Source organism: Argopecten irradians, chromosome 10 (genome assembly GCF_041381155.1).
Source record: "Argopecten irradians isolate NY chromosome 10, Ai_NY, whole genome shotgun sequence".
Taxonomy (NCBI): Eukaryota; Metazoa; Mollusca; class Bivalvia; order Pectinida; family Pectinidae; genus Argopecten; species Argopecten irradians.
This window is the reverse complement of record NC_091143.1, coordinates 17077725-17366082: the sequence shown is the minus strand read 5'-3', so window position 1 is coordinate 17366082 and position 288358 is coordinate 17077725. Positions and strand designations below refer to the sequence as shown.

At 36.0% G+C, this 288358-nt stretch overlaps 5 protein-coding genes and 1 pseudogene across 8 annotated transcripts; 3 read left to right on the top strand and 3 right to left on the bottom strand.

The window, feature by feature from the left end:
- Positions 1-63647: 63647 nt before the first annotated feature.
- On the top strand, positions 63648-186367 carry LOC138333276 (myocyte-specific enhancer factor 2C-like). Of its 4 annotated transcripts, none has more exons than XM_069281556.1 (9): positions 63648-63737; positions 145112-145244; positions 156881-157084; positions 172457-172597; positions 176138-176333; positions 176663-176844; positions 178600-178711; positions 179117-179243; positions 179726-186367. In XM_069281556.1, exons 2-9 carry the CDS (start codon positions 145191-145193, stop codon positions 180015-180017), a joined length of 1308 nt encoding a protein of 435 aa, XP_069137657.1. In that variant the 5' UTR covers positions 63648-63737; positions 145112-145190; the 3' UTR covers positions 180018-186367. The 4 variants fall into 4 exon arrangements, with proteins under 4 accessions (XP_069137657.1, XP_069137655.1, XP_069137656.1 ...); XM_069281554.1 differs by lacking the exon at positions 63648-63737 and adding an exon at positions 97285-97690; XM_069281555.1 differs by lacking the exon at positions 63648-63737 and adding an exon at positions 114284-114422.
- Positions 83457-89761, bottom strand: LOC138332574 (platelet binding protein GspB-like). Its single transcript, XM_069280577.1, has 5 exons — positions 89647-89761; positions 88187-88286; positions 86783-87830; positions 85081-85277; positions 83457-84651 (listed from the first exon to the last, which is right to left on the bottom strand). The coding sequence occupies exons 1-5, from the start codon at positions 89759-89761 to the stop codon at positions 83457-83459; spliced, it is 2655 nt and encodes an 884-aa protein (XP_069136678.1).
- Positions 128034-129236, bottom strand: LOC138332573 (uncharacterized). The gene has a single exon (XM_069280576.1). It carries the CDS (start codon positions 129234-129236, stop codon positions 128034-128036), a length of 1203 nt encoding a protein of 400 aa, XP_069136677.1.
- Positions 129323-133355, bottom strand: LOC138332572 (protein SPT2 homolog). Its single transcript, XM_069280575.1, has 2 exons — positions 132734-133355; positions 129323-130104 (listed from the first exon to the last, which is right to left on the bottom strand). The coding sequence occupies exons 1-2, from the start codon at positions 133353-133355 to the stop codon at positions 129323-129325; spliced, it is 1404 nt and encodes a 467-aa protein (XP_069136676.1).
- A 3425-nt stretch (positions 186368-189792) lies between the features above and the next one.
- LOC138332571 (activating signal cointegrator 1-like) lies at positions 189793-222989 on the top strand. Its single transcript, XM_069280574.1, has 17 exons — positions 189793-189890; positions 209013-209163; positions 209354-209500; positions 210525-210627; positions 211136-211254; positions 211588-211769; positions 213458-213797; positions 214637-214812; positions 215476-215600; positions 216840-216937; positions 217778-217895; positions 218098-218330; positions 219177-219352; positions 220016-220137; positions 221377-221474; positions 222308-222404; positions 222785-222989. Exons 1-17 carry the CDS (start codon positions 189814-189816, stop codon positions 222832-222834), a joined length of 2412 nt encoding a protein of 803 aa, XP_069136675.1. The 5' UTR covers positions 189793-189813; the 3' UTR covers positions 222835-222989.
- A 51832-nt stretch (positions 222990-274821) lies between these two features.
- On the top strand, positions 274822-278851 carry LOC138333275 (uncharacterized; annotated as a pseudogene).
- Positions 278852-288358: the final 9507 nt, after the last annotated feature.

Here is a 288358-nt window from a genome sequence, read left to right as displayed (position 1 = left end):
GTTAAATTTTGTGTATTTTAAAATCTATTGTTGATATCCCATGTGTGACCTTAGATAATGCAACTAATGTAAAGTTCATTGAACATGCATGAAGGTAGATATTTTTTCTCTGAGATAATGGTTCCATTGGAAGAAAAAAACATAACTTTAACCTCCTAACATTATATGACTTAAAGTGTCTTATTCATTAAGAATAAGATGATGCTATGTAAGGTCCTACAGCCTTGAGAAAAGTTAAAATAAAAAACATTGTTTACTGCATGAATCTGAACAAATATACAGACGGAGATGTTGTAATATTTATTCTGTATTTGCCATGCTTCAGAGAAAAATTTGACATTTAAGCCCATGCCAAGGATGCGGAATCCCAGTTTCTGAGACTGGATTATGCATATCGTGTACTATTTGTATTCTCAATGTGTTTCAAACTTTTCAATTTAACGAGTAAATTTTGTATGAGTTAGGAGTCTCGATGGTTTGATGTATACACTGTATCCAAGTCCCAATGGATTCAATTCCCAGCCTGTTCGCGACTTCATGAATACATTAATATCCGTCGGTAGATTACCACAAAAGTCCTATTCTTCTTGCACATACAAGTGCATGTTTAATTTTAAAATTCAAGAAAGTAGCTAATTTTCTTCTTGTAATTTCCTGAAAGGATATTTGACAAATAGAAAACATTCTTGTAGTACATGTGTACAACAAACACATTTTTAAAAAAAAACAAAAAAACTTTGTCTGAGCTGAGCAGGGTTTGTTGATGACATTACAGACATTTTAATTCAATGTAAACTTTGGTAACAAAAGATGTTTCCAGCATTTTCTTGTTACGACTTTGCTGCCTTCTTTATTAGCAACGGTAAAAGCTCTCACAGCAGTCTGTGACCAAAGATAAAAACTTATCGCACAAATTAAATGGCAGTAAGCAGAGATATTGTAGTAAAGAAAATATTGTTGGTTCATAGGAGGCATCATTATTGCTATGTAACTGATCTTTCTGCAGATTGACCATCATTGTACAAAATGACCTATTAACAATTCTAGGTACCTACTAAAATTTCCCAGGGTTTATTATATGTTGATCACAGATTCCTGGTAACTCAGAGTAGGTATGGTAGCGACCCTTCGGAGAAGAAATTAACAATAGATCAATGCTACAGTGGGTTATCTCCCCCTTGAGAGAGGAAAGAACATTTTTCACTATGATAAGTGTTAACTACCAGAATGGAACGATAATAAATCTTGCTTCAGGAAATATTACTGAAGTAACTTCACTCATGGTACTGTATTTGACACAGTTTTATGTCATATATCATGTTCAGAGTTTCAATACAATTTCTACAAAGTGATAAAAAAGGGATTAAAGGGACAATTCAGTGAGGCTAATTCGTTACATAACCATGACGCAAAATATTACATAAATGTAATGTTCTACATTCCTTATGAAACATATGACAAGAAATAGTGACAAATTCCATAACATCGTTAAGTATTTTGATTAATACCATTGAAATTCCAAATCATTAGCATACAAGACTATGGGTAATGGCCATTGAACATTTCACATACATTTGACTATATATAGTGGGCATTTCTGGCATATCACAGTGAAACCAACTGATCTAATTTCTATTACAACTGGCTTGTTGCCGAAATATGTGCAAGTTTTAATGTACTCTTTAACTGATTTGTCCCTTTAAGCAACTGAAATGCTAAAATACATGCAGTCCAATAGCTGTAATTTGAAAGTTTCTTGTAATGTCAATGTCCGATCTTATCCAATTATAAACTAATATTTATTGACATCATTTGACCTTCATTTTGACCTTTATCATGTCAACATCCAATATTTAATTTTGACAAAGTAGATCTTCATTACTTGAAATGCAGTAGTCCCTTGATAGTTGTTTTTCCAAACCTTGTATACCCTGTAACAAAGTCTGCTTTAAGTTGAGTTTTTTGCCTCAGTTGTCTACAGGTTTTTAACCCCTTATGCTCACACATGCATGTGTACCTATTTGATGTCATATTATCATATGTGGTAGCTGCCATGCACAATACAAAATACAAAGTCATGGGCGGTACCCAGAAAGTTTGATTGACAACTGATATATTGTCAGTTTTTGTTGCATCAGACTTAGGGGCTGCGGTGGCCGAGTGTCCCGACATATTACCACAAGCCATCCACCTCTGGGATGCGGGTTCGAATCCCATGTGGGGCAGTTGCCAGGTACTGACCGCTGGCCGGTTGTTTTTCTCGGGGTACTCCGGCTTTCCCCCACCAACAAACCTGGCACGTCCTTACATTAGCCTGGCTGTTAATAGGACGTAAAACTAAACAAACCAAAGCATCAGACTTTTGCCTGTAAAACTAAACAAACCAAAGCATCAGACTTTTGCCTGTTTTTTGCACTGGGATACATGATAATAAAGCATTTTTAAAACTATTACACCTTATTTTGATTATACATGGGTGATGTTTTAGGACCACAGGTGTAAGTGTTACTCTAAAAGCTTGGCTCCCTTATGTACCAGTTTGATAGCTTATGTCCCCATAATATGGATGGGTTCATAGATACGTAGGTTGTGGTCTTATTAAAAATAAACATATTCATGTGTGTCAGACAGTGTTTAGGAATTGTTGTTGCATTTCTTTCTGCATTTTGGTCCTGTTCATGAATTTTGGATTTTAGAAATTTTTAAAACAAAACTATCTGATACTTGGTTTTATGACCATGACATGTAATTTTGTTTTTGTTTTCCAGTCTCAAACACCATTTTTATTCAACAGTCCTTGACTTTAGGTCATCCCCTTATGAACATTATGAACCCATCAGGGAAAGAAAACGATATGTTTATCAATTTGAAAATCTAGTATAAGTGTCCTTGTTGTTTATATACTATATTTGATTCAATAAGCACTCCCATCCCATCAAATAATAGGCTTCCACTGTCACGTGAATATTTTTAAAGAATGGTTCTTAAGGGTATACCCAAAAAATTAAAAACAAAATATATAAAAATGAAAAAATACTACTAGGTACATGAAATTTCATTCAAAATGATGTTTATTAAGAAGCTACTGGTATATTATTTCATGTTTTCCTTGTCACATTTCAATTTCAACAAATTTTATTTCAACATTATTTGAAAAAGGATCGAACAACAGGCATAGTCTGTATGAGTTCTCTCCCTGTCACATTTGTGTTGCTTGGCGATTTCTTTTCTGTATTCCAATACAATGTACTCATTTACACCTCACCACTGTAAATGACAGAGTCAGTACTTGTCCCACTGGTGCTGTTATCTCACCAAATCTTCTTTATTGGACTGGTACGAGACGATGCAGTGCTTTAGTAACCACTAAGTTTTCATTAGGCATTACTTTGCGGAATTTTTTGTGACTTTTTGAATTGGTTATGTACGATAGATCCAAGATTGACTTTTGATCAGCTATAGGATAGATATCAGATTTGACATTTAAAACACATCTGAGTACGTTTTTATTTTATTTTTTAATTTCCACTTTTTCTTCCATATGACCTTATGAAGAAGCAATGACTAATACAACCAGATCCGAGAATGTTCTTCATTCTTTTTTATTTTCTTTAATTTTGACTTTATCTTCCATATGACCTTGTGAGGAAGCAATGACTTTGACAACCATTATCACTATATGGCCTTACAGTTTAACTTTCAGGTATAAAGGATTACATTGCTTTGCATAGAATTGTTTCCAAAATGAAATACAATGTATATTGCAAATAACTGGAAAAGTGAAGTTGCAATTTTTCAGAGAGATGGAGTTCTCTTGATATCTTTTGTCACTATGGGCCTGATGGTTACGGTATTCTACAGTACCACGCCTTCCATGCATGTTGTAGAGGTTCAGGCTGGCTTGTATGGAGGATAGTCTACCACTAATCCTCCATTTATAGATCACAGTAGTGAAAAAGTGATGGTTTCTGACATTTTGTCATTCAGTCACCCATCACAGTATAAAACTCTCCATCTCGCCATCACAGTAGTAGGTAAACTGATTAAGGTGGTTGACATTACACAGCAAGTTCTACATTTCTGGGTATTGGTTGTCTAGTGGTTAAAGTGTTTGTCATTCTGATACAAACTCCTCTCTTGGTAACAGTAATGACTAGGTATGAAGTCCAACATTTGACCTGATAATATCTTAGCTTTTCATCTCTGGATCCCAATGGTGGATGGACTAAGACTTTCGACCACATCCCCTCCATTTCTAGGTAACCGAGGTAACAGTGGTTGATTAGTTATAAGATGTCCAACACTACATTTATAGCCGTAACCACCACTGGTTTGCAGTGGTCAAGTAATTTTAACTACTCTCTTCACTATTTATACTACCTTGATTGCAGTAGTGGACTAGTTAAAGTATCAGACAATTTACTTATTATGTTACTATTTTGCAGGGATCTTTTTTTTCTATATTAATACAGGAAGTTTTTTTTTCCTTTAAATACCCTTTTTGTTTTTTACTCTTTCATGAACTTTTGGTGATATGGTCATAAACAACACATGTCAAATGTGTGAAAACTTTCACTAAGTCATCCGAGGTGTGAAGTAATGGTTATTGTTATAGGTCATGAAATGAAAGAAATATGACAAGAAAGATAATGCATTATAGCTATTTATATATTAAACTCAATTCTCAAACATTTCTTAGAAAAAAATAATTTTCTCATCACGAAATTTGACAACTCCACTATGGCTAATCTCTTTTAGCTAACAGCTAAACTCAAACCTATGCTACTGAAAAAACCTGACACATCCATTAATGATCTTGCTTTAAATTGAATTAAAAAACCCACAAACACAACCAATTTAATTGTTGATTAAGACCATGACTTAATTAAATGAATCTTGTGGTGGTTGAATTGAGTGAAAGAATTCCATGTCAGTTGTCTATTCTCAGCATAATGTGAATTGGTGGGGTGTGCTGTTTGGTATCTTGCTGTATGCTGATGTAGTACTATTAAAAAGGAAAGTGTCCTACTATTTTAAAGAGACACAACAGGAACATACTGCAGTCTCCCAAAACACTCGAGTACTTAACTCACACGAACACATTGTATACATGAGAGGCCATCCTTAACATCTTTAATTAATCACCCATCCAATGGTCAGTTGGATGGCTGAATTAGCTCTTTTGTTGATTCAAATGTTATTGCACTTATTGCTATTTGTTGAATTAGTTGTTGTTGTATTACAAGATAAATTTTTTGGTTGAACCAGACAAGCAGTTCTATAATTTGATAAATGTTTGATTTAAGGATGTATTCTTCTGAGGTTTCAGTCCCGTTGAAGTCTCGTTTCGACAAAGATCAAAGAAGTTATGAGATTTTCAAATACAATTTATCAATATCTGTAGCAAGTTGCCAGTTGCAAATTTTGTCAAAAAATTACAGTTCTAACTTTAGCAGATTTTTTTATATGGGGATTTTAAGAAATGGCCCATTTGGCGGCCATTTTGAAATTGTGTCTTTTTTCGCTTCAAGTAGAGCCACAGTTTTTCCATTTTTTACTGAAATTGTTTTTACTTAAATCATCACTGCACCAGCATTTTTAGCTGTATTGAGCTAATTTTTGCTGTAAATCTTTACTTTGTTCGTGATAATTAAAATATTGAGCATTAATGTATGAAATGATTCACTTTTTTCACTTTATTTTTACATTTAATGGTAATTTGAACACTTTTAATTTTTACTCTAAAATACTGAAAAATAACAAATATTCAAGTGGGGCAAAAAACAATTTTCCTATTGATATGCAAAATATTAATGAAAGTTTAATACCAGAACTTTTTCTATAAAGGGTTAGATTTGGCAAAAATGGCTGAAAATGGTGCATTTTGTAGCTCAAAATTAAGGGGTAGGGGTAGCATATCTTGTTATTCTGAGAAAAAATATCAGTCTTTTTGATCAAAACTGGTATATTTTAAAAGCAGACTACTGGAAAATAAATTCTACAAACATAAATACATATCAAACACCTCATTAGGAAATTATGGCTTTAATATCTTGTGTATATGGTCAAAATGGCAAAGTTCCCATAAAATCCAATATTTTGTCAACTAGGTATCTTTGAGTGACAGTAGCTCAAAAACGAGCACAGGGACATATGTTTTTTCTTTCATTTTCTTTCATGGTATGAACTCCTGTTTCCAAAACTCTATATGAGAAAAAAAGTTTGATACAAGAAAATTTTTTGACTTCTCAGAGGAGTACATCCTTAACCGTGTAATGATACTCTTGTAACTTGTTAAAATGACAAATTTATGCTGAATGTTCCAGATTGCCTATAATTTGCACATGAAAAAATGTTCATGATTCTATTGTACATGCGGTTTGAGACTGATCCTGCTCCACATGTTAAGTCGCAAAATAGGTGTGATCATTACGGAGCTAATTGACTTAGAGGCCCAGTGTTGTTTTAGGAGCAGGTGGGTCGCTGGCCCTGTAATTTGTGCAAGCCCTTACAGGAGACACGTGGGGCAGCGTTTATTGTTATTTGTATTGACTTGCACCACTCACAGGTGGTATCCCGCTGCAAATTATGTATCCATTGTTCACAGGTCTCGGGAGGAAATCAAATTGTCATCCTCTCGGCTGCAATGTCACTGAATTACTTCAAGCAAAAAACTTGCCAGCAACTTTTGTAAAATTCAACGAAAAAAATAAAACTTTAAGCAAATTTTGGGCCTGTTGTGCAACATGCTGGTCTGAAAGAATAGATTAGAATGTGGAAAAAAAAACCACATTGTCAATTATCGTCAAACTGACGGCAGAGCTGATTGGCTTTCTGCCAGACGACTGTCTCCAGTTTCTATGGTGATAACTTCTAATAGCTTTAAAACTGAATTAAAAATCATTGAAATAAAAAAAAGTTGAAAAAATTGTTGATTTTTCTGTTACAAAAATGTCACTTTTTCATCTTGATCAAATATTACATGGTATCTAGAAAATGTGTAGATCAGATTTTGCATTGTTTGACAAGAAGTACTGGCAGACAGTGAAACACAATCAGTGTACATGCCAGGTTGTGAAATGGAAAAGTTGATAGTGTTAATGAAATATCACACGTAGCTTCTGTTGAGATAATAAATGAAAACTTAACAGAGATTGTGTTACGCTTGGTTTGAACCCTTAAGAACCTATTGTAACTTTGATTGTGATGTAGAATTTGACATACATCAATCACATATAGATATGAAAATAAATCAGTTCATTAGACCATTCCTCTTATTTATTGATTAAGAAATTCTGACAAAAAAATGCATATTGACTGATTTGGGTTTTGACCTCTGAAGATTTTGATAATTTTGACTTGAGTTATGCCCCTTTGTTGCATTTAAAGCCCCATTATGTTTTGGGGTGAAAAAAATATCGTCATAAAGTACCAAACTTTGCTGAATAGTAGAGCATATATCCTTATGAAAATATCTGCTAATAAAAAATGCCCAACATTTTCATGTTTTTAAAAAACAATAGAAAACCCCTCTTCGGAGAGGGGGAAATCCGTAGTTCCGCCCCAGAGCCAAAACAATCTAGTACGCATGCGTAGGCACAAAAAAGTGGAATTTCCCTAACAAACTTCAACATCGTGCATGGCGAACGCACTGAAGACTCGCCAAATACGTGTCAGCGAACACACATGGGTCCGTTCATCAACACTTGCACGTTCCTTCAGACAACGACAATTTAGCGGTCAAGTTGCATTGCTCGATCGCGATCGACTGCACGTTACGATCCCACGCATTCCACGCGTGGACCTACAAATACATGTTGTACATGCATGTATTTACATGTAGTTTCTATATAAAACTAGGCTAAAACTATTCAAAAAGTGTTTGTTCTTGAATGGAAAGCAGGCAATTAACAAAATTATAATTGCAATGGTATTTGCTGATCTTATGTATTTTGTAATAAAGATTTAAAGATGCCTATAGGGTCTAATCTAGCTTTGTTGAAATGTACATGGAAACCGAACACACGTTTGTGTACATCGAAACCGAACACACGTACGTTTGTGTTACCTGATGAGGCCTCCCACGGGATGACTCGCCAAACTCGTAAACAAATGAAAGTAAACACAAACACGCCATGTCGTTACCTGCTATATAGATATACATACATACATACGAAGTCTGGATAACCTACATGTTCTACTCCATCGCAGACCGATCGCGAACATGTACATGAAACTTAGACCAGTGTTTGAGACAACGACGATATCGGCATTATCGGATATATCAATGACAAGTGATCATGATCATGAATTACTAACTGAGTACAATCCACATTATAGCATAAGATCATTATTATGAACTTTGTAATTACTACATGCAAAAACATATATACATAATATATGTTTATGCTACATGTAAAGATACATGTATATGAACCACAGGTGTTTGGCTCTATAGACTTTTTTTTCTTTATATATGATATATACATGTACAAATGTATATGTAATACTGTGTCAATATATAAAGAGAGAAAAAATGTCTATAGAGCCAAACACCAGTGCATGAACCACATATGTAGGCCAATGTGATTCATTTTATCTCATAATTCATTGCATGCACGGGACAGGAAAAGGAATGCATGTACAAAATGTAGAATAGTTTGGTTTGATTGAATAGTACTAATTAAAAATGGAGTATAAAAACAGTCCGTTAATGATTTCTATACAGTTCATCAAGTGAAGAAGATCTGATGGAAAAGTATACCAAAACAGCTAAAGAAAACCTGGATCAGTCCTTCATTAAAAGCAGAGAAAATGGGGAAAATATCCGTTTAAATAAGACTGGTAAAGTCCTAGCAGGCATCACGAACTTATTTTTTCTCACATATTTTATACAAATCGAACTTTTCCTATGAAAACAAATGGGCTGAATGCTAATAAACATAATTCACGTTCAGCGTAAAATGGAATGCACACTCGTGAAATTAGAGAAATTTCAGTTTCAATTTCCTTTTCCTTTTTACTACGTACATATAAGAATTACGTACCGACGGCAAATGATAGTCCACCAGGTAGTATCAAGGGTCAAGATAATATATGTTGTGTCTTTTTAATGATGAAACTCCAATAGTCCGATAATATTTATATCCCCTTAGTTCACTCTAATACTGACGTTTGTACTAATATAAATGCGAGTCTTTGATTAGTTTAATTTGCTCCGTGTACATAAAATTGTAGGCCTATATTTAAAAATGCCCATACGATAATTAGGACTCATGCACCTGGTAATCACTACTTGATGTATATAATCCTTTTCTAAATACACGAAACGTAATCGATAAACATTTAATCAGCAGTTAATTATATAGAAATGAAATCTCGACAGGTATCGGTATATAGATACAACATACAGATTGATGTATCTCGACTAGCGTCGATTCCAGTGATCTTTCATCTATATGTACATGCATGTACTATCACATATTTCATAGACGAATATCGTTCTAAAATACCCAAAGAATAAATAGAAAGCAGTTATAATACATGTATATAGTAAGCTATTAGTCCACCTCTTTACGTATGTTCTAAGTATTTAGATATACTGTGCTCTCCTTACTCTCAAATTATGAATAGATTAGTAGCATCATGGTATTTATTTATCTATATATAGTTTTGGATTAATACTGTATTTATCTCAAATTATTACACGAGAGGAAAGAAAATCAACCGATCATCACCAAAAATGACACGGCCACGTGTTTATATTTGTACGATAAAATACCCCATATGGTGCCCCACGTATGCATTTCACTATTTACATCCACTATTTTTCGATTAATACGTATTTTGTATTAAGCTTTATATAAACTATATGTAACCTTTGACAGGACACATTTATAATCTGTGGAATCTAATATGTATCATATACTAAAACAATTATAGAACATTGTATTGCTCACCGTTTCCTCAAAACTGCCCTCTGTCTCGGCCATGCGTGTTTTGTTTACTATATCCGGGTATCGAACACATACGTATACACGAGGTATTTTTAACTATGCAAATCAACCCGTTCTATTTTAAGAATTCTTTACTAATTGATTATTGCGTAATTATCTTCATTGTAAAGAAACCAAATGAAGAACCTTTCATAAGGAATGTTAATGTATATTTTAGCAAAGTTTGGTGAAAGCATAATGGGACTTTAAACAGGATAGCAAGCTTTGTTCAACAGCATTTATTCCATCATACTTGCACCTGTAGGCTGCTTGTTTTAGATCCTTTTTTGTGGAAAAAAATATATGGCCAGGCATAAGGATAATATATGTCTACAAAATCTTAATGATGAAAATTCTCGCTGATTTCAAAATTGTTCTTTAACTTATATACTGATATATTATCTTGTGGTTTACAAGAAATAGGAAATCTAAAATAGACAGGCAAACTAAATACATTTTGAGCTTATAGTTAATAGATATCAGTTTAAAATATCTCACATTCAATTACTTTAAACAGAATGAAGACATATATTAAGTCGACATGGTTATCATTTTATCATTAGGATTTTAACGGTAAATGTGATGAAGATATTTTAATTGAAATGTAATAGAGATCAGTCAGTTGTAACCGACCTGACACTCAGTGACACGAATGATGGATGTTGCCGAGCAATCACTGCAGTCTGTCATTCTATATGATTCCATTGTTTTAATTGATGCATTCTTTTTCATATTTAAACTGCCATCAAATGCATAACTGATCATTTCAAAAATTGTAATTGATCTTATGTGTAGTCATATCATAATAAAGGGTTTAAATGTCGCGTTTTTCTTATTTATTACATCATTTTGGGTCGCACTTGTGTGACCTTATAACTAATATTGACTCATCAATAGGCAAATAAAGAATGTCGGTATGTCTATCTTTGTTCATTGCATTATATTTCATTTCTTGGAAGAAAATATTGGTACTTTTCTGGCTAAAAATGGATATGTGAACATAAAATAGGAGGCGGCCTTTGGCATGAAATAGGAGGTGGCCTTGACATGAAATAGGAGGTGGCCTTTGACATGAAATAGGAGGTGGCCTTTGACATGAAATAGGAGGTGGCCTTTGACATGAAATAGGAGGTGGCATTTAACATGAAATAGGAGGTGGCCTTTGACATGAAATAGGAGGTGGCCTTTGACATAAAATAGGAGGTGGCCTTTGACATGAAATAGGAGGTGGCATTTAACATGGAATAGGAGGTGGCCTTTGACATGAAATGAAATAGGATTTGGCCTTTGACATAAAATAGGATTTGGCCTTTGACATAAAATAGGAGGTGGCTTTGGCATAAAATAAATGGTGGCCTTTGACATAAAATAGGATTTGGCATTTGACATAAAATAGGAGTTGGCCTTTGACATAAAATAGGAGGTGACCTTTAACATAAAATAGGAGGTGGCCTTTGACATGAAATAGGAGGTGGCCATTGACATGAACTAGGAGGTGGCCTTTGACATGAAATAGGAGGTGGCATTTAACATGAAATAGGTGGTGGCCTTTGACATGTAATAGGAGGTGGCCTTTGAAATAAAATGGGTGGTGGCCTTTGACATAAAATAGGTAGTGACATTTGACATAAAATAGGTGGTGGCCTTTGACATAAAATAGAAGGTGGCCTTTGACATGAAATAGGAGGTGGCCTTTGACATAAAATAGGAGGTGACCTTTGACATAAGATAGGAGGTGGCATATAACATAAAATAGGAGGTGGCCTTTGACATGAAATAGGAGGTGGCATTTAACATGAAATAGGAGTTGACCTTTGACATATAATAGGAGGTGGTCTTTGACATAAAATAGGAGGTGACATTTGACATAAAATAGGAGGTGGCCTTTGACATGAAATAGGAATTGGCTTTGACATAAAATAGGTAATGGCCTTTGACATAAGATAGGAAGTGGCTTTGACATAAAATAGGAGGTAGCTTTGACATAAAATAGGTGATGGCCTTTGACATAAGTTTGGAAGTGGCTTTGACATAAAATAGGAGGTGGCCTTTGAAATAAATTAGGAAATAGTCCAAGAACCAGATTAAGCAATTCAATTTAGAAGTCCTACTCCATAGATTTAACTTACCAGTTCCCTTTAATATTATTGGAATATGAAGAAGATTGTGGAAGGGCCTAAAGTCATGGTAATGAGCTATGACATGATATACGACTATCAAGTTTGTCCATTGAAAAACCTTAACTTGTTTTCATGGTCACAAGGATCAGGCATGTGGGAAACATCTTTATAACTTATTTCAATACTTGACAGGCACAGGGTCATATTATGAGGAAAATTATGTTAATAGTGTTGTTAGCAGTGAATGTGTGCTTGTTAAATCACTTCAATAGATGCATTAAACTTGTTTTATATTGCAGGTTAATTGCTGTTTGATATAAATTTCCTGTATATGAATGTTCTGCGTTTGAAGTCTCCCTGTGTTGCACCTGTTGCTATGAAAGTACTGTAAGAATCTTGAGTTCTGGCAGGCTATTATGCCCTGCCCTGCCTACCGTATATCTTGCTAACTACCTTTTTAAATAGGAAAAAAATGAGAATAAACACAAAATATGTGATTTATGAGTAACAAAATCAGTTTTACTTGGACATAGATCTTATAGAACAGCAAAAATGTTTATTCCGACTACTCATATTCATAGCGCCTGTTACTGGGTGGCAGATAAATATTCATAGCGCCCTAACGGGCGCTATTCTATTTATCTGCCACCCAGATTGCATTTATATCTCCAATAAATGCAATCTAACAATCCTTTAATTGTAAATGTAGTCAGTTGCTGGAATATGATTATACTAGTCTGGGGCAAATTAAAGAGGTAGTTGGCTTTTGTTTGAATACTCTGGCTTACCTTCACCACCTAATCTTGCACATCTTTTATTGACCGACCCTTGTTGTTGATATGATGTTAAAACAATCAAACCAAACCTCTATAGATGAGTTAAAAGGTTTGAGTGTAGTGCACCAATTCCCTGTGAGTATCTGATTTCACCTAAAATTATACAATTGACATGAGATAGACCATTGATCGTTTGATTAAAAATTATTACCATATCAATATTCATTAATGCATTTTAAATGAGTGACTAAATCTCCAAAGTACTATTGATTTAATTAACAGGATCTGAGGTCTTCTAATCTGTCTTTTTAGGAGTCGTGCATATTTCATGGATTTGTCAGCAATTAAAATACCCTGACTAAAATGAAGTCTCCTGAGTACAAATACAGTTCATCTACCTGTATAGTGACCGGAACTTAGTCATGCGAGATTCTATCAGCAGATACAGGAATATAGGAATCATTCAAGTTTTTGTCCCAGAAACAACACTTATCTAGATGAATGATTTCTTTACTTTAAACTTTTTTTATTTGAGTTCTTGATTTGTTTACTGAGGCAAATTTAAGTAGAGAGATTAGGATAGAATCATTGGCTTATTTGTTCGATTAAATAATGCTTAGTATTTTGGAACACCTGGTTCTCTTTTCCTTTAGCTTTTTAGGACTTTGAGGGGGATGGACATAGTATAATAATTATAATTACCGCCCAATTGTAATAAAGATGAAGTGGTGAGGGGGGGGGGGGGGCACTTATTAGTGAACCAAATTTACCTAGAATACAGTATGGTATTAGTTAACAATGTCCATCCAAGTCTTGCTGTGTTCATTCGGATATATGGAGGTTGGGGCATTTATTCTTATTTTTACTTGTTTGTTGAATGTTTAATTGAATTAAAATTTTGTTATGATGCTTGTCATTGGTGATGTAGAAGATTTGATATTAATGTTATACATTTAAAAAATTGATTTATAGCTTGAGGGAATAAAATATTTCAATAAAAAAAAGAAAAAAGTACTTTAAACAAAAACACATTATATGAAATATGATATCCTGTTTTCTTTAAAATCGATGCAGGATTATTTAATATCAGCCACTGTTTCATCACAAGTGCAGTTGTACTTCGATAAAGATATTGATATTTATTCAGTTAACAATTCAATGATACGTTGACGGAAACCTCTTTGTCAACAAGCATATTCCATTATCAATGAAACACAATGGCGAACAACAGCTGAGTGTTTACTGAAGTCATTCAATACAGATATCAAAAAACTTGGAGAACCTTTCTCCATTGAAGAAAACACACATTTGTTTCTTTTCATCGAATTAGTAGTATAATATTTCTGTTGTGAAATAGCTACTGTATTGAGTAGTCACATGTACAGCGTTGTTGGAAAATACAATGATTGATATAATCAGAATCTTTTATGGACTTGTCATGTACTTGCATTGGAATACTAAATTGGTCATCATAGAGGACAAAATGTTTGCAATCTTATGCTAGATTTATAGAATTTTTCGTATATGTGTGAGTGCGATTGAGGAAGTCGAAAGATTTTTCAAGTAAGCAAACATGGCTTGTTGATCTAAGATGAAATATGTGGTATCACTTTGTATCCATATCTACAATACTTTTGAAATTGATTTGTTTATCTGATCTTAAATGAATTAAATGGGCTGTAGGTAAAGTTAGGTTTAAAGTGACAAAGGTGATATCGTGAATCAGACAGACTTGACGTTTCGGAGTGAAATAATAAAGGGACCAAGGTCATTAGAAAAGGACATCGGATGGAAAGTAAATGTGATTTTTTTTTGTTATCAAGAAATATTATTATACCTCACTGATGAGTCACAGTCGCTGATTGGTCGAGAGACGTCACGTGAGGGCGACAAAAAATTGTGTATCCCGCTGAACGTCATGTTCAAAAATCATGTTTCCCTCATGTGGAGCCTCTCGTACGTTTAGAAAGAGTTGTCGTTCGTGTAACGGAACTCTCCGAGGTATTCCGATAACAAACAAAATGGATGGCAGACAACGCTTTTCGTCCGAGGAAATGTATTAATAATCTTATGATAAAGGATACAGATTACACTCTATGTAATGTTTATATGATGTAACATGCTAAAGATTGCCCTGGCGGTAGGGAGACATGACGCTTAGTTAACCCGCGGGAAATATGACATGCCTTGGGTAAACAAAGCGTCATGTCTCTCTACCGCCAGGGCAATAAATGTATAGTATGGTATAGGTGGTTATTTTTGCAGGTTGCAAATTTTCACGATTTGAAGCTGAAGCCAAATTAATTTTTTATGTCTTAAAAATTTCTGTATTTGATTGTAAGGGTACTATATATCATTCATCCATTTTTCTTTTATATGCGGATCAAATTTTCATATCCGTAAAAATATAGACTCTTTAAAATTAATCGGCTATGAGGTATTAGGATTTGACCTGGCTGAAAAATTTAGGCTCTAGTTCTTCATAATTCATATCCAAAGTTTTCATTGCAAAATTGAAAGTCCTGATTTAAAAATGAAACGAAAAAAAGAAAAAAGAAAAAAAAAACAAAAAAACTTAAAAATAAGATGGGGACTCTTGGTAACCAGGAATGTTAATGTCATTAATTTATTCCCAAAATGATACAAAATCTCTTCCTCAAAAACAAATAAAAAAGTATAATAACAATTTAAGTTTTTTTCTCTTAAATGGATGAGAAAAGTCAGAAATGTAAAAACTTCAACCCAAAGTAAAAAAAAAATCGACCACAACAGTTCCAGGTGCTGATTTCTCGAAACAAACCTGAATAAAAAGCAACATTAAACTTTTCATATAAGTTACCTAAGGAGAAAATCTTATGACTGCACTTTGGTTTTTAGAAATTGGAGTCAAAAGAGGAGGTGTGTGACAATTACCATTGTCTGATATTGGTGTTACACTGAGCCATGCTATGTTAGGGAGCACCACTCAATGCTGACTAGGTCTCCTAATCCTAATCACACAAAACCAATACTTAAATATACCAAGGGGAGGTGGAGGGGGTAAGATTTGTAATCACACAAACCAATGCTTAAATACCAAGGGGAGGGTGGAGGGGGGTAAGATTTGTAATCACACAAACCAATGCTTAAATACCAAGGGGAGGGTGGAGGGGGTAAGATTTGTAATCACACAAACCAATACTTAAATACCAAGGGGAGGGGGGAGGGGGTAAGATTTGTAATCACACAAACCAATACTTAAATACCAAGGGGAGAGGGGGGGGGGGAAGATTTGTAATCACACAAACCAATACTTAAATATACCAAGGGGAGGGGGGGGGTAGATTGTAATCACAAAACAATGCTTAAACAAGGGGAGGGGGTAAGATTCGTAATCACAAAACCAATGCTTAAAACCAAGGGGAGGGTGGAGGGGGTAAGATTCGTAATCACACAAACCAATGCTTAAATACCAAGGGGAGGGTGGAGGGGTAAGATTCGTAATCACAAAAACCAATACTTAAATACAAAGGGGAGGGTGGAGGGGGTAAGATTTGTAATCACACAAACCAATACTTAAATACCAAGGGGAGGGGGAGGGGTAAGATTCGTAATCACACAAACCAATACTTAAATACCAAGAGGGGGGGGTAGATTCCAATACTTAAATACCAAGAGGGGGGGGGGGGTAAGATTTGTAATCACACAAAACCAATACTTAAATATACCAAGGGGAGGGGGAGGGGGTAAGATTCGTAATCACACAAACCAATGCTTAAATACCAAGAGGGGGGGGGTAAGATTCGTAATTACACAAACCAATGCTTAAATACCAAGGGGAGGGTGGAGGGGGTAAGATTCGTAATCACACAAAACCAATACTTAAATATACCAAGGGGAGGGTGGAGGGGGTAAGATTTGTAATCACACAAACCAAGGCTTAAATATACCAAGGGGAGGGTGGAGGGGGTAAGATTTGTAATCACACAAACCAATGCTTAAATACCAAGAGGGGGGGGGGGGGTAAGATTCGTAATCACACAAACCAATGCTTAAATACCAAGAGGGGGGGGGGGGTAAGATTCGTAATTACAACAAACCAATACTTAAATATACCAAGGGGAGGGTGGAAAGGGTAAGATTTGTAATCACACAAACCAATGCTTAAATACCAAGAGGGGGAGGGGTAAGATTCGTAATCACAAAAACCAATGCTTAAATACAAAGGGGAAGGGGAGGGGGTAAGATTCATAATCACACAAACCAGTGCTTAAATCCCAAGGGGAGGGTGGAGGGGGTAAGATTCTTAATCACACAAACCAATGCTTAAATACCAAGGGGAGGGTGGAGGGGTAAGATTCGTAATCACAAAAAACAATACTTAAATACAAAGGGGAGGGGGAGGGGGTAAGATTCCTAATCACACAAACCAATGCTTAAATACAAAGGGGAAGGGAAGGGGGTAAGATTCGTAATCACACAAACCAATGCTTAAATACCAAGGGGAGGGTGGAGGGGTAAGATTCGTAATCACAAAAACCAATACTTAAATACAAAGGGGAGGGGGAGGGGGTAAGATTCGTAATCACACAAACCAATGCTTAAATACAAAGGGGAGGGGGAGGGGGTAAGATTCCTAATCACACAAAATCAATACTTAAATAACAAGGGGAGGGGGAGGGGGTAAGATTCCTAATCACACAAACCAATACTTAAATACCAAGGGGAGGGGGAGGGGGTAAGATTCCTAATCACACAAACCAATGCTTAAATACCAAGGGGAATGGGGGGGGGGTGAGATTAGTAATCACACAAACCAATACTTAAATACCAAGGGGAGGGGGAGGGGGTAAGATTCCTAATCACACAAACCAATACTTAAATACCAAGAGAAGTTAAGTATCTTCACCTATAATTTTATGTTGCCGGGGATGAGTTGTTCTTGACAGAAGAGACCTTGTTGCTGCCCAGAGGTCCCTTCTTGGCTGTTTTCTGCTTACCAGTAATCTTTTTACAGTTGTGTTTGTAAAAAATAAAGGACACTTAGTAACTCTTTATCTGTCACACCTCTTCCATGTCCCCTTTCACCACCAATTTCTAACATATTAAAAACATCACTAACATTTGACATGGTAATTTTTGTCGCTGTGACATGTCTGATTCTAGATACTAGGGGAGATAATCTACCTAGTACATCTATTAGAATTCTGTAGATAAAATCCTAGTATATCCACAACACAAATACCTCTTTCTGTCCCTGCTTTCTCCTCTGTTTGCCAGTTCTGTTTACTTTCTCCCTCTACTATTTCAGTTTGCAGATAATTTCTCCCTATACTATATATTTCAGTTCTGGGTTACGTTCTTTTTATACTATTTCAGTTGTGGGATACTTTCTCTTTAAACTATTTAAGTCCTGGGTTACTTTCTTCCTATACTATTTCAGTTCTGGATTACTTTCTCCCTACACTATTTCAGTTCTGGATTACTTTCTCCCTATACTATTTCAGTTCTGGATTACTTTCTCCCTATACTATTTCAGTTCTGGATTACTTTCTCCCTACACTATTTCAGTTCTGGATTACTTTCTCACTATACTATTTCAGTTCTGGATTACTTTCTCACTATACTATTCCAGTTCTGGATTACTTTCTCCCTATACTATTTCAGTTCTGGATTACTTTCTCACTACACTATTTCAGTTCTGGATTACTTTCTCACTACACTATTCCAGTTCTGGATTACTTTCTCCCTATACTATTTCAGTTCTGGATTACTTTCTCCCTATACTATTTCAGTTCTGGATTACTTTCTCACTATACTATTCCAGTTCTGGATTACTTTCTCCCTATACTATTCCAGTTCTGAATTACTTTCTCCCTATACTATTTCAGTTCTGTGTTACTTTCAACCTACACTATATATTTCTGTTCTGGGTTACTCTCTCCCTACACTATATATTTATCCCCCGCCCAACAAAGTTGGCGGGGGATATACAAATGGGTTCCGTCCGTCCGTCCGTCTGTTCGTCCGTACAGATGGTTTCCGGAGCATAACTCTAAAACTAGAAGAGATATTTCCACGAAACTTCATACACACATTGGTCTTATGGTCTAGTAGTGCCTTTTGCTATTTTTAGGTTTTCATTTTTTGCATTTTTTCCGAAACCATGGAAACATTGCTGAAAATATCATATTTTTGTATCAGGTTCGTTTCCGGACCATAACTCTAAAACCAGAAGAGATTTATTTCCACGAAACTTCATAGACACATTGGTCTTATGGTCTAGTAGTGCCTTTTGCTATGTTAAGGTTTTCACTTTTTGTACTTTTTTTCTCTAACCATGGAAACATTGCTGAAAATGGCAGATTTTTGTGTAAGAATCGTTTCCGGAGCACAACTCTAAAACCAGCAGAGATATTTCCATGAAACTTCATAGACACATTGGTCTTATGGTCTAGTAGTGCCTTTTGCTATGTTAAGGTTTTCACTTTTTGTACTTTTTTTTTGTAACCATGGAAACATTGCTGAAAATGGCAGATTTTTGTGTAAGAATCGTTTCCGGAGCACAACTCTAAAACCAGCAGAGATATTTCCATGAAACTTCATAGACACATTATTCTTATGGTCTATTAGTACCTTTTGCTATTTTTAGGTTTTCATTTTTTGCACTTTTTCCGTAACCATGAAAACATTGCTGAAAATATCATGGTAAATGGTAAATGTTACTTTGCGAAACTCCACCCATCTTTGTGTATATAGTCTAATATAAATGTCAAGGCTGTATACCTGATTCAACAATTGCAGCCCCGCTCTACTTGAATTATACTCCATCTTTCTTTAGCTCAACTTCTTTTTTCCTGGGTTTTTTTTCATACACATAAGTCTCCACAATCAAACTTACTTCAGCTTTGATATCTCCATTGGCGGGGGATCTGAATGACTATGTCCTTGTTCAGTTCTAGATTACTTTCTCCCTACACTTTATATTTCAGTTCTGGATTACTTTCTCCCTACTCTATTTCAGTTCTGGATTACTTTCTCCCTACACTATTTCAGTTCTGGATTACTTTCTCCCTATACTATTTCAGTTCTGGATTACTTTCTCCCTACACTTTATATTTCAGTTCTAGATTACTTTCTCCCTACACTATTTCAGTTCTGGATTACTTTCTCCCTACACTATTTCAGTTCTGGATTACTTTCTCCCTACACTATTTCAGTTCTGGATTACTTTCTCCCTATACTATTTCAGTTCTGGATTACTTTCTCCCTACACTATTTCAGTTCTGGGTTATTTTCTGTCTATATTATTTCAGTTCTGGGTTATTTTCTGTCTATACTATTTCAGTTCAAGGTTACTCTCTCGCTATACCATTTCAGTGCTGCATTACTTTCTCTATATACAATTTCAGTTCAGGTTACTTTCTCCCTATACTATTTCATTTCTAGGATTCTTTTAGTATTTCAGATCTGTGGTACTATTTGTCCCTATCCCTGTTATGAACTTACAGCACTATTGTTGTCATCCGTGTGGGAGTTTATCCCACTGAGTTGCCTCGAGATGGAAATCTCACACAATTAACCTATCTTCACAACTTCATTAGCACTCGCTCGCCTCGTGACTTCCTGCAGCTCTTTGAGATTTCTTGAAATTTCTTTCATGAATCTTCTTGTTCTGTGAGCTACAGATATATTTATTTGTCTGGATTCAGCTTGTTGTTGCTGAAGGCTGGCTGTATGGTAGTCTTAATTTGTTTTTCAAGATTATGTGATGTTTGGTAAGACCAATGTAATAAGGAAAAGCGATTGGAGTTCATGTGTGTCGTAGTGTCAGGTGACAGTGGAAGAGGGCTTATGACAGCTATACCCTGGCTTAGACATGGGCTTTTATAACCCGTGTGTAACTCCATACATTTAATGATGCCTTTTGATGATATCATTGATAAAGACTTCATTCAAGTCTTGAGATCCCACTAGATTTACGATGACACATTACAATGATGTCATTGATAAGCATGTATTATGATCAATGAGAGTTAATAAAAGTTCCAATGGATGCTTGCAAATCTTAATAAAATTTTCATTTTGTTTTTGGGAAATGGGCTTGTAGGGCTTGCGATCCAAGCATGTATTTCTTCGAAAATTAGCAATAAATAGATAAAAGATTGACGGCATTCCAATTTCATTTGGACATCAGATGATTGGGTCTATTTATTTGATCACCTCAGCACTTTATAAATTATACATAAAAAATGGGTGTTAGAAGGTTGTAGGTACAGTACAGGAGCTTGAGTTTTGCTCACTACTATGTCATAGCATGTTCATCATTAAGTATGCGGGTAAGTGGTGGTATGTGAGGGTTGGGGTGGTTGCAGTGGTCAACTAGATTGATGTCTACCATATATATACTAGCCCTCCGTCTCATGTTCAAAACAAAAAATCAAAACATATGTTAAATTGGGCAGTTGTCAGGAACAGGCCATGTGTAATGGTTTTTTCTCTGGGTACTCTGACTTTCTACCAACTTCTAAATCTGCTATGTCCTTAAATGACATATGCTGTTAATTATTAATGATGTTAAGCAAAATAAACCCAAATCCAAACACATCCATAAATGGTTGATGAAAGGACATAAAATACAAGACACTATAACACCAATACCATAATAAAACTGCTTTAAATAATTCTATAATACAAATACAAACTATGGATACAATGGCAAGACACTATAAAACCAATACTATAATAAAACTGCTATAAATAATTCTATAGTACAAATACTAACTATTTTACTGGCATATCTGAATTATTTTGAAGATGAAATTTTAAAAGATGATCGGTGCTGCGTTTCTGTGTTGTAAATTATTAGTCTAATGCCCTGTGGGACCGATGCTCTGCCAACTTGTGTTGTTAACTGGCCTTGTTTTGGACGTTGATGTATGTAAGGCTGCGGCCATAAGTCTTCATTTGAACACTAGACCGCTGGGGCTGCGTCCATCACCGGGCTATCATTACCGTAAGTTATAGTGTGAGGCCCTGACAAGGCGCCCGACATTACCTACGTAGTAGACTCAAGATTTATCTGTCTTATTCTCTTACTTCCTCATTTCCAAGGTCATGTCAAGGACATTGAGTAATTTGAAGGATGATATGTCAGACAAAAATGTCAATAAAAAGTGGGAGATTTTTAAAAGTGAATGCATGTTTAGTATGGAGTATGTAATCCATTGTATTGCGACTGTGTATAGCCAAGCATACTGTACAGACTTCGTAGTAATGGATCAACAGTTACACTGACTGATGAATATCATCTGTTGTTACAATTAAAATTCCTTTAAAATCATTTTGAAATAGATATTGTAACAGTTGTAGATTCATAATTTTAAGAATCTATTAACTTTAAAAATATATCTCTCCAATTTATTCTGTCTAAATTATGAGTAATTATCATCAGAATTTAGAATTAAACAAAAATAAATTGATAAATATAACTATCTGAGCTCTCTTATTATGGGATTCAGATTTAAGCTTATAAAACTGATCTTTCTTCTAATGTATAGTTATTAAGCTAATCAATAATTCAATTCAAAATCTCAGGTCTTCTTGATGCATCTTCCTTGAGTCATCGATAGAAAAATGGGGAAAAAAGAGAGAATTACTCTTTGGTAGAAAAAAAAAGAAGAATATTTTGTACACCTATATAATTACATATATTTTTTTTAATCATAGACTGATAATTTTGAATATAATTCAATATAACATAATCACATTGATCAAATTTGGCTTTAAAAACCTACTCCTCCTTAACCCTTGAGTGGATTACATCCATATTTGGTGTGAAAACATCATTGGGGAAAGTCAATAATATTTTATATAAACAAGATAGGTCTGACACCTGGGGATAGAGGGGCGGGGCTCAGAAGGGGTAATTTGACTGAAATTTGGCATTAAAATGATACTTCTCCTTAACCCTTGAGTGATTAACAACCATAATTGATGTTAAACATCAGTGGTGTAAGACGATTATATTTTATATAAATGAGCCAGATTGACTCTTAGGGACAAAGGGTCGGGGCTCAAAATGGAAACTTTGATGAAAATTTGCTTTAAAATTCTAATCCTAGGTTTAACCCTTGAGTAGATTGCAACCATATTTGTCAGGAAACATCATTAGGTAAAGACAATCATATTTTATAAATGACCAAAGTATTAAGCCCGATGGGGATAGAACAGCAGGGGTTCAAAATGGGAGCTTTGCTCAAATTTGGCTTTAAAATCTGTCTCCTCCTAAATCCTTGAATGGGTAACAACCCTATATGTCAAGGAACATCTGAAGAAACAATTTATTCAAATGAATGACCTTGATGACCATTCAACTTAACAGGTGTCAAATAAGCTAAAATCTTTAAACAATTTCTTGTGAATAACTAAAAAGACATTTTATTTGGCCTACAGCATGCTAGGATGAAGTTTGTACAACAACTGGCCTTTACCTATTTCAGAAACTTACAAATAAGACTAAGGAGTTCCTTGTATTACTTAAATTATATTAATTGTTAACCACTACTTTATACTGTGACTGTTTTGTGCCATAAGTCAGATGACCGTTAAGCCCCATGGGCCTCTTGTTATAATTGTAATTAACTAAAACTTATAGTTATTAATGTAACGTAGCCTTATAAACTGAAAGCAGAAAATTAAATGATATTGCAAAATTTGACAATTATGTCAAGTTATTGATCAGAGTGTTTTTAAATATCTGTCAGACTGGATGAAAATAGAGTTATTTATGTGATGCAGTGTGGTCAAACTAAGAGTAAAATTAGGGATATTGACGTAATATAATGTACATTGCGAAACTTAACAAAAGCATAGTTACTGATTTATTATATAACATTGTCAAAAGGGATTGAGGCGGAAAATTATAAATGCTGCAATACAGCATTGTCAATCTGGACTTAAACAGAAAATTATTGACGCATTGTAGTGTACATTGTGAAACTGTACAAAAATATTTAGTTACTGATGTAGCAGAGTGTTGATAAAACTGAGGGTTATTGATATCATTATTATGTAGTATGGTCAAAGTAGACAAGTAATTGATGAAACGTAGAGTTAGTATGGCTTCTGTGTACGATACAGGCTGAGGTGACAGAGGAAGCCTCACCAAATATCACAGATGTGACGAGGAAACCTCGGCGAGAGTTACACAGGAAGTGGACATTACCACATAGGCTTTGGTTACAAGTAACATATTAAGGCAACACGACTCGATATCTGTGTTTTAATCCAGAAAAGGCTGTATTGGCCAAGTCATTAAAATGACATATTACCACAAGCCCTAGCTCGCCAACTCTGGGTTGCGAGTTTGAATCCCATGTGTTGTAGTTGCCTGAGGTTCTGACGACTGGTCGATGGTTTTTCTCAGCTTTCCTCCACCAGCATACCTGGCACAACCTTAAATTACTTTTGACTGTTCATAGGACCTTAAACTTATAAAACTAAACTAAAACCAAAGCTTTATACACAAATATTTATATTTACTTGTCACTTCTACTACATAAACTAACCAAGGCAAAGTGAAGTATATGACGGCATAACTGACACCCAAAACATTACCATTATGACGTCACTTATGTTGACGCGGTGACGTCAACTTAACACTGTCAAAATGGCTGTCCGTCTTGTGGATTTTATCGTTGTTGATAAATGGTTTTTCTGGTCTAGCTTAATCAATGTTAATGCAGAGACATCAAAATGAGGTGAAAATGTAAATATGGTCTATACAGATGCCAGAGCTTTGCAGACAATCATCTCATAATGCACTAGCGCGCATTATGAAGATTGTCTGCAAAGAGCGGGCATCTATATAGAGTATAGATGCCATAGGAAGGTAGTTTAATGCTTAAATAAACTGGTATACTTAAAGATACAGAGGTGAAGGTGTTTTGATACAAATAGCAACTTTTAATGATGTTATGACATATGGGAGTAAACATAGGGTTTTACAAACATATAAACAATAAATTTGACTTTTAAACAGTAAATATGATTGCTGCAGTATATTGTTTTTCCTTTACAGTTGCCACATGGTTGAAATTTAGTTATATTTGTAATAAAACTTAAAAGTTATAAAAGTTTAAAAGTTATTCTGATGTGAATTATAACAAGTACAGAATATCTAATATAAATCTTTTTCAATAAAGATGTACGTTTCAATGGATCCTATAATTGTATAATGTTTTCTTCGAATGTCTCTAGAAATACATGTGTTACATAGATATATTTACTTTGAAATTCAATATTTGATATAGGATTATAATATCATGTGAAACATAATAATTTATGTTTCATTCAGTATGAAAATAATTATAGAATTTGTTTGAATATGATGTAATAAAAGCTGATACGGAGTTGCACATATGACAGTAGAGTCACAATTGGGGGCAGTAGAGTCACAGCTGGGACAATAGAGTCACAATTGGGAGCATATAGAGCAACAATTGGGGATAATGATCACAATTAGGACAATGATCACAATTGGAAGCAATAGTTATAAGTGGGAGCAATAGTCACAATTGGAGGGCAATGGAGCAAAAATGGGAGACAATAGAGTCACAATTTGAGGCAATGGAAGACAATAGAGTCACAATTGGGGGCAATGGAGTCACCACTGGGACAATAGCGTCACAGCTGGGACAATAGAGTCACAGCTGGGGACAAAAAAGTCACAACTGGGGGCAATAGAGTCACAGATGGGACAATAGAGTCATAATTGGAGGCAATAGAGTCACAGCTGGGCACAATAGAGTCACAGCTGGGGATAATAGAGTTACAGCTGGGGACAATAGAGTCACAGCAGGGGACAAAAAGGGTTTCAGCCGAGACAATAGAGTCACAATTAGGGGCAATAGAGTCACCGCTGGGACAATGGAGTCACAGCTAAGGACAAAAGAGTCACAGCTAAGGACAATAGAATCACAGCTGGGAACAACAGAGCCACAGCTGGGGACAATAGAGTCACAGCTGGGGACAAAGGAGTTACAGCCGAGACAATAGAGTCACAATTGGGGGCAATAAAGTCACAATTAGGGGCAATAGAGTCATCGCTTCGACAATAGAGTCACAACTGGGGACAACAGAGTCACAGCTGGGACAATAGATTCACATTTGGAGGCGATAGAGTCACAGCTGGGGACAATAGAGTTACCGCTGGGACAATAGAGTTACAGCTGGGGACAATAGAGTCACAGCTGGGGATAATAGAGTTACAGCTGGGGACAATAGAGTTACAGCTGGGGACAATAGAGTCACAGCTGGGGATAATAGAGTCACAGCTGGGGACAATAGAGTCATGGTGGGGACACTAGAGCCACAGCTGGGGACAATAGAGTCACAGCTGGGGACAATAGAGTCACAGCTGGGGATAATAGAGTCACAGCTGGGGACAATAGAGTTACAGCTGGGGACAATAGAGTCACAGCTGGGGATAATAGAGTCACAGCTGGGGACAATAGAGTCATAGCTGGGGACAATAGAGTTACAGCTGGGGACAATAGTCACAGCTGGGGACAATAAGAGTCCTACTATTCCCACTGTTATTAATTTGAACATGTTTGTTACATAACTGTTTATTTATACTCTTAGATACAGGTGATATACAGGAACTTTGACTAGGCTATGTATGGAGTTTTAAATCTTGTTCAATCAATTAAATGGTGTGCAGTCTTGAATGTAAAATTAAATAAATTCCATGTGATACTACTGTATCAATGGTGTAAGATCCAGCATATAAAACACACTGTTCAGACATGTCAAAACCACAACCATACAGTATTTGAACCGATAAGCACCAACAGCACTTGAAAATTTCAGAAAGTTGAGGACACGTTAAATCTACATCTTTAAAAAAAATTTTGCATGGAATAAGCCACAAATTAATTTTCAAAAGAAGTAAAACAATGTTAAAACTATATCATAGTTATATTTCCAGTTTGCATTTGATAAAGATACATTCATGGTGAATGAACTACAAGTCCGAGGGAAGGGGTGCTTATTGGAATGGGGATGGTGGCACTTATTGGTAATAATATGGTAAGCAGATTGTTTCATTGAAGTTGCATGATAGAGCCTAATGTACAGAGATTTAAAACTTCAATACCTTGACGTACCAGAATTACCTCGTATATAACACAGTATAATTACAGTGCAGGCAGAAGAAGCCAAGCTTTGGTCAGCCAGTGGTTAACCAGTCGCCATGGAAATTGACCATTCTACCTTGTGGTCAGCGGCATTGTTTTATATTCTAAAACGGCTTTCTTTTGGAATAAAGCAGACAACCTCGCTTGACCTAGCGGGATGACTCTTTGACTTTGGGATTCGAGGTCAAGGGTTGTGCTTAAATATTGATGTTTGTTTTCGTCAAAATGGAAGTATTGGTTTAGTTTAGGGTAAGATACAAAGACACAAAGCCTATAGCACTTCAGAAGTAGAACACTGGCAGTTATATAATGTTGTCCTAGTGATGGTATTTACAGGTGTTCATTTGGACAGGGGTCAGTTTACACTAGGGTTAAAATGTACTAATATTGTTATACCAAGATATCATGGTTTATTTGTTATCATTCATGCAGGAGATAACTTTCAGTTGTCAAAACACATATTGGTTCTTGTTCATAGTGAATTGGTTTAACTTTAAAATAAGGCGTTCAATTTATTATGAAAGGTGTTAATTTGTGTCAATTTACATAGGTTAAAAGTATTTATTCAAAGGTAAACAATAAGTCTAAATTTAAAAATTAAGTCTAATTCTGTTTAATAGGCAATTTGCACTGTTCATAGATACAGGATTTACAGTTTTCAAAATGTAAAGATATCATTTTTCGCTTTTAGGAGACATGTGTAAGTCAAATTAAAATTAATTTTTTTTATCTGGTATAGAATATTTTCTTCAGGTACTCTGGCTTTCCTCCACCATCTTGCAATAAGCCTGGCATGTTCTTAATGAACCTGTCTGTTAATTGGACATAAAACACAAATAAACAAACAAAGCAGTCTGTATGAAATAAAGTTAATCGTAATAAAATTTGTCCCTATCTGATGGTACACAGCTGATGTTTGATCTACCACAGAATATTTTTATTATTTTGAAATAATATTAGTTTGTTTTGATTGGCTTCCTAGGCATAGATAATTATTGATCTTTTCTGTTGGAGTTAAGCTTTAGTGGTAGCTGTGTAGGTCCTGATAGACATAAACGGATTATAGATATAGGATGTCTGGCCCCTATCTCCTCACCCTTAGGGATAAATGTAGGATGGTGTGGTCCAAAAGCACAAACTGGGGGAAGGGGGGGAGGGGGGTTCAAAGCACAAATTGTAGAGATACATGAACAGCAGTGTGGTCCAAAAGCACAAATTGGGGGAGAGGGGGGTCTAAAAGCACTATTTGTAGGGATGTCTGTTGTGTGGTCCAAAAGCACAAATTAAGCGATAAATGAAGGGTTGTGTGGTCCAAAAGCACAAATTAAAGTAATAAATGAAGGGTTGTGTGGTCCAAAAGCATAAATTAAGTGATAAATGAAAGGTTGTGTGGTCCAAAAGCACAAATTAAGTGATAAATGAAGGGTTGTGTGGTCCAAAAGCACAAATTAAGTGATAAATGAAGGGTTGTGTGGTCCAAAAGCACAAATTAAGTGATAAATGAAAGGTTGTGTGGTCCAAAAGCAGAAATTAAAGTAATAAATGAAGGGTTGTGTAGTCCAAAAGCACAAATTAAGTGATAAATGAAAGGTTGTGTGGTCCAAAAGCACAAATTAAAGTGATAAATGAAGGGTTGTGTGGTCCAAAAGCACAAATTAAGTGATAAATGAAAGGTTGTGTGGTCCAAAAGCACAAATTAAGTGATAAATGAAGGGTTGTGTGGTCCAAAAGCACAAATTAAATGATAAATGAAGGGTTGTGTGGTCCAAAAGCACAAATTAAGTGATAAATGAAGGGTTGTGTAGTCCAAAAGCACAAATTAAGTGATAAATGAAAGGTTGTGTGGTGCAAAAGCAGAAATTAAAGTGATAAATGAAGGGTTGTGTGGTCCAAAAGCACAAATTAAAGTAATAAATGAAGGGTTGTGTAGTCCAAAAGCACAAATTAAGTGATAAATGAAAGGTTGTGTGGTGCAAAAGCACAAATTAAAGTGATAAATGAAGGGTTGTGTGGTCCAAAACCAGAAATTAAGTGATAAATGAAGGGTTGTGTGGTCCAAAAGCACAAATAAAAGTGATAAATGAAGGGTTGTGTAGTCCAAAAGCACAAATTAAGTGATAAATGAAAGGTTGTGTGGTGCAAAAGCAGAAATAAAAGTGATAAATGAAGGGTTGTGTGGTCCAAAAGCACAAATTAAGTGATAAATGAAGGGTTGTGTGGTCCAAAAGCACAAATTAAGTGATAAATGAAGGGTTGTGTGTGTCCAAAAGCACAAATTAAGTGATAAATGAAGGGTTGTGTGGTCCAAAAGCACAAATTAAAGTGATAAATGAAGGGTTGTGTGGTCCAAAAGCACAAATTAAGTGATAAATGAAGGGTTGTGTGGTCCAAAAGCACAAATTAAGTGATAAATGAAGGGTTGTGTGGTCCAAAAGCAGAAATTAAAGTAATAAATGAAGGGTTGTGTGGTCCAAAATCACAAATTAAAGTGATTAATGAAGGGTTGTGTGGTCCAAAATCACAAATTAAGTGATAAATGAAGGGTTGTGTGGTCCAAAAGCACAAATTAAAGTGATAAATGAAGGGTTGTGTGGTCCAAAAGCACAAATTAAAGTGATAAATGAAGGGTTGCGTGGTCCAAAATTACAAATTAAAGTGATTAATGAAGGGTTGTGTGGTCCAAAAGCACAAATTAAAGTGATAAATGAAGGGTTGTGTGGTCCAAAATCACAAATTAAAGTGATAAATGAAGGGTTGTGTGGTTCAAAAGCACAAATTAAAGTGATAAATGAAGGGTTGTGTGGTCCAAAAGCAGAAATTAAAGTAATAAATGAAGGGTTGTGTAGTCCAAAATCACAAATTAAAGTGATAAATGAAGGGTTGTGTGGTTCAAAAGCACAAATTAAAGTGATTAATGAAGGGTTGTGTGGTCCAAAAGCAGAAATTAAGTGATAAATTAAGGGTTGTGTGGTCCAAAAGCACAAATTGAAGTGATAAATGCAGGGTTGCGTGGTCCGAAAGCACAAATTAAAGTGATTAATGAAGGGTTGTGTGGTCCAAAAGCACAAATTAAGTGATAAATGAAGGGTTGTGTGGTCCAAAAGCAGAAATTAAAGTAATAAATGAAGGGTTGTGTGGTCCAAAATCACAAAATTAAAGTGATTAATGAAGGGTTGTGTGGTCCAAAATCACAAATTAAAGTAATAAATGAAGGGTTGTGTGGACCAAAATCACAAATTAAAGTAATAAAAAGCAAAATTATAGTGAAAAAGGGTTGTGTGGTCCAAACACAATAGTACAAAATCACAAATTAAAGTGATAAATGAAGGGTTGTGTGGTCCAAAATCACAAATTAAAGTGATTAATGAAGGGTTGTGTGGTCCAAAAGCACAAATTAAAGTGATAAATGAAGGGTTGTGTGGTCCAAAAGCACAAATTAAAGTGATAAATGAAGGGTTGTGTGGTCCAAAAGCACAAATTAAAGTGATAAATGAAGGGTTGTGTGGTTCAAAAGCACAAATTAAAGTGATAAATGAAGGGTTGTGTGGTCCAAAATCACAAATTAAAGTGATTAATGAAAGGTTGTGTGGTCCAAAATCACAAATTAATGTGATTAATGAAGGGTTGTGCGGTCCAAAATCATAAATTAAAGTTATTAATAAAGGGTTGTGTGGTCCAAAATCATAAATTGTAGTGATAAATGAAGGGTTGCGTGGTCCAAAAGCACAAATTGTAGTGATTAATGAAGGGTTGCATGGTCCAAAAGCACAAATTGTAGTGATTAATGAAGGGTTGCGTGGTCCAAAAGCACAAATTGTAGTGATTAATCAAGGGTTGCGTGGTCCAAAAGCACAAATTAAAGTTATTAATAAAGGGTTGTGTGGTCCAAAAGCACAAATTGTAGTGATAAATGAAGGGTTGTGTGGTCCAAAAGCACAAATTGTAGTGATAAATGAAGGGTTGTGTGGTCCAAAATCACAAATTGGAGTGATAAATGAAAGGTTGTGTGGTCCAGAAACACACATTGTCTACAGACGGGACAAATTTGATAACTGGCAAATATTGGTCAATAACAATTTATAGAGACAAAAATGGAGGGTGGTTACGGTCGTTGAGCCCAGTGTATATATGACTGTTTGGTCAATTTTTGGGCAAAAGGAATCGTGTCATCTGACTCATATAAACCAACAAGGAGTTGCCTGGCTATTACAAGTCAAATGAGGGATATCTGGCCACTATAAGAATAATAGGAGTTGGTATGTAAATATATGTGTCGTGTTGACCATAACTATGGGGACAAATGCAGTATGTCGTGGCCCAATACGGTTGTTCTTATTACAATTGGAGTTTGCCCTTGGTCATTGTTTCCTATTCTACCAGGTTGGTATAACACCATATTATCATCAGCAGAGGTCCATGATTGTGAAGTATTAGATTCAGGTAGTGAATTCCTACTAAGGGCTTGTAGACTTGTTGTCCTATACAGTATAAACTAGAAAGCTATATATCTGGTAACTTTTCTATGTTGGTTTAGTAGTGGACCTTGTGCGAAAATGTTGTCAAACCTTGACCACTCGGCCTCCACTGCCCCAAGAGATTGCTCAGCTGGAAAAAAGGAGACATCAAGAGAAGAGTTGTTGTTTATTATGTTTTGGCTTGGGCCTTTATGTGATTTTTGTCTGTAATTTTCCATCAGTTGACCATTAGCTGCCGTTGGGTTATTCATTACTGTAATGGTGGGGGTATTTTGTAACGAAAACCTAGAGTTGTGTCTCCACAATTGATGGTAGTGGGGAGAGTGATGTGGACGTCAATGCTATGACATTACACTGTACTTTATATGCAAATTTGCATGAAGACACAGTACATTTCCACAGTATGGAATTAATTGGTCTGACGACACTTGCTAATTCTGGTCCAGATTCTGGTCCCAATCATCCATAATCCAGGTTTGACCTATGAAACACGGAAGAAGTAAAAAAAGTCTGTTTTCAACTGTAGGGTCTTGGAACCATCCATAATCAGGGATTGACCCCCGGAAAACTTGGGTCACCTTAACAATGGGTGGTACTGGGAGACAGGTAATTGGCCATCAGACAAGGTGTCATTTGTTTTCTCTCATCACGCCAGGTAATGGACGAAGCTGACCTAGACGCAGCCTTGCTATCAGTGATGGACGGTCAGACTGTACCGTTCGACCGTCTACTCCCATCTATCTCCATTAATACCTGTATATCTGTAGATGGTGCTAATAAACTGTGAACATGATTCAGATTAGTGATTGTCGCTGTGATATTACTCGTCTTCTGGTTAGAAATTATATAACATTTCCTGAAAATATCGTTCGTAATTATTAATACAACAGAATATCAAATTACTTGGAACATTATTTCATAACTTTAAAAGATTGCTACCGAGGACTTCTATAGGAACGGTAAGACTGATTTACTTACGATGTATAATGTAGTGCATCTCTGATTTATCTTTGCTTCTATAAAACATGATGGATCTGCAGATTTATTTGAGTTATTGTAATAAATGTGTGAAAATTGTTCATGATTTTTTACCCATAAATTGTATAAGAATGAGAAGTAGATGTATATGTGAGGTGTCGTTATCATACCAATCATCATTACTGCCAACACAAATCCATCACCTCTGTCTGATAGGTGTAACAAGGCCAAATAGCTCAGGAGGAAGCTCTAATACCTTTCTTTTGGCACACATTGCTTACTGCAGAAGGTACATATTTTAGTGGTGGTTATTTACAGCTTTTTGCATTGACATTTGCACATTGTTTAAATTCTTTTATGGATTTAATCTTGAATCACAGACTTAATTTTTTCAAGTAATGATTTGTCTTTTATAAAATACTTTTTCAACACAAGTACATTTATGATACTAGTTCTTCAACATATTTAATATAGCTAAAAAGATAACTTATTTCTAGAGAAATTTTGATGTTCGTAGTGAATGCATGTTATTTTTTTTCATTCATATTTAGCATATTCTCAAGTTTCCTTTAGTGATCTCTGAAATCCTTTATTTAGGCTTCTTGCTACCAGTCTCTCAAATATGGTTTATGTTGACCAAATATATTCTGTAATATTGACTTACGTGGCTTTGTCTTCTTCATTCTTTGATTCTACTGTGTTGATATAACACCATCTTGACCTCAACGAAGGTTCCGACTTAATGACTTAAATTAGTAACCTTCAATTTGGTTAACATGGTATTATTCACCTCTAGGTTTTAATTGAATACTTCTGAGTAAACTCTGACTCAAGAATTAAAATATTTTGAATTTTGAGCATAAAGTTCTGTTTAATATTTCCCTGCATTTTTTAAGTGAACAGTCCCCAGACAGAATATGCATCTATTTAATCTCAAAATTTTACACTTGCAAAATTTAACAACTATTTAATCTCAAAATTTTACACTTGCAAAATTTAACAACCACACGGTAAATTTCACTACTTGATGTAAAAGTGCTAATATTGCATATAGAGGAATTGTTGTACCACGAAAGTAAATATATATTCCATAAACGAAACCAAGAAACATGCACCCCACCAACTTAAAGTGATATTGTCTTAAGTGTCCCATGTTTCAGGATCTTTTTTCCCTTAAGCTGTGTCTCTTCTATGTGTCTGTGTACCCTATGATAGAACTCAAGCTTTGTGGTCCCTTGCCCCTTACCTGTTGTATTACCTTTATATCACCAGTATGTCTCCACTAAAAATATGGAATGAAAAATCACTATGGAAGCATAGGGTAACTCTTATTTAATCTAGTCAGAGGGGAAATCTCATGCTAAACCAAAATGTCTCGTTTTACCGATATTAAACACCCCAGGCTTAGTTACTGTGACTGAGGTGCTGATTGGGGGGAAGTCAGGAAGTAAAGTAATATTGGCCCCCGACATTGATTTCTTCGCATATCCACATTGACATTGACGTCATTTCACCACATTTCAGTGCTCAGAGGAAACCACCAACTCAGATTTCATCTGATATTTGTGTACTGGTTCATTAAAGCTATTGTGTAGGTTATGCCTGGTGTTGTTGTTTTGTGTATAGAAACTGGGTCATTCATTGATATGTACTCCTAGAACAGGTTCACTCACACCAGATTCAATCCAACTTAATTAATGATTCGTTAAAAGCCTCCCAATCACTCGGAATACTATTTCCTAGAGTAATTTGCCCAGTCATTTTCCTACCTAAAGCTTAAAGTAATTTTATAGAAATTAATTTTTATGAATGATGATTGTGTCTACATTTCTAATTTCATGATTATAGATATAAGATTTGAAAGATGATAGATGTTAAAATGGAATATGAATTAAATTTACATACTGATTTCAATAATTTTTCCACAAGATCAACAGCCCTGCAGGTAGGGCATAAGAATTGTATTTGCTGCCGCTAATGTAGGATTGTAAAAGGCCACTATATTTAGGATATAATCTTTTCTTTCTTCTTTTTTTTTCCTAATGTCTCCCTTGACATCACCTCACTATTGGCCTTCGGTTGAGCGCCTGCCCATGTGAGTAAGGCTCTGGATTCTATCCCCTAGCCAAGACACAACATATTCTATAAAAGTGGTATTTTCTGCTTCTGCTTAGTCCTTAATCAGCATAAAATAAGGAGTGGGACGACTGGTTCGCAAGTTGTCAGTATAAGAGTTCTACTATACAAGAAGACACAATAAGAGTTCTACTATACAAGAAGACACAACACAAATATTTTCCCAAAACACGCAGCACACACTTCATTCACACTAACACAACATGCATTGGACATGGTTATTACATCACCCTGGCTGTTAAACAAACAAACCACAAGATAAAGCAGCATAATGACATGTTTTGCTTTGTGACTGAAATGATTCTGCATTCTTGAACTGGAAAAAAATTAGAGTACTTCCTTATTACTATCTAACTCCAATAATTCTAGGAAATAAATAAAAAGATTTAATGAAAATGATAAACCATTGTGTTGATAGGTTTCCAAACTTATCACCACAAGCCCTCCACCTCTGCATGCGATTTGAAAACCCAAGTTAGCAGTTGCCAGGTACTGACAGTGGACATGTCCCTATGACGATGGCCACCACTTCTATTGACAGTGGACATGTCCCTATGACCATGGCCACCACCTCTGTTGACAGTGGACATGTCCCTATGACGATGGTCACCACTTCTATTGACAGTGGACATGTCCCTATGACCATGGCCACCACCTCTGTTGACAGTGGACATGTCCCTATGACGATGGCCACCACTTCTATTGACAGTGGACATGTCCCTATGACCATGGCCACCACCTCTGTTGACAGTGGACATGTCCCTATGACGATGGTCACCACTTCTATTGACAGTGGACATGTCCCTATGACCATGGCCACCACCTCTGTTGACAGTGGACATATCCCTATGACGATGGCCACCACTTCTATTGATAGTGGACATGTCCCTATGACCATGGCCACCACCTCTATTGACAGTGGACATGTCCTTATTATGTTGACAGTGGACATGTCCCTATGACAATGGCCACCACCTCTGTTGACAGTGGACATGTCCCTATGACGATGGCCACCACCTCTGTTGACAGCGGACATGCCCCTGTGACAAAGGCCACTACCTCTGTTGACAGTGTATATGTCCCTATGACGATGGCCACCACCTCTGTTGACAGTGGACATGTCCCTATGACGATGGCCACCACCTCTGTTGACAGCGGACATGCCCCTGTGACAAAGGCCACTACCTCTGTTGACAGTATATATGTCCCTATGACGATGGCCACCACCTCTGTTGACAGTGGACAATGGCCAATACCTCTATTGACTGTGGACATGACCCTGTGACGATGGCCACTACCTCTATGACGATGGCCACTACCTCTATTGACTGTGGACATGACCCTGTGGCGATGGCCACTACCTCTGTTGACAGTGGACATGACCCTGTGGCGATGGCCACTACCTCTGTTGACAGTGGATATGTCCCTATGACAATGGCCACCATCTTTGTTGACAGTGGATATGTCCATATGACAATGGCCACCATCTTTGTTGACAGTGGACGTGTCCCTATGACAATGGCCACCACCTCTATTGACTGTGGACATGACCCTGTGACGATGGCCACTACCTCTGTTGACAGTGGACATGACCCTATGACAATGGCCTCCACCTTTGTTGACAGTGGACATGTCCCTATGACAATGGCCACCACCTCTGTTGATAGTGGACATGTCCCTATGACGATGGCCACTACCTCTGTTGACAGTGGACATGACCCTATGACGATGGCCTCCACCTTTGTTGACAGTGGACATGTCCCTATGACAATGGCCACCACCTCTGTTGATAGTGGACATGTCCCTATGACAATGACCACTTCCTCTGTTTATCATGGACATTTTCCTATGACGATTTGTGCCTGTGTATAGGCCACCACTTCTATTGAAGGTGAGCTAAGCTCATTAGCCTGAAATGGAATGTATTACTGACAATTGCCTTGTGTATCAATCATTATTCAAGTTTTACAGCAGTTTACGACCCTGTCAATTCATATATCAATCACCCTGCTTAGTTATATATCATTATTTATCTCTCTCCACTCAGCTCATTATCATATCGGTTATTATTATTCATAATTCAATATTTGAGGTTTAAGTTTTCTGATTCCATTAGTCAGCCTTGTCTTATGTAATTGATATAGGTGTCAAGATGATGATACAAAGTTACATACCACATTTTCAATTACCATTGGTTAGATGTTGGGTTTGTATTATAGCTAGCCAGGTAGTCTCTACCTGTCAGGGAGCACTCCATCGTCTGTCATTCAAATCAGGGACTGCTGTGCAGTGGCACTGCCTTCTGATAGGTGCTGCAAATCTGGTGATTTGCCTCAAGTCATCTTCTAAGGAGAACAAGAGTTGTTTAATTTGATGTATTGCACCCCATTTGTATGTAAATTACGCAGGAGTTACAGTTGCAGTATTTAAATATTTCTCACTTTTCTGCACTTAACTAACTATGCTACCTACATGAAATGTTAAGGGAGGGGGTACCTATGTCCTTTCTGTTCTGTCCTCTTCCAATCATTTTGCATCCCATCTTGATATACAGTCTTGAACCTGGAAATGTATTCTTGGTTCAGCAATTCATTTTTTCAAATTACAGAGTTAGCTTCCTTATGGGTAAGTATTGATTGTTACATCATTATTTTGTGATTGCAATTCACATTGTATTCTCCAAAAAGTAAATGCAAACACATGACGTCATAATCAATACCTACCTGCAATTGCAGATGACTCTGTAATATGCAATTACAGAAATCTTGTTCTGTATCAGACAATTTTGATATATTTATATTTTTGATAAAAGTGGAAGTGCCCAGAGAAAACTCATCAACCTATGGTCAGTACATCCCAACTACCCTTTATTGGTTTCAAACTTGTATCATAGAGGTGGAGGGCTAGTAAATATTTTGAAAAAATCATACTCTGTTGCATCATGTGAATAAACAGATACAAAATCCTTGGACATTAATTGTGTCAACAGGAATTAGACAAGATTAAGATTGGAGAAGCCTAACGCTTGGTGCCAGTGATATCAATACTGATTATTATACAGGATCCCACACTTCAATTACCGACACCAAACCAGTTCATAGAGCTGCATGTTGTGGACATGATTACTCCAACATCAAAAGGAAATAACAACAAATAAAACAAAAAATGAACGGACAGATGAAGATGATGTATTGATATAGAGATCCGTGTTCGATTCTATGAGATAACTCAACAGTTACATCACAATAATGGCCTGTCTTCCTCCAACCTCAGCTGAGAGAATTAAATCAACAAACTGAATGGCTGCATTACTGTGTGTTGTTTTTGTCTTTTTCTATCATACATCTCCTTCATATTCACTGCTGATTGGACAGACGATAGGTCATTAAATAGATGTGTTGATAGTCTAAGTCACATTCTGTGAGATCTGAGTCTTGTACTGGAATCACTTGATGTCATTGTCTGATCATTCAGAATGTCTGTACAAATCATCCTAAAGCTAGAGAATACACTTCCTGAAATCTTTCTATAATTTCAGAGACTGGAAAAAGCAGATTTAATGTTTACTCATTTGTTCCTAAAATGGTGGCCATCGTCATAGGGACATATACACTGTCAACAGTGGTATTGGCAATCGTCATAGGAAATTTTAGTTGATGGTGTTAATGAGAAGCCACCATGATCACATATCATTTTACCAATTAGAAACCAGTATGATTCTGTATGATTATCACCAATGAAAAACCAACATGATCATAAAATGATTATGACACACGAGAGTTGTATAATTTTGTATAATTATTAAACTGTTGAGAAACCAGCATGATACCATATACTTATATGACCAATGAGAAACCAGCATGATACCAAATGTTTATGACCAATGACAAACCGCTCTAATATCCTGATGAATATCACGATGATTTTCATCAATGAAAAACCAGTATGATATCATTTTATGGTCATGACCAATAAGAAACCAATGAGAAACCCAGTATGATATCATTTTATGGTCATGACCAATAAGAAACCAACACGATCCCATATGATTATTAATTGCCTCGAAGAAGATATACATTAGTGACCTGATGCTTTGCTGTGGGCATTATTTTATTCAACCAGGTTAATTAACACTGAATCTACCTTTACAAAGGTCCATAATTTATAGATAAGAAAATCAATATAAACCAATTCTGTACAGCGCTTTGAATTCTTGGGGTAGTTTGTTCACAGTTTTCTTTACTAGGCATATTCATCGATGTTAAATTTTGTGTTCCACTAATTTCAAATTCTCTGAACTATTGTTCTTAGGTAGGTCAATGAATTTCCTAATATTTTGCAGGTGGTTAAAATTTTAGGATTCAGTGAAACAACGAAAACCAAAATTTAATTACTATATAGTATGATTAATGGAACACCATGATGTAATATTGACCAATAGAAAACCAGGATGACTCGATCAATACTGACCAATGAAAATTTGCTAGGTTATAATATTGACCGATGGGTTACAATCATGACATACATTTGTGACCAGGTTGACATGAGGAAGTCAATGATCTGACATGTGAAGGTTAAACTGACGGAGCAGCAGCACAGTAGACAAACACACCGCGAAGTGGCCAAACCACATATCAAACAAAACACACGCAGTGATATCACGATTTATGCTAATTTCTGTTAATAATGAGATGTAAATCCCTGTTCAGGTAAAAGTGATTTGGGGTCAATAGTCATGTAGATATGGAGAACGAGGGCTATTAACGAGGTGTAAATCATCTGAACATTATAGTACTAGGTGTCAAAGGCTGACACAGGACTCCAGGCAAATATATTATGTGTAATAGTTTTATTGTCATGTAGGAAGCTGTTACATATATTTACTTTTAATGAGGTTAATGAACAATTGTATGGACCTGACATACAAGAGTGATGATACTACCCAATATCAATCCATTTGATAAACAGACACAGACAAGTATTTGGCTTCCATCGTATCTACCGTAAAGGTTATGCTCCAGAACCTGTTTTAAGTGTGGGTTGAAAGGATATTTTGACTTAAAATCTTTGGTCATTTCAACTCTTTTATATAAGGATTATCTCCCTTTTCTTATTTTTTGTGTGTATATTCCTAGTGACTTCTAGGGTACTAAGGTTGAGCACAGCAATCTGAGCAGGGATTTGTTTGGATATTGGCTATTAACACTTTTTGTAATTGAAGAACATGATAGGTTTGGGGGAAAAGAACATTAGCTCATTCACCCCTGAAATTCCAAAATGGACTATTCCAGTCCACTGGGGAATCTATTAATGCAACATCAGGGGAGAATGGGTGAAGTAGAAGAAAACCAGAGTTCTAGAGATAAACCAAACACAATGACCAATACCTGGCATGTACAGCTAATTATCATCCAATAGTCACAGCTAAAGGTAAAATGTTGGCCACATCAACCACTAGAATACAGTAGTCCAAGGTAGAAGCCTGAGGTCTAGTGGTAAATTATAAGACACATTAAGCCATCCTAGTCGAGAGCTGTGGGTTTTGTGGAAGATTGGCTTGCCTGTTTTCAGTATAATGTGATCAGGTAGGATGTGCTTATTTTGCGTCTTTGACATCGTCTTTCAGTCAGATAGCACTATAAATAGGGCAAGAATTTCACTATTACAAAATGTCACAACACAAATATGCTGCAGTCTTCCAAACAACACACATGCAATATACTGAATACACGGAAGGTCGTTCGTGAACGATCCTGATTGTTGATGGGATGTTAATGTGGTCAACCAACAAGCTAAGACACATCAACCACTTAGCCACAGTAGTCAAGAGGAATTAGTGGTAAATTGTTACCATTCAACTTTGGAACAGCAGCCCCAGACGAAAGCCATGTAGTAAGTTATCAGACAGCTTAACCACTTGTCCAAGCAACAAACAGTGCAAATTCAAATTTATAGTACATACTTGTCAAACATGAACAAAAAATAAATCAATGTCAGTGAATCAACATTGATCAGTTGATACATTTAAGATTCTGAACTACAAAAAATCCCTCAGTATTTCGTTAAAACATCAATGATCTCACGATAATCCGACTCCTGAATCTACATTTTCATTAACAGTAAACTTGAATGGATCTTGTAGACCAAAAGAGAGATACAAAAATTGTAAGTGCATTTCCTGTCATAGAAAGGTCATCATAAGGTCATGTAAAGGTCATCAGAAGGTTCCCTGTAAATGCCATTCTCTCATGATCTAAATTGTTGTGCAGTCGAACTGTCACAGAAGCTGCAGACAAGGATACAGAAAATCAGCTAATTACAACATAGCTAATATCCCAACATAGTGCAAGTATAACATTATGTACTTTCTGGAAATAAATTTATTAAATAAAGACTTTACAAGTACAAACTTAACACGAAATTAGAATCTGGGAACTGAGAAATGTTAAAAAATTAACTGCTTGTGGAACGCACCTGCATAGCTGATTGTGTACCAGCAGTATAGTGTGGTTAGCGGCACCGTCAAGTCAGACACCTACCAAAATAACCTGCCTAATGTTGCAATTAACACCAAACACAGTCACAAGCACTGCTCACTTAATCAAAGATTAAGAAAAACAGATTGGAACCATCTTTTTAATATTTTTTGACAAATGGTGGCAAAATGTATACCCAGTCGAAACCTGTCTATAAAGACCAATCAAGGACCAGAGAAAATATGGTCTTTATAACCAAGTGGTCATTATACACAGGTTGAAATATGTTGAAATCGGTCATTTGGGAGAGTGGTCTTATTAAGCAGGTGGTCTTAATACACAGGTTGTTATTCAGGTTTTATTGTACAGTGAAACCTGCCTTAGTGATCACCTCTGTTGTATAAAGACCGCCTGCTTAATAAGACCACTTTTTAGGGTCCTAAATGGTCAATTTTAACACAATTAGACCACTGGTCGGTAAAAACTTGCATTGGGTGGCCTTTATAGACAGGTTTGACTGTAAAATTGAAGACCTTTGTTGTGACACACATTTCATTACAATGCTCCAGATGAATCTCTGGTTATTTTAGTAGTAAGTCTCGTGGTTTGTATCAATTGTATTACTAGTTTATGTATGCTTGGTTGTTGTTGATGTTCATTTCAAATGCTTCATAAATCCTAAATATTAGACGGTGGTTTTTCTGCCTGTACTTCAGCTTTCCTCCACCATTGAAACCTGGCTCGTGTTCAAATGAACCTAGCTCTCTAGCTTTTAATATGACAAAAATGAAGAAGAAAAAAACTGTCAGCTTAGCATATGTATGCCAGCATACATGTAACAGATACTTATAGTTTTCTCCCCATGGACAAACTCTCTATGATGAAATTTCCTCTACAACAGTAGAATTTGTGGTGTTGCTATGCAAATTCTACATGAAACCCACTGAAGTGTGAAAATCTGCCATGATTGAAGAGCTCCTAATGCAGTCAGGAATTGTTAAAAAAAATAATACCTTTATATTATATTTCCTCGCATGGATTTTACAAACTGACATTTTATTGTTACTAAAACAGCTGACTAAATGTATGGTGGAATTATTGGTATTATGTAGCTATAAGGCCATGGTAGCCGAGTGGTTAAGATGTCCTGACATACCACCACCAGCCCTCCACCTTTCGGTTGCGAGTTTGAATCCCGTGTGGTACAGTTGGTACTGGTATTGATCTCTGGATGATGTTTTTTCTCCGATTACTCAAGCTTTCCTTCATCATCAAAACTTGGTGTGTCCTTAAAATGACCATGGCTGTTACTTCGACATTAAACTAATCAGACAAACCAAAATTGTTTTCACCATTCGTCTAACCCTAATTTGTTAAATCAAAAATTGCTAATTTACAGTATTCACCGTAATTAGCACCCTCAGCCCTTAAATATTGTTGCAAAATGGGTCACTTAAAAGGAAACCAAAATACAAGATGCGGACGAAAAAAAGTCAACCAAAACTCTTTCTGTACTCATGGTATGTTACAGTAAAAAAGATGAATCTTAATTCCTTTGAGACATATTATTATATTGTTATTCACATGTGAAAGAATTGCACAAGTTTAAACGGATACCATAACATGAATTTCAAGTAATTTGGTATATGATTCCGAGGTTATATGTTTTCATCAATAATGCTGATATGCTAACTCTTCAGATTTATTGACATTTGTCATCAACGATGCTAATATATGCTAACTCTTCCAATTTATTGACATTTGTCATCAACGACGCTAATATATGCTAACTCTTCCAATTTATTGACATTTGTCATCAACGATGCAAATATGCTAACTCTTCCAATTTATTGACATTTGTCATCAACGTCGCTAATATATGCTAACTCTTTCAATTTATTGACATTTGTCATCAACGATGCTAATATATGCTAACTCTTCCAATTTTTCATCAACGACGCTAATATGCTAACTGTTAGAATCTGTTGACTGATGTCTTAAATGAAGCTGATATGCTAACTCTCCATTCTATCTATTGAGTTTTCATCAATGAAGCTTATATGCTAACTTTTATAATCTATTGACCGTTGTCATTTATGAAGCTAATATGCTAAATCTTCCAGCAGTCTATTCACAGTTGTCGTTAACAAAGCTGATATCTTTACTCTTCCAACCTATCTGATTCTATTCTTCTATTTCATATTTGTTTTATTTCATTACTGTGTTCAGCATTGGAAAATTTCAGTGCAATAAGGTTGAACATAATAAAGGTCATATAATCTGTTACTAAAACTAGAATAACGGACTCACTTTTCATTTTGTTAAGGGATTATCAAGCTTACCTTATATAGCAGTGACATGGATCATAGGTAAAATTCCTGTAGTGTATTGGATAAAAAATCTCTGCCAATTTCATATCCACATGTCAAATTTGTTTTTCATGCCAGAATATAGAGGTTCAGTTATACCTGTTATTATCTATTCCTATTGTGAATGTATCAGTACAAATACCATGCTTTTAATTGGCTAACCCGATGCAGGTTCTTTAATATATATTATAATATTAAAGAGACTCTAGACCAGGTTCAGATGACCTATAACCTGGTAGCACAATAGACATTTGGTCATCAACGATTAGCAACATTCTAGTGATTATAATGCACCAAAATAACTCTTCACAATCACAAAGTGGGACTAATCAATGGTACATTTGTCATCAACGTCGCTAATATATGCTAACTGTCTTTCAATTTATTGACATTTGTCATCAACGATGCTAATATATGCTAACTCTTCCAATTTTTCATCAACGACGCTAATATGCTAACTGTTAGAATCTGTTGACTGATGTCTTAAATGAAGCTGATATGCTAACTCTCCATTCTATCTATTGAGTTTTCATCAATGAAGCTTATATGCTAACTTTTATAATCTATTGACCGTTGTCATTTATGAAGCTAATATGCTAAATCTTCCAGCAGTCTATTCACAGTTAACACAGCTGATATCTTAACTCTTCCAACCTATCTGATTCTATTCTTCTATTTCATATTTGTTTTATTTCATTACTGTGTTCAGCATTGGAAAATTTCAGTGCAATAAGGTTGAACATAATAAAGGTCATATAATCTGTTACTAAAACTAGAATAACGGACTCACTTTTCATTTTGTTAAGGGATTATCAAGCTTACTTTATATAGCAGTGACATGGATCATAGGTAAAATTCCTGTAGTGTATTGGATAAAAAATCTCTGCCAATTTCATATCCACATGTCAAATTTGTTTTTCATGCCAGAATATAGAGGTTCAGTTATACCTGTTATTATCTATTCCTATTGTGAATGTATCAGTACAAATACCATGCTTTTAATTGGCTAACCCGATGCAGGTCTTTAATACATATTATAATATTAAGAGACTCTAGACCAGGTTCAGATGGCCTATAACCTGGTAGCACAATAGGGAGGTTTCGAGATCCCAAAACGATGTGGGTAAGGTACCATTAACGTCAATTAGTCACACCTTCTAGTGATTATGATGTCACCAAAATCACATTAGAAGAGGGTGTCACAATCACCTGAAAGTGGGACTAATCAATGGTAAATCATACTTTACCCATGTCGTTTTTGAATCTTGTAATTGCCATATTAGTGGAGTATCCAGCTAAATTTGTGTTGGTAGGTTGACCCTTTTGAACCCTGGTCTGGCCCTGTATTCTTTTTTCCTGCTATTTCTTTTGGTGCTATGACCATTTCAATAGCAGATTCTACAAATTTGGATTGAATTATTTTGGTGAAGACTTAAAATGATGAGAGAGAAGACTAGTGGTACTAGACAATATTGATTACCAGTGACCATGTCAGTACTCAATTGGTAGAGCATCTAGGTTAGTGTCTGGACGTCTTTTGGTGTTAAAACCTGTATGGCCATGTATTGTCTATTCTAATTGCAGCAGTCCAACTCACTACATTTTATCAATGTGTAATAGGAAAGGAGAAAATGTAACCGAGATTCGAACCCGGGACCCTTCGAACACTAGCCGATTGCTCTACCAACTGAGCTACCCTGTCACCGATATATCTACCCAGTCCAATCCCGCTACACTCCTCCCTTCTTTCTCGAAGTCATTGCCCTCGAAGACATACAAGACTCTTCCAAATACCACCACCGTGGGTTATTTAGTTAGGCGCCAATTTTGTAACAGGAGAGGAGAAAATGTAGCGGCCAGACGGGGATTCGAACCAGGGACCCTACAAACACTAGCTGAGTGCTCTACCGACTGAGCTACCTGGTCACCGATGATTGACCCAGTCCAATCCCGCTACAAATGGTGGTTTTATTTCCTCTTTGTTGCTCATCATACATAGACAGCCTTGATTACGGTTTGCTTGTCAGTAAAATGTGCATGACAATATATGGGATTTGTTTCTTGGTGTCTTGGCTTTATGCATGGTTCAATGAGGTAGCAGTATAAAAAGCAAATAGAGGTCCTGCTTTAACCAATGCTCTTGTATGCTTGGGGTGTATTGTAAATGAGCTTAGTTGTCAATAGGAAATGTAATAGAATAAGATTAAACTAAACCAAACATATCCAAAATTCATTTTGGTTAAAGTTGAAATATTTATATCAGTGAGATGTTCCTTTGACATTGACTTTCATATTACAGTATAGCATGAAGTATTTGTGTGTACTCTTTTTGTGGTTAAGGACCTATGAATCATGATTAAGATGTCCCGACATATTATCTCATGCCCTCCTGCTCTGGGTGACGAGTTTGAATCCAATGTGAGGCAGTTGGCAGGTATCGACTGCTGGTTTTTTTCCACGTACTCCATCTTTCCTCCACCAACAAATCTGGTATGTCCTTAAATAACCCTGACTGTTAATAGGATGTTAAAATAATAAAATCGAACCAAATGGATAGAAATATTTGTGGTTAGTCGATTGTACAATGATTGTAAAAACATGATTAAATAAAAAGTTGTTTATATTTATATTGGTGATTAAATACCTACCACGAAAATAATTAAGGTTTTACACAACGGAAATTTCATGATTTTGTTTAAACACATAAATAAGTATAAACAAATATTTGTAAATATAAATGAATAAATAAATACCAGACAGTATCAATAAATATAATGGTCAATTACATGATCATTCACCCATAAAACTAAGTAACACAATATAGATCTTAGTGAATACCATGATCATGCATTCACCCAAAAAAATTTAACACCTGGTCAATACATGTTAAGGTAGTTACTGACCGATGTCCATGACACTGGCCGTTCGATCATTAAATAAGCGATTAAATGACCAGAGAAATCTGTTTCTTACCTGACCGTACCAGGGTCATTCACCTTCCGGTATTTATAATTCTTTATTTGAGCCCTGAGTTTATTAAATCTGCTGTAAGAAAGAAACTGATAGAATAACTCTGTAAAAACTTTTTCTTTGAGAGGAAGTACTGGACCTGATGAAATCGTAACAATTTTCACACCTTTTGTTTGACATTTAAGTTTTTCCTATGCCAATTGTCTGTCATTGAAAAAACAGGTTTGGGCAGTGACCTGAGAGGATGTGTGTATGAATGGTGGGGGGACAATATACTGTGGTACAGTGTTGAGCACACCTGTCATTAGTCTGGTATTGGAGGCGGATCATATTTACTTTAACTGTCGACAAACACTGACCTCCAAATATTCAACATCCTCTGGTATATTTACCGGTAAGTCTTACTTCTTTAATTGGCAATATGTTTGATGGAATTTTCTCCAGACAAATATATATGATTCATGTTATGTTTCTGTTTATCAAAGGAATGTTTTATCAAATTATAGTGATAAGTGTAGTTTTTGAAACCGGAATATAAACATTTCTCCCTCAAAATTTCTAAGTTTCATGTTTTGAATTGCTTCAAGTTTTAAAATTGCACTACTCTTTGATGTGGTGATTAAGAAGTTTCATTTCAAATGATTAAAACCTGCCTTAGTGACCATCTCTATATATAGACCACCTAATTAATAAGACCATTTTCTAAAGGTTTCAAATGATATCAACACAATTTGACCTTCGTACTTTCCCTGTCCCTTGTGTGGTCTCTATAGACTGGTTTGACAATATAGGTATGTTTTAAAGTTGCATTAAGAAATGATTTTGAAAAATTGATTTCATATGAAAATATCTTATGAAATATGTGTATTTTGTTACCAACATCAGGGTGTGTAATTCTCTCCTTTGATCTGGTCAATAACAATGTCGTGTAGTATCGTGTCTTTCTACAGCAATATTGACCTCAAATATTGACTCCTCTATTTCCTTCTTTGAACAGTAGATATTTGGCACCATTTCGATATGGCACTCTATACCTTCCCAAGTGTCGCCCGACTCAGAAGTAATGTAGTTTATACAGTTATTTTATGAGAAAGCGGGAGCTCTTAACACGAAAAAGGGAAATTAAAATGTCTAGTTTAAACAATATTGTTAAAGAAAGTCTGTTTTTCAAAATGCCTAAATATTGTATATGCTGTGTTGTATACTGTATTGAGTTGTCTTGTTCAGTAGAAATATTGACAACTTTCTGACATTTGCTGCAGTTGAGAGATTGGGAGAGGATTATTATTATTGAGCAGGAACCTGGTTCTTAACTCATTCATCTCTGAAATTTCATAATGGACAGTCTAGTCTTTGATTTAGAAGAGTCTAAATGCATCATTAGGGGTTGATGAGTTAAGATACTGTATAAAATGAAACATCTGTGCTCACGTTCTTTTGTTGTTTGGAGATTTGACTGCCCTTCCTGGGTAGAAATATTAGTGGTTAGCCGATGAATTAAATATTAATAGATAAAAAAAAAAAACACATTTCTTTTTTATATTTGTGGTTTCAAAGCAACCTTGAAAACAACAAAAGTTTTCACTTAACAAAAAATTTCAATGAAACACTTGATAAAAAGAAGGGATGATTGTTTTATTACGTAACAGAGATCAGTGGCAGTGGCAGAGGAAAATATTGCATCCTATCACTTTGACCATATCATGATACCATATACCTGGAATATGGAGATTTGGTGGGGTCATGGGGAAAGGGGGTGGGGTATTGTAATGTAGTTATGTTTAAGGGATAATCTACTGTCTATTTAGGTCATGACCTATAGTCATCATGCTCTGTCCATCGTTGTCTGCCATGTGACTTCTCAATAACTGAAAGGCATAGGGTACTGATAATTGGCCTGTGGCATACTGGGATGAAGGGCTACCAAGTTTTTACTAATGAATGACATTAACCTTCATTCAAGCTAGGTCACAGATGTCAAATAGGCTAAAATCTTTAAACATCAAGACCCCATATTGGTTCTGTAGAAGGCTGGAATAAAGGGTTACAAACTTTGTTCAAATGAATGACCTTGAACGTCTTTCAAAATTGTAGGGGTCAAATAGGATAAAGCCTTTAAACAACATTTTGTGAATAAATCAGAGGCTTAGAGACTTCTTATTAGTCCTATACAATGCTGGAACGAAGTTGGTTCAAACAAATGACCTTGACTACCATATAGCCTTCATTGTTAGCCCTTACTGTATACTGTGGCTATGTTGCTTTGTCTATGTTTTCTGTCGAAGATATGTTGCTTTGTCTATGTTTTCTGTCGAAGATATTTTGTTTATAATAGTTGTCGAAGTGTGTAATAGTGTAGATGACTATGCACTAAATTAAGCGCCTGTCAAAGTTAGTTGTTTTTGGCACATTAGTTGCTCGATTCTAATGAGCTCCCTTTTCCTAGATACAAGACCCGCTTCCCCTAAAACTGTTGATTTAGACCTTAACTGAAGTTTGAATCACACTGATAAGAAACTTATCAGATTTGAAAACCTGCATGCATTGTTGGAAGGTATTAGCTTAGATCAAAAGACCATTGTGTTCTGTCATCCATGGGCCCTAGTTAGTGGCTAACTTGACAGGAAAATGTCACCAGGTAATGAAACATACTGTTGGTGAATCCCAACAGATACGCACTCATTAACAAAATATGAACACCTAGCTTTAATAGCTGTCAACCATTTCCAAACACTATAGAATTCTCCAAAATACTCATAAATTTTCGGCAATCAACTTATTGATGCATAACACTATGTAAAGAGTCTAGTCACGGTTGGACGGCAGCCTTCTTAGTGTACCCTCCACTGTAACAGTACAAGTCACACAGGTGACGGTGCCCGTCAATAATGTATGTAAAGCATTAGGGAGTCTACAGAGACATAACAATGGGTGGGGACGATACACATTTATGTGCTTACAATACCGCTGTTTTCATAAATCTTTTACACCGAACCATTTATTCATAGAGAAGGAGAATGGCTTGATAAGTTTGATAATGTGTGTTAAATAAAATAGTACTGAGATATGTTGCCAATCAATAGATTTGACGACGTGGCCATGGTGTGTACTGGACAGAATCAATTTTTACTAAAAGAAAAGAATGAAATTGAAGTTAAATAAAATGAATGCAGGTTTGAGCAGCTGTAAACTGTCTTTGGTTTTGTTTTGTTTATTATATTTACATCTAATTAACAGCCAAGGTCATGTAAGGTCGGTCTCTCGTGTATGTGGTGATTTGCGTGTGCCAAGTGTGTGTTTTGGGAGACTGCGGTATATATTCGTGTGGTGTCAAATTTTGAGAAAAGGATGGAAAATATCTATCGAAGGGTAAATTAGTCTGATCAATGATTGATTGCAATGAAGGTGGAAAGGAAACAAATCTCTAATGGACAGATTGAAGGCGGAGAGGAGGGGAACAAATCTGGAAGCTGGGTAAAACCAGAGGGGTGGGGAGAAAGCTAAGAAACCACTGGTTAGGCAGATTGAATGGAGGAACAAAAAAATAAGAAAGAAGGTGGTAAATGGTTAGTTTGGATTAAATAGCAGGGATTTATTGATACAAACTTTCTTTGAAAACAAATTGGATTAGCTGAAGTTTTTATGAAAAACTTTTTGTTTTAGAAAAAAGTCTGTACACCAAATTTCTATCAAGTTTTGTCTTCGCGAATAATAAATGATATTATATAAAGTTATGTCATATTTTACTGACTTACCAAAAAAATAAAGTTTAAAGACCTTCGAGTGGGTCACTGGAAGGAGGAGGAGAAAAATTTTAATTGAGTGGCTAACAAGAGTAGTCTTTTGGTTACCAGTCATGCAGAAACATACTTGATTGTAGTAAGATGGAGGAGCAAGAAAAGGATGGAGGGATAGTTTGGTCATTTGTCAGGGAGAACAAATATTGGGAGTCGGGTAAGGGGGAAATTCTGTGGTGGAGGGATGAGTCTGGTGACCACTAGTTGGACAGATGGGCTATCATCACCGTTACATGGCTGTGGTCAGCCGTTTAACATGGACAGTATTCACCATTATAGTCAACAGAAGGCAACAGTTTAACAGGGACAACTCTCGCTTTCTTTGTGAGCAGAAAGCTGAGCCTGTTGGCCATTGATTGTCACATGTCCTCATCTCCTGTGATTATAACGGCGACCCCGCCACGCGAGAACTACCTGTAATTAACCAATGACTTTATGCCCATTTTCACGCCCCACTTGTCACAACTACTGCCACTTGACAGATACAACAAAAATTTGATGAGTTGTAGAGCATTTTATCACAGGCGAAAGTTTGCCATTGTGTGGTGCTCCATGTTAATTAAGATTACTGCAATCTGTGACCCTTGGTCGTGTCCTCTGACCCCAGGAGAGGACAGGTGTAAGAGATGGTCAGACAGCCGAATGTCCAGTGGTCAGCGGCCCTAACAACACTCTCACTGATGCATCTGCCCCACTATTGTCTCCTAGTTTTCTTCAATGCAAACGTTCCGATTAATTTACAATTTATGCAAGCGACTAGCATGTGGTGATAGGAAAAGCTACATTATACATCATATTTCATCAGATACTCAAGTGTTTTTATCCAGGATGCAGATTCTGCTGTCAGAAATTCTAAGTATTTCTGAATTGATGCATGTGCTCGCTCCTGTTAATGTTATATTTTATCATAAATCATAACTTGGCCCATGGTGCTATGTGACAAGAGTCTGATTTTTGGATCGTGGGGTCATAATAGACCAGAGAATGTTGGTCAGCCTTTACTTGCCTTCTAGTACAGACAGCTCTTTGTAAACTTTTCCCAGCTTGTCATAGATTCCATCAGCTTTCGGTAAGTTAACAGCAGATTTATCCAGTTCTTTAGAGTTAAAACTTGCAATGCTGTTTTCAATAAGTGTTGTTTAGGTACACAATGAGCAGTTAGTTTTTGTTTTCAGTTTCCTGCAGCAGCACACCAGTGCAATATTTATTGATTGATAATTCAGCATGATGTATTTGGAATTACCGATTAAAGTTGACAGGTGCTTTAATCTTGTTAGAGATAATATTAATTACAACAATCATGTTTTCATATGATTGCTGTTAATCATCTTACTGTGTTTCAGTGTTTTAAAATGTCTTTCCATCGATTTGCATATACAGAAAACAATTCAATATTTGATTTTCTCTGTCAGCGTCGAAAAGCATTTGGCTTCATCATTAATATATAGTTTCACAATAGTTCCTCTTGGGAAAAGGTTATTTGAAAGAATGGTATTCTCAAATTAATTATTAAGTAATCCATTACGATGTTTTGTCTTCTATCACTTGCCAAATGCAGAAACAACATTCTGTTTTGTCATTGCATTTCTTAACAGTTCCCTTGGGAGAACGACTGCAGAAAAATTCTCTAACTAGCTTTCTGATTATGGAAATTAGAAATATAATATAAATTAAAAGTAAAACAGTAAATAAATCCATATTTTTGAGAGATATTTAAGTCCAAATTAGAGCTGTTGCCAGTGATGCATGACAGTGTTACTGATCTCTACCAATCTGCGGAAGATCCTGCACTCAGAATTACTGAGGTGTGACTGGTGGTAGCCAACCAGCTGTGAAAACGACTCTATGATTCTCCGAGTCATCTGCACAACTTTCAATATTTTTCAGGTTGAAAGTAAAGCCTGGATTACTTTGAAAGGAAAAGCTGATTTTACCTGCATCAATGTGGCTAAATTAGGTATGTAAATGTTTGCACTTCTGTACTGCTGATCATGCTGGATTATGCATTATATATTGATGGCAGTTATTTGATCATTCGTGTATTAAATATTTTTTGTTAACTATTTATATGTATAGAGTTTAAACATGTCGTTATAATAATGTGTGATATACGGTTTCCCATTATCATATTTTGATCTTTAAACTGAACATAAAATTTGTGGCAAAGTAAAAGGTTTACAGGGTACTTGTTATCCATCAACTATTCATCTGATATTATCTTGAATGTTTCATAACAATTTATGCTCGATACCAAATAAATTTTTCATGCTGCATAAATCTAGTCTACCATCCTAATATTGGACAGAACTTACACATTTTGTATTTAATCCTTACGCTTACCTGCACATCATTTCAATGACCTTGTACTACCGCGAACTGAGGAAGGATACATTCCTCTTTAGTTGTTTAAGCTCAATAATTGATATGCATAATATTTTTAGAGATTCTTTGATATGGGGAGATTCTACACAATAGAAGTTTACTTTTTAGAAAAAAATTAATGCCACCTAAAATAGTTCCTATTTGAAGGGATTCTTTAATGATATAACACATTACAGAATGAGCTTGCCATCAAAATATTTAGATCTGACATTATTCATATATAATTCTGTAATATATAGATCAAAGAAGTACTGAAAAGGTACCTATTTTAGGGCAGTAAAATTTTAGTGCAAATGCAAAAAACTATAAATTATGAATTATTATTATGACAGATTTAAATTCTCTCAATTTGATGGAATGACCATTTTACAAAATTTAGCGCTACATTAATTAGCAGGGCAAAGACGGCACAAAAAGCGCTAAAATAAAACCACCACTAAAATTAGTACATTAACAGTGATATCAAGGGTTTATTCTGTGTTACCGGATTAACACATTTGGAATTATTTCCTTGTTCTATATGTAATATATGTAATAGCTAATGCCTTAATATATAATACTGCTAAAACATTTGGTAAAGGATTTTCTAAATTATTTCATTGTAGAATATCAACTTACCTAACTTCTTGTGTCACTGTGACCTCTTCCTCTTCTTCCCCTGTGGAACATGTTTATGGGTATTTTAATTGTTGTCTTTCCATTTATTCCATCCATTTGTCCTTGCATTTATCCTTATGTCATTCTATCCTGACCAACTCTACCTTAATTGATTATTGAACTCTAATGGAATATTAAGTTTATTTGGTCAAGTTTTCACATAAGTTAGTACTAAAAGTAGGTCACTGTGACTTAAACTCACTTTTGATATTTTATAAAGGAAATAAAAATGGCTATAATCAACTTCCCACTCTACTTGTAATTCTGGTTCTTGTTATTTCATTTTGTTCAATTTCAGTTCCGTCCTTGCATAGTATCACTTCCAAAAATGTTGAATTAATTAATTAATTTATGGAATTATGGTTTCCAAAAGTACCTTCAAGTAACATAGCTATGGAATCTGAACCTGGATATCTTGATGGTTTTTTTTTTTACTTATTTCTTAAATTTCTGTAATCTATCTTTGAAAATGTATAGAGTGATGTTATCATAGTTATATTGAGTTGGTGTTAATTTCCTTTTTTAAGAAATAAAGTCTTAAAATTTGAATTTATGTGTGAGACTTCAATATCTGAAATCTAGCTGGCATAATTTCATTTTTTTTTTAGATTTTACAAGTCTTTGAAGTTATGTTTGAATTTTCTTTTGAAAATCATATGGTAATGATGGAGTCAGATTTTAATTTATTGAAAGGAAGTGCACTTAAGGGCGTTTCTTTTTATTTTCATAAATTTGATTTGCATAATAAATAGAACGTATAATTGATACTTTTATATTATTACAAATTCATAGAATGTGGAATTTAGTTTAAAATAATTAAGTATGCCAACCTCGTAAATGTTCGTGACATAGCAAATTATTAATCTAGTTCAATGTATTCTATGTTGCATAACCATGAGAAGTTTTTTTAAAGTCCCCAAATTTGATTTAAAGAGAAGGTGAATAAATAAAATTAAATTGAAGTCTGATGCATATTGCTATTCATTCATGACTGCATTGTGATAGTGTTAAGTTAAACTGCCACCATTGTCTAATTTATAGGTGAATTGTAGACTAATGTTAGTCCTATCAATTGTTAGATAATAAATGTGAAGCGATTACAGTCTTTACTTAGCATGCTTACTCATCAATGTCTATCGCGGTATAAGCATGAACATCAATACCTAAAGATTTGTAATTCTTATCAGATATGTTAATATATATACTCATTTAAATGTGCCTTTGGTGAAAAAGTGTGCCAGAACTGTTCATGACCTCAAATTGAACTTCAGGTGTTTCTTTGTACAAACTGTTATGTATTTGCATATTACAGAGTTATCTGTCCATGCGGGAAGGTATAATTGATTTTGATGTTATATTTTTGCCAGCATAAAGTCATACTTTTCAACGAAAACAACATATATCTTACTAACAAAATAATGACATCACTCTGGAAACCTCCCTGCAAGGGAGGTAAATCTATAATATACAAAGACAGAATAAACTATTAACATTGATTACACATACTTGACTGACCATTCCTACCTGTGTTGTACATTAAAACTTATTAGGTACAGGTGAAAAGGGAGTGACTATAAACCACTACACTATCATTTTTATTGTGCTTCAGGTAATTCTTGTCTTGATGCAGCTAGCAATAAAACATAGGTTGTTTTGTTAATTCTGACATAACGTTTGAAAGCTTTTGTCAAAATTGTCGACATATCCACCAATTAAATTTTATAATGGACTGTTCCAACAATAGACTTTAAAAGAATCCAAATTTTTTTTTCATGGGTGATTGAATTGAAATAATTTTGAATAAAGCTCAATGCCACGCCTAAATGACAATCATACGACATCACAATCAATACCTACCCGCAGAGAACTCTGTAATATGCAATTACAAAATAGCAATAGGTCAACATCTTTTTTCATATGAAAGAATTTGGAATAACTCTAAATTCTTTTTCAAAATTTGAAGTTTTAGGTATACAGACACTCTCTTTTATGGGACTGAAGTTGTCTTATGAAATTTAGATTTTATATGTATTTATTCAAATTTGCTAGGAAGTGTTTTAAATTGAAAAGAAGGATTTTTTTCACTCTTGTCCTCGAAGTAACGACAAATGACAAATGTCAGCACTTTATAGATTTATGATTTATGAAGTGTTAGAGGGGATCAATTTGATGACATTACCTGTACATGCAGCACATAATTGATCAAGGTGCTAGCTTCACGGCATTGTCATCTTGGAGCAGTAAAACAATGATACTTAATTCAGAAGGTTAGGAGGTCTAAACTCTTTGCATTGCTAGTGTATATAGCTGTGGTTGCTGCTGGCATGCACCTGCATGTGTTAATTCCTAAAAACAGTTTTGTTATAAGTTTGAATAACTTGATTAGATTTTACGCCCTTGTAAACCAGAGCTGTTTAAGAATGTGCCAGGTTTTGATGGAAAGCCAGAGTTCCAAAAGAAAAATAACAGAACTTCATGGTCTGTAACCTGGCAACTACCTCATGTGGCTACAAATCAGTGACCTTGAAGTATAGGTGAGTAGTAGAAATGACATCCTTGGTTACGAACCTAAATCATCACACATTGTACACGGACAAACTTCGGAAGGGTCTCGCTATCATTTACAGCACTTGTTGGATCTTGTTATGTACATCAGTTTCATTAGATACATTGTCAGCTCAATTATTTTCACTCCCAAATTTGTTCTATTGTAGTTATGAAACCCAAGCTTCATTTCAGCCCATTGTGTTAGTTCATTGTCATCCTTGAATTGTGATTTTCTATATCAGAAAGAAAAAAATTAAGGTTACCATTTCAAAAAATTTCATTGATTTTTTTTTCAAGTTTCTTTGGGCCAATAAAACTCAACACTAATTTTTTTTTTTTTTTTTTTTTTTTTTATTAGAATAAAAAAGGTCAAATGTCACTCAATGTCATATACACGTCCTAACGAATGTTATAAAACTTGTATCCCTGCATGTGACATATGTATTTTGTGTTAAAAGCAAGCCCATTTGTAAGATTCTGGCTAATCTCGGTATCCCCACTTGTGGTAATTAATGTGCAGGCATATGTGATGTCCACAGTAAATTTGTTTAGGGAGCTCTCTATTTCTAATTTAGGTTGTGAAATTTTGTATACAGGCTATCTTGGGATAGAAAACTTCATGTTAATTTGATATTAATAGTCCCTTTTCACAAATTTTGGTACGTTTTATCTTTATTTTGTGTCTATACCTTAATAACAGCTGTGGTCATCTAAGGATTGGCTGAATCTGGTGGGGGCAGAAATATTTTTTCTGAGACAATGGCAGTTTCCCAGTTAGGATTCAAACTCTGAGGAAAAGAACTATAGTAATAGAATTGATGGTTCACCAGCTGCCAATCAAACACTTTGCATTGTGTATGTTTACAACATTTTCTCAGATTTTTAAGGTACATGTTAATTAACCGCCTGGTATTTATTGGTCAATTTCTCAGAGACACCAACCTTCATTCCCAGCTACTCAATTTTATGATTTCTGTGTCAAAACAAGTTCCCAAAGATAAATTTTTGCAGATTTAAAAATTAAATGGAATAAACAGAAAGTGTAAGTTTGGCCTAAACATTTACGGAGATAAACTCTCGCAAATTTACTTTGAAAAAGTCGTGAAAGTAATCTGCATGCAAAAGGAATTTGGTTAACAGTACTTTGAAAAAGTAAACTTAAAATTCTGCTATTTCCCTAGGACTCTAGTTCCCTAGGCCTAGTTGTGCATATTGCATTTTGGGACTGATCGGTCAACAATGGCCGACAGGCAGCCATCTTGGATTTTGATAGTTAAAGTTTGTTACCGCTATTTCTCAAAAAGTGCTGAAGGGATCTTTCTCAAATTTTATGTACAGGTTTCCCTAGGGCCCTAGTTGTGCATATTGCATTTCGGGACCGATCGGGTCAACAAGATGGCCGACAGGTGGCCATCTTGGATTTTGATAGTTAAAGTTTGTTACCGCTATTTCTCAAAAAGTGCTGAAGGGATCTTTCTCAAATTTCATATACAGGTTCCCCTAGGACCCTAGTTGTGCATATTACATTTTGGGACCGATCGGTGAACAAGATGGCCGACAGGTGGCCATCTTGGATTTTGACAGTTAAAGTTTGTTACCGCTATTACTCAAAAAGTACTGAAGGGATCTTTCTCAAATTTCATATATAGGTTTCCCTAGGGCCCTAGTTGTGCATATTGCATTTTGGAACCGATCGGTCAACAAGATGGCTTGGATTTTGATAGTTAAAGTTTGTTACCGCTATTTCTCAAAAAGTACTTAAGGTATCGTTTACAAATTTCATATGAAGGTTCCCCAAGGACCCTAGTTGTGCATATTGTTAATTGGGACCGATCGGTAAACAAGATGGCCAACCGACGGCCATATTGGATTTTGATTGTTAAAGTTTGTTACCGCTATTTCTCAGAAAGTACTCAAGGGATCTTTCTCAAATTTTATGTGTAGGTTCCGCTTGTACCCTAGTTGTGCATAGTACCTTTTAGGACTGATGCATAATGCCTTTCGGGACTGATCGGTAAACAAGATGGCCAACCGGCCGCCATCTTAGATTTCATTGTTGAAGTTTGTTACCACTATTTCTTAGAAAGTACTATAGCGATCTGTCTCAAATTTTATATGTCATGTGTTTGAAAAAGTTTGAAAAGCAGGGAAAAGATCCCTCTTTCCATTGTCAGACATAGATCTTTCTTTGGTAGGCGCCAAGATCCCTCTGGGATCTCTTGTTAATGGCTACATGTTAAATTAACCACCTGGTATTTATTGGTCAATTTCAGAGACACCAACCTTCATTCCCAGCTACTAAATTTTATGATTTCTGTGTCAAAACAAGTTCCCAGAGATAAATTTTTGCAGATTTAAAAATCAAATGGAATAAACAGAAAGTGTAAGTTTGGCCTAAACATTTACGGAGATAAACTCTCGCAAATTTACTTTGAAAAAGTTGTGAAAGTAATTTGCATGCAAAAGGAATTTGGTTAACAGTACTTTGAAAAAGTAAACTTATAATTCTGCTTCATAAAAAAGTAAAAAGACATAAGATCTCGGGTCGAGAGCAACAAATTGATTACCATATACCTCTTTTTATATTAGTGTATCTTATTCCTACCACTATCTCTCCATCTTGTGGGCTGCTATAGCCTTAATGTTAAGGTGATAAATATTCTGTTTTAAGCCTTAATTTACCTCTAGATTGAGTTATTAAGGTATTGGATATTCTACCATCCCTCCATCTCAACCTTGCATAGGCTAAGTGGTTAATGTGACTGACTATCTTCGACTATTCCCCCACAGTATAGTCGAGGAGTTAGGTATCTAAGGTATCTGACATATTTCACTTCTCATAGCTCTTTATCTCTGGTTGCAATTTGTGACTTGTGTAGTGCACTTTTTAGCTACGAGCTGAAGGTAGATAGTTTTTCTTTGGGAACTCAGATTTGTTTCTTCAATACCAAAACCTGGCATATACTGAACTAATACCATCGCTGTCAATAGGACAAAAAAAAAAAAAATAATCAAATAGATAATTAACATTGTAGTCTATTTTATTGTTAATTTCTTTATTTCAATTTAAGCGTTGATATAAAGAGACTACATAATTATATAGTTTTAATGAATTAAGATGTGCGATTGAACTAAATTATGACTGAGAGAAATAAGGGTACCTTGTGCTTTTTATTTACCGAAATCATGCTATTTTATTTCTGAAAACAAATGATACGATGAGAGCTTCAGGTAAGAATTGATCTGGCCATAACTTTGGAGAGTGATTAGTTCATTCCATTCTTCAAGGTATTGTATTCTTACCTGTCAGCATCAGCACAAACAAATTAAGTACCACTGGAGTCGGTATATGTGTACAATCAGACATAGCATAGTAGATCTCTTTGATCTGTTGAACTCTCATCGGTGGAATAATCCTATATGCAAAAGGAAGCACTTCAGAAGCCATGTAATTATGAATTGGTATGGAGGTGTATTTAATGAAATGCTGAGTTGTTGTGTTATATAGTGAGGCGGTGTTAATGTGTACAGTAGCGTTGTCCCTCCTATATTTAGCCGCCGAGAGAGATATAGTAAGGTTGTTGATATAAATATATACAGGTATATTAGGAAGATTTATTTTGGGCCAATCTATTGTAGTATTTGAGCTAGGATTGTATATAGACACCAGGGGAATTCCTAGTCCATTCACACACCACATAAATAACACTACAGAATTAACACTGACTGTGTAGAAATCATTTTATCTGTTGCTAGTGTGATGAGTTTCCCATTGGCAGCATTTTAAGGCTACATAGTAAACAGTAGCACTGATACTAATTGTTATAAAGCTGCTGTAACAAACCTCCACAGCTTAGAAATAAAAATCACTTGTCAAGTCGTTATTTTCTTGTTTTAAGTTCGAAAAATTTGTTTTCGTAATTTTCAGTTTTGAAGTGAATGATTAAAAGTTCAAGGCAGTTGGTAATTAGTTGCTGAAAGTACAAAACCTGTTCTGTCACCTGGTAAGGTGTTTAATCAGCCACAGACACATCCATTCTGATGACAGCTATTTCTATGGGTCAAGGACATGATGGATAATTATAATTCTTTAACAGCCTTGTTCCTTAATACATCTACAATTACCTTAGAGGGTTTGTGACACAAAAAGTGATAAGTTGCCTATAGATTGGGCCCCCTTAAGTTCACCGAAATAGCCCATTTCATGGGGATGGCAAATACACACACTGAGATATCAGGCTAGACATAGGATAGCTACTGTTGTAGTGGAAAAGATATCACCTTCTGACTGACTTTTCCGCTACTGCAAGGTCCCTCTATAAAGGTGTGGGAAACCAAATCAGGTAAAACCAACCATCGATTATATCATGTCAAAAATTATTCCAATCAAACACGGCTTTGACACATACCTGGATGTTAGTAGGGGATGTTATTCTAGCTGTAGATGTCGAATTTTTAGGTCATCTGACCCGAAGGGTTAGGATGACCTATTGTCATCATGCACCGTCCGTCGCCGTGCGCTGTCGGCCCTGCATTAACTTTTCATTCAAACAAATTCTTCTCAATAACCGAAAGGGCCAGGGTACTGATATTTGGCCTGTAGCATGCTGGGATGACGGGCTACCAAGTTTGTTCAAATGAATGACCTTGACCTTCATTCAAGGTCACAGGGGTCAAATAGGCTAAAATCTTCAAACAACTTCTTCTCAAACACCAGAAGGCCCAGGGTACTGATATTTGGCCTGTAGCATGCTATGATGAAGGGCTACCAAGTTTGTTCAAATGAATGACCTTGACCTTCATTCAAGGTTACAGGGGTCAAATAGGCTAAAATCCTTTAGACAACTTCTTGTCAATAACTAAGAAGCCTGGAGACCTGATATTGGGCTTGTGACATGCTTGGATGAAGGGCTACTAAGTTTGTTCAAATGAATGACCTTGACATTCATTCAAGATCACAGGGGTCAAAAAGGCTAAAATATTTAAACAACTTCTTCTCAAGAGCCAGAAGGCCCAGGATACTGATATTTGGCCTGTAGCATGCTATGATGAAGGGCTACCAAGTTTATTCAAATGAATGACCTTGACCTTCATTCAAGGTCACAGGGGTCAAAAAAGCAAAAGTCTTTAAACAACTTCTTCTCAAAACCCAGAAGGCCCAGGGTACTGATATTGAGCCTGTAGCATGCTGTGATAAAGGGCTACTAAGTTTGTTTAAATGAATGACCTTGACCTTCATTCAAAGTCACAGGGGTCAAATAGGCTAAAATCCTTTAAACAACTTCTTGTCAATAACTAAGAAGCCTGGAGACCTGATATTTGGCTTGTGACATGCTTGGATGAAGGGCTATCAAGTTTTTTCAAATGAATGACCTTGATCTTTTTTCAGGGTCATGGGGGTCAAATAGGCTAAAAAATTTTAACAACTTCTTATCAATACCCAGAAGGCCCAGGGTACTGATATTGGGCATGTAGCATGCTGGAATGAAGGGCTACCAAGTTTGTTCAAATGAATGACCTTGACTTTCATTCAAGGTCACAGGGTTCAAATATCAGATATCAGGCTAGACATAGGATAGCTACTGTTGTAGTGGAAAAGATATCACCTTCTGACTGACATTTCCTCTACTGCAAGGTTCCTCTATAAAGGTGTGGGAAACCAAATCAGGTACGACCAACCATCGATTATGTCATGTCAAAAATTATTCCGATCAAACACGGCTTTGACACATACCTGGATGTTAGTAGGGGATGTTATTCTAGCTGTATATGTCAAGTTTTTAGGTCATCTGACCCAAAGGGTCAGGATGACCTATTGTCATCATGTACCGTCCGTCGCGTGCGCCGTCATACTGATATTTGGCCTGTAGCATGCTATGATGAAGGGCTACCAAGTTTGGTCAAATGAATGACTTTGACCTTCATTCAAGGTTACAGGGGTCAAATAGGCTAAATCCTTTAAACAACTTCTTGTCAATAACTATGAAGCCTGGAGACCTTATATTGGGCTTGTGACATGCTTGGATGAAGGGCTATCAAGTTTTTTCAAATGAATGACCTTGACCTTTATTCAGGGTCATGGGGGTCAAATAGGCTAAAATCTTTTAACAACTTCTTATCAATACCCAGAAGGCCCAGGGTATCAATACCCAGAAGGCCCAGGGTTTATATTGGGCATGTAGCATGCTGGAATGAAGGGCTACCAAGTTTGTTCAAATGAATGACCTTGACTTTCATTCAAGGTCACAGGGTTCAAATAGGTGAAAATCTTTTAAACAACTTCTTGTCAATAACTAAGAGGCCTTTATAGAGACATGATATTTGGCTTGTGACATGCTTTGATGAAGGGCTATCAAGTTTGTACAAATAAATGACCTTAATCTTCATTCAATGTCACGGGGGACAAAAAGGTTTAAATCTTTAAACGACTTCTTCTCAAGAACCAGAAGGCCCAGGGTACTGATATCGGGCAAGTAGCATGCTGTGATGAAGGGCTATCAAGTTTGTTCAAATGAATGACTTTGACTTTCATTAAAAGTCACAGGGGTCAAATATGCTAAGACCTTTAAATGACTTCTTCTCAAGAACCGAAAGGCCCAGGATACTCATATTTGGCCTGCAGCATGCTTGGATGAAGGGCTACCAAGTTTGTTCAAATAATGACCTTGACCTTCATTCAAGGTCACAGGGGTCAAATAGGCTAAAATCTTTAAACGACTTCTCAAGAACCAAAAGGCACAGGATACATCATATTGGGCCTGCAGCATGCTGGGATGAAGGGTTACCAAGTTTATTCAAATGAAGGATCTTAAACTTCATTCAAGATTACAGGGGTCAAAATGGCTAAAATATTTAACTTCTTGTGAATAATTAAAAGGCCTAGAGACCTGATATTGGGCCTTTGACATGCTGGGATGAAGGGCTACCAAGTTTATTCAAATGAATAACTTTGATCTTCAATGAAGGTCACAAGGGTCAAATAGGCTAAAATCTTTAAACGACTATGTTGTATTGTACTAATAGTCAGATGACCGTTAAAGCCCATGCCTTTTCATTTCAAAATTTCATTTTGCATAGAGGCAAAGTTTTATCATTTTTTGCTTAATTTGTTTTTACTTAAATAATCACTGTGCGAGTATTTTTAGCTGTATCTTTTTTATGTTTTTGCTTTAAATCTTTATTAGGGCTGTGATTATTAAAATATTAAGCATTAATGTGTGAAATTATACAATTTTGTCACTTTATTTTAACATTTAATGGCAATTTGAGCACTTTTATTTTTTACTCTAAAATACTGAAAATAACAAATATTTAAATGGGCCAAAAACATAAGCACATGGACCCCCCATTTTTATGCCTGATTCAGAAAGAGCAAACTTTTTCCAAATTTTTTCCAAAAGTTTATACCAGAACTTTTTCTATAAAGGGTTGAATATAGCAAAAGGGCTGACAATGGTGTATTTTGTAGCTCAAAATTTAGGGGTAGGGGTAGCATATGTCGTTATTCTGAGGAATAATAGGAGTCATAGCTGGTGTATGTTTTTAAAGAAGACTACAGGAAAATATATTCTTCAAACTTCCATTCATATCAAACATCTCATTAGGAAATGATGGCTTTAATCTCTCGTGTATATGGTCAAAACGGCAAAATTCCCATAAAAATCCAATTGCTCAAAAACAAGCACACTGACATATGTTTTTTTTCCCATTTTTTCTTTAGTATGAACTCCTATTTCCAAAAATCTATATTTAAATATCTAAATTTAATATTTTGTTTAATTTTTTGTAGATTCCTTGGCGACCTTTCAAGTGACCTTGCATGATCATTTGCTCTTACAGACCATATCATACATGCCAGTTTGTGTATACTTACAGTCAGGTAAGTACAATTTTAAGTTACGTAATTTTAATTTCATGAAGAAAATTTCATAAGCAAATTACCAAATGTATTTAACTTAAATTCAGCACATAGACTTGAGTCAGTGGAGAAGAAAAAAATATGTAGACCACCAGAGGGCATTATACATAGAGCACTGTCCGAGTTACCATTATATACAAGGACACTTGCAATGTGTTGAAGGTTACAAGAAAAAAAAGTACCAGGACATTAAAAAAATTGAAAAAAATGAAAAGGCGCCAATAAGACGAAATTATTGCAAATCTATGCAGAATTGTGTAGTTTTGGTCTTTATTTATGCCAGTGCAATTGAAACTGATGCCTCAAAAAATATCGAGTGACGCTAAATATAGAGACATGGGTGCTTATTAGGTCGAATACAGTAAGACAAATATGCATATGACCTCTTGCTAAGAATTTAACTAGAATGGATAAATAAAAGTGTGATTTTAACTTTAATCGACAATTATTGTATTTGAATCTGGAATAACAGGATTTATCAAAAGATTGAATCTTTGATATTGATCATTCATATAGCCTATTCTTTTTTGATTAATTAAAGCCTCTGTCTTTCGGGAGTTGAGATAGTATTTCTGCTCCTTTGCATTAACTTAACCTTGATCACCTCAACCTCTGGCTGATCTTAAGACTTCTCCCCATTCGTCACTAATGCTAGTATGGAGGTGGGGGGATTACTTAACTGGATAAATTCCATAGTCCAATTTCTTCCTATGAAATCATTAGTGGATTTAGAATAGCAAGTTATTGTATATTTGATTATTCAAGTTACGTTAATATATATACAGAGATTTTGAGATCACAAAACCATGTGAATAAAGAACAATTTACTGTCGATTTGTCCCACCTTCTGCTGTTTATGACATTGAAAAACCATGTAAAAATATGACGTCACAATCACCGGAAGTTTGGACTATAATCAATGATAAATCATACTTCACCTATGTAGTTTTGGGATCTCAAAATTTTTGTATTTTACTTAATCTTGTTGATCATTGTCCATGAGATTTAATCAAAAGTGAAAAAAGTAAATTCCAACTTTTCACATTTCTAATAATCTTATTTTATAATTACCGTAATGTATAATATTCATGTGCTCCTGAACTTTCTGAACTCTCTGGTCAACATAAAAAAGGAGAATGTTATTATACTTGCGGGAGTTGTTTGTAGGAATGTGTGATGACAGGTTGATGGTCATTTTCTGTATGTGGGTCAGACATGTGTACCTGTATTCAGGTATCCATCATCTATCTCTAACCATCACTGTCATCTATTAATGGCACTCTGTGCTATAAATACCAGTGGTTAAAAAGTAGAAACACATTTCTGGATGCTTGAACAGTATGACCTTAACCTCTTGATGTAATAAGGTCAGCTGACCCTATTTATTCCATTGGACTTGAGCGATTTGACGTTCATACATATATGTATGGTGTAGTTGAGTGATATGTACGATGTGGGGTTTTCGTGTTAATCGTACAATGTCCACTGTTTTTAGCCTATGTACATTTTAAGGTTGTTTGCTCCTTTTCCTTCTTAGTGACCATTGGATTGATTACTCAACAGGAAAATATTGGTTATTCTTTTTCAAGATCGTATAAAATGAAAACAAATAATTTTCCATTGAAGTCATCTTAGCTATCAGTATTATTTTTGTTAGATCCCAGTATTGAGATAAACCATCAGAAAATATATTGTCATTATACATAGATTTTATTACAGGATTAAAGTGAAAAAACGTACTAAAAGTTAAAGAAAGAAAATTTGTGGAATTTTATATATCGCTTTGTTCAATAGAATCTGAAATATTCTTTTCTCAAAATTGCATATTTGAACATTCAAGAGCATTTTGTAGGGTTTAAGGGCATCAGTTCAGCAGTATTAAACATTTAGAATGGGGCTTATCGATATAGAAGATGACTGTTAAAATACATGACTTACACAAATGACATTGATGGAATGTGCATTGCCCATATTCCCTATCTTACAGAGGTGCAGAAGGGTCCAAGTTTATTGAATATAATATAAACTTCAAAACCTTACTTTTCAACTGCACAATCAGGAGAGATGAAATAAAAACATATTCTAATTTTGATTAGTTACATAAAAGATAATGATATGCTTTATGCAGTTTCCATGATGTCATGGTGTTGTTTTAATCAGGGGAATCCCAAGAACTTCATCTGAGAGGTTGATATGTGTTGCATATTACGTGTGGGCAAGAGTGTGGCTATACCGCAAGTAGCAGATCTACACTACACATGATGTCTTATGATATAGCCTAGGTAGTGACACATGGCTGGAACTAGCATGACAAGAACGATCATAAATTAGAACTTAAAACAAACATCATAGAGCGGGACTGACAACGTGACAATCACAGGAGGGGGCCGCGTTGATATATGGTTAAAATAAAGATACAAAACATGCCAAAACTGTTAGACTGAAGATGTTAGCTCTAGTACACCACAGAAACATGACGATTCATGCACCAATGACAACGAAGAATTTAGAATTGAATGACTAAGAACTGCTGCTACACAGGGAATTAGGAAAGGCATTAAGATGTGCTAACAAGTTTTGACATGGTATCGTCAAACTTGTCTATAAAGACCACTCCAGTGACAAACAAATACAATCTATACACAAAGGTCAAACTATGTCCAATTTCCAAGAACCCAATGAAAGCGGCCTCTTAGGCAGGTGGTCTTTATAAAGAGGTGGTTCCTTGCTATTTAGGACTCATTGAAAGTGGTCTTATAAACAGATGGTCTTTATAAAGAGGTGATTCCTGGCTATTTAGGACTCATTGAAAGTGGTCTTATAAACAGGTGGTCTTTATAAAGAGGTGATTCCTGGCTATTTAGGACTCATTGAAAGTGGTCTTATAAACAGGTGGTCTTTATACAAAGTTGGTTCCTGGCTATTTAGGACTCATTGAAAGTGGTCTTATAAACAGGTGGTCTTTATAAAGAGGTGATTCCTGGCTATTTAGGACTCATTGAAAGTGGTCTTATAAACAGATGGTCTTTCTAAAGAGGTGATTCCTGGCTATTTAGGACTCATTGAAAGTGGTCTTATAAACATATGGTCTTTCTAAAGAGGTGATTCCTTGCTATTTAGGACTCATTGAAAGTGGTCTTATAAACAGATGGTCTTTATAAAGAGGTGATTCCTGGCTATTTAGGACTCATTGAAAGTGGTCTTATAAACAGGTGGTCTTTATAAAGAGGTGATTCCTGGCTAATTTAGGACTCATTGAAAGTGGTCTTATAAACAGGTGGTCTTTATAAAGAGGTGATTCCTGGCTATTTAGGACTCATTGAAAGTGGTCTTATAAACAGATGGTCTTTATAAAGAGGTGATTCCTGGCTATTTAGGACTCATTGAAAGTGGTCTTATAAACAGGTGGTCTTTATAAAGAGGTGATTCCTGGCTATTTAGGACTCATTGAAAGTGGTCTTATAAACAGGTGGTCTTTATAAAGAGGTGATTCCTGGCTATTTAGGACTCATTGAAAGTGGTCTTATAAACAGGTGGTCTTTATAAAGAGGTGATTCCTGGCTATTTAGGACTCATTGAAAGTGGTCTTATAAACAGATGGTCTTTATAAAGAGGTATTCCTGCATTCCATGGCTATAACGGTATAAGAGGTACTCATTGAAAGTGGTCTTATAAACAGGTGGTCTTTATAAAGAGGTAATTCCTGGCTATTTAGAACTCATTGAAAGTGGTCTTATAAACAGGTGGTCTTTATAAAGAGGTGATTCCTGGCTATTTAGGACTCATTGAAAGTGGTCTTATAAACAGGTGGTCTTTATAAAGAGGTGATTCCTGGCTATTTAGGACTCATTGAAAGTGGTCTTATAAACAGGTGGTCTTTATAAAGAGGTGATTCCTGGCTATTTAGGACTCATTGAAAGTGGTCTTATAAACAGGTGGTCTTTATAAAGAGGTGATTCCTGGCTATTTAGGACTCATTGAAAGTCGTCTTATAAACAGGTGGTCTTTATAAAGAGGTAATTCTTGGCTATTTAGGACTCATTGAAAGTGGTCTTATAAACAGATGGTCTTTATAAAGAGGTGATTCCTGGCTATTTAGGACTCATTGAAAGTGGTCTTATAAACAGGTGGTCTTTATAAAGAGGTGATTCCTGGCTATTTAGGACTCATTGAAAGTGGTCTTATAAACAGGTGGTCTTTATAAAGAGGTGATTCCTGGCTATTTTGGACTCATTGAAAGTGGTCTTATAAACAGATGGTCTTTCTAAAGAGGTGATTCCTGGCTATTTAGGACTCATTGAAAGTGGTCTTATAAACAGGTGGTCTTTATAAAGAGGTGATTCCTGGCTATTTAGGACTCATTGAAAGTGGTCTTATAAACAGGTGCGCTTTATAAAGAGGTGATTCCTGGCTATTTAGGACTAATTGAAAGTGGTCTTATAAACAGGTGGTCTTTATACAAAGTTGGTTCCTGGCTTATACTTGGGACTAATACACAGGTGGCTATAATCACTTAAGGCAGGTATTACTGTATTTTGAATCAGTCTAGTGTGTTAAAATTGTAAGGTTTACTTTAACAGCTTTCAGTGATATTCTAAGAAAATTTAGCATTTGCATACCAAAATAAAACCAACACGGTTAAAATGACAAAATTATGATATTGTATAGTTATATATGTAGCATGCGGGCTATATATTTGATGGTAGATGTTCTGCATCTTTTCTGACTGTGTTGTTATAGTGATTTTTCTACTGTCATCTCTATAAGGTACTTATAAACAACTTTACTTGTTGTTAGCGGGTCTTTGGTTTCCATGGCAATGACTTAGGCATTTTGTAGCACATGCTTTTTTTTTATTTGTAGTTGTTCAAGGAATTGTGTGGGTGGCATTTTTTTCAAAACTTTAGAATAATGAAATGATTGAAGTAGGGTGGAGTAGAGGGGTTTATACATTTATATTTACACTTGCTAGGCTTGGTCACTATACTCTAATACTAGCCGATTTTGTTTACTATAACTGCATGGTAACATTGAACTTTGAACTTGCGTATGAAAATGTTCTGTGCAATGTAAAAGGACTACTTTTTTTTAAAAAGAAACACATGGCTTTGTTTACATTTTGACGCAACATTACGTGTATATTATTGTTTTTCATAGAATTTTGGAAAAATCTAAACAATATATACATGTTTTATATTTATATATATGATTCAAACAATTTTTTAAATTAACAATTGTATAAAGAAACGAAAAAAATATCCCGACCGGGCCGACGTGCTTTCATTTTTGTTAAAAATGATGGGTGTCAAATGTAAACATTACCTCTGTGCCTATGTTTGTCCTACGATCGAGTCTTTGGGGTGGACAGGCATGAGACCCTCTGATAGAGGTCAGTTATAAACATATCCTCTTGTCTTTGTTCTTTGAGAATTTAATCATGTGTATTATAAAACATGCAGCGCTAGTAATCCACGTGTTGACAGTTACGCGTCACCACAAATACATACAAGTGAAGTTGTTCCATAGATGGCGATGGATCTAAGCGTAGATTATATAATCACATGGCTCCGAAGGATGTAATATCGTCAAGTCAGATGACAATCTCAAACAAATTTAGCTACTTGAACACTGGTGTTTTGACAACTTCGGAAAACTCCAGTGTGTAAGTGTGCGTTAGCCTCGCCTCGCTGCACAATAACGGTCACCGAGTTCACACATGTGGCCGTGAACAAATACTTTATGTTATTACGCTATATATGAAATTTTAGCAAAATTGAATACCTATTTAAAGTTCTGATCTGATTAAATAAAATTATCTCTGAAATTTACTTTGTTTGTCATGTTTATTTTACTCTAAAATATTGAACTTTTTTGTTGTCGCGGATGAATAATTCTACCTTACGTGAAGCGTCATCATTCGCTGTTCAATTGAGTTAGCTCCTCCCACTTTTGACCGACTTTTATTGAATAATTACTTCACTTTCAAATGACAATTTTATTGCATAAAATATTAATAAAAAGTCGTGTGAGTGTAAATATAGGGATTGGATTTCGTTTTTATGTTAACCATGCTTGTATGGAGCAATTTCTCTAAGAATAACGCGCCCCATAGAATATATTCTTAGAGGAATTGCTCCACACAAGCATGGTTAACATAAAAACGAAATCCAATCCCTATACATTTTCACTGCAACCCCACTTATAATGTAACAATTTCCAAATGCAGTTGGCGTTGTTGAGTGCATGAACTGCCATTCACTTATTTTGATGTCGTAATCATAATTATGTCCTAAATTGTTGTACCAACAATCAAGGAATGCTGCTGTTCCATTTTTGGCGATAATGAATAGTTTATTCTTATTAGATACAAAATCTCTTTGACATTTATCCTAAAATTATTATGAAATGTAAACATGGAGGATGAATGCTAACTGGACAACAGCAAATTCAACAATTTTCTTCATTATGTCCCCCAAGCAAAGTGGGGGGACGTATATTGTTTTTGCTCAGGTTCTTACTATTATTATTATTATTACAAGCTAACCGATACTTACATTATATATATAATTGGCTTCTTAGGTAAAATATGTGTTTTCGTTTAAAAATCACATACAGTGTATATAACAATAATGACAATAAAAAAGCTAACCGAATTTTATAACATATATATAATATATATAATTCATTTTTCACAAAAAAAATAATACGGGCAGCCACTTGAAACGTCATGATATATACATGTGCATATCAAAAGGTCTCCAATACTTTAAAATGACATACGTATCAAATTACTAGTAAACGTTTCTGTCATAATTTGCGTGCCCCTGTGTTTTGGCTGAGGTGATCAAGATTGCATTTTACGGCCTCGGAATAGCAGTTGAGACTGCTTGTTTTACACATGTTCATAGAAATTTAACTGTCAAAAACAGATATATCTAGATTTAATATCCCATGAAAAGTTACATAATATAAGACCACGATCGAGAGCATCGTGACTAGCGATAGGCCATGGTCGTCTCCTTGCAGGCGTTGTATGGGATTCGCAAATTATTTAGTCCAGATGAAATAAATGATTATTCTAATTACTGGTTTATGTAAATAATGAATGTACTTGCAATATTTCCAACGTTGGACATTTTTATTTTGCTATAATTAATATCGATGCTGCTATCGTTTTTGCGATGAGATGAGATGAGGAGGTTTTGCAGAGTTATCTCTGTTTTCCCTGTCGGCACCAAAATAAAACTTGTATTGTAAGATAGTGACCAGGCATTCTGTTTATCCTGTAACTTTTTCATTATACATACAGAAGATGGTATTCAAAACGAAAGCAAATTGTCTGTTATTTACACGATTTCGCTTAAAGCGGAACGCTTCTTTGATGATCAATAAAAGTTGCATTCACTAAATCGAATGAGTGTGTACTCCTTTTTACTACCGTGGGAAATATATAAGCGACGTCATTCCGATGATTGTGACGTCACTGTTTGGCGGGACTGACTGCCGTTTCATTCACTCCTACTAAAAGTGACGTCACTGGAATGTTGGGGATCAAGTCAACAAATTTAGAAATTGAATCAAACGAAAGAAATTGAACATTTATTTACTGACATTGTAATATTTTCCTATTGCAACTATTACAGGAAATTCTTATTATCCGATATCGGGTTTTGTGCCCGACTAATGTCGATATTAGAGCTGAAAATGCATTGTTTCTTGATATTATTCCGCTCCTTTTGTTGATTTTAAATTCGTAAAATGAACTTAACCCGCGAAGGGCGTCAGAACGCTTGTTTTCAACGTGAATAAACACCGTAGTGATAAAGACCTTCCAAGTGAAAATTTGCATCAGGGAAATTGGGACACAAAAAGACGATTTTCTCCAAAAGTAAGTAAGTTACACTACTTTAATTTTGCTGGAATACTTAAAAAATCGTTCTGATTTCAGAACAATTGGAATTATGAAGATATCTCTTACAGTATTTTCATTATTATTATTATATATAATGTAAGTTCATTATTTCTTCCACTTTCTTCCGCTGGAATGGTTTCCGACACTTTTCTAAGAAACTACTGGGCTGATAATCATGAAACTTTGTAGACAGACTCTATAGGGTGTGGGGTGGTGCATAAAGGCTTTTTGCATAAAATATTTTTGGTATTCCATTTTCTGTTTTCAGGTTTCAGCCTCCGATCTCAATGAAAATTGGTCTATAGGGGTTTTAGGGGATGGCGAACAACATGCAAACATTTTTTGGTATTCCAAGATGGCCGCTAGTCCCCTTCCTGTTCTTCTTATTAAAGGCAAATCTGCATGTATATATTTAGATATAATCTGTGATTATCAATAAATCTTACATTGACAGAACTGTTGAAGATATATCTCAATAACACTCTTATATTACAAGTTGTACTCGTCAACCATAACCAGAGTACAGCAGTGTATGCTTCAATTCTTGTAATCATGACCTCCCAATAAAATGTTACCCTTTTTAGATTAATTAATGAACGCAAGATCAAATAAGAAATATATTACTTTTTTGTGCACAACAATAGATATAAGCATGTTTAATGTACATGAAATTGGAATATTTTTGGCGAGGTAATCACCTCGCCATTGTGATCGTGGTTGCAAAATTCTCTTTCAGTCAATTTCCTCAATATGATTGGCTTAAAACTTGCTCGCAGATACTAGCGCTCCTAACGGCAGTGTATTCAACAACTTTGATTTTACCGGGAATTTTAAATAGCAAATTTTGAATATGAAAGTTACTGAAATAAGCGTATCTGTAATGTTGAAATAGGATTAGTAGATTACTGCTTTCATATCCTTACCATATACATTATCCAAATGATCTTAGGTTGGAAAATTTTCACTTGAATTGTTTACAATGTATCTAGACTTTTCGTCCCGAAAATGTTGTTTACAACGCATGAAGACGTTTCATCCCGAAAATGCTTCGTTTCGCCCCACGCGTTTAGTCCCTACTAGTGACAATTATCCCGCAACGGAAAAAATGAAAGCAATATTTCACCTCAAACATCAAAATTGTTACAATAATGATTTTTGTTCTTTGAATCATATTAGTGCGGGAGCAAATAAATTTCAGGACGAAATGGAGATTAGTTTATCACGGCTGCGTTATGCCACATGTACGTGTAAATCCACAATGGAAGAAAGACAACTCTAACAAAATTTAGGATAAACTTTGTCTACTGCTCAAATAGCGCGTGACAGACGATGCACATTTTCTAAATGTGGCGTAATCTTCCAACTTACGGCAGTTAATAAGGTATGAATATTTACCCCATCCATAATTATCGATAATTTTATAAGCACATGTATACATTATCAGATTATATATACATATTAAGCACATTTAGAGGTTGTCACTAAACCATACTTTAAATACATTTTAGCCTCTTTCATCAAATGTAGGCCTACAGGAGCTTGACGTTCTGATAATATATATATATACAATGTAGCATATTCAGTAAACTACGTAATTAACGAAGTAAATATTTGAACCGAATGACACAAATCATACATAAAAATGTTCGTACAACTCGAAGTTAGATTTTTTTGGGCTACTACATTTGTAGATCGATGAAAATGCCGATTTCTTTTTCATAATTCTACCGTAGAACGTCATTAAAAAGCTGTTTCAATCTACAACAAACGTGGAGAAAACTGTTAAATGTTTAGCAATTATCCGGAGTTATATTTTATCAACAATCATCAGAGATTAGCAATTAAAACTTACATAAACATACTCCCGACTCTCACTTGCATTGTGTGATCACTCGAGCGAAACTAATCTCTACCACATGACACAGTCTTACAAATGCACTCACACAAAAGCCTACATGATCACTGTTTTTAGTGCGATTACATCTTTGGGTATGAACAATATATGTTTATTGATTTTTTTACTCGGCAAAATAGACTTTACGCCTTTCATAATCCAGCATCTGGGATCTTTTTTTAATAACTTATCAACGTGCCCATGCACACCTGCGTATACTTATACTTCTTTGTGCACATTATCAGATACATTATATGACAACTGCTATAATACAATCAATTTATGAAGGACAAAACTCTAAAGAACAGGAGGACTAAAGAACAACGGGAAATAAATTTCAATAATATTTACTCTAAACTGGTATTGATATTTATATAAAAAATGTTTAATTATATGATATTAGCCTTTTCAGTAATTACTCTGTTAATACAATTATTGTTTCCTTATGTTTTACAGAATGTCTACATGCAAGTATCATTTCAATTGGAACCAGTCCAGGAGAAAAATTGTGTGAACAAAATGAAAGAAATAATGTTCAACTGTGGTAGCTTAATACTTAATTAATACTGTAATAGTTTTTGATCTGAAAATAATTACTAACATCATGTTCAAATTCCATATATACATTTGTATAATACATTTAATGTTGTTTAAACATTTTTGATCCAAATAATTACCATCATCATGACATCTTCATTCCATATATACAATACACATAAGTGTTGTGATTTGTGAATTTTACTTTAATATGATTTAAGCATATACTTGGTATTTGTTTATTTTCTATGACATGTACATGCTTGAAATAAAAAGAATAAATAAAACATTCAATTTATAACACTATATGACATTATTTGTTAATATTTTTAGAAAACATATTTAGATTATCGTTAATAATACACTAATCGTCATCTTCGGCACAATTTATTCAAAATAAATTAAATGTTAATTCGCATAACACAGGTGGTTTTCCCTCCTTGACGATCAATCTGTTTTCCCTCCTTGACGATCAATCTTCTCTGATCACTCTGAAAGTGGTGATTTTACCTTTTCTGCAATTCTGCAAGATCAGCTTACATATTGTTTATTTACCTTGAACATATACATGCACGGTATGGTACCTTATTTATATCTCCTTTCCTATTTTCAATCTACCATGATGACTTGGAATCTTATCTGGTGAAAAAAGAATGTTAATTGTCTGACAACTATTGACAAATTATTTATAGATAATATTGAAATGTATCCCAGACTTTTTATCATTTTATATGCCGATGACACTGTTCTACAACAAATGTTACACGGATTTGAACAACATTGCATTACATAGAAATTATAACCCAATATCAGAAAGATAAAAGTTGTGATATTCTCAAAACGTAAATTGGTCCAACAACACCAGTTTACGTTATGGGATATATAATTATTTTGATAAGAAGGGTATACATATCTAGGTATATTTTTAACATTAATGGTAGCGTTTTTAAAGAAAAGGAAAAAACTGCAGAACAAAAAATTAAATCCGTGTTTGCTATATTTAAGAAACTAAGGAAGGAATGTATCCCTTCCTGTTCATTTTTAACTGAAAATATTTTAGTCACTTGTAATGCCAGTTTTATTATACTCATCAGAAGTATTGGGATTTGAAAATACAAATATTGTAGAAAAATTCATTTGTAATTTCCTCAAGTTAGGAAAGTGTATAAAACAATTCATGGTCTATGGCGAGCTAACAAGATACCCAATTGATATTGAAATAAAATGTAGAATGATTACTTTTTGGCATAACTACATAATATCAAATAAATTATCAAGTAATATTTATGAATTAATGTATACTTTACATGAAAATGGACCAGATGTTTTTTAAATGTCTGTAAGATGTGTAAGATATTTTATCCAGAGCTAGTTTAAATCATGTTTGGATATTATATCAATCAACTTGTTAAAAGTAGACCAATTGACCAATTTATTCAGAAATGGTATGACTGTATTGATAAGTCTTCTAGAGGACTGACATATTCTACATTTAAGACATTTTGGCATAGAAAAATATGCCTCTTGTCTGTCTCTGCTGCAAAACAATACTTGTTAACTGATACTTTGGTGCCAGGAACTTGATGAGAATAGCAATTCAGAATGAATATTTTAATTGACATCAAATTAACAAAGAAAAGGTTAAAGATGCTATAAAATCATTTGGCATATAACATCATAGGAAATATTAGCATGGGCTCCCAAGAGTTTAGTAAGTGTTTCTTATTTAACACCTTGGTGTCCAAGAAATCCTCAAAAGTCCAAACTGGAAGGAACACTAGCAAAATTTATTTCTTATTGTCAAAAAAAAAAAAAAGTGTTGACTTTAGAAATATATTCCTCCAATCATCGAGACCGAGCCATTTAGTACTTTCAGTACTTTGATTGTTTATTTGTTTGGTTTTTTTTAATTGTTTATTCATTGAATTAAGATTTGTGTACCTGTTAATAAAAATAAAAATTGAGGTTTAAAATACAAGATGTATAGCATTATATAACAGGAGAGGAGAAGATACCAGAGAAGAACCAGGGTCCTCCAAACACTGGATGGTCAGAATGTTCTACTGTTTGAGCTACCTGGTCACTGATGTTCAACCCAGTCCAATTCAGCTGCACTCCTCCCTCCTTTCGTGAAGTATTTCCCCTGAAATACATGAGTCCCTTGTATCATTATTGCAGGTATTTAGTTGAGCGCCGACTTTGTCACAGGAAGGGGAAATTATAAAGTAACTGCCTAACTTTGATTGGGGGGATGAAACACATGCTGGGTGCTCTCTTAATTGAGCTACCTGGTCACCGATGAATACCAGAGTTCAGTCCCAATTCACATTATTTACAACTTGTGTTTGCTGGGTGACATCAACAAACATTGATTTGTTGTTCTCAGAGATTTTCACACCTTCATAACTTTGTGGTATTGCTATGGTAACAATAAAGCAACTAGGGTAGGGAAAGATACCAATAGGTAAGGTCGCAACTCATGATTCTGTCGCATCATCATGTGTTATATCACCTACCTGGTTTAAAATGTATGGTCACAAAACAAATTTTTACGTAAATTTTCAGTCCTGATATTGACCTAGATGATGAGAAATAGGACAAAATACATGTATTACACCAAAAGCTCACAATTTGCTATAAGATCTCAATACTGGACAGTGTTAACCAGTTTTACATAGGATTCTGTTACCTGAATGTAACCCTGGTGAATACTAGCCGCAATATACTGCTCAGCTAGAGACTTTTAGCTCAATCGGTTGAGCGTCAGACTAGTAACACAGAGGTCCCGAGTTCGAATGCTGGCTGAGGCAGTGATTATGTTTATGTCAAATCAGGTGCTCTGTTACATTGGCGCCCATGTAGGGACTCGGGGAAATACTTAGCCATGCCCCACAGGTATTGTTGTTAACTCCTAGAAACTCGAGAATAAGTTCTTTTCTTGAGGGGGGAGTATGTAACTCCTGTGAATTTAGTCGCAATATACCGCTCAGCTAGAGAGAACTTCTCTTCAGCTCGATCGGTTGAGTATCAGACTATAGTAACCCAGAGGTTCCTGAGTTTGAATCCTGGCAGAGGCAGTGATTATGTTTGTGTCAAATCATGTGCTCTGTTACATTAATGAAACGGGTGGGATATATTCTATTTGGGCAGAGACGCAACACCAGTTTTAGTTTCTCTGATTTCTTTATTGCTCTGATATGCATAGACAAAAACCCTTGCTTAGCTCTGGGATATACACGTTCCCAGTCCGCACATGCCAAAGTGAATGGTGTTAATTTTGGGTCACATGACAGTGTGGAAAGGATAAATATGAAAAGACAGGTCAAGGGTCACGAGCATAACACAAACATACACATAATAATATGGACATTGACATAGGGTTGTTTTGGTTGAAACACACAAGAAACAAAACGTAACAATCCATGAAAAATATCACACGTAATGTCGAATTAATGACCAATGCAATAATCAAACGCTTTTTCAAAAATTTCTTTCATTGGCGTATATTACACAAATTACACACAAACTACAGCATCGTGTTTGGTTAACAAATGGCGTAACCTAGACCGGACAGACTGTCCCTGCCACATTAATATTTTGTGTCATATCACCTGGATTAAAATGGTAACAAAAGAACTTTTTACGTAAATTTTCTGATGCCTTGACAGGATATAATATGGGGAAAAATTACAAAAACTCACAGTTTAGCACAAGATCTGGATAATAGACAGTGTTGTTCACAGTTTTACCAGTGTGAGAGTTTTTTCCTCTTGACATCCCAGAACATTGTTAAGCATAATTGGTTAATATTCCTTCCTCTTATCTAAGAGATTTCCGTTTAATTAAGATTTTTTTTTTGTGTTTTTGTTTTTTTGTAATTTTACACCAACAGAAAGTATTACAAATATACAAAACCAGGTACCATGAATTTACAATATTATACAACTTTCTTTTGCGGCTGTTCAATTTCACAATTTCCATTTCAAAACAAGTTCAAAAAGATTAACATTCGCAGATATAAAAATTGTCTCAAAATTCCTATCTGAATCATCGTTAATTTGCTGAGATAAACTTTCATTGATTTACTTGGAATGTGAAATTCGCGAAAGTAAATCGAAGGCGTATAAAAGTTGGTTTACAGTATAGATTTCCCATAGATTTTTTTTCTTCTTTTTTTTCCCAACAATGTCATATACTACGATAACACAATGTTTACATATTCACAAATGAGTGATAGTTGAAATCCATGTTTTAAATCCCTATTTTTCCTCTCTCTTTTTCTTATTATTCTTTTTATATTTCTGTAATTTAGAATGATAAAACATAATGAAAGTCGGTCTCATTGTCACAATTGCTGAAAAGTCACCATTTTATTCTGTTAAGCGTGAAATGCTGAAAGGTGATCATATATAAATATATAAAGTTGTTTTGTTTTATTGTCAGTTTAAGGGTTGAAATAATACTATTCGGTGTGAGGGAGGAAAGATTTCCTTGATGACTACAGTGATGATGTATGTGTCTGTGTGAGGTTTGGGGCCAGACATCACATCAAGGCTCCCGACCTGATCACCTTGTGCTACGGTGATTAATGAGTAGTGCCCAGATCAAATGCAATTAATATGCAATATAGCATTGCCTTGATATGTAAATGTATTAAAACGACAACCGTCAATATTAATTTACATAAAAAAGCCAGCTGTAATTTGTTAAAAGACAGACGTTACGCTGTAATCTGCATATTCAAAAACTCAGTTGGCGACAAAAAATATCCTGAAAATTCACTTTGAACCCTAATGGGAATAAATTAGCTGAGATTTGTTTAAATATTTGTTAAGTCTTTTCCTGATGATTAGTAATGTAAAATTTCATATTTTTATATCAAGTTATAAATTTGGCATTTCTGTTTTCGCAGTAGTAGACTCAGGGACCGATTTAAATTATTTGATAGTTCTTGATTTGATAGTTAAATCTTGAATTAAATGCTGCATATTTCCCCCGCGAAACGCGTTTATGGAGGATATTAAATTGGGCTCCGTCTGTGCGTCAATGCATCCGTGCATCCGTCCATGCATCCGTCCGAGATTCTATTCCTGACTATAACTCCAAAACCGATCAAGGCAGCTCCTTGACATTTCTGTATACATCAGACAAGTGCCATAGTTGTGCCTTTTGTTATTGCGACCTTCCATTTTGGGAATTTTTTCCATTACCATGAAAACTCAGTCAAAAATACCAAATTACTGGGGGTTTTTTCTCCGGGCATGGAAAGTTAGTCAAAACACCAAGTTACTTTTTCTTTTTGTCTCTGGGCTATAACTCTAAAACTATTCAAAGCAGCTCCTTGAAACTTTCTGTATACATCAGACAAGTATCCTAGTTATGCCTTTTGCTATTGGGGACCTTCCATTTTGGAATTTTTTCCCATTACCATGGAAACTTAGTCAAAAATACCAAGTTACAGTTTCCTTTTGTTTCAGGACTATAACTCCAAAACCATTCAAAGCAGCTCCAGGAATTTTTCTGAATATATCAGACCTTCAAATTTTGGATTTTTTTCTGTAACCATGGAAACTCTCAAAACTACCAAATTAGAGTTTCTTTTTGTTACCTGCTGTTATTTTTTTTTCAGTTTTACAATACTTGCATACATTTAAAGTTATACTTGAATAATTGTTACTTTGACCTTGATGTATTTGGGTTTTTATACCAACTGTTGGGCGCAGGGATAATGCCACACTTTACATTTCCTTGTTTAAAAACAAAAGTCAATTGCTTCTTATACAGTTAGGTCTAGAGATAATGGACTGATCACTGAATTGTCCCTTTAACCAGTACCACAACTTGGACTAGAGGTGTCAGACTTTTGGAGAGTTTAACCTCCTCTCTACTACTATGGAGGACTTGTGATAGATTTTACATTACCTTTTGACTACTAAGCTTAGCAATATGAATGTTTCTCAATTCCTGTGAACTTGTGATGTGAATATTCCTATTGACAAGCTTATAAATGACTGCATTTAAGAACTTTTCCAATAAAACTTGTCATAAAACTATGAAAGTATAAGCTTAAAAAATCCAGTAAGATCACATCTAGTTCAGTATAACACTTAAAGTGATAATTCATTATGACATATGACAAACACTTTGTTTCAAATATATCAGTGAATACATATATGCAAATTTTGTTATGTAAATGAAGAGATAATAAATTGCCTTTAAGAATTGACTGGGAAAGTGATGCAGTCAGTGTTATTAGATAAGAATAGCGATTGAAATATTTTCATGTAAATATTTTTAATTGGACGAAATAAATATGAGGAGAACGTTTTCCACGACTGACAAAAAATACATATATATTATATAATTAGAAAAAGTTTATATTAAAACTTTTTAATTGCTTATGGTTAGGATGAGTTAGAGAAATAATCATTTACTTATTTTGTACATAGGTTCTTAGGTGGTACTTAAAGATGACATAAAATTCTGCCGAAGGTCCCCATTATGGAATGGGTAGGGATGAAGTTAAGACATTTTACCAGTTAGGTATAGTTCAAGGTCAAAAGTCTTTCCACTCTGTTAATTTTCCTTAAAGATTCTTAGTATTCATCGAGTTTTCTTGACCTTATTTATCGAAAGAATGGGAGAATGTGTGCTGTCCCAACTCAAACTAATTACGTAATTTCCAGATATACTATTTTTATGCACTGTTAAAGTTTTATGAAACTGTTTCTTTCTTTACTCTTGCCAATATGTTGATAAAATAGTTTTGCCTTTTAATAGGTTTTCTCAAAAATTACACGACAGAGAATTGTACTTAAATTATGAGCTAAAAGAGTAGACTGATTTGTTTAGAATCTATCAATGGATACATTCAATGAAAAAATGTCAAAATACAGAGAATATAGAGGAAAAAATAAGACATTTGACCTGAAATTGTAGAATATTAAAATCAGTGATAAAAATCACTTTGAAAACTAATGTTTGAGAACTTTTGTCTTGATGACATGTTAATCTAAACTTTCAAATTAAGGGGGATAGTTCAGTGTCAAAATTTTGATGAGGAAATATTACTTACAACTTAGGGTCTACTGGCCAGTTTAAGGGAGTGTTTAAATTGAAATTTCTATGTGTTACAGAAAAAAAGAAAAAAAAATCCTGCAAGTTAAGTTATACTAGCTAAATTAATGAAGAATAAAATTTTCATGATTTGGGTTTATAAGACATATTCAATCAAATTATGATTTGAAGTTCAGTTTTCAGTAATAAAGCAGATTGCATCATGTCACGAAGTTTTTTTTTGGTTTTTTTTTTAAATGTTTGTTGTAAATAAACCAGCTTTTCTGATCTAGACTTGAACTTTGAATTCTTCAGAATCGTTCTCAAATAAAGATTAAAAGTTTGATACCATTCATCCTGAATTGCTTTACATCTAAATCCACATGAACAATTCATTCAAAAAATCTAATAATTATCAGCTTTTCAGTACAAATTAAATTTTGTCTACGTAGATTTTCTGAATTTTAATTGACCTTCTGTTTTAATAAATTTGCAATATCAGTGGATGATATAATTAGTCATATAATTGATTAATGGTGATTAATTCAGGACTAAACTATGCTCAAATCGTGTGGTACCACTGTGATTATGTGTGCAGATAAAGGTGAGCGTGTCATATGAAATCACAAACTTCTAAAAAATTTGTGCAAAACTCATTTTTAATTACAAAAAAAAATACCAAATAAAATGTACATTTTCATTTTAAATAATTCTTTCTTGCCATGCAGGAAAATATCATTTGATAAAAGTACTTAAAATTTATACAGGTATTTGACATACAAATCTAATCTTACTCAAAACATCTAATTTACATTATTAATTGCTTAGATTAAAATGCTGACTAGAAATCTATGATCGCTTAAACCTTATTTGTTGATATATAACTGAACATGAAATGAGATAAGTAATTATGAGGGAAAAATACATTTTCAAAATAGAATTTTGTGATTTGCTTTATATAGGAGCTGATCAGTATAAAGTTATTGTCTTTCTGAAAGAGAAATAAGATAAAAAGTAAACTATAAATTGTCAAATTCTAGTTATTATAATTTTAAAAGGACATATTTTTGTTTGTTTATTGATAAATAATATGTGGCCAAAATCAGTTATTAGATGTTGAAAAATATAAAGATTTGTTTTTTGAAGAATGCAGAAATTTTTTTTCCTTTTCTTTTGGCTCGATGTTTTCAAAGCATTTTCTACTTTGAAACTGTTTTTTTTATTATTATTATTATTATTTCCCTTAAAATCTGACAAAACAGCCGAAGTATAACTTTACAATTTTGATTATTGACACCTTCATGTTTTGGTTAAATCTCCGTTACTGCAATAAAACCAGGATATGATATATTGCTAGATTATGGAAACCAATATCATTGCTTCAATAGTTTAGCATCAATTTCATACGAGCAGTTTTTGTTGTTGCCATTAATCTTTCTTTTGTATGTTTCATTTTAATGTTTTATTAAATATTGGATGAAAAAGTTTCATTACAGCACTTATTTATAAGGATGAGTAATTTCATTGTCGAGAGAGACAATAGATCTATCGATAGATACATGTGTTTTCCTCCCTCGAAGAATTTCACTTTTTGTATAGATGATAATCAAACGAGTCTTGTCATATTTAATGGTATCTAACTGAAAAAGATAACAGATTCTATCAGCCAGGATTATGTTAGGGTGCAGTTTGTTGATGCGAGGAAGTAGTCGTATCCCAGAGCACACGGTGTGAATTTGAGTGGTATCCCAGAGTTCAGCGGTTTGTTTTAAGAGGTATCCCAGTGTGCAGTGCTCCAGCATCCCAGGATGCAATGTTTTTAACAGTGATAAAATAGTTTTTCCATGCTCCCGTAGAACTTTTTCTACTTTTGTTTTAAACAAGCAAATAATTTCTGTAAAAGACGACCTTGACTTCTGCCTGTCTACCTGGACCAATTTCTCATGCTGATTTCTGTATTTTTTACCCTTAGATTTCAGTGTATTTGATAGGGAGGTCAATTTGTCTTGACACAGATTCCATGGTTACAGAACTGAACCTCCAAAGCATAGGGGCTAAAGATATATATCATGACTTTTTCTCATTGACAGACAACAAAGGCCTTGTACAAGAAGCAGAAGCCGTCTATAACTGTCAGGCAGATGAATGCTTATCACAGAGAATGACTGTTCCTTCAAATTATCATGGGATAGCTTTAAACCTTTAACATGTTTAGGAAAAAGGCTTATTACCTAAATGCAAGGTCAGAACCTGTGCAACACATTTATCTCTATTTCCTTCTTCAGGGCTGTTTAGCTGAATTCTGAATTCCATTGATCTGTTGAAGTTTGTTGATCAGTCGAAACCTGTCTGAAGTCTGTTGGATCTTGTTGATTGGCCCAAGATTGTTGATCAGTTGATCAGTAGGAACTTGTCTATCAGTCAAAGCTTGTCTATCAGTGGAAGCTTGTTGATCAGTCAAAGCTTGTCTATCAGTGGAAGCTTGTTGATCAGTCAAAGCTTGTCTATCAGTGGAAGCTTGTTTATCAGTCAAAGCTTGTCTATCAGTGGAAGTTTGTCTATCAGTCAAAGCTTGTCTGTCAGTGGAAGCTTGTCTATCAGTCAAAGCTTGTTGATCAGTGGAAGCTTGTCTATCAGTGGAAGCTTGTCTATCAGTGGAAGCTTGTTGATCAGTCAAAGCTTGTCTATCAGTCAAAGCTTGTCTATCAGTCAAAGCTTGTCTATCAGTGGAAGCTTGTCTATCAGTCAAAGCTTGTCTATCAGTGGAAGCTTGTCTATCAGTGGAAGCTTGTCTATCAGTCAAAGCTTGTTGATCAGTCAAAGCTTGTCTATCAGTGGAAGCTTGTCTATCAGTGGAAGCTTGTCTATCAGTGGAAGCTTGTCTATCAGTGGAAGCTTGTCTATCAGTGGAAGCTTGTCTATCAGTGGAAGCTTGTCTATCAGTCGAAGCTTGTCTATCAGTGGAAGCTTTTTGATCAGTCAAAGCTTGTCTATCAGCCAAAGCTTGTCTATCAGTGGAAGCTTGTCTATCAGTCAAAGCTTGTCTATCAGTGGAAGCTTGTCTATCAATGGAAGCTTGTCTATCAGTGGAAGCTTGTTGATCAGTTAAAGCTTGTCTATCAGTGGAAGCTTGTCTATCAGTCGAAGCTTGTCTATCAATGGAAGCTTGTCTATCAGTGGAAGCTTGTTGATCAGTTAAAGCTTGTCTATCAGTGGAAGCTTGTCTATCAGTCGAAGCTTGTCTATCAGTGGAAGCTTTTTGATCAGTCAAAGCTTGTCTATCAGCCAAAGCTTGTCTATCAGTCAAAGCTTGTCTATCAGGCAAAGCTTGTTTATCAGTGGAAGCTTGTTGATCAGTCAAAGCTTGTCTATCAGTCAAAGCTTGTCTATCAGTGGAAGCTTGTCTATCTGTCAAAGCTTGTCTATCAGTGGAAGCTTGTCTATCAGTGGAAGCTTGTCTATCAGTCAAAGCTTGTCTGATCAGTCAAAGCTTGTCTATCAGTCAAAGCTTGTCTATCAGTGGAAGCTTGTCTATCAGTGGAAGCTTGTCTATCAGTGGAAGCTTGTCTATCAGTGGAAGCTTGTCTATCAGTGGAAGCTTGTCTATCAGTGGAAGCTTGTCTATCAGTCGAAGCTTGTCTATCAGTGGAAGCTTGTCTATCAGTGGAAGCTTGTCTATCAGTCAAAGCTTGTCTATCAGTCAAAGCTTGTCTATCAGTGGAAGCTTGTCTATCAGTCAAAGCTTGTCTATCAGTGGAAGCTTGTCTATCAGTCAAAGCTTGTCTGTCAGTGGAAGCTTGTTGATCAGTTAAAGCTTGTCTATCAGTGGAAGCTTGTCTATCAGTCGAAGCTTGTCTATCAGTGGAAGCTTTTTGATCAGTCAAAGCTTGTCTATCAGCCAAAGCTTGTCTATCAGTGGAAGCTTATCTATCAGTGGAAGCTTGTCTATCAGTGGAAGCTTGTCTAATAGTGGAAGCTTGTTTATCAGTGGAAGCTTGTCTATCAGTGGAAGCTTATCTATCAGTGGAAGCTTGTCTATCAGTGGAAGCTTGTCTAATAGTGGAAGCTTGTCTATCAGTGGAAGCTTGTCTATCAGTCGGAGCTTGTTTATCAGTGGAAGCTTGTCTATCAGTGGAAGCTTGTCTGTCAGTTAAAGCTTGTCTATCAGTCAAAACTTGTTGATCAGTGGAAGCTGGTCTATAAGTGGATGCTTGTCTATCAGTGGAAGCTTGTCTATGAGTCAAAGCTTGTCTATCAGTCAAAGCTTGTCTATCAGTCAAAGCTTGTCTATCAGTCAAAGCTTGTCTATCAGTCAAAGCTTGTTGATCAGTGGAAGCTTGTCTATCAGTGGAAGCTTGTCTATCAGTGGAAGCTTGTCTATCAGTCAAAGCTTGTCTATCAGTGGAAGCTTGTCTATCAGTGGAAGTTAGTGGAAGCTTGTCTATCAGTGGAAGCTTGTCTATAAGTCAAAGCTTGTCTATCTGTCAAAGCTTGTCTATCTGTCAAAGCTTGTCTATCAGTCAAAGCTTGTCTATCAGTGGAAGCTTGTCTATCAGTGGAAGCTTGTCTATCAGTGGAAGCTTGTCTATCAGTTGAAGCTTGTCTATCAGTAGAAGCTTGTCTATCAGTCAAAGCTTGTCTATCAGTCAAAGCTTGTCTATCAGTGGAAGCTTGTCTATCAGTCAAAACTTGTTTATCAGTCAAAGCTTGTCTATCAGTCAAAGCTTGTCTGTCAGTCAAAGGTTGTCTATCAGTGGAAGCTTGTCTATCAGTCAAAGCTTGTCTATCAGTCAAAACTTGTTTATCAGTCAAAGCTTGTCTATCAGTGGAAGCTTGTCTATCAGTCGAAGCTTGTCTATCAGTCAAAACTTGTTTATCAGTCAAAGCTTGTCTATCAGTGGAAGCTTGTTGATCGGTCAAAGCTTGTTGATCAGTCAAAGCTTGTTGATCAGTCAAAGCTTGTTGATCAGTCAAAGTTTGTCTATCAGTCAAAGCTTGTCTATCAGTCAAAGCTTGTTGATCAGTCAAAGCTTGTTGATCAGTTAAAGCTTGTTGATCAGTCAAAGCTTGTCTATCATTGGAAGCTTGTCTATCTGTGGAAGCTTGTCTATCAGTCGAAGCTTGTCTATCAGTGGAAGCTTGTCTATCAGTCAAAGCTTGTCTATCAGTCAAAGCTTGTCTATCAGTCAAAGCTTGTCTATCAGTCAAAGCTTGTCTATCAGTCAAAGCTTGTCTATCAGTGGAAGCTTGTCTATCAGTGGAAGCTTGTCTATCAGTCAAAGCTTGTCTATCAGTGGAAGCTTGTCTATCAGTGGAAGCTTGTTTATCAGTCAAAGCTTGTCTATCTGTCAAAGCTTGTCTATCAGTCAAAGCTTGTCTATCAGTGGAAGCTTGTCTATCAGTGGAAGCTTGTCTATCAGTGGAAGCTTGTCTATCAGTGGAAGCTTGTCTATCAGTGGAAGCTTGTCTATCAGTGGAAGCTTGTCTATCAGTCAAAGCTTGTCTATCAGTGGAAGCTTGTCTATCAGTGGAAGCTTGTCTATCAGTGGAAGCTTGTCTATCAGTGGAAGCTTGTCTATCAGTCAAAGCTTGTCTATCAGTGGAAGCTTGTCTATCAGTGGAAGCTTGTCTATCAGTCGAAGCTTGTCTATCAGTGGAAGCTTGTCTATCAGTGGAAGCTTGTCTATCGGCAAAAGCTTGTCTATCAGTGGAAGCTTGTTTATCAGTGGAAGCTTGTCTATCAGTGGAAGCTTGTCTGTCAGTTAAAGCTTTTCTATCTGTCAAAGCTTGTCTATCAGTGGAAGCTTGTCTATCAGTGGAAGCTTGTCTATCAGTGGAAGCTTGTCTATCAGTGGAAGCTTGTCTATCAGTCAAAGCTTGTTGATCAGTGGAAGCTTGTCTATCAGTGGAAGCTTGTCTATAAGTCAAAGCTTGTCTATCTGTCAAAGCTTGTCTATTAGTCAAAGCTTGTCTATCAGTCAAAGCTTGTCTATCAGTCAAAACTTGTTTATCAGTGGAAGCTTGTCTATCAGTGGAAGCTTTTCTATCAGTGGAAGCTTGTCTATCACTTGAAGCTTGTCTATCAGTCAAAGCTTGTCTATCAGTGGAAGCTTGTCTATCAGTGGAAGCTTGTCTATCAGTGGAAGCTTGTCTATCAGTGGAAGCTTGTCTATCAGTGGAAGCTTGTTTATCAGTGGAAGCTGGTCTATCAGTCAAAGCTTGTTGATCAGTCAAAGCTTGTCTATCAGTGGAAGCTTGTTGATCAGTCAAAGCTTGTCTATCAGTCAAAGCTTGTCTATCAGTGGAAGCTTGTCTATCAGTGGAAGCTTGTCTATCAGTGGAAGCTTGTCTATCAGTCAAAGCTTGTTGATCAGTCAAAGCTTGTCTATCTGTGGAAGCTTGTTGATCAGTCGAAGCTTGTCTATCAGTCAAAGCTTGTTGATCAGTGGAAGCTTGTCTATCAGTGGAAGCTTGTTGATCAGTCAAAGCTTGTCTATCAGTCAAAGCTTGTTGATCAGTCAAAGCTTGTCTATCAGTCAAAGCTTGTTGATCAGTCAAAGCTTGTCTATCAGTGGAAGCTTGTTGATCAGTCAAAGCTTGTCTATCAGTCAAAGCTTGTCTATCAGTGGAAGCTTGTCTATCAGTGGAAGCTTGTCTATCAGTCAAAGCTTGTCTATCAGTCAAAGCTTGTCTATCAGTCAAAGCTTGTCTATCAGTCAAAGCTTGTCTATCAGTCAAAGCTTGTCTATCAGTCAAAGCTTGTCTATCAGTGGAAGCTTGTCTATCAGTCAAAGCTTGTCTATCAGTCAAAGCTTGTCTGTCAGTCAAAGCTTGTTGATCAGTCAAAGCTTGTTGATCAGTCAAAGCTTGTTGATCAGTCAAAGCTTGTTGATCAGTCAAATCTTTTGTATCAGTAAAAGCTTGTTGGTCAGTGGAAGCTTGTCTATCAATAAAAGCTTGTTATTCAGTCAGAGCTTGTTGGTTGATCCATACTGGGTTATTGATGTTCACCCTGTCTTGTCCTCGTAGATTACTTGTCCCACTCCAATGTTACATGCATATGGAGGTGGGGGTATTTTAAGTTTGAGACACATTTCTATTGGGGTTTTTTCTATAAGAAAATTAAATACATCTGTTATTTCCAACAATACAACTTCATATAAATATTGCAATGCAATACATTTGGAACATCGTTGCACCCCTACCTTCTTTCTTACTTATAGTAAACATTACCATAACATTGTTCAAGATTAATAGAATCTTACATGGGTCTGTGAAGTGGACAAGGATATCTCAACCCGAGTGAAAGATTTTGGCCGGTCAACCCGAGGCTTGCCGAGGGTTGATGGCCAAAATCTATCACGAGGGTTGAGATATCCCTGTCCACTTCACAGACCCATGTAAGATTCTCTTTCTCCCATACTTAGTAAAAAAATGATGAAATTCCACTTGGTTTCCAGGTTTTTCATCTCGCCATTATTGCAGGGAGCGTCGTTATGCGTCAAAATTGATGACATCATCTACAATGAGTGGCGCAGTTACACTGCATGTATTGATGACGTCACTTTCTTGTTTAGCGCGTGTGAGCTGTCTTACACCCCCCTGTGTAAGATAGAGATATCTTTTCCCTAGCAACCACGGGATATCCCTGTGAAGTATGGGAGAAAAGGTTGTTCATTGTTGTAGAATGTAAGTCGTCTCTAAGTATGTACAATTTTTAAAGGAGAATTTACACCTACATTTTACACACATACATGTTGTAAGTTCTGTATTTTGGGAGATGTTAAGGTGGTCCCTCGACATCAGTCTCTGGTCCTTTGATGTAGAATTACAGATTCATGTCTGTTCTGATTACACCTTGTAAGCACCCTAAACACAACTGATGTTCATCTTCTACAGCAACAACAGACATATTGACTGCGAAATCGTAGACGATTATCATAAACGTTGTTGTCTTGGAAATCATTCCTCGATCATCTTTAATCTGACTTTAGCTGAATTAAGATATCATAATTGCTGATTTTTACGAGGTGAATTTTTTTGCTTTTTTGACTGTCAGAAATTGTTATATATATGAATATCCGTAACATTTACACATTATTTATTTATCACTTTTTATTTCGCTTATGAAATTTTTGCGACAAGATAAATATCCAACAAAATTTTAAAGAGAAGGGAGATAATTTAGTAATAAATTTCTAAAACCTTAGCATCTTTTTTTATCAAAATTTTGATGTGCCTGCCATATTGTGCCTGTTTTGATTAATATTGGTGTGTTGAGGCGAAAGGACATTTTTCTCAGTCATTTAAATACTAGAAAATTTCTCAGCCTCCCCCTAGTTTGAAACGACAGATATCTAGAGACAAAAATCATCACTTCAAATTCTATTGATATTTTTTGTGTTCTAGAGACAATAAAAGTGGGTCATAGATTAAATATCCATCCACTCTATAAGATTTTACTTACATACCTATACATTGTATAGACAGAAGTCTGTCAATGCCTTTAGCTTTACAGTTGTGTGTAACAACTTGTAAATCCCTCGGGGTAGCAGTAGTGTTATGTCCTTGCATTGGACAGGCCATCTTCTACAGGGCAGACTGGTCAAGGAGGATTGAGGGTCAAGATCTGTACTAATGCTATGTCCACTAAACACATACCTGGTCATCTCTATATGCGGTTTGTGTGGTTTTTATGTCGTGATGTAGTGTGGTGGGGTTGAATGAGCTATTGTTGTTGTTGTTTATCACTTACGATACACAAAGATATTGTAAACAGGTTTATTTCACTTACTTTTTAGTCAATCAATTTTGTGAGCTGAAAATTTAATAATTTTTATATTTGAATGTTAGGTAATGTCTTTGTCACAAATTTCCAGTTAAAATTGGTTCACAAATTGAAAAAAATGTACCGTATTGCACTGCAGTGTTTAATATCAATTGACACTAAAAATATATAACCACAAAATCAGCTTATTAGTAAAATGTTGCTACAATAAAGACGGTAGATTAAGCTTTTGAATAAAGTTATCACTAAAAATAAGGATCTTGGTGTCTGAATGGTTAAGATGTCTCGACAATAGATGGTGGGCTATTCAAATCGTTTTTTGTCCGTGGTCCGTTGTCCGTCCGTCCGTCCTTCCGTCCATTAACAATTCTTGTTAACGCTATTTCTCAGAAAGTACTGAAGGGATCTTTTTTAAATTTCACATGTAGGTTCCCCTAGGGGTCTACCTGTGCAAATTGTATTTTGGGACCAATCAGTCAACAAGATGGCCGACAGGCCGCCATTTTGGATTTTGATAGTTAAAGTTTGTTACCGCTATTTTTCAGAAAGTACCAAAGGGATCTTTCTCAAATTTCAAATGTAGGTTCCCCTAGGGCTCTAGTTATGCATATTGCATTTTGGGACCAATCGGTGAACAAGATGGCCGACAGGTGGCCATCTTGGATTTTGATACTTAAAGTTTGTTATCGCTATTTCTCAAAAAGTTCTAAAGGGATCTTTCTCAAATTTCACATGTAGGTTCCCCTAGGGGTCTAGTTGTGCATATTGTATTTTGGGACCAATTGGTAAACAAGATGGCCGACAGGCCGCCATCTTGGATTTTGACAATTGAAGTTTGTTACCGCTATTTCTCAAAATGTATTAAAGGGATCTGTGTCAAATTGCATGTGCAGGTTCCCCTAGGGGTCTAGTTGTGCATATTGCATTTTGGGACCAATCGGTCCACAAGATGGCCGACAGGCCGCCATCTTTGATTTTGATAATTAAAGTTTGTTACAGCTATTTCTCAGAAAGTGTTGAACGGATTCTTCTCAAATTTCACATGTAGGTTCCCCTAGGGCTCTAGTTATGCATATTGATTTTTGGTACCGATCGGTGAACAAGATGGCCGACAGGACGCCATATTGGATTTTGACAATTAAAGTTTGTTACCGCTATTTCTCAAAAAGTACTGAAGGGATCTGTGTCAAATTGCATGTGCAGGTTCCCCTAGGGGTCTTGTTGTGCATATCGTATTTTCAGACCGATCGGTCAACAAGATGGCCGGCAGGCCACCATCTTATATTTAAATAGTTAAAAATTGTTACCGCTATTTCTCAGAAGATCTTGAAGGGATTCTTCTCAAATTTCACATGTAGGTTCCCCTAAGGCCCTAGTTGTGCATATTGCATTTTGGGACTGATTGCTCAACATTGTTACAATATGGCCGAAATGCCGCCATCTTGGATTTTGACAATTGAAGTTTGTTACCGCTATTTCTCAAAAAGTACTGAAGGGAGTTGTCTTAAATTTTATGTGCATGTTCCCGTAGGTCCCTGATCATGCATATTGCATTTTGGTACCGATCGATGAACAAGATGGCCGACAGGCTGCCATCTTGAATTTGGATAGTTGAAGCTTGTTACCACTATTTCTCAAAAAGTACTGAAGTGGTATGTCTCAAATTTTATATGCAAGTTCTACTAGGACCTTAGTTGTGCATATTGCATTTTCGGGCTGATCGTCAAAAAGATGGCCGACAGGTAGCCATCATGGAATTTTATAATTGAAGTTTGTTACTGTTATGTATCTCAGAGAGTACTCAAAGGATCTTTTTCCATATGTAGTAATATGTAGTAAAAGTTTGAAAAGCAGAGAAAAGATCCCTCTTTCGTTTCTCAGACATAGATCATTCTTTGATGGGGGCCAAGATCCCTCTGGGATCTCTTGTTATCCGGATACTACTTATGCAGAAGGTACATTTTATGCATGACACTGGGTACTGACTACATGTCAGTGGTTATATTTTGAGTACTCTGGCTTTCCTCCACCATCTTTACCTGACATATACCTGACATATCCTTAGACTATCCTGGCTGTTAATTGACAAATCGCCAGCTGTCAATCAAACCGCACATGACTTTGCATTTTGTATTGTGTGCGCTACGATGTTTGCTCTGATATTGAATAGAAACATGTGCGTTTGTGAGTGCGAGGCGTGGCTAAATTACACCTGGCGATTGGTCAATAAGAAGTTCAACCAGACATACCATATACCACTAAAGAATGATTCCTTCAAGGAATAGTACTATTTGAATATGCACGTTTTCATACATACTGTATGCAAATCCTATACTCATTGTGTGGAGAATGTATTTTATTTAACTTTATAGTGGTGCTCTTATATTTGTGTTTACTGTAAAAATACTTGTTGTACATTATAAATAAATTATATCCAGCTTTTGCAGTAGAATTTTTTTTCACTTTTGCCATTTTTTAAAATTTGATTGCACAACATTTGCAGTATATCTTTTGTCATTTTCGTTGTTTTTGAATTTTGATTGCACAACTTATTCATTAGCTCACTTAAGAAATAAAGAATTTAAAAATTTGACATGTTTTCTACAATTAGAAAGTTTTGAGGGAAATGAAAAATTAAAATGTCGTTGGATAGGGTGGAACATCTATATCTGTGTAGCAGGCTTATAGTGTTTGTATAGCGTTAGGGCGGTCTATGTTGGTCTCACTGTTACATTTTCCCCTACTCTAGTTACAAATACAAAGGTTTCAATGTACAAAAATCCTTGAAATATAAAATTTCTTGTGAAGGAAACAGGTTCTGGGTGTTTTTTGTGTGTCAAGACTTCGTGGATTACACAGCAGAATGTAGAAATCATTATCAAAGGTGTAAACTACCTGTATTTTCTTGTTGCCAGGTAATTAGTAAAAAGTCTGTAAAGTACACTTGATTTACCAAACCCGTCCTCACACTAGTAAGTGTAGAGAACCCAGTACCTTGTCTGACCTTGTGTGGATTGTAAGTCAACGCTTTAAACCTGACACCCTTATTGAAAAGGCCAGCTCAAACTATGGGGATGTGTCTTGGTATTATTGCCGTCCTGGTCACAATCGTTAGGTAAACACTGATCACGATACCATGATAGAGGTTTTACAGTTCAGTAGGTACGAGGAACTGCTTAATTTGATCGTGGGCGTGTATTCAAAATCATTTCAATGATTGACAAGCATATTCTCACTAGTCCTGGTTAGTGACCTGGCCAAAGATCATCCTGTCTTTTTACCTGGGCAGGTGAAATGTCAGGTTAAACTGTCACCTAATCAGGGTAATCTCTGTATCACTCTTAAGTTTTCTTGACCAGGTGTATCATTAGGATATTTTATCCTCTCACCTGATCGGGACAACTGTTACAATAATTTTTCTGATAATTTAAATTATCAGAGTATTATCTGAATAATCTGCTGTACTTAAAAGGCCAGTTGGATCATTAAGGTAATCTGTTCTGTGCTTACCTGTTCAGGTAAACCATCAGGAAAATTTCTCATCTAGTTACTTGATTAGGTAAATCAACAAGGTAATATGTTATGTGCTTACCTGTTCAGGTAAACCATCAGAAAAATATCTCTTCTAGTTACTTGGTCAGGTAAATCAACAAGGTGATATGTTCTGTGCTTACCTGTTCATAGGTAGTTTGTACTTTTTACCACTATGGTAATCTTCTCCACACTTACCTGGTCAGGTAAATCAGGGTAATCTGTCTTATCACTACCTGGTCAGGTAGACTACCACAGTAATCTAAACTAGTTATCATCTGGACTTGATGTAACCAACAGACAAAATGAGACAACCTATATTTCATATTTTTGCAGACATATTAGAAAGTTGACACCAGATATTGTGCATCACCTGTCTCATCAAGGAGCTGGGATTTAGTGTAGATGTACGAAGTTGAACCCTGATGCTGAAGTCTGTCTTGGTCATTGCTGACATTACACCAAAGTTTTTTCCTTATTTCATAAGAAATCGCTGATATTGTAAAAATGTTTTGATAGCTATCGGATAATCTGACTTCCTTGTAGGCAACAGGTGGCCATTAATCTGTATGTAATATCCTGCAGAAAATGCTTTCCAAGTCAACAGTTTATTTATCCTCAAATGATACTCACACTTTTATCACTTGAGATAATGTTCAGTCTGCATTTAATTTGAGGTAAGTGAAGTTGAGGCTTTTAAAAAAAGGGGCGTGGCGCTTACAGGTATGGGAATGCTTATTTTATTGGTCAAATATGGTATTGTAAAACCAGTTACAAATTAACACTTGTCTATATAGGATACCTGTCTATAAAGGACAGGCTAATTAGACCCACTTAATGCAAATTACTACTTGATCTACATTTGTATAAAGGGCACCTGTCTTTAAAGAATTATTTGTTCTTTCATTTGGAGTCTTTTCTAAACAGGTGTATCTGTAGGTTGATTATTGTGATAACTGGAGCTAAATTGTGGAGAAATATGGCAAACTCTTCTAATGGATAACTGATTTCTAGGATACGGACATCTGATTGCAACTTCTGTTTCAATGTGAAGTTTTCCATTATTAACTTGAGTTTTTCCAAACAGTTTTATATCTGTAAACATTCCAAAAGACTTTGGTATGGTTGTGTGTTGTACATCAGTAGTGGCTAATTACATGGAAGGTTTTAGATGTGCTAGCAGGTATTGACCCAGAGTTGGTGTGGACCTGAGGTTTCATCTATTATTGATATCGCTGTAGTGATCTCACGTAATGGGCCTCATATCTGCACAGCACCTACTCTGATATATGTAGCAGATTCACCAATACTTTCTCCTTCCTTCTATCTTTTTAGGTCATCTGACCCGAAGGGTCAGGATGACCTATAGTCATCATGCTTCGTCCGTCGTCGTGCGCCGTGCGCCGTCCGCCGTCCGCCGTGCGCCGTCCGCCGTCCGTAAACTTTTCACATTTCAATCTTCTTCTCAAGTTTGACCAGTGGGATTGAGCTGAAACTTACATGAAATGATCCTGACATGGTCCCGACAAAGTGTTGTTATTTTTCGGGTCGATCCGAAATCCAAGATGGCCGCCACAGCCGCCATCTTGAAAACACATTTTGAACTTCTTCTCAAGTTCTACCAGTGCGATTTGGCTGAGACTTGCATGAAATGATCCTGACATGGTCCCGACAAAGTGTTGTTATTTTTTGGGTCGATCCGAAATCCAAGATGGCCGCCACACCCATCTTGAAAACACATTTTGAACTCTTCTCAAGTTCTACAATGCGATTTGGCTGAAACTTGCATAAAAATGATCCTGACATGGTCCCGACAAAGTGTTGTTATTTTGCGGGTCGATCCGAAATACAAGATGGCCGCCACAGCCGGCATCTTGAAAACACATTTTGAACTTCTTCTCAAGTTCTACCGGTGCGATTTGGCTGAAACTTGCATGAAATGATCCTGACATGGTCCCGACAAAGTGTTGTTATTTTTCGGGTCGATCCAAAATCAAAGATGGCCGCCACAGCCGCCATCTTGAAAACACATTTTGAACTTCTTCTCAAGTTCTACTAGTGCGATTTGGCTGAAACTTGCATGAAATGATCCTGACATGGTCCCGACAAAGTGTTGTTATTTTTCGGGTCGATCCGAAATCCAAGATGGCCGCCACAGCCGCCATCTTGAAAACACATTTTGAACTTCTTCTCAAGTTCTACCGGTGCGATTTGGCTGAAACTTGCATGAAATGATCCTGACATAGTCCCGACAAAGTGTTGTTATTTTTCGGGTCGATCTGAAATCCAAGATGGCCGCCACAGCCGCCATCTTGAAAACACATTTTGAACTTCTTCTCAAGTTCTACCGGTGCGATTTGGCTGAAACTTGCAGGAAATGATCCTGACATGGTCCCGACAAAGTGTTGTTATTTTTCGGGTCGATCCGAAATCCAAGATGGCCGCCACAGCCACCAATACTTTCTCCTTCCTTCTATCTTTTTTTGTATTTCCTGTGATATTTCTGATATTACTGTCTGTCTATTTCTCAAATTGATCGCAATATTGTACAATTTCATGCAGTGACACTTTCTATGGTTAAAATATAGCTGATATTTTACTAATTCCTCAGTTTTGAGTGATGTGACGGTAATAACAAAAATGACTGTGACTGACAATTTTATTGTACAGAATGAAATATATTTATGGTTTGTATATTCTTGTCCTAAGACTTTTTCGCCACTTCTTAAATTCCAATACTGAAATCCCTCATATATATTAAATTCTTGTGTTTCCGATACATCAATCAGATATTGATGTCTTTTCTTCTCTTTATTTTACACTGTATAACAGAATTACATTTCATGGAAATTTCAGATTTGCCTTTGATGTGTTAGCTATAAATGTGAAACATATTAAACAGTATTACTAAAAGCCAAACTATTCTTCAATGTTTGGCAGCATGCAAGAAAAGCTAGACTATTAGACCTCTTGTTGTTGAAAGGAATGAATGAACAAAATAAATAGTAATGCAGAATTGCTGGGCCTCTTGTTTGCCAGATCATACAGGACCATTTGGCCTCTTGTTAATATGTTCAAGACTATTGGTCATTCTTTTTGCTGAAAGGAATCAGATACAGATACAGGACTACTTGGCCTTTTGTTTACTGTATAACAAACGTACTCTTTACATTATATATAAATGTGTGTATATATAATAGGAAATTAATCAGTACCTGCAATCAGAATATAATAATTATTTGAAATGTAAGCAGATTAACACTTTAACATTATATTTTAGATACACCTAATTAATGTACCTGTGAGGTACTTCTGAATCTGATCCGTGTTTACTTTGTAAATATACATTCTTTATTCTGCATGTGATAATTATATCAACAGACAGCTCTACATATTGAGCTAATGGGAATTTATCTTTCTATAGTCGACGGATTCCTTTCTATAGAGCTTATCAATGTCATAATTATCATGTATACATGTAAATATGGTATTTTTTCAAGTGAAAAGATCGTCTGTACTGAATTTCGAATCACACTCATTAAAGATTTGGTGATTGATGCTATGAATTTAATATGATTTTAATGGGACATTACACTGTCAATAATGTGCTGTACAGCCTGGCAGATTGAATTAAGGATATTTGTATTCTTTATGTGTATTGCCAGTAATTATACAGAGCCACAGATATGAGACGGGCATGGCTGCATTTCAGTTACCCAATAGATTTCCCTTACTGATTTATCGAAGGCATACTACCATAGTATTATCACGTTCATTGTAGAGTCGCTCAGCTGATTCCCTGGATTCCGCATTAATATCAGCTTAAATAGTTTTAATTCGGAGAATATAACATGGTAGATTTCTGAAACGAACTATAAGTAATGTGGAGAGCTGGTGTGTAGGTAAGCCTGGAGTGTGTATGCAATTAGAATCATTAATAATACAACACTGTTGATTAGACATGGGCTCTCTGACCTTGTTTTTCCTTTGACGTCATAGATCGGCACATGAGCTAGCAGCCTGGCAGATAGCAGGCTGGCCGTATACACACAAGGTACATACATAGGTATAGTGGAGTAGTAGCTCTACTGAGAAACAGACTTGTGTTGTACTCTGCTCATCAGGCTTCGGTCACTTTCACATGGAATCTAACTCCTATTGACCAACATCTCATATAAGCTGGAGTCTACGGCAAGGTAAGTAACATTTCACACACATGCTCCTCCATTGCCAGCAAATACATAGAATTTTCATTCATGATAAGGCTGATATTTGCCCATAAGTTATTCCTGTAGGTTAATGTATTGGTAAGAAACTGACAGGGACTCAAGGTGCTATTAGAGATTGATCTCTAAATAATTTGCCTTTTCAGTATGCTAGCTGTCTGCCAGGATGACATAACCCTTTGGCCTGGCGAGGCAGGCTTCTGTGATAAATTAGCATTGTTTTACTCAGCAACTGGCTATAGATTTTAGCCTAGCTCTGATTTGTTAGTGTAAGTAGTGCAATTTTGTTCACCTCATTTGAGCAGGAGTATGTTGTGTTTACATTAGAATAATGCCAGTCATATGGAGATAAAACCTGGGCTTTAAGGCCAGGTGAAACGCTCATCCGTAGGTATACAATGTCCTCTATAGTTGACAATTCTAGTGTAAAAACTGTGTACACATTATATACATATATTGTGTATAGATGTAAGCTAGCGTAAACATAATGTAATGTAGTCGTGTTTCTGTGGTTGGATACTTAGAAACAGTCGGGTACCAGTCTGGGTAGACCTGTGGCACTTTATAACTATGTACTAGTCACAATAAACATGAGAATCTGGGTTCATTCCTGGTACTCGCCAACATACCAGTCGCATACTACCTAAGGTACAAATCGGGTCAAGATTTACATTTAGTACTATATACCGAGTTACAAGGTTCCTCCTATAGGTTAGGATACTCACGATGCAGTGAACAATGCATAGTGCTGTCAGGTATCAGGGCAGGTACAAATCTTGGACCATGTAGTGCTTCACACAGGTACAAGGTACTGATATTGGTCCAGGGTCTCATCTGGGTACCTACCAGTCAGGCACTGGAGTACAAATCAGGGTTTCAGATAGTATCAAACTTAGGTACTAGATACTTGTTAGTGTTAGAGTATAGGTGCACAAGTTCTCAGGTACTCATTCGGGTACCAGCCTCAGGTACTCACCCGAGTACCAGCCTCAGGTACTCACCTGAGTACCAGCCTCAGGTACTCACCCGGGTACCAGCCTCAGGTACTCACCCGGGTACCAGCCTCAGGTACACACCCGAGTACCAGCCTCAGGTACTCACCTGAGTACCAGCCTCAGGTATTCATCCGAGTACCAGCCTCAGGTACTGGCCCGTGTACTATCCTCAGGTACCCATCTAAGTACCAGCCTCAGATATTCATCCGAGTACCAGCCTCAGGTACACACCCGAGTACCAGCCTCAGGTACTCACCTGAGTACCAGCCTCAGGTATTCATCCGAGTACCAGCCTCAGGTACTGGCCCGTGTACTATCCTCAGGTACCCATCTAAGTACCAGTTAGGTACTAGGTAGGGTACAAATCTGTATTGATGTATTACTACACCCTATACAGGATACAAATACAAGGCTGGATATTCATCAGGGTGATAATCGGGTACTAGCTTGGGTACAAATATGAATACATTGCATTGCTACACCAATAAATGTGCTAACTCTATATGTACATGTCTCTGTTCAAGCAAAAAAACAAATCTGATTTAAAATCTGTCGGGGTAATAACCGGAATGCACGTCAAGGTAGGATCTCAATCTACAAGTCTTGGTACCTGTTTTTTACTAGAAAGGTACCAGTGTCAGCGCATTAACTTGGTACTGCATGAGTACTTTAAAAGGGTACCTACCATTGTATTGTACCTGAGCTGACATGACATAGGCAGCATCCGTCACTAAAACATGTAGGAATGTTATGTGTGGAATGTAAAGCAGATAAACATCTTATTTCAAAAGTGGAAGTCTGTGATGTAATGAGGAGAGAAGCATGTGATGTTATACAGGTTGTAAGTGTGTATAGTACCATGTCATTGGTTGTATAATGTCATGTTGTATAGTGTAGCTGGTCTTTATGTTATGTAAGGTATAATCTTATGTCAAATGTGGAAAGTGATGATATGTTATGTAGCATATACCACACTGAATATATGACACTTAATTGGTTTTCAAGGTGTAGTATTCTAATCACAGTATCACACTATTATTTAATTTTGATGGACAGTGTCAGTGACTTAAATGTCAGTCAAAACATTAGGGACACATAGTGTCAGTCACAGCATTAGTGACACATAGTGTCAGTCACAATATCAGTGACACATAATGTCAGTCACAACATCAGTGACACATAGTGTCAGTCACAGCATTAGTGACACATAGTGTCAGTCACAGCATCAGTGACACATAGTGTCATTCAGTGTCAGGCACAACATCAGTGACACATAGTGTCAGTCACAGCATCAGTGACACATAGTGTCAGTCACAGCATCAGTGACACATAGTGTCAGTCACAGCATTAGGGACTCATAGTGTCCAACATTAGTGACACATAGTGTCAGTCACAGCATTAGTGACACATTATGTCAGTCACAACATCAGTGACACATAGTGTCATTCAGTGTCAGGCACAACATCAGTGACACATAGTGTCAGTCACAGCATTAAGGATACATAGTGTCAAACATTAGTGACACATAGTGTCAGTCACAGCATAAGTGACACATAGTGTCAGTCACAGCATTAGGAACTCATAGTGTCAAACATTAGTGACACATAGTGTTAGTCACAGCGTCAGTGACACATAGTGTCAGTCACAACACCAGTGACACATAGTGTTAGTCAGTGTCAGGCACAACATCAGTGACACATAGTGTCAGTCACAGCATTATGGACACATAGTGTCCAACATTATTGACACATAGTGTCAGTCACAGCATTAGTAGCACATAGTGTCAGTCACAGCATTAGCTACACATAGTTTCAGTCACAGCATTGGTCACACATAGTGTCAGTCACAACATTTGTGACAGAGTGTCAGACACAACATCAGTGACACATAGTGTTAGTCACAGTGCCAGTGACACATAGTGTCATCACAACATGATTAGTGACACATAGTGTCATTCACAGCATTAGTGACACATAGTGTCAGTCACACAATTGATGTTGATATTGTGTGCCGTCAATAATATTGTGTTATGAAGTGACTGTATAGTATCGGCCATTGCATTTAAAAAGAGTATTGATTATATATTTTCTGTTTACATAAGTCAAATAGGATTTGATACTAGAAGTAAAATATCATTTAATATTTTGTTTTCAAGATAAACATGTATACACATTTAGTATGTAACAGTGCCCCCTTAAAATAAGCAGTAATGTTTTCAAACATTTCTAGAAAGATGATCACTTCTTCTTGGTAATATCATTTAGGTCTTTCTAAGTTGGATATAGAGATCCTCATATTTTCCTTAATTTGTGTTTTTAAGATCATCAGACTTATACAACAAATGTGTACAAATGATGGTTATAGGTATGTAGGTAGGAGAGATATAAGTACTTAGTTATGTTGGCTGGAGAATGACCCTTTCTGTTTAGTAATGTTTTGACTGACATAAGACATAGAGATGTTATAATTTATGTTTAAAGTGTCAAAAGACAAAAGTTTTTACTGTTATGTTAATTTGTAGCGACCTGTAAAACTTATTTCTAACCAGCGTGATTGACGGAAGTCATTTATTCAAGTCACTGCAGCCTGATAAAGTTCACCTTGAGCCTCTTGTGATTGGCAGATACTTATTAGGCCCCAGACAACTGATTATGGCATTTTACTCACATTTTCAAATAATTGTGCATAGAAAATTAAAAATATCTTAACCCCATTTTGATTAATAACAATTCTTAAATGCAGGATTAACTCTTTCGTAATTTGTTGTCTTTTGTTTGTTTCAGTTGATTTCATTTTCTTTTAATAATGAATGGGTATCATGTAAACATAAAAATTTTAATTACAATTTTCATATATCCTGAATTTACTTAGTTTTTCCGCATGTCATTAGATCTGTTTAACAACAGCACATAAATGAACAGTCAGAGTTAGCAAGATTTTGTGGTACTGTGCTGTAGAGAAAACAAAAACCTGAGTGCCTGTAGAAAAACCACAGACTGTCATTTGTCTTTACCTATAGCCATTGTCAGTTACACTTGACCACAGACATGGAGTACTGCTAGTAATGACCTAACCAAAATGCCGCCTCAGGTTATTGAAGACGTATATATTGTCTTACTGAGATATATGGCCTCAGAAAAGACAAGTCATGCCCTGCATTTTTTAGTGTCCCTGCGGAAGTTGTTGACTTACGTTTACATAATCGTAGGCTTTCTTCTATAATGTGTTATACTGAGTTTTAGAAACTTTTCTTTTTAAACAATGTCCATGATGTAGTATTATCTATATACTTAGATCATGCTTTAGACAAAATATTGACTTGATTATTGATCAGAAACTCCAGGCTTTTCTTGTTAATAATTTTCCATCGAACAATTCTTATCATGATGACGGTATAGGTAATTTCAAGGCTATAATAACATATTACTAAAAATAAAATTAATGGATCTGATGTATATTGTATGATAGGAAAAAACAAAAACTGAACTTTTCCTTTGTATTTCAAGCCTAACGTCATTATGCACTAACGTCTTTATGCATGTTATCATCATCAACTTTATAATCATTTCGCAGTAGGATTGTGAATGTCACTAAGCTATAAGGTTTTTACAAACCTGAAATAGATATTGATATGTTAAATGATTTGTGATATATTTGACATTGAAAACTCTTGTGGTGAAGCATATATATTATTATTACCAATGATTTGTGTATTGTCAACCCCTGTCAACCTCCTGTCAATTTCTGTTGTCATTTTATACTACCAATTCATTTGTCATTCTATTGATCAAGGCCTTGTAAATTCTTCCCTCGCCTTCTGTCGCTTACTTTGATATTTATTTTAAATCCCCATTCATCAACGAGACATTTTATTCCTGTCAGTGCCAGAAGACCTAATGCAGAACTTGTGCCCAGTCTTGTGTTTAACTTATGCCCTCTCCTGACAAATGTGTACCCTCTCCCATACAACTTGTGTCCTTTCCTATTGAGTTTGTGCTCTCTTCCATTCACTGCCCTCACCTGTAAAATTTGTACACATGTACTCTCGTCCATTCATACAGTTTCTGCCCTCAACAGTCCAATTTCTACCCTCTGCTTATCTAAATTATATCCCCTCTTGTCTTACTTGTGCCCTCTCTTGACAAATTGTGTCCTCAGCTATCTTAACATTTGCCCTCTCCTGCAGCGTAATCCTTTCCTGCCCTTCATCTGCTCAATATCCACCCTTTCATATCCAGGTTTCAATGATTGACTACACTTAAATTTTACTATATGGATGTTTTTGATAATGGTGAAGAAATCTTTGAAATTTTTTTATTTTTACAATCTTTCTTTGTTTTAATGACAAAAATTACATTCATCCATGAAAGTATTCTCTTGCAGATGTTTTTATCGTATGCAACAGTCATTCTAAGTCAGTGTCAGTGGGCAATGTCATTCTAAATACGAACGGAACATTTATGGAGAATGAATGAATAACTGAAATAACTGAAATAACTGAAAACTATGAAATGTTGAACTCCACTTTCTTTTATTGGAAAATAATGAACTATACATGGAAATTATTTTGAATGTTACAATCAGTATTAAAAAATGATGTTGTGTCCAAAAGAATTCTGATGTCATTCATAACACTGTTACAATAATCAATCATGTTGTTAAAATCATTAGGGGGAAAAAGAAAAAAAAAATACATTCACAAATTCATTGTCATAAAAAGAGATTATCTGTGTATTTGAAATGCTTATTTACTGATTATTGATCTTGGTTTGTAAAATGCTTGTCGAGATTAAAACGGAAAGTCCCAAATGAAATTGTGGTTACCATGCAGATAACTTGTGCATCATTCATTTGTAATGAAGCTGTTGTTTTGTAACATCTCATAGAAAGAGAAGCCACACGATTAACAGATAACATTATGTGTTAACAAACCCTATTCCCTTAGAAATGCCAAGCATGGCAGATTTGTTTGGTAAACAACTGCAAGGTTAATCCAAGCATCGATGACATGAAACAGGTGTCCATTGTCAACAGATTGATCTCCTTGACATTTTATCTGCACTGAATTTTTGTGATTTACTTTGACACTTGCCTACCTAAAGATGGAGGGTTAGTGTTAGAATACAAGACCTTTCAACTTTTAGGCTACTTTGCTAGTAAGGTCCAGGAATGAAGGGTTAGTGATAAAAAACCTTCCATCTAAACAAGTTGTCCATCATGGCCCTGTCGAGGTACAGGGTTTGTAGTTGAAAACTGTCCATTTTGATCACTTGACCATCATGGGAGGGAGTGTTAGTGTCAGAATGCCTAAACATTTGGCCATTTAGTTACAATGATATGAATGTGGATGGCTAGTGGTAGAATATCTGACATTTTAATATCTTGCCACCATGGACCAGAAGTGGAGGGTTAGTGGTAGAATATCTGACATTTTAACCTCTTAGTCACCATGGACCAGATGTGGAGGGTTAGTGGTAGAATATCTGACATTTTAACCTCTTAGTCACCATGGACCAGATGTGGAGGGTTAGTGGTAGAATATCTGACATTTTAACCTCTTAGCCACCATAGGCCAGAGGTGGAGGGCTAGTGGTAGAATATCTGACATTTTAACCTCTTAGCCACCATAGGCTAGAGGTGGAGGGCTAGTGGTAGAATATCTGACATTTTAACCTCTTAGCCACCATAGGCTAGAGGTGGAGGGCTAGTGGTAGAATATCTGACATTTTAACCTCTTAGCCACCATAGGCCAGAGGTGGAGGGCTAGTGGTAGAATATCTGACATTTTAACCTCTTAGCCACCATAGGCCAGAGGTGGAGGGCTAGTGGTAGAATATCTGACACCTTGACCGCCTTGTCTCTGTAACCAAAAGGTGGATGGCTGGTTGTAGAGTGTCACTGACCACAGTTTTCGTCACTGACCACAGTGACCCCTGAAATAAGTAAAAGATACGTAGATACACTTGTCAACTTTCCTGATCGAATTCACAGACAATAATTAAACGGATGTCACATCACCATCTATGGTCTTAAGTCTGGGTAGTTACGGACACGGGTGTGAGTTATGTCTGTCCCTACGATCTGCAGCATCGATCCTGTGTAGTCGATGTTTGTCGATGGTCCTGTGTTACCAAGAACAAAACCATAAAATAGAAACGCCTCACAGGTTAGCTTGGTTTTAGATCTGATAAAGTTTGTCTTTATCACAGCTACAGTTAGTGAAAATGAAACTGATTACTTCAGATGTTTAATTGGTATACTTGTTGGATATTTTTCATGAGTTACAATTCATCAGTGTTTTAATTTCCTGCTGTTATGTGATTTAATTTCTGAATGTACAAACATTTAGAAAATGATGATAAAAAAGAAGAGTCTAGTTTGTAATAATGTTTGCGTATTGGTATTGGAATGACTAACTATAAATGAGTTTTACTGGTTAAAAAATAAGACTCCGTATTCCAACTGGATGACAGCAATATTCCAATTATTCAGTTCTTTCTATGGCACAGTAAACAAACTTTCTTTTGCGAGCAATTAATTTTCGTAATTAAGATAATTTTACAAAAACTTATCTGAAAATTCATATCTGAAACAATCGTATCAAGAAATCAATTTTTTAATCAGCGAAAGTTATTCTTCACAAGGTTAGCTTGAAAGACAAATTACTAAATCTAGTAGCTGCCCACAGAAAAAATATGGCGCTGTCCTACTTTGAATTCAGAGATAGATTTTTGCATTACACTAATTCTTCAGTGTTTCGATGACAAAGTGATAAATCCTAGCCTCACTTTGTGGTTTAATACGGAACCTTTTCAGCCTATTTTAAACTTTTTCAATATACAGTGTCAGAGCAACAGAGGACAACCTGTGTTTTAGTAAGGTAATGTTCCAGATTTATTGATGCTGTAAGTCTTAACTGTAATGCGCTTCTGCTGTACCAAGCAGAAGTGTCCAGATTTTATGAGTCATTAGACTTAAGTATGCTTAGTTAAAAAAAAAAAAAACTCTTTATTTCTCAAAGAATACTTTGATATTAAAGTGAAATCTTTCAATAAAGCTCACCAAAGAGACAAAGTAAAAATAGTCTTTATCTAGAAAACATTTTTTATGGAAATAAGACATAGGATCACAAGAAAGTCTGTTTATGCAGGTGATCTCTTTATACAGAGGTGGTTTGCTCAGACAAAATTTAATGAAGATCATGCTCTGTGTCCACCAGCTTTCATACGGTACATGAGTTCTCTCCCCTTGTGGTTTTATCTCCCAGGTGACCATGTCCTGTGACCCAATGTCATGGTGTGGTTTCGGTTCTACATTTAATGTCAGAATATCACAGTCCAGTGGAGTCTATGAAAGTAAGAGATAGTAAAATCTGTTCACAATACAATGGTCCTTTAACTCATTCAGGAGCTTGTTCAGAAAATGATCAGATTTCGCAAAATTATGTGTTAAATAGGTGATCTATAATCAATTTAAAATGTCGTTTGGGACGACCACAATATTTCTAAACCCTCAATAACACCATTACAGTAAGTAGCGAACAGAGCCACGGTAGTAAAAAAATCTCATAAATCTCCATTTAAATATGTGTTGTAGTTATAAAACTTTTAACTGGTGATTGTCAAGTGTGAGAGACTAGTGTCGTCGTAATTACAGGAAGACACCAAGCGACACAATATGTACCAGTATGGGCCGGGGCCTGATTGGGGTCTCCGATGACAGGGTGGATCACCTTAAATCGTGTGGCACTGATGGGTGGTAAGGAAGATGTTAGGGGGGAGGTGGTACAGCATTGTACATACCTGGTCACATACCTTAGGCTGCCAGTGTTATATCTCTGAGGGTTTTAGTTTTCAAATGAGCGTGTCACCTACACACAGCTACACTTGTTAAGGTCAATGTCACATACTCAATATTCCTTTGGTAGGTAATTTTTTTCTTTAGAAAATAGATTTTATTTATATCAACAATAAAAAGCATATAACAATTTTGTTACATTGTGTAGTATTTATGGTATAAAGATTTAAGTTATGGTAATAGTTCAAGTACGATAAGGTCATAAATAAGCTCGCTAAATGAGCCATAAGGTTGGTTATGTTTTGACCTTGCCTGATATCAGACCAGAGTTGTTCCCCTTGGTTCTATGGACGACCTTGCCTGATATCAGACCAGAGTAGTTCCCCTTGGTGCTATGGACGACCTTGCCTGATATCAGACCAGAGTAGTTCCCCTTGGTGCTATGGACGACCTTGCCTGAGACCCTTGCCTGATATCAGACCAGACCAGAGTAGTTCCCCTTGGTGCTGATATGGACAGACCTTGCCTGATTGCCTGATATCAGACCAGAGTAGTTCCCCTTGGTTCTATGGATAACCTTGCCTGATATCGCCTGATATCAGACCAGAGTAGTTTCCCTTAGTTCTATGGATGACCTTGCCTGATATTGCCTGATATCAGACCAGAATAGTTCCCCTTGCTTCTATGGAAGACCTTGCCTGATATCAGACCAGAGTAGTTCCCCTTGCTTCTATGGTCGACCTTGCCTGATATCAGACCAGAGTAGTTCCCCTTGGTTCTATTGACAACCTTGCCTACTGCCCGATATCAGACCAGATTAGTTTCCCTTGCTTCTATGGACGACCTTGCCTGATATCGGACCAGAATAGTTCCCCTTGGTTCTATGGACGACCTTGCCTACCGCCCGATATCAGACCAGAGTAGTTTCCCTTGCTTCTATGGACGACCTTGCCTGATATCAGACCAGAGTAGTTCCCCTTGGTTCTATGGATGACCTTGCCTACCGCCCGATATCAGACCAGAGTAGTTTCCCTTGGTTCTATGGATGACCTTGCCTACCGCCCGATATCAGACCAGAGTAGTTTCCCTTACTTCTATGGACGACCTTGCTTGATATCAGACCAGAGTAGTTCCCCTTGGTTCTATGGATGACCTTGTTTGATATCGCCTAATATCAGACCTGGAGTAATTCCCCTTGGTTCCTAGGATGACCTTGCATGACCTTGCCAGATATTGGCTGATATGAGACCAGGGTAGTTCCCCCTATAGGCAGTAGCCTCAGTCTGCCAGCTGTGTGGCTGCAGTGAGGCTATGGATCTGTGTTGGTTAACCAGCATCACACTCTACACAAATTCTACCAGTTTTGTTTGTATATACATAAGACTAGGGCATTTTTCTTGGTAATATCTTTATATCATGATTCTTCTATGTGATTCCCTAATGTTGTATGTCATTAATTCCGTGTGTTGCTCATGGGTAACTGTTCACTGCCCTAGTTGATGCACTCTGGTATATTTCTTTGTACTTGTATTGTTTTCTGTCTTATTTTTTTATCCTATATGATTCAATAAACATAGCTTAATCAAAAATGATGTGTGCATTATTTAATGTTTACCTGTTTTACTGAGATTCACGTCATATTCTATTAATTTTTTGTGTATTCCAATAAGTTATTACATTTGATTCACATGAATTAGGCACAAATAGTAGCACATAAAGTGGCCAAAATTTGTTGTATTGTAATCCCAGGTTAAGGGTATGTGTATTTTGTTCGTTCCGGACTCTGGAGATCTGATCTGTTGTTTGAGCAGATCGTATAGGTAGTCCCAGATTTAGGACATCTTTCCATCTGGTGTTAGACTTAAAAACATTAATATCAAGTTTGTTGATGATTCAAAAATAAATAATAAAGGACTTTTAGAGTGTGATATCTCTTGAAAAATGGTGTCAAGATATACCATTATATGCCACATATGATTCTACATTTACTCCGACTTTATAATTCTAGGTGCTGGTAATTTCATGGCTATAATGTGTCCTGATTATACTTCAATAACAGTGAATCCAAATATAGACAATATAGACAATAAATACTCAAATTTCTGTTTAACGTGATGGTCAGGTTCATAATTGTGTTAAGTCTTAATTATCCTGGTGCCATAGTATATTGCTGTATTCAGCCCAATAAATCACAAACTGATCCATAAATATTTTGCAAAAGAGATCAATAAAAAAGACCATGCAGTTTGGTTTTCATATTTTCAGTCTACATTTAACTCATTCCTTCTGTTCCAGCTCAAAATGTATTTGAAATGGAAGAGTTGAAATATGAGATAATTTGATGGAAGTGAATTCCAGGCTTCAAAAAGTGGAAGGAGTGCTGAATTTGATACATTGTAAACAACAGGTACACTCTGTGAAGATTAACAGTGTATGTCTGTCATTGTATACATTATACCTCAGTGATCATGTTCTGGTGTTAAATACCTCCTGTTAATACAGGTATGATTTACAGATAGAGATGGTGATCAAGAGGATGACAAAAATAAGTATCTTTGTTTCCCTAAATTAAGTTTATATATAAATCCAAACCTTGATATTTACATGTGCCCTTTTCAGCTTTGAAATTCAACAAACCTTCATGTCATTGGAGAAGATTTATTGGAATTATTGTGAATTTTGTTATTTAAGATTATTTAGAATAACATAAAGTAAAATATAAGACAATGTATTATGTACAGAATATCTGTATAAGACAATGTATTATGTACAGAATATCTGTATAAACACACCTGTATTATATGTATAGATTACCAGTACCTGTATGAAATGAGATGTAACATAAAACCATTTCAGAGATCATTAATCTGAAGCTATACTATGAACTGCCACATTAAGCTTTATAAGGTTTAGTATGTCACAGTGCTAATTGATATCTTCAAAATTATTTGATGTTTAAAACAAATCTCAAATCAGTTAGTCATGTACAGGAAACTGTCTGGACACTTATTTGGGTGGGATCAAACTCTCTGTACTGAGGGATGGTCGAGGGGTGATGCACTCAGATGTAACAGTACTGAGGGCTGATACACTCAGATGTAACGGTATCGAGGACTGATACACTCAGATGTAACAGTATCGAGGACTGATACACTCAGATGTAACAGTTATGAGGGCTGATACACTCGGATGTAACAGTATTGAGGGCTAATACACTCAGATGTGACAGTATTGAGGACTGATACACTCAGATGTAACAGTACTAAGGGCTGATACACTCAGATGTAACAGTACTGAGGGCTGATACAATCAAATGTAACTGTATGGAGGACTGATACACTCAGATGTAACAGTACTGAGGGCTGATACACTCAGATGTAACAGTATCGAGGGCTGACACACTCAGATGTAACTGTATGGAGGACTGATACACTCAGATGTAACAGTTATGAGGGCTGATACACTCAGATGTAACAGTATCGAGGACTGGTACTCTCAGATGTAAGAGTATCGAGGACTGATACACCCCTGACAGCAGTACTAAGTACTAGAATGGATAGAAATGTAGATACAGAGGCTGGTGGTAGCTATAGGCTGATAACTCACAGGACATTGATCTCTGACCCGATTACCTGCTTCATCTGTCTTCATCTCCCCTCCTGGGTTAATTAGTTTTCATGACCAGAACATTGGTCTCTGTAGGTCAGAAAAGACTAGTCATGTAGACCTAGGCTTGCATTAATCTTTTGGTACATTGAATCAGTTATTGACATAAGATGTGAAAAGTATCAGTATTAAATCAGTCTGTGTAATAGTTAAATGATCTGTAATGAGTGTACCCTAACATTTCATTATATTGATGCTCTTGTTTTCATAGGGAATTACCCATCTAATATTTAGAATAATTACTATGTACATATATGGATAATATATCATTTGATTATGACCTTGAAATTATTGTGCCAATATTATAAAGACAATGATGTGATATGTCAAGAATTCAAGATGATGGTATGAATATTATGCATCTTTTTCAGTTTTTCTAACATTTTTATGCTTGAATTTGTCAAAACACAGGTAATTTTAGTAATTTTGCAAAAGTAGCTTTCATTTATGTCCCATTTCGTGTGAGGTCTTACCGCTGTAATCTAAAAGTTTGTTTGTTGCTTTGCTCAGCAAAGCTTCCAAAAACAAAACCTGTAATATCTAATTTATCAGTATCTTATATAAAATGAACCCTCATTTAAGATCCTCTTATGTAGCTACCTCAGTGAAATTTGGACTAATGATATTGTATCTCAATTTTTTAATTAACCTTTTTAATTTGCCAAATTTACATGTTTATGCTATTTTTATCCTATCGATACATGTACATATGTATGTAAATACTTGTAACTGTGTTTGTATAATTGGTTAAACCTGGGCTTTATTTAGAAGTTTATAAGTGAAATCAAACTTGGCAGAACCAGGAGGTGATATGATGGGTTAGGCAGCTCAATGTTTTGGTATGAAACAGTACACAGATTTGACAGGAGTACTGGATCAGAATCAAACTGAGGACTTTTAACCTCTAGCCATTAAGCTTCTTAGCTGTATGGTTTTCTACCCACCATTACACAGAGTTGATAATGTAACAGAAGATTTTATATGAAGTTTGGCCAGACTCTAACCCATAGCCTACAAAATCTAATCCCGAACCTACAGACTCTTATAAACCAGAGCCTACAGCTTCTTGAAAACCACTGAGTCATTAACCACTGAGCAGAGCTGACACGGTTCCTGTTGTTGCCAGCGGGTTGACCAAGGACCTGCGACATATCAGCATGAGCCATATGACACCAACTTAATCAGTTTTCTGTTCCCTTTTTGCAGACATTTAATCATGTAATTTTTCACAGTTTACTCTGAGCTAGACTTTAACCCAGAACCTACCACTACTAACCACTGAGCCATCAGCCATTGATGCTCCAGAGCTGTTGTTTACCCCCTGGGAAAGAATGTTGACCATGCCATATGACACATGCACTGTAAGCTTCAGCAGGATAAGACTTCACTCAACCCAGAACCTCAAACCACTAAGCCATTACCCACTGATACTCCAAAACTGCACAGTTTCCTCCTGTGATAGAGATGTGACCATGTCACATGACACATGAGCTTCAACCACTGAGCCATTACCCACTGACACTCCAAAGCTGCACAGTTTCCACCTGTGATAGAGATGTGACCATGTCACATGACACATGAGCTTCAGCAGGGTCAGAGTTGAACCCAGAACCTCTAACCACTGAGCCACAGTATGATTATAGCCATTATCACTCCAAAGCTTTTCCCTGTAACAGAGAGTTGACCATGTGTGTATTGGAATTCTATCATCAATATGACTGTCCTGGTGGGAAGCTTAAGGTATTAGGGATTGTCTTTCTAAGATTGTTATCTGTGTAACTGCCTCCTGTAGCTTCATCTCTAAAGACAATTTTCCATGCCTGTCACCGGCTACTTCCTCTGGCTTTCATTAATTCATATGACAATTCAGTGATCTTCCAATAAATGACAATCCAATATAATGAAGGAGTTGAAAAAATTCTGCTGTTGGTTTTTTGCTATCATTTACCAATAATGCTTGCTCGCTGACAAGAAGCAAAACCTTATTGATTTTTGGAGATTTTGTGAATGGACATGATTCCAAGAGATGGAAAAGGTTTGGTCAGGATAAGCTATCACATGCTGTTTCTACTCTACATCAAATAAGCCGGCTGTCATTATTCTTAAAATCTGTTGATTTTACATATGAAGTCAATAAAAGATCTTTGTTATCTCCCTTGTAGACTTGTGTTTTTACTGACAAAGTTTCCATTGTGTTATATACATACCCATCAATTCAATAAATTAAAAAAAAAAGCTACAATGATTGAAATAAATCTCTTTTATCAATAGAATTTTGAAAAGTAAAACACTTGCTAGGAGACAAAGATACTTCAGTAACAGTAGTTACATGATTAAAGGCATATTAAGCGTGGTAAGAGAGATACCGTGACTAGGAGATAGATACCTTAGCAACAGTGGCTGGGAGATAGATACCTTAGTAACAGTGGCTGGGAGATAGATACCCTAGCAACAGTGACTGGGAGATAGATACCTTAGTAACAGGGGAGATAGATACCTTAGCAACAGTGGCTGGAACATAGATACCCTAGCAGCAGTTGCTGGGAGATAGATACCTTAGTAATAGGAGAGATAGATAACTTAGTAACAGAGGAGATAGATACCCTTGTAACAGAAGAGATAGATATCCTATTAACAGAGGAGATAGATATCTTATTAACAGAGGAGATAGATATCTTATTAACAGTGGCGATAGATACCTTAGTAACAGGGGAGATATATACCATAGTAACAGAGGAGATAAGACACCTTATTAACAGGGGAGATAGATACCTTAGTAACGGGGGATATAGATACCTTAGTAATAAGGGAGATAGATACCTTAGTAATAAGGGAGATAGATACTCAAGTAGCAAGGGGTATACCCTAGTAACAGAGGAGATAGATACCTTATTAACAGGGGAGATAGATACCTTAGTAACAGGGGAGATAGATACCTTAGTAACAAGGGAGATAGAAGGGGAGATAAGTACCTTAATAACAAGGGAGATAGATACTCAAGTAGCAAGGGATATACCCTAGTAACAGGAGAGATAGATACCTTAGTAACAGAGGAGATAGATGCCCTAGTAACAATGGAGATAGATAACCTAGTAACAGAGGAGACAGATAACCTAGTAACAGAGGAGACAGATAACCTAGTAACAGAGGAGATAGATGCCCTAGTAACAGAGAGGAGATAGATACCCTAGTAACAGAGGAGACAGATAACCTAGTAACAATGGAGATAGATAACCTAGTAACAGAGGAGACAGATAACCTAGTAACAGAGGAGACAGATAACCTAGTAACAGAGGAGATAGATGCCCTAGTAACAGAGGAGATAGATGCCCTAAAAACAGAGGAGATAGATAACCTAGTAACAGAGGAGACAGATAACCTAGTAACAGAGGAGATAGATGCCCTAAAAACAGAGGAGATAGATAACCTAGTAACAGAGGAGACAGATAACCTAGTAACAGAGGAGATAGATACCCTAGTAACAGAGGAGATAGATGCCCTAGTAACAGAGGATATATATATCCAGTGATGAGGAGACTGACTCTATGTCTTGCAGACTGATAGCTAGATAATACTGACGTTGTCTGTGGTAATTAGAGGGGACTGTTCCACTCCTCTCTAGTTCCTGTCTGTGTGTTGCCAAGCTGAGGAATTTTCCATGGCGCCCCCAACATTAGCTAGAGCATGATGTAGAACAGCTCTAGGGGGTTAGCTGGCTAACAAATCTTACAGCCTTATCCATACTGCTCTGCTCCCCCTATCTTTACATCTCCTCCAATCTAACATTACACTTGACAAAACCATCCACTGTTTTGATGCACACCTACCCTCCACTGTTGTGGGAACCAGTGCTAATTTTGCTGTTTTCCTCCAGAGGAACAGATTTCTCTCCCTGAATTCTGTGATATGTGTAACCCATTGAAACCAGGTGAGGGAGAATGTTTGGCAATCCGACTGCTGCGTAGTTCTCTTGTGTACACCTCATAGACAGAGCGATTCCTCCAAGAGAATACGATTCCTGGTTAATTCCAACACGGTTAAAAGACGAGAAAGTGTGGCTCACAACATCCATTATTGAGGATTCACATAATATTTCACACGGTGGATGGTTACATTCTTCTGAAGTGAACTTTGCACAGTGTTGATCTGTGGATGAATTTTGTTTGGTGAATGAAGATCTTTTTTACCTGAATCTACCTGAGAGAAATCCACCATGTTGTTGGAGGCCTTCCTTCTCTGCCTTAGTGAGTCTCTTTATGTTCGCCAAATCGTTTATATAGACACAAATAGAAAGAGAATAGATATATATTTATCTTACATGCTATTTTGGTATAGTAGTAAGCGATATTTGTTACACAGATCAAGCTTTATTTTTGGATCTCACTGCGTGTATATTTAGCCTTAGCTGCGAGCAGATTTAGAACCTACTACTTAGGTTGTGGTAATTTTGGTACAACTATAGATTATATGTGTATATTTACAGCTATCATGTGGCTACCTGACACCCTTATTTTTGTTTACATTTGTATCAAGGGAATAATCATATGTCTTAAGAAATACATGAACTCCACTTCACTTTAAATGAATGTATCTGGATAATTTTTTTCTTTTAAAACATATTTTATTATGAAATTTATTTTAACCAAATTTTATGACTTTACCTAAAGTAGATATCATTTTAAGTCATTTAAAATTAACTTAATATAATTCCTATATAGATCATCATTTTGGCATCACCGAAAAATCATAAACATTAAATGCATGCTTAAAGTACTTGATTAATATCTTTTAATGTATATCAAATGTGGTGTTTTCAATTGAATTTACTTTGTCAGCAGGTCAAATATCTTTTCAAGTATATAGGACATACACGGATGGTGAAAAATTGATATTGACTTATACAAACAAACTTGGTCTCACATTTAAGTCACATTTAAGTCAATTCAATTGAGTTTCATTCCTGACTATAATATTCTTTACATTTGTTGATGAAAGGTCTGGTGAAAAACAGTGTGTCTGTGCTTTAATAGATTACTGTTATCGCTGTAATTAAACTTCCATTTATATTTACCCTAGCTTTCAAGTTATTGAAATCAAATCAGCTGTCTATTCTTATCAATTAGATTTAGGTATTTATGCCATTCTTCGTTAATTAGTTACAATGCTTTGTTCATACCACAGTAAAACCTGCTTTAGAGGCAACCTTTGTATAAAGACCACCTGCTTAGTAAGACCACTTTTGTAGGATTTCAAATGACCAATTTTAGCACAATTCAACCTCTGTATAAAAATCACCTTGCTATAAATAAATAATTGTTATTCCTTTGCATTTGAGTGACCTTTATAGACAGGATTTACTGAAAAAACAGACAAAAATTCTTTGAAACATATCTCATGTTTACATTTATAAGTGGCAATAACAACATCACAAGGAGACACAATTATATACCAAAATCTCCTAAAATACATACACTCACTCACTATATACAGAAAAGCCATTATAAACTGAAGTTCATAGCCTAGGCTTCCAGCACAATCAAACAAAGCAGCTCCACTTTAAACCAGGTAGTCAAGCATCTTGGGTCATTATTATGCACAACACGGTAAAGGGAATTACCCACCAGTCTGAACTAGATCACTGTCACCATCTCTAGATGTCACTTCTAATAATTGTATAAAAATTTGGTATTTGAGTGATTTTACATTTAGATTTACTATTTTTTTAATTAACATCCAACAAATTAGTGATAAAATTTGTGTAGATTTGGTGTAATTTATGTGTGAAATGTGACGTGGAAATGTTTAATTGGTATACAGGAATTGTCGGTCCATGGGGTAAATGTTATCTTTGGATGTTTGCTGGAAATTGCACCATAATGTCTAGATCAATGTGCCTTATCACAAATAGGTGCTCAGCCATGGGGTTTACGCATGACAGCTTCAATCACAGACATTTTTGTCCTGGCTCAAGTTGCCAATACTTAGGCGTCTGATTTTCCCATTGATCTTAGCTAGATCTACAATCCGTAAATGTGTGATAATTAATTTATATGCTATACAATGCTGAGGTTACTTATTTTGTAATTCAGTCTTAAAGAGACAATACAAACCAGATATATACAAATTAAGCCTATAATATGAACTGTGGAAATTTAAATGTTCCTATAAATTAATTACAAGCTGACAATTGTTCAGAAGTACAGAGGTATAGTGCATTTGAAAGAAAGAAATATTACAAATTAGTTGAACTTAACAGTTTATGTTTTAATAATGAGGATAGATAAGTTGATCTCAGCTTGCTGAAGAAAAAAAAAGTTTTTCAACTAGTTTATGAGAACTCTTCTTTGTGAAGGTAGAAGAAATACTTTGAATAGCAGACACAAAATGTTTGAAGTATAACTTAATACTGACATCTGATAGTGTAAATATGAAGGTGACAAAAACTTGATCTGTGTTTTTACTGAAGGAAAATCTGGTAGGTATATTGTATAAGGTAGGGATTGGTCTGCTTCATTTTCAAAATTGATAATCAGAATGGCCAAACCAATTCATAATCGATTATAATCGTTTTTCAAATTTTGCAATGAATTGTGCTTTTATAGAAATAAATGGAAACTTGAAATACCTGAAATTATGATTTACATGTTCATTACTAGTTGACAGAAAGGTAAGAAGAAATAACAATTCTGATTTCTTGGTGAATCATGAGTGCTCGATGGTTATAGTTAAAAACCTGAGGCTATGCATTTTTTCTCGTTCACAATAAATCAGCTATTAAACTGCAATGTCATTAAATGAGAACCACAGTCTTTTGACTAGAAATCTGTATGTCAGTTTAGTCAGTCGCTCCCAGACAAAGATTTATAACCCTCATAAAGAATAACTTTCAAAATATTTAGATTTAAATATTTGCCTATGTATTTGTCTAAATGTGAATGTTGACCTTTTATTCAATGATAGCTTCTGGATTAATGTGAGCTTGTCAGAATTTGTATAAGTATATGCAGAATCAGGGTCACCCAGGACGTCAAGCTATTTTTGGGACGCTCTCATCTAAGTTTAGAAGCCGACTTGTCTATATGTGGAGACTCGGACCGTATTTATGCAGTCAAGTGGAACCGCAGTGTATATATACAGAAGGTTGTTTATCAGATCAACTTGCCTTGTGGTATTGTTGCCTTACTCATTGTTTAACATGGCGATTTCAAAAGAGACTACCGCTGTCAGGCACAACTACTTACTTGATTGATCTTTATTTGCTGTCAAAGAGCCAGAATTTAATTATATTTGTGTACTGTTCATATTGTATAATAACCCTGAATTTTAAAACATGGTCCGATTATTATACCACACGCCAAATTATGACGCAAGTTATTTCCCATTGAAAAAAAGAAATAAAATAATGGCATATTTTGACGTCATAGGAAGATAACTTAAATGAAAGATTTATATAATTTTCTGATTACCTGCTTCGCTATGGCGATGAATACCAGACGTGCAGAATACCTAAGAGCTGTCTTTTGTGGAAAGACAAGTTGTAAAAAAGGACTTGAGAGTGGGAAGGTCAGTGAAGGGCGGTCCACTTGTTCAGGTTTTATGTAGCTGTCCTGTATGGTTAGGGGGAGACAGTTTGTACTCTGTGATCATAGACATGTAGACTCCCCATACATTTATACACAACTATCAATCAGTATTATTGAATTTTCTACCAGAAAGTTGTCATCTTTTGTTACCTGTGTCTAATGTCTCCTGTTGTACTGCTCGTTGACCTCATCTACTATTATTTGTTTTTATTCGGTTTCTTTATTGATTCCCCGTGGTCTGACACGCTTGGGAAGGTTGTTATCGATGTAATAACCATTGACATGGTTTCTGTGAGAGGGGATAGGATGTGCTTCCTGTTTTTCTGCCCTATCTGGTAGTATCCTGATTACACGGCCACATGAACTACTAGACCCACCTATTAACAACTTCACCAACACCCAGCTCAGGTGATGCCCTCTTTGTAAAAACCTTGACAAAACTGAACACCACACACCACATTCTATACGGTCTTAACTGGCTGGTAAATTATCCCCATAGTAAACGTTATGGCTGTTTAATTGTGTTTCCAGCCAATGTTTGTCACATTAAGCCATAAAACGCCTCCTAAATTTTACTCTAGTCTTCTGTTAAAAATCTCTCAATACACAGGTGCTACATGCATGTAGTATCTACTTGTCATGTTTTTGTGTCCTCGAGATAGCTGGGAGAGCATGTGGCTCAAGTCACACAAATGCACATGACCCCAGAAGGTCATGTAGAACATTGTCATATCAAGTACATTGCAACTCTACCTGCATGCGATCATAGAGAAAATGTATGCTTAGATAATTTGTAATTTTACAAGAACTTGATGACACAATTTGTAATTGTGAATGTTTGTTGACCTAACATGGTAAAACAGCATTAAATTTTGTAACATGTAGAATGAACCTGAAACCATGGTTACAAAATAACCTTGCAAGATCAGATTCAAAATGTAATCATGAATACTTGTATATTACCTTCAGCTTCAACAAGGAGCCATTGTGATGACCTTGCAAGGTCAATCATTCTATTGTCATTGATACTTGATGGTCCCACAAGGTCAATTTAAACTCTATCCACTGTCATTGTCTATAAGTGACCTCACAAGGTCAAACTCAACTTGTATCCATGGATACCAGAAGATCTTGCAATGTCAAATTGAGCAGCCTTGTATCCTTGATGACCATTCAAGGTAAAATCAAACACTTAACCATGGGTATTTGTACACCTTTCAAGGTCAAAATTTACGAAATCCACAATATTTAAATTTGTGAGGTCGATCAGGTGCAGAAAGTGGAAATTGATTTGATTGAATAGATTGAACACATAACCAGGATGTAATGCTCATTATCATAAAAGGACTGTGAGTATTTTATGTAATATAAATGTAAATCATCGTCCTCAAGGATGAAAAATTTGTTCAACTCTTAATAAGTACACCTATCTTATTTCTAAAGTTAGTTCATGCATTTTCAGGGAAAAAAACCATTTAAATATCCAATCAAAGTGGTTTTGATTTTTAATTGCCGAAAACTTAGCATAGGCAATATTTACGTAAGCACATAATTATTATTTATGTTTACTTTTAAGCAAAAACTGTAACCAGACACATATATACTGGTATTTACACCAGTACAGAATTCAAGATATCTTCTGTATTCATTATCACTATAAACTGTAACCAGACACATATATACTGGTATTTACACCAGTACAGAATTCAAGATATCTTCTTTATTCATTATCACTATAAACTGTTACCAGTCACATATATACTGGTATTTACACCAGTACAGAATTCAAGATATCTTCTGTATTCATTATCACTATAAACTGTTACCAGTCACATATATACATATTTAAGTTACATGTACCAGTAATAGGAATCTCTTTATTCATTAACACTAATTCAGTATGATAAATAATAATTTGGCCAGAATTTATTTAATGTGTTTCTTAGTTATAAGCCAGGAGAGACAATTTGAGAAATTTCAAATAAAGGTAGTTTTGCCAAAATTTTAGATGAACACAATCTTAAAAAGATTAGTTAAAATGAAAGGCTAGCCTCTGGTGATAAAGACAAAAGTCACTGTAGGGCACATATACTGACTGTAGCATGTGCAGCTTAACTGAGTATACAGAGCTAAGGGAGAGTATATGTAGGAGGGGAATAGTGGGACAGGACAGGAGTGGCTGGGCAGGAAGGATGGGAAAGGTAGGTCTAGACAGGAGGGGCTGTCTAGGAAGGATGGGAAATAGTGGGACAGGACAGGAGGGGCTGGGCAGGAAGGATGGGAAAGGTGGGTCTAGACAGGAGGGGCTGTCTAGGAAGAAGGGAAATAGTGGGAGAGGACAGGAGGGGCTGGGTAGGAAGGAAGGGTATGGTGGGTCTAGACATGACAGGAGGGATTGGAGAGGAATGATGGGAAAGGTGGGTATAGACAGGAGGGGTTGTGCAGGAAGGATGGGAAATGGTGGGACAGGTTAGGAGGGGCTGGGCAGGAAGGATGGGAAAGGTGGGTCTAGACATGACAGGAGGGGCTGGGCATGAAAGAAGGAGAAGATGGGTCTAGACAAGAGGGGCTGGGCAAGAAGGATGGGAAAGGTGGGTCTAGACAGGAAGGGTTGGGCAGGAAGGATGGGAAAGGTGGGTCTAGACAGGAGGGGCTGGGCAGGAAGGATGGGAAAGGTGGGTACCGGGTATAGACAGGAGGGGCTGGGCAAGAAGGATGGGAACGGTGGGTCTAGACAGGAGGGGCTGGGCAGGAAGGATGGGAAAGGTGGGTACCGGGTATAGACAGGAGGGGCTGGGCAAGAAGGATGTGAACGGTGGGTCTAGACAGGAGGGGTTGGACAGGAAGGATGGGAAAGGTGGGTCTAGACAGGAAGGGTTGGGCAGGAAGGATGGGAAAGGTGGGTACTGGTTATAGACAGAAGGGGCTGGGCAAGAAGGATGGAAAAGGTGGATATAGACAGGAGGGGCTGGGCAAGAAGGATGTGAAAGGTGGGTCTAGACAGGAGGTGTTGGGGGAAAGGTTGGTCTAGACAGGAGGGGTTTGGCAGGAAGGATGGGAAAGGTGGGTCTAGAAAGGAGGTGTTGGGCAGGTGTTGGGCAGGAAGGATGGGAAAGGTGGGTAAAGACAGGAAGTGTTGGGCAGGAAGGATGGGAAAGGTGGGTCTAGACAGGAAGTGTTGGGCAGGAAGGATGTGGAAGGTGGGTCTAGACAGGAAGTGTTGGGCAGGAAGGATGTGGAAGGTGGGTCTACACATGAGAGGAGGGGCTGTTCAGGAAAGATGGGGAAGATGGGTCTAGACAGGAGGGGCTGGGCAGGAAGGATGTGGAAGATGGGTCAGTGCTGCACAGGATGGGTCAGTGCTGCACAGGATGGGTTAGTGCTGGTCAGAATGGGTCAGTGCTGGTCAGGAGGGATCAGTGCTGATCAGGATGGGTCAGTGCTGGTCAGGATGCTGGTCAGGATGCTGGACAGGATAGGTCAGTGCTAGACAGGATGGGTCGGTGCTGGACAGGATGGGTCAGTGCTGGAAGGATGGGTCAGTGCTGGTCAGGATGGGTCAGTGCTGGACGGATAGGTTCACAATGATAATTGAAAGAAGAAGTCAGTACCTGAACTAGTGAAAAACAGACAAAAGTGCTAAAGAATGAGGCAATAGGGGATTGGAAATATGTTAAGGAAAGGGCTAGACAGTGGGGATTGGGTTGTAAGCCAATGGGAAAGTTCTGACTGAAACAAGAGATCGAGGAATATAGAAGAGATTTTGGGTGTGGTTCTGAATAGTAATGGAGGATTAGAATGGATGGGATCAGCATCAAGTAGCAAATTGTCCTTTAGCTTTTGGAGAGAGACAAAGGAATGGAATTATAGAATTTGATATTAAAGCATGTCAGTTTTGTTACTATTGTAGTAACAAGAAGTACAGCTTAATGTAAATTACAGAATAATCTAGTAAACAATTTACACACTGGAGAAGAAAAGTGTCTTCCTGGTGATTTTGTTAACTTGTCCTAATTACATTTTAACTTTAGAGATGTAGGTCAATGGTTTATGATGATGTGACAAGCTGGCGCCCACCTCGCTTGGTCTACCTGATTAACTTGTGTATTCCCTCATGCTTGATTACATCAAATCCACCAGATTTGCCGTCAATGCTCCACCGCTTTGGTATTAACACTAGACCAAGCAGCCCTGTACTCCTATTGATTTTACTTACCATTACCTACACTCATTTGCTAATTATTCTGCATGGAGGCAATCAGGTTTTTAAAGCCAGGCTATCAAGGTTTTTTAAACCCAAACTATCGTTTGGTATACTTACCCAGAATGCAGTAATGGATAGAAGCGCTGGAAGAGGTGCAGTAAATTTAAAATGTAAGGCACTCATGTTAAAGGTTCAGGGCAATATAAAAGTGTTTACCAGGGAAGATCATGAGACCTAGGATTTTACCAATATGGCTTCAAGTATAGAAGAAATGGTGGCTAAAGTGTGATTTCATCAGAAGCATCCATAGTACATGTAAAAGTTGACCTTTAACAAAAAAGAAGCTGTTAGATTTGATGAGGTGTGGTGTTATTTCATGAGAAACATCAATATAAAGTACATGTAAATGTTTAATAAAAAAGAAATAGTTATAGTTTGGATAAGGTGTCAAATTGTGGGGGGAAAAACAGGGTAAAATATGTTACCTCTCTTTCTATATAGAGGGTGACAGTGCCTAGTGTCACCCCGAGGATATCACCGTCACCCGAGGCGAAGTCTAGAAACAAAAATAGTTTTTAAGTATTTGCAATCTATTGAAACATTTTAACTGATTTTAGCAAAAGTCGAACAGTTACCGTCGGCAGTAAAATAGCTATCAGCTTCTACTCAGTAGCGCTAACTATCATTGAATTATAAAAAAGAATACTCACAATAAGCATTTAGTGAAAATTCTTGTTGTCTTGTCTCCTCTGTTTGTTTAAATCTTGACTATTTTGTAAATCTCAATGAATTTTGGTTTCGTCCCGTCGTCTGTTTACAACATTATCAACGTCACGAAGACACTCGAAATCGCATGTCTTCTGTTCACCTAATCACCGACAGGTTCTTAAAAACCAACATATAGCGCTGGACAGTAAGCGAAAAGACTTGAACGGAAAGCGCTGTCCTTAATATGATTTTTTTTAATTGATAAACAGAGTAATTTGGCAAAACTATTACTAAATAGCTCCAGATAAATTTTGAAGCGTCGCATCAAAAAACAAAGATGGCATCGAAAAAAGAAACGAGTGCGCATCTTTTTCGGGCGTTTAATATTTTGCACTGTCAAAAATACACTATCACCTGTTGCTAGGGAGTTGCTACGAAAGTGTCTATTGTTTCCTATTGTTCTAATGTTACCTGCCGTGTGATAGTACCAAATACCAAATATCTCTTGACCAATCAGCATGCAGGATTCTCACTTGAGGTATAATAAGACCATTTACCTAACTTAGATCAGAAGGAAATAGACACTTTTTTAAACAAGCCAAGGTTAAAAAAAAAAGAAGGGAAATGTGTCACCTTCATTGCTTAAGGTAATAATAAACAATGTACCTGGTTAAGGTTGAAAGTAAACCATGCCAAGGTCGCAAGGAAAGTTAGGTTAGTGCTTTAAAGTGGATGACAAATTCATTTACCTGTGTAAAATGTAGAGAAAGTGTTTGTCCAGCTGGAGTAAAAAATTAAATGAAAATTCTCAAAACAATGTCTCCTAAAGCAGTCGATGAAACACTTTGCAAAGCTAGAGATGGACAGAGCTTGAAGTCGTCAGAAACCTTATATATGGCTAATAGAACTGTTCCATCGATGGACAGAGCTTGAAACTTTTTATACAGCTAATAGAACTGTTCCATCGATGGACAGAGCTTGAAGTCGTCAGAAACCTTATATATGACTAATAGAACTGTTCCATCGATGGACAGAACTTGAAGTCGTCAGAAACCTTATATATGGCTAATAGAACTGTTCCATCGATGGACAGAGCTTGAAACCTTTTATACAGCTAATAGAACTGTTCCATCGATGGACAGAGCTTGAAGTCGTCAGAAACCTTATATATGGCTAATAGAACTGTTCCATCGATGGACAGAGCTTGAAGTCGTCAGAAACCCTATATATGGCTAATAGAACTGGTCCATCAATGGACAGAGCTTGAAACCTTTTATACAGCTAATTGAACTGTTCCATCGATGTTCAGAGCTTGATACATTTTATATGACTAATAGATCTTTTCGATTGATGGACAGAGCTTGAAGTCTTCAGAAGCCTTTTATATGGCTAATAGAACTGTTCCATCAATGGAAAGAGCTTGAAACGTTTTATATGGCTAATAGAACTGTTCCATTGATGGAAAGAGATTGAAACCTTCTATATGGCTAATAGAACTGTTCCATCGATGTTCAGAGCTTGAAACATTTTATGTGACTAATAGATCTTTTCGATTGATGGACAGAGCTTGAAGTCTTCAGAAGCCTTTTATATGGCTAATAGAACTGTTCCATCAATGGAAAGAGCTTGAAACCTTTTATATGGCTAATAGAACTGTTCCATTGATGGAAAGAGATTGAAACCTTCTATATGGCTAATAGAACTATTCCATCGATGGACAAGCTCGCAGTCGTCAGAAACCTTTTATATGACTAATAGAACTGTTCCATCATGGACAGAGCTTGAGGTTGAGCAGAAACCTTTTATATGACTGATAGATCCAGACAGGATGACATAAGTGGACAACAGCTTTACAGATCAGAGGATTTGGAACGTAGGCTTATATTACGAGGTAGTCTGGAAGACGTATTTTGGAACTCACAAAATCTATCAAAAACATCTCTTCATGTATCCATTATAGTCTTATACCAAGTGGTATAGAATATACTGGGGCATGATAGAAAACTTTCATCAAAAAAATGTAATTTGATTTGAGCACAGACTTAGTAAAAGAAAGAGTGGTTTTGAACTTTAAGAATTTTCAATAGATAAATGTGTAATATGAAGATTTATGGATAAGGAGTTAGAAACAGTATGCTATGTGGATTAGATGTAATCAGTAGGGTAGGGTGGCTGCCATGTTGAGAGGTTACAGAGGAGAGATAAGCAGACCGTCCTTGGGTAATTCAACTCATCAGTTATCCATCTCTCTGTTGTGGGGCCTCACCCAGGTCCAGATCAATCTTGAGGGGTTTCATTGGGGGCAATATGTAAATGTTAATTATCAGTTCCTTTGAATTCCATTTGTTTTCCCTCTGGAGCCTCTCAAATCTAGGTAATCAATAAGGGGTTCTAAACAGGGTACAATGTCAAAGCCAACAATCAGCAAACAATTACAAACTGCATTGTATCCTTTATGCGGCCTCAATATCCCAACTCATTGGGTTGGGGTCCAAAGGGAACACTGTATTACCAGATTCATCATTTCAATCACACAGTACAGTTTCCAGGTAAAGTTGCTGGTTTCTTTGGGAATTAACTCAAAATTTATTTTACTACCAGGACTTACATAGCTGTTCTGATATAAAACACAAAAAATAGATCATCTTAACAGTTTGACAAAATAATATATGTATGACATAGCATATTCAGTGTGTCTGTCCTGTGGTTTGCATGGAAGATACTTTTTTTACAATGGAATATTAGTTGTGGTTTTGATATTGTGGGCAATTAAGAAAACAATTTTGTTTGACCTTTTGACCCCTGTAACTCCTGTAAGATTCACTCGGATCAATCAGAACTTCAGTTCCTATCAGGGGGATGTATTGAGGAGATACCAAAGGCTGTTTACCTTAACTTTATGTAAGTAAAATAAAGATCTTGAGGGTTAATTATGGTAAATGACAGTTAGTTGTTATGACATTTGTGGTGACAAACATGGCAGTACTGTTGTAGAATGTGGAGGTATATAGTCATAAAGGTTGTAAATTTGAAATAATTGGTGAGTCACTGCTTTCCTGTCTAAGTGCTGAAAACGTGTGGGAGGCTAGCCAACTTCTTCATCAAAAAAGGCGTTATAAAAGTATGATATTACCTTTCATTTGAAGTTGATTCCTGTCATTCTCTTCATCAGCTTGAAAATTGTTTTATTTAAAAAGCTATGAACAGTGAGGTCCATATTAGGATATGCTACCTAGGTTTAGGAAGTGAAGGATTTCAGGCCTGAGAACCTGGAGTAAAACCATCTACCTCCAGTCAGTACCTTGAAACTGTTTCATATGGGTTTGGAACATGAAGAACAAGAGATGAAAGTGATTACATGTTAGAACATGTTAATGATCTTAATTACCCTCTTCCCTTCCCTGTATATCTCCCCTCCCCTGCATGTCCCCCCTCCCCTGCATGTCTCCCCTCCCCCCTATCATCTCCCCTGCATGTCACCCCTCCCCCTACCCCCTCCTCTATATGTCTCCTTCACCCATCCCCTCCCCTGTATGTCTCCCAAAGTTCACAATTTGTTTTTGTAAATTTTGCAAAAATAAATTTCACACAAAAATAAGTTGTTTTACAGTATTCTGATGCTGTAATAATTAATACAGATGTCCAGTACAATAGCATGTATGTACATTATGGTAAAATGTATTCTATGATGTTGTGACTGCAGCAACAGATAATTGCTGTTGTGGCCATCACTCCGTGATAGTTACCACGGGTACACTACAGTGAGCATCACACATCTTGTAAACAACACTACAATGGCTACTGTGTAAATCTAAAGCAGATAAAACTATTCTTCTCTTGATACAGATTCTTCTGTAGTCATTTTCCTGTGCAGTTTTCATTTCAAGCCTTCCCATTGGTTTCCTCTTTTATAATTGCATTTGCTGATCAATTTTCGTTTCATTTGCGTTGGTTGATATCATATTTGTTACATGTAGTCTGCAGTTATTTAGTTTTGTTACAGGAAATCATTACGTAGTCTCGGGAGTGTGCAGGTTTGAAATCCTGAATTTCTGACCACATGACTTGGCTTACAGCTGATTTAATGAATGTTTTGTATGACAGGGTATTGTTATAGAGGAACAATGGCTTAACTTCCTGGTTGGGGAATAATATATAGCTGATTATTTTAATGGGTCAAAATTTTTGCGATTTGACTTAATGGGTATAATTATAATTTCATCTATTTATCAATTTTTCTTGGATAATTACACAACATTGTCAATGTACCCCTTACTATGTCAATGCATTAACTCTGATGACATGTCATTGTATCTCTTACTATGTCAATGCATTAACTCTGATGACATGTCATTATATCGCTTACTATGTCAATGTATTAACTCTGACGGTGCCAATACAATTCTTGATAATGTCAGTATAGTTCTGACATTGTCAAACCTTTGTCAAAGTTGATACAGCCTTAACAATGTCAATGCAATATTCTGACATTGTTCTTAAAAAAATGTCAATGATATATGGTTACTTTGGTAACGTCATTGTTACTATGACAATGTCATTTCCACCCAGACCATGTCAATACATCCTTGGCGATGTCAATTTTAATCTACTAGTGTTACCATGTTCCTGTGGATTTTACCTTGACAGTGGCAGTAGACATGAAGATGTATCTATGGTGATGTTATCGAGATGGCAGGACAGCGGAAATGATAGGACAGCGTTGGTATTGATCGCGTCCGCCACAGTTTTACATGGTTCTTCCCTAATTAGGCTTCATCACCTCCCTACCCAGTCGCAATTATTTCAGAGCTGTCATATTGAAAAGGTAGCACACATAGACTCCATTGCACTCGTGCAGTGTCCAATTATGTTCAATGTAGCTTTTGTGTGTGGGTGTTGCTGGATCCTATTAGGGCCTAACCGCAGATACTGGGCTGTCACTGATTTAGGTAACGGAAAACGTGACACGACTGTTTGCAAGTATATATAACAGTGATAACAGCTTTGTAGCGTGAATTAACAGTAATATATCGTGTTCATGTACAAATTGATCCTTCATCAAAATATTGAAATTGGTGGGGATCATATCATCATACTCAATTTACATATACCCAAAGGATAAAGGCTCCATTTTCATTCCCGACAATAATGTACACCTTTTTTTAATTGTTTATTTTTAATGGTAAATTAGAAGTAAGGAAGGCAAAATACCTGTGTCAGTATTCGGTGATAATTTTCACAAAAATGTAATTCCAGTGTGTGTAATAAGGAGATATTTCGGTGAAGAAAAACTGGTATAAAGGATGGTTGTCATAACCAGCTTGATTTCCAGTCCTTACACCTGTGATGGGTAATTTATATCAGAGGAATGAGATACCACCCACAAACACAGGTGGCTGAGCTGGCCACCCAATTGTAGAATCCTGGGAGGGAGGCGGGTAGGGGATAGCTGGCCTCCTGATTGTAGAATCCTGGGAGGGAGGTGGGTAGGGGATAGCTGGCCTCCTGATTGTAGAATCCTGGGAGGGAGGCGGGTAGGGGATAGCTGGCCTCCTGATTGTAGAATCCTGGGAGGGAGGCGGGTAGGGGATAGCTGGCCTCCTGATTGTAGAATCCTGGGAGGGAGGCGGGTAGGGGATAGCTGGCCTCCTGATTGTAGAATCCTGGGAGGGAGGCGGGTAGGGGATAGCTGGCCTCCTGATTGTAGAATCCTGGGAGGGAGGCGGGTAGGGGATAGCTGGCCTCCTGATTGTAGAATCCTGGGAGGGAGGCGGGTAGGGGATAGCTGGCCTCCTGATTGTAGAATCCTGGGAGGGGGGAGGGTGGCGGGTAGGGGATAGCTGGCCTCCTGATTGTAGAATCCTGGGAGGGAGGCGGGTAGGGGATAGCTGGCCTCCTGATTGTAGAATCCTGGGAGGGAGGCGGGTAGGGGATAGCTGGCCTCCTGATTGTAGAATCCTGGGAGGGAGATGTGGGTAGGGGATAGCTGGCCTCCTGATTGTAGAATCCTGGGAGGGGGGCGGGTAGGGGATAGCTGGCCTCTCTGATTGTAGAATCCTGGGAGGGGGGCGGGGTAGGGGATAGCTGGCCTCCTGATTGTAGAATCCTGTGGGAGGGGAGGCAGGTAGGGGGCTGGCCTCCTGATTGTAGCTGGGATTGTAGAATCCTGGGAGGGAGGCGGGATTGTAGAATAGCTGGCCTCCTGATTGTAGAATCCTGGGAGGGAGGGGTAGGTGATAGGGTAGGGGATAGCTGGCCTCCTGATTGTAGAATCCTGGGAGGGAGGCGGGTAGGGGATAGCTGGCCTCCTGATTGTAGAATCCTGGGAGGGAGGCGGGTAGGGGATAGCTGGCCTCCTGATTGTAGAATCCTGGGAGGGAGGCGGGTAGGGGGATAGCTGGCCTCCTGATTGTAGAATCCTGGGAGGGAGGCAGGGTAGGGGATAGCTGGCCTCCTGATTGTAGAATCCTGGGAGGGAGGCGGGTAGGGGATAGCTGGCCTCCTGATTGTAGAATCCTGGGAGGGAGGCGGGTAGGGGATAGCTGGCCTCCTGATTGTATCATCCATTGGGGGGAGGCGGGTAGGGGACTAGCTGGCCTCCTGATTGTATAGAATCCTGGGAGGGGGGCGGGTAGGGGATAGCTGGCTCCTATGTAAGGGCTCCTCGATTGTAGAATCCTGGGAGGGATAGGGGATTAGTAGCTGGCCTCCTGATTTGGAATCCTGGGAGGGAGGCGGGTAGGGGATAGCTGGCCTCCTGATTGTAGAATCCTGGAGGGAGGTCGGGTAGGGGATAGCTGGCCTCCTGATTATGTAGAATCCTGGGCGGGGGAGGCAGGTAGGGGATAGCTGGCCTCCTGATTGTAGAATCCTGGGAGGGAGGCAGGTAGGGGATAGCTGGCCTCCTGATTGTAGAATCCTGGGAGGGAGGCGGATAGGGGATAGCTGGCCTCCTGATTGTAGAATCCTGGGTAGGGAGGGGGTAGGGGGATAGCTGGCCTCCTGATTGTAGAATCCTGGGAGGGAGGCGGGTAGGGGATAGCTTGGCCTCCTGATTGTAGAATCCTGGGAGGGGGCGGGTAGGGGATATGACTGGCCTTCCTGGTAGTAGGGGATAGCTGGCCTCCTGATTGTAGAATCCTGGGAGGATGGCTGGGTAGGGGATAGCTGGCCTCCTGATTGTAGAATCCTGGTAGGATGGGTGGGTGGGTCCTTGATTAAAGGGGATAGGGCCTCCTGATTGTAGAATCCTGGAGGGGGCAGCTGGCCTCCTGATTGTAGAATCCTGGGAGGGAGGCAGGTAGGGGATAGCTGGCCTCCTGATTATAGAATCCTGGAGGGAGGCGGGTAGGGGATAGCTGGCCTCCTGATTGTAGAATCCTGGGAGGCGAGGGCGGGGTAGGGGATAGCTGGCCTCCTGATTGTAGAATCCTGGGAGGGAGGCAGGTAGGGGGGGTATAGCTGGCCACCTATTGGGGATAGCTGGCCTCCTGATTTGTAGAATCCTGGGAGGGGGGGGGATAGGGGGTAGAATCCTGGATTAAGCTGGCCTCCTGATTGGGTTATCCTGGTGAGTGATATAATGGCTGATTGGGGTTGGGGGTGATGTGGTTACCCTGGGGTCAGTGATATAATGGCTGATTGGGGGGTTGAGGGGGTGATGTCCGGTTACCCCGGTGATTTTGGTTACCCGGTGATGTGGTTACCCTGGGGTCAGTGATATAATGGCTGATTGGGGAGGAGGGTGGTGATGTGGTTACCCTGGGGTCAGTGATATAATGGCTGATTGGGGGAGGGGGTGATGTGGTTACCCTGGGGTCAGTGATATAATGGCTGATTGGGGGGAGGGGGGTGATGATGTGGTTACCCCGGTGATGTGGTTACCCCGGGGTCAGTGATATAATGGCTGATTGTGGGGAGGGGGTGATGTGGTTACCCTGGGGTCAGTGATATAATGGCTGATTGGGGGAGGGGGTGATGTGGTTACCCTGGGGTCAGTGATATAATGGCCTGATTGGGGGAGGGGGGATGTGATGTGTGGGGTCAGTGATATAATGGCTGAGGGGGGAGGGGGGTGATGTGGTTACCCCGGGGTCAGTGATATAATGGCTGATTTGGGGGAGGGGGTGATGTGGTTACCCTGGGGTCAGTGATATAATGGCTGATTGGGGGAGGGGGTGATGTGGTTACCCTGGGGTCAGTGATATAATGGCTGATTGGGGGAGGGGTGATGTGGTTACCCTGGGGTCAGTGATATAATGGCTGATTGGGGGAGGGGGTGATGTGGTTACCCTGGGGTCAGTGATATAATGGCTGATTGGGGGAGGGGGTGATGTGGTTACCCCGGGGTCAGTGATATAATGGCTGATTGGGGGAGGGGGTGATGTGGTTACCCCGGGGTCAGTGATATAATGGCTGATTGGGGTGAGGGGTGATGTGGTTACCCAGGGGTCAGTGATATAATGGCTGATTGGGGGAGGGGGTGATGTGGTTACCCAGGGGTCAGTGATATAATGGCTGATTGGGTGAGGGAGTGATGTGGTTACCCCGGGGTCAGTGATATCATGACAGATTAGGGGAGGGGGTGATGTAGTTACCACAAGGTCAGTGATATAATGACTGATGGGGGAGGGGGTGTTGTGAGTACCCAAATCTGTCGGTGGTATGATTGGCTAATTGTGGGATGATTGAGGAAAGAGGTTGTCTGGCCACCCTTATCTATTAGACAATCAGTAATATACTGAGGGAGGGGAAGGGAGTTGTTAGGGAATTGAGGGTGAATGCAGCCTTACTGATGAATCATATGTCCATGTGTTATAATGCACAGTATCAAGCACTTGCTGGCACATAGTATATAGGGCATACCTCCTTCATATGTTATGTGGAGGACACCTAGACATTTGTTTTGTTTTACATCCTATCAACAACCAGGGTCATTTAAGGATGTGCCAGATTTAGGAGGTGGAATGCCCAGAGAAAAACCACCAACCTGTGGTAAATACCTCAGGAAGTGTACCTAATGTTGGTTTCAAACTTAAAACCCAGAAGTTTAAGGCAAAAGGTTATATGTCGGAGCACCTTAACCACTTGGCCACCACAGCTTCTTGACAGTGAGGGGAAGTTTGTTTAGGATACAAGATGTTAATTCATTCAACCCTGAAGACACATTTAGGCTATTTAAGCTTTTCTTAATCAAAGACTACAGACCAGTCCATTGTGAAATTTCAGGGGTGAATGAGTTAAAACAGTGTAAGACCTGCTGTATCATCCACAGGTCTAAACTACTACCACCTGGTTAACAAAAAACGTGAATCAGACCCAGATGTCATATGATGACCTTACAAGGTCAGTTTACATTGGGTGGGGAGTAATTGTTAGAGGGGGAAAAAGAGCTAGAAGCATTATGTCTTACATAATATCTCGTCTGTCCTTGAATCAACAAAAATCTTCCACAACAGAAGGAATGAGATGAGACCAACTTCAGACCAATCACCTGTCGGTTTTACTGCTGTCTGTGTTGTATGGTTAGTGTTATGGAAATGTTCAGCCATTACATCTCCACACAAAGTGTGGTTTACACTGACATTGTTTTATGAGCATCATCATTGGAAAGATGCATTTCCACTGACATTTTGCCTGATGTAGCTTAACCTCTCTTTAACCCCCACCTGTATCACTCTTGAACCCTTCTTGCCCTTTTTAGGTGAATCTATGAGTTTTTATCCCTCATATAATTTTTAAAGTGTTTTAAATCCTACCTATGCATCGTTTTGTACCTAGTTTCTGACCCGTAGACTTGATGTGTGAAGTGTAGTTGGTAACTTCCCTTAGTGATCAGTTAAATACCCACTTGAATGTATGAAAGATCTGCTTGTGAGCACTTGATGGGAAATCCAAGCAACCCACCCACTACATCATGATGTACAATATAGTGTTCATTAGCATGTGTAATATCCTCAACTAATGTCATGACATATATCGCCAATGCTGTGACATAACCACAAGCTCCCTTAAGGATGCCTCTCTCTGACACAAGATCCTTGTAGGATGCCACTTATACTGCCACAAGCTCCATGTAGAGTGTCAAATATACTGCCACAAGCTCCTTGTGGGATGTCACTCAATCTGCCACAAGTTTCCTGTTGAATGCCACTCATACTGCCACAAGTTTCCTGTGGAATGCCACTCATACTACCACAAGCTCCCTGTGGGATGCCACTCATGCTGCCACAAGCTCCCTGTGGGATGACACTCATACTGCCAAAAGCTCCTTGCAGGATGCCACTCATACTGCCACAAGCTCCCTGTGGGATGCCTCTCATACTGCAACAAGCTCCTTGTAGGATGCCACTCATGTCACAAGCTCCCTGTGGGATGCCACTCATACTGCCATAAGCTCCCTGTGGGATGCCACTCATACTGCCACAAGCTCTCTCTGGGATGCCACTCATAATGTCACAAGCTCCCTGTGGGATGCCACTCATAATGTCACAAGCTCCCTGTGGATTGCCACTCATACTGCAACAAGCTCCTTGTAGAATGCCACTCATACTGCAACAAGCTCCCTGTGGAATGCCACTTATACTGCCACAAGCTCCCTGTGGGATGCCACTTATACAGCCACAAGCTCCCTGTGGGATGCCACTCATAATGTCACAAGCTCCCTTTGGAATGCCACTCATATTGCCATATTGCCACAAGCGCCTTTTAAGATGCCACTCATGCTGCCACAAACTTCCTGTTTTGTTTTAGAAAATTCAAAAAAGAAGGTTTGGAAGACTACTTATTATAATTTTCACAGTTCACTGACATATAAATGGGAAAAAAATACATTTAAAGAAATAATGTTAATCTTTGTTTGTACATGAATTCAGCAATAACATTTGATTGCTATATTTATTGACAGATATATATGCTTTGATCTTTAAGTCATACATGTCTTTGTTATATCATTATACATTAATATTCCATGAATATTCAAACCCTCTGCCTTTACAAGACTATTTAAATGACTTTGGTCTTTGTTGAATCATTATATTTACATTTAATGAATGTTTCAGTCATGTGTCTGCAAAAATTATATGGCATTATTTTTGTGAACACTATATCTGCATGGGCTCTGTACATAATAATAAAAAAAATGAAACTTGAGTTATCTTTTGGACACCATGAGGTAATATTGTGGTAATGTTTATGTCATAGAATCTTAACTCATTCACCCCTGAAGACACATATGAACTTTTCCAATTTACATGGTGGAATAGTTCATTATGAATTTTTAGGGGTGGATGAGTTATAGAGTAAACAAAGAATATTAAGAAGTCACACTGATGTCAAGCTTAAGATCCTCCTGATAAACTTTGAGGTAAATAAATGTTGTGGTTAACAACCTGATACCGTAAACTAATATATTACAGGTGTCATTGTCAACCAGCAAACATTTCAGCTGATTCTACTTCAACGATTTGAGATACATCATCATAGCAACATTCTAAAACATATTGTTGTTAGTTTATAAGTTGTATTTAGATAATTCATCAATGATCAATTTAAAGAAGTAATGGTACTTCTTTCTAAGATCAGAAAAAAATAATCTAGAATTCTTATGATTATTGACATTACTCTTTGTCACCAGGAGGGAGCATATATGTGATAGGTTTCAAATTGTATAGTGAACTTCAAATGAAGAAATATTTGTGAAAGTTTAGTGAAAGGGAGAACGCATTAATTGATTTAATAATTGATATTTCAAGATTATATGATTTTTTTAATTTATTTTTTTTTTTAATTTTTGTGAGATTATGTATTGATGTGATTTTAATTAAGCTTTGAGAGTGTTTGTGTTTTTTTAAATTCGTTTTGTGTTTAAATACATAAACAGAAATTAGATGAAGTTTGAGAAGGAGTTGATGAACATGATCGAATGTGACTGTAGATATCTCTAATTATTTTGTGATTTGTTATTTTGTGATCATCGGTGAGGAGACCGTGAGTTGAGGAGCCGCTTCCTGTAATGGGGATATAAGTTTGAGTAGCGACTTCCTGTTTGGGTTTACACATGATAATACCATAGCCTTATCATACTGATTGGTCTTGATGTTATCCCTAATACTTCACATCCAGATAGTTGTCTAAATATAGAAAGCCTCAAATTTATATATACCCATCTTTGTTAATATGATAAGGTATCTAAAATTTAGACAGATTTAGAAACAAACATTCCATTTCTGAACTCCTTCTGTAGATATTTGTTTTAGTTTGACTTATTTACATTATGGATATTGAGGGTGCATATATATACATATATGCACATACATGTATTAATGCACATACGTGTATGTCTCAAGATACGTGCACAATGCAATTCGCTATAGCTTACAAAAAAAATTCTCAACTGCTTGATAGACTTGAGCAATCAAAATTGGAGTTTGCCATGCATAAATATAAAAATAAAGGAACATTTATCAATTTCCAAAATCATGAAGTGAATATGCTAAAGTAAAATATTTTTTCTTTGGTGCAAAAATCATGTGCTAAATATTGAATTTATACGAGAAAAAAAAGTTTTCTTTTTAACTTAAATTCCCAAATTTACTAAATTACTAAAAAAGTGTGATATAATTGTTATATGGGGCCATGTGTGGTATCCTAATGGTTAAGGATTTAAGATGTTTGGAAATGTTACTACTAGCCCTCCAAACCTGGGTAAAGCGAGATTTGATTGAGACAGATCCCTCACTAGGTATTACAACTTTAGGTTGGTGGTTTTCCCCTGGGTATTCTGGCTTTCATTCACCTCCTTAACTAGCCGGTATATCCTGAAATGAATTGGAAGAAAAAGCAAAAAACCTGATAAATGGTGAGAACAGATTGATATTTAGAGTGTGACCTCCTGATTTGTTTAACATATTTTTTGTGTTTTGTCCTGTCCTACTTTTCATAACAATAGTAATATTTATGTTCCTGGTGAAGTCTAACATCAACAACTAATATAGGTTATCTGAGGGCCTTTTCTGTGACCTGATGATGAATTCTATAATAATAGGATTATATCTGTGCTCTCATGTAAATTAATATCTCATACTTGGTTAACACTTCCATGTGCCATTTCATTACTATGACATAGAAATGGGTGTGAAGTCAATTAATAAAAGATAACTAGTGTTACATATGATTGTATTATTAAGTATATTTCCATTATGGGTATGTTTGATTTACAGGCAAACCTGTCTATAAAGACGATCTAGGTGGCAATGGAAAACTGGTCTTTATATACAGGTTAAATTGTGTTGTAAATTGTCATTTTGGACCCTGAGAAAGTGGTCTTAATAAGCCGGTTGTCTTTATACAGAGGTGGTTGCTAAAGACAGATTTAAATATATGTTGAATTTATAGAAACTATGAAATATACACATGTGTATTTGAGTCTGTTAAGATATAGGTGTGGATGTTAAGCTTCAACGATGCTTAAAGTAAAAAGAATGGCAATTCGTTTACCATGGAAATCTATATCCTGGATAATGAAGCTTAAAATGGTAATGATCCATTTGATGATTTTGGCGATGAAAATTACTTGTGCTTTGGAAGATGTATGCAAGGAAAATACTGAGATATATGGTCTATTGGGGAGCCAATTATACCTGGATTTGGGTGATCAAAATTACCTGGACTATAAAAGGTGTAATCAGGGAAAATATTGAAGTGTAAAGTCTACTGGAGAACCATTTGCACCTGTATGAATTAGGATGTTCAGTGAATTATCATGTCTTCATCATCTTTGATTTCCGATATGTTTTCATATTTCTTGAGATAGTAATCTGAACTTCAGCAAGATGCTGCAGATGCATAAATGTTAACATGCATTCATAAAAGCCGACATGGGGCACTAAATGCTATTAGGGGGAAGGATTGGTAGATTTCAGTAAACTTTCTGTAGACATGTAGACTTAGAGAAATATTCAGTAGGATCTGGAGACTAATGAACTTCCTACATAGGAACTGAATAAAGTACTATAAATCTCTTTCATATGTCACATCCTTTATTTCACTAATTAGCTTTTAAAACTGTTATTTCATGAATATTTGTGTATAAGTAAAAATTACAACATAAGCTGAATCAATGTAATCATAAATGGGACATTTCATCTAGTGAATTTACTTAAAGGTAAGTAATAATGCACAAAAAGGTAGATTAGATGATTCACATTATGCAAGGAGACTTTAGGTAACTCTTTAGACAAGAAAAAAAATCAGAGGTAAAAATGTTTCTTCTGAGATTGCAGCTAATTAGTACCTCTAGCGATTAATATTGTATGGTGATGTTTTTGAAATGGTGGTATATCATGTGAATGAACTCGAGGGGAATAATTTGAGATGAAAGAAGGCCTTCTATCAAAATTTCATATTTTTCTGCTCCACATATTTCTATATACATATATATATAGTACACAATGAGGCTTTCTTACCTCAGGACATGAAAGATTGGTTAGCTTAACCGTGTCAAATAAACAGCTAAGAAGTGGGCTAGAATTTAAATATGATGACTGGTTAGCTTACCACAACAAATACACAGCTGTGAAGATCGAGAGTTAGAAATTAAATACATTGACTGGATAACTTAATGACAACAAATAAAGGACCCTTAAGGAAGATAGAAATGAAACACAATGACTGGTTAGCTTGATTTTGTTTAGACTAAAAAATAAAGCCATCAAAGACGAAATTAAATAGAGTATGAAGCATTTCTTTTGATCTATATATTAATGATTTTCAATTATCTATGTTAGATGAGAAATGACTGTTATGGTTGTTGATCTTTAGTACAAATGTTAAGTTGTACGAGTACTCTGGTAAGAGTCCGGTACGGAAGGTATGTATAATAGGTATACTGATTGATATAGATACATTATTTGTAATCAGTTCATCAGTGTCTTCAGGTAATAAACCACTTTGTCGTCTTTAATTTGTATCATGAGATAAAAATCACTCCTTTATAGATGGAGAACGTGGTGATCAAGTATAGGGAAAGTGTATGATATATTATTGTTAGCTGTTCATCTCAAATTGGTGAGTCGTAGGCCCTCATAGGTTCTGGTAGCTGTTGGACACTGACCATAAGGTGAAGGTTTTTCTCTGGGTACTCCCGTTTTCCTTCAACATCAAACTCTGGTGATGAATTCTTTATAGCTGTTGAAAGGACGTCAAAAGCTGAAACAACCGAATCTAATGTTACATATAATTACATACTGTTTCTATATTCATTTATATATATAGCATGCGACTGATGAAATTTTCCTGAAAAAAATCCCATAGAAGAATGCATCTGTAATGTAATTTTAAATTCTACCAATATGGAATGTTTCAAAGTTCACTGTATTAAAAAAAAAATTTCCACTCTTTTTTATGTAAAAATAAATGGAAAATTTATAAGAAGGATAGTGCCAGATGGTAGCATAAAGATGTTAGTCAGATTGGTCGTACAGGGAGGCCCGAGGTAATTAGCGTTTTTTTATTTATTCAGGTATGAGTAAGGAGCAGACCTGCAGTAAGGTCTGGTACAGGTCACCCAAACCGTGTATTGTATCTATATACCTATAACATATTGTATCAAAGTGTCGGAACTCTCACAGCAACCGGATACAGCACATGAAATTCCAAAGAGAGAAAAAAAACGTGTTTAGAAATTATCATTATACATTTTAGGGTGAGCAAGTGCTAAAGGTTGTTTACAAGATCTTTTCTTTTCTCTTAAATGTATACAGGATTTTACAATGAGGTGAATTTAGATAAGAAACGTGAAAGATTGGGCTGAACTGATACAAGTATCAGAGCCTACAGGTAAGAGATTGGCCAGGTAATATAAATGTGGGTCAGACTAACACACATGGTGTATATACATTGGTCTAGTACCTATAAGTCTGCCACTTCTCTCCCAGAACAGCATCAGGACACTACCACAGCTGCTGGCCAGCCAAGGACATTTCTCCCCACAGGCACTTTACTCATGGACACATGCTTCTTCAACACTGTGATCTACATAGTTCTTTATCCACTTTTCCAATTCTGAAAATGCTGATCTAAGAATAATTTTGATTATTGGAAAAATTTAAAAGCCAGTCTGACGGACATGAAGCAACATTCAGCTGTGTCAGCAGTCGAGGTGCAATATTCAAAGACAGGTGGCCTTTTGGGATAACTCGCATGTTTATAGTCTTGTCAGGATTATATTGTGCCTTTTCACTTTGGAATATATGTTGAACGGTCACCGAATGTGTCAACAGGAACACTGTGTGTCATTCCAATCATTTCCTAAGAGGGTTCTATATCCACATCCAACATTTAATCACATAATATTGTCTCCTTTGGACATACAGCTTCAGATGTCTTGAATTTCCTTGATCAGTACCTTGGAGCTGGTGACCCGAAAAGTTATTTACAGATTTATTAATTGTTTCTACCGACAACACCAGCTCAATGTAGGTATAACCATTGAAACCTGTAAAGTGCCTTCAAGTAGTTCTCACTTTTTCTCCGAAGCTGCTTGGATGTATGACCTCTGTAAGGAAGTGGTCTTGTGGATGTTGGAGTAGAATGGTGGTCAGTCTAGGATGGAGTAGTCAGTCAATGAATCATTTAATTTTGACCAATTTTTGACCTGTCTTTGCATCTGCTAAGATATATTTCATCATTTGATGAAAATGATAGATATGAACATTGCTGGTTTGAGAAAATTGAAAATATAGAGAAACAATTTGGAATACATGTATGATACATATATCAACATGTATCATACATATTAGATCACCCATAGCAAGAACAGTTAAGTATATCGATGGGTTGTAATGAAATTACGGCAGTATTGGTTAAATGTTACACTTGGTCCTTATTCTGCTTATGGATGGCTATAGAGGAAATAGGATATTCAGAACTATGTAATTGTAATGTATGACATAATGTATGTGGGGGTATATTGATCAACAGTGTGTAATTGTACCATTATGATGTAACAACTAGTAGCTGATGCTGTAGTCCGTCAGCACACACACACGTGTGGACGCAGCAACCGTTATTATTTATAAATGAACAGTAACGATTTTTACCGATAATTTAATATTGGCCGGTAAATTTTGATAATTGCTTTAGATTTTCAGTTGCTGATAGCAGTAGTTTGCCTATGTGCCTATGAGGAATGTCTGTCGGGTTCTTGATGGATATCTTGTACCATCAACTCTGTCACTAAAGGCTAGATAAATCAAAGCAGTCCCGTGTCTGTCATTAGTCGCCTGACTTAAAGGTTGGTTAGTACATGTTAATAGGGTAATGGTGACAGTACATGTAGATGGAGCCACCAGCCCTACACACATCAACGCTGATTAATCAGCAGTCCGTGACCAATGAATATTCATGAGAGTTTGTTTGATGTGAGGTATAGTGAGGAGTGGAGAGGATTTTGTCACGGTGTGGGGAGGTTTCATTTTATGCCAACCACGGTGACAGAGGTCAACGAAGGTCAGAGCGGAAATTCCTTCCCCAAATTAATTGAAATGCAGATCACTAATATATGCATGACAGATTGTGTTGTCATTATTTTTAGGTCAAAAGCCATGTCAATTAAACTGGAGGTTAAAGGTTAACCGAATAATCCTTAAAAAACATATATTTGAAAAAAAATTGAATGATTTCAATTCTTTGATAATGCGATGAGTTATTCAAGAACTCATTAAAAATTTTTTTTTTTTTTATTCACATTGACTTATTAGAGAGCATGATATGTTTCAATGTTTAGTGTGAAGTTGGATGTTTCAGTACATGCAAAACTGGTCCAAAATTTTCAATGGAACCAAATTCAAAATAACAGCGTTTAATCATTTTTCAATATAATTAAAGATAAACAATATATCAGGAGAATATTTCATTGAAAAATTCCTCTATTTAAACTGATTCAGATATTAACAAAACAAGCCTTTCTTCTATGTTTTCATGAATCATAACTGCTGTGACCAACATGTTTTATTTTCTAATAGAAAATTGCATGCAAACAAACATGAATTTCATGTCAGCAAGACTTCATATCAAATTTAAGTGGTATGGCCCTCCCCATGATTTTCACAGCACGGCTTGTTACTTAGGCTAATGACTAAGGGATTATGTATCCTGTCAAACTCATTTTAAACAAAACGGATATTTTATGGAACAAAAGTCTTAAGATAAATGATGGAGTAGATATAATGTTGAAGCATTACTTGTGCTGGGATACTGAGCTATGTTTTGATGGTATCACTTAGTCGTTTAATCTTGTGGGTTTTGTGCTGCACACTTTGCTTGTTCAGGACCAACAACTTTGCAGTTTATTGTAGCAGACATTTTCAAAATGTCTTACAAATGTGTATAGAAATGTTTAATGCTTTAGAGTGTTTACAATGCCGTCTTTAAAACAGGTGTACTATTAAAAATTTATATTTAAAACCATCAGATAAAATTTTTGTGTGAGAGATCTATTGAGTGGGTGCTTCTGTTTCCTCTTCAGTGACAGTTCTGGGTTCTGAAAAATCTGAAAACGATCAGCATATTCAAAACACATGCTTATCATGCTAGCACATACAATACACAAGTACAATATGCTATGTACTAGTGTACTGAAACTAATAAATTGCACCTGTTTGTAGTATAATATCAGTCAGATTATAAGATTATAGTTTTGTAGAGCAAATATTCTTTTAAATGATGATGCATGATCATCACACAGAAGTATAGCATCTTATTGCAACATGGCGAGAGTAGTGTGCCGCCAGCCGGGCTCGAACTTGCGACCCCAGACTTATTGGTATGTTGGTCTGCGGACTGATCAGTTTAAGGGAATTTCCCCAGCACGAAAGCTAGAAGGTGACCGTATTACTATGTACAATTAAAACCTACTACAATATTATTAAGCATTTCCTATTTTAATTGTAATGTTTATGGACACATATATAATTACCTGTGATATTTGTGGACATATAATCTGTGATATTTCTGGATTTTCCTTAATTTACATGTAAGTAATTCTGGTTATAATACCTATGATATTTCTGGACAAGATACCTGTGATATTTCTGGACACGTTACCTGCGATATTTCTGGACAAAATACCTGTGATATTTCTGGACATGATACCTGTGATATTTATTGATGTAACATCATTTCACCCTTGGAATAGAAACAGCATCCTCATGGCAACTACACATTAGCGGTCACTGCAGGTATTTGAGACAAACCACAACTTAATCCTGAGGTGTGAAAAACACCATCCAGTTTGGCCAATCTGTGCTCCAGCATTAGACCATCGGATCTTTAGGATTACAATACTTGATGGCTTAATTCCCTAGTATATTTGTGGTGAAAGATCATCTTTTTTTGTGTGTGTTACCTGTTACCGCTTCTTAGACATCATTCAGTTGGACCCCTTCACTACCCCCTTTATTTACTTATCCAGCTCGGATTCATCAACCTAACCTTCAGCAACCAGCAACTTCAGGACTTTGGACTTCTCCACCACACTTTTATTTACTTGTATTCACCTGAGATTCCTCCACTGAACCTTTAGCGACCAGCACCCTCAGGACGTTGGACCCCTCCACCACCACTTTTATTTAGACTCCAGTAGTTAGCTGACTACATCTAATTGAGGCACATCTTGTTCTTGTAACTGGTTGTTGTCCAGTTGTGCAATATATAAACAGGGGTAGAACTTAAAGGGTACCTTATGTGGATATTTACCCGTATTCTGAACTTAAGTTTGCTGAGGATTTGAGGTTGGTGGATTCAAGATCAGTGGATATATATATGTTCAGCTTACATTTTTTCGCTAATTCATGGTCGAAAAGAAGCAGTGGCTGGCAGACTGCTCCATCTACTGGACATCATTAAATTGGCCAGATTCAGGTAAACTGAGCCCTTGAGCCGACAGCAGCAGACAAGATGTACATACTTGGCATAGTTCTATAGCTCAGGCAGGATTGTAAACTAATGGGATTAATAGCAGATTTACAATGAAGTACCCTTTACTATTAATCCTGTAATGGTTCTCATGTGGTTTTGTTCACTAATACATATTTACTACTGAGCTCACCCCTAATGACCTTGCTATTGGACATTTTGTACTTCGGGGTTCAATTCTTTCTGGTGTACGTGATCTCGCGCACTTTAATCTGAAGTATGCATGGGTGACTACATTAACACGGAAACGGCCCTTGGTATGTCATCGTGTATAAGATATAATTAATATTTTAGGATAAAGTGAGTTTTGAGATCTGTAATGTGCTACTGCGAGTTGCTGTCCTTGGGTCTAATTTTCTGTGAGTTACCTCCCTTAGTTGTCACTCTCTAAATCTGTAAGTTAATTTTGCTATGTCTACGCACGCTGCAGGCCATGTGTCTTTTTTTGCTCTAAATTTTGCTAGTAGATCATGATTCTGTTGGAACTTGAGGTGTCGACATCTTGTGTAGTAGCTGGTGGCTTTCTCACAGACAGCATAGGGAAATCACCATGACTACATGGCACCTTGACCAACTGAGATAATAGTCTTGCCTATAGAAACAAATAATGGATCGCCAGCTGTCAATCAAACTGCACATGACTTTGCATTTTGTGTTCTACAATGTTTGCTCTGACATTGAATAGAAACATGTGCATTTACGAGCATAAGGCATGGCCATATTACACCTGGTGATCGGTCAATTATAAGTTCAGTTGACTTTATTGCATTTACACTCTTATGGTAATGGTATAAGCATGGATTAATAGATTAACATGAAATAAATATCCATGATATGCATTAGCACTGACCAATAAAAAATATTATAAATGATTTGCGGATAAAGTTGTACAGATTTTCATTTCAATAATATTTCATTAAATCCAAAAGATTTATCATGGAATTGAAGTACAGGTAATGTTCATGCAATTCTATTTTGTAACTCATATGAATACATGTTGTACAAGCATAGCTTGTACAGGCTGACCAGATATACAATTACTAGGTAGATATTGTGTCCTTGGTGTAAATGAAGCTTCAGACCGGAGGGATTGAGGACTGCGAGATTACTGGTATTGACAGAGTGGGTGGGTCTATTTTCACACCCTGTTTGTTTTGATACTGCAAAAATGAACCATGCTAGACACAGGAGTAAGTGAAGGAAAATTCAGGGTTAATAGGGAATTTAATTAAATCTATAGCCATTTTGTGGAACTAATAAATTTTGCACCAATGATAGAACCCGGGGCGAACGGAGTACGTCAGCGGTCTGTCGCCATTGGTTACACTCTATATCTCGGTGACGGGTGACAAAATCCCCTGGCTACTGTATATATATATCGTGTGGTGGCGACAATCCTGTCAGAATGTCTGTTTGGGTTTGCGTGTCCTTCGGGACAATGTATTGCAGTTCCAATGATAAAATCATGGCCAGGATTTCAGTGTTGATGTGGGTGTGTAGCATAACATGTAAAATCATTATGTAAACATTTGCCGCTGCATCCAAACAGACATCGTCAATAAGCAATGAATAGCGCCCAATGTACAAAATGCTTTATATCCTAGTGTTACTTCACATGGTGTGTACCTATATCTTAATATTATCGACCGATGTGCTTGATGGACTGAAGGATGTGAATGTTTTAAATATGATGACCCCAGGGTTACAACAAATATATATAAGTATTGATGTTGTCTGAAACGCGAATGTTAGTTATTAAACCCATAACTTTAGTAGGCCATTACATTCACCGTTGGATGTAATAATGATGACTGTCATAGTTTGATAACCCTTATCTAACCTCAAAATAATGTTCAACAGTTTTTCATATTGATGTTTGATGGAGTTGAGAAGGTGGTCTATATATCTCCCATCCCAGACATCTTGAGAAATGTCCATTCAGGACGTGCTGTATCGGAAATTGTGCATCATTTTTGTTCCAAAAATATCATCAATGCAAAAATTTGTATGATCCAACTGTAAAATGTATCTCTGAAATCTTTATTTGGAAGTGTAAAGTAACGTGAAACGCCTTCATCAAAACTAGAGTCATAAACTCATTATTTCTACATTTAGCTGAGCCCTGGTGGTGAAGCTAAAATTTAGAATGTTGAAATTTTCTTAAAGTGTTTAATGGGTGGCCGTGAGACAAAATTCATCATCTTGAGTAAATAAAGTTCAATCACAGTTTGAATAAATCCAGGTGTAAAGTTTTGAAAGAATTGTTCAGTTGCATTTTCACAAAGTGTACTTGAGAGATGTTTTAAGCTTAGTCTATAGACCACATGACCATGGAGATTGTTTTCCCAGCTTTTCCCTAATAAGTGGTCATTATTGACTATGTGACCTTTATTAAGGTCTATAGAGTGTTATGGTCTATATGGTGTTATGTATACTTATTTGGTTATATTTTGTGTATTTTCAGGATTGTAAGCTCTGTAGGAGAAGCATCAATAGTGGCTCAGGAACGCAGCAACACTGGGAGTGGGGTGGACAAGGTGAGGATGGGACGAAAAAAAATCCAAATATCCCGCATCGGCGACGAACGCAACCGCCAGGTAAGCAATTCTTAAAGCTTTTAATTCACTGAAAATATAGCCATGACTTGTCATAGTGACTACCTCTGAAAACAACCATCTGTTCAATAAATTAACTTTCTCAGAATCCTTAATGGCCAATTTCAACAATATTTGACCTGTATACAGACCATTTGACTATATCAAGACTTTTTTGTCTTCGTCTTTGAGTGGATGTCTTATTTAAGTTTTGTTCTGTTTAGTAGATTACGAAGAAAGTTAGTGAGAGGGATAATGACATGATAGCACTAACTTTATAAACATTTTCTGTTATCAAATCCAGATTTTGACCAAAAAAGTTTCTTAAAACCCTTTTGCAGTAATAGTTTTCATATGTAGGCTGGGACTTATAATTATGTATTGCAGAAAATATCTAGTCTTATATTGTTTACCGATACATTATTATATATTACGTTTATCAAATTTCACCTATGATAAAAAATCAACATCATAATCTATTTTATTGGTAGACAGATGCCATGTATTATTTATAGCAATTTCGTACATCAAGCACTTATTCAACTTTGAGTCGAGTATGCATTGTCTATGAGTGTGTGGTGGTGCTTTCTCCGAGGCCTGATAAGATTCTAGTATCATGGGAATTCTCTTTCGAAGGCAAGGTCAAATGAGGACGAGTCTATTGTGGAATAGAGGTTGTAGGTTCACACAAACATTAAACCTGCAGAAATTTGGTGATTTGAGTCATCAAAATGTGATCACAACATCAACTTTTCATGGCAACATATTGATTGAGGACATCTAAGAATAAGGAGCTAGGATGCAACTGGAAGCTCTTAACATTTTTTTAGCATATAAATATGTTCCTGAAAAACTCAGACATGAGACATATTGCATCATTGGAGCTTTTAATGTACATCAACAATCATAAAATTGTACAAAAACCTATACAATAAAAGAAAATTCTGTGGTACAAAACTCCAATCTGATACTTCAAAAACACCTGTAGGAAAACATCCACTTCTGCAGTAAAATATACTATCTTCATTCACAAATTCAGATTACTGCAGGAATTATCAGCAGAAATAGCAAGGCATCTCGGCTGACTCAATTTGATATTGGACTCCGAGTCAGTCAATGTGATGGTGTAAGATGAATGGAAGGGTTGTGTAGCTGAGAGAAAACGATCAGTATCCAAGGGCTGGTTAACCTAAACCTGTTAGGATTCAAAAATTGATCATTACAGTATCAATCAATGAAGCTGCATCATCATGTCATGTTTTTATGGCCTGAAATATGAAGCTATCTGTTATTTTCAACTGTCTTTATTGTAAGCAATGACATAGATTGTCCAACTAATGTCCATAAATTGTATATTCAACCAACAAACCTGCCACTATATCAATTTGTATATCAACCCAACCAACCATTATATCAAAATGTATGTCCAACCATGCAGCCCTCATATCAAACTGAATGTCAAACCATGCAGCTACGATATCAAACTGTATGTCCAACCATGCAGCTACCATATCAAACTTAATGTACAACCATGCAGTCACCATATCAAACTGTATATATGCCAAACCTTATTCAACAGTATGCCCAACCTACCATCTAATCAAACTATATGTCCAACCAACCACCATAACGAGGTAAATGTCAAACCAAACAATAACGAGGTAAATGTCAACCAAACAACAACCACCACCATAACGAGGTCAATGTCAAACAAACCAAACAACCAACCACCATAACGAGGTCAATGACAAACAAACCAAACAACCAACCACCATAACGAGGTCAATGTCAAACAAACCAAACAACCAACCACCATAACGAGGTCAATGTCAAACAAACCAAACAACCAACCACCATAACGAGGTCAATGTCAAACAAACCAAACAACCAACCACCATAACGAGGTCAATGTCAAACAAACCAAACAACCAACCACCATAACGAGGTCAATGTCAAACAAACCAAACAACCAACCACCATAACGAGGTCAATGTCAAACAAACCAAACAACCAACCACCATAACGAGGTAAATGTCAAACAAACCAAACAACCAACCACCATAACGAGGTCAATGTCAAACAAACCAAACAACCAACCACCATAACGAGGTCAATGTCAAACAAACCAAACAACCAACCACCATAACGAGGTCAATGTCAAACAAACCAAACAACCAACCACCATGACAAGGTAAATGTCAAACAAATCAAACAACCAACCACTATAACGAGGTTAATGTCAAACAAACCAAACAACCAACCACCATAACGAGGTCAATGTCAAACAAACCAAACAACCAACCACCATAACGAGGTCAATGTCAAACAAACCAAACAACCAACCACCATAACAAGGTAAATGTCAAACAAACCAAACAACCAACCACCATAACGAGGTAAATGTCAAACAAACCAAACAACCAACCACCATAACGAGGTCAATGTCAAACAAACCAAACAACCAACCACCATAACGAGGTCAATGTCAAACAAACCAAACAACCAACCACCATAACGAGGTCAATGTCAAACAAACCAAACAACCAACCACCATGACAGGTCAATGTCAAACAAACCAAACAACCAACCACCATAACGAGGTCAATGTCAAACAAACCAAACAAACCAACCACTATAACGAGGTCAAATGTCAAACAAACAAACAACCAACCACCATAACGAGGTCAATGTCAAACAAACCAAACAACCAACCACCATAACGAGGTCAATGTCAAACAAACCAAACAACCAACCACCATAACGAGGTCAATGTCAAACAAACCAAACAACCAACCACCATAACGAGGTCAATGTCAAACAAACCAAACAACCAACCACCATAACGAGGTCAATGTCAAACAAATCAAACAACCAACCACCATAACGAGGTAAATGTCAAACAAACCAAACAACCAACCACCATGACAAGGTAAATGTCAAACAAACCAAACAACCAACCACCATAACAAGGTCAATGTCAAACAAACCAAACAACCAACCACCATAACAAGGTCAATGTCAAACAAACCAAACAACCAACCACCATAACAAGGTCAATGTCAAACAAACCAAACAACCAACCACCATGACAAGGTAAATGTCAAACAAACCAAACAACCAACCACCATATAACGAGTCAATGTCAAAAACCAACAAACAAAACAACACACCATAACAAGGTAAATTCAAACAACAAACCAACAACAACCACCATAACGAGGTAAATGTCAAACAAACAAACAACCAACCACCATACAAGGTCAATGTCAAACAAACCAAACAACCAACCACCATAACGAGGTCAATGTCAAACAAACCAAACAACCAACCACCATAACAAGGTAAATGTCAAACAAACCAAACAACCAACCACTATAACGAGGTAAATGTCAAACAAACCAAACAACCAACCACCATAACGAGGTCAATGTCAAACAAACCAAACAACCAACCACCATAACGAGGTCAATGTCAAACAAACCAAACAACCAACCACCATAACAAGGTCAATGTCAAACAAACCAAACAACCAACCACCATAACGAGGTCAATGTCAAACAAACCAAACAACCAACCACCATAACGAGGTCAATGTCAAACAAACCAAACAACCAACCACCATAACGAGGTCAATGTCAAACAAACCAAACAACCAACCACCATAACAAGGTAAATGTCAAACAAACCAAACAACCAACCACCATGAACAAGGTAAATGTCAAACAAACCAAACAACCAACCACCATAACGAGGTAAATGTCAAACAAACCAAACAACCAACCACTATAACGAGGTAAATGTCAAACAAACCAAACAACCAACCACCATAACGAGGTAAATGTCAAACAAACCAAACAACCAACCACCATAACAAGGTAAATGTCAAACAAACAAAACAACCAACCACCATAACGAGGTCAATGTCAAACAAACCAAACAACCAACCATCATAACGAGGTCAATGTCAAACAAACCAAACAACCAACCACCATGACAAGGTAAATGTCAAACAAACCAAACAACCAACCACCATAACGAGGTCAATGTCAAACAAACCAAACAACCAACCACCATAACAAGGTCCAATGTCAAACAAACCAAACAACCAACCACCATAACGAGGTCAATGTCAAACAAACCAAACAACCAACCAACCATAACGAGGTAAATGTCAAACAAACCAAACAACCAACCACCATAACGAGGTAAATGTCAAACAAACCAAACAACCAACCACCATAACAAGGTAAATGTCAAACAAACCAAACAACCAACCACCATAACGAGGTCAATGTCAAACAAACCAAACAACCAACCACCATAACGAGGTAAATGTCAAACAAACCAAACAACCAACCACCAAACGAGGTCAATGTCAAACAAACCAAACAACCAACCACCATAACGAGGTAAATGTCAAACAAACCAAACAACCAACACACCAACACCATACAAGGTCAATGTCAAACAAACCAAACAACCAACCATATACAAGGTAAATGTCAAACAAACCAAACAACCAACCACCATAACGAGGTCAATGTCAAACAAACCAAACAACCAACCACCATAACGAGGTAAATGTCAAACAAACCAAACAACCAACCACCATAACAAGGTAATGTCAAACAAACCAAACAACCAACCACCATAACAAGGTCAATGTCAAACAAACCAAACAACCAACCACCATAACAAGGTCAATGTCAAACAAACCAAACAACCAACCACCATAACGAGGTCAATGTCAAACAAACAAACAACCAACCACCATAACGAGGTCAATGTCAACAACAACAACCAACCACCATAACGAGGTAATGTCAAAAAACCCAAACAACCAACCACTATAACGAGGTTAATGTCAAACAAACCAAACAACAAACCACCATAACAAGGTCAATGTCAAACAAACCAAACAACCAACCACCATAACGAGGTCAATGTCAAACAAAACCAAACAACCAACCACCATAACGAGGTAAATGTCAAACAAACAAACAACCAACCACTATAACGAGGTTAATGTCAAACAAACCAAACAACCAACCACCATAACGAGGTAAATGTCAAACAAACCAAACAACCAACCACTAATGAAGTAAACGTCAAAACATTTGTTTGTTTTTTTAGGTCACCTGAGAGGAAGTCTCAAGTGACCTATTCTAATCGCCTTTTGTCCGGCGTCGTGCGTTGTATGTCCATAAACAATTTACATTTTCGACTTCTTCTCCAAAACTGCTGAAGCAATTTCAATGAAATTTTGCACAAACCTTCTAAGGCATAAGGCCAATCAAAATTGTGAATTATGAATCCTGAAAAACCAAAACTGCCCTACATGGGATTCGAACCCGCATCCCAGAGGTGGAGGGCTTGTGGTAATATGTCGGGACATCTTAACCACCCCAAATGTCAAACAAACCAAACAACCAACCATCATAACGAGGTTAATGTCCAACAAACCAAACAACCAACCACCATAACGAGGTAAATGTCAAACAAATCAAACAACCAACCACCATAAGGAGGTAAATGTCAAACAAATCAAACGACCAACCACTGATCAATCCCCTCAATTGACCAAATTACTCGAATCAATGTATTATAGCACCGAATGTCAAACAAATGTAATAATTACACCGAATCAATGTAATAATTACACCGAATCAATGTATGAATTACACCGAATCAATGTAATAATTACACCGAATCAATGTATGAATTACACCGAATCAATGTAAATAATTACACCGAATCAATGTATGAATTACACCGAATCAATGTAATAATTACACTGAATCAATGTATGAATTACACCGAATCAATGTAATAATTACACCGAATCAATGTATGAATTACACCGAATCAGTGTAATAATTACATTGAATCAATGTATGAATTACACTGAATCAATGTATGAATTACACTGAATCAATGTATGAATTACACCAAATTAATGTATGAATTACACTGAATCAATGTAATAATTACACCGAATCAATGTATGAATTACACCGAATCAATGTAATAATTACACCGAATCAATGTATGAATTACACCGAATCAATGTAATAATTACACCGAATCAATGTATGAATTACACACGAATCAATGTAATAATTACACCAAATTAATGTAATAATTACACTGAATCAATGTAATAATTACACCGAATCAATGTATGAATTACACCGAATCAGTGTAATAATTACATTGAATCAATGTATGAATTACACCGAATCAATGTATGAATTACACTGAATCAATGTATGAATTACACTGAATCAATGTATGAATTACACCAAATTAATGTAATAATTACACTGAATCAATGTAATAATTACACCGAATCAATGTTTTAATTACACCAAAGGAATTATAAACTTGTAATCCTGATATTCTGTCCTTTAAATATTATGAAATGGTAACTTTTCTCAAGTCCATTTGAATCAACACCATTCACCAGTTGACAACACATTGACGCCCCACTTAACAACAATGATGACGACGCTAGTATTACAACACTAACGGTCTATAGAAACGTGTGTGGATGTAGGTACAGATCAGAAATTTTACCCAAGTACAATATTATATACATTGTAGCAGATACCTTATAGCCTTCTTGGGAATATTAGACCCTGTGGTGGGGCTCAGACTTGTTAAATCGACATGTGATTCCCTATCAGGGTGGCACCCAGTACACCTCTTTATCCTCGTCACAAATTCTAATTGTTTGATACAATTTAATGAGGCACCTTAGCTATACCTTATGTACCTCCACAGGTTACGTTATCAGGAGAGTTCCGCTTCACAAAGTAGAATAATTAATTAGGTATTTAATCATAGTTTATTTAGTACACATATCCAAAGATATGATAAAATTCTATATGGTCAAGGTCACATGTCCAGAGGTCAAACAATCGCAGACATGAATTCGTATTGAGACAAAGTGAGTAGCATAAGCAGGATATTAGAAGTCTTTTTAAGAAAGGCACATCATAAATTCCCTAGAACAAAATATCCCTTTGATTGTACAATAATAAGCAGAACATTGAAAATTGCATCATAAGTTCTATCAAAGCTAAACATTTCTTAGAGTTGAAAAAAAACCAACAACTACGAAACGTTAATTAATATGTATAACGAAATTCAAAATAAATTGCTAACATGTTTTTTATTTACACTTATTTTAGCATAATAGATTAAATTTCTAAATACATCTTTGGTTGATAATGTCTGGAAACATTGCTGGTAAAAGCATATGTTTGAAAACAAAAACTAATGTCTTGAAATTAAATTCTATATATAAACATTGTTTTTTATCCGGAGTCCTTTCATAGATGTTTTTAAAGGAAATTTACCATTTCAAACTAACAAATATAAATGATTTTGTAGTAGTGGAATATCTGTTGTTACCATATGAAGTGATTGAAGCCCTTTGTATGACAAACTTGTAGCCTCTATTGTCAAACCCACCATCAGATTAACAAATCAGCATTAATACATTGTTATGTCAACATTGATAACGTGAGATCTCACAGAAAATCTCTGGTATGAAGGTAGCTACTGATGGATACTGGTCCCGCATGTACATGATTTCTATCACTTGGCATTCATAGTAGAAATGACGTCACTACGATGTCTAATAGCTACGGAAGTTAGCTCTAGAGGCAAAGAAGGTGATGTATGTCTTAGATGTAAGTTCTCTTTCATTCTGTCTGTTTAAATTTTCCTTAAACAGCCAAGTTGAAGAATGTGATATTGTTGTGGTAGTGTTGGAAGTGTATACAGCTACGGCTGCTGGAAGGCTTTGTCTATTGATCGCGCAGACGTTTCTGTCACCCCTGAACTCCTTATCATTACATACTGTATATGCAGGCATCAAGCTAATCTGTCTGGCGATTAAAATGTAATAGGCTAGACTGGGATTTGAACCAAGGTCCTTGTAACTGGAGATGATGGCTGCTCTGAGATTTCAACTGCAATGCTATTCATTTCCAGTGATTTACTGGATAGATAGGGAAATTTTGTAAAAATGTTGACTCATGTTTGATATTGCTGTTTTTCTTTATTACATAACGGTAATGCAGTTGTGCAGTAAAACCATTTGTTTTATTACATTTTTAAGTCATCGTGGTTGTTTTGACTGTCAGTCTACGTCTGGTGTTATCACTCCTCATATCATAGCTACATGGCTGTGTATTTGTCTATCCATCTTTCCATCTTCCATTACAATATCTTGTCCATTCTTCTGTTCATCACTCCATTCCATTATTCATCATTTTCAGAATCTTTTTTATGCCTCAAGCTATCTATCTTATTTTTATCCACCAGTCTGTTTATTCCTTCACCCGATCTTTTTCTTCTTCGTTCGCCATTAGTCCATCTTTCTATCCTTTCCTCCATCAGTATGCATGAACTTATCTATACATGTCATGCAAGGCAGAAAGAAATAATGGTCTTTTATTCAAGTGGTCTTTATACACAGGTTAAATTGTATTGAAATAGGCCATTTCCAACCCCCAAACGTTGGTGATGTTAAGCAGGTGGTCTTTATACAGAGGTTGCTATTGAGGCAGGTTTTACTCTTTGTAAAGCTATTGTCCCATTGCAGGTTATATTGTACATGTACAGTTGATATATTTGTGGCTACAGTTACTGTAATGAATTATCGCTCTGAATGCAAATCTGTTGTCTTGGTTAAAACACTATAATCTAGCTTCAGTGCATCAGAAAAAAAATTCATGTAATCAGTAATGTATTTAAATGTTGTGTATTCTCTGTTCCTAACATAACTGATGACTATAATTGTCTCGTAATTTAGCTTCTGTGGACCTACTGCGTAAAGCATGACATTCGTGTCAATAGAAGCCTGGACGGTTGACAAGTTCTGGGATAAAATCCATAAAATCTTCTAATATTGACCCTGGGTCTGTGCGAGAACATGTGTAGCTGGTGACGATATGTGTAGTGTTGGTTATAACCAGTCTCAACGATAATGCTTCATTTATGTAACGATTGATTTACCTCTGTACAGGTATTATGTCGGAATAACTCCCAGAAGGTCAAAATCACTATGTGAATAAAATAATCTGGAACAAAAGTACACCTAGTGTTAAGGACATGCTTGAGAGTTAAGGTGTATTAAAAATATCCATTCATACACTTGATTGGCGCTGTGAATAGGCAGTAGGACCGCTACAAATAGAAGTTATTATTGGAATCAATCTATTTTGATATTCATATGCTATGTATATATGTCTTAGTGTCTAAAAGCATCCCACTGGTCCAGTTTATATATAGTAGCTTGTGTATATTGTACTGTGTAATATGTTTACATAGTAGATCTATAGAGTAGGTAATAGTCTGTCATGTGTATATATATATAATAGAGTCTGGGGAGAGTCTGGCAGAGAGTGGAGAGTCGGGTGGGAATTATAGACTTGTACATGTACCCTCTATACATAGAGTCTGTTGAATAGAAAGATGTACTACACAGGTCGAAGGGGTAGAAATTAGACTTATGTTTATTTGGGATGGGATGCAACACCAGCAGCAGGTAGAGGGAGGGGTTGAATGATAACACATGTACTCACTGTACGTGGGTGTGGTGAGGAGAAATAGGCAGAAATTGAAAGGGTGGAAATTAGACTCTCAAGTGTGTTTGGGGTGGGCATTGAATACCTGGGGTAGTTGTGTGGGGTTGGGGGGATGGAGAGATAATACATGTACCCACTGTATGTGAGGTCTGAAACAGAGCATAAGCTGTAAAATTATACAAATGCAAACTTCATTGTTGTATATTAAGGTATTCCATTTCGAAATTGATCATTATCATTTCAAATGAGTTGCTCTACATGTAGAGTTAGTATTTAGCAAAGGAGAACTTACTACACAAGTAATGTAGATAGCATACAGCACCTATTTTCAAAAACTTTTTAAAATTCAGATGCAACTTCTCAGATTTCGTCTTAGCCTTGAGAATCAAAGAAATGGACAACTCCCAATGTATGGTTCTCATGGAAATGTTTTAAGTGTTTTTGTCGTCTGTATACTTTGATAGAAGACCATGTTGGTATTTTTTTCAGATCTATATATACACATTTCTCAAATAAGTGATTTCTGCACTCTCTTTTGAATTGTAAATGCACAGTCATATTGATAAAATCTAAAAACCTCCCCAGAAACGTTGTTGTATCTGTGTATACATTTCATTCACTTGGAAATGTGCAATAAATAAATGAAAAATTTAAACTGATAAATCAACGACTTAAATCACAATAAATGCCACTAAATAATTCTCCGGTGCAATAAAAAAGTTGTTTTTAAAGTCTTTTCAAAAGAATTCTGTCTTTTAATGTGTGTTGATCCTTTAAAATGAAATTAATTTGCAGATAACTTTAAACTTAATCTGGATTTGTTTCAAAGAGAGAAAAAAATGTGGAAAAAAGAAAGATTTGAAGAAGTTGATTTATTGTAAAATATTGATTAAACTTGAAACGCGGCAAGCAATTAATAAGAAAGGTCAAGGTCATATACATCACACAGTTGCACAAGCATGCTCTGTGGAATAAATATATGCCAGGTAAATATACATGTAAGAAGCAATTTCATTAAATTAAGATAATTTTTAAATGGTCATACTGGATGCTGTTTTATTTATGAAAAACATGCAACTACAGTCACGATACCACAAAACCACAGTCTTAAATTAATGGTTAAACTCAAACAACGTTGTACAAAATGTTTGTGTAAAATTTAATTTATTAGAAACTTATTTCTACTTGATTAAGCATGAAGATTGCATGTATTAAATTGATTCAAATTGAAATTGAAAATTGAAGGATCAATGAAGTCTTAGCATTATAATCTAGCAATGAGTGGAGTTATTAGCGGTCGTTGTACAATAAAAGATATGTTCCTGATCAGGCTATTTGCCAGCTCTGTCTAAAGACGGCTTGTTAACTTTGGTGAGGTCATAAACCATAGTCCACATTTTCTGTTAATTTTTTTCATTTTTCGTTGAGGGGGTGAGGGGTTATTATATATTAAGAGCTAAAGTTATTTTATGATATATCAGGTGCTGTAATTGGCTGGAAGCCTTAATTCAAAGAATTAAAAAACTGACCCATGGTCAGTACATGTTTCTGCACAAGGGCTACTTCTTCCTACCAAAATAAAAATGTGAAAGCTAATGATGGAGTAGCCTAAACAATTGGTCAACTGCTTTCCTGACGGTTTTACATGATATTTAATATCTTTGTTCACTGTAACTTGTTGCCAAACACAAGTAAACAAAAAATGAGTGTCACAGAGTCATCAATATGCTCCCATAATGGAGTTAACAGTAAAACCTGTCTATAAAGACCACCAATGGTACAAGGGAAAAGTGGTCTCTGTAGTATATACACACGTCAAATTGCATTGTCTTTTAAACGGACAATTCGGACCCAAAGACAGTTGTCTTAGTAAAGTGGTTCTTACACAGAGGTGGCCGCTAAGGCAGGTTTAAATGTACTTGTTTTGTAATTCATGTGATCACATTTACCCTATAATTGATGACAAATTTTGAGAATTCCTAGATTTTATGGCAATTTTTTCTCATTATACGTAATAATTATAAATGTTTTCTTTTCTAGGTGACCTTCACAAAGCGCAAGTTTGGCCTGATGAAGAAAGCCTACGAATTAAGTGTGTTGTGTGATTGTGAAATAGCCCTCATCATATTCAACAGTGCCAACAAGTTGTTTCAGTATGCCAGTACGGACATGGACAAAGTCCTACTAAAGTACACCGAGTACAACGAACCACATGAAAGTCGAACAAACAAAGACATCATTGAGGTAAGTTCCAGCTACAGTATATTAATTAACCCCTCTAACTCGAACCCGGATTCCTCAAATACCCCCTATTCGCTGAACTGGTTGTACGGTCCAGACAGTGTCCCTACATAATCTTTGTAAGAAAACCCCGGATAGCTCGAACAGCTATTTGTCGAATATCCCTCATTTCTCGAACAGAAATATGTCCATGTTTCATCAAATACATAGTATTTACCCATGTATTCGTTGAACTGGTGATCGGCCCTTGAGATTTTTTTACCTGTGTCACACCTGACTGCACTGACCGACATGGATAATTGCTCACAATCTTGTGTTTATACTGGTGGTGTATCAAGCATTTAGGTAATTAAGGGATTAATGGTGTCATTATTACCTACCTACCGTATTGCAACTTTATTTGAACATTTCAGAAAAGGCATTAAATTATTGATGGTCCCTCGTAATAATCTTCGCTGTAAATACGAAATTACGGAAGTTGTTGATCCGTGTTTATAGAAAGTACGCATTGTGAAATGACAAAAGATTTTTCTTTATATATATATAAGTTCATTTTATAAAAAATCTTTGTTGCTTTCATTCGACAGGCTAACACAATCGGATGTTATTTATTGAAAGACGTAAACAATATAAAACGATATGCAAAGTACATTTTATCAGTGTGTTCCATATCTTTTCCCATATATTGTATTTTGTAACTTGTGAACACATGTAACCTAACGCTTATACGAAATAGACATCTACAGATTTCGCTTCTTATGTCCGTAATTATATGCTGATTAATAACTTTATTGTGAGTATGTACTTTGTAAATGTTTATTTTAAATGATTTGTGATAATTAAATATGTACATTGACATAGATGACAATCGCATACTCTGCTGTGAATGACTTTTGATTAGGGGCTTTCTCGTAAGCATGCATTTTCAAACACTCAATTTATATAAGACATATGTGGTTTTTTAGGTCACCTGAGACGAAGTCTCAAGTGACCTATTCTAATCGCCTTTTGTCCGTCGTCGTGCGTCGTCCGTCGTGCGTCGTATGTCCGTAAACAATTTACATTTTCGTCTTCTCCAAAACTGCTGAAGCAATTTCAATAAAATTTTGCACAAACCTTCTTAGGCATAAGGCCAATCAAAATTGTGAATTATATGGTCCCCACCCCCCAGGGGGCTGTGGGAGGGGCCAAAAGGGGTAAAATTGAGTAAAATTTCAAAAATCTTCTTCTCTACTCACAGATGTGGTAGAATCAAATACTCTTCATAGACAAAAAGGTCTTAAGGTCCTTTACAAAAATTGTGAATTATATGACCCTGGGGTCTCTAGTTTCCCCCTGGGGAGGGGGTTAAGTTTACTATAGTTTATATTTGGAAAACACATTTTTGCTTATTATTTGGTCATTTGTAATAGGAAATGAGTCAAATGTTGTCAGAATTATCAGTATGAGATGGTCATTTAATCCTATTAATAAATTTTCTATGACTGACCCCCAGGGGCTTTAGGGGCGGGGTCAAAATGGTCAAATAGGCTAAAACTACAAAAAATCTTCTTCTGAAATTCTGGAAATGGTAGAATCAAATACTTTTCATTAATAGAAAGGTCTTAAGGTCCTTTACAAAAATTGTGAATTATATGACCCTGGGGTCACACGTTTCCCCCTGGGGAGGGGGTCAAGTTTACTATAGTTTATATAGGGAAAACACATTTATGAGAATGTTTTGCTCAATTTTCATTGGAAACGAGTCAAACTTGGTTAGAATTATTAGCCTGAGATAGCATTTTAATATCATATCCACATTGGTCCTGGCCGTCCCCTGGGGGCAGAGGGGTGGGGCTAAAAAAGGGTCAAATAGGCTAAAACTTCAAAAATCTTCTTCTGAAATTCTGGAAATGGTAGAAACAAATACTTTTCATTAATAGAAAGGTCTTAAGGTCCTTTACAAAAATTGTGAATTATATGACCCTGGGGTCACACGTTTCCCCCTGGGGAGGGGGTCAAGTTTACTATAGTTTATATAGGGAAAACACATTTATGAGTATTTTTTGCTCAATTTTCATTGGAAACGAGTCAAACTTGGTTAGAATTATTAGTCTGAGATAGCATTTTAATATCATATCCACATTGGTCCTGGCCGACCCCCTGGGGGCAGAGGGGTGGGGCTAAAAAGGGTCAAATAGGCTAAAACTTCAAAAATCTTCTTCTGAAATTCTGGAAATGGTAGAAACAAATACTTTTCATAAATGGAAAAGTCTTAAGGTCCTTTACAAAAATTGTGAATTATATGACCCTGGGGTCACACGTTTCCCCCTGGGGAGGGGGTCAAGTTTACTATGTTGAGCTGAGGGAAGCACCCTCTCTGTCAAATTGTTTAGAAATGTAGGAACTGCTGTCTATATCAAACTGTGCAGTCAAACCATCGAGCGTTGAGGGAAGCACCCACTTTGTCAAACTGTCGATAGGTGAGGGAAGCACCCAATCTGTCATACTGTCGAGAGTTGAGGGAAGCACCCATTCTGTCAAACTGTTGAGAGTTGAGGAAAGCACCCTCTCTGTCAAACTGTTGAGAGTTGAGGAAAACACCCTCTCTGTCAAACTGTTGAGAGTTGAGGAAAACACCCTCTCTGTCAAACTGTTGAGAGTTGAGGAAAGCACCCAATCTGTCAAACTGTTGAGAGTTGAGGAAAACACCCTCTCTGTCAAACTGTTGAGAGTTGAGGAAAGCACCCAATCTGTCAAACTGTTGAGAGTTGAGGGAAGCACCCATTCTGTCAAACTGTTGAGAGTTGAGGGAAGCACCCATTCTGTCAAACTGTTGAGAGTTGAGGAAAGCACCCACTTTGTCAAACTGTCGATAGGTGAGGGAAGCACCCAATCTGTCATACTGTCGAGAGTTGAGGGAAGCACCCATTCTGTCAAACTGTTGAGAGTTGAGGAAAGCACCCTCTCTGTCAAACTGTTGAGAGTTGAGGAAAACACCCTCTCTGTCAAACTGTTGAGAGTTGAGGAAAACACCCTCTCTGTCAAACTGTTGAGAGTTGAGGAAAGCACCCAATCTGTCAAACTGTTGAGAGTTGAGGAAAACACCCTCTCTGTCAAACTGTTGAGAGTTGAGGAAAGCACCCAATCTGTCAAACTGTTGAGAGTTGAGGGAAGCACCCATTCTGTCAAACTGTTGAGAGTTGAGGGAAGCACCCATTCTGTCAAACTGTTGAGAGTTGAGGAAAGCACCCTCTCTGTCAAACTGTTGAGAGTTGAGGAAAACACCCTCTCTGTCAAACTGTTGAGAGTTGAGGAAAGCACCCAATCTGTCAAACTGTTGAGAGTTGAGGAAAGCACCCAATCTGTCAAACTGTTGAGAGTTGAGGAAAACACCCTCTCTGTCAAACTGTTGAGAGTTGAGGAAAGCACCCAATCTGTCAAACTGTTGAGAGTTGAGGGAAGCACCCATTCTGTCAAACTGTTGAGAGTTGAGGGAAGCACCCATTCTGTCAAACTGTTGAGAGTTGAGGAAAGCACCCTCTCTGTCAAACTGTTGAGAGTTGAGGAAAACACCCTCTCTGTCAAACTGTTGAGAGTTGAGGAAAGCACCCAATCTGTCAAACTGTTGAGAGTTGAGGAAAACACCCTCTCTGTCAAACTGTTGAGAGTTGAGGAAAGCACCCAATCTGTCAAACTGTTGAGAGTTGAGGAAAGCACCTTCTCTGTCAAACTCTCAAGAGTTGAGGGAAGCACCCACTCTGTCAAACTGTTGAGAGTTGAGGAAAGCACCTTCTCTGTCAAACTCTCAAGAGTTGAGGGAAGCACCCACTCTGTCAAATTGTTGAGAGTTAATTAAGAAAAGCATAATCTCAGTCAACCTGTATGATCTGAAGGAAGTTCCCACTTACTATGGAAAGGAGAAGGAAGTGATCTCTTTCTCCCTCAATCTGGAATCAGTTCCTCACCTATATATATGAGAGGGCTGAGCAGAATTGCTGACTTCCTAAATTCCCAAGAATATTGGCACCTCCATCATATTACAGATGCAGAAACCAAGCAGTTATAAAAAAGCTAACCAATTAAGATTTATGTGTAGATACATGTCATATCTATTTTGTCTGGTTTTGAAAGCATGGTATAAATTATTTCTAAATAATTAGTTTTTTCCCTAGATCTGTCACGGATGTGAGGTCCCCTACCGGCAGTCTGTCTGTCACCCATTAAAGCAGATCTCCCTACAGGGCTGGTCTTATCTGTACATGATTACACACAGGAAAGTCCCACCTTTCGGGAGTTTGCTGTTACACTTCCAAGGCTTGATTGTCTGTACAATGTAAGGCTAATTGGGGACAAAACACCTGTGACTGTCACATGCATATAATTCAAGGATACTTTATTAACCATATCCATGATCAGGGCTTACTATTGTGCTTGATATATATGTATCTATTCTTGTATTCATAGCTATATACATGATCAGAGCTTACTATTGAACTTGATATATAGCATTTAGGGATGTAACTATTCTTATATTCCTAGATACCGTATACATGATCAGGGCTTACTTTTGTGTCTGATAGATGTAGTATATTTATAACTGTTCTTCACAAGAGCAAATGAACTTTGGAATTAATTTCTTACATTATCAGTTATGTAACTAGAAAGGATTTTGTTGAAATGCTGTATTGTTTGTAAAATTCATGTGTACTGAAATAGTGAGTATGCTTCAGTGAGATAGCACTATAAAATGGGCAAGAGTTCCACTATCACAAGGAGACACAACACTAATATACCGCAGCCCCCAAAACATAGACATTAAAACTAGCAACACCTGGCATACAGGGGATGCCATCATTAATTCATTCACCCCTGAAAATTCATAATAAACTGTCCCAGTCTTTGAATAAGAAGAATTCCGTTATGTCTTCAGGGGTGAATGACCCCAGCTTTAATTAAGCATTGAACATCTTTAAGTTGGCATTCATAGCCAATATGAATGCAAACTGGACAGAGGCAAATTCCATGTTGAATTTGCCTCTGTCCAGTTTGCATTCACATTGGTTATGAATGCCAACTGAAAGATGTTCAATGCTTATATTTACATTTGGTTACAATTTTATGATGAAATCCCAAGGAATTTTGCATATATAATGAATTAATCATTCGTTATCGTTATGGATGGAACAGCCATTTGAACAGCAGTCTTCCGTGATTGCTGGCACGACAATTGTGACGTCACAATGATAATGACGTCATAATAAGCGCTTGAAGTTCATTGTCTATATGACTGCCAACTGCGCTTGGTAAGGTTACATAGTGGGACTGCAGTGAAAATAAATATTAGGACATGAAGCAAAACCATGCAACCAGCCAAAGTAAGCACCAAACCTAAAGAATGTGTTGTCAGAGGGGAACGAATAATACTTATTACAAAATTCGGCATTAACCTATTATGAACATAAAATTTAAAGTTTTGCTATCTCTTCTTAGATGTTTTATCCCTAACTCCATGACTTAGAAGAAGCCTGCCTGGAGATGTAGGAGTATCATGTAGTGCGCCAGACTCTGTTTTCAAGCAAAAAAGAATTGCATTAGAAAGCTAGGAGATGATGTGTTCGGAAATGCCATCTATACTCATTAAGGTGCCCTAATTGACACACCGGCTATCTGACAAATCAATTTGGAAGGTACTAGACCCGGCTGTAATATTGAGCACACATGTAGCCAGTAATTATCCAATGTTCTGCCTGTATCTCCTCACTACACTGGAGCCCACTCATCCCCAGTGTTCCTGACCCTCAGTTCCTATCTGGGCTTATCTTCTGGCCCAGTAAACTCATTTAGATAATTCAGATCTAGATTTTCTGTGTTTGTGGTATAGCTCAAATTCCAACATAATGAAGTAAGCTCAATAATTTTAAAGGGAAAAGGAGAAAGTTGCCAGAAGATTTTACGATATGATAAAAGATGCTGTTTATATCTCTATCTTGAATTTGACATCAATTAAGGCTCTGCTGAAAAAATAATTACAAATTCTAATTTGGCCAATTAACTGCATAGCCAAATAAATCTTACTTTGAGCAGAGTTGCTCTAAAGTCTCAGGATTTTAATTCAACTTAAGTCCCCCCCCCCCCACCTCTTTGGTCCTCATTTTGAGACATTTATGACCAATTGTTGCTTATAGAACTAATCATAAGTTTGTTGGGTTTTGTTCTCAGAGCTCTGGACTTTTTCCATCTTTTTAAACCCCTTTTTTCCCATGAGTGGTCTTTATACACAGGTTAGACTGGAGTAACTAATGAACGTTTTCATTGGTTCTTGATTTTAAATCTTGACTAGTTATAAACCATGCAGGTATCTCTGAAAATTGTGTATTTGGAAGTGTTCATGGAATTAGTAAAGCAAAAAGCACAACGATCAAAATTAAGATTGATATTTGCCCAAGGGAATATTGTGATCATGAGTTGAGGTTGAGATATGTCTGGAAAACAGGTCTCAATTTTCTCCTCCTGTATATGGAGCTTTATAGTGTTTAGAACACTACCAACCATGCTGCTGTTCCAGACAAAAAAGTGAATCTAGACATACAATTATCAAGGTGTGAAGGCACTGAAGTAAACCTATCACTTTGTCAGCAGGAACATATGGTGTTCTATACATTTTCAAAACTCTCAATTAATTTACATGCTTTAAGTGTGAAGTTAATTGGAGCAGGAAATTGAAATAAATGAGTGCTTCCACTGTGTAGTGCGGAGGTATTGTACTGTCATCAATTTCTACTGGAGTTTTATGATACCTAGTCTATTGGATATTGCATAATTGATAGAGTCTATATATCTGAGGGTTCTAGTGTTATTATAAAGGAAGTCTATAGAAGGGGGAGGGGAAGAGATGTAAACATTACATAAATGCTAAGTTTTGTGAACAATGTTGATATCCCAAGTGGGGGATTAATTGAAGGCACACATTTTACTTGGGAAACTGTGGAGAAAACAGAAGGTATCTTGTTGTTTTATAGGCAGTGAAACAAAATACACCACAAATCAGAAAGGCATGTCAACTAGGCGAACTGCCAACTAACCACCTAAAGCTACCAGCTGTATGGAACTACCATAATGTATCTAAAGTCATTGATGTTCAAAAAGGTTGTTGTACCATATCATTTCTTATGTTCACCTCACTGTTGTTGATCTAGCCTATATGTGTATTCTGTCTGAGTAAGATTAATTCTTTCAATTTAAGATGTATTTTTCAGTGGTTGTGTTCATTGGGAATCAGAGAAACAGACTGGTCTTTGCTGAAGTGGGCAAACAATCTTTTTAAAAAATATTGCTTCAAACTGTTTTAAATAGGAGATAAAATACTTATGAATACTGTCAGAGAAACAGAGTGGTCTTTGCTGAAGTGGAAATGCTCTTTAAAAAACCTCTGTTATATGCTTTATGTAATAGACAAAAGTCTGAAGTACTGTAGTATAATGTATAAGGATATAGGTCTCTAGCTGTATGTCAAGGGGATTCTGCCTCCGAATAACCTTGAGACTGTTTATGAGACATAGACCTACTATCTTATTATTATCGGCGCAGAAGCGGCCGATCTACTTGTGGTTGAGTTTTAGGAAAGGTGTGTATGGTTGAGGTGTTCGTATTGAGAATTAAATGGATATCAACTTGTTCTGTCTTAGAGTTACACAACTATATAACAGTATTGCATCAACATTATAAGTTACCCCAAAATCGCTCCTTTTGTGCCCAAGTGTGTTGATACATAGTGTTATTGCAACAGTTCATTGAAAAAACTCACTGTTCTTTTGTTCATCTCTGATTGTTATCATTAATACTGGCAAGACAAGTCTTCAAATTCATTAAACCAATCACTGTCGTTCAGCCTTTGATAAGGATGCATTGCCACAATCCTAGTCTTTTCCATATTTAAGTGAATATGATAATTAATATTTGATTAAAGCGATGGACCAAGAAAATGATAGAGACTTGGTGAAAAATGAAATAAAGTTAGGTTTTGCTTGTATAATGTTCTTAATTGTTACCATTTAGACAGTTTCATGAAAGATTTTAACAATAGTAAAATAAATAAATCCATTTATGCACGGTGGAATCTCTGTCAAAATTAATCTCACAGAACACACTATGGAAAGCAGAATATATCTATGGTTTATTGCTTTTAATATTAAAGCAAAACGGCAAAACATCTGAGATTCTGAGAGTAGCGATAATAGAGCAGGCGTATGTATGACTCATTCACTATCTACCTGGCATTATGGAGCTAGTAAATCTCTCAATATGGTGGGAACCAAAAGTCAGCAATTACAAGACTGCTTCACCTGAAGAGGTACTCAGGCTAGGGTTAGGTGAACAGTCACGACTCTCACTCATCTGATGTGGCCAGAGTTAGGCGAAATAGTCACGACTCTCCCTCACCTGATGGACCAGAGTTAGGCGATACTCAAGTGGCTTGTATACACTGTATCTCTACCTGGAGTCATGCATTCCTTCAAATACACAACTGATGAGGTCAGAAGAAATCTCAACCATGTTTACGCAATTCTAATCTTTAAGAAGGTTCTTGTCAATATTTTGAAACAACTTCTGAACAAATACCATATCTAAAAGCTATAATGGCATATTTAGAATCTCAATTCAAGTTTTTTGATTAAAAACAGAAAGTTTATTGGTAAAGGGTATTTGTACTAAAAACAATGATAAAAACAAAATCAAATTTGTGATTAACTAAACAAGGGCAAATATTAAACAAAACATAGGGGGGGGGAGAGAACAAAGAAAAAAATATAAAATTTCATATATAGGTGTTAAAGAAAATGAATCTGATTAATTAAGGACTGGTAAAACCTTAGTATAACATTGTAATGAATATCTTGGTGAAGGGACACCCTAGGATTGTACATTTCTTCCAAATTCAATCATAAATTTGACCATGATTCTTCCTTTCAACCCTGGGGAGACATTTGAACTCTTCTGGTTCAAAGGGTGGAATATTTCATTATAAAATGCCAGGGGTGAATGAGTGTATTACCATGTGAATTGTCACCCTAAAGTACTTATAATCAAAGTTACAGTTTATCAGGAAGATGAGTGGAATATGATAATCACTGTAATGTTTTGAAGATTTATGTTGTCAGAACAGTTCTCATTAAGTTCAACGTCCAAGATTTACAGTCATATACACAACAAACATGATCACTTTCAAATGATTTATTCATATACTTCCTTAAACAAAATTATCTTTTATGAAATTTCAATTTAAAAAAAAAACAAGTTGTCTTATGTTCACTTTTTGGTAATATATTCAAGACATGAACTTTAAAGGTAGCATAAATGTTAATTGAATAAACGTTGTAGATTTATACTGTTGTTTATTAATAAAGGTATTTAAACATTCTACACTTACCATAGTGTAATCATTGTTTAGATTGTGGGAGTATTGTGTATGTATTTGTTAAATGCCGGCGAAGTTTTATTCAAGGTGTTCTCAACTCACCTGGTTAAAACAGAAGTGTAATGAGTTGTTTTATGACAAGGCATTTCGGTACAAACAAGCCAGTGTGTTTGTATACAATCCTTCCCTTTATTACAGAATGATTTACTCAATATGCAATAAAGAAAATTTGGAAACTGGGGCGACAGAAATAACTGGTAGCTTTATATAGCTTGTAGGAGTAGCTATATATAAGTTTGCCTTAGCATTACAAGTTACCTACACATCGGTTGTACAGAGATAGTTGCCAGGATAGGGCCAAATCTCAGACCTAAAACAGGCACTGCAGTAGGCTATTTATACACCCAAGAGTTTTGGATGTCTAAAATAGCTTCCCAGTGACTCAAACATTTGTGGGAGGTGGACTATCTAGTGCATGTGTGTGTTTGTTTTTGCTGTGCCACTACATGCATGTTTTGCCATGGTTTCGTGCCAAATTTCCATCAGTTTTACGTACCTTCCCATTAACACCTGTCCTGTGTCATCTTACCTGGCAGGTGTGTTCGTCTCGCTGATGAAGTGATGATTGTCACTAATTTGACAGTATTAGCAGTGGTCATCACACAATATTATCAACCTGGAAATGTCTAAATGTATTTAAATATTTTCTGTAATATTACACAACATTTTCTACCTTAACTTAAACTCTGAGTTTCATATATCTTCAGGGGTTTATTTTATAACAAGTTTTATACCAGGTACATTCTCTTTTACATGTTTTGTCATTGGTTCTCAATAGATTGTGACAAAAAGAAAACTTAGATTAAATAAGCAATATCAATGTCTCTTAGTCAAAAGCGCCGATTTGGGCAGCACAAGTTTGAAATTTAAGTTGTCGATTTTGTAAGACCTTCCTCACTAAACCTCATATTTGATTGACCTTGTTGATACCTTGATAAATGAAAAGAAAATAAAAGCAAAAAACAAATAAATGTCTTCTTATAATGTAAAGAAAATAAAAGCAAAAAACAAATAAATGTCTTCTTATAATGTAAATTCTGCAGTATGTAATTCAGAGTTTCTCCCGTCAGTAAGTTCTGTTTTGATTACAAGCAAGAGATTATCTCAGAATTCGGAGAGCCAGAGTTTTCAGCTTGTAAGGTATCTTATCTTCTAACCCATTTCTGATAGACATGCAAACAGGGCAGGCTTAAAACATGTTCATGGCATCGCCCTTGATTTATTGTACAGATTCTGGTGATTATACATCATGTCTGGGTACACACACACTAGGGGAATTATACCATATTCATTTCTTGTACATGAGATAGTAGCATATATCAGATAAGAATAGTGTTCTGTGCATTGATGTCAATGGAGTTACCTATTTTCTTAGTGTGCAGTGAATGAAAAGATACTTTTGTCTATGAATCTTGCAATTTAGCCAAAAAAAAACAAAAAAACAGTCTTATGCATTTAACATAGGAATTTTCTGGTTGCTTCAAGAATACAGAACACACAAGAGAAGAACCATAAAAAAAGATTAAGTCTTCAAGATTTCACTTTTAAGGATCTTTTTTTTTTTTTTCTCTGACAAATTTCGGATAACCAAAGGTGAAGGTGTACCGAGTAATTGGATTTAAGCGGAATTTAGGAAAAAAGATATAAACAGAGTTATGTGTCCTTGACAGCTAGTTTGCCCAATAAATGTGTAAATGAACCAAAACGTTTTAGCCTTAGCAGACCATAAGTCTTATTAGACATTTCAATTTGTAAGAAGAGTTTTCTTTGAAAGCTTTCTCATTGACCTTAGTTAAGATAAGGCCTTACTGAATTACAAAGTCTTAGAATTAGAAAAATTAACGAAAAATTTAATTTTTTAATTCTCGCTACTTACTGTTGGTTAAAAAAAAGGCTGAAATAAGAATTTGCTTTTATCGTCAAGGCCACTTGATAGCTGCGAGGTTTATTTTATGATTAGTCTGACCCAGGTCCCAAACTTCCTGTCGATCAGTGTTAATTACCAGTGCTAAGGATCTGTTGTAGGGATTTCTGGAGTTGAGTGGTAAAACATCTATTTTAACTAATCAAGGCACTTTGGCAAGGACAGCCTTAACGAGAAATTCCTTTCTTTTGTTTAGAAAATGTAAAATTTGTAGATAAAAGCCGGGTTAATAACAAGTGATAGATATCTAACACTGAAATGTGAACTATTTCACCACGATGGTATTTTTTCTGATTTGTATTTGTTGCATTAGTCTTGATGTCGTTTTCCATTTTGTTTTTCCGTAAAAGTAGCCAGATGCACTTGGGCAGCATGCAACGATGGTAGAAATTACGAGTGTTAATTTTTTCAACACCGCAGCAATTAAGATTGTAGCTTTAACTCACAAAAACATTATCTGCACTCAAGCCAGGAATTATCCCTCCCAGGGGAAGGCATTCTGATGGATAACGTATTGCCACGCAGTAGTCCAATCCCAAAGACTTGGCAGCATGAGTAATGTCCCCTGGATGGGGACATAGGTGGTGCTAATTAATGTGACCTTTGACAGTGCCACCACGGCGACAATATGGCTGATACTGTGTACAGCTGTGATCTATCGCCGATCAGAACCTGCCTCTCTGTTAATGCATTTTTGCATTACATTCAGTATTGCACAAGTTTCAGTGTTAGGTTATTCCACCTGAATGATTTCAGAATGACTTAATGATTAAAAAATAGGTAGTCAGGTGTGTTAAGCCATGACAGGAATCTATATATCAATTTCATTTGGCACACGACTACAAATATTGTCAAACCTTTTGTTATTTTATTTCTGGGCTAAAATTCATTTAATCCAGATTTCCAAATGGAATTCATTTTGTCCAACATTGCATGATATCATTTAGATTTACTGGGGAAAAACAAAAGAGATTCAGACAATGCTGGTTATTTCAGCCGCTAGATGGCCTCGCGCAATATAGATGATAGCAGTACATACATAAATCTTCAAACCAATGATTGTGACTTTTTTTCTTCTAAAGTCTAGATTCTATAAATGGTGTATCGCATATCAAATTTGATCCAATATAAGCACAATAGGCACAAAAAAATATTTGGAAATTCTGAGAGTTGTTTTTTGGGATATTGTCTATAATTCAGTTGGCACTTGGCAGCTCAAATTTACTCTCACCAGTATACTTCATTACACATAAGCAACATAACATAAATCATTTTCTGTCACAGACAAACATTTTTATATTTTCAACCAATAAGTTCTGATAATGATTTGATTTGAGAATACTATTTATTGAATACTGTGTATGAAGGATCAGGATATGCCAAGTGCAGAGTCACTTAATAAGGTAAAATGTAAAATGCATGTGACAAAATGTTGTGAAACAAGTAACATTGATAAGTTCTGATAATGATTTGATTTGAGAATACTATTTATTGAATACTGGGTATGAAGGATCAGGATATGCCAAGTGCAGAGTCACTTAATAAGGTAAAATGTAAAATGCATGTGACAAAATGTTGTGAAACAAGTAACATTGATGCTTGTTAGGTCTAACACTGCCTTCCTCGTCTCTGTTCCTAGGATATTTTCAAAATAACTTCAGGTTCAGATAAGTCAAATGTACCAGGATCTAGATAAAACCCACTTCACAGGATTCTGAGAAAGTTTACTACAGCTTTAATTATTTCTCCTAACAGGATCTTAATATGATGGGCTTCCTCAGTAACTAGGATAGATGTGTTTGTTGAGGAACATCATATTAACATCTTCATTGTTTAAGGGCATATATGTATATAAGTATAGTAATCCGGAGTTCCATGAGGAAAACAACAGTGACTTTCATGCAGCCAGTTCTGGCATCTGGCCTTGAAACGATAGAAACCAAGAGGTGGAGGGCTAATTGTAGGATGACAGACCCCTTAACCACTTACTCACACAGCCCAGAGGTGAAGGGTTAGTGATAGAATGCTAGACAATTTCACCACTTAGACACAGGTAGAGGACTAGTGGTAGTTTGTCAGACACTACTTGACCACTCAGTCACCCTTGCCCAGAGGTAGAGGACTATTGGTAGTATGTCAGACACTGCATGACCACTCAGTCACCCTGGCCCAGAGGTAGAGGACTAGTGGTAGTATGTCAGACACTGCTTGACCACTCAGCCAACCTGGCCTAGATCAGTACTTGTGATAGTATGTCAGACACCGCTTGACCACTCAGCCACCATGGCTCAGGAATGGAGGACTTGTGATAGTATGTCAGACACCGCTTGACCCCTCAGCCGCACATGTGGAGGGGTGGTGAAAGAATGTCAAACATTGTGACCACATGACTCCCTAAGTCCATCCAAAATATCTTTTTCCCCTAATCATGTAGTGTTACCATACAGTGTTGCTCCCATCCGGCCCCTGAATTTCTTGTGAATGAGTGTTTAGGGGGGGGGGGGGGGGGGGGGGGGGGGAGGGTATTAATATCCTAAAGACATTTCTAGTTTAGGTGTATACACTGTATTTTGTAACAATACCTCTAGTCTGGTGTCAAATTTTTAATGAAACAATTTAGAATGAACTGTGTGAGCTTAACAGATTGATGATGTGGTCTAATTGTTACATTTGTATTCCGGTGTTGGATCCGTCATCAGTCTTCTTGTAATGAGAAATCTTGTTTGTTTATTGTATGGTAGAGACACCAGTCTGAAATTTATGGTGTTAATATGCATATGATCATCAGCCATAAGTCAGGTAGCAGTGTGTGACAATTAGTCTCGTTAGCTAATGTGGGTTATAGTGATGGATAGGCATAGCTGACACATTATTCTGTAATTAGTGAATACAAATGGCGAGAAATTAGTCCTGATTAACTAATGATAGTGGAACACCACCCTGTCATATCACAGGGAGGAAAGCTCCAGGTCATACTGGACTATAAATTCTCGGAATGTGACTACTGGAGCTTCGTTTTTTGTTCTTACGCAGGTGTTTCTGTACTGCCAGAAATGACACCACCATAGTTTATGGTTAATCACGTCATTCATTTTCATTATGGATGTAGTCTTTAAAATCCACGCTTATAGTGAATTGTAAATACGAAAAAACAAAGCATCATTCAGCACATTTTAATGTAAATTCCCTGCATTGTCCATTAGGGTAATTGTTGGAATGTCATTGAGTGTTAAGTCGGATGATTTAGATGTTAGACTACCTGGCGGTTATGCTGACTGTTATGGGATATGACTTAGATATACTGACCCTGACTGATAACTACTGTAATAAGATACTGGATGATGCAGAGTTTTAATTAAGGCCCACTACTATATTGATGGCATACGATGAGGTTACAACACCAAACAAATACAAGTTTTCCTGCCTTATCTAATGTTAATGTTGAAGATTCATTTCGCTGTTTTGTCTGGTTCAGTGATAAGTCAACTAAAGCGCAGTATTTAGGACAATGGCGGGAAACAGAAGATGACTCGTGTTATGAAAATTAATATTTGAATAATTCTAATTTAATTGTTTAGAAGGTAATGATAAATGTATAGTATTTCTGGTATAAGCTAATAAGTTTTGCAACTCTACAAAATTATCAATCTGCTTCTACATTCCAATTTTAAGAACGGGCTGCAGTGGCCGTGTGGTTAAGATGTCTCGACATATTACCACAATCCTTCACCTCTGGGTTGCAAGTTTGAATCCCATGTGGGGCAGTTGCTAGGTACTGATTGCTGGTCAGTGTTTTCCTCCTGGTACTCCTGCTTTTAAAACCTGGCACGTCTTTACATGACCCTGGCTGTTAATAGGATGTTAAACTAATAAAGTCTAAACATGATTTTAAGAAATAAAAGCCATTATGGAAAAGGAGTTGGCCTTTGGAGATAAATCCCTGGTGTTTTATAAGCTGCTGTATAACCAAATCTGAAATAATTGTATTTTGCAGTCATTAAACAAGAAGGACCACAAAGGCTGCGACAGTCCTGAGCCGGACAGTGACCCTTACAGTCACCCACTGACCCCAGAGGAGAAATACAGTCGAATGAATGAGGAATACCAGAGAGTGATGCACCAAAACTCAATGAGGGTAGGTACTAGACTAGACATAAGATACTAGAAAAGGTACTAGACTATACATAAGATACTAGAAAAGGTACTAGACTATACATGTAACTTTGCAGATACTAGAAAAGGTACTAGACTATACAAAAAATGCTTGAAAAGGTACTAGACTATACATAAGATACTAGAAAAGGTACTAGATTAGACATACTAGAACAGATACTAGACTTGACATAAGGTACTAGAAAAGGTACTAGACTACTAGATATCAGAAAAAACACAGTCGAATGAATGAGGAATACCAGAGAGTGATGAACCAAAACTCAATGAGGGTAGATACTAGACTAGACATGAAATACTAGAAAAGGTACTAGACTAGACATAAGATACTAGAAAAGGTACTAGAAAAGGTACTAGACTATACATAAGATACTAGAAAAGGTACTAGACTATACATAAGATACTAGAAAAGGTACTAGACTATACATTAGTCACAAAAAAGGTACTAGACTTGACATAAGATACTAGAAAAGGTACTAGACTACTAGATATCGTAAAAACATATTCGAATGAATGTGGAATACCAGAGAGTGATGAACCAAAACTCAATGAGGGTAGGTACTAGACTATACATAAGATACTAGAAAAGGTACTAGATATCGGAACAAAAGGATCAGCACTATATAGGCACCAGAAAATATATTTTGGTTTCAAAAATACCAGTGAATCAGGTTAGATAATGTACTCATGAAAATAATGGTGCAAACTAGACAAGACACATAAAAATGAGGGTAGGTATGTATATTTAAAAACTCATCAAGTATAGGAGAGAAAAAAATTCAGACATTAATAACAGTTTATTAGTGGGTGGTCTACATTGTAGATTAATTAAGACTGCTAATTAACGCTAATTATCTCGTTAGGTTTGATGTCCAAACATTGATCTCAACATTTAGAGTATTAATGACAGGAATATACATCATAGATAGATTGAATAACACTGAACACCTCCCGGCCACCTGGAAATTCCGATTGTTCAAGTGCCATATTGGGATTAAAGGGTCAGTGGCCTTTAGTTCTGGTACCCCTCAAGGGAAACACTTACCCAGGATGGTTTACAAACTGACAGCTTATTGAGTAATTCATGTTTAGGGTTAGCAAAACCAGGTGAATTTTAATAGGCCGCAGAACAAATTCACTTCACAGATTCTTTTAAATATTTTATGAGGTGATCAGGGTAAATATTTGTCTGTGTGCGTTTTTTTGAGGGTTGCTCTTGCCTGTGGTTGGACACTGGGAATACTTGGGTGTTTAGTGCCATGGAAGGGCGGGGAAGTCTTTGTTCACCAACGAAAAGAACATGAAGGCCAGAAGAGGCCTGTACACATCACTCGGTCAATATTACCTCCGAGGTGTTCTCCATGTTTACATGTGAACGAGGGAAGGAGGACATGATTTGTTTATTTGAGACGACAATTAGGAGCCAAAGGACTTGATCCTGTCATGTTTTTTTGTACAGCCTTAGTGTTCGGTAAACAGTATTACATGGTGGGTAGTTCTTCGTGTGCACGCACATGGCAATTTCTGTTTCAAAAAATGTTCTTCACTCTCCAGGCCTCTAGAACGATGTATATTTTGTTCAATCGCAACTGCTATGTCTCTATTCTGAAAAAGAAATTAAAAAAAAAACTAGTATATCATGCCTCTGTACCAACTTTCTGTCTAACAGGACCCTGAAATCATAAACTTTCAGTATAATATTGCTTTCTTAGACACATATATATTTTACACACATCTTCTTGATATTAACTCAGGGGCCCCATTTTGTACAAAGTATTTTGTTTAAGTCATCTTTCTCACAATACATTTAAGATATAAATTTCAATAACTGAAGTCTTGCTGTCATTACAACAAATATCATGTTTGATCAAATTCTATTCTTCTTTTATTGCTAAGTGATATAAAAAAAAAATTTATTTTCATGGAACTCAATTTAATGGCTTTATCCAAAATATCAGTAAGAAAATTAAATATACATGGTTATTAATTTAGCAGACCTCACTGACTTACAATTCTTACAATGACAGTCCCTCTTACATACTTATTTAGTTTCCACAAAATTTGGTTTGTTTGCTTTTAATGGCCTGATAAAAGTTATCTTTGCGGAAAAATGTTAAGTGGAGTAGACAAGCCATTGTTCCCAGAGAAAAACCTCTACTATATAGCCAACCCCTGGAACCGCTTCATATCGCTTCATATCGTATCATTGGTCATGTAGGTGAAGGGGTCATCAGCTTGGTTGTAGAATATTAGACTCCTTAACTTACGGCCTCTGTGACCTTATGATATTTAGTTTAAATATACTGTAGCAATTTAATGACAGAACATCTAGCATAGTGGTTTAAAATGGTAATCCTAAGTGTCAGACTTAGAAAGGATAAGGTGATAATCAGTAACACACAAACCAGTCTCCTGTAGTTAATAGTCATATGTTGACCTTTATGACATAAAAGAACGTTTCAATGTTTATAACACAGAAATTTATGACCATTCCAAAGACAAGCTTTTGTAATTAACAAATGACCTTTCATTTTAAAGATTATCTTGACCTTTATGTCTTGAGGGGGTGGGGTGGGGTTTGGGGTCTTATTTGTGGTAAAATTCAGTAGTTTTATGCCAATTTTAATTTTACTAGTTTTGGTTTACCTACTAGAAAGAGTCATGGTATTTTGTTTAAGGATCATCCTTAAATAGAACACTAAGTTTGCTCAAATGAAGGGCTGACCTTAAAGGTGATACAAGTGATAAGCATGTTCAGTATTTCAGATATACTAAAGACTAGCTGATATTTGGCATGTAGTACACTGGGTGGAAGGACCACTAAGTTTGCTTGAATGAATTACCTTGACCTATACTACTTTTCCAAAAAAGCAAAACAATTGTTTTAGGGGACTAGGGGAGAGTACAGAGGCTACCATATTTATTATCCCCCACTTTCTCCAAAACGGGGGATTTTTGTCTGTCTGTCTGTCCGTCCGTCTGTCCGTCTGTCTGTCACATTTTGTTTCCGTGCAATAACTAACAAATGTTAACCGATTTTCTTCAAACTTGGTGACAAGGTTAAATGTCTTAAGGGGTCGGCCAAGTTCAAACGCGACTGTTGATGGACCTTATTTAGCGGAGTTATGGCCCTTTGAATTACTAAAAACGTCATTTTCTGCCATTTCCATGCAATAAGTGTAACAATTGTAAACTGATTTTCTTCAAACTTAGTAACAAGGTTAAATGCCTTAAAGACTCGGCCAAGTTTGATAGCGACTTTCAACAGACCTTATAACCTTATTGTTTTTTCTTTTTTGCAAATTCATGAAATTTTATCAAAGTAAGAAGTGTTATATGACAGTGATACATCAAAAGAGATAAAACAAGAATGAATATTATGATAATAAAGTAGTTCAAGTCTTATTTTTTTCCAAACAATCGGATCGCAACAATCAAGATGAAAATTGGTGGAAATATTTGCCTATTAATCTATCTAACTAACTGACTGTAACTTGTTTTACAGCATGGAATGTCGCCGTACCCTAACCCGGGCATGCCCCCTGGTGTGACGTCGGGAATGCCTATACATAACCCTACCTATATGAGTCAGTCGCCTATCCCTCAGGGCCATGGGATGTCGCCCAACCCCAACGGCAACCCCAACCTGTTACATCCTCCTGTTGTACATCCTAGTGGCAGCCCCAGACCAAATTCTACAGGTATGTAACCTCACCTGTCGCAATATCGTTAACAGGTTTTACATTAACTTAGCATATTTTGATGAAAATGGGGTTCATGATCAATTTTAATCCATTATAGCTCAATTCGGTTGGGTTTTTTTACCCAAGAATTCCATTCTAAAGTTTGATCCTCTCAATCTCATTCATGCAAGCAGATTTGTGCATTAAGTTATTGTGACTTGTTTGCAAATTCACATTTTAATCTAACTTGTACTCACTATAATATACTGACGTTCATGGGTTAAAAAACAGTTTATACTGAATCTCATATAACAGTTTGGAATGATACCTACATTGTTGTATTACAGGTGGAATGGTTGATATGTCAGTAAGCTCCCCTGCGAACGGTTACCATCATCATAATTCACCGTGCCCCTCCCCCGGGGCAATGGGAAACAAAGGCATGTCTCGACAATCACCTCCTTCCCGAGGACCACACAGTGTACGACCCATGATCCACAGTAACAGAACCGACATGATGAGCCCAGACGTAAGATTTATCTACAGAATCTGTTGGGATTGTTCTTATTGGCCTTACCAGAATGTGGACGCATACATTTTGAATTCTTTTTTGTGATTGGCTATTTAGGAATTTGTAATGAGTTTGGTGATTGGCTAAATCTATTAGGACATTGTGATTGGACTATTATATACCCTAAAACTAAAATAACAAAAATGTGATGGACCTAACCAGAATTTTAATCAGAAAATTATAAATCATCAATAGTTTATTACAGATATCATGACCTATTCACACTAAGAAGATGCTGCTTCTGCATACGCTCGCACTTTCCTGTTCAGAAAAAATTGTTCTGTACAAACCAATTTTTTATTAAAATGTTTATCTATATATAAAATTGCATTTGATGAATGATATCTGTCTTAAAAGAATTGTAGGATTGTTTTTATACCAACATTGTAGAAAAACACCAGTCTTCATTTGAATTGTCCTAATTAATATTAGTTCAAACAGTGCATATAAGTGGTAATCAAGAATATAAGTCAAAACCAATCATTGAACATTAATTAAATTGACCATCGTGCTACAGGGCCATTGGCCTCTTGTTTCATTTTTGCAAATTCATGTTTGAAATTGAAATGATCAGTGTAGTCACCATATATTGAAATGTTCAGTATAGTCACCATATATTGAAATGTTCAGTATAGTCACCATAAATTGAAATGTTCAGTATAGTCACCATATATTGAAATGTTCAGTATAGTCACCATATATTGAAATGTTCAGTAAAGTCACTATATATTGAAATGTTCAGTATAGTCACCATATATTGAAATGTTCAGTATAGTCACTATATATTGAAATGTTTAGTATAGTCACCATATATATTGAAATGTTCAGTGTAGTCACCATATTTTGAAATGTTCAGTATAGTCACCAAAAATTGAAATGTTCATTGTAGTCACCATAAATTGAAATGTTCAGTGTAGTCACCATAAATTGAAATGTTCAGTATAGTCACCATATATTGAAATGTTCAGTATAGTCACCATATATTGAAATGTTCAGTATAGTCACCATATATTGAAATGTTCAGTATAGTCACCATATATTGAAATGTTCAGTATAGTCACCATATATTGAAATGTTCAGTATAGTCACCATATATTGAAATGTTCAGTATAGTCACCATATATTGAAATGTTCAGTATAGTCAACATATATTGAAATGTTCAGTATAGTCACCATATATAATAAAATGCTCAGTATGGTCACCCTCTTTCACAAAAATGATGGTGTTAACTTTCATCAAGATAAATAGAGTATTTAACTTGTTAGAATTCAACTGAGTAGATATATATTTAGACTTGTTAGATAAGCAATGTGCATTCTACTTCATGTCGGATGTCTTCTATAAGCTCTGACCGCCAATACTATTGATAAGAAAGCATTTTGTGATGTATGCGGAAGATCAAGCATTACTTCTAAAGAGATTTATGCTATTGAAGACATTCTTTTATCAAGATTTGCACAATGAAGTTTGCTTTTATATTGAATATTCAATTCTATGCTGTTGAAACAGAATGGACTCCATAACATAAAGGAGAACAAAATGTAGGCTAGTTTGGTAATGAAAAATTTGATATTGTTGATCACAATAAACCAAACTTTATGTTTGTTTTATAACAGTGAGACTGTTAACTTCCTAAAAATGTGTTGATGTTTCATGGAAAATCTCAGATGATTGTGCAGATAAACTATAATATTGATCTTCTGTTTTTTTAGCCACAAGCCAGACCTACGAACGCCTCCATGCACACGCCCGCTGTATCCCTGACAACACCTAGTATTCAAGGCTCCAACTATCCGTCCCCACTCCCTACCACCTATCACTCGAGTAAGTTAACAATGAGAATCTTATGGCTATAGCTCTTCTAGTACAATATGTTTATGACAATTTTAATACAGCTATCCTTGAAATGACAGCAGCACAAAATCGTAAAACACCTTTTATTGGCTATGCAGATGCAAACGTTTGTGAGATAATACATAGCAATAGGCAGAGTCATGTAGATGTGAGTTAGTATAGGGTGCTAATTAATCTCAGTGATTAAGAGCCAGTCTATAAGAGCCATGGTACATGTCTCTTTTAGTTAAATTGGTATTGCTTCCTGTTCTGTGAATGATAATATATATCCTTTTTCTAGTAAAGAATGATTCAAAAGTTGTATATATGTAGTGTATTTATAGTATGTTTTATTATTTTTCAGTAATCTTTTTCAATTTAATTTTCTTCTTTCAGACGATTATCCTATAAACAATTCCGACAACATGAGTGTTCCGATGTCTAACTACTCCCATCTACATTGGAGTGGACAGGGATCTCTGTGTTCAGGGATTCCGCCGGGGGGCCTACAAGTACCGCCAGGGTAGGTATACTAGCTGTCACACTTAATGTTTCTAAATTAAACACAGGGTTGTAACAAACCTCCATGGACCAACAAAATCACTTTGTTATCAGCATAGTTTGTTATACACATCATGCATATATATCTTAATAGAACCTTGACAGTTGGGGAATGAAAATTACTACGATGTAGGGATGAATTCGTTGTAAGCATGTCCGTTATAAATATGTTTTACTGTATATGAGTTAAGAGGGATTACTCTTTTTACACAGAAGAGGGGCTTTAGATGAGGGTATAAAACTGGCATCTCTTGTTTAAAGGGAGATAACTCTTCTAAAATACTGTTACTTTTACAATTTTGAGCTCAACGGTTAAATGTTTGTGAAGACTATTGTATTTGATATGAATATTTAAAAAAAAAAAAGCTACAATTCCATAAGCAGTAAAAAAAAAATTGTAAAATATTTAAAAATTGTGAAACAATGTCCGGTTATTTTCCACAGGTCTAACAACCCTGGCGGTGGGCATCTCTCTCCTCTGGCTATCAACACAATCAATCACAACATGCCGATGCACATTAAGAGCGAGCCAATATCGCCGCCGCGGGACTCCACCACACCATCAAATCTCCATTCACTGCGACCTCCGTCATCAGGTCAAGGTCATCTATCACCTGTACACATGAATCACACGCATAGTAACAATTCATCCCCTAACACAAACTCCTCACAGCCACTCGACTATGATGGACCTCTATTAAAGCGGACTCGTGTAGATCATGGATGGACAACCTGAGACCCGTGTCAAATATAGGGGTCAAATTTGTCTCGCGATTGTAATATATCTATAAATAAACTTATGTGAAAGTGACAATGGGTGCCAAGAGTACAGGATCTGCTGATGTACAAAACAGTGCGAGATTGCCAGATTCCTGAAGTCTGCAGGGGGATTGTCATGTATATAAAAATATATAAATATAGAGAGATTGCTGGGTAAGACCCAGAGCACATACCTGGATACTTGACCTTGTCCTGACCTTGATTTGACCTTGGCCTTTACCATGTGGAAGAAAGAGATTTGGACCCCTTTGCTACGTATATTTTTTGTGTTACCATGGTTACAATTTTAAGTGCATGTGCCTTCATCCTGGTGTGTTTCATTGTACATAATAACCATGAATGTCGACGATATGTTCCCTGCACCAGTCATAAGTTTGGGTATTTAAATAAGCTTTATATTTCATTTTGTGGGGAAATAAAGACATTTTGATAAATGATGCCATATCTATTGTCATAAAATATTGATGGACCAACATGGTTCGACATGTCGCAACTGCCACATTGGTTGTATATGTTAGTGATGGGAGATAACTCTATGTAATAGATATGTTGTAGGTTTTCCTGTTATTGACTTATGTAGTCACTATATCCTGAAAATCTATCCCATAATGTATGGTTGATCGATGTTCCTTCAAAGTTTTTAGGGTGGTTTGTTGTTTTAATATTGAATGAAAATTTGTTTTCCAATGTGAAAAATTCCAACTACTACACATGATTTTATATACAAAACTTTCATCGATGATGGTTCCAACTGATGCTAACCATTGATTTCAATTGTAAATATCAAGGAAATGTCTCTTGTGCTGTTTAATAGTGCTTCTATACGATAAACAGATATTTCCCCAAACACAGTGCTATTTGAAAAGTGCATGTTGCCAAAAATAGAAATCTGCATTATAATCAAATGTTATTTAAGAAATGTTTTGATGCCTATTTTTGTACAGAATTTGAAAGATTATACGGAGACAATCCTGTGAGAGATATGTTTCATCGATTCTGTGATGACAGTAATTCCTGTGATGTTGTGGTTCCAAGCACATATTATTGTCGGTGATGTCCGGAAGGTGTTGTATAGATATTGTATTATATGGCAAAACCTCACAGCCCTGTAACATTATCCTCAAACATTTCTCCAACTATACCATGCAACAAACATCAAAGCAGTACCAGCTTACATCTGAAAATGGACAATATATCTAGCTATATCAATGGAAATAGACCAGACGTATCATTATATTGTGATTTTCAATTTTAAGTAATGATTTTTTATGTATTTTCACCTTAAGATGTATTTTTGGATGGGAGGTGGGATACATTGTAATTATTTTCCTTTTTATCTATGTAAAACAAAGCAAATTTCTAAATAGGTTTATTTTTCTGGAGTTTCTTTATTATTCAAATGTAAAGCCAGAGTTTGTAGGTGACTCTGTATACATACCAAATCTTCCTTAATTAAGTGATTAGGGTGAATGGTTGTATGTTACTTGTTGTAGTGTCCTGTCTTTTGGTATCTTTATCTAATGTGGTACATTGATCTGGTACAACACTATTGATGTGGTGCCTCACTGTTGATGTGGTACAACACTATTGATGTGGTACTTCTCTGATGATGTGGTGCCACACTGTTGATGTGTTGCCTCATTGATGATGTGGTGCCTCATTGATGATGTGGTATCTCTCTGTTGATATGGTGTCTCTCTGTTGATGTGGTGCCACACTGTTGATGTGGTGCCTCATTGATGATTTGGTGTCTCATTGATGATGTGGTGCCTCACTGTTGATGTGGTGCCTCATTGACAATGAGGTGCCTCATTGATGATTTGGTGTCTCACTGTTGATGATGTGGTTCCTCATTGACAATGTGGTGCCTCATTGACAATGTGGTGCTGCATTCATGATGTGGTTCCTCATTGATGATTTGGTACTTGTCTGTTGATGTGGTACTTCTGATGATGTGGTACCTCACTATCAATGTGGTGCCTCACTGTTGATGTGGTTCCTCATTGATGATGTGGTGCCTCATTGATGATGTGGTGCCGCACTGTTGATGTGGTGCCTCATTGATGATGTGGTGCCTCACTGTTGATGTGGTTCCTCATTGATGATGTGGTGCCTCAATGTAGATGTGGTGCCTCATTGATAACGTGGTGCCTCAATGTAGATGTGGTCTCTTCAGTGATGTGGTGCCACAACTCTGTACATGTGGTACCTAACTGCAGAAGTGGTGCCTCACTGTAGATATGATGCCTCATTAAAGTTGTGCCTCACCTCTGTTGAGGTGGTGCCTCTGTGATGTGGTACCTCTCTATAGCTGTAGGTGGTTTCTTATTGTGCTGTGCCTCATTAATTATTGATGCCTCACTTATGTGAGTTTGTATCCTGTCACCCCTGTCATGGCTATCGTATGCATCCAAACATTTACCTGTACATAAATCTCATTGTTTTACACTTTAATATTACAGGATCAAAATATTTCTCACAAGTGCCTGCCGAATAATTGAAGTGCTACTAAATTTGTTAAATTACATTACACTTACCAGAAGTAAATATACAGTGTTAACATATCAATTAAATATATACTTTATGGAAACACACTCCTGGTCATTTCTACATTTTTGAGGTAATTTTGATGTCACCACTTAAACAAGAAAGACAAGTATGTAAAAAGTGTTAATTAAAGTTTAATCACCATTGTCTAGCTTAATTAAAGTTTGTGGTGAAAGATAGCCCCATACTTGTACCACAAGGTCAGGGTGGTTATAATTATGGATAATAAAAATGTTTAGGATACTATATGAAATGTCAGAAAAATGAAGGAACAAAACAACAACTTTTATGGTCAAAATGATGGTGGGTTATTAGGTGTATATATGGTTCAAACAAAGGGATATTTTAAAGTACAGGTGTAAAAAAAATGGACATGAAATATTAAGAGCAGGTAATACAGTTTTTAATGGGTTTAATTAACAATAGCCCTCAGGTGTCAATTATCTTAATCAAAATTTATTTATACTTTAAAACAAATACCAATATAATTTTATATGTACACACTACCAACTGTAGACTTCACAAGTGGAGATTGGCTAGTCATTTCACGTGTGTGTGTGTTTGTGTAATGTAAGAAATAACATCATCTTTATACATTTGTATATCCCTGTTAAAGACCATCATATTAGCTTTGTGCCAAATGTATAAAATTTGAAGAGATCCTTGATAATTATTTTCTGTCTACGTTAAGAATTCATATCGGCTAGCTCATATCACTAAGTTTTGTGTATTCCAAGCGTATATATAGACGTCTTCTTGAGACAGGTCACCCCACTTATGCCCACATCATATCCACTATAGATAGAAATGTCGTTCAACCATGAATTCAATCCCTATTCAATTGCCTACCAAAAACATACCCACCCTAGCTTTGTTTTTCAATCCAACATATCATTTACTTGCCAGAATGGCTACAAATATTTAGAATAATTTGACTTATTTTTCTCCTTCAGTTTCTTAGAAATTGAACCAATGGTGTCCTTATAACTAGATCTCATATAGCATGCAGCAGCACATCAGATTTTGGTCATAGATAAACAAATGTACATGTACGTGCATTTCATAGCAAACCGGAAAACAACAATTCATGATTGAGGTTCTGATTATAAAGTACAACATATAAGGTCAAAGGCCAAGGTTAACTTCTATTTGAAGGTCAACAGACACATTGAGTTTTTATTGTTAAAAGAATATCTACCAATTCCAATACATCAGTTCCTGTATTTTTCCACAAATAACAACTGCTTATTTTGAAAAGTAGAAATAATATCATTTAATACAAAAGAGTAAAACATATTTGTTGTTTTTGAGAACAGTATTATTAAATATCCCATTGATATTTGTGTTGTCTGAAAGTTTGTGGGTTTTACAAGTACTGTTGTGAAAAACATCAGAAATTTTACTCCGTCATCTTTCGCCAATTGCAACCACATGTATATTATGATCCCCAGCTTTTCTATCCTTTGAATGGTACCAGTGCAGTAGACATGTTGTACCGGTGCTCTCACATGTTAAACATATACAAGCTCTGTGTAAGACTACCACTACCCAGCTAATCTGGTGCCATTTTAGTAAGTTTGTACCAATTTATAAGTATTCACTATATATATATGACATAAATTGTTACATGTTGAGGTCACACTGCGGATTCTATATACACATCACACACTGAGTATATGTTGTTGATTGTCCTGTAGCATAAGTATACTTGTCACACTAACAGCAGGTACAGTAATATATAGTTATTTGCAAGTTGTAATATATTTGTGCTTGATACTTAATTTATTGTAGGTTGATTTCACGCAGCAATTAACAATTTGTACTGCATGAGATCAATGTTTGATTACTCAAAAGAAGTTAAGTAAATATTTCATGTTATTGAGTCATAAAGAATAGCACCTACATGTGTGTGATTGAGTGAGGGGGTTTTCTTATGTATGTATTTCACATGTCAAGATCAGTGAGGAGTTATCTCCCATATTTATCTTCACATTGACAAGAGTTATCTACCTTTGAGGGTTAGCTGCACTAACATTATATGTTGACAATGTGAAATAATTCATAAACATGTATGTGTACTGTACGACATAAGCTGGACTTATGTTTGTTTTTCCTCATTTTTACATATTATTTTGCTATTAAGTGTATTTGTTAGGTTTGTGGTTTTAGTACTAAGTTGTTGTTAGTTATTATAAAGGACCCACTTCAGCTGAAAAATTAAGTTTTCTCCAAATTGTTCATTGCATTTTAATGAAGTGTTCATTTGATTGCCACACGCCTTGAGTATCATTGGAGTTAGCTTGGTTTTAATAATTTGTCATAGATATCTGATTTTTGAAACTCGGATAATATTATTCATTATTAACATAGGTAATGTTAGCAAAGGGGAAGTAACTCTGTATGTGCCATAATCCTAGGTTTTAAAGGTTGCTTTAATTTTATGTTCTAATTTTCCTGTTGAATGATTTCACTGTCAAACAAAACATCAAATGACCTGTCAAGGATGATTTTTGAATTAATCTTTTCATTACACCATTGAAAATGTTAAAACTTGGCTCCATCTCTGTTTTAGATTTTACCGTGTAAACCCAGTTACAAAATCAGCTGAATTAAAAAATCTTATATATCTATACCAATGAATATTTGGTATAAGGATTGACCGAGGTCATACTTGATGATGTTGTATATCACATTATTGATTGTTCAATTTTCAGGGTGTTTTTGATTTTAGAGCAGAGCTGTGTTATAGTCTTATGATAAGTCGGGTTTGTTAAATCTGTTACAGTCTAGTATTGTTAGATGGTTTTCATTAAATAATTATATAGCTTGGCATTTTGATATTCAGTCTAAAATTTGTTTGCATCAACCTCCTTCTTTTTTGAAAGAAAAAGAAAATGTTTTGCTTGGATGATCAGGGTTACACATTTCTTTGACAATGCGTTAGGAACGTTAAGTTTTCAAATTTGTTTGAGAAATTTGTTTTTTCAGATGTTAAATTTGAAGAGAATATGTATTTGATGTTATCATGGGGTTTGTATAGACTAAAATTTTATCAAAATTTTTGTTTTTAAGATTAAAAACATTTTTGTATAATACTGTGACTGATCATTAATCACGAAACTGCTAATTGTTTTACATTGTGTCTTCAGTGGTGTACGTAATATATGATTGAAAGGGTATAGAATACAAGTTTTTTATATAGATTACACATTCTGTATATAGATGATGTCTTCTATAAAAAGCGGATATGTCCTATATATAGACAATATGTTCTAAATAAAGATACCAAGTTCTATGTATAGATGAAATGTTCTATATATAGATAACAAAGTAGCATAATCAACCGGTATTTTTATGAAGGCTATATATACATTATATAAAAATGTCATTTTGTATTCTGGGATGAAAAGAAATCAAATTGTTTGAATTGATGTATAACAATTACTTATGCTGGATCACATGGTTTGTATATGATTTTTGTAAAGGATTATGAGAAAGGGTAGCACTTCCCCTGAATATTTGTTAGTGTGAGTTCATCAACGACTATTCACACACTGTGTTGTGTCCGATGCCTTAGTACAGACACTTTGGGACGGTAACTTGACACAAAGCTGTTCTGCCTTACCCTTGTATCACCGTCTCTTTGTCATCAGTTTGTCTGTGGCCATTAGATAACTATTTTTATGGATCAACATATTGCTGTGTGTTGTACCTGTTTTTATTGCAAGATATCCTGGTCATTAAATTGTTGTAACACAACTTTCTGTGTTGATTGTTCTTTGGTGAAATAGATTAAGATCGTTACACATCTGATAACACACACCTGTCTATAAAAGTGTGTCGATGGAGATCTTGCACCTGTTTATAAAGGTGTGTCAAAATAGATATCTCACCTGTCTATAAAGGTGTGTCAATAGAGATCACATCTGTCTATAAAGGTGTGTCAAGAGAGAACACATACATGTCTTTTAAAGTGTGCCAATAGAGATCTCACACCTGTCTATAAAGGTGTGTCAATAAAGATCTCGCACCTGTCTATAAAGGTGTGCCAATAGATATCACACCTGTCTTTAAAGGTGTGCCAATAGATATCACACCTGTCATTAAGTTTGCCAATAGAGATCTCACACCTGTCTTTAAAGGTGTGTAAATAGAGACCTGTCTATAAAAGTGTGTCAAAAGAGATATCACACATGTCTATAAAAGTGTGTCAACAAAGATACCAAACCTGTCTATAAAGGTGTGTCAATAGAGATCTCACACCTGTCTATAAAGGTGTGTCAATAGAGATCACACACTTCTCTTTTAAAGTGGGCCAATAAAGATATCACACCTGTCTATAAAGGTGTGTAAATAGAGATATCTCGCCTGTCTATAAAAGTGTCAATAGAGATCTCACACCTGTCTATAAAGATGTGTCAATAGAGATATCACACCTGTCTATAAAGGTGTGTCAATAGAGATATCGCACCTGTCTATAAAGGTGGGCCAATAGAGATCTCACACCTGTCTATAAAGATGTGTCAATAAAGAAATCTCACACCTGTCTATAAAGGTGTGTCAATAGAGATCACACAACTGTCTTTTAAAGCGGGCCAATAGAGATCTCACACCTGTCTATAAAGGCGAGTAAATAGAGATATCTCACCTGTCTATAAAGGTGTGTCAATAGAGATATCACACCTGTCTATAGAGGTGTGTAAATATAGATATCACACTAGTCCATAAAGGTGCGTAAATAAAGATCTCACACCAGTCTTTTAAAGTGGACCAATAGAGATCTCACACCAGTCTATAAAGGTGTGTCATTAGAGATCACATACATGTCTTTAAAGGTGTGCCAATAGAGATATCACACCTGTCTATAAAGGTATGTAAATACAGATATCTCACCTGTCTATAAAAGTGTGTCAATAGAGATCTCACACCTGTCTATAAAGGTGTGTCAATAGAGATACCACACCTGTCTATAAAGGTGTGTCAATAAAGATATCTACCTGTCTATAAAAGTGGGCCAATAGAGATCTCACACCTGTCTATAAAGATGTGTCAATAGAGATATCACACCTGTCTATTAAAGTGGGCCAATAGAGATCTCACACCTGTCTATAAAGGTGGGCCAATAGAGATATCACACCTGTCTATTAAAGTTGGCCAATAGAGATCTTACAACTGTCTTTAAAGGTGTGTCAATAGAGATATCACACCTGTCTATAAAGGTGTGTCAATAAAGATAAATCACCTGTCTTTTAATGTTGGCCAATAGAGATCTCACACCTGTCTATAAAGGTGTGTCAATAGAGATCACACACCTGTCTATAAAGGTGTGTCAATAGAGATAACACACCTGTCTATAAAGGTGTGTCAATAGAGATCTCACATCTGTCTTTAAAGGTGTGTCAATTGATATCTCACACCTGTCATTAAAGGTGTGTCAATCGAGATCAAATACATGTCTTTTAAGTGTGCCAATAGAGATATCACACCTGTCTATAAAGGTGTGTCAATAGAGATATCACACCTGTCTATAAAGGTGTCATTAGAGTTATCACACCTGTCTATAAAGGTGTGTCAATAGAGATCACATACATGTCTTTAAAGTGTGCCTATAGAGATATCACACCTGTCTATAAAGGTGTGTCAATAAAGATATCTCACCTGTCTATAAAGGTGTCATTAGAGTTATCACACCTGTCTTTAAAGGTGTGTCAATAGGGTTATCACACCTGTCTATAAAGGTGTGTCAATAGAGTTATCAACCCTGTCTATAAAGGTGTGTCAATAGAGATATCTCACCTGTCTATAAAGGTGTCATTAGAGTTATCACACCTGTCTTTAAAGGTGTGTCAATAGGGTTATCACACCTGTCTATAAAGGTGTGTCAATAGAGTTATCAACCCTGTCTATAAAGGTGTGTCAATAGAGATATCTCACCAGTCTAAAAAAGTGGGCCAATAAAGATCTCACACCTGTCTATAAATGTGTGTCAATAGTGATATCACACCTGTCTTTAAAGGTGGGCCAATAGAGATCACAAACCTGTCTTTTAAAGTGGGCCAATAGAGATATCACACCTGTCTATAAAGGTGTGTCAATAGAGATCACACACTTGTCTATAAAGGTGTGTCAATAGAAATCACACACCAGTCTATAAAGGTGTGTCAATTGATATCTTACACCTGTCTTTAAAGGTGTGCCAATCGAGATCTTACACCTGTTTATAAAGGTGTGTCAAAATAGATATCTCACCTGTCTATAAAGGTGTGTCAATAGAGATCAAATACATGTCTTTTAAGTGTGCCAAAAGAGATATCACACCTGTCTATAAAGGTGTGTCAATAGAGATATCTCACCTGTCTATAAAGGTGCCATTAGAGTTATCACACCTGTCTATAAAGGTGTGTCAATAGAGATCACATACATGTCTTTAAAGTGTGCCAACAGAGATATCACACCTGTCTATAAAGGTGTGTCAATAGGGTTATCACACCTGTCTATAAAGGTGTGTCAATAGAGTTATCAATCCTGTCTATAAAGGTGTGTCAATAGAGATATTGCACCTGTCTAAAAAGTTGTGTCAATAGAGATATCTCAACTGTCTATAAATGTGTGTCAATAAAGATCTCACTCCTGTCTATAAAGGTGTGTCAATAAAGACATCACACCTGTGTATAAAGGTGTGTCAATAGAGATCTCACACCTGTCTATAAAGGTGTGTCAATAAAGATATCAGCCCTGTCTATAAAGGTATGTCAAAAAAGATCTCACACCTGTCTATAGAGGTGTGTCAACAAAGATATCACACCTGTCTATAAAGGTGTGTCAATAGAGATCTCACACCTGTCTATAAAGGTGTGTCAATAAAGATATCAGCCCTGTCTATAAAGGTATGTCAAAAAAGATCTCACACCTGTCTATAGAGGTGTGTCCACAAAGATATCACACCTGTCTATAAAGGTGTGTCAATAGAGATCTCACACCTGTCTATAAAGGTTCGTAAATAAAGATATCACACCTGTCTATAAAGAAATCTCATACCTGTCTATAAAGGTGTGTAATCACACAGTTACCTTGTGGTGGTCAAAGGGAGGCAACTCCTATAATCAGTTTTCGTCTGCTTGCTGAAGCTCTGTTCGGACTCTCTTTGAATACATGATGTTTGAATGTGTATAAGTCCGAGAGTTCCGTTAGGTTCCGGATTGAACATGGCGACTTCGGTGGAGGAATGGATGTGTGTGGAACTAGAAAAACTCGGCTTACCAGCATCAGAAGATAATGCTAAGTTTGTGTGCTTTACTAAGCGAATTAATTTGTAATTTAAATCATAATCAATAGAAGAATGTTTCACTAAAGATGTCAAGTATTGACAAAAAACAAGGTGTTCCTTCCTTGCGGGTCTCGTGGACAGCTGGTTGTGCAATCTCGGCGCGGCTAAATACCCAATACTACCCAATACCACCCAATACCACCCAATACTACCCAATACTACCTGTAAATAGCTAATAAACTACTGTTTTGGGACTTCATATAATCAATACTATTCAATTAAACTATATTTTGCTTGTAAAAATGAGTTTGGTGTAAAAATGTGTGTTTTAAAGCCAAATATCGGCCAATACTGGCCAACGAAACGACTAAATACCCAATACTACCCAATACTACATGTAAATCACTAATTAAACTTCCTTTTATGACATAATCTATTTATTTATATTAAATTAAAATAAAATTTGTCTTATAAAAAGAGTTTTGTGTAAAAATGTGAGTTTTGAGGCCAAATATCGGCCGGAAATTACCCAATACTAGCTAACGAAACGACGAAATACCCAATACTACCCAATACTACATGTAAACAACTTACTAATCATTCTTTTATGACATATTCTATTTGTCTATGTTAAATTAAAATAAAGTTTGTCTTATAAAATGAGTTTTGTGTAAAAATGTGTGTTTTAAAGTCAAATATCGGCCAATACTGGCCAACGAAACGACTAAATACCCAATACTACCCAATACTACATGTAAATCACTAATTAAACATTCTTTTATGACATAATCTATTTATTTATATTAGATTAAAATAAAATTTGTCTTATAAAATGAGTTTTGTGTAAAAATGTGAGTTTTAAGGCCTAATATCGGCCAGAAATTAACCAATACTAGCTAAGGAAACGACGAAATACCCAATATTACCCAATACTATATGTAAATAACTTATTACCACGCCTTTATGACATAATCTATTTACTTATGTTAAGTTAAAATAAAATTTGTCTTATAAAATGAGTTTTGTGTAAAAATGTGAGTTTTGAGGCAAAATATCGGCCGGAAATTACCCAATACTAGCTAACGAAACGTCGAAATACCCAATACTACATGTAAATAACTTACTAACCATTCTTTTATGACATATTCTATTTATCTATGTTGAATTTAAATAAAGTTTGTTTTATAAAATGAGTTTTGTGTGAAAATGTGAGTTTTGAGGCAAAATATCGGCCAGAAATTACCCAATACTAGCTAACAAAACGACTAAATACCCAATACTATATGTAAATCACTAATTAAACATTCTTTTATGACATAATCTGTTTATGTATGTTAAATTAAAATATAGTCTGTCTCATAAAATGAGTTTTGTGTAAAGATGTGTGTTTTAAAGCCACATATCTCACCCGAAAATTACCCAATACACAACGACTAAATGCCCAATACTACATATAAACTAATGTAATTAACACTCTTTTTGTCGATTTTTTTTCTGTATTTTGAATGATATTTTGCCTGAATGCTGTAATTTTATTGCAATTTTTAAATGTCAAGTAACACCCTATACCGACTGAACCAACATATATAACCCAAAATTGAAGAAACGTTGTGTTTGCAGTCAGGGTAATGGCGTATTTGCAAAACTAATGTAGAACTTTTAGCCATTCTTTTAAGTAAGAATGTTACCAGGCTCTGCAGTTACATGCAGTGTAACAAAATGTTGACGTCAATTTCTCCTTTTTTCTTCATAATTCCACAGGCGAAAATAAAAATGTCTCTATCTTCAGTATTGAACATATTCAAGTCATATCGTTTCGAATTAAAGCCTCATTTTACACATTTCACATACATGTGCAATTTATTTTAGAAATAGGTTAGTACATGTCTGGGGAAATATTTGATCCGGGCAACAGAAAAAAATGACAATTCTCATTAATCTGCAGTAGTATATATCATACCCATATATTAGTCAATTTGTTTAATTTACTTTGCATATAAGTATACCAGAATTATCCTCCGCCATCTTGATAATATAACAATGATCATTGTACTATGTATTTATGTATATGTTAAACCTATGTGCTGTATTGCATTGGTAAATAAAAAACTTGAAACCTTGCCAAAGATCAAGTAACCAATGAGAAGCTCCGCCTTGTCAATCACTTGATTTATAATGACTGACACCTGTAATTAGTGTCCGCCAGCCAATGATAGGTTTGAAGGGGAGGGGCCTAGGGTCGTGTACCTGTCAATCATACCTGACTACGGTTGATAAAACGAAATTAAAACTTATGGTTAAAAAGACAAAAGTTGTAATATTTCCAAAACCTAAATCAGCACCAGTTTATGTTATGCAATACAGAATTAGATCTATTAGAAGGATATACATATCTAGGATAGGCATATTTTTTTAAAATTTCAATGGTAGCTTTTTTAAAGCAAGGAAAAAGGACTGCTGAATAAATCAGTGTTTGCTAATTATAACAAACTTACGAATATATCTCTACCTGTTGATCTTCAACTTAAAATATATTATACTCATCAGAAGTATAGGGATTTGAAAATACAAATGTTGTAGAAAAAAAATTATGGTATATGGCGAGCTGGGAAGATACCCGATTGATATTAAAAAAAAAATGTTTGAATGATTACTTTTTGGCATAGGCTTATAACTTCAAATAAATTATCAAGTAACATTATAGATTAATGTATACTTTACATGAAACTAGATCTATGTCTTTTAAATGGTTGTTCTATGTTAAAGATAATTTATCCAGAGCTGGTTTCAGTTTGCATAGAAAAGTATTTATTAGAATTTAATAAAAATGATAGAAAAATTATGTGTAAATTTAGAACCGCTAATATTAACCTTCTGATAGAATCAGGAAGATGACTTGGTATTCTGCGTAATGAAAGAAAGTGTGATTTATGTAATTCGGATATTGGCGACGAATTTCATTATCTTTTTAAATGCAAACACGAATCAGTGATGTTTTTAAGAAATAGATTTATTCCAAAATACTGCTATACTTACCCAAGTCAAGAAGAAATGGAAGGAATGTTCAATATAGTTAATGCTAAAACAATATAAAAAATGACAATATTTCAGGTGGGACAACAGCCTATTTAACGACGGAAGTACGCAACATATATACAATCAATCAATAAATTGCCTCTGTCTATTATATTTAATTATTCCCTTTCGTCTGGTGTATATCCTGACGCATGGAAAATTGCTCATGTTATGCCTATTGTTTAAAGCTATGACCCCAGCATTGTGTCTAATAACAGACCAATATCTAAGCTTTAAAAGGTTCATTACAATGAGTAGGTATCCATATAATTTATATAAACAAGAAAAGTAAAAGTAGTCTTTAAATAGGAAAAGGTCATACTTAAGTTTGGGGTCAACGGGTATTTGTGTGCTCGTAATTGGTATCTGGTAATGTGTACACATTTCTCCGGATGTTAATTCAGCTGACACATTCGGTGATTTGACAGGTGTGGTGTTTCAAAGGTTACCTAGCTGTCGCAACTAAGCGGGGGGTGAGGTGGGGTGGGGAGGAGTTCTCTTGCCAGATATACGTATCATCATACACTCTTCAGGACAGTATCGGTTATTCGTAATTCTGCCAAGATCTGCATTGTATTCATTTTTTTTTCAATCTAATTAAACATGTCTCTCTATGATAGTAGATGTAGAATGTGAGAAAGAAGTGTCGGGTCAAAGTTTATGATGTTCGCTTTTAAACAATTAAACAAACTATGTGTACTCATTTATTTATTTGTATATATATTTACAGTATTTACGGACTTCAAAATATGTTTTGCATCGAAAATACATAAAACATTAGAAACCGAAGTTGTTTTCAATATGTTAATCTGTATTATAACCATTTTAAAAATCCTCATATATGCTTGTCTTACAGGTTAATTGTCTAAATCTTTTAGCTTTTGATAGATTACTGATCAAAAATCTACATGTCAAAATTCGACAAATTAACACTTCAGTTACGATGCTTTTCTTCTAATAAATACTTTAGAGATACACTTCTTTGCAATACAAAATATAAACTATACATGATCACAAGAAATGAAAGATGGCAAAGAATGTCACCCTGCAGAAGTCTTATAGCAATACAGAATACTGTTACAGTAATCCCGCTTGATTTTCTAATAAAATCGGAAAAATTATATGAAAAAAATATTTCATCAGAAATACCAAAGCTTGTTTTTCATATTAATATGCATATAGATCCTTATCAATTCCACGAAATCTGTAGTTTCCTTCTGCGGGATGTTAGATTTAGAGAAATTTGAGCCAAGCGTTTTCGTTACAATATCCACGGAGTGAATCCAATTTCATCCTTTTCAATCCATATTTATCATTGTACCTTTTTGATAAGTAAGCTAGAAATACTATTAAAGATGCTCCACCGCTGACAAATGGTATTTTTGGCAAGGGTTACCTCGCCATTGTGATCGTGGTTGCAAAATTCTCTCACAGTCAATTTCCTCAATATGATTGGCTAAGAACTTGCTCGCAGATACTAGCGCTCCTAGCGGCAGTGTATTCAACAACTTTGATTTTACCGGGAATTTTAAATAGCAAATTTTGAGTATGAAAGTTACTGAAATAAGCGTATCTGTAATGTTGAAATAGGAATAGTAGATAACTGCTTTCATATCCTTACCATATACATCGTCCAAATGATCTTAGATTGGAAAATTTTCACTTGAATTGTGTACAATGTATCTAGACTTTTCGTCCTGAAAATGTTGTTTTCAATACATGAAGACGTTTCGTCCCGAAAATGCTTCGCTTCGCCCCACGCGTTTAGTCCCTACTAGTGACAATTATCCCGCAACGGAAAAAATGAAATCTATATTTCACCTCAAACATTAAAATTGTTACAATAATGATTTTTGCACTTTGAATCACATTAGTTCGGGAGCAAATATATTTCAGGACGATATGGAGATTTGTTTATCACGGCTGCGTTATGCCACATGTACGTGTAAATCCACAAAGGAAGAAAGACAACTCTAACAAAATTTTGGACAAACTTGGACTACCGATAAAATAGCACGTGACAGACGGTGAACATTTTGTAAATGTCCAAGGTGGCGTAATCTTTAAACTAACGGCAGTTAATAAGGTATGAATGTTTACCACATCCATTATTATCGATAATTTTATAAGCACATGTATAAATATCAGATTATATCTATATACTAAAGCACGTTCAGAGATTACCACTAAACCATACTTTTAAAACATTTTAGTTATTTTCACCACATGAGCTTGACGTTCTGATCATATACATACAGCATATTCATTAAACTAGGTAATACGAAGTATAAATTTTTGGCCGAATGACATAAATCATATGTGGAATGTTCATATAACTCGAAGTGATATTTTTTGGACTACTAGATCGACGAAAATGCCGATTTCTTCTTCATAATTCTTCCGTAAAACGGCACTTAAAAAGCTGTTTCAATCTGTAACAAATGTAGAGAAAACTGTTAATTGTAGCAATTATCCTGAGTTATATTTTACCAACAAGCATCAGAGATTAGCAATTAAAACTTACATAAACATATTCCCGACTCTCACTTGCATTGTGTGATCACTCGAGCGGAACTAATCTCTACCACCTGGCACAGTCTTACAAATGCCCACATGATCACTGTTTTTAGTGCGATTACATCTTAGGGTGTGAACAATGTTAGTTTTTTTAACTTTTTACTCAACAAAATAGACTTTGCGCACCATCATTTTCTGTATAACTTATTAATTTACCACTGTACCCATGCATACGTGTGTATTTATACTTCTTTGTGCACATTATATAACAACGGCTATAGACTGTATATTACAATCAATTTATGAAGGACAAAACTCTTACATGTAAGAACAGGAGGACTGAAGAACAGCGGGAATTAAACTTCAATAATATTTCCTCTATGCTGGTATTGCTATTTATGATTAAAATGTTTAATTATATGATATTAGCCTTTTCAGTAATTACTCTGTTAATACATTTATTGTTTCCTTATGTTTTACAGAATGTCAGCATGCATGTATCATTTCAACTGGAAAACAGCCTAGGAGAAGAATTGTGTGAACAAAAAGAAGTAATTTTCAACTGTGGAAGCTTAATATTGTAATGATTTTCAATTCGAAAATAATTACTATCATCATCTTCAAATTCCTAATTCTGAATTTAACTGTAATATGATTTAAGCATATACCTGATATTTGTTAATATTCTATGACATGTACATGCTTGAAATGAAAATGAATAAATAAAAGATTATTTAAATTTAAAACACAATATGACATTAGCTGTTAATACTTTTTGTCAAAAACATATTAAGCTTATCGTTCATAACACACTCGTCATCACCTTCGAGACAATTTAATGAAAATCAATTAAACATTATTTGTATAACACAGGTCGTCTTATGTTTTCCCCGCCTTGACTATCAATGTTCCCTGAGCACTCTGAAAGTATTGATTTTACCTTTTTTTTGGTCACCACATGAACTGCCTTTAAATCAATAACACCAATGAAACATACATTTACTGCATTCATTATAACACTGTAAGACAATTCTGCAAGATCAGCGAACATTATTGATTTACCTTGAATATCTACATGCATGGTACCATATGTAACAGGAGAGGAGAAAATGTAGCGGCAAGACCGGGATTCGATCCCGGGACTCTCCGAACACTAGCTGAGTGCTCTAGTCACAGCTCTACCGACTGAACTACCTGGTCATCGATAATCGACCCAGTCCAGTCCCGCTACACTCCTCCCTCTTTTTTTGAATACATACGAGACCCTTTCAAACACCACAACCGTTGGTTATTTAGTTGGGTGCCAATTCTGTAACAGGAGAGAAGAAAATGTAGCTCTTCTGACTGAGCTACCTGATCGCCGATAATCAACCCAGTCTGATCCCGCAACAAATATTTATCTGGTTATTTTATCTCCCTTCCTTTTTTCAATCTACCTTTATGACTTAGAATCTTACCTGGTGGAAAAGAATATTTTGTCTTACAAATCTTGACAAATTATGCACACTGTGATTGTTGCAAGCTAAACTACGTATCCGCTAGCTGGTTGCTGTTGATTGTTAATGATCTCAAACACACTAATTACTTATTGTGCCAATTTAAGTAAATATATTCTACTCTTTTCAAATATTCCTGATTACTATTCATGTGTAATATCTCAAAAAATTGACATGTGCAAGGAGTACGGCGGACCAGACCGCCAATGTTTTGGACATCTGCTAGATATTTCAGTTTCAGGTTACGGTGACCAATAAAAGAAAACAAACACAATGCGGTTTTCATATGTTATTTCTTCTAAATACAACACTTTTTGTGCAAGTTGTCAAGCATTTATGGGGAATATTTTGCATTGAAATTGTCACCTTCATACATCGGTTTTGGGACTCCCTGGACATTGTTTTTCCCCATTTTGTTGATGCGCAAAATATACTGATAGTAGATTTTTTAAGCATTTTCAGCCCTAAAAATTACCTGCGCAAAATTAAACCAGTTTTTACGGTATATGATATTGGAATGTATCCCAAACTTTTTATCATACTATTTGCCAATAACACTGTTATGATATCAGAAATATCTGATGGTCTACAACAAGTGTTACATGAATTTTAACAATATTGCATAACATGGAAATTAGAACTTAATATCAGAAAGATAAAAATTGTGATATTCTCAAGACGTAAATCGGTACCACAACACCAGTTGATGTTATGGAATACAAAATTAGATTTATAAGAATTGTTTACATATCTAGGTACAGACAATAATGTTAGTGGTAGCGTTTTTAAAGAAAGGGGAAAAACCTGCTGAACAAACAATTAAATCGGTGTTTGCTGTTTATAAGAAATAAAGGAATGTATCTCTTCCTGTTCATCTTAAACTGAAAATATTTGATTCACTTGTAATGACAGTTTTATTTTACTCATCAGAGGTATGGGGATTTGAAAATAAAAAATGTTGTAGAAAAATTCATTTGTAATTTTGTAAAACGATCCTGAAGTTAAGAAAGTGTACAAACAATTTCATGGTCTATGGTGAGCTTACAAGTTATCCGGTTTGAATTGAAGTTCGGATACAATGTATATCAATCAACTTGCTGTTTTACAAAAGAATAATTACAAACTTGTTAAAAGTATACCAATTGACCAATTTATTCAAAAATCACATGGTGATATTGATAAGTCTTCTAGAGGACAGACATATTCTATATTTAAGACATTTTGGCATAGAAAAGTATGCCCCTTGTCTTTCTCTGCTGCAAAACAATACATGTTAACTGATACTGTGGTCCCAGGAACTTGATGACAATAGTCATTAAGAATGGATATTTTCATTAACATCAAATTAACAAGGAAAATGCTAAAGGTGTTATAAAATCATTTGACATATAACATCATAGGAAATATTAGAATGGGCTTCCAAGATTTTAGTATGTGTCTCTTATTTTACACTTTGGTGTCCAAGGAATCCTCAAAAGTCCAAACTGGAAGGAACACCAGCCAAATTTATTTCTTATTGTACAAAACTACAGTAGTATTGACCTTAGAAATATATTCCTCCTAATATCGAGACCGAGCCATTTAGTACTTTCAGTACTTTGATTTCACTATTAAAAACAGGAGCAGACAATTTAGTATTTTTCTTCGGTTATAAAAGTTACTTAATTTACACCATTACTGTCATTGAAAAGTTTGAGCTTCTAATTTTACTTCAAGTTGAAAATATAAGAAATAATTAATTGCATCCCGAAAAAAATTCCGCGGCACTATATCCTATATGGAATGAAGTACTGATTGTTCATGCACCAAAGGCAAAATAAATTATTTTGTATTATTTTTTTGTGTTAATTAGACATATATATATACATGATTAAACACCAATTATTGTTCAAATGATGAATATGATTTATGCTCTGTCTGCGGTGAAGCATCTTTAATGCCAAATAACAAATACAGTATAAGATTTTTTTTCATTAAAAGTACAATGCTGGTGTAGTTACCCTCAATGACTCAATTAATACTAATTTTCTCCAGATTCAATGTCTTGTGTCTGCAGCCAAGAATGTCCTTCGAAAAGTGTATGTACAATTGCATTTGGAGATACTCTCCCTACCCGCTATACAACTTGAATTTAAGATTTTCTTTAAGAGACAAAAAGGGTCTAAAGATTTTTATAACTGTTTGATTTCTCCTGCTGATACACCAACATGTACAAGAAAGTGGAACCTTGAGTTTGATTATGGTATAGAGAAATAGGAAATAATTTATAAACTCCCCTTCACTGTGACAAAAAGTTCGAAACTACAGTGGTTGCAAGTGAGAATGATACATATTCTATAGTGACTAATACTAATAATGAAATCTTACTCATTATTAACACTATATTTATAAAACAAAATGTCTCCATAAAACGTTTAATGTAACTGCACATGTAAATGTTATAAAATATCACTACCGTATCCAGAAATATATAGTTTTTAATAAAAGCGACACTCTTCAAAAGAAATTTGAAAATGATTGGAAAAATGGTTGTTGCCGTTGTTAGGAATATGAAATTTAAGTTTTTGTTTACCTTTTTCAAAAATATCATCTTAATATTAGTGTTGTGTTGTGCCGCCATATTCACATAGATATTGTAATTTTTAACTCCAATGTCCAAACGTTGAGTTCACCAGGGTAGTGTCCTATGGCCATCCTTCAAGCACCTCAAATAATCCAATTGATATTTTTTCAGAGAAACTACGCATCTAATGTAAAAATTAGGGACCGATTCGAATTCGTTTAATATGCATATGGTGTTATATTGCCCAGGTAGAATATAAAATAATGATGTCCGATTATGTATACGACCTCAATTATAATTTACAAATGTAAATTAATTAGGTGGTACACATATATGTATAACACCATGAAATAAATATTTGCCTCATCAAATACACACGTTTTTGCACCATTGATCATGTAATAACCGTTTGGTTTGAAAGTTGTTGATTATTTTCTGATAGCTACAAAAATGTGTGCTAACCATCATACGTATAATGTACATTTTGCGTAATAACGCGATAGTTTTGCGTAATAACGCCAAAGTTTCGCGTAACAACGCCAAAGTTTTGTGCAATAACGCGATTTTTTTCTACTAAAATTTCGTAGAAATCCATTCAAACTTTATAATTAGTCTTTTTACAAAATACACTGCGTAGAGAAATTACGGCATTTGTCCGTGGGCGTCCCCTTTGATCAGTCAGGTATAATTGACAGGTGCACGACTCTAGGCCCCTCCTCTTCAAACATATCATTGGCTAGCGGACACTAATTACAGGTGTCAGTCATTATAATCATCAAGTGATTGACAAGGCTGAATTCTCATTGGTTACTTGATCTCTAACATTGGACCTGAACGAATCCACAGTGTATGAACGGAAGTGTATAGTATTTTTTAAATTTCGTAGTTGCGAGTCAGTATAGCGGTACTCGATCACTTGCTAAGACAAATGCAACAATGGATAGTGGATAATTTTTGCCAAGGCCCTTTGGGCCTCTTGTTTTTTTTGTAATTTTCAGTTATAAATGGCGTCATGGATAGCAATTTGAACTACCAGTGACTAATGAAATGTTGAGGGTTAATCAGCATTAACGTTTCAGACACTTTTCGAGAGTTGATCTGCTGTTCATCATCGAAGAATTGAGACGCCCGCCTAGTAATATTTTGCAAAATTTTAAGGTATTCTGTATGACTTTCATTCTTTTTCAAGCACCATCTAAGGTTTACAAATGAATCCAACAATATAAAACACATATCAATATATATCAAATGACACCATATATCTTTTACTTAATCGAATTTTGAAGTTGTAGGATGATTAGTTAAAATTGTATAGTCACTTGCATTGTTTTGAAACTGGCGATGTATAGTTGCTTGCGAGGACACTGTATAGTCGCTTGTTATAGAAAGGAAATATTCATTCATTGATAAAAGACTCTGAAGCTAAGAAATTAAACAAATCAATCTTATGGCAAGCCAACATGACATTTATTCAAAGAGCAATGTCGATCCTTAATTTCACTGCATATATATAAGATTATATATTTATATACTTTATTTCGATGGGCCGTAAAACTCAATAAACAAACAAACATATCATACACTGTGTAATCTATTTCTAAAATTGCACAATGAGAGTTTGATTATGGTATAGAGAAATAGGAAATAATTTATAAACTCCCCCTTCACTGTGACAAAAAGTTCGAAACTACAGTGGTTGCAAGTGAGAATGATACATATTCTATAGTGACTAATACTAATAATGAAATCTTACTCATTATTAACACTATATTTATAAAACAAAATGTCTCCATAAAACGTTTAATGTAACTGCACATGTAAATGTTATAAAATATCACTACAGTATACCAGGAAATATATAGTTTAATTTAATAAAAGCGACACTCTATCAAAAGAAATTTGAAAATGATTGGAAAAAAATGGTTTGATTGTTGCCGTTGTTTTAGGAATATGAAATTTAAGTTTTTGTTTACCTTTTTCAAAAATATCATCTTAATATTAGTGTGAAATAAAAAAATTGTGCCGCATATTCACATAGATATTGTAATTTTTAACTGTCCAATGTCCAAACGTTGAGTTCACCAGGTAGGTGTGTCCTATGGCCATCCTTCAAGCACCTCAAATAATCCAATTGATATTTTTTCAGAGAAACTAAACTCATCTAATGTAAAAATTAGGGACCGATTCGAATTCGTTTAATATGCATATTGGTGTTATATTGCCAAGGTAGAATATAAAATAAATGATGTCCGATTATGTATACGACCTCAATTATAATTTACAAATGTAAATTAATTAGGTGGTACACATAAATATATAAAACCATGAAATAAATATTTGCCTCATCAAATACACACGTTTTTGCACCATTGATCATGTAATAACCGTTTGGTTTGAAAGTTGTTGATTATTTTCTGATAGCTACAAAAATGTGTGCTAACCATCATACGTATAATGTACGTTTTGCGTAATAACGCCAAAGTTTCGTGTAACAACGCCAAAGTTTTGTGCAATAGCGCGATTTTTTTCTACTAAAATTTCATAGAAATCCATTCAAACTTTATAATTAGTCTTTTTACAAAATACACTGCGTAGAGAAATTACGGCATTTGTCCGTGGGCGTCCCCTTTGATCAGTCAGGTATAATTGACAGGTGCACGACTCTAGGCCCCTCCTCTTCAAACATATCATTGGCTAGCGGACACTAATTACAGGTGTCAGTCATTATAATCATCAAGTGATTGACAAGGCTGAATTCTCATTGGTTACTTGATCTCTAACATTGGACCTGAACGAATCCACAGTGTATGAACGGAAGTGTATAGTATTTTTTAAATTTCGTAGTTGCGAGTCAGTATAGCGGTACTCGATCACTTGCTAAGACAAATGCAACAATGGATAGTGGATAATTTTAGCCAATTTTATTTATTCTATACATTTTTTGTTTTGTAATTTTCAGTTATAAATGGCGTCATGGATAGCAATTTGAACTACCAGTGACTAATGAAATGTTGAGGGTAAATCAAGTTTTCTTATTTTGCGTCTGTCAGAAAGTCTTTCAAAGCCTGTTTCCTAGTGTGAAATTGAAACCGTTATTAGGTATTTATATGTTGGTTCAGTCAGTATAGGACTTACAAATTTTGAAATAAATTTACACCAAAACATCATTCAAAACACAAAAGAAAAAAAAAATCGGCAAAAGGATTGTATTGGATAGCATTGAGCATTTAAAACTTCATTTCGATGCACAGCCTATACTGAGAACTTAATGAAATATCTCCAATGGTTCCTAAATGTACCTGAATCAATCAATCAATCTTTTATTAACCAAAAGCCCCTAGACTTATAGGTACAAAACATGTATACATATATATAATTACATTTGTAGATATATTGACAATGCAGTCAGACAGCGGAGAATGACATAATATACAAAATTCGCTATACAATCAAATGTAAACGTAATATCGACTTTACATATATTTCGATCATCGTCTCTTAAAAGCTAGATACAAGTATTTCCCTAAGTTTGATAACTCCCTGACATTTTCAATACTAAGCAATTGTATCAGTTTAAATATCGATGGTTTCCTGTAATAATATCGTTTAATTAATCGGCGCCTGAGATCAATATAAAATGGACAAATCAAAATAAAGTGAAACTCATCTTCTATATCCCTTAAATTACATTTGTTACAAATTCTGTTTCTTCTTACCACATTTTGATGCCTCCCTATTTCTATATTTAATTTATGAGCAGATATCCTAAACTTGGTTAACATTTGTTTGTATTTATTTTCGATAGGTTTGCACAAATAAAATTGTATATAATGACTATCTATAAGGTGTTGGTATAAAAATCCTTTAGGGGACGTGGTTAAATTTGATAATATGAATATATCGAAACATATATATCCATATATAATGGTCAGACTTGCTAAATTAGCCTCTATACTGACCTTGTATTTAATAAATAAGGATATGATACTACCAATTCATCTTAATCTTTATTTATACATGTATGAAATTCAAATTCATTCCGGGAGGATTTTCACCCCAAAAGTTGAACCAATATTGTACATGGCCATTAAAACCGTATTAAAATTCGTGATGCCTTTATATAACAAACGCTTGTAACAAGATAGATACAAATTTATATTTGTGAAATTCAATCTGTTTCTCAACTTTGGAAATGAAACCACGATCCGCGAGAGAATTTCACTCAAAAAATACAAAACACATGAATTTTTCTGCAGTAAAAAACCTAGTTAAACAAGTAACATGCTTACTTCCTCATTTGTGTCATTAGCTGAAATATGGAATTGTACTATGGGTAACTAGTGATCACGTGATTATGTGTTTATTTCCAAATACATAGTGATTTCTCTGACCTCTTACCTGCTCAATACTATGTAGAATAGAAACTTTACCGATCTTTGATCTATACCAATAAAACGGGTCCATATTGATATAAACTGTAATTTCGCAATAGAATATTTGCCGTATTGCTCAAAATAGATAATGGAACGGCAAATGGAAATTGACTGATCAGTTAAATTCGATTCGACATCGAAAGAAGTTGCAAGTGGTTATTAATATTTTTCATAGTTTTGCGTTGACTTAAAGACAGGAAGACAAATTAACATGTATATAGAGCGATACGCATATCCCATCATCTACTTCTAGCCAAGCATATTTTTACCATGTGTATTCCTGTAACGTACAAAATGACGTTTTTACAATATAAATTGATAACTTTTAGAATATAAATGTACGGTAGCCTATTGGTGCCAAATTAGATATGAAAGATGAAAAAAGTATTGCGAATAAATGCAAAACTTGATATTTTCACCCGGCTGGAAAATACCGTATATTTTCACAGTAAAACCTTGCATTTCACAGCAAAAATGTAATAAACCGTCACATTGTGGACTGCTGTCTCTCAAAGAAAGTCATTCCTTTCCCACCCACACAGCAAAATCTAGCCCAGTAGATGACAAGCACGCGCATTTTATTGACAAATAACATCGTTACATAATGTACGTTATACTTCGGAGAGTTTAACTAAACAATATGTGAGTAGTATTGTGTAGTATCTAGACTCATTGTGTTACGTGATATCAGGTATTTATGGGTAAAGGATATCAAAGCAAATCATCTATTTTACATTTACAAATTACTTTTTTAGGCCACATATAACTCAAATAATAATGTCAAGGATTGATAAGTAAGACTCTCACTTCTAAATCCTTGAATAATGTAAACTAGAAATTTGGATTAAATGGATGATGCATTATTTGTAATAAAGTAAAACTTATTTATCATAAAACAAAGTTAATGAGAAATGTTGCATAAAATGCTAAATTAGTTGCTTTTTATGTAGTATTGTGTAGTATTGGGCATTTAGATGTGTTTTGCGGTATATGGGTGTTTATAGGCGATATTTGGCCTTAAAACTCATTTTTACACAAAACTCATTATTTTATAAGACAAGCTTTATTTTGATTTAACATAAACAAAAAGATTATTTCACAAAAGAATGGTTGATAAATCATTTACATGCAGTATTGGGCATTTAGTCATTTCAATGGCCAGTATTGGGGCAATATTGGCTTTTAAACACACATTTTTACACAAAACTCATTTTATAAGACTTATTTGTTTTAATTCAACATAAATAATTAGATTATGTCATAAAAACGTGGTTATGTTATTTACATGTAGTATTAGGTATTTCGTCGTTTCATTAGCTATTATTGGGTAATTTCTGGGCGATATTTGGCCTCAAAACCCACATTTTTACACAAAACTCGTCGTATAAGACAAGCTCTATTTTAATGTAACATAAATAAATAGATTATATCACAAAAGCGTGGTTAATAAGTGATTTACATGTAGTATTGGGTATTTAGTCGTTTCGTTGGCCAGTATTGGGCGATATTTGGCTTTAAAACACACATTTTTACACAGAACTCATTTTATAAGACAAACTTTATATCAATTTAACATAGATAAATAGAATATGTCATAAAAGAATGGTTAGTAAGTTATTTACATGTAGTATTGGGTATTTCGTCGTTTCGTTAGCTGGTATTGGGTAATTTCTGGCCGATATTAGGCCTTAAAACTCACATTTTTACACAAAACTCATTTTATAAGACAAATTTTATTTTAATTTAATATAAATAAATAGATTATGTCATATAAGAATGTTTAATTAGTAATTTACATGTAGTATTGGGTAGTATTGGGTATTTAGTCGTTTCGTTGGCCAGTATTGGGCGATATTTGGCTTTAAAACACACATTTTTACACAAAACTCACTTTATAAGACAAACTTTATTTTAATTTAACATAGACAAATAGAATATGTCATAAAAGAATGGTTAGTAAGTTATTTACATGTGGTATTGGGTAGTATTGGGTATTTCGTCGTTTCGTTAGCTAGAAATTGAAATTTCCGGCCGATATTTGGCCTCAAAACTCACATTTTTACACAAAACTCTTTTTATAAGACAAATTTTATTTTAATTTAATATAAATAAATAGATTATGTCATAAAAGGAAGTTTAATTAGTGATTTACATGTAGTATTGGGTAGTATTGGGTATTTAGTCGTTTCGTTGGCCAGTATTGGCCGATATTTGGCTTTAAAACACACATTTTTACACCAAACTCATTTTTACAAGCAAAATATAGTTTAATTGAATAGTATTGATTATATGAAGTCCCAAAACAGTAGTTTATTAGCTATTTACAAGTAGTATTGGGTAGTATTGGGTAGTATTGGGTGGTATTGGGTAGTATTGGGTATTTAGCCGCGCCCGTGCAATCTTGCATTTTTCCAGGAGACAGATGTCTTTCACTTTCTCAGATTTTATTTTTTCAATTTCACGTTATAACAGCATAATTAGACTAAAAGGTCTTAACAATTATTGTAAATGTGTTGCCAAACAAGATCTACTTTAGAAATACTAAGTTACTGAACGACAAATGTTTTTTTCTTCATCTTTTTTACCAGTTTCAATAAATATTGTTTGTATGGGTCTTTGACTTACCAGTGTTTTAAATACAGGTTCAGTCATGGGACATAAGTATTCATTATTGTAGTTTTTCCCCTGTATATTCTATGTATTTTTATTTTTTTTTCTGTTTATTTTCCTGATCTCATCTATTGATGGAATTCAACCAAATTTGGCATACCTATAGAGATTTGTCTACATCTTCAGCTCATAATATTTGCGTAATTATCTGTTTCCTTCTTTTTGAGAAAACAGCATTTTATTAGAAAGCAAAACTTTTTCGTTGCCATTTTGTTAAGAACAAAGAAGGAAATTTAAACGACATCATAAAAATTTAGCTGTGCACCAAAATAATGATATTTTGAAAACAAAGCATTTGAAAATTTTGAAAATATAGAAAGTATAGACAATTCTCTATAAGTATGCCAAATTTGGTGAAAATCTATCTATAAATGAGATCAGGAAAATTAAAAAAAAAAAAAAAATACAAATACATAGAATATAGGGAAAAAACAACAGTGACGAATACAAGTGTCCCATGACTGTAGGTGCCAAAAATATTTGTAATTATTATTTTTCCCTATATATTCTATGTATTTGTACTTTTTTCTTTGATTTTTTCCTGATGTCATCTATTGACGGATTTCAACCAACATGTATCCTTGAAGGACCAATATTCGTCAGGGTAATCAAATCCTGTCTGATATCAACATAACAACAACAAATAAAATGTACCAATTTTATCATCAACACAAATATCTATACATTAATTGTCTTACTCTGCTTTGGCAGACAACACTCTTTATGAAATCACGTGATAGTTTACGAGATATAAGCTAAATTGTAAACATGACAAAAACAGGTCCCTGAGGAATTTAGGGCCCTGGCCATACATGTACAAGAGTATTGTCTACACTTTCAGCTCGTAATATTTACATAGAGATATTCCTTGTTTTTTGATGAATACCAGCTATATTTCATCTCGTTAGTTGGAAACATTGATATTTTTCACGAATGCAAAGCACAAGTGAAAAATATCAAAGTTTCCACCTCAAGTGATGAAATCAGCTATTCATCAAGAAACAAGGAATATCTCTATTTGTACATTTGTTTTCCATTTACAGAAGACCATCACCATGGTTATTCTGCCAATGTGTTTTACAGAGTTCAGTGTTGTTCCTGTCTATATATTTTGGGCCGAATTTCGACCCCATTCCAAACTTTTTCTACCGTGGTAGTTATTTTTCCCAAATTTATGTCTGAATTTCCCAAATCAATGAGTTGACGCATATTTTGTGTGACGAAACAAAAAAAATCTGGAAATCCCAAGTCTGAACGTCATATTTTAGCATACATTCTTACACTGATACTTAGAGAAGCATAATTGTTTATTTCTATATATACCTTTTCCAAATTTTTTATTAACACCTTTAAAATTGTTCCCAATTTCCTACTTTTATCGCACAAAAATTCTCAATTTTCACCAGGTGGCAATTTCCCAAAATACCCAGGAATAATACTGGAGTTATTTGCCCTTGCGATTATAAGGTTGTATCTTTGTGAGCATAGTGTCATGTTTCTACTTAAAGGAATGGATTTCTATTTTGTTGAGGTTATACATGATCATGAGGGTATAATGTTAATGGAGCATGTGTAAATTTTATAACCCCGCATCAACAAATACAAAATATGGAACATCAATTAACGATTCAGATAGTCAAAACCCTTTTTCTTACTACAAAGTGAGTTGTTGCTTCAAATATTTGTTATGACCATGAGTAAAAATTAATTTACTTGGAGTAAATAAATAATATCGAAGTTATTTAAACTTGATTACATGTTGAACTTCCAATTTCTCATTCATGCATGTACACATTGATTAGTATCAATCAAATGTATTTTAGTACATCTAAATTAATTTATACAATCAAGGATGTAGACAAGAAGGATCGATCACATCTCAATAGTTTGATCTGTATATGTACATCTGTAGTTTATGGCAATGTGCATTAATATTAATTACCTACAATTACCATCATTTTTACCCTGGAAAAAAAAAACTTGAAAAATATCTATATCAATATAATTTGTGCACCCTAGCTTTATAATTTTTATTTTGTACAAAAAAGTGCACAAATTACATGAGTTTTTACGGTAATGGCATTAACTGCTCTTTTCCGGTAGTATCCAGCAGCATAACATGAAGTTTGATATCTGCAGCCAGAAACAACTAGCATGTGTATCAAGTCATCCATCCTTGTGATCTACATGTACATGTATCAGAATGAGGCAGTCTGTGTGGATATGAAAAGAGAGATTTTTAAATTTTAGATCTTTGTAGTGAAAACTATTTTACAATTGCATGCATGCGTATTACATGAGCAACATGAAGGTATATAAAGCCATTATGTAAAATTTTGAATTTTTCATACCATGTCATTTCTTGTACTGTTTTCTCTTTCAGGTATATTCTGAGCATTGAAACTGCTGAAGATTTGGAGGAGTATATGCACGAGTTGCTGGGAGATAGCGATCCAAAAGTGTTAGCATTTATTAAGGAGTTGTTAGTTCGATGGAGGGCAACTGTTTCTGCACAGGAGGATATAGGCCTACAGGTAAAATCCATCAATAAGCCATCTTTGTTGATTCACAACGGTTCAAAATCAAACACACCACCATATGATTTTTATATTTCTAACTTTGTTATGATTTCCAGAAATCTATACATGTATTTATAGAAAAAAAGTTAGTCATATGAAAATTATGACTTCTTCATAGTATTATGCAATAATTAATGTATTTCAGGTTTATCGAAAATCAACAGATGACGATATCTACTTTGGAGGCAAAGGTGGATCGGCCAAACAGAAGTCAAATGACCGAGGCAACAAGTCTTCTATCAGTAAACATGTCGTCAATGGTAACGCCAAACCACAAGTGGAGAGCTTACAGGTTTGTTAGGCCAGAAAAAGAAATATTTCTTTTTCCAGTAACTCTACTTACCCACCCTATAGAATCAGTGTCTAAAAATCTTTTTATCAGTCATCCATCAAGCAGAATAATAAAGTAAAAGACCAAAACTATTCTTTGCATTAATTAAGTAATAATTTTCTGTGCAGTTTCTGCCTATACCAACATAGTGTAGGAAGCCAATTCATGGTGTTAATCAGGTTATATGAATTAAAGTCTTCATTTTGTGTCAAGAGAAAAACAAAAGGTGGTTATTTAATTAACATATGTTATTTCATTTGGCCTTAACTATGCAATCAGAGCATATAATGCCTGTGCAGGTATAAAGTATACCGATTTTTGTTTGTTAGGTGTCACTTTTATTCTGTATAGCATCTTTAATTATGATGTTGGACCAAATTCTAAATTAAAACATGATAATCAATCATCATATGACATGTTCACTTAAGTCATCAGTAATTTTTGTATATGATCATTTAAGGGACCTGTAAATTTTAATTTAGGAAATACTACATTTTTCCTTCCTTGAAATGCATATATTTAGCAGAGGTTTTTCTTTATTTGGGAAAACATTTGCATGAAATTGGGAAAATACAGCTCAATTTTTGTAGGGGAAGTGGCTATATTTCGGGCCCCACCAAATGCATAAAAAAATCACTGGTCATTAATCAATTATTGAAGGGGAGATAACTCATAATGTAACTACTCCATGATATAATTTCTATACATTGAAGGCTGCCAACAAGAGTTTGCTTTTATATGCCAATTCTCAAACCTTTTGATGTATTCTGTCTTTACATATTAGAGAGTAACCCCTTGTGGGTAGGTATCAATTGTGACGTCATTATTTTGTAGGCAAAATTTACGTTGCCTTCTCCGAAAAGTATGATGTTATGCTCACAAACACGTGATGTCACAATCAACACCTACCTGCAAGGGCAGATAACTCTGTAATATGCAAATACAGATTACATACTGACATTAACAAACCAATCTGTATACACAGGACAACACTCCTCTGACCAATGTGGTTGACATGAAGAAGAAGACCAAGTTTGTCCCCTTATACAGCCAGGAGGGACAGGAGAAGTCTGTACTTCAACTTCCAGGTAAAAAAGTTAATTAGTCTATATTATACAGGTGCTTTGTGTTCTAGGACTTGTTAGTGATGCCAAGAGACCGAAGTATTGATTAGATAACTCAGTCAGCTAACCATAGACTCCCATAGTTCTGTGTATCCACTTCCGTGATCTTGTTTATATAACCAATCTGTATACACAGGACAACACCTGTGATCCCTCCCTATCTTTTTTGTAGAATTGTAATTTTCACTATTTCGTAACCTTGTATTCCAATGAATTGATATGAACACCTTTTTAATAAAGGAATAAATAAGTTCTTTTTTAATGTCTTTTCAAGTACAGTGAAACCTGGCTTTATCTACCCTCTGTAGGACCGAATAAATGTGTCGGATAACACAGGTGTCAGTAAAGTTAGTGTTGGTATTAATTTATTGATTTGTTCTGTTTTAATGTCTTTTCAAGTATTGCTTAATATTTGTTAGAGTAATTAGATAAGTCAGTCACGATTGATTGTGGAATTGTATGTCTAAAACAGGGCGACACAGCTGTGAATGCCAGGCTGCCAAACACAAGCTGGTCAATAACTGTTTACAGTGTGGCCGTATTGTGTGTGACCAGGAGGGATCGGGACCATGTCTTCACTGTGGTAACCTGGTGGGTACTGGCTTATCTAAATCATCATCACATACATGTAATTCCATTTAATTAATGGCTTACATACCAATCATAAGAAATACCATTGTGGTTTTGTCACGGAAGCTGGTAAACAGTATCTTTCATTGTACTACAGACAATTTCTATTTGTAAATGAATGAAATCTTCTTGATGAATTCAGTGACTTTTGAGGTGTATTTGGGGAAATATCGGTATAGTCAAGGAGGGGATATAATGACAGTGATAGTAACCCCTGGAAATTGATGATGATATTAGATAAACCTGTAAGAACACTGAAATGAAAATTATATTTTGATACATTTGTGTTTGTAGGTGTGTACACAGGAGGAACAGGAAGTATTATCGCGTGGTTCACGCAAGAGTGAACAGCTTCGTCAGCGACTGATGAAGGATGTTGGAGAGAAGTCACTACCACATCAGAATAGTCGAACTAACTCCGGCCTGGAGAAGGCCATACAGCATAAAAATAAACTGCTCAACTACGACAAGACTAGGTATGGTTACTAGACATCAGAAACAAATTAAAAACAAATCATTCCTGACTTTATACAATTAGGTATTAAACATTGATAACCAGAAAAACCTGCTTCATTGAAATATAGTTCTTTAGCAATATATTCTGTTCTTTTGAGTATTTTTAATAAGGATGTTCATGTTCCAATCTAATATTGGATGGAGATATTTGAATTTTTTTGTTAGCACATGCAATAAAATGAGCATCTCTTATAAAATGAGTTCACATACAGTAAAACCCCTATAACTCGAACAGCAGGGAGCCAGATCAATAATTCGAGGAATACAGGGTATTCGACTCATCCAAGGTTGGTCATAATCGATCGTTGACAGTCAAAATGTCCGGTCTCCCTAAGACAAACAATGCATTGCAATGACATTTTAATTACCGTAATTTCAGCATTTTGGATTTTTTTTATGAAAGTGTTTTTTGATAGCAATATCAAGTTGAAAAAAAATGTTATACATAAAATGAGGGTTTGAAAATACTGACGACAATGTAAATCAAATGTAAACGATCGTCAAACGTCACAGGTACAATATACCATATTGGTTAAAACAGACAATTTGTACAATTTCGATGATTCAATTATCAAAAATCATTTAACACATTTACAAAATATATACACTAAAGTTATTAACCAGCATAGTTACGAACAAATAAAGATACCTATGTCTACCTTGTAAAAGCGTTAGGTTACATGACGAGGAAAGTTACGAAAATACAATATGCGGGAAAAGATATGGAACGCACCGATAAAAACGAACATGGGTCAATGTGATTTGTACTCAGCAATATCAAATTTTGGTATCGTTTATATCTTTTGGAAAAAAAACAACACAGAAATTTAAAAAAAAATGAACATATAGATCTACAGGAGGTCGGACGTCAGCGATTTCTTTGGACTCTTTTGTCATTTCACAATACATACTTTCTATTAACACGAATCAACATCTTCCGTATGCGTATTTTCATATTTAACCGAAGATTATTACGAGAGAGACATCGATTATTTAATGCCTTCTCTGAAATATTCAAATACAGTTTGCATCAAACAACGACTGGCGATCGTGTAGGTAGGTAATGCTGACACTGTTAATCCCTTAATTACCAAAAGGCTTGATACGACACCTGTATAAACACAGGTCGTGAGCTATTATCCGTGACGGTCGGTGCAGTCAGGTGTGACACATGTAAAAAATTATCAAGGGCCGAATACCTGTTCGACGAATGCATGGGTAGATACTATGTATTTGCTGAAATGGGGATATATTTCTGTTCGAGGAATAAGGGGTATTCGACGAATAGCTGTTCGAGTTATCCGGGGTTTTGTTACATAGATTATATAGGGACACGGTCGGGACCGTACGACTAGTTCAACAAATAGGGGGTATTCGAGGAATCCGGGTTCGGATAGAGGGGTTTTACTGTATTTTAAGATATTGAAATATTTTTTTATCGAATGACCCTCCTTTTTGAAAATACATTGTATACGTTTGAAAAAAGGATCTGTTCCCAATGTCACATTATCGACCATGATTTCTGCCCAGGTCAGCCAATGAAAAACATCAAAAATTATTTGACACAAATGACCTTTAAAAGTTCACTTAATAACGGGAGGATTATGAAATGAATATAAAATAAATTATGATAATTTTCCTGTTTCAGTGTACAGAGGACCAAAGTGATAGACGATGAATCAGATTATTTCTCAACAGATTCCAACCAATGGCTAAGTCACAAACAGCGAGAGGCCCTACGGAAACGTAACGAAGAATTACGTGCAGAACGATTCGCATCGCGAAGGGACATGAAAGTGACTTTAGACTTCGCTGGTCGTCGTGTGTTAGAATCAGACAATGAAACAGGTAGACAGATGTACGATGTGAACGACACAGTAGTTCAACAAGTCCATTACGGAGTTAAACCGAAGTCAGAAAGTTTCAAAATGGAGGAGTCAGACTTCAGTGATTTAGTTAATCCATTGATCAATGTTCAGTCACCACAGGTAAGACTGATGTATACTTTACTTCAACAAAAATTTGGCGGAATTGATGGTTTAATGTCTTTTGAATTATTAACTCATTCTCCCCTGAAATTGTATTTGAACTCATCTAATTATCATGCGAATCCTGGAAGAGTTCATTTAGAATTTTCAGGGGTGAATCTACATTCTTTACTCACTTTGGTAGTCTATGCTAATGAGATGTCTAGATTTAACTAAAATAGCTGTTTGATATTGATGAATTAATCTTGAAGATAAATTCGCCATTTTGACTTTGATCATTTTGAATATTTTCCTTGTCAGTATTGGTGACATCATTATGGTCACGCTTTGAATGTTATTCATTATCTGATAGACCTCATTTTTGTGTCACCTGAAACGTTAGGGCGACACATAGGTACATGTGTCTCTATGTTGGCGTTGGTGTCAGTGTCAATGTCGGCGATGCCGGGAATAGGTTTCCATGCCATAACTTTAGTATTTATTGTCTGATTTCAACCGAATTTTGTATATTGCTTTATATCAATGAGTTTTCGGATTTGTTTGATACTGGCCATGGTCAAAATCTGTTCATACATTGTACGTATTTGCAAGAGTTAGAGGACTTGAAAATCCTCAAAACAGATAATTCTTGGATTCAACTTTGATTTCAAAATATGGACCCAGATACGTAATTGATAACTACACCTAGTATTGTCAATATTTTCAAGTGTAAATAAATATTTTTGTGATGTTTTAAACTGCTGTGCAATCGACGCATCCACTTTCGTGGAATTCTTGTTTCTTTGTTTGTGTAATTAGTTGTTATGGCAAATAGATAAATGGAATGATTTCTGCTACAGTTTGTCAGTACTGTAACACCAGATCCGAAGTCCTCTAACAAAGCATGGTTGTCCGAGGTAAAGAAGAAGTCAGGGTTGAGACTACAGGACCGTGAGCTTCAGGAGATGTCTGATGACGGCATGTGTATGAGTATGCATCAGCCATGGGCATCTCTTCTGGTGTGTGGCATCAAAATGTAAGTCTGCAATTGTCCCTCTTTCAATGAATATCCATGAGATACAAATTTTCACATAATTTTGTGAAAGAGAAGCTTGAATGCAAATTCAGATGTTTTGCGAATAATTACGAAAATATTTATAGTTGAATGCCAGACCTTGATCATGGATTTATTTATTTGTGAATTTGTTGAAATTGACAAAGATGCAAAATATAGTACAGTGTAATATACGGATATAAATTGTCTTACAGTACATTTTATAAATAGAGCATATTATATACAGCCTGATGGTAGTGCCCTGTCCTCCCAACAACAAATTACTACAATGACAAACTATTCATGTCTTTGTTTTCCCCCCTCTGAGGATAAGGTAAATGGTATATTGAGTAAACATTGATATCCCACATCTGTGTGCAATGTCCAAAGTCACAGTTATTCTTTACTTGCTTTACATGTTCTTCCTAAAACTTTATATACTGTGCATGTACTATATTTATTTTGGGAGTTATTCCCCTTCAAGTATATGCAATCCCTGAAAGATTGTAGACTTTACAATTCTCCGCCTATAATGTATTGAGTCTTCAGATGAAATGGATTACAAGCCCTCAACCTCTGATATTTTCTGATCATACCATCTTTAATCTTATCTAATATTTTATGAATGATACATTTTTTGTCAAGGCATGAAGGACGCACATGGTACACACCCCCCCACCGAGGGCGATTATGGATAGCTGCCACAGCCAAAATCCCCACCCCTGAGGAAACCGCTGATGTGGAACAGACCTACCGATATTTACTGAAGGGTGAGTTAATACTGATCTAGAATATGTCATGATAATGATACATTTTATTTATATAATATCTCAGAAACACAAGACACAGAGGATGGCAATTGTATGACTAGCACCCAATCCATACCTCAATATCGTGATTTATGGCACCAAATCGCCAAGCAAAACATACCTGCGGCTTACACCTCTACGTCGCTTCCATGTACTCTAAAAGGATGTTGTATTTATACATACATCTAGTTCTATATTTGTTATCAGCTTATTACTGACTGGGGACTTATTGTCAGTAGAATTTGACTTCCATCTGGCCTCACATTCTTCAAATTGTTAACCTTTACTTAGTTAAACAGAATTGATTGTATAAATATAGTTAATTTAGTCATTATCCCATAGTTGCCTCTTAGGTTGTATGTATGCTTATAGCTTTATTTTCTGTTTCAGACCCTTTATTAAAGTTCCCTAGTCATTTCCCCTCGAGGTGCCTCCTGGGTTGTATGGTGATAACTTTATTTTCTGTTTCAGACCCTTTATCAAAGTTCCCTAGTCATATCCCCTTGAGGTGCCTCCTGGGTTGTATGGTGATAACTTTATTTTCTGTTTCAGGCCCTTTATTAAAGATCCCTAGCCATTTCCCCTTGAGTGCCTCCTTGGTTGTATGGTGATGACTTTGTTTTCTGTTTCAGACCCTCCATTAGAGTTTCCTAGTCATTTCCCTGTGAGGTGCCTCTGTGGTTGTATGGTGATAACTTTATTTTCTGTTTCAGACCCTCCATTAGAGTTTCCTAGTCATTTTCCTGTGAGGTGCCTCTGTGGTTGTATGGTGATAACTTTATTTTCTGTTTCAGACCCTCCATTAGAGTTTCCTAGTCATTTCCCTGTGAGGTGCCTCCTTGGTTGTATGGTGATGACTTTATTTTCTGTTTCAGACCCTCCATTAGAGTTTCCTAGTCATTACCCTGTGGGGTGCCTCCTCTTGTTGTATGGTGATGACTTTATTTTCTGTTTCAGACCCTCCATTAGAGTTTCCTAGTCATTACCCTGTGGGGTGCCTCCTTGGTTGTATGGTGATAACTTTATTTTCTGTTTCAGACCCTTGATTAGAGTTCCCTAGTCATTAACCTGTGAGGTGCCTCTGTGGTTGTATGGTGATAACTTTATTTTCTGTTTTAGACCCTCCATTAGAGTTTCCTAGTCATTACCCTGTGGGGTGCCTCCGTGGTTGTATGGTGATAACTGTATTTTCTGTTTTAGACCCTCGATTAGAATTTCCTAGTCATTACCCCTCTGGGTGCCTCCTAGGTTGTGTGGATGTTGTTGACTGCCTGGCACAAGACCAATACAGAGAAAAGGTAACCAATAATTGTACAGTATTCAATAAATGCAATAAATAGTGCACTTTCCATTGCTTTTGACGGATCACGAACTGTCTGTCAAACTATCTGGCCATTTACACCTTATCCATAGTGTTTTAGCCTCATCAGGAAAGGCTGCCTTTGATTCTCCTCGTGAAAGCTAAAATAAATGTTAAAGAGATCTTTACCTTAAACAATTTTATCTACTGGATCATATACAAATTTTTTCGGCTGTTCTTTCTTAAATTGTAAGATCTAACAAACACACTTAGTTTTGTTGAAACAATACATGTCCCCTATTGTGCCAACAACTTCTTAAAATATGATAATTTATATTTATAAGTCAGAAAGAAAGGAAACAGAGACCTTGGTCTGATAACATTTACTTTATTGGATCAAGGTTTTTTTTTTAAATCCTTGATGTATTCAACAGAAGCTGTCATTGGTGACAAAGATTTTCTATAATATAAACATACATGTAGCAAAAATGGCCATGATCTGACAATCCCGAGAAAATTTTTGTATATGAGCAATTTAGTGGAAATCAATTTTGAAATGATCACTAAAACTACAATAGTGTGTATACATACTTAAATTCACAATTAGCTAAAAACATTGGCAGATTGTGAACCCTGTTTTAGAGTACAGTATATTGTAATGTAGGTCTGATCATTCAGTTTTCTTGCTACAGCTGTATGAAGAATATGAATCCTCTACATGCATCTTTTCTTTCTGGAGATGTAATTAAATCTGTTATTGACTGCATTAGACACTTGTTTTGAACAATCTAAATTTCCTATAACAACTTTTAATTGATGGATTATTTTTTTTTACCAGTTTCCAGAGGGGGAGTCTGCTTCTCCCTATGTGTTCATCTGTGAAGTTCCACAACAACTGGTCGTCAAGTTCCCAATCAAAGGAAAACACAAAATTTGTAAGTTCATTTGGTCTTACAGTAAAGAAAACATTAACTTCAACAATGTCATCTTTGTAATATCAATTTGTTAATTTGAAAGTCTAATTCATTCACCCCTTGAATTTCATAATAATCTGATCTAGTTTTTGATTCAGGAAAGTCTAAATGTGTCTTCAGGTGTGAATGAGTAAAATACATAGTGATCATACTAAGGTTCATATAACTAGGTTTTTTTACGAAGAATTACGTGCAGAACGATTCGCATCGCGAAGGGACATGAAAGTGACTTTAGACTTCGCTGGTCGTCGTGTGTTAGAATCAGACAATGAAACAGGTAGACAGATGTACGATGTGAACGACACAGTAGTTCAACAAGTCCATTACGGAGTTAAACCTAAGTCAGAAAGTTTCAAAATGGAGGAGTCAGACTTCAGTGATTTAGTTAATCCATTGATCAATGTTCAGTCACCACAGGTAAGACTGATGTATACTTTACTTCAACAAAAATTTGGCGGAATTGATGGTTTAATGTCTTTTGAATTATTAACTCATTCTCCCCTGAAATTGTATTTGAACTCATCTAATTATCATGCAAATCCTGGAAGAGTTCATTTAGAATTTTCAGGGGTGAATCTACATTCTTTACTCACTTTGGTAGTCTATGCTAATGAGATGTCTAGATTTAACTAAAATAGCTGTTTGATATTGATGAATTAATCTTGAAGATAAATTCGCCATTTTGACTTTGATCATTTTGAATATTTTCCTTGTCAGTATTGGTGACATCATTATGGTCACGCTTTGAATGTTATTCATTATCTGATAGACCTCATTTTTTGTGTCACCTGAAACGTTAGGGCGACACATAGGTACATGTATCTCTATGTTGGCGTTGGTGTCAGTGTCAATGTCGGCGTCGGCATTGCCGGGAATAGGTTTCCATGCCATAACTTTAGTATTTATTGTCTGATTTCAACCGAATTTTGTATATTGCTTTATATCAATGAGTTTTCGGATTTGTTTGATACTGGCCATGGTCAAAATCTGTTCATACATTGTACGTATTTGCAAGAGTTAGAGGACTTGAAAATCCTCAAAACAGATAATTCTTGGATTCAACTTTGATTTCAAAATATGGACCCAGATACGTAATTGATAACTACACCTAGTATTATCAATATTTTCAACTGTAAATAAATATTTTTGTGATGTTTTAAACTGCTGTGCAATCGACGCATCCACTTTCGTGGAATTCTTGTTTCTTTGTTTGTGTAATTAGTTGTTATGGCAAATAGATAAATGGAATGATTTCTGCTACAGTTTGTCAGTACTGTAACACCAGATCCGAAGTCCTCTAACAAAGCATGGTTGTCCGAGGTAAAGAAGAAGTCAGGGTTGAGACTACAGGACCGTGAGCTTCAGGAGATGTCTGATGACGGCATGTGTATGAGTATGCATCAGCCATGGGCATCTCTTCTGGTGTGTGGCATCAAAATGTAAGTCTGCAATTGTCCCTCTTTCAATGAATATCCATGAGATACAAATTTTCACATAATTTTGTGAAAGAGAAGCTTGAATGCAAATTCAGATGTTTTGCGAATAATTACGAAAATATTTATAGTTGAATGCCAGACCTTGATCATGGATTTATTTATTTGTGAATTTGTTGAAATTGACAAAGATGCAAAATATAGTACAGTGTAATATACGGATATAAATTGTCTTACAGTACATTTTATAAATAGAGCATATTATATACAGCCTGATGGTAGTGCCCTGTCCTCCCAACAACAAATTACTACAATGACAAACTATTCATGTCTTTGTTTTCCCCCCTCTGAGGATAAGGTAAATGGTATATTGAGTAAACATTGATATCCCACATCTGTGTGCAATGTCCAAAGTCACAGTTATTCTTTACTTGCTTTACATGTTCTTCCTAAAACTTTATATACTGTGCATGTACTATATTTATTTTGGGAGTTATTCCCCTTCAAGTATATGCAATCCCTGAAAGATTGTAGACTTTACAATTCTCCGCCTATAATGTATTGAGTCTTCAGATGAAATGGATTACAAGCCCTCAACCTCTGATAGTTTCTGATCATACCATCTTTAATCTTATCTAATATTTTATGAATGATACATTTTTTGTCAAGGCATGAAGGACGCACATGGTACACACCCCACCGAGGGCGATTATGGATAGCTGCCACAGCCAAAATCCCCACCCCTGAGGAAACCGCTGATGTGGAACAGACCTACCGATATTTACTGAAGGGTGAGTTAATACTGATCTAGAATATGTCATGATAATGATACATTTTATTTATATAATATCTCAGAAACACAAGACACAGAGGATGGCAATTGTATGACTAGCACCCAATCCATACCTCAATCTCGTGATTTATGGCACCAAATCGCCAAGCAAAACATACCTGCGGCTTACACCTCTACGTCGCTTCCATGTACTCTAAAAGGATGTTGTATTTATACATACATCTAGTTCTATATTTGTTATCAGCTTATTACTGACTGGGGACTTATTGTCAGTAGAATTTGACTTCCATCTGGCCTCACATTCTTCAAATTGTTAACCTTTACTTAGTTAAACAGAATTGATTGTATAAATATAGTTAATTTAGTCATTATCCCATAGTTGCCTCTTAGGTTGTATGTATGCTTATAGCTTTATTTTCTGTTTCAGACCCTTTATTAAAGTTCCCTAGTCATTTCCCCTCGAGGTGCCTCCTGGGTTGTATGGTGATAACTTTATTTTCTGTTTCAGACCCTTTATCAAAGTTCCCTAGTCATATCCCCTTGAGGTGCCTCCTGGGTTGTATGGTGATAACTTTATTTTCTGTTTCAGGCCCTTTATTAAAGATCCCTAGCCATTTCCCCTTTGAGTGCCTCCTTGGTTGTATGGTGATGACTTTGTTTTCTGTTTCAGACCCTCCATTAGAGTTTCCTAGTCATTTCCCTGTGAGGTGCCTCTGTGGTTGTATGGTGATAACTTTATTTTCTGTTTCAGACCCTCCATTAGAGTTTCCTAGTCATTTTCCTGTGAGGTGCCTCTGTGGTTGTATGGTGATAACTTTATTTTCTGTTTCAGACCCTCCATTAGAGTTTCCTAGTCATTTCCCTGTGAGGTGCCTCCTTGGTTGTATGGTGATGACTTTATTTTCTGTTTCAGACCCTCCATTAGAGTTTCCTAGTCAGTACCCTGTGGGGTGCCTCCTTGGTTGTATGGTGATGACTTTATTTTCTGTTTCAGACCCTCCATTAGAGTTTCCTAGTCATTACCCTGTGGGGTGCCTCCTTGGTTGTATGGTGATAACTTTATTTTCTGTTTCAGACCCTTGATTAGAGTTCCCTAGTCATTAACCTGTGAGGTGCCTCTGTGGTTGTATGGTGATAACTTTATTTTCTGTTTTAGACCCTCCATTAGAGTTTCCTAGTCATTACCCTGTGGGGTGCCTCCGTGGTTGTATGGTGATAACTGTATTTTCTGTTTTAGACCCTCGATTAGAATTTCCTAGTCATTACCCCTCTGGGTGCCTCCTAGGTTGTGTGGATGTTGTTGACTGCCTGGCACAAGACCAATACAGAGAAAAGGTAACCAATAATTGTACAGTATTCAATAAATGCAATCAATAGTGCACTTTCCATTGCTTTTGACGGATCACGAACTGTCTGTCAAACTATCTGGCCATTTACACCTTATCCATAGTGTTTTAGCCTCATCAGGAAAGGCTGCCTTTGATTCTCCTCGTGAAAGCTAAAATAAATGTTAAAGAGATCTTTACCTTAAACAATTTTATCTACTGGATCATATACAAATTTTTCGGCTGTTCTTTCTTAAATTGTAAGATCTAACAAACACACTTAGTTTTGTTGAAACAATACATGTCCCCTATTGTGCCAACAACTTCTTAAAATATGACAATTTATATTTATAAGTCAGAAAGAAAGGAAACAGAGACCTTGGTCTGATAACATTTACTTTATTGGTTCAAGGTTTTTTTTTAAATCCTTGATGTATTCAACAGAAGCTGTCATTGGTGACAAAGATTTTCTATAATATAAACATACATGTAGCAAAAATGGCCATGATCTGACAATCCCGAGAAAATTTTTGTATATGAGCAATTTAGTGGAAATCAATTTTGAAATGATCACTAAAACTACAATAGTGTATACATACTTAAATTCACAATTAGCTAAAAACATTGGCAGATTGTGAACCCTGTTTTAGAGTACAGTATATTGTAATGTAGGTCTGATCATTCAGTTTTCTTGCTACAGCTGTATGAAGAATATGAATCCTCTACATGCATCTTTTCTTTCTGGAGATGTAATTAAATCTGTTATTGACTGCATTAGACACTTGTTTTGAACAATCTAAATTTCCTATAACAACTTTTAATTGATGATTATTTTTTTACCAGTTTCCAGAGGGGGAGTCTGCTTCTCCCTATGTGTTCATCTGTGAAGTTCCACAACAACTGGTCGTCAAGTTCCCAATCAAAGGAAAACACAAAATTTGTAAGTTCATTTGGTCTTACAGTTACTTCAACAATGTCATCTTTGTAATATCAATTTGTTAATTTGAAAGTTTAATTCATTCACCCCTTGAATTTCATAATAATCTGATCTAGTTTTTGATTCAGGAAAGTCTAAATGTGTCTTCAGGTGTGAATGAGTAAAATACATAGTGATCATACTAAGGTTCATATAACTAGGTTTTTATTTATATACAATGTATAATGTAGGAGAAAATGATTTCACTTTGAACCTTATACATAATATATGAAAGAGAATAAAAAAATTATGAACGTTATTCAGTTGCTTTTGACGTTTCCTATTCCATATTTTTCTTCTTCCAACTTTACTTGTATAACAGGCATTTTAAAAATCTTTTCCAGATAAATTAGAATCCCACATACACCAAGCTGCAAAGAAGGGGTTGAGGTGACACGACTGTGGAATCTAGGACGGTGATGGACAATGCTTATTGTGATAAAATTTGAGACTGTTATGAGAGTGAGAGCGAGTATTTATAGCAAAGCGGGTATATCTTCAACATGTGTCAAGAAAGTACTGAATTGCTGAAGTAAAAATTATCTCTTATACAAATTGTTTTGGTTTTGATTTGATACCATCTAAGAAATGTTCACATTCTCCATATATACAACATAGGGGATACAATTGAGTTCAAACTTGAAATTATGATGCAATCTTTGAACATTGCATGTAGACCGACTGTAAGAATTAACATGCTGAAAAGTAAGTTTAATATGACAATATTTGGTCCAATGTATGGTTGTTTGGTCGACAATGGATATTCATGTCTGTGGCTAACAGAACAGAAAAAAGACACAGAACTGGAAAACAGTTATAAATGTTATTTGTGTAAAGTTGGAACATACAATTGTCGGTACAAAGGTACAGAACATACAATTGTCGATACAAAGTTGGACAGAACATACAATTGTCAGTACAAAGTTGGACAGAACATACAATTGTCGATACAAAGTTGGACAGAACATACAATTGTCGATACAAAGTTGGACAGAACATACAATTGTCAGTACAAAGTTGGACAGAACATACAATTGTCGATACAAAGTTGGACAGAACATACAATTGTCGATACAAAGTTGGACAGAACATAAAGTGACAAAGACAGAACATACAATTGTCGATACAAAGTTGGACAGAACATACAATTGTCGATACAGAGTTGGACAGAACATACAATTGTCGATACAAAGTTGGACAGAACATACAATTGTCGATACAAAGGTACAAAGTTGGACAGAACATACAATTGTCGATACAAAGTTGGACAGAACATACAATTGTCGATACAAAGTTGGACAGAACATACAATTGTCGATACAAAGTTGGACAGAACATACAATTGTCGATACAAAGTTGGACAGAACATACAATTGTCGATACAAAGTTGGACAGAACATACAATTGTCGATACAAAGTTGGACAGAACATACAATTGTCGGTACAAAGGTACAAAGTTGGACAGAACATACAATTGTCGATACAAAGTTGGACAGAACATACAATTGTCGATACAAAGTTGGACAGAACATACAATTGTCGATACAAAGGTACAAAGTTGGACAGAACATACAATTGTCGATACAAAGGTACAAAGTTGACAGAACATACATTGGACGACAGATACATACAAAGTTGGACAAACTCAATTGTCAGTACAAAGTTGGACAGAACATACAATTGTCAGTACAAAGTTGGACAGAACATACAATTGTCATACAAAGTTGGACAGAACATACAATTGTCGTACAAAGTTGGACAGAACATACAATTGTCAGTACAAAGTTGGACAGAACATACAATTGTCAGATACAAAGTTGGACAGAACATACAATTGTCAGTACAAAGTTGGACAGAACATACAATTGTCGATACAAAGTTGGACAGAACATACAATTGTCGATACAAAGTTGGACAGAACATACAATTGTCGATACAAAGTTGGACAGAACATACAATTGTCGATACAAAGTTGGACAGAACATACAATTGTCGATACAAAGTTGGACAGAACATACAATTGTCAGTACAAAGTTGGACAGAACATACAATTGTCGATACAAAGTTGGACAGAACATACAATTGTCGATACAAAGTTGGACAGAACATACAATTGTCAGTACAAAGTTGGACAGAACATACAATTGTCGATACAAAGTTGGACAGAACATACAATTGTCGATACAAAGTTGGACAGAACATACAAAGGTACAAAGTTGGACAGAACATACAATTGTCGATACAAAGTTGGACAGAACATACAATTGTCGATACAAAGTTGGACAGAACATACAATTGTCGGTACAAAGTTGGACAGAACATACAATTGTCGATACAAAGTTGGACAGAACATACAATTGTCGATACAAAGTACAAAGTTGGACAGAACATACAATTGTCGGTACAAAGGTACAAAGTTGGACAGAACATACAATTGTCGATACAAAGGTACAAAGTTGGACAGAACATACAATTGTCGATACAAAGTTGGACAGAACATACAATTGTCGATACAAAGTTGGACAGAACATACAATTGTCGATACAAAGTTGGACAGAACATACAATTGTCGGTACAAAGTTGGACAGAACATACAATTGTCGATACAAAGTTGGACAGAACATACAATTGTCGATACAAAGGTACAAAGTTGGACAGAACATACAATTGTCGATACAAAGTTGGACAGAACATACAATTGTCGATACAAAGTTGGACAGAACATACAATTGTCAGTACAAAGTTGGACAGAACATACAATTGTCATACAAAGTTGGACAGAACATACAATTGTCGATACAAAGTTGGACAGAAAATACAATTGTCGATACAAAGTTGGACAGAACATACAATTGTCGATACAAAGTTGGACAGAACATACAATTGTCAGTACAAAGTTGGACAGAACATACAATTGTCGATACAAAGTTGGACAGAACATACAATTGTCGATACAAAGTTGGACAGAACATACAATTGTCATATACAAAGTTGGACAGAACATACAATTGTCGATACAAAGTTGGACAAAGTTGGACAGAACATACAATTGTCAGTACAAAGTTGGACAGAACATACAATTGTCGTACAAGAACATACAAAGTTGGACAGAACATACAATTGTCGATACAAAGTTGGACAGAACATACAATTGTCGATACAAAGTTGGACAGAACATACAATTGTCGATACAAAGTTGGACAGAACATACAATTGTCGATACAAAGTTGGACAGAACATACAATTGTCGATACAAAGTTGGACAGAACATACAATTGTCGATACAAAGTTGGACAGAACATACAATTGTCAGTACAAAGTTGGACAGAACATACAATTGTCGATACAATACAAAGTTGGACAGAACATACAATTGTCAGTACAAAGTTGGACAGAACATACAATTGTCGATACAAAGTTGGACAGAACATACAATTGTCGGTACAAAGGTACAAAGTTGGACAGAACATACAATTGTCGATACAAAGTTGGACAGAACATACAATTGTCGATACAAAGGTACAAAGTTGGACAGAACATACAATTGTCGATACAAAGTTGGACAGAACATACAATTGTCGATACAAAGTTGGACAGAACATACAATTGTCGGTACAAAGTTGGACAGAACATACAATTGTCGATACAAAGTTGGACAGAACATACAATTGTCAGTACAAAGTTGGACAGAACATACAATTGTCGATACAAAGTTGGACAGAACATACAATTGTCGATACAAAGTTGGACAGAACATACAATTGTCGATACAAAGTTGGACAGAACATACAATTGTCGATACAAAGTTGGACAGAACATACAATTGTCGAGTACAAAGTTGGACAGAACATACAATTGTCGATACAAAGTTGGACAGAACATACAATTGTCAGTACAAAGTTGGACAGAACATACAATTGTCGATACAAAGTTGGACAGAACATACAATTGTCAGATACAAAGTTGGACAGAACATACAATTGTCGATACAAAGTTGGACAGAACATACAATTGTCAGTACAAAGTTGGACAGAACATACAATTGTCGATACAAAGTTGGACAGAACATACAATTGCAGTCGATACAAAGTTGGACAGAACATACAATTGTCAGATACAAAGTTGGACAGAAACATACAATTGTCGTACAAGTTGGACAGAACATACAATTGTCGATACAAAGGTACAAAGTTGGACAGAACATACAATTGTCGATACAAAGTTGGACAGAACATACAATTGTCGATACAAAGTTGGACAGAACATACAATTGTCGTACAAATTGGACAGAACATACAATTGTCGACAAAGTTGGACAAAAATACAATTTCATACAAAGTTGGACAGAACATACAATTGTCAGTACAAAGTTGGACAGAACATACAATTGTCAGTACAAAGTTGGACAGAACATACAATTGTCAGTACAAAGTTGGACAGAACATACAATTGTCGAGTACAAAGTTGGACAGAACATACAATTGTCGATACAAAGTTGGACAGAACATACAATTGTCGATACAAAGTTGGACAGAACATACAATTGTCACAAAGTTGGACAGAACATACAATTGTCACAAAGTTGGACAGAACATACAATTGTCAGACAAAGTTGGACAGAACATACAATTGTCAGTACAAAGTTGGACAGAACATACAATTGTCGATACAAAGTTGGACAGAACATACAATTGTCGTACAAAGTTGGACAAACATACAATTGTCGATACAAGTTGGACAGAACATACAATTGTCGATACAAAGTTGGACAGAACATACAATTGTCATACAAAGTTGGACAGAACATACAATTGTCATACAAAGTTGGACAGAACATACAATTGTCATACAAAGTTGGACAGAACATACAATTGTCTACAAAGTTGGACAGAACATACAATTGTCGATACAAAGTTGGACAGAACATACAATTGTCGATACAAAGTTGGACAGAACATACAATTGTCGAGTACAAAGTTGGACAGAACAACAATTGTCAGTACAAAGTTGGACAGAACATACAATTGTCAGTACAAAGTTGGACAGAACATACAATTGTCAGTACAAAGTTGGACAGAACATACAATTGTCGATACAAAGTTGGACAGAACATACAATTGTCGATACAAAGTTGGACAGAACATACAATTGTCAGTACAAAGTTGGACAGAACATACAATTGTCAGTACAAAGTTGGACAGAACATACAATTGTCGATACAAAGTTGGACAGAACATACAATTGTCAATACAAAGTTGGACAGAACATACAATTGTCATACAAAGTTGGACAGAAAACAATTGTCGATACAAAGTTGGACAGAACATACAATTGTCGATACAAAGTTGGAAGTTGGACAGAACATACAATTGTCGATACAAAGTTGGACAGAACATACAATTGTCGATACAAAGTTGGACAGAACATACATTGTCGATACAAAGTTGGACAAACAACATGTCGATACAAAGTTGGACAGAACATACAATTGTCGATACAAAGTTGGACAGAACATACAATTGTCGATACAAAGTTGGACAGAACATACAATTGTCGATACAAAGTTGGACAGAACATACAATTGTCGATACAAAGTTGGACAGAACATACAATTGTCGATACAAAGTTGGACAGAACATACAATTGTCGATACAAAGTTGGACAGAACATACAATTGTCGATACAAAGGTACAAAGTTGGACAGAACATACAATTGTCGATACAAAGTTGGACAGAACATACAATTGTCAGTACAAAGTTGGACAGAACATACAATTGTCAGTACAAAGTTGGACAGAACATACAATTGTCGATACAAAGTTGGACAGAACATACAATTGTCAGTACAAAGTTGGACAGAACATACAATTGTCGATACAAAGTTGGACAGAACATACAATTGTCGATACAAAGTTGGACAGAACATACAATTGTCGATACAAAGTTGGACAGAACATACAATTGTCGTACAAAGTTGGACAAAACATACAATTGTCAGTACAAAGTTGGACAGAACATACAATTGTCGATACAAAGTTGGACAGAACATACAATTGTCAGTACAAAGTTGGACAGAACATACAATTGTCAGTACAACGTTGGACAGAACATACAATTGTCAGTACAAAGTTGGACAGAACATACAATTGTCAGTACAAAGTTGGACAGAACATACAATTGTCAGTACAAAGTTGGACAAAACATACAATTGTCGATACAAAGTTGGACAGAACATACAATTGTCAGTACAAAGTTGGACAAAACATACAATTGTCAGTACAAAGTTGGACAGAACATACAATTGTCAGTACAAAGTTGGACAGAACATACAATTGTCAGTACAAAGTTGGACAGAACATACAATTGTCAGTACAAAGTTGGACAGAACATACAATTGTCAGTACAAAGTTGGACAGAACATACAATTGTCAGTACAAAGTTGGACAGAACATACAATTGTCAGTACAAAGTTGGACAGAACATACAATTGTCGATACAAAGTTGGACAGAACATACAATTGTCAGTACAAAGTTGGACAGAACATACAATTGTCAGTACAAAGTTGGACAGAACATACAATTGTCAGTACAAAGTTGGACAGAACATACAATTGTCGATACAAAGGTACAAAGTTGGACAGAACATACAATTGTCGATACAAAGTTGGACAGAACATACAATTGTCGATACAAAGTTGGACAGAACATACAATTGTCAGTACAAAGTTGGACAGAACATACAATTGTCAGTACAAAGTTGGACAGAACATACAATTGTCGATACAAAGTTGGACAGAACATACAATTGTCGATACAAAGTTGGACAGAACATACAATTGTCAGTACAAAGTTGGACAGAACATACAATTGTCAGTACAAAGTTGGACAGAACATAAATTGTCAGTACAAAATACAACTGTCGATACAAAGTTGGACAAAACATACAATTGTCGATACAAAGTTGGACAGAACATACAATTGTCAGTACAAAGTTGGACAGAACATACAATTGTCGAGTACAAAGTTGGACAAAACATACAATTGTCGATACAAAGTTGGACAGAACATACAATTGTCGATACAAAGTTGGACAGAACATACAATTGTCAGTACAAAGTTGGACAGAACATACAATTGTCGATACAAAGTTGGACAGAACATACAATTGTCGATACAAAGTTGGACAGAACATACAATTGTCAGTGCAAAGTTGGACAGAACATACAATTGTCTATACAAGGTACAAGTTGGACAGAACTTGTAATTGTCGGTGCAAAATTGGACAGAACACACAATTGTCGATACAAAGTTGGACAGAACAAACAATTTTCGGTATAAAGGTACAAAGTTGTACAGAAAGTACGATCGTCGATACAAAGTTGGATAGAACATGCAATTGTCGGTACAAAGTTAGACAGAACATACGATTGTCGATACAAAGTTGGATAGAACATACAATTGTCGGTACAAAGTTAGACAGAACTTACTATTGTCAATACAAAGGTACAAAGTTGGATAAAACATACATGTATACATTTGTAATTGTTGATGTCGATACAAAGTTAGATAGAACGTAAAAATGTCGAAACAAAAGAAGAAAGAAGATAGATAGAAAACACATGTTAGAGCCATGGAACTATTTGATCTTGTTTGAAAAAATGGGCAATCCATTTTTTGGACATTACATAAGGATAATGTTAAAAGTCTGAACATAAAACGACAATCTAACTAAAATTATACTTGTAATTCCGCTCCATTACGATGTACTTCTGTACATTGTATCTTGTATCGGAGAGTGTCGTAGAGCATTGTAGTAGTGGAACGAAATTACAAGTTTAATTTTAAATAGATTATTAAAAGAGTAATAGAAATAAGAATAAACAAATTTAATCATTAGAAAATTTAACTAATGTTTACCAATGTGGTATTGATGCAAGTATTACAACTTTAATTCTGATTTCAATTGTGTTTCATTTTTTAGCATTTAATTATTTTCGACAGCCCAAAGATCGTTTCAAACGAATATATGTCTCTAGAATAACTTAATTTATCGCCAAATACTTATTTGGAGCCAATACCACTTTATGAATTCAAAATAACCTGGTGTCGACCGACATTTTGTACGTGTTTAGTTGGTTCTCGGGAGCCTCCTCGCTTCCCAGTGGATTACAAACACATTTCTTATCGGAAGATAATGAATATAAGCAAATGTTGGAGCCACTATTGTTTTATATGTTTAAGTAATTGGCTGTGCCTGATAAGACCTACTTTGCTGGAATCATGTCTGATTGTGTACCAAATCAATTTCTGGACACAGATGTCCACTGGCTAGCACGATGACCGGCTTCATATGTGGTCCGTGAAGTTTTCTATTAGCGGACAGAATTTCAAGATAATACATCAATACGTCATGCTATTGAAAGTCCATGGAATTTGGCCTATAAGCCTACATATTATACGAGAAACTGATCACGTATACTACAGCCGAACATTACTATAAAGACTGTCCAAGGGACAAAGGGAAAATGTTCTTATAGCCAAGTGGTCTTTTTACACAGTAGACAAGTTGAAAGTTATGAAAAGTGGTTTAGTACTTCTGTCATCTTAACGGTGGGATACATTTTAAATGAATTTTTAAATAATAATTTATTAGGTGGTGACATTATCACTTTGAGGATCAAACTGGTTAAAACAATAGCTCTCTCCTTCCCCCTCCCTCCTCTCCATCATTCCCTCTTCCCTCTCTCTCCCCCTCTCTGTGTCTCATATACAACTTCATATATTATGTATTGCTTATATTGTAAATGCCATCTTGTCTATGTAATTGAAATGTTTTAATTTTTAGGGGGGGCTTTATATAAGTTGGACTACTTGTGTCCAATCCCATTGCACATTTGGCAATAAGATATGTTTAATTCATTACACAGGTCAAATTAAATTGGTCATTTGAGACCCTAGTAAAGTGGTTTTATTAAGGAGGTGGTCGTTATACAGAGGTAGTCACTATGACAGGTTTTGCTATACTACTTCAGGATTAGCTCTTTGAGACATTGTGAATGTAATTGGTCGTTGGGTTGAATATGTCTGACGTCCTATTCATGGCCAAGGCCGTTTAATTAAGGGTGACCTTCGGTGTACGCTATTGTTTTGAGTGTGATGCTAGAGATCGATCAGTCCGCTAAATCTACCTATATTATTGGCTTTTTTTTACCTAATGGCCTAATAATATAGATAGGTTTAGCGGACTAGAGATCGATCTGAAATTTGCCTTGATGTATACCGAGATGCTCATTGACCAAATATTGATGTTTGTTACAGTATAAAGACTGACACAACACCTTCATTAAAATTAAGTTTCAAAAAGATTCCGACCGATTTTACCTAAAATGATCGATCACTACTAATTGTTTTACACCATTTACCAAGAGGTCTCCATGGAATCTGTATTATTTTCAAAATAATTCGTATGAACCAATTCCGGCTGCTTGATCGCTACATCATGAAGCCTTTTGTCTTTTCCTCGCGTATAATTGTCATCATTTTAATTTAAGTAATAAACATTTTACATGAAATCGTCATAAGATGAGAATTGGAATAGCAACATGTTTATATAAAGAAACCCATAGATAGCAGACGCACGTCATTCTTTTGACCTCAAAGGTCAAAAAAAAAAAATCTTGTGACGCATATCGAACAATTTAATTCTACGCCAGTATATTGTTAGTAAATTCCGGATCCGCATTATCCGGAATTGGTTCCTTATATTACGCTCGCCTTGATGACGTCATTACAAGCTTTACAGTCTGCGTTTGTGTTGTGATTTGTCTTCCAACGTTTAGCCTAATATTGGCGTGGTGGCAGCGAGATTCTTACTCACACCTTTTCATCAGCAAACGGATGAACTTTTGAACTGTAAGAGACATTTAATCACAGCGTATAAACATTATACCCGGGTCGCAAGCGTGGTGTGTAACTGTGTAAGTCAATTCGCCCAACAAAAATGGCGAACCAAAATAGAGCACCAAAACAGTGGTGTCTGAGTAAAGTGGAGACAATAAACTCTTTTGAAAATTGGAGGCAAAACCTGGTGTACACGTTGTCACTCGATTCTAATTTCGCCCCATTTCTTGTTGAAGGCGTGCAATGGGAGAAAAAGACCAGAGACACTCCTCATAGAGGTTTTGTTGACGACGATAATAATGTCCCCCAGGCACGGAGGAAAACACGTGCACAGAAAGTCAGTGCACTTGAAATGATGTTGGGTCAAATCGCGAATTTTTGTCCTATAATTTCACGAAGTACCATAGTGAAGAACTCAATTTCTCTCCCGTCAATCTGGCAGACAATTCGCTTGCACTTCGGATTTCAATCGACCGGGGCTCACTTTATCGATTTCGCGTCAATAACACTCGAAGCTAATGAAAGGCCGGAAGACCTGTTTCAGAGAATAACGGCGTTTATTGAGGATAATTTACTTCGTCGCGACATGGGAATCACTCATCACGGACAAGAAATCGCTGACGATGAAGAACTGTCTCCCACCATTGAAAACATGGCAGTCTTAACATGGCTTCGCCTAATAAACCCTGAACTTCCTCGTCTTGTTAAACAGCGGTACGGTACCGAATTGAGAACACGAACTCTTGCATCAATTAAGCCGGAAATATCGCAGGCTTTAGATTCATTGTTAGATGAAATAAGAGCTAGCGACGATGCCAAAGTGATGAGAGCAGCGATATCGAACACTCGATCTCAAGGTCTCGCGTTTCCGCCCAAGCCCACCCCGCGTCCACGCGCTACCGTTTCATCGAAATCGTGCCCCCTCTGTAAGGAAGCAGGCCGGCCAAACACACACTTCCTCAGTAAATGTACATTTTTACCCTTGAATGATCGAAAATACCTCGCTAAAGCGCGATGTGTTATGAATTCGGATGCTGCACCCAGTGACGAAGAAGACTCCGATTCTTCCAATACCGCGCGTGTCGAAGTTAGTGTGAATAGGGTACAAATCCGCCAATCACCGTATCTCGACGCCTTTGATGGACATCACACAGTTCGTTCAACGATTGACAGCGGCGCGACAGGCAACATGATTCATTCGTCAATAACTGCTAAGTTAGGCGTACATGTAAACAAGTCATCACATGTCGTGAGTCAGGCTGACGGTATCTCCGCATTACACGTTATCGGTGAAACGCGCTTCTCATTTCATCACAATGGTCATGATTTGTTTTTCGAAGGTCTTGTTGTGGACAATATCGCGACAGATGTTCTCGCGGGTATCCCGTTTATGGAGAAAAACGACATCTCTATCCGACCATCTCGACATGAAGTAGTCATAGGCGATAACTACGCGTACACGTATGGTTCCCAGCTACGAGGATCAAACCAACACATCGTACAGCGTGCACAAGTTCTTCGTGCTCCGGTCGCCACAACAACCACTGTATGGCCGGGCGAATTCCTTGAAGTGAAACTCCCTGACGATGTTGCGCCTTCTGATGAAACTTTCTCTATAGAGCCTCACCCCACGACTGATGAACCGTTTTCCTGGCCGCCACCGTCTCTTGTATCTAGCGTGGCAGGGACAATCAGAATACCCAACCTTACTACTGAACCTCAAACTGTTAAACGAAACGAGCACCTGTGCAAAATCCGATCGACATTTTGCCCCGAACCGCTCCCACCGTTAAGTGATATGAACATGTCAACCAAAACTCAAACTCAAAAAGCCGGAAACGTTAGGTATTCTGACAGTGTAAACCTAGACCCTGATAATATTCTGTCTGGAGATGTGAAATCCCGCTTTCAAGACTTGTTAGGTCAACACGATAGTGTCTTCAACCCTACCTTCTCTGGTTATAACGGCGCTGTTGGTCCATTGAAGGCTACGGTAAATATGGGCCCGGTACAACCCCCTCAGAGGAAGGGAAGACTGCCCCAATATAGTAAACACCAGTTGGATGAACTTCAAAATAAGTTTGACGAGCTCGAGGGTCTGGGCATTTTTCGTCGCCCCGAGGATGTGAGCGTAAATGTAGAGTATGTGAATCCATCCATCCTTCCTTGTAAAAAAGCCTAACGGTGGCTTTCGGTTAGTTACCGCGTTCGCCGACGTAGGACGGTACAGTAAACCCCAACCATCGCTCATGCCCGATGTGGACTCCACGTTGAGACAGATCGCACAATGGAATTACATCGCCGTCACAGATCTGACAAAATCGTTTTACCAGATCCCGCTTGATAAAAACTCTATGAAGTACTGTGGTGTAGTGACTCCGTTTCGAGGCGTCCGCGTTTATGCCCGGTCTGCCATGGGTATGCCCGGTTCTGAAACGGCTTTGGAGGAATTGACATGCCGTGTTCTCGGTCATCTCGTTCAGGAAGGAATCGTTGCGAAAGTAGCAGACGATCTCTATTGCGGGGGAAACTCGGAAGAGGAATTGCTATCAAACTTCGGTCGATTACTGGATGCCTTACAAAAGTCTGGCTTGAATCTCTCCTCGACCAAAACCGTAATTGCACCAAAGGAAGTCACAATCCTCGGATGGATTTGGCGTCAAGGAACGCTCAGAGCATCGGCACACCGAATCGCCGCACTCGCCTCGTGTGAACCACCGACAACAGTCACTGGTCTGCGTTCTTTCGTTGGAGCCTATAAGGTACTCGCACGCGTCATAAAAAGCTGTTCGTCTTTAATATCGCCACTCGATAGCGCTACTGCTGGAAGGGAGTCGAAAGACAAAATATTATGGTCCGATGAACTGTTGTCGTCTTTCCGTAAAGCTCAGACCGCTTTGAGCACCAACAAGTCCATAACATTACCGCGATCAAACAACCAATTGTGGATAGTCACCGACGGTGCAGTCAAGTGTAAAGGTCTGGGAGCGACTTTGTACATCGCGCGCGGTAATAAACTACTGCTTGCCGGCTTCTTCAGTGCCAAACTGCGACAGAATCAGAGTCTATGGATTCCCTGTGAAATTGAAGCCCTTTCGATTGCTTCCGCTATAAAACACTTCAGCCCTTACATTATCCAGTCTAAGGCTTCGGCTTGCGTGTTAACAGACAGTAAACCATGTGTGGAAGCTTACGAAAAACTGTGTAGGGGCGAGTTCTCGGCTAGCCCGCGTGTCTCCACATTTTTGGCTACCGCTAGTCGATATCAAATTTCTATCAGACATGTCGCCGGTGCTGCTATCTTACCGTCGGACTTTTCTAGCCGGAATGCCGCAGAGTGTGAAGAGCCCAACTGTCAAGTTTGTTCGTTCATTCGGTACACCGAAAGCTCTGTGGTACGCCACATTACCACAGAAGATGTGTTGAACGACTCGGTGAAGCTGCCGTACATAAGCAGACCAGCGTGGATATCTATTCAGAGTGAATGCTCTGACCTGCGTCGCACACATGCCCACTTGAAACAAGGGACACGGCCGTCGAAAAAACTCACAAATATCAAGGACGTCAAACGTTATCTACAATCTGCCTCAATTGCACAAGACGGACTTTTGGTTGTGAAGAAAGATATCCCGTTTGAACCACAGCGTGAACGAATAATCATTCCGCGCAACGTATTGGAAGGTCTTCTGACGTGGCTCCATATCAAATTGGACCACCCGTCAACTCATTAACTCAAAGCCGTTGTACATCGCTATTTCTTCGCCCTCGACATGGACAAGGCAGTTGAACGAACAACATCCGGATGTCATCAATGTGCGTCACTCAGCAAAATTCAGCGTCACACTCGGGTGCAAAGCACTGGGGATCCCCCAGCAAAAATCGGTCTGATGTTTGCGGCGGATGTTATGAAACGCGAACGCCAACTTATTCTCGTGGTTCGCGAGTACGTAACATCGTTTACTGCCGCGATAATATTGGAAAACGAACGACGCGAATCTCTTCGTGACGGTCTGATCTACTTGTGCTCGGAAATGCATCCGTTAGACGGCCCATTCTCCGTTATTCGAACAGATGGCGCGCCTGGGTTTTCCGCTCTCGTGAACGACAAGGACTTGTCTAAACACCGATTGAGGATTGAAATCGGCCGTGTCAAAAACCCAAACAAAAATCCTGTTGCCTAACGCGCGATCCAGGAATTGGAGGACGAAATCCTACGACAAGACCCTACGTGCAGAGCAGTAACACCTCTCCTCTTAGGACTCGCTGTGTCCCGGATGAACACGCGCTTTCGAAACCGAGGGTTGTCCGCTCGTGAAATGTGGACTCAACGAGATCAGTTCACTCACCATCAAATCCCAGTTGACGACCAGCAATTGATTTCGCGTCAACACGATCTCAAAACCGCAAACCATCCTTATAGTGAGAAGTCGAAATCACCGTCCAACTGTCTGCCTACGCGTCCGCAAAGTCGCGTTGGAGACATCGTGTACATGAACGACGACCGTAATAAGTTCTACGGAAGGGACAGATATATCGTTGTATCTTGTGACGGTCAGTGGCGTAACATTTGTAAGTTTGCAGGATCTCAACTCCGTAAATCGTCATACCGCGTGAAGGATTCTGACTTGTTTAAGGTTCCTTCCACCACTTCGACAAGAACGGAAAGAGAAACTCTCGCGTCTGACAATTCTGTACTCAACGATGAGGACGAGTCGGACTCGTGTAATGAAACATTGCCAACTAGTATTGGAAACAGACCGATGACATTTCGCGAAAATGAGCAACCGCTAGAAACTCCACAACCACAACCACTACCCGAAATTCCTAGCGTCATATCGGAGATACCAGCGCATGAATTCAACCCTCAGTCGACCCTTAACGATGGACAAGAAACTTTCACAACCCCGATCGTAACCAACAGGCCTCGCCGGGAAATCCAACGTCCCAAGTATCTGGATGACTATGTGACTGATTAATAAGTGAACCTTTTTGATTGAACGTGTTAGTTATGGAGTGACTAGTGACCATGTACCAGTAATGTTTTTCCAACGCCTTTTAATTGTTTCTTATTTTTCTAAGTGCCAAATAGGTAGCTTTGTAATAACTTTTCCTTGTCCAATTATCGGATGTAACTTTGAACTCTAATGATCTTTTGAATATGTTAAGTGTGTATTTTTTGTGAAAATAACCGGGGCAGAATAATCCCCTTACACGCACGAGGGCAGTCTACCCAATGAGTGTGTTCATGTTTAAAAGTATATACTATAATTGATGTTCTCTCTTTGAAAGAAAAAAGCGGTAGCGCCAGTATATTGTTAGTAAATTCCGGATCCGCATTATCCGGAATTGGTTCCTTATATTACGCTCGCCTTGATGACGTCATTACAAGCTTTACAGTCTGCGTTTGTGTTGTGATTTGTCTTCCAACGTTTAGTAGTGGAACGAAATTACAAGTTTAATTTTAATTAGATTATTAAAAGAATAATAGAAATAAGAATAAACAAATTTAATCATTAGAAAATTTAACTAATGTTTACCAATGTGGTATTGATGCAAGTATTACAACTTTAATTCTGATTTCAATTGTGTTTCATTTTTTAGCATTTAATTATTTTCGACAGCCCAAAGATCGTTTCAAACGAATATATGTCTCTAGAATAACTTAATTTATCGCCAAATACTTATTTGGAGCCAATACCACTTTATGAATTCAAAATAACCTGGTGTCGACCGACATTTTGTACGTGTTTAGTTGGTTCTCGGGAGCCTCCTCGCTTCCCAGTGGATTACAAACACATTTCTTATCGGAAGATAATGAATATAAGCAAATGTCGGAGCCACTATTGTTTTATATGTTTAAGTAATTGGCTGTGCCTGATAAGACCTACTTTGCTGGAATCATGTCTGATTGTGTACCAAATCAATTTCTGGACACAGATGTCCACTGGCTAGCACGATGACCGGCTTCATATGTGGTCCGTGAAGTTTTCTATTAGCGAACAGAATTTCAAGATAATACATCAATACGTCATGCTATTGAAAGTCCATGGAATTTTGCCTATAAGCCTACATATTATATGAGAAACTGATCACGTATACTACAGCCGAACATTACTATAAAGACTGTCCAAGGGACAAAGGGAAAATGTTCTTATAGCCAAGTGGTCTTTTTACACAGTAGACAAGTTGAAAGTTATGAAAAGTGGTTTAGTACTTCTGTCATCTTAACGGTGGGATACATTTTAAATGGATTTTTAAATAATAATGTATTAGGTGGTGACATTATCACTTTGAGGATCAAACTGGTTAAAACAATAGCTTATATTGTAAATGCCATCTTGTCTATGTAATTGAAATGTTTTATTTTTTAGGGGGGGGGCTTTATATAAGTTGGACTACTTGTGTCCAATCCCATTCCACATTTGGCAATAAGATATGTTTAATTCATTACACAGGTCAAATTAAATTGGTCATTTGAGACCCTAGTAAAGTGGTTTTATTAAGGAGGTGGTCGTTATACAGAGGTAGTCACTATGACAGGTTTTACTATACTACTTCAGGATTAGCTCTTTGAGACATTGTGAATGTAATTGGTCGTTGGGTTGAATATGTCTGACGTCCTATTCATGGCCAAGGCCGTTTAATTAAGGGTGACCTTCGGTGTACGCTATTGTTTTGAGTGTGATGCTAGAGATCGATTAGTCCGCTAAATCTACCTATATTATTGGCTTTTTTTTACCTAATGGCCTAATAATATAGATAGGTTTAGCGGACTAGAGATCGATCTGAAATTTGCCTTGATGTATACCGAGATGCTCATTGACCAAATGTTGATGTTTGTTACAGTATAAAGACTGACACAACACCTTCATTAAAATTAAGTTTCAAAAAGATTCCGACCGATTTTACCTAAAATGATCGATCACTACTAATTGTTTTACACCATTTACCAAGAGGTCTCCATGGAATCTGTATTATTTTCAAAATAATTCGTATGAACCAATTTCGGTTGCTTGATTGCTACATCCTCAAGCCTTTTGTTTTTTCCTCGCGTATAATTGTCATCTTTTTAATTTAAGTAATAAATATTTTACATGGAATCGTTATAAGATAAGAATTGGAATAGCAAAATGTTTCAAAATAAACAAAAATATGAATATAGATATAAAGAAACCCATAGATAGCAGACGCACGCCATTCTTTTGACCCAAAAGGTCAAAAACAAAAAACAAAATCAAAATAATCTTGGGACGCATATCGATCAATTAAATTATAAAGATTCAATATGAAAGGTATAAAACCCTAGTAACATCTTTATGTAACCGTCTTTAGACTACTGAATAGTCAGTAGAGAAATAAGTAACACTTTCTAAATCTGGTAATAATTTAGAATCGGATAAATCACTTTACGATTTCGACAAGTGAATAACCGTATAATTTAAAGTAATTTGGATATCTTGACATATCATTACTTGTATGAGTATTTAGGTTTAACAAATAATTCACAAAATTCTATCTGTACAGTTTCAATAATTTCAGACTTTTCGAAACCCCATATCCATAAGGCAATATCGGTACTACAAGTCTATCAAAAAGATCTTACGCCATATTAACTGGTATCATTAATTATCTCACTTTTCTTATTATTGAAAACATAGCTTTTTACTAGTTTCGTTTTAATTCTATGAAATTAACCATTGTTGTTAAAGATGATACCCAAGTAAGCATAATCAAAAGTAATTGCAACCTGTTTTCCCTTAAAGTTGAATTTTGGCAATTTTCTGATTTTCCCTTTACAAAAAATTACAATTTAAGTTTTGTCTACATTGACATCTATGTTCCATAAATAACAATACTTTTGCAAGCCCATTAAGGGCTTTTTGTAAACATTCAGGAGATTCTTCTTGTACAATGGTATCATCAGCATACATTAAATGTACAATTTTAAAAACGTTTCAATAATATCATCATCAAAAGTATTATGAACTAAATTTCTTAGATATATAGATATATCCATATACAGTATACATAACATCACCGCCCACAAAATAAAATTGGGCTTACTCAATTTTACCACTGGTGTAGAAGATTACAATAGAAAATGAAGTGGTATTTAGAAATATTGAACTTAACATTTTACAATGCCATAAAACTTATAAGAGAGAAATTGTTACTTTTTGTTGTAGTAAAAAATCGGTTTCATACAAAGGAAATCTATATATCAAACACTCACGCTTACACTTTCCATTGAACTCAAGATGGATCATACTTACACCATACAGACAAAATGGCAAAGGTGAAACTAATTTGAGATACAAAGAATGTATAGACAACCAAAATATCTAGTTAAACCAGAGAGACGTTTTATCGAGCTCAAGATTTTTAAGACATCAATAGCAAAGGTAGTACATATTATGACCATGTAATTTAAAGTTATAGTTAAATGACCTAATAAAACTTACAATATATCAACAATACACAATATTAACCTGCCAGCTTTATGTCTATCCCTATCAGCCTGACTGTAGCTTTATATACGCGCTTAAGATATCTCATCATGGTCCTATAGTTCCTCAAAATCATATAATTCCATGATATATCACAAAGTCACAAATTACAATAATGAAATCACAAAACCTTCATAAGCCATTACAGTCATTGTTCCATTCATCAACTCGAGAAGTTGGTATGTATGAATTATATGCTTTAAATATCTAGAAATGTTTACTAAATATGGCATGTCATTCACAGTAATATCAGCAGAGGTTTCGTTCTTAATTAACATAGTACATTTCTGATATATTTATTTGAGAAAAATGACATTTGCATTTAGGAAACATTTATGCTGTGGATTATAATCAATTTATGACAGAAGGGCAGTTATACACAATTTAGAAAATCATGGGCTAGATAAAAGGTGCAAATTTATGAATAACTTTCAATATAATAAAGTTCAGATATAGACTATCTATTATTCAAATGTCAAAATTAAGAGTTACCTTGTATCCTGTACGTTTATCCCCTACCTGTACTCTCTAACATAGCTATACTCCTATCCTGTTAACAGTATCAACGAACTCTGTTTCTCCAGCAATACTGGCTTAGAATTCCAGGATCATCCTTATTCTCTCATTCTGAATAAATCTATTTCCTGTGGCGATACATGCTGAACGAGTTTCAGGAAATTATCTGTTTGGAATGCGCTTGTGTTTCATCTAAGTCCCAGTCCCTATGTTTTTTTTTCTGCTGGTGGTTTAAAATTATGCTATTTTAAGCTATTTTAAAGAAAAAACTTGTTGAAATGTGATTTTTTTTGTCAGACAATCACTTTTTGTCTGTAATTTCTTTTACACTGCTTTCCTTTATCTAAGTTGCTTTCCTCACTAATTCTTATGTCTGTTCGGCTTAATCAGTTCAACGAAATTATTTCTATTTTGACATCTCTGTTTCTGATGACGATGCGGTTTTAAATAGACATTGAGTGAAAAAGTTGTTTACATACGTAGCCAGGTCAACGAAATCATTTCCCTCTCAGCATCTCTGATTCTCTTGGCGATGTGCTCTTCATGGAATTATTTTTTCGGCTTTATGGTTTCAGTAAACTCTGTTTCTCCTGGTAATACTGGCTTAGGTTGCCAGTAACATCTTTATTATCATTATCATTATTATTTTGATTATATTTATTTCTTGTGGCGATACATGCTGAAGTCATCTCTCGGGAATGCGATTGTGTTTTTCCTGGTGTTGTTTGCTACGAATTCATCAAAGTCCCAACCCCAATGTTTTTTTTTCTGCTGGCGGGTTGAAAGTATGCTATTTTGAACAAAAAAATTTTTAATTTGACTTTTTGTCAGACAATTAGCCTTTTGGCTGTAATTTCTTATAAGGTTGTCTCCTGATGGTAGCATTACTCGACTGTACGTGTTGGAGGAGGTTATAAACATATGCGGATGCTGCAACCAAGTAGCCTCGTGACCTGATCATTTGGAATGTTAAGGGCCATTAGCCCCTTGTTATGAACTGAATGAGGTATTAAATATCCACAAAGTTCATGGTTTAGAAGTAGTTAATTCTACGTTTGATGGTCACACTCATTCCTTACGGTCAGTAAAGTTGACCAATCAATACGCAACATCGACATCTCTATTGTGACATTACGATGGCGTCGGATTTTCGTGTAATTCTCGGATGTTGTCTTCATAAAGGTATGTAGAAGAAAAAAATCGGACAATCAGAAAGTCGGATTAAGTATGAACACACAAAAAAAAATGAATTATCAATGACCGACTTATCAAAGGATTGTAACAAGACACAAAATCTCTAAAACAATTGACCGCATTACACGTGTGTAACTTTTTCTCCCTTTTTACGGTCAGTTGTAATGAAGATTAAAAGTTACGATAATGTGAAATTACTAAAACAGAAATTATGAAATATATGAAATCAAAGCGGGGCGATTGAGTTGTGACAAACTACTATTTTTAATTAGGAATTGAATAATTTTCGTAAATGCAACATTAGTCTTTATCCTTGACATTGGTCTTGGTACAACATAAACTTTTTTTCACAATGAATTATTCTCCTTTTGTTTTTAAATTTTCTTTAGATACCAAGTATAAAACAATAAACCATTTTAAAAGTATACATGCATATTCAAGTAGCCGAAGTAAACATGAATTACAGTCATTACGTATAGGAGAAATATCAAAAACTGTGGAATAGTGAAGATAACAAATTGTTCGAGGCCAGTAAGGGCCGAGAACTATTCATTATCTTCACTATTCCACAGGTTGAGGTGTTTCTCATACTTAAAACATGGCACCGAAAGTCACTGGTACTCTGCACTATTACACTGGGTATTGTTTAACTATTCCTAAGCTCCAGGTAAACCCTCACTACCTTTTTAAACCTTGAGACCTATTCATGATTCTTTTCATTACCTCACTTGGAAAACAAGAATTATGATTTGCATGTTTTTTTTGTTTTTTTTTTTTGAAAGAATCATTCACAGGTACTATATGGAACTCACACCGAAACATTTACTCAGTTTAATTTTCACAGCTCTACATGGAGGACCACACATACGTAGCTCTATATGCAGACTTTGAACATAGAAGTGATGATTTCTGCATATAAATATAAAGTGATTTGGGCAAAAATCTTTTCCCATGAAGCACAGCCCTTAGAGGGAGCTAATCAAAATTTACAACAACAATATATATATATATATTCTCCAATATTTTGGATCATAATACTACCGGTACATATACAAAAAAGTGACATCGTGTGGCAAAAGAGTGTGTTTTTGAAAGTATTTTGGATTTTTATCTCCATGAAAGGCGTTGGGATGTAAATATGTTTGATAGATGCCATTTTTATGGAATATGAAGTGATTTGGATGACGAAATATGGAGAAAAAACATTTCAAGCTTTGCATCTATAATTTCATTTTGGCAGATAATTCAGCATTTGTCTCATGGAATTTAATCTTAATCTTCTCTCCTCTGGATTTGTTAAAGTGAATTCTCTTCTGGATTGTGAATACAGAGGCTGTGAAAGAAATAATGAAAATTGTATATATCGGTATTATGAAAATAATTTAACAAATGCATCAAAACAACGTTGACATGTACATGGGTTAACCTTTCATCGATCTCTCTGTGAATTTAGTGAATGAGGATGTATTTCTGACTACATGTTAAGCTATGTTCACCGGTCTATACATATACCTTCAACAGTGGAATAGTTACCTTTTCCCATAGAATAGTTCACAAATTATTCTACAGCAAAAGGTACCTATTCCACAGTAGTAGATGATAATAGTAGACTTTGCTCTGACTACATGTACACTTCAAGCTATAATAGATGACATCACAGCCATGTTTTCAATTCATTAATTGGTCTGATTTTTTGTTTGTTTGTTTGAGTTTACGGCCCATCGACAATTAAGGTCATTTAGGGCCAAACTACAAGGCAGGCATTAGTATTAGGATATAAACAAGGACTGCATCTAAAAGATCAGGATAAGAAAAGGGCAAGTAAAAACTAAAACAAAATTGTAAATGTTGATTTAATAAAAAGAGATAAAATAAGATAAAATAGTTTTGGCTAAAACACATGAGAAAACTCATGCACAATGTTGATGAAACGATGAGTGTTGCGTTGATATCAATATAAGATAAGATGAGAAAACGTTCAAATTTTGTTAAAATGCCGATTTCTTTGAGATAGTTGAAAATACGAGTATGTCTCACTGCATGGAACAAAGTGTACATGTCAGAGACATTAAAACACTTATCTCGTATGTGTTTAAATTCAATGCAATGCATTAAAACATGCCCCACTGTGAGAGGAGAATCACATGCATGGCATGTAGGAGGATCCTCCCCTCTCAATAGATAGGAATGTGTAAAATATGTGTGTCCAGTTCGGAGCCGAGAGAGAACAACTTCCTCTCTGTGGTCTCTTCGACTGAAAAGTTTAGGAGTAAGTGTAGGTTGTATTTTAAACAGTTTATTGTTTGTTTCGGTAGACAACCTTTGTTGTCAATGGTGTTTAATGGCTGACTGAATGTAAGATTTGATGTCGGTGTAAGGTAGTTTCAAATCTGATTGTGCTAGGCGAAAGGCAGTCTTAGCTGCTTTGTCGGCCTATTCATTCCCCTTTATACCCACATGGCTGGGAATCCAGAGACAAGTAATTTGAGTTTTAGAAGATAATCGAAATGTTCGCATTAAAAGATTTTGGATTAATGTGTTTCTTGGGTTTCTTGATTTCAAATCCTGAAGAACCGAAAGAGAGTCGGAACAGATAATTGCCTTTTTAATGCAATGTTCTTCAATATGGTCAAGCGCCAGACCGATAGCACATACTTCTGCAGAGAAAATGGAGGCAACATCCGGAAGTCAGATAGAAGAGTAGTGATTAGATGTACAACATGCTGCCGCAACATTATCACCATCTTTTAGCCGTCAGTGTAGATCTGAACATGGTCAGGGAAAACCCTTATCCACTCCCGAAAGGAGGATTTGTGTTCTTCGGGTTATGTACTAGCTTTTGCCCTCTCATGTAGAGATAAATTGATATCAGGTGTTTGAATGAGCCCTGGTTGTACATCCGATATCGGTGTACTCGTCAATGGTGTCGAAATTTATATTTAGTTTCCACAAAAATTTTGAAATTCTGATGCCAAATTTTGGTATGAGCTTTTGTTTTTGTGTAAATATTTCTTGATGTTGTGGATTGAATACAAGGTTAAATGCGGGATTTTCGGGATTGGATTTCAGTTGAGCAGCATACAGTAAGGATAATTTCTTTTGTCGATCGTCTAGAGATTCATTAGCTTCCACATGTAGACTCTTCACAAGTGTTTTTCGAAAAGCTCAAAGTGCGAGACGCAGTCCCTGATACTTGATAAGGTCAAGCATCAGTAGGTAGGAGCTGCGAGCCGATTCATATACAATCGAGCCGTAGTCAAGTTTAGATCTAATAAGTGCCCGGTAGATACGCAGAAGCATTTCACGGTCTGCACCCTAATCAGAATGGAAAAGAACACGTAGAATGTTCAGCGCCTTCGAGCACTTAACCTTCAGATGTTTGATATGTGGAACAAAGGACAGTTTCGAATCAAATATAAATCCAAGATATTTAGTATGTTCAACTACTGGAATTTTAATTCCATTGAGTGTGAGGTCAGGATCATTGTGTGGTTTTCGTTTTTGACAGAAGAGCATACAGACAGTTTTTGATCTTGAAAATCTAAAGCCATTTTTGTCAGCCCAATTTTGTAATTTGCCTAAACATTGTTGTAGTTGTCGTTCTATAGTGTGCATGTTTTTTTTATCTGTAATATAAAGAAATCCTCCACAAATAGAGACCCTTCCGTAGATTGACCAAGACATTTGGTAATGCTGTTAATTTTTAATCCAAAATGTGTGACAGACAGGATACCACCCTGAGGGACACCTATCTCCTGTGTTTCTGTTTCTGAATAAGTCGAACCCGTTCGAACTTTGAAATGCCTGTCAGATATTTTGTTATAAACTTTGGCAAATTACCACGTATACCGATATCATGGAGATTGTTCATGATTCCATATTGCCAAGTTGTGTCGTATGCCTTTTCAAGGTCAAAGAATACGGCAACAAAATGTTCTTCCTTGGCAAAGGCTTCTCGTATAAATGTTTCTAGTCTAACTATGTGGTCTACCGTTCCCTTGCGGTTTCTAAAGCCGCTTTGCAAAGGACTTAAAATATTGTTTCATTCCAGGAACCAAACTAATCTAGTATTTATCATACGTTCTAGGGTTTTATAAATGCAGCTCGTCAATGAAATAGGACAATAGTTATCAGCATCAGTAGCATCCTTCCCGGGCTTCGGAAGGGGTATAATAATAGATTCCTTCCAAGACTCGGGAATTTTTGCCAGAAGAATAAACTTGGTTAAATATAGTTAAAAGACATTTTAGTGAAGAGTCTGGTAATTGTTTTAAAAACATATAAGGAATTTCGTCTGGTCCAGCTGCCGAGTCCTTTGATTTCTCAAGGGACTCGAACGTTTTTTAATGATATTTAACGGATGAATTTTTAGCAAAATTTTTGGAAAAAGGCGTCAGCTATTTCGGATTTTGAAGAAAATATTCAACTTTTGTTAATGTGGTGGGAGGATGGTGTTTTACCAATTATTTCCCAAACTTTCTTCGAAGATGTATTGGAATTAATTTTTGAGACGTACTCTTTCCAAGTACTTTTCTTGTCAGATTTGATAGACCTTCGAGCTTTTGCTCTCCAAATTTTAAAATTGTTATAGTTTAAGACGGTTGGCGCAGCCAAGTACCGCCTCAGAGCTGCATTTGTACCAGATCTATTGATAAATGAATCATATGAGAGAAGAAACTTTGTAGGTTTTGGCACGAATTTTGGTATGGTTTTTGTAGCGATAAAAGTGAGCGCTTCTATGAACATTTTAATGGGGTCATTAAGGTTCAAACATTTATCCTCGATGAGCTCTTCTGCGCACAAGTTTTTAAATTGAACCCAGTCCGCCTTATGTAGATTCCAGCGAGGAATAGGCTCCTCAAGTTTTGGTGACCCTATGTTTTTTTAATATAATTGGAAAGTGATCGCTCCCACAAAGATCATCGTTGACCGTCCAATGATAATCCATAAGAATTGATGGGTGGCACAACGATAGATCATTATGGGTAAGCGAGCCAGAGGCAAGGTGTAAATATGTTTGGGCATTGGTGTTATTAAGACATAAGCTGTTTTTATAAATAAACTCTTCGATACGTCTACCTCTATCGTCAGTGCCTGAGGAGCCCCAGAGGCTATTATGACCGTTAAAGTCACCCATGATAATATACGGGACTGGTAGTTGTGATACGATGTTACTAAGTTGATCACAACTAAATGGAGTATTTGCAGGTAAATATATAGAACAGATTGTTATTTTTCGGTGAAGAGTTGCACTTATAGCAACAGTTTGTAAGGTGGTATTTACCTGAATGTGTCTGTGAGTGACATTTTTATGAATCGCCACCGCCACACCACCTGATGCGCGGCCACCTGTTGTTGGAGTTTTTGTGTATAGTGTAAATTGTCTGAGATTGATGGAGTCTTTCAGCATTATTTCTTGAAGGCAGAATATGGATGGGTTCATTGTTTGTATAAGATGTTTTAGTTCTCCAATGTTCGCTTTAAATCCGAGTATGTTCCACATGAATGATAGTATGATAGGATAGTTTGTCGGACTGACAGGACTACTTGAAGTAGGTTGTTTGGTGGCGATAAATGTGCTGTCACCAAACTCGCTGTCGTCCAAAGAACATCATAGATGTTGCGACCAAAGATAGGGTCATCTGATCCCTTACTGGGTTTGTTGTTTAGTGCAGGGAGCCTCACTAGCTTTACCTTGGTGGTTTTGGTCTGCCGTTGCTCCTATGGTGGTGAATTTTCTGGTCGCTCGGCGTTATCAGAGAGCTTTTTAACGTCAATAGACGGTTGAGACAAAGCACGTCTATGACGAGCGGCGTTTACTTTTTTACTTATGCTTGGTGTTTGAATTTGATGTTGTGTAAGTCCTGGAGACGCCGGTGGGATTTGCGTTTTAGCTCCAGGTGGCCCAGCAGGTGGTTTTTGTTGTGGTTTGTTTTGTGGTTTATTTTGCGGTTTAGGTGGACCTAACTTGAACCTTTTCGGTTCCCCCACGATTACTTTGCAGGCCTCAGTACCAGCAACGTCTGGGACATTATTGCCCCAAGCAACCTTTTCCACTAAGGCCTGGACCGAGACGTGCTTGACGGTGACACTGTCAACCGGTGTCTTTGCGCGTGTGATCTGCACATAGGTGGACACATTAGTGTCCGAATTCTCAACTATCCTCCTAGCCTCAGGGAAAGAGACACCACCGGTGTATTTGACCCGCAATATATCCCTCTCACGAGTCCATGAACGACAGGCTCGAGCCGAAGCAGCATGATCACCGTTGCAATTGACACAGTGGAGGCCGACAATGTCACAGTTGTCTCTTTTATCGTGACCTTCACGGCCACAGTACTGACATACTTTTTCCGTCTACAATTGCTCTCATGATTGCCGTTCCTCTGGTAGTTACGGCACCTCAATGGATCTGGTATGTAGACGTTGATATTATACCGTTTGTAACCAACAGTTACGCTCTGTGGTAACGTTGGTGTAGCGAACGTCAAAATGAAGGTGTGTGTTGGGACCAAGTTCCCACTCTTTCTGGTCATGATTCTTTTCACGTACGTGACCGGAATGCACTCCTCTTGGAAGTATGACATATTGTAGGCCTCATTGTCATTGCGCAAGGCTGGGCACCTGATTACTCCCTTGCTACAATTCAATGACGAGTGTGGTTTTACACACACACTGAGGCCGGCAAAACTGTTGGTTCCAAGGAGGTTCTCCGCTTGTTGCTTGCGGAAAACCTCTATTAGGAAATCAACCGATCCCAAAGGCTTGACAGATTTGACATCGCCAGCAATACCTTTGATGCCCTTTCGTAATAATAGAAGCGTTAACCTACAGAGGTCTTGTCACTCTGTGTAGAGGACATGACCAGAAACTGTGGGAATATATTTGTTGTACCGTTTTTTGTTTGTTGATTTGTGGTTGGTTCCTTTTGGGGAGAATTTGGATGTAGTTCATTTTTTGTTTGTTTTTGGAAACCATCTTTCAGAGTTTATTACTTTTCGCTATCTGTGCCCCCACCCACCCCGGAGCCCAACAGAGGGACACTCATAATTGGTTTGATATTTACTATTGACGTAATTAATCTCTAACTTGCAGTAATATCTTGTTTTTGTCTAAACCAATCGTTACATTGACAAGAACGGTCATTATCCTGTATCACTGTATCTATGGCAAAGTCTGCTATATTTGGCAAGATTCGGTCAGATAATCAAAATCTGGACAATGTCCGCTAGAATATTTCTAAAAGTAGATTATCTATAATTATCTAACCAATTGTTCTTAAAATAAGCTTAACTAAATTTGGAAATTTCTCCCTGTTTTTCTCGATAAAGACTAACTTTCCTTATATATAGGTTCCCAAGCATTTTAGTTATAACAATGCGTCATCATGTAAGTTTCCTCTTTTTATTTATATTTCAGGCTTGTGTCTGCTACAGTGTAACTGGCGACTTAGAATTTGCACATGTTGCTCCCACTGCATGATCATAAAAGGCAACACAAATTGTGACGTTCCTGATTCTCTCCTTCCTTACTGACTTTATTCTGTCCTTTCTAACATCTCCCATCGATAAAGATACTTTATCACCCCCCGCTTTCACGGAAACGGGGGATATTAATTTGGGCCTGTCCGTTTATCTGTCTGTACGTCCGTACTTCTGTCTATCTGTAAGGCTTGGTTTCCATGCATTTACTGCCACAAATCTAATGCGATTGTTTGTAACTTCGTCACAAAACTCCATTTTTGTCTGTTTCCGTTCAACTCTCGCAAATATTATCGGATTTTCTCGAAACTTTATACACGTTTCAATATGTCAAGGCCTTGGCCAAGTTCGATCGACACTTTCCTAGGACCCAATTTGGCGGAGTTATGGCCCTTTGAATTCGGCTGTTTCTGTTCAATAACTCTTGCAAATATTACCGGATTTTCTCGAAACTTGGTAACATGGTTAATTATATAAATGTCTCAGGGCCTAGGCCAAGCACTTTCATTGGACCCTATTTGGTGGAGTTACGTACATTTGATAAACGAAAGCGGGGGATATAAATTCCACGAATTCGCTTGTTTGTTTCTATCCTGAACTTTCGTATTTTCAATAATGAATACAAAGGTGACAAGAAAATCTATCCGTCCGTAGTGAAGAAAAAAAACACATTAATTTTACATTTTACCTGTTACACTTAACCTTCAGGACTATGTATGTGACAAACACTATATGGCTTGTTAAATATCATTATGACTTCAAAGCTCTTCTCTCTCTGGCTTTCATTTGAAGACACAAAAAGTATAAAGTGATCAGACAGGCTGCCGCGTGTGTGGTTTTGTTCCATTGTCATCAGTGACGTCACAGCATTGTCTGACGATGTCCAAATTTTACAGATCTAGTATAGCATGTATTCTCTATAGAATACAGTGGTAGACTGAAGAACAAAGATATACAAATGAAGTTTTTAATGACTGGTGACATGCCTAAAGAAAAACATGGTTTGTAAAACTATTTATTTATTTATTTCTTGGTGAATTATTTGTTTATTTATCTATCATTTATTAATTTTTTTTTTTTAAATTTGTTCTTCTATTATCAGTATCTTTATTTGATTTATTTTAAAATAATTTGGAATTCTCATGATTTGCTTTGTTACAATGTACCTTTGTTTTATTTTAATTAGTGTTCATTTGAGAATTGCTGGTTTTAGTTGCTTCTTAGATCATTTTTATGGCGTGTTAAAATGCAAATCCCACTCGATAAATACGATTTGCGTTTCAAAATTGATATCAAGCCTATCACGTCATTGGTTTGTCACGTGTTGTGATCCCATTGTTCTGGAAGTCTCGCGTGGGTGTGATGTTAATGCGACATAATTCACTATAGGACGTTCACTTTACAATGTCCTTATAATGAACAGACAAAACATTGTATTTTTTCTTTGTGAAAAATGTTGAAAATATCTCACCGGAGGCCTGACCTATTTCGGACAAAACGTTGCTCTTCTCTTGGTCTTGAGGGAATGTGATTCACATCCCATGAATCCACGGAGAGACAAACAAATCCAACCTGTGGCTCAATTAGTGGTACAAGCGAGAGACTTTGTGGTCTAATTGACACCTCTGACGCCCGCGATGTGATCTGGTGTACCTTTTCCTCCTCGACATATCCATTGGTTTTCTATATAGGTCGTGTGGGCGTGGCATCTCCGCAACTAAATCACAACGGTTATGTACGCTTGGGATCACAGGCAAATATAGAATCCGTAAAAATCAATTTATATTTTTCCTTTGAGCGGTATTTTTCTATGACGATGAAAAGCACGTTTCTGGCTCACCTGGTGCGAACCAGCTGTGAAGCGTTGGCGTTTCTAAACCAACACATTTTTTAGAAAATATTTTCGTCTAGGACTGCTGTAACCGAGTGGAAGATGTTTCAACATATTGCATACAATTTCCATCGTCTTATTGTTATGAGTTTGAAATTAATGCGGACAGTGACAAAGTAATTACCGTAGGTCGGTACATGTATGTTTTCCCCGAATACTCCGGATTTTGGCTCTTCCTACTTGACATGACACGTAATGAACTGGTTCTAGCAGTTAAATATATGACGTGAATTGTAACAACCCATCCAGTGAATCTACGTATTTTATTGAATAATTATGTCGAGTGCATTACCCTCTGAGTAGAGTAGGCGCCAACCATACAAGATAGCAATGACGAGTTTTTATGTTCTACTTACTTATATAATTAACAGCAATAAGTAGATTGCCTCATTTGACCTAAAACAATAAGAAACCCGTTCATTGCATTAACGAGTTTATTACCCTCCATGGACGAAAAGATTGGAGCCAATATAAGAGTTTCTGATTTTTATTGAGTTTCCCCTAATACACTTGTGGACACAATTGTATCAATGATACCCATGACACCTTGGGTTAATGACAATTGAAAATGAGATTTCACGAGCTGCCAAACTTAGGCGAATAGTGATTAATCGTTAAAGGTAAATGACCTAGGAATTAATCCAACGATTAACTCTAAGTACACCTTAGGATAAAGGTTACGAGTCCAATTAACGCAACCATTATATATGGTCTTTATGCCAACCAGCGAACCAACCAGAAAATGGGTTTACTTGGCCTGGACAGAGTGACAAATCATGGAAATCACAAAGGTAAAACTCTATTGGATTACATATGCTGTTGGCCTTAATGCATATGTGTAAATAATACAGAAAAGAAAATAGTGTTAACATTGAGAGATCGGTAAAAAGTTAGTTTCATTTCAGGAAAACAAAATGCTTTTGATTTTATAATGTATGAAAATAGGAAGATTTGCTTAAAGATTAAATATTGTAACAGTGATATCCTAGCTATGTCTTTGAATTAACATTTTCAATTTATATGCAGCAAATGTAGACTGCACCGTAAAATAATGCTTTGTGGTCAAATAAACATAAAATTAAAAACTCAAATAAAAAAAGTATTATCAAGGATTATATTCATACATAATAACTATATTGAAAATGGAAGAGAGGGAAAATATATAGATATATGGAAATTTGTGTGAGAGGCCTTCTGTTAAAGGAATGCTGTATCTATTCAACATGTAGTGATGAATAAAATTTTGATTTTGGTAAAAAAAAGATAAATGTTAGCGACTTTAAAAAAAAATCGCGCAATGTTCACGTATGGAGAAATATCTTACAATCGCGGCTTTCTTATAACGTATTGCTACAGATTTGAAAATGACGATTATACGTTGATGTGCATGGGTGAGAGCAAATATTCTTTTTTATGTTGATACGAAGGATAGGGATGTTCTACCATCGGGATCACAAAATGTTGTGCAAGCTTCAGATTTTACAACATTTTGTGACCCTCGGGAAGAATATGGATATTCTTGATATCCACATATGTATGAGTAGTATTATTTTTAACTAATACAAGTGTTCACACAATATTTCGCGAGAGAATCCGAATGTTCACACAATATTTTGCGAGAGAACCCAAATATTCACGATGTTTCGCGAGAGAACACAAAGGTTTCACAAATAATTGTATAAAATATTCATGTATACATCAATGAACGAATATCAGTAAGCCCTGTTACAACCCATTTTGAAGATTATCTAAAATGTAATATAAAACAAAGTTGTTTCAAGATATGACCTTCAGTATAAGTAACCAGACAACCGAGAACGCAAACTTGTTCAATTTCTGCAAGGGCCTTGCGTTCTTTGCATTGCCTTCATTTAAATATTTTGTTTGACATTTTTTAAGGATTGAATTAATGTCTTATTTTTATACTTTGAACACTTGTTTAGTTTTAGTGTTGTGTTTGTTATTACTGGGAATAATCCATAATGTAGATATTTACATTTTCAGTTATAGAACTACCACTCTACAAATTGCATGCAATAGGACCAATGTTATCCAATATCCGTTGTGAACATTACATAAGGACTTTGATGTCAAGCTAGTTAGGAAGTTTTCAGCCCACATCTGTAGAAAATTCCATTAAAACACTTCAGAAACTGTTAAGGGCGCTCGTAATGGTTGTTGTCATACAACAATCCTTCAAGGAGCATGCTAATCTAATTGAACATGTCGGAAGTCTGCATGGATATGCACAGCTATGATCTACTTAACGACATGTACCCTGACCACCAAGGGAGAATGTCGTCTTTAATCATCTGTATGTTATACATATATAATTAGCACAATTGATCTGATGAGGGATAACACCGTTTCAAGAATACGGACGCATTAGGCGGTGAATAATTCCAACACCATCAAAAGGTTTAACCTTCTGGAGCGGAAGATAGATGTATGAAATTCAGAATTAAATGATTCTAGGACGTAGCCGGCAGCCATTATCGTCGTCCACATCCACAAGACCGTACTTGTAATGTCTAACACACCCAAGACACAGCCGGCAGCCATTACCGTCGTCCACATCCACAAGATCGAACTTGTAATGTCTAAAATACCTAGGTTTTGATGGTGGCGAATTTATACACTAGCTGATACAACAAGTCTTCCAAGAATTCCTGGCATTAACGTTTAATTTCTGCTTATATTTCCCAAAACTCCTGGCACTCACGTTTAAGGTCTGTTTATATTTCCCAGAATTCCTGGCGCACACGTATAAGGTCTCAATGTCACATGGATTAGGCTTCATTTCCATTTTAATTTGATGTTAAATCTGGAAATCAGACGAACTAACCAAACTGGGCCAATATTACTGTATAAACAGAAAATAGAGTGTCTGTGTTTGAAAACATATAAGCTGTATTTTTACTAGAGTTCAGAAAGACAAAAGTGACGAGTTTTCTCAAAACCTCAATTTTCTTCCTGAAACGAGCCAAAAATACAGCTTATATTTTCGAACACCAAACCAAGTATACTTGTTATGCTGCAACATTCATAAAGGGATTGGATTTCGTTTTTATGTTAACCATGCTTGTATGGAGCAATTCCTCTAAGAATATATTCTATAGGGCGCGTTAGCGCCCCATATTGAATATACATGTATTCTAAGAGGAATTGCTCCATACAAGCATGGTTAACATAAAAACGAAATCCAATCTCTATATTTACATTCATACGACTTTTTATTTATATTTTATGCAATAAAATCATCATTTGAAAGTGACGTAATTATTCAATAAAAGTCGGTCAAAAGTGGGAGGAACTCTACTCAATTGAACAGTGAATGATGACTTCACGTAAGGTAGAATTATTCATCCGCGACGACAAAAAAGTTCAATATTTTAGTGTAAAATAAACATGACAAACAAAGTAAATTTCAGAGATAATTTTATTTAATCAGATCAGAACTTTAAATATATATTCAATTTTGCTAAAAGTTAATATATAGCGTAATAACATAAAGAATTTGTACACGGCCACATGTGTGAACTCGGTGACCGTTATTGTGCAGCGAGGCGAAGCTGACGCACGCTTACACACTTAAGTTTGCCGAAGTTGTCAAAACACAGATTTTCAAGTAGCTCAATGTGTTTGAGATGTCGTCTGACTTAGATCGATATCGCCATCGATAGATGAAACAAATTCACTTGTGTTCGATGGATACAATGTATTTGTGGTGACGCGGAACTGTCAACACGTGGATTAATAGCGGTGCATGTTTTATAATACACATGATTAAATACTCAAAGAACAAAGACAAGAGGATATGTTTATAACTGACCTCTATCAGAGGGTCTCACACCCGTCCACCCCAAAGGCTCGATCGTAGGACGAACATAGGCACAGAGGTAATGTTTACATTTGACACCCATCATTTTTATCCCGGTCGGGATATTTTTCCGTTTCTTTATACAATTGTTAATTTAAAAATTGTTTGAATCATATATAAATATAAAACATGTATATATTGTTTACATTTTTCCAAAATTCTATGAAAAACAACAATATACACGTAATGTTGCGTCAAAATGTAAACAAAGCCATGTGTTTCTTTTTAAAAAAAGTAGTCCTTTTACGTTGCACAGAACATTTCCTTACGCAAGTTCAAAGTTCAATGTTACCATGCAGTTATGGTAAACAAAATCGGCTAGTATTAGCGTATAGTGACCAAGCCTAGCAAGTGTAAATATTATGCTGCAACATTCATAATAAAAACAACATATTTACGTTCAATAATGTCAACGTTGTTTCCGACATGGCCGTCTTTCAAACAATATTTCGTCTATGAATTAGGTCGTCCGGATCTGAAATTCTAGATACAATACAATATAATCAATACAATACAATACAATACAATACAATACAATATATTGTTATTTTATTTAAGTGTCACACATCACTATGACTTATTACATATAATACCTTAAAGTTGCTAACATATATTAAAATTCAACTGTATGTCATATATAGGAATATTCAACTCTGATAGTTAAGAGAAAATAATTTGTCTGATATTGAACCAGCCTGTTTTCTGGGAGTACAGAATACAGCAAAGATATATATATACAAATATTTCATGGCCTACTGTGCTCTAGTTCATAATATTTAACCCGAGGTGGTGGTAATCAACAAATGTAATATTGCACGAGGCCGAAGGCCGAGTGCAATATAATATTTGTTGATTACCATCACCGAGGGGTAAATATTATGAACTAGAGCACAGTAACCCATGAAATATTTGTTTTATTACATAATCACAAGTTTTTCAGTTGAATATTATTATAAAATGAATACGACAATCACTTAACAAAATCATCAGCACCGTACCGTACGGAAAAGCTTCAAATCCTATTGAAGATTGACGTATAAACCACGTACGTCACGTTGTAACTCCGGTTTCTTCTTTAACAATATTAGACCTGCATGCAGCCTTTTGATCTAATACATTCGCCGTGTCCGTCCTCTACTCGATAAACGTCTACATGACGTGCTTGTTTCGAGATCTATAAAGCTAGCGCGAAATTGAACGTGAACCTTGGTGACGTCATAATAACGTAACTCACTGTTACGCGCGATTCCTCGGAGGTTTTCTACAAAACTAGACAACAACAGCGAGGTGTTCCTAAAGCCGTGCAATATAACATCTCGAACCGTGCAATATAACGTTTCCATGGGAGCGTGCAATATAACTTCGAACCGTGCAATATAACAAGGTTTTATTGAACGGTCGGTGTAATAGTTGAAAATATTATATTTTTCTTCATATATAGATTGGTGTAAACAAATTATGTAATAAATATATATATATATGCGGTGAACGTATTCCGACAGCACCAATGCTGGTTGTAGGATAAATAAATATTCTGTTGGAAAGCATTTTGCACTAACTGCATGCTAAATGTGTCTTTCAATCAAAAGCTTGTCTGCTATTAAATCAATTAGGCTAAAATATCTTGTAAATAAAATGTCTTGAAATAAATATAAGCAAATTTATTATTACACAAACTTTTTAAATTCAATTTTTCGCATAAAGTAATAAGGATATTTACAATGCCTGTACAATCATCTTCCCTTTCCTAATAAATCAATGTGTAATACAATGCATCTTCATTTCAACTGTATTCTGAATTGCTCCTCATTCAAATTTCATTAGTTTCGGATTCCTGTTCAATATCAAGTTTGCTTCATTATAATTTGTTCAATGATCAGCCATTAAGCAATTAATATGCTTGTATTTATGTTTGGGATCTCAGATCACAGTTCAGTCAACAAAATTATAAATTTAATAAAACATATTGAAAACAAATACAAACAGAAAATTAATCGCTTGTATGGTTTAATGATACATTATATGATGATGACAAATGGTCAGAGAAAATCGGATTACCGATTTTAATTGGTTATTACAAAACTATATTTTTATTGTAGTATTTTACGCATACAATCAATCGATAAAGCGAACACATGTACTTTATCATTATCTAATGCTCAAGTGGTTACCATAATTCCCAAGACAATTTGGAGGTAATTACCGTTAGTGTCAGCAACTATTGTAGTTTTGGTAATAAAGGACGTAACATGTACCCTAAACCGATCGCGATTCTGCGCCCTTTATGACTACACATGTCCTCTGAACGAAACCTGACATTTCAATATAGACCACATCAGGACCGGATGGCGTTATGTACTAGGTATCACAGGACACGTTGTTTGTATCGATATTTTTCAATTTAATATAATTGATAGAGGGTTTGGCATTATGAAACCATGTGCTTCTGTCACACAAATTTAATTGAAAAAAGTTTCTGACTCGTCGAGAAAACATAATACAATAATGCTATTGGAAAAGTATACATTTTCTATTTGTATGCCATAACAACCAGAAACAGGGGCGACAGCATAGTTGCCAAACAGCTTAATATAATTTAAATAATGTTTAAAAAATCAAATTATAATTATAACGAAATCAAATTATAACGAGTACAACGGCAACTGAGCCATATAAATATGACTCGAAAAGAACATCCTATTTCGTGAGTGATGTAACTATTTCTTCTGATTCGAGATTATGACCAAGGCTGGCCCTGGAGTTACATGTTTGGTATCGTAGATTAATCAGAGAACGTTTATTCTGGTCTTATTTTCTTTTTTCCAGAAAACATCTTTGCAGTCATGATCGTTCAAGTAAAACAAAAATTGTCGGTTTTATTGATCTTACCACACTTATATCAAAATTGAAACGCTTTTTATCAAACAAGTTGACATCAATATACTGAGAAAGAATTTATCAAGGCGCTGGAATATAAATCTGCATATTATATGACATACTTTATAAGAATTTATGCTGACGACGCTATAATACAGCATCGGAGATGATATTTATACTATGATATGTTGTTACTTGTGGGTATCCAGAAGGATATATCCCAGTTTGTCGAGCTAATTTATTCATAGATGTTTTTATAGCAATATGATAAAGTCGATGTCTCCCTTCGGTGACAGCCTGCCTGTGCTGGATTACAGACATGATATATGTTGATGACAAAACTATGATCGTCAGACAGGAATCATAGAATCACTTGATTACCTAGACATAATCTGTAAATCCCTGTCGTGGTATCGGCTTCCCTACCGGACGATAACGTAGGTGACATCCTGATTGTTTTTATATCTAACTAGTGAAGATAAATGGCGGTAAAGCGAAGGGTTATGGTTATACATATGGTGAGTTCATCTTTCTCCAAGATCCACCAAGAGCTAGTTAGAGAAGAAAACTGGAAACCAACCGTCCTTCGCATGCGATTTATTTTTGAAAAATTCGCAATCAAAGTATACTCGGGAGCGTTTATCTCTGTTAATTCATATCTAAGTCATTGCATTTATAACATTTTCCATCCATTCAATTTCAGAATTCGAGAATATTGATCGTCCAACTTGATCTGAAATCTGTTGAAGCTGCGAAAGAAAGTCTGTTTTCAACACATTGTTTAATTAAATACAGAATACAACAAGTTTTATCTAATGCCCGCACAACGACATTTTAATATTTTGAATTAGGTGTTGTCTTTAATGCGGTATCATTTTTTCTGAATCAAGATGAAGGGCTTCATGAGGATCTTCAACATAAAACAAAACAAATTAGTATTTAAGCTGTTTTTCGTCGTCATATTACTTCTTCAAATTCTACTTTATTGATAACTATTTTGTATATTCCAATTTGACCTAAATGACCGGTCTCTGTAGAGAATATTTTACATCTCGGTGTATAAACACTTCTTTTGTCATTTTAGTAATGACAGTAAAATATACAGTGACGTGCACAATAAGAAAATGTCAGTGCTGGGAAAAAGAATACATCTTACGAACAATCGATAAATCCGGGAAACATAGAAACAAAAGGAAGGTCCACTCGGAGAGAAAGAAAATACAACCGGAATTAATCTAGAATCGGATGGATTAAAGGAAATCCATGGCTTCACCAGGGTGATCAGTACTGGAAGACTACAGTATCATGAATATCTACGTCAAATCCATGTAAAATATGCTTTAAGGCCGGAACCATGGCATGCCGTATTTTTTCAGGCCTAGCTCTAATTCACAGCGTTAAGTAGGGATACGAAAAGCTCTTTATAAGTTACAGAGTATTACTTTTTAAAGCATCCGTCTCATTTATTGACAGAGGAGCCGATGAGTGGGTGTCTTGCTCGGTGTCTTTGGCGACATGTGTCAGGGAGATAACACTTTATAAAACAGGCAAGAGTTCCACTGGAGAGACACAACAAGAATATACTAAGGCCTCCAAATCATACAGACATTAACCCATCCATACAATACCGTCTTTAAATGACAGCGTTTAAAATGTCAAACGTTAATTCCAAACATCCCGCTGAATGTACATGGTAGAGTGTTGTAATTGACAAGTTGTTTTCATCTTTTGTATGAAAAAAATGTTTTTTTGCCATCATCTACACCATTTTGTTTAAAAAGACTTCCAGTAAAGGAGGAATTATGTAACTGGATAAGTAAGGACCCATTTTAGATAATGATTTATTTAGGGTGAAGTCTGTCTGATTAATGTTTCAGACATGTAATAGAAATATGTAATATCATTTTACACTTGTTCTTTCACCAGAGGGATTTTTTTCTTCGAGTGTCGAGTTGCGAGTCGGAAACAATCGCAGTTGCCAAAAGATAAATCGTCGTCAGATTTGAAGCGGTTTTATGTCCATCAGATCACACCAGTACAAGGAAACAAATGATGAAGGTGTCCCCTTTCATATATATGTCGCTTAAGGCTCTCTCGGAAATAGACATGTCTGCAAAGCCTCTTAGGAACACAGATTGATTTCCGTTTCTAGGCAACGTATATGTAAAGCTTCGTTTTGTTCAATTTCCAAAGAGGCAACCGGAAACGAATACATGTACACGTCTTTTGTTCTCGGAGACAGACTAGATCCGACAGTTGTTGTTTATCAACGATATCTCTGTGGATATAGAGCCCGATTGACAATCGCCGTATTTTTCTCAGCGGTTGTTAATTGAATTTTTTTGTTCGTTAATGGAAAATTATGTTTTCTCGGGACTTGAGTAGAAATAGAAAGGGTCTTTTAAGTTGAAGTGTAAACATTCGTATATACGATAGCTTTATCACATAGCTGATCTATTTTTAAAATAAGTTCATGTTTATGAGAGCTGATGAATATACCATCGCCGTGATTATGGAAAATACGCATTTGTGTACAGCAGGAAGTGACGTATAGATGCGATCAATAAATGAGTACATAATGGATTTTGTCCATGATAGTCTCATGCTGATTTTTATTATTAAAGATGCTCCACCGCCGACAGAGCATAAATGGTATTCATAATTAGAACAACAATTGGTGTTTAATCGTGTATATATATGTCTAGTTAACACAAAATATAATATAAAATGATTTAATTTGCCTTAGGAGCATGCGCAATCAGTACATGATTCCATATAGGATATAGTGCAACGGGGTTTTTTTCGGGATGCAATTAATTATTTTCGATATTTTAAACTTGAAGTAAAATTAGAAGCTCAAACTTTTCAACGATTGTAATGGTGTAAAGTAAGTAACTTTTGTAACTGAAGAAAAATATTAAATCGTCTGCTGCTGTTTTTGATAGTGAAAAAATACCATTAGTCAGCGATATCGATGGAGCATCTTTAAACAACAGTACCTCGTATTAACCTACAAAAAGTCAATATTTGTACAACATTGGCACGATTCCACAAGTGGGAGGAATATTCGAACTCAAAAGTCACTTAAGTTGATTTAAAAGGGTCTAACTGATAGAGTGAATCAAGGGGCGAGCATCCTGTTTTATCACCATCATAGGTATTGCAAATAACGGTGAATGCCATCTTAACTTTGTAATTTAAATGTTTTATTTCTTGGGAACGGGATTGATATAAGCTGCATGACTTGTACCCGACTATTCACTTTAAACTGATAAACAAAGATCGCTCTAAATTTGGACAAAATCGCCACCAAAGACGTCATGTTGAATGGTTTTATAACCTTTTTGTTACATACAATCACATTAACAGTACAGATTATATAACGCGTGGTAAACATTAAAAATTGATGTTACGAACTCTGGTCATATAGACGATGGTAGAGTTCAGCTGTACTAGGTTTGGTGATCGCCTTATATCCCTACGGCCCAATAGTCCGAAGGCCCGTTAGTCCGAAGGCCCATTAGTCCTAAGGCCCGTTAGTCCGAAGGCCCAATAGTCCGAAGGCCCGTTAGTCCGAAAACAGATAATATAACTGGAATTTATGTGCGAACATTTTTCGAAATGAAACAAACGTTTATTAGTTTTCCAAGCAAAAGTGCTAAGGTCTACTTACTATATATAATTACATGTATGTGACTCTATATATTTGATACGAAAAATGATAATAAACAACGAAATGTTGCGAATTTTAAAAAAAAGAGCATAATCTTAAAATACGTGAACGGATATGATATTAAAGAGTATATGCATTTCATATGTACAGTGCAATCCGGTTTAAAATCTCCCCATAAAAAAATATCATTATGCGGGCCATTTCCGTCATAAAAGGTATAATAAACAAGTCAAAGAAAGGGGAAGGAAACGCAAAAACAAGTCGTTAAATACATGTACATATTGTATAATATAACGACGTTTACAGGTATAATAAAGGTCATTTTTCGGTAAGATTTAATTATATAATTCATTTATTCATGGAGCAACGTTAATTCTAATGCAATCAAATTACAGTGTACATAAGGCTTACAATCGGAAATCTTAAAGCTTGTATGTTTTTAAGATAATTCATCGAACGTATGCTTGTGAGATATCTTATTAATGATTAATTTGAATAGATATTTTATGTTATGGAGATTAACACAAAAATCTTAGTGTACTCTAAATAAACCAGGAAGCGGTTTATGATGAGAGTACACTCAGATTCTAATGTTATATCTCCATAACATAAAAAAAATTCAAATTAATCCGTATAATTCAATTTACTTAAGATAATCTCTTCAATACTCAAAATTTATTTTGGGACTCTTTTGTCTATGAAATCATTACGCCGTCATCTCAGCCAATCAGAAGCAACGTCACAAACGGCGACGCCATTTTTTTTCCTTTATGGGCTGATAAAGTGAATTTTCAAGCCAATGAAAATGCTCGTAACAAGCAAAATTTAATTATTGAAATATAACATATTAACTTTTTTATTATAATTTTTTTTTTCTTTTGATGTAATTTTGACCTTGCAATGCTCCATGAAGAAACTTAGAAATTGTCAGATCAGCAGTGCAAAAAAATATTTTCGTGAAAATACAACTGTACGTTAATTATAACAACTATATAACTTGCAATATTTACTAATTTTCGGACTAGCGGGCCTTCGGACTATTGGGCCTTCGGACTAAAGGGCCTTAGGACTATTGGACCTTCGGACTAACGGGCCTTCGGAGTCTTAGGCCGTAGGGATATAAGGGTGTCACCCTAGGGTTTCACTACTGTCCAAATTATCCACATTAAAATCACCATGTTTTATTTTTTTTAAGAAAATTATCTAAGGAATTATTTTTATGAGTAAACGGTATTTTTGGACAGATATGTTAAATGACGCGTTAGCGCGTCATGTTGAAATATCTGTACAAACAAGGGACCCATGGGCCTAAACGGTCACTTGAGTTGGGATACAGAATGAAACCAAGACATATTAACACTATATAATGGCCCATCAGACCATTGAAGTCAGTTTGTACTTTAAAATCTATTAAGATTATTTGGTTTTCTCAAATCCGTGAATTCAGAAGATTTTTGAAATGTTACGTATTTTAACCCCTTTGGCCCTGCCCCCTGGCCCCTTGGGGTCGCCTAGGACAAATATGTATATGACGTTAAAATGCTTTTTCAGGCTGATAATTCTAACCCAGTTTGACTAATTTCCTATGAAAAATAAGCATATAATGTTCATAAATGCGTTTTTCCTATATAAACTATAGCAAACTTGACCCTCTCCACAAGATGAAACATGAGACCCCATATAATTCACAATTTTTTTACTCATATAAAGATACATATAATACAGTAAATAAACACATTTCGGGACTGGGAAAACAAGCTTAAAGCTTATATAAATTCCTTTCCCTGAAATATCAAGCCAGAGGAAAGTTAGGCACTGGAACATCTTTTACAAGATATATACATTTTATAAAGAAAGTTTAACGCAAAAAACTATTTAAGTTAGAAAAATACGTGTATATAGACACATGTTTATCATCGCACGACGGACGACGGACGCTAACAGACAAAAGGCGAATAGAATAGAATTGGACTTTGGCTCGGGTGACCTAAAAATGCAGTTTACACACTAGTAAACAACAACAACAAATCCTTTCTGATGTTTACATTTCGATATTTCTTTTAAATGTATTGTTCCGATAAAATAAAACTTTGTGTTTTTCAACGTTATACAATTGTTGTAACAGTCGGTCAATTGATGGAATCTTAGATATTTTATTTCCAGCTATATAATTTAGGATTTCCTTCACATTCATAAATTCATTATATAGAAGATTCGTCTATACAATACAATAGGCCAATTCGGATGGGCATTCACACTACTTGTGGAAGTCAGTTTTTCCGTGTGTGTATTCTTGCGCGACAACCTCCACGTTTACGCAAGTACAAACGGTTTCTCGGATTAAAAGATTATATAGTTAAGCGAATACAGAAATGTGGATAATATTGATTAACGCTTAAAATGTATTGTTTTTTTAAATTTTCACCGCTAATGTGCTCTTCAAATATAGTGACATTTAGAAATTCTTGAAATTTATCAAAGTTCTGTTTAAAAATATATATACTTTGTCCTTCTTATAAGGACGCAAACCTTTGTGCGGGCACGTAGTGCGAAGCACTTCTAAGGTAACACATACAATGTACATGAAAATCAAAATATAGAAAAAAACATGTAACCTTCAAAATTCAATCTTTCACACTGACAGCTTCAGTTTGCAGGCGCAATTTTTTACCCAATGTGAAAAAAAAATCCCATCAGCATGAATGCTTTGAAGTCAGCATATTGTATAATCGAGTGGTTCAAACGCATCCGGCAGAAGCTCGGTGCTATTTTACTCTTCAAGTGATTTGGAAGGAACACAGACGTTCGCCCCACTAACGACACTCAGTTCCCAACATAAAAATAAACATGACGTTTCGACCTTATACCGTAATTGTGAACAGTTAACTACAGTATGTTAACTTTAATATGAATCATGAACGGCATGGAAAAGCGAAGCTCTCCGTGTTTATTTTCTTTTCTATTTCAAGTACATTTGTCAAAGGCATACTTTAAAGTAGACGTATAGTAGTAGTATGTGATATAATTATTGTCATGCATAATAAAACTTTTATTTTTAACAGAAATCAAAGATTCGAATTTTGACGTTGATTTTCTGTGTCCATGCAGTGTCACTAGCCTGGTGTGCCGCGTTTGCGAATCCTATGATTTCACGCCATTTTTCGACGTGATGCGACGTTGCTCCGGTACTGCTCTCCATAGAAAATATATTAATAATGCAAATGCATAAACAGGAGTAATTAAACAATTTGTATTTTTTTAAATTAATATGAATGCAGGCAAGGCCTTAAAGAGCGCAGTCAGATGTTTGAGTAACCAAATATACAAATTGACAGAATTTATACAATACGACAAAAGTGAATATTGTCATAGCATGAAGTCCTCAACCTGACAACAGATAAACTTGACAGAAAGTTTTTTTTCTCTTGAAATTAACAATAAATTTCAAAATGTGCAACAAAACTTTGACATATGTTTACTTTTCAATGACGCTGTCAATAGAATGGGATTCAATTTTCATTAACAATGTCTCGAAAGCTTCCTGTGAAAACAATTCATAACTTTGATTCCTGGTTTTCTTCACACAGCTTTTGTAAACGTTGAATATCCTGAGATCCAGCCCTCGTAAGAGGTGTATCAACCCTATGACACAATCTATTCTTCGTTTACCAAGGTGCTTGGATGGATATGTTTTTTTAACCATTCCGATTGTACAGTATATCTTCGTACATTAAACGGTTTACCGGTGTCGTTAGTTGCCCATCAACACTTGTTTATCATTGCAGTCGGTATGTTTCTTGTGTGTGTATGTCATTATTATTATTATCTTTATTTCCTCCAAAATGAAGAGTATATAATGATAATACAAATGTATATGAAAAAAAACCCATATGATAACAGCATGAGATAATATGTACAAAATTTGAGAGATAATAGGGGAAAATACAGAACATGGTTATTGTAAATCAGAGAAAAAGAGAAGAGGGCACAATTCTCTCGGATATTTCTATATCAAATTATTTTCAATATTTATATATATTCATAAACGAGTAAGTTTTAATCAGTTACATAAACGAATTGAACATCTTTCTAAAATTGTACACGCATGTCAATCTGAATTGTTCTATATTATAACATTCCAATGTATAGTCCAAGGGACCTCCTAATAATACATGTATTAGCTCAAAATCTGAGAGGGAGTATAAATATGAAATAAAATCTACATTTGTGATTGATACAATTGAACATATGAAATCATTTCTTATTTGTTCAGTTAATGAACAATTCAAAACAATATGACTAACAATATCAGTGTAAAAGTGTCCACAATATTGACATAATATTACAGAATTTTCTAAACGTACAGACACAATCATTTTCATAATATATCTTACATTTTCAAGGCAATTTGGATGACGTAGAGCTAGTTTCCAAAGGTAATGGGGTTTTAAACAATCATGTAATGATAAGAATCGTGTGAATTCTGCGTCATTTGACATTCTCAATTTCCAGGCATTTGTTTCATACATAGTTACAGATTTGTGGACTAATGCCTTCCAACAATATCTGGAAGGAAAAGATCCATCATCGAAAAATTTTAAGACATATTCATATAAGTTGTATTTCTTAAGTATTTTGGTAATGTCTGGAATAAAACCTTTTTGAACATACGTAGTCACATTATTTAAAAAATATCTCACATTGAAAATTCTAAAAATCAAATTTGTTCTTTTCATTCTGCAAACTCTGCCTAGGAACAATAGTTTTTTAATATCTATATAAGCCTCAATAGAGGTCCAACCTATTAGTGAAGTACACATATCTGTTCTAGTTCTTCTGTCAAACCCTTGTATAGACTTTATAATAAAATGTTGAGCCCTTTCAAGCATTAATAAATCAGGTTTTGATAACACCCAAAGCTCACACCCATATAGAGCAGAAGGATAAACTTTTATTTTGATAATTTTTGAAATAGTAAGGGGGTTCAGGGCACACTGGTGTGCACCAGAACGTAGTAATGCCATAGTACCACTTTTCAACTTGTTACATGCCTGTTTAATCCTTTCAAAGGATTGATGTTTACTATTCATAATAAAACCAAGATGATTAGTTTCTAAAACAATAGGTAAAACGTTATTATAAAGACTAAATGAACAGTTGATGTTTAAAGTTCTCTTATCAGAAAATACCATAACTTTACTTTTTGAGCTTGAATACAAAAATCTCCATTTTCTACTGTATTCTTCACATATACTTAACATTTTTTGGAGGCTCGTACTATTTGTACTAACAAGACATATATCATCTGCCTGCGTAGGTATATTTGCAGGTATATCTATTATAGATGCACCTCTACCACAGTTTTCAACTTGATTCAATAAGTTATTAATAAAAACAAGATACATTTTTGCGGAGAGGGCCCCTCCTTGTAAAATACCTCTCTCCATCTTGACTGGCTCAGATGTAATACCGTTAAACAATACTGAACTTTGTACATCTGTATACATAAACCTTAAGATATTCCATACCTTCCCTGTAAGACCAATATCGTATAATTTAACTAGTAGACCGTCGTGCCAAACGGTATCGAATGCTTTGGTACTATCTAGAAACGCCACATATACATCAGAACCATTTTCCATATTATAATAAATACATTCTTGTAAATTGAATGTTGTACAAAGACTACATAAGTTTTTCTGGTACGCTGATTGCTGCTTGCTAGGAAATACATCAGAATCAATTATTTTGTTAATTCTATTGGCTATAGCCATTTCAAAAATCTTAAAAAATACTGGTAATAGCGTTATCCCTCTGTAGTTGTTAGGGTCGTCTTTTGACTTTCCGCAACCTTTATGTAATGTCACTATTATACCCTTTTTCCAACTCTTGGGGATATATTCATATTTTACAACAAGGTTAAATAAATTCTGTATGTGGTCAATCACAGATTGTCCAGCATATTTTACATGTTCATATACTAGACCTTCATGACCACCTGCTTTATTCGCTTTTAAATTTTTACAGATCAGTTTAATTTCTTTTGATGAAAATTTTTCATATAAAAACATATCTTTATCAGATCGACTATTGGTTTTAATAATTTCAATTCGGTTTTTAATCTCACTGCGGAAACAGTTGTCAAATTCATCTGCATCATGGTCTTTAAATATATTTTGAAAGTGCAAGGACCAACCAGTTAAAATGTCGTCAGTATCCCTTAACATTTTTCCTTCTGATTTTAATTCGGTTTGCTGAACCTTTGTATTACTACATTTCCGTTTGTAAAGCTGCCAAAACAAGTTCTGGTCTAACTCACTTGATGTATCAATTTCAGTAAATTGAGATTTCATATACAATTCAAAACACTTACGCAATGTACGTCTAAATTTTCTTTTACAATTTTTATAATCAGTGAATGATCGACACTCTCTACGTTTTCCGGATTGTATCCAGGTATGCCGTTTTTGCTGCATTTCATTATGTAGCAATGTTAGAGTTTCATCCCAATAAGGTTTTAAGTACTTTTTATAAACTTTTCTCTGTATACAACTATTTGCGGCTTGGTTTAAAACCGCACATATATCATCATAATAATGATCTATTTTTTGAGGGTTTATATTTTCTCCCGGTACCTTAATGCAATCCAGTAAATGTTTGACATAACGTTCATAATTGCGTATCGAACCATCTTGTACAGCTTTTCTCCATTTATATCTGTTACAATTCAATGAACTTTGTTTGGATACAATTTTAGGTAAACGTATTGAACAGATGATTGGGTGATGTTCAGACAAATTACTGTAATCGTCTAAAACCTCACAATATCGAATTAAATCTATACAATTTGATTCTATTAATATATGATCAATTGCCGTGGAATTTCCTGTTTCAGGATGAAACGTACAAACTGGACCACTGCATTCAGTCCTAACATTTGCTGAAATCAAGTTGACTCTATCTAAAAAATTCTGAAAAAACTCCGAACGATCGTTATCTGTAAAGTCGTATCGTTCACCACGGACTTTTACATTTAAATCGCCTATTATAAAGACTTTGCCTTTTTCGGAGTATACATTATACAAAGATTCTAAAATATCAATGTGTTCGAGAAAAACATCTATAGGTCGTGACGACGCTGGCATGTATACTGAAAACCAGTATGAATATTCTCCATTAGGTGATTGTAATTCTAGACCAACAATTCTAGGACTATCAACTGTAATTTCTTGTACATTAAGGCAAGATTTATATAATAAACACACACCACCTCTAATATTGCACTTGTAACGGAATGGGTCTACTTCATGAACTGGTTTAGCAATACACTTATACCCGGAATCATTAAAACTATCAAAAAATGACATATGGTATTCCCTTATCCAGTGCTCCGACAGTCCGCAAACATCAATGTCGTAGGCACTGAGACAATTGAGAAGATAAGGTGTACTAGCCATGATCCCCTCACAGTTCCAGCACATAACATTACATGTAACTTGATCATTTTTTATCATTGTACTCATTCCAGAAAACCTGTCGTGGTAGCCATGGTCTTGCATGTATTCCGGGTGGCCAGAAATCTGGATCGTCGATGACGTCGGTACCATCATCTAAAACATTCAGCTGCGCTGAAGCAGTGCTTTTAAAGCGTTTTTCGAAGTAGCGGAGAAATGTAACTTTGACTCCATTATCTTCTAAGAAGTCTCTCATTGCACTTTCAGAGGCAATGTACTTGTTTATTCCATGAATATAATACCTCTTAACGCGTTTATGTTTGGCTGGAACAAATCCTATGAATCTGTCACTCAGTTTCTTTGAAGACTCTGGAGCTGGATGGCACACAGACGAAGGGCAATGAACTTTTATTTGGGCGAAGTCAGCGCACGTATTTTCGTCTTTGTGTTTGCCATACGGTTGATTGATCTCGACTCTCATTGGTAGATCAACTTGTTTCGTGACCGATGTTGCTGTCCCGCTTCGTCGATTCAGTGTGGTATCATTGGCTGCTGTGCTGGATGAAGTGTCTTTTATTGTCACGTGAGCATATGTTTGTGACTGATTAGGTGGTTCCATGGCTACGGATTCGTCATCACTTAGTAGATGAAAGCGGTTGGATGTTTCTAGAGAAACTAATTGCTGATCTTCAAGTTCTCTTGGTGTAGTTTTATTTGTTGTCGCTCTGACAGAGTTATTTATAGGCTTACTTTTCTGTCTATTGTCTTGTGTTTTTGTATGTTTTACTTGCTGTTGTAGGTTGTTCATGCATTTTTGTGTCTCTTTCAGAACGTCATTCATTCTTTGCACTTCTTCTTCTACTGATCTCATTTTTTCCGTTGATAGTTTAACAGCAGTTTTACAACTTGCAACGCCATTTAATTGGTTATTGTCAATTCTGCTGGATATCATTAGAAAATCCTGTATGTTGTCTGAAATTGTTTTCATTTCTTTGTTGAGGTTACTGATTTTCTTCTCTGTACTAGTCTTGAATGTTTTATAGTTTTTAATCTCGTCGTTTATTGTATTTACCCGTGTATCTACATTGTTCTTATCTTTTGTAAACATGTCGTTCTGTTTTTTGACTTGATCACGTGAATCATTCAGTTCTTTTTCAAGTTTTGTCAGACGGGATTTACAGGCGTCGAGTTCTTCTACCGCTCTTTTGCCGCGTGTCTTTGCTTCATCCCTTTCTTTCACTAGTTTTTGCACGGTCTTCTGTAGTGTTTTTATATCATTATCATTTTTTGTAATTTCACTTTTCATAGAAGTTATTACATGTCTATATTCACATTTCATGTCATTCATTTCCACCTGAACCTTCACAAGCATTTCTCTCAAACTTTGAATTCCTCCTGAGTCATTAGTAGAATTGTTACATTTGACCTGTGTGTTTTCCGATCGCCTTCGTGATGGGATCACGTCACTGAGTTCTTCAGTGTACTCACCGAAGGTAGCCCTAAATAGGACGAATATGTCACGAGCTAGCTTAAGTTCTACAGATTTTGCGGTCGATGAACGGGGTTCGAGGCGTTTGCGCAAGTACCCCTCTTTGAGAGGAAAATCGTCACGTGCTTTCGCAATGTTGAATAGTTCATGTCGAAGATTTTCAAGATCTGGTGTGCTGCGATTGGTCATATGCAATATTTGGTCAATCAAGAGACTTTTAGGTCTATCACCACAGTTTTCAAGATCTTTTATGTAAGCTGACACGTCAGGTCTTTGAGAGAGTGGTTCACAAATCGATGCCTGAGAATCATCCCAAGTGCTATTGGTACCATAGTCCTCGAATTGGCTACCCATCGCTTGTCCATTTTGCAAAGAATAATCTAAATCTGTGCATGCATTTTCTAAGATGACAGGTAGCAGTTCTGTGTATTCCGTAGAATCACTCATTTTTATTAATGTAAGTCATTTATACAGATATCATTTGGAATATACAGGTACATTGTATCAGCACGAGTCACGCACGTTACGTATATGTTGATTCCAATATCAGTGTTGACTGTTATATAAACGCCCGGGGGAGAGTTCTTGTCGGTACGCGTACACAGGTAAGCGATATCGATACAAGTATACGATATAGCTATTTATAGCTCAATAACAGTTCAATATGAATAGTCTATTGTGATATACGAATTGCAAAAAAGTATCAAAGATTGCCGATGTATCGAAAATGTGAACAGGCAGTTATTCACAAACAACCTTTACCCATCTGTTTGACGATTTTCAGAACGAAACGCGTTGAACTTCCGTGCCTATGGCACAAACAAGCTGGGAGCTCACACGGCAGGTGTGACCACGTCCGCCATTACGTCGTCATCCCAGTATTAGGCCGTAGGGATATAAGGGTGTCACCCTAGGGTTTCACTACTGTCCAAATTATCCACATTAAAAATCACCATGTTTTATTTTTTTTAAGAAAATTATCTAAGGAATTATTTTTATGAGTAAACGGTATTTTTGGACAGATATGTTAAATGACGCGTTAGCGCGTCAGGTTGAAATATCTGTACAAACAAGGGACCCATGGGCCTAAACGGTCACTTGAGTTCGGATACAGAATGAAACCAAGACATATTAACACTATATAATGGCCCATCAGACCATTGAAGTCAGTTTGTACTTTAAAATCTATTAAGATTATTTGATTTTCTCAGATCCGTGAATTCAGAAGATTTTTGAAATGTTACGTATTTTAACCCCTTTTGGCCCTGCCCCCTGGCCCCTTGGGGTCGCCTAGGACCAATATGTATATGACGTTAAAATGCTTTTTCAGGCTGATAATTCTAACCCAGTTTGACTAATTTCCTATGAAAAATAAGCATATGATGTTCATAAATGCGTTTTTCCAATATAAACTATAGCAAACTTGACCCTCTCCCCAAGAGGAAACATGAGACCCCATATAATTCACAATTTTTTTACTCATATAATGATACATATAATACAGTACATAAACACATTTCGGGATCGGAAAACAAGCTTAAAGCTTATATAAATTCCTTTCCCTGAAATATCAAGCCAGAGGAAAGTTAGGCACTGGAACATCTTTTACAAGATATATACATTTTATAAAGAAAGTTTAACGCAAAAAACTATTTAAGTTAGAAAAATACGTGTATATAGACACATGTTTATCATCGCACGACGGACGACGGACGCTAACAGACAAAAGGCGAATAGAATAGAATTGGACTTTGGCTCGGGTGACCTAAAAATGCAGTTTACACACTAGTAAACAACAACAACAAATCCTTTCTGATGTTTACATTTCGACATTTCTTTTAAATTTATTGTTCCGATAAAATAAAACTTTGTTTTTTCAACGTTATACAATTGTTGTAACAGTCGGTCAATTGATGGAATCATAGATATTTTATTTCCAGCTATATAATTTAGGATTTCCTTCACATTCATAAATTCATTATATAGAAGATTCGTCTATACAATACAATAGGCCAATTCGGATGGGCATTCACACTACTTGTGGAAGTCAGTTTTTCCGTGTGTGTATTCTTGCGCGACAACCTCCACGTTTACGCAAGTACAAACGGTTTCTCGGATTAAAAGATTATATAGCCAAGCGAATACAGAAATGTGGATAATATTAATAAACGCTTAAAATGTATTGTTTTTTAAATTTTCACCGCTAATGTGCTCTTCAAATATAGTGACATTTAGAAATTCTTGAAATTTATCAAAGTTCTGTTTAAAAATATATATACTTTGTCCTTCTTATAAGGACGCAAACCTTTGTGCGGGCACGTAGTGCGAAGCACTTCTAAGGTAACACATACAATGTACATGAAAATCAAATGTATGTATTATCTAGATAATATTTTATTAATTGTAGGCGGAAGAATCATTTGTAATATGTATACAATATTACATGCAATACCTGTCTCGCTACACACCACACTTGTTCTTCGGCAGTGTACTGTACTTACACACGTGTGTCGCGTCTGTGTATATTTACGTCTGTGTGGTGTAACTTCCGGTTTGGTGCGACTCCTCATTTTATTATCTTTCGTTGTACATGCCCCCCTTTTAAATTTAGATTACAGTTTAGGAATTCGCTTTACATGTACACACTTTCTAGATATTTCCTTTTAACGAAAAAAGTGTTTATTAAACAATGTTTTACCAAGTCTCGCAAGGTCTCGTTAACGTGGTTTACTGTCGTTCGAGTCTCTCGGACTTTTCCATGCGTCGTAGATATGTAAACAAATGGAGAGCGTGTTGTGATTCCCCTTGGGACACAACAACTCTACGATAGGGTAGGTAGCATCCAATCGTTTTAAAACTTGCTCCAACCTCTGATATGTATAAAGAAAATTCAAAGCAAAGCGTCACTTTCAAATTTTCGGCCGTGCAGAACAGATCGCGCTTGTTCGCAGTGAAATTCAACAAAAATTCTTGCTGGTTTTGGTACATTCGGCCTCAATATTCTTGCTATATTTTGGAACATTTTATCACAGACGATCTAAGCATTCAATATTCTTGCTATTCAATATTCTTGCTGTATTTGGATCATTTTATCAAAGACGATCAAAATTTGAAAACTTAAAAATGCCAGAAAAGGAAATACGTTCATTCTTTAAAATTCCAAATGACGTTTCCTTGGACACATACATGATTCAGAGGTTGGAGAGCATCATGAAAACGGCAACATCCGTAGAGCAGGCATTGTTTGCCATTCAGCTGGACTGTGCGGCCTTTTGTGACGGCTGTTACTTTTGTGGTCAATTTTAATTTTGGAACATTATCAGTCAATTTTATAAGAAAAAGAACATAAATTCAACTTTAATTCGGCCTGATTTTGAAAAAAAAAAAAAAAAAAAAAATACTAATCATGGATTCCTCTGATTTGAACGCGGAAATGAAAAAAGTGGGAGATCTGGGCAACACAGAAAAAAAATAACTGAGGATTCACTAAATTTACTGTTCAATTTGGGATTTTGTTCAATGGAGGCCCTATCTTGCCTCACTTCTGAGGACCTGGCCAAGTCCAAGATCCCTGTAGGCCAGGTCAAACTCATTGTCAAAGCTGTGAAACAAACTTTTTCGACGGATCCGGTAGAGGCAGTACAGCGTAGAGCAGAAGGAGCCACAGGCGGCTCCACATCCCAGATTCAGGAATCGGCTACAACTGATGAGAATTCCCAGGATGAAGACTTACTGATCAGGGAAGTGTTGAACAACCTGCAGAGAGGTCAACAGACAACAGCTGGATGCCGTGAAAATACTGATGAAACACTGCAAGGTGGGTTTTCATGGCAGGACCCTCAGGTACATTTAAAATCACTCGGGCAGGCCCGTGATAATAACTATTTAGATATCACAGATTTTGTTAATGGGGGTATGCAGACTGAGAAAATTGTGTCTGAAAATGAGGTCTTTCAATTTATTTATAAAGCTGGGCCCCAAAAACCTAAATTAGAAAATATCTCTTTGTCACAATGGTCCAATGCTAATTTGGCTATATTACATAAACTTGTACAGGATGGTACTCTGTCCAAAGACCACATTTTTGATTACCTATCACACACTTCTAGGATATATCGTTTGATATCAACACATGATATGATATCTGTCTTCCTATATGATAGGGAATACAGACGTCTCCAACATGTCCACAAGTTCCGTTGGGGTACAGCTGTCTCTCACCTATCGGACGAATTTTTGCGCCTCAGACCATATCAGTCATCAAATTCTCAGTCTGCAAAACAGAGGAAAAAACCTTTGGCCCCCGGTACTCAACAGAAATTTGCTAATTTTACACCCCAAGGGAAGGAAATATGCAAAAGATTCAATTCTAAAGGGGGGTGTCAGGCACAGCAGTGTCGATACGAGCATGTTTGTTCAATACCAGCATGTTTTGCGTCTCATGCTAGAGGAAACCATAGTTTAAAAAACTAGGTGTAGCTAAGCAACCTAAGCCCTCTGCTTGTTTGAACATAACGGCCTGGGAGAATGAATTAGGCAATGATTTTGACAAGTCTTACATCTTAAATGGAATTAGGAATGGTTTTGATATTATTGATCCTGTATCTAGTCCTGCCAGAGCTTATCTAAAAAATCACCCATCAGCTAGACCCTCAAGTCCTTTATATCAGAAAGCAACAGAGCAAGTTTTGACCGAAATTGAGAACGGTAATTATGTGAAAGTGCCCTTTACACCCAAGATAGTCAGTCCTTTAGGGGTCATACCAAAGCCTGACGGAGGTGTACGACTGATACATGACTGTAGTAGACCTGAGGGATTAGCAGTGAATGATTATGCTGAAAACATTCCTAAACATAAGTACAGCACGGTTGACTCTGCTGCGAGACTAGTATCCCCTAATTGTTACATGGCCAAAGTAGATCTCAAAAGTGCATATCGTGTTGTTGTCCCTATCAGTGACAGCAGTCAAACAGTAACGGGGATTCATTGGGAATTTAAAGACGGAATTCGTTACTTCATTGATAAAAAATTACCATTTGGCTCTCGTTTAGCACCTAGTATTTTCCATAGACTTTCTCAGGCAGTGGTTCGGATTATGAATCGTAAGGGTTTTAGTAACATAGTAGCATATCTAGATGATTTCTTTATTTGCGAGTCTTCTAAGACTCAATGCATCCAAAGCCTTAACACCCTAATTTGCCTCTTACGAAGGCTAGGGTTTATGATTAGCTGGAATAAAGTTGTGGATCCAACACACAAGCTGACCTTCTTAGGTATCGAGATAGATTCCCTCGGAATGCATCTCAGACTTCCTGACGAGAAGTTACACGCACTAAAATATGAGCTAGACAATTTCAGCTCTCGCTGTCGTGCTAGCAAAAAGCAACTACAATCTTTAATAGGGAAACTAAACTGGGCATCGTCGGTAGTATATGGCGGGAGAGTCTTCCTTCGCAGACTGATCAATGCTATGTCTTCCCTGAAAAAAGATTCCCATAAACTCCGGTTTAATGCGGAAGTCCTCCGGGACTTAGCCTGGTGGCATACTTTCCTTCAAACCTTTAATGGCAAATCCCTCCTCTTAGAGAAACGAGCTGTTACAAGTGTATACACAGATGCTTGTAATGAAGGGGCGGGTGGTCATTGGGGTAATGACTGGTTTTATACAAAACTGGTCCGCTGACATTCCTACTGCGTTACATATGCACATAAATGAAAAGGAAGTTCTAGCTGTATGCCTCGCAGCACACTATTGGGCTCCGGCCTGGGCAAATAAGCGTATTATTGTCTTCTCTGACAATATGGTCACAGTATCTAGTATAAACAAATGTACGTCTCGCAATTCTACAGTTATGCATTTTCTAAGATACCTCTTCTGGTTGTCAGCCAGATTTAACTTTCATTTATCTTCCAAACATATCAAAGGTAAGCATAATTGCTTAGCAGATTGTGTGTCCCGTTTGCATGAGGGCAAGGCATACACTTCATTTGTCTCAACGCTCCAAATGCCAACCCCTTTATTCTCTCTGTTGTACCATATGTCTATTAGGTCTCTTTCCCTTCTTTTATCTAGGCACGGCCCGAAATATGCGGTTGCTGGATGATCAAGTGTCCCTGTTACGTGCGAATGCTTTGGCGCCATCAACCAGACGAACATACCATACCTACCTAGATACCTATCTAAAATTTTGTTGTGATCATAGTATAAAACCTATCCCAATATCTTATATCAATTTAGGGCGGTACATTGCCTTCCTATCTATGAGGTTACAGTTTTCCTCAATAAGAAATTACCTGTCGGTTGTAAGGCTTTTACATCTTGAGGTCGGGTTAACTAATCCTGTTGACAATTTCCATATAAGTAGAGTACTAAAGGGAGCACGTAGATTGTTGGGGGACTCATCCTGCCAGAAACTTCCGATTACTCCCATTATTTTAATGCAAATCTTACCCCAGCTTGATATTAAGTCCCCTCGTGATATTTGCTTTTAGGCTGCTTGCTTGGTTGCCTTCTTCTCCTTCTTCAGGAAGTCTAACCTTTCCCCCCCTCCTTGAAGGATTTTAATCCTAACATACATCTAAGTCGTCATAATGTGTCCTTTAGTCCCAATGGAGTGATCCTTCATGTGCATTGGTCAAAAACTATTCAGTTTAGAGAGAGGTCACTCTCTGTACCTTTACCATTAATTCTTTCCTCTCCCCTCTGCCCCACCCAAGCCCTCCTTTTGCTGTTCAGGCTGTGTCCCTCAAAAAACTTAAAGATACCGGTCTTTATGTTCCCTACTCCAGGGGGATGTAGGTTGCTTAGCTATGATATTTTCCTCTCTCGTCTTCGAGAGTGCCTTGGACATCTCAGGATAGATCATTCAAAATACTCTGGGCATAGCTTTAGGCGGGGTGGAGCATCCTTTGCACTTGAGTGTGGCTTACCACATGAAATCATTCAAGCGCAAGGGGATTGGCGTAGTGATGCATATAAGAAATACATAGACACGTCTCTCGCATATCGTCAACACCTCAGTACTTCACTTGGGGAAGCTATAAAGAAAAAAATTCTGAATTTTTAAATATGTCTGTGGTCAGCCATGAAGACCCATCTCTGTAGTGTGCATGTAATAACAGTGACTCAAATATATTTGTACAAACATTCTGAACAGTGCGTGGTCTGTTCGATCACAGACAGTACATGGACATCAATGGACCTCTTAAACCGAGTTCAGGAGAACATAATGTTAATCAGTGATTATTTATGGTGTCGACTTCCCGTGCTGCTGGTTATATCATTGAACTTCATATTGTTTCATGGATTGACTTTGGATTTATTTTGTGTTATACCATGTGGAACTGTGTATGATATATCGTGATGGATATGTGTACGTATATACCATGGACCTGTAATTATATGTGTCTTATCGTTGCAGTAACAGGCAGAGACAGTACAGACTGAATTCATTAATGGTTTTTTTTTTTTTTTTTTTTTTTTTTTTTTTTTTTTTTTTTTAAAACTACTTTATACAAATATGTAATTTTACTTTATATACTTACCAACTCAGGTTTGGGTGTTTGGACAAATTACTACCTGGTTTATTACATGTGGTTCTTCCACTTACTGTAATCATAATTATAAAAAATATGTTATGCAATAATATTTTGCAATATTGTGTCATGATTATATCATCTATCTATAATTATGTAACATTACATAATACGATGATACAGTAATAAACCTTGGCTACATTATCACCCAAACCTGAACGACTTTAGTTTTATTTATTGCTTTGTAAGGCAGAAAGTTCGTTTTATCAACTTTCTGCTTTGCAACATGACGACTGTACTATTAATGTATGTATTATCTAGATAATATTTTATTAATTGTAGGCGGAAGAATCATTTGTAATATGTATACAATATTACATGCAATACCTGTCTCGCTACACACCACACTTGTTCTTCGGCAGTGTACTGTACTTACACACGTGTGTCGCGTCTGTGTATATTTACGTCTGTGTGGTGTAACTTCCGGTTTGGTGCGACTCCTCATTTTATTATCTTTCGTTGTACATGCCCCCCTTTTAAATTTAGATTACAGTTTAGGAATTCGCTTTACATGTACACACTTTCTAGATATTTCCTTTTAACGAAAAAAGTGTTTATTAACAATGTTTTACCAAGTCTCGCAAGGTCTCGTTAACGTGGTTTACTGTCGTTCGAGTCTCTCGGACTTTTCCATGCGTCGTAGATATGTAAACAAATGGAGAGCGTGTTGTGATTCCCCTTGGGACACAACAACTCTACGATAGGGTAGGTAGCATCCAATCGTTTTAAAACTTGCTCCAACCTCTGATATGTATAAAGAAAATTCAAAGCAAAGCGTCACTTTCAAATTTTCGGCCGTGCAGAACAGATCGCGCTTGTTCGCAGTGAAATTCAACAAAAATTCTCCCTTCCCTTCCCGCCCGGTATTTACGTTAATTGTGTAGGTTGTGTTAAACTTTGTACCTTTATATGTGTAGAATAGCTTAGAATAGATTACTTAGTTTAGTCCTTAATTAGTCGAGGTTAGTCGGTCCCTTAGACGGACAAATTACTACCTGGTTTATTACATGTGGTTCTTCCACTTACTGTAATCATAATTATAAAAAATATGTTATGCAATAATATTTTGCAATATTGTGTCATGATTATATCATCTATCTATAATTATGTAACATTACATAATACGACGATACAGTAATAAACCTTGGCTACATTATCACCCAAACCTGAACGACTTTAGTTTTTATTTATTGCTTTGTAAGGCAGAAAGTTCGTTTTATCAACTTTCTGCTTTGCAACATGACGACTGTACTATTAATATAGAAAAAAACATGTAACCTTCAAAATTCAATCTTTCACACTGACAGCTTCAGTTTGCAGGCGCAATTTTTTACCCAATGTGAAAAAAAAATCCCATCAGCATGAATGCTTTGAAGTCAGCATATTGTATAATCGAGTGGTTCAAACGCATCCGGCAGAAGCTCGGTGCTATTTTACTCTTCAAGTGATTTGGAAGGAACACAGACGTTCGCCCCACTAACGACACTCAGTTCCCAACATAAAAATAAACATGACGTTTCGACCTTATACCGTAATTGTGCAAAGTTAACTACAGTATGTTAACTTTAATATGCATCATGCACGGCATGGAAAAGCGAAGCTCTCCGTGTTTATTTTCTTTTCTATTTCAAGTACATTTGTCAAAGGCATAATTTAAAGGACGTACTTTAAAGTAGACGTATAGTAGTATGTGATATAATTATTGTCATGCATAATAAAACTTTTATTTTTAACAGAAATCAAAGATTCGAATTTTGACGTTGATTTTCTGTGTCCATGCAGTGTCACTAGCCTGGTGTGCCGCGTTTGCGAATCCTATGATTTCACGCCATTTTTCGACGTGATGCGACGTTGCTCCGGTACTGCTCTCCATAGAAAATATATTAATAATGCAAATGCATAAACAGGAGTAATTAAACAATTTGTATTTTTTTAAATTAATATGAATGCAGGCAAGGCCTTAAAGAGCGCAGTCAGATGTTTGAGTAACCAAATATACAAATTGACAGAATTTATACAATACGACAAAAGTGAATATTGTCATAGCATGAAGTCCTCAACCTGACAACAGATAAACTTGACAGAAAGTTTTTTTTCTCTTGAAATTAACAATAAATTTCAAAATGTGCAACAAAACTTTGACATATGTTTACTTTTCAATGACGCTGTCAATAGAATGGGATTCAATTTTCATTAACAATGTCTCGAAAGCTTCCTGTGAAAACAATTCATAACTTTGATTCCTGGTTTTCTTCACACAGCTTTTGTAAACGTTGAATATCCTGAGATCCAGCCCTCGTAAGAGGTGTATCAACCCTATGACACAATCTATCTTCGTTTACCAAGGTGCTTGGATGGATATGCTTTTTTAACCATTCCGATTGTACAGTATATCTTCGTACATTAAACGGTTTACCGGTGTCGTTAGTTGCCCATCAACACTTGTTTATCATTGCAGTCGGTATGTTTCTTGTGTGTGTATGTCATGGTGAAGAGAAACATAATCCTTAAATAAATCTCAGTTGTTGTATATATGTTCACAAATCAAGAGCCTTGTGTCATTTGAGTGATTGAAATTCCCATGCATTAAGTAATATTTATTCCAAAGAAGGTGATGTTAATCTGACGAATCACAAACCATGTCAACCAATTCATCGCGTAGTTGATGTATCAGGTGATGGGATTTTTTTTGTTATTATTATTTTTTTTTTTAATTTTTTTTTTTATATTTTTCTTATTTTTCGTGTGTATGTTACTTAAATTAATGCATGTGAATTTCAATCACTCCTATGACCTTATATAGTCTTGATTTGTGAACATATATACAATAACTGGGATTTCTTTAAGTTTATCTGTTGTCAGGTTGGGGACTTCGTACTATGACAGTATTCGCTTTTGTCGTATCGTATAAATTCTGTCGATTTGTATATTTGGTTACTCAAACATCTCGCTGCGCCCTTTAACTTGCCTTCATGCATAGAATAGAGTTGGTCCTTCTTTGAGTCACTCGCGGGAAATACTTGCTTGGCAGTTGAGGTTTCGGGAAAACGTACCCAGCGTAGAAGTGGGTACTACCAGGATTATCTCCACTAATTAACATACGGAAACTTCCGCACGTTTTGTCACGATGTAAAGATGACGTAAGAAAATGTTGAAGTTGAACTTTGGAATTAAATGATGATAACTTTGACTTGACGGATGGCTATTCTGGAGTGTCCAGAATATAGCCTTTGTGTTCCGTACAAAGTCGGAGACCTAACTGCTTTACAAATAAAATATTTCATGCTTAAATAATGTACATACAATAAAATTACAGAATTATGATTGACAGATATCGCTCATTGGCAGATTAATCAGCCGTGGTCAGTGTCCTTTAGGCAATTAGGATGGCCGTGACATTAATCCGGTTACGTAATATTCAATTTCTTTATTAGTTTAAGCTTTACAACTTATTACTGGTATATAAAAACACAATTCAGTTATCATATTATGTAATAGTGTAACATGTAAACGCTCATACAATAATACTACATTGCACATTCACACACACATACACACACCCATTTTAACACGTACGGACGTACGCACGCACCCTCACACACACGCACGCACGCACACACGCGCACCCTTACACGCCTTCTCATACATATACAGTCTCACACTCTCTCACTCATCCATATACAGCATCATGGCTTATTCTTTCTAGTTTCTAATTCTTAATTAATAATTATCAATGTACATGTCTGAATGAATTGTCTAGTACGAAAATCATTTAATTGGTAGGAGAGTGAAAAGGACTGTTCACTTCAACAATTATAACAGCAATCGCAAATTAAAGTTACAAACTTTAAGATAGTATTTAATCTAAACATTTTCCCGGCGCTTAAATGCTAAGTGTAAATATTTGCCAAGATTATGAAGTTCTTTGACATTATTCACGGATAATAATTGAACAAGTTTAAAAACACTAGATTTACGCAAGTAGTATGGTTTAATATATTTTTTCCGAATATCTGAATAAAATGGACATCTTAATATAAAATGAAACTCGTCTTCCACTTCGTTTTTGTTACAAAAAGTACATGTTCTATTTTCTCTCGGAGTGTTGATATATCTTCCGCTTTCAATTTTTAGATTATGTGATGACATTCTTATTCTAGAAATACACTTCTTATATCGTTGTTCAATAGGTTTCTTAAGATAATACTGTAGATCAAAATTATCTACTAAATGCTGATATAAAAAAGCCCCTAGAGGAATTACTGATATCACTTGTCAGGTCTTGAAAATATATAAGATAAAATTTGTTTTCAATCATCTTGTATATTGTTTTCCCATCTAAATAACTATTATAAAGGTATCCTAAGCCTAACCTATCTAATTCTGATTTTATATTTACAATCCAATTGTCGTTGCTAGACTGTCTATTTTCGTAACAGGCTTTCAGAATGCAGTTTTCGGTGTTTTTGACTTTAACCCAATATTTCAAAATTTTTAATTTTCTTTTATTTTGTAATGATAATCTTCCTAGTTCACAATACACCATATCATGACAAGTCTTTTTACCTACACCTAAAATATTTTTGCAAAAGTTCGAGTGTACCCTCTCGACATCTTGTGCCTTGTGAAATCCCCATATTTCACTAGCATAGCCTAAAACACTGGCCACGTATGTATCAAAAACTGAGCATAATGTCTCTGCATTGAAATAATTATTTTTCATTTTATTCATAATTCTGAAATAAGCCTTCCTTCCCTTTTCGGCTACATGCTTTTGTGTTTTATTTTATTTTTATTTTTTTACATGCATTCCAAGGTAATTAAATTCATTTACAATTTCGATTTCATTATTGTTGTAAAACCATTTCTCATTTTCTCTAACATGACCACCATTTCTAAAAATCATAATTTTCGTTTTTTGAATATTAAGTGTAAGCTTCCATTTATCATTGTACTTCTGCAATGCATCTAACAATGATTGCAGGGCACATGGCGATTCGGCTAACAAAACAGAATCATCCGCGTACATTAGTAAAAATATAGTAATCATGCGTAATTCAATTGATGGACAATTTTCATTTATGAAGTTAATTTCACAATCATTTACAAAAAGACTGTACAAAATCGGTGACAATATTTCGCCTTGAAAGAGTCCGATTCTATTAGGGAAATAATCTGAAACATGACCTTCGTATCTAACACATGATTTGACATTATCATACAGCGATTTTATAATTTTTAGTAGTTTTCCTTGTATTCCCTGTTTAATTAATTTGCTCCAGAGGTGACTTCTATCAATCAAATCGAAAGCTTTTTTATAATCTACAAAACAGCAATACAGACGATTTTTATTTTTTAAAGCTCTATTAATTAATGATTGGAGAACAAAGATTGCATCCACTGTTGAACAACCTTCTTTAAAACCGAACTGTGCGTCAGTAATGACGTTATTTTCTTTATCCCAATTTAAAAGTCGTCTATTTAAAATAGATGTAAATAGTTTACCCATACAGCTAACCAACGTGATACCTCTATAGTTACATGTTTTATTGACATCGCCATTTTTGTAAATAGGTATTATATTACCACGTGACCACATCTCTGGGAAAAATCCAGAGTCATATATTTTTGTGAATAGGTTTGTTATATGAGGAATGAGAATGTCCTCAAAGTCTAAGAAAAGTTCATTTAAAATACCATCTTCCCCACAGCTTTTATTCCGATTGATATTTCGAATAGCGATGTGGACTTCGTCTTCTGTAATCGGTTTATCCAATTCGTCGAAGACAGTGGATTCTACGTCATCGCCTAAGCGACCTTGGTTAACAATGCCATCGTTACCCCCTCCTAACATTTTAAAATGTTCCACAAAATCTTCCATATTGATATTTGACCGAGGTATTTGACTAGGCCCTTTTGAAAAATACTTATAAAAATGTTTCGGGTTAGATTTTCTTAAAGTTTCCATCATGTTACCTTCTTGAAGTTTGTATTTCCTTTTAAGTCTACATTCTAATTTCTTATATCGTTTTTTCTTATCGATAAGTGTTGAGTGATTTTCAATCGATTTACATTTATTATAATCTTTTAAAGCGTTTTTGTATTCGATGTAGTTCTTTTTACATTGATCTGAAAACCAGGGTTTGTCTTCTTTATCATTTCTGTATTTCCTTTGCCCATCATTTGGCAAAACTTTTACAGATTTTACGTCACAATTTGGCAAGACGACTTCACTAATCATACCAGAAAAGATGTCAATACAGTTATCAACATCCTCTTTAGAGTTAAAAGACATATTACAAACTTCATGTAAATTTGCTACTATATCTAACAAACCATCTGCTATAACGTGATTATTTTCAATGTTCCATTTGATATTTCTGAAAACTTTCCCAGAATAGGGTTTAACATTATCTTTTGCAACAGTATCTTTACCAACTGAAAGACTGCAATCAATCTTAAAAGAGATTGGAGAATGATCTGACAAAGTATTAAATTCACCTGAGGTAAACGATCGTATGGACGACATACATCCACAATCTACTAGTAGGTAATCAATTAGACTTGCTCCATTAATGGTAAAAAATGTAAAATTTCCTTGTTTATCATCCTGATGGCGGCCATTTACAATGCGCATGCCCGCAGACTTACATAAGGCGATCAGTTTTCTACCAAATGAGTTTATAGTTTTGTCCATATTGTTACGCTCTTCTATATCATTATCATTATCGTAGTTCAAATTGTTTGTATTTTCTAACCTACCTAATCCGTCATTAACAATATAATCTGTTCGCAAACCCGTTCGGGCGTTAAGATCACCCATAACAAAAACGTTACCATTTGTTTTGTAACTCGCTATAGACTCTTCAAGTTGATGGAATAGATCTATTTCCCGATTCTGATAAAAAACACTGTTTTCTGGAGGGAAGTAGCAAAAACATAGGTAAAATGGCTCAGGTAAGGCTTTGAATTTTAACCAAAAAATACAATCATTCAATTTTTCGACAATCTGTATGTTTGGACAATATTTGATTTTATAGAAAATAACCACACCGCCTCCTTTACCCGTGGTTCTTGGAAAAATATGAGAAAAATAACCAGGTAATGAGATGACATCATTGCTGGAAATCCAGCATTCAGATAAACAAATAATATCATGCTTATACACAATTTTAAGAAAATCATTATCTTTCAATTTGTAACTGAGTCCTTTACCAATGTTCCATGAAAGGATTGATAACTCATCACTCTCCTCTGGATCCTATCTGTTGTCTTGTTGTCCGTGTGTGTGACGCCGTTGGTGCCATGGCCTTTGGTTTCCTCTGTCAATGTTTTGCTCCGGGTATGTTGCATGGTTATGATTCTGGTGACTATGCAACTTTCCTAGGCGAAACATGGCCATTCTGTCTGTCCGATGCCACATGCCGATTGGTGGAGGGAGGGGGGGTTGGTTACTTCCATTTCCGGTGGAAGTAGTGGGCCTGTCGTTTCCAGATCTGTTTGTTGTTGTGTATGTCTTGTTAAGTTGTGAGTAATTGGTGCTGAGTCCTTCGTGGCCATTTTCGGGCGGGTGATGTTCAATGTACTGTCTACCATTGATGTATAGTCTATCCCGGACTAGCTTTGCGTCGTTGCCGGCCTGCTTATTATGTTTGAGTACCGGGTACAATTTTTTCCTCCTTTCCTCAATTTCACCAGGATACTGTTCATGGATACCAAAACTCGTGCCTTTGAGCCGAAATGACTGGCTTTTCACATACTGTAGGTCCTGTTGGTATATGAACCTGGCCACTATTGGTCGCGGTTTCCCATTTGCACTTCTGCCGAATCTATGTACGTTAGCGAACTCGATTCTTTCCTGTATTCCAAGTTCAACGTAGATAAAGTCTCTGAGGAGAGACATAGTATTTTCATTACGAGATTCACCAGCTAACCCTGTAAATACTAGGTTGTATTTCATGGACCTACATTGAAGATCTAAAATGGTTTGCTTCATTTCATCCCGTTCCCTTTTGAATGCGTCCACGTCCTTACCAAGGTTATAAATGGTTGTCTCGTGATCTCTAATCGTTTCTAAGAGTTCAGTATTATCGCCTCCATTGGTGCTTATCTCCTCCAGCTTGCCTGACACGAAATTACATGTTGCTTCAAACTCATTGCACCTTTGCTCAGTGTCTCTTACTCTTTTTTCCACTTCAGTAACTCTAGTTGTCAAACGAGAAAGATGTTGTTCTATTGCATCCAACTTATCTAACTTTTGAATTTTTTCAAGTATGAAGTCAAGTTTTCGACTTGTTTCTGCGTGTTGATTCTCGCTTAGAATGACATCCGCACTTTTTGTTTCAATGTCTTTCCCACATGCTGCCCTTGCTGGGTTAGGTGTTGACGTTACCGGAGTGTTCGTTGGCTTAGGCGGGCTTCCATACAACACACCACTTACAGCATTTAATATACTGCTTACTGTACTTGTCGAGTTATTACTACTCCCAGTAGAATCACCGTCGTCTGTATCTTTCTTCTTTCGCTTCTTACTTTTACTCTTTGTCATAGTTAGTCAGATACAATAATCACCAAGTGGTTAGGTAAGGTGCGCGTCAATAGAGCGTGACGAATTCTCTGTCGTGACACGTGCGCAAAAACCTTGTGTCAGTACATGCGAGAATAAAGGTCATAGTTCAAATTTTAGACATACAATAGATATAGCTTCAATATTTGCTTCACTAATATCTACTAACGCGCATAATTATGTGGTCCAACTGGGATATTAAATCATCACAGAAACGTGTATCCATCATGTAGCACAGCGATTTCATAAAATATCGTGTAGAAATACCTTTGCTAGACCTTCTGAAAATGAGCTCGTCCGAACGAGACATCATAGGGCGCAGCCATCTTGTTCCGATATACATATTATATAGAATGGAACTTAAAATCTTTAAGAAAAGGTATCAAAGTAAATTGCCAGAGGATATACACAGTTATCACACATATGGGGTTTTATCTCAAATGTCACAAACGTAAATATGATCAAGAATATAACCTTAGGAATGTCAAATTACACACAATAGTATTAACTGATAATTGATGTTAAAATTTAGCAACTATTAAAGATGCTCCACCGCCGACAAATGGTATTTTTTCACTATTAAAAACAGGAGCAGACGATTAAGTATTTTTCTTCAGTTACAAAAACTACTTACTTTACACCATTACCAACGATGAAAAGTTTGAGCTTCTAATTTTACTTCAAGTTAAAACTATGAAAAATAATTAATTGCATCCCGAAAAAAATCCGTACCACTATACCCTATATGAAATGAACTACTGAATGCGCATGTACCAAAGTCAAAATAAATTATTTTATATTATTTTTTGTGTTAATTAGACTATTATATACACGATTAAACACCAATTATTGTTCAAATGATGAATATCATTTTTGGTCTGTCGGCGGTGGAG

Bases quoted from the DNA above. Each gene is read 5' to 3' on its own strand.
- LOC138332574 (XM_069280577.1), bottom strand. From the start codon at position 89,761: ATGGCCTGTCCAATGCAAGGACATAACACTACTGCTACCCCGAGGGAT. The intron at 87,831-88,186 runs GTGAACATCAAT...TTTGACTGATAG, and splicing joins ATCTACGAGGACAAGACAGG to ACAAGCTTCCACTGATAGAC. The intron at 85,278-86,782 runs GCTTCCACTGAT...CTGATAAACAAG, and splicing joins AAGCTTCCACTGATAGACAA to CTCCGACTGATAGACAAGCT.
- LOC138332573 (XM_069280576.1), bottom strand. From the start codon at position 129,236: ATGATACAATCAGGAGGCCAGCTATCCCCTACCCGCCTCCCTCCCAGG.
- LOC138332572 (XM_069280575.1), bottom strand. From the start codon at position 133,355: ATGAGTGGCATTCCAAAGGGAGCTTGTGACATTATGAGTGGCATCCCA. The intron at 130,105-132,733 runs GTATAAGTGGCA...CCTCCCTCCCAG, and splicing joins TCTACATGGAGCTTGTGGCA to GATTCTACAATCAGGAGGCC.
- LOC138333276 (XM_069281553.1), top strand. The intron at 172,598-176,137 runs GTAGGTACTAGA...CTTGTTTTACAG, and splicing joins TGCACCAAAACTCAATGAGG to CATGGAATGTCGCCGTACCC. The intron at 176,845-178,599 runs GTAAGATTTATC...CTGTTTTTTTAG, and splicing joins CCGACATGATGAGCCCAGAC to CCACAAGCCAGACCTACGAA.
- LOC138332571 (XM_069280574.1), top strand. From the start codon at position 189,814: ATGGCGACTTCGGTGGAGGAATGGATGTGTGTGGAACTAGAAAAACTC. The intron at 209,164-209,353 runs GTAAAATCCATC...AATGTATTTCAG, and splicing joins AGGAGGATATAGGCCTACAG to GTTTATCGAAAATCAACAGA. The intron at 220,138-221,376 runs GTGAGTTAATAC...TTTCTGTTTTAG, and splicing joins CTACCGATATTTACTGAAGG to ACCCTCGATTAGAATTTCCT.